This window comes from Nyctereutes procyonoides, unplaced genomic scaffold, assembly GCF_905146905.1.
Source record: "Nyctereutes procyonoides isolate TBG_1078 unplaced genomic scaffold, NYPRO_anot_genome, whole genome shotgun sequence".
Classification (NCBI taxonomy): Eukaryota; Metazoa; Chordata; class Mammalia; order Carnivora; family Canidae; genus Nyctereutes; species Nyctereutes procyonoides.
The window spans coordinates 16026344-16288192 of NW_026575047.1; the positions used below are offsets into that span (position 1 = coordinate 16026344).

At 36.4% G+C, this 261849-nt stretch overlaps 1 protein-coding gene across 6 annotated transcripts; it reads right to left on the reverse strand.

The window, feature by feature from the left end:
* Window positions 1-38745: 38745 nt before the first annotated feature.
* On the reverse strand, window positions 38746-227389 carry ARAP2 (ArfGAP with RhoGAP domain, ankyrin repeat and PH domain 2). Of its 6 annotated transcripts, none has more exons than XM_055326211.1 (33): window positions 227184-227389; window positions 210539-211605; window positions 201312-201370; window positions 200155-200231; window positions 199258-199349; window positions 196785-197138; window positions 180616-180685; window positions 174769-174889; window positions 167029-167207; window positions 155032-155147; window positions 152173-152372; window positions 149003-149088; window positions 147711-147893; window positions 143257-143431; window positions 142658-142792; window positions 130243-130387; window positions 127698-127800; window positions 126836-127034; window positions 126594-126657; window positions 111126-111289; window positions 106319-106531; window positions 102596-102701; window positions 98250-98397; window positions 96462-96530; window positions 93871-93945; window positions 90448-90565; window positions 81574-81702; window positions 68581-68720; window positions 59887-59969; window positions 58813-58848; window positions 56759-56822; window positions 49426-49560; window positions 38746-42148 (listed from the first exon to the last, which is right to left on the reverse strand). In XM_055326211.1, exons 2-33 carry the CDS (start codon window positions 211444-211446, stop codon window positions 41765-41767), a joined length of 5130 nt encoding a protein of 1709 aa, XP_055182186.1. In that variant the 5' UTR covers window positions 211447-211605; window positions 227184-227389; the 3' UTR covers window positions 38746-41764. The 6 variants fall into 6 exon arrangements, with proteins under 6 accessions (XP_055182186.1, XP_055182187.1, XP_055182184.1 ...); XM_055326212.1 differs by lacking the exon at window positions 227184-227389 and adding an exon at window positions 226855-227165; XM_055326209.1 differs by lacking the exon at window positions 227184-227389 and adding an exon at window positions 225866-225944.
* Between the last annotated feature and the right edge of the window lie 34460 nt (window positions 227390-261849).

Below are 261849 nucleotides of genomic sequence, written 5' to 3' on the forward strand. Positions count from 1 at the left end.
TAACTTTGGTGACTCAGGCAACAGCTCTCTATATTTTAATGTCCTTACAGAATTCCTCAACAGAGCTATATACGTAAATGCTAAAGGGGTAATCTATTTTATACAGCCACTCTGAAGATATGAATACAAATTGGGGAGGAAGGTGAAGATGAGAAGCAATGCCATAAGGAAAATGTGTATCTCTGTAAAAGTTAATTGTGATGATAATTACTTTCTGCTTTGGAAGCACATAGATGATTTTGGCTCTTACAATGGAATTTGTTCAAAGAAATAAAATAGACTGGGCTATTCAACAGTGACTGGATTGTTCATTATGTTAAGAATGAAAAGCAATCTTGTAAAATGTCATCTTTTGCATTTATTTTAATTTTCCAAGAACATTTATGCCAACTAAATGTAAAACTTCCCCAATATCACTCCTACCTCATTAAAGGGGAAAAATAATATGGCTAAATGCCTTTGACAAGTAGTCATATTATTTAAATAATTATCACTGTCTTTGTCACCAGAGATACAGACAAGGAAAAATCAGGTGAAGGCATAAAAGGGAGATTCAAGATAGTTGTCAATAATAGGAAGCTAAGGAGGAAGAAGTTCAGTGACAAATTCACCTCCTGGGGCAAACAGCAATTATCTGCAAAGCTCTGCCTCTCCTGGAAGTATTGCGTTCCTTATATCCCTTTGTCACACATGTACTCCCTTTAACAAAGATTCAGAAAAGGTACTAAAACAGTGCAAAAGAATAAGCCATTTTCTGTTTTGGAAACACCAACCCACAAAAGTGCAAATTTCTGTTTCTAGTCATCTGCTTCCAGTAGTTCTTAGACTGAACACAAATGTGCGGTCATGCCTGTGTTGTTGGATTGTTTCTGCTTAAGTCTTCCCTCACAACTTGGGCCTCTCTGGGTCTGTGCAATATTGGCCTGTACAACATTCAGTGACTTCTGTTTGTGAACCCTGATTGGTTTGAACTTTTAGAAGTAGTCCCTGGCTGGAATGCTGAGCCTGAAAATCCTTTTTATATTTCCAGGCTGGCTTCATACTCATACTTTTTTCATTGAAATATAATTGGCATAACATTATATTAATTATAGGGTATATAATGTAATGATTGGATATTTGTGCATATTACAAAATGGTAACCTCAATTAAGCCCGGTTAACGTCCATCAACATACATAGTTATAATTTTTTTCTTGTGATGAGAATTTTCAAGATCTACTCTCCTACTTTCAAATATGCAATACACTATTAACAATAGTCACCCTGTTGTACATTACATCCCCATAACTTATCATGAAACTGGAAATATGGGGTCACCTGAGTGGCTCAATGGTTGAGTGTCTGACTTTGGCTCAGGTCATGATCCCAGGGTCGTGGGATCAAAGCCCACATCAAACTGCCCTCAGGGAGCCTGCTTCTTCCTCTGCCTAGGTCTCTGCCTCTCTCTCTCTCTCTCTCTCTCTCTCTGATGAATAAGAAATAAATAAAATCTTTTAAAACAAAATCTTTTGATTTCCTTTACCCATTTTTGCCTACTCCTCACCTCAGACAACCACCAGTCTGTTCTCTATATCTAGGATCTTCAGTTTTTTGTTTTTTGTTTTTGTTTTGTAGTAGAGTTGAGACACAAATCCATACATGATGCTATGCTCACCTGAAGTGTAGCTACCATCTACCACCACACATGCTATTACAATACTATTGACTATATTGCCTATGCTGTACCTTTTATTCTCATGACTTATTTATTCCATAACTGGAAGCCTATATCTCCCACTCCCCCTCACTCATTTTGCCCATTCCCCAATAACCTTCCTCTCTGGCAAACATCAGTTTGTTGTCTATATTTGCGATCTGTTACAGCTTTGTTAGGTCATCTGTTTTGTTTTTTTGATTCCAAATAGAAACAAAATCATATGGTATTTTCTGACTTGCATAATACCCCCTAGGTTCATCCATGCTGTTACAAATGACAAGATCTCCCTTTTTCTAGCTGAGTAATATTCCATTTTATATACATACACCACAACCTCTTTATTCATCCATCATCGGACACTTGGATTGCTTGCCTCTCTTGCACATAAAATGCTGCTATAAACATAGTAGTGTACATGACTTTTCAAAATAGTATTTTTATTTATTGGGGGGTGATGCATAGTAGTAGAATTACTGAATCAAATGGTAGTTCTATTATTTTGAGAGGAAACTTCATACTGATTTCCACAGAGGCTGTACCAATTGTCATCCCCACCAAAAGTGTATGAGGTTCTCTTTTCTTCACTTCTTACCAACACTTATTTCTTATATTTTTTTTTATTTTAGCCATTCTGACAGGTATAAGATGATAGCAAATGGTTTTGATTTGCATTTCCCTAATGATTAGTGATGTTGAGCATCTATTTCATGTGTCTGTTGGACATCCATATGTCTTCTTTGGAAAATATCTATTCAAGTCCTCTGCCCACTTTTTAATTGGGTTATTTATTAGTACTGAGTTGCTTAAGCTCCTTATATATTTTAGATATTAATCTCTTACAGATATATCATTTGTGGATATCTTCTCCCATTCATTGGATTGCCTTTTTGATTTATCAATGGTTTCCTTTGCTGTGCAAAAGTTTCTTATTTTGGTATAGTCCCAATCATTTATTTTGCTTTTGTTTTGCAGCCTCAGACCTAGCTAGAAAAACTCTACAGCAGATCTCAAAAATATTTGTGTCAGCTTTCTTCTAGGAGTTTCATGTGATTTGGGGTCTCACATTTATGTCTTTAATCCATTTTGAGTTTATTTTTGTGTATGGTGTTAGAAAGTGGTCCAGTTTCATTCTTTTGCATGTAGCTGTCTAGTTTTCCTAGCACCATTTAGTGAGGAGACTGTCTTTTCCTCTTTGTACATTATACTCTTGTCTCCTTTGTTGTATATTCATCGACCATATAAGCATAGGTTTATTTCTGGGCTTCCCATTGATATGCATGTCTATTTTTGTGCCAGCATGAACTATTTTGATTATTACAGTTTTGTAGTATATCTTGAAATCTTGGACTGTGATACCATCAGCTTTGTTCTTTTTCAGGATTGCATTGGCTATTCAAGCTCTTTTGGGGTTCCATTACAAATTTTAGGAATATTTATTCTAGTTCTATAAAAAAATGCTGCTTTTTTTAATGCTGTTGGTATTTTGATAGGAATTGCATTTAATTTGTAGATTGCTTTGGATAGTATGAACATTTGAACAATATTCTTCTAATCCATGAGCATGAAAAATCTCTCTATTTGTGTTGTCTTTATGTTATCAGTGTTTTATAGTTTTCAGAGTACAGATCTTTCACCTCCTTGATTAAGTTTTTTCTAGGTATTTTTCCTTTTTTGTGCAATTATAAGTGGAACTATTCTCTTAAATTTTCTTTTTTACTATTTCATTATTAGCATATTGAAATACAGCCGATTTCTGGGTATTAATTTTGTATCTTGAAACTTTACTCAATTTATTTTTACAAGAATTTTTTGATGGAGTCTTCAGGGTTTCCTATGTATAGTATCATGTCTTCTGGAAACAGTGAGAGTTAGCTTTCTTCCTTACCAATTTAGATGCCTTTTATTTCTTGTCTGATTGCCACAGATAGAACTTCCGGTACTATGTTGAATAAAGTGGTAAGAGTAGACAGCTTTGTTTTATTCCTGACCTTTAAGGAAAAACTCTCAGTTTTTCACCATTGAGTATGATGTTAGCTGTGGGTCTCTTATATATGGCCTTTTATCATGTTGAGGTATGTTCCTTTTAAGTCCACCTTATAGAGATGATTTATCATGAACAAATATTGAATTTTATCATTTTTTTCTGTATTTATTGAGATAATCATATGATTCTTGTTTTGTTGATGTGGTATGATATTGATTGATTTGCAAATATTGACTATCATTAAATCCCCACGATAAATCCCACTTGACTGTGGTGAAAGCTCCTTTTAATGTAATGTTGAACGTGCTTTGCCAATATTTTGCTGAGGAATTTTGCATCTTATTCATCAAGGATATTATCTATAGTTCTTATTATTTTTTTTTTTTAGTATTTTTGTCTGGTTTTGGTATCAGGGTAATGCTGGCTAGTCAAATATACCAGTCAAAGATATTGTTTCCTTATTGATACTCTCCCTAGACAATTTATCCATTCGTGTAAGTGGGGTGTTAATATCCCCTACTATTATTATATTGGTCAATTTCTCACTTTATGTCTGTTAACATTTTATTTATGTGTAAAGTGTGCCAATGATGGCTGCAATGATACTTACAATTGTTGTATCCTTCTGTTGAATTGAGCCCTTAAGCACTATGTAATGTCCTTCTTTGTCTCTTATTAAAGTCTTTGTTTATTTTGAGTCATCTAAGTATGCTATTCTGGCTTTTTTTTTTTTTTTTTTTTTTTTTTGCTTCTATTTACATGGAATGTCTTTTTCCATCTTTTTACTTTCAGCCTGTATGTGTCTTTAGGACTGAAGTAAGTCTCTTGAAGGGATCATATAAATAGCTCTTGCTTGTTCTTTTACCCACTCCACTACCCTATATCTTTTGATTGGAACATTTAGACCATTTACATCTAAAGTGATTATTGATGGGTATGTACTTATTGCCATTTGTTCATTGTTTTGTGGGTATTGTTCTTTTGGTTTGTTTCAAGCTGGGGTGTTCTGGGGGCTCTCCACACAGAGAGTCAGCTGAAGCTAAAGTGGTTGTCTGACAGAGTGTCTCAGGGTCTTCAGCACCAGGATTGCCCTGGTGGGTGGCTGGAGCTGAGGTGTGGGGTATGGATTGGGGGAGGTCTCAGCGTACACCATGCAGAGGTTGCCCAGGTGGAGTGGCTAAAGGTGAAGCAGACTTGAGTTAGGAAGTCCTGGAACATTCTGTGACGAAGGTAACCTAGCAAGTTGTCTGAAGTGGAGCATCCAAAGTTGTATGGACCTGGAGTGTATTCTGGGATGCTTTGCATTTATCACTTTGGCATGATGACTGGAGCTGTAATGAGTCCTGACCTGGGGTGACCTGGTGTGTGCCACTCTGGGGCTACCTTGATGGGGTGGCTGGGGCTGAGGTAGGCTAGGTTGGGGCTTACTGAGGTGCTAGACCAACTAACATGTCCAGACTCTGCTGCCATACACACTATTAAGGTAGAAAGAGAACATAAACTGTAGCTCTTGCCAGCCCCTCTGACCAGAAGATAGTTTCAGCAGCTCCCCACTGATTGGCAAGGTTCTAGGGCTGGTTTCTCTATATTCTACCCACTGTTTTAAAGCACTGTTTTGTTTTTGTTTGTTTGTTTTTTTGTTTTGTTTTTGTTTTTTTTTTGTTTTTTTTTCCTGTGTCCCAGAGTATCTAAAGCTGATATGGGCTAGGAGCCTGGGGCTTTCTGGGATCTATGCTATCAGGGTGGAGGAGAGTGTAAACCGCAGTGCTTACCAGCCCCTCTGACCCAAAGAGAGTTCCAGAGTTCTCCCACTATTTGATGGAATTCTAAGCCTGGGCCCATTATAATTAGTTACAGTTAAAACAAAAATATTTTTATTAATTTGAGAGAGAGAGAGAGAGAGAGAGAGAGAGCATATTCAGTGGTGAGGGGTGGGTGGATAGAGTGAGAGGGAGAAGAAGACTCTACTGAGCAGGGAGCCTAATGCAGGGCTTGATCCCAGGACCCAGGGATTGTAACCTAAGCCAAAGGCAGACACTTAACCAATCAAGACACCTAGGTGCCCTTTTAGCTGCTCTTTTAAACCACAGCTTTTTTCCCATGTCTCAGGGCAGACAGATCTGCTTACTGTCCCTCCAACTGCCATTACCTCAGCAATGAGGATGTGAGTTCGCTTTGTTACTGTGTCTCTGTCTCTCTTGCTATTTTCTATGTGGACTAATTTTTGTTGTGTAGAAGCTGTTTAGCAGGAACAGCTTTATAAATAGATGTATATTTGGTATGTCCATGGAAGAGATGAGTTCAGGGTCTTTCTATGTTGGCATCTTGGACCAGAACCTTGTTGGGTGGTTTATGTCTTGTTTTTGTTGGGTGGTTTGGTTTTTGTTTACTTTCCTCTGTCTGACTTATTTTCACGTAACATAATGCCCTTAAGGCCCATCCATGCTGTTGCAAATGGCAAGAATTAATTTTTATGACTGAATATTTTATTTATAATGTATACCACATACTTCTTCATTCAGCCATTGATGGACAGTTAGGTTGTTTCCATGTCTTGGCTTGTGTAAATAATGCTGCAATGAACATGAGGAGGCATAAATCTTTTTAAATTACTGTTTTCATTTATCAAATAAATACCCAGAAGCAGAAATGCTGGATCATATGCTAATTCTAGTTCCAATATTTTAGGAACTTCCATAATGTTTCCACAGTGGCTATACCATTCTGACCAACTGTGCACAGCATTCTCTTTTCTTCACATTTCTTACCACCACTTGCTATCTCTTATGGTTTTGATAATATAGATACTAACAGATAGGAGGTTATACCCCATTATGGTTTTGATTTGCATTTCCCTGATAATTAACTATGTGGACCATCTTTTCATGTGCTTGTTGGTCATCTGTATGTATTCTTTGGCAAAATTTCTACTCAAGTCCTCTGCCCATCTTTTTAATTAGTTTTTGTCTTTGTTTCTTCCTATTGAGGTATATGAATTATTTATATATTGGTCCTAACCCCTCATAAGATAAGTGATTTGCAGATATTTTTCTCCCATTCAGTAGGCTGCCTTTTCATTCTGTTGATGTTTGCTGTCTACTAATTTTTTTTAGTTAAATGTAGTCCTACTTGTTTATTTTTGGTTTTGTTGACTTTGCTTTCAGTGTCAAATTAAAAAAAAATCATTGCCATTACTGATATCAAGGAGCTTACCACTTATGTTTTTTTCTAGGAGTTTTATGGTTTAAGCTCTTATGTTTAAGCCTTGAATCCATTTTGAGTTAATTTTTGTATAAAATGGATCCAATTTCATTCTTTTGGATGCAGCTGTTAGGTTTTCCCAACACCATTTATTGAAGAGCCTATTATTTTCCCAGCATATATTTTTGGCTCTTTTGTAATAAACCCACACAAATATGATCAATTAATTTATTTCTGGGCTCTCATTATTTTCCAGTGATATATATGTCTTTTTTTATGCCAATGACAAAATGTATTTTTTTAATATTGCTTTGCAATATATTTTGAAATCAGAAAGCATGATGCCTCCAGCTTTTTTTATTCTTAAGATTATTTCTGCCCTTTGCAGTCTTTGTGATTCCAGACAAATTTTAGGATTTTGTTTTTCTGTGAAAAATGCCAGTAGAATTTTGAGAGGAACTGCATTGAATCTGTAGAGGGCTTTGGTAGTAGGGAAGTCTAAAAAAAAAAAAAAAAAAAGATTAATTCTCCCAATCCCCATGAGCATGGAGTATGTTTCAATTCATTTGTGTCATCTTTAATTTCTTTCATCAATATCGTCTATTTTTTGTTATAGATCTTTTACCTTGGTTAAATTTATTTCTAGAGACTTTATTATTCTTAATGTAATTAATACAACAGATTTGTACATTTTGATTTGTAGCTCCTAAAATTTTACTGAATTTATTAATTCTAACAGTTTTTTTTTTTTTTTTTTGAGTTCTAACAGTTCTTTAGTGGAGTATTTAGAGTTTCCTATGTATAATACTATATCAATGATAAATAATGAGTTTTAACTTTTCTTCTCCAATGTGGATGTCTTTTATTTCTTTTTCTTGCCTATTTACTCTGGCTAGGACTTCTAGTACTATGCTAAGTAAAAGTGACAAGGGGAGGTATCTTTGTCCTGTTCTTTGATCTAATGAAAACCTTTCAGCTTTCACCACTGAATGTGATGTTAGCTGTGTGCCTGTCATAGTTGGCTTTGATTATGTTTAGGTGTGTTCCTTCTAAACTAATTTTGTTGCAAGTTTTTATCAGAAATCAATATTGAATTTTGTTAAATGCTTTATCTATTGAGATGATTGCAGATTTTTATTCTTTTAGTAAACTTGGTGTGTGATATTGATTGATTTATAGATGTTGAACCATCCTTGCATCCCTGGAATAAACCCCATTTGATCCTGATGTAGAATTCTTTTAATGTATTGTTAAAATTGGTTTACTAATATTTTTGATGATTCTTGCTTATATGTTTTTGGGGATACTGGCCCATGGCTTTCTTGTAATATCTCAGTGTGGTTTTGCTCTCAGGATAATACTGACCTTTTATTTTTTTTAAGATTTTATTTATTTATTTATTCATGAGAGACACAGAGAGAGAGGCAAAGACATAGGCAGAGGGAGAAGCAGGTTCTATGCAGGAAGACCAATGCAAGACTCAATCCCAGGACTCCAGGATCATGCGCTGAGCCAAAGGCAGACACTTAACCACTGAGCCACCCAGGCGTCCCTAATACTGACTGGCCTTTTAAAATAAGTTAGGAAATATTACTTTCTTGTTTCATTTTTTTATTTTTTGTTTTTTGCTTTGGAAGAAAGAGACTCAGAGAGGGGGCAGGAGGAGAGAGAGAGAGAGAGAAAATCCTAGGCAGATACCATACTGAGTTGGAGCCTGACACAGGGCTTGATCTCAAGACCCTGAGATTATTACCTGAGCTGAAATCAAGAGTCAGATGTTTAGCCAACTGAGCCACCCAGATGCCCTAGGATTAATAACATTCTTTTTTGAATATTTAGAAAAATTCACCAAAGAAGCAGTCTGATCCTGGATTTCTGTTTGTTGGAAGGTTTTTGATTACTGATTCAATCTCCCTGCTAGTAATCAGTCTATCCAAATTTTTTATTTCATCATCAGTCTTGATAGGCTAGAAATTTCTTGGAATTTATCCATTTCTTCTAAATTATCAAGTTTACCGGCATATAATTATGCATATTGGTCTCTTATCATTCTTTTTATTTCTGTAATATCATTTTCAATGTCTCCCCTTTCATGATTTTGTGGGGTTTTTTTCTTTTTCTTTTTTTTTTTGTTGATTATATTTAAAGATTTATCAATCTAGCTTACTTCTTGTCATTTATTTCTTGTTTCAAACCACTATTGTTGGGAAAGGTGCTTGATATGTTTTCAGTCTTCTTTAAATTATTAAGACTTGTCTTGAGTTCTAACCTATGATCTATCTGGAGAATACTCCATGAGCATTTGAGAAGAACGTGTAGTCTATTTACTTTGAATGGAATATTCTGCTTCTATCTTTTAAGTTCATCTGGTTTAATTTGTCATTTAAAGCCGATATTTCCTTATTGATTTTCTATCTCGATGATATGTCCATTGAATGTAAGCAGGATATTAAAGTCCCCTACTATTATTATATTGTGATCTCTCCCTTTAGATCGTTAATATTTGTCTTAGAGTTGATCATTGAACAACATGGTGGTTAGGGGCACTGGCCCTGCATGCAGTGAAAAATTTATATGTAACTTTTAGTTCCCCAAAATCTTAACTACAAATAGCCTACTGTTGACTGGAAGCCTTACTGATAACATAAATAGTCTATCAACACTCATTTTGTATATTATACCTATTATATAGTGCTTTGTTACAATAAAGTCAGCTAGAATAAAGAAGAAATTAAGAAAATCATGAGAAAGAGAAAATACATTTATAGCACTGTACTGTATTTGTCAGGGGAAAAAAAACTCACATACTAGTGGACCTGTGCAGTTCAAAGCCATGTTCAAGGGTCAACTGTATATTTAATCACCCTTTTGCTGGATGCATAAATCTTTACAAGCATTATATCTTCTTGTTGGAGTGACCCACTTATCACTAATATTATTACATATTACATATTATTACAACTAATATTACATTAGTTTCAGGTGCCCTTTTCATCTCCTTTTACCTTTGTATTAAAGATTATTTTGTCTGATATAAGGATAGCTACTCCAGCTTTCTTTTTGTTTCCATTTACATGAGATATCTTTTTCCACTCTTCACTTTTAGTCTATATATGTCTTTACGTCTAACGTGAGCTGTTGTAGGCAGCATACTGATGGTTCTTAAGTTTTTTTTTTTTTTTTAGCCATTCAGCTACTCTGCCCTTTGATAAGATAATTTAGTCCATTTATATTTAAAGTAATTATTCATGGGTATGTACTTATTACCATTTTGTTCATTGTTTTCTGACTGTTTTGTAGGCCTTCTGTGTTCCTTTTTCCTCTTGCTGTCATTTATGGTTTGATGACTTTTTAAATTAATATACTTAGATTTCTTTATCTTCTGTGTATCTACTATAGGTTACCATGAGGCTTACATATAACGGTTTATATTTATAGCAGTCTATTTTAATTGATAACAATTTAAATTTGAACATTCTAAAGCTCTACATTTTGTTCTCCACCCTCAACATTTTATTTTTGGTGTCCCACTTTACATCTTTTTATATTTTGTATCACTTAACTAATTATTGTAATTATGGTTATGTTTCTTCCTTTTGTATTTGAACCTTTATATTAGGTTTATAAGTGAGTAGTCCATTAAATTCATACTTATCTTTACCAGTGAGATTTATGCTTTCCAATGTTTCTTGTTACTAATTAATGCCATTTTTAATTTTAGCTTAAAGAAGTCCCTTCAACATTTCTTCTAAAGCTGGTTTAATGGTGATAAATTCATTTAGCTTTAGCTTATTTGGAAAGTTCATTATTTCTCCTTCAATTCTGAAATATAATTTTGTTAGGTAATTTTTTTTTGGTTGGAAGTTGCTTTGTTTTGTTTTGTTTCAGTATTTTAAATGTATTATGTCACTCTCATGCAGCCTGCAAAGTTTTTGCTGAAAAACCTGCTGATGGCATTTTAAAGCACTCTTTAAAAAGCACTCTTTGTACATAACAAGTTGTTTTTCTAGAATATTCTCTCATTTTCTTTAACTCTTTTGAGTTAATCTTAGTTGGAACTCTGAGCTCTCTGTATCTGGATGTCTGTGTCTTTCCCCAAGTTAGAGTGGTTTTCAGTCATTGTTTCTTCAAATAAGTTTTCTGCCCCACCCCCCTTCTTCTTTTTTTCCTTTTGGGATTCCTGTAATGTGAATATTAGTACATTTGATATTGTCCTATATATCCCTTAAACTATCTTCACTTCTTTTTTCCTTCTTTTTTTTTCTTTTTGCTACTGTGATTGGGTGAATTCCATTGCCCTGTCTTAAATTCGCTGTTCTTTTTTCTGCCTCATCTACCTTGAAATCCTCTTGTTTAAGCCTCATGGCTTAGTTGCTATGTTCTTTGGCTCAGGGACTTCTATATGGTCCTATATTACATTTTCTATCCCTTTTTGAGGTTCTCACTGTTACCCATTCTCAGTTCTGCGAACATCTTTATGGCCATTACTTCAAAATCTTTATCAGACAAGTTATCTCCATTTCATTAAGGATTTTTTTTTTAGAGTTTTACACTTTTGTTTGTAACATAGTGCTATGTTTCTTCATTTTGCTTGACTCTATGCTAGTTATTTTAATTGAGTATAGTTGACACACAATATTACATTAGTTTCAGGTGTACAATTTAGTGATTTGATGAGTTTATACATTATGCAATAATCACAAGTGTAACCACCATCTGTCCCATTACATTGCTATGACAATATCATTGACAGTATTCCTTATGTTGTGCCTTTTATTTTTGTGCCTTATTATTCCACAACTGGAATCCTCTATCTCCCGTTCACCCATTTTGCCCACTGCTTTGTCCCCCTCCTCTCTGTCAATCATCAGTTTGTTCTCTGTATTTGTGGGTCTGATTTTGCTTTTTGTTTACTCTTTTTTTCTTTTTAGATTTCGTTTATGAGAGGAATTATAATATTTGCCTTCCTTGGACTGATTTATTTCACTTAGCATTTTACCATCATGTTCAGCCATAATGTTGCAAATGGCAAGATCTCATCTTTTTTATACTTGTATAATATTCTTGTGTGTGTCTGTGTGTGTGTGTATTTCATTTTCCTTATCCATTTGCCTGTTGAGGGACACTTAGATTGCTTCCATTTCTTGGATATTGCAATTAATGTTTCAATAAATATAAGGGTGAATGTATCTTTTTAAATTAGTGTTTTTATTGTCTTTGAGTAAATGCCCAATAATAGAATTACTGGATCATATAGTATAAAATTTTGAGGAACAACTTCCATACTGTTTAGCACAGTGGCTATACAAGTTTACATTTCCACCAACAGAGGAATGTGCACAAAATATTTTTTTTTCTCCACAGTCTCACCAACACTTGTTATTTCATGAATTTTGGATATCAGCCATTCAACTGTTGTAAGGTATTATCTCTTGTGGTTTTGATTGGCATTTCCCTGATGATTAGTGATGTTGATCATCTTTTCATGTGACTGTTGTCTTCTTTGAAAAGAAGACATGTTCTGTATGTCTTCTTTGAAAAGTAGCTATTTAGGTCCTCTGCCCATTTTTAAATCAAATTATTATTTTTTTGTCTTAAGTTGTATGTGTTGTTTATATATTTTGGATATTAGGCCCTTATCAGAATTATCATTTGAAAGTATCTTCATTCATTCCGTAGGTTGCCTTGTTTTATTGATGCTTTCATTAGCTGTACAAAAGCTTTTTATTTTAATGTAGTTTCAATAATTCATTTCTGCTTTTGTATCCTGTGCCTTAAGAGATTTATCTAGAAAAAATGTTGTTACAACTGATGTCGGAGAAATTATTGTCTGTTCTCTGTTCTAGGATTTTTATGCTCTCTGGTCTTATATATAGTTCTTTAATCCATTTTGAGTCTATTTCTGTGCATGATGTTAAAAGTTAGTCCAGTTTCATTCTTTTGCATGTTGCTGTCCAATTTTCCCAGCACTATTTATTGAAGACACTGTCTTTTCCCTGTTGTATATTTCTGACTCCTTTGTTATAGATTAATTAGCCACATAATTGTGGGTATATTTCTGGGTTCTCCATCTTGTTCCATTAATCTCTGTGTCTATTTTTGTGCCATTGCCACACTGCTTTGATTACTATAGATTTGTAGTATATTTTGAAATCTGATGTCTTCAGTTTTGTTCTCTTTTCTTAGGTTTGCTTTGGATATTCAGGATCTATTTTTCCATATAAATTTTAGTATTGTTTTTAGTTCTACAAATGCTATTGGTATTGAATCTGTAGGTTGCTTGAGTAGTATGGACACTTAATATTCTTCCAATCCCTGAGTATGACCTATCTTTCTATTTCTGTTCTCTTCAATTTCTTTCATTAGTGTTTCATAGTTTTTAGAATATAGGTCTTTCACTTCCTTGGTTAAGTTTATTCCTAGGTATTTTATTTATTTTGGTAGAATTATATTTTTTTTAAAAAAATTCTCTTCCTGCTACTTTGTTTTGGTATATAGAAATGCTAGTGATTTCCAAGTAATAATTTTGCATCCTGCCACTTTACTGAATTTGATTATTACTTCTATTAGTTTTTTTGGTGGTCTTTAGGGCTTTCTATGCATACTATCATGTTGTCTGCAGTTAGTGACTGTTTAACTTCTTTACCTAAACAGATGCATCTTACTTCCTTTTTTTTCTGCTTGCTGTGGCCAGGACTTCCAATATGTTATTGAATAAAAGTGGTGAGAGTGGGCATTCTTATCTTCTTCCTGAACTTAGGGGGAAAGCTCTGTTTTTCACCATTGAATCTGATATTAGTTATGGGTTTTTCATGAATAGCATTTATTATGTTATTATGTTTCACCTACCCCCACTTTGTTGAGAGTTTTTTTACCATGAATGGATGTTGAATATTGTCAAATGTTATTCTGCATCTATTGAGATGATCATGTAATGTTTATTCTTCATTTTGTTGATGTGGTGTATGACATTGACTGGTTTGCAAATATTAAACCATCCTTGCACACATTGTGTGTATGTGCATGTGTGTGAGAGACAGACAGAGAGAGACAGAGATTTATTTCTAGTTTTATACCATTGTGATTGGAAAAGATACATGGTATAATTTCAATTTTCTCAAATTTATTGAGGCTTATTTTGTGGACTAATATGTGATCTACCCTGGAGAATTTTCTATGTGCACTTGAAAATAATGTACATTCTGTTTTTTGAGAATGGAATGATCTGTAATGTATTTGCTATGTTCATCTAGTTCAATGTGCCATTCAAAAACATTATTTTCTTATTGATTTTTTTTGTCTGGATAATCTGTCTGATGATATAAATGGGGTGTGAAAGACTCCTATTATTGTATTGCCATCAAATTCTCTCTTCATGTCCATTAATATTTGCTTTGTGTATTTAAGCACTCTAGTGTCAGGTCCATAGATCTTTACAACTGTTATATCTTCTTGTTGGATTGATATCTTTATTATTATGTGATGTCTTTTTTTGTCTCTTGTTTTAAAGTCTGTTTTATCTGATAAAAGTACTGCTACCTTGGCTTTTTTTCCCACTTCTGTTTGCTTGGTGAAAGTCTCCCCTTCTTTTCACTTTCAGTCTGTATGGGTCTTTAGGTCTCAGAAGAATCTTACAGGCAGCATAAAGATAGGTCTTGTTGGTGGTGGCTTTTTAAATCCTTTCTGCAACCCTATGTCTTTTTATTGGAACATTTAGGCCTTTTATTTTATTTTACTTTATTTTATTTATTTTAGAGAGAGCACATGGGAGAAGGGGCAGAGGCAGAGGGAGAGAGAGAGAGACTTAAGCAGGATTCATGTCCAGGGTGGAGTCAACCACATGGCTCAATCTCATGACCCTGAGATCATGATCTGAGCTGAAATCAAGACCCAGACACGTAACTGATTGAGCTACTCAAGTGCCCCAAGTCCATTTATATTTAAAGTAATTCTTAATAGAGATGTGCTTATTACCCCCTTTTTTTTTTTGCTTTTTTGTTGTTGTTCTTCTATGTTCTTTTTTCTTCTCTTACTCTGTTTCTTTATGATTAATGAATTTCTATAGTGTTAAGTTTAGCTATCTTTTTCTTTATTCTTTGTTTATCTATAAAAGGTTTGGGGGATCCCTGGGTGGCGCAGCAGTTTGGCGCCTGCCTTTGGCCCAGGGCGTGATCCTGGAGACCCGGGATCGAATCCCACGTCGGGCTCCCGGTGCATGGAGCCTGCTTCTCCCTCTGCCTGTGTCTCTGCCTCTCTCTCTCTCATTCTATGTGACTATCATAAATAAATAAAAATTTTTAAAAAAATTTAAAAAAATAAAAGGTTTGGGGTTTGGGGTGACCATAAGGTCCATGTATGACACACCTAAGAAAATAACACATCTATATTACTTTGATGGTCATTTAGGTTCAAACACATTTAAAAAGAAAAAAAAAACAACAACAAAATTTCATTTTACTTCATTCTCCATCCTCCATATTCTTATTCCTAATTTTCTTATGTCTAATTATGGCCATATTTTCCCTTTAACATTTCTTGTTAAATGTGGTGATAAATTGGTGATTAAATTCCCCTAACTTATTTGTCTGAGAAACTCTTTATCTCTCCTTCACATCTGAATGATAACCTTCCCAGTTAGAGTATTATTGGTTGTAGATGCCTTTTTGTCAGCATTTTGAACATATCATTTCACTCTCTTCTGGCCTGCAAAGTTTCAGCTGAAAACTAATCTCATAGCTTTACAGGCTTTCTTCATATGAAATGTTTTATTTTTCTTTTGCTAACATTAAGATTCTCTCTTTATCTTTAACCTTTGATTGTTTAATTATGAAATTCCTTTCTATGCACCTCTTTGGGATTCATCTTATTTGGAACTCTCTGTGATTCTCGGACTTAGATGTCTATAAACTTCTAGGGAAGTTTTCTATTATTATTTCTTCAAATAAGTTTTCTACACCTTTCTCTCTCTTCTTTTTCTTCTTCCGGGACTTCTGTGAATGCAAATGTTTATTCACTTGGTGTTGTCCAAGAGATCTTGTAATCTTTCCTCATTTTTTTAAATTATCTTCTCTTTTGGCTGTTCAGCTTGTGTGTTGTCCATTGCCGTGTTTTCTAGATTCCTGATGAGTTGTTCTGCATCCTCTAATCTGCTGTTAATTTCTTCTGAGGTGTTTTTATTTCAGTTATTGTATTCTTCAAATCTTATTGGTTCTTTTTAATATTTTCTATCCTTTTATTGACAGTCGCACTGAAATCTTCCACTCTTTTATCCAGCCCAGTGAGTATCTTTATGATCATTATTTTAATTTTTTTTATCAGGCATATTGTTTATTTCTGTTTCATGTAGTTCTTTTTCTGTTTTTTTTTTCTTTTTCCTTCTTTTGAAGCATATTCTTCTGTCTTTCCACTTTTCTTGATTTTCTGTGTTTTTTTTTTTTATTTTTTTTTCCTTTTATTTATTTATGATAGTCACAGAGAGAAAGAGAGGCAGAGACACAGGCAGAGGGAGAAGCAGGCTCCATGCACCGGAAGCCTGATGTGGGATTCGATCCCGGGTCTCCAGGATCGCGCCCTGGGCCAAAGGCAGGCGCCAAACCGCTGCGCCACCCAGGGATCCCGATTTTCTGTGTTTCTATGGATTAGATGGAACAACTACTTTTCCTAAACTTGAAGCAATGGTCTTGTGTATGTTGTTCCTTATGTAGACTGTGTGTGCTTTGTGACTTTTGCTGGCTAGCTGGAGGTGTGGCTGTTTTGCTGGATATTTTCTTAAACCATGGCTTTTTACGAAAATAAGAAAATAATAAAAAAATTATAAAAGAATAAAAAGAAAAAGAAGGGGAAAAAAGAAGAAACCCAAAAGAACAAAAATTAAGACAAAGTAGAAAAACAAAAGATAAATAAAAATAAAATTCAAAAATTAATCCTCCCTCAAAAAAAAAAAAAAAAAAAACAATTAAAAATCCTGTGGCTTATTTTCTGTGCCCCAGAATCACTGAGGTTGGTGTGGGTTTGTGGTCCCTAGGCTCATGAGGCGCCAAGCTCTCTGTGATGATCTGCCCTACCTGGTATGGCATCCAGCCCCTGCTCTGATCTGGTCTTTTAAGGTACAGTAGGAAAGAGCATTCCCACATGTCCTTGACTTTTTTTTTATGTTTATGGCAGTAATTTCTGCAACCAATGTGGGGATCAAACTTATGATCTTTAGATCAATAATTACTTGCCCTTCAGACTAAGCCACTCAGGCACCCTTCTGTTAAATCTCAGCTTTTTTTCTATGTCCCAACATAACCAGGACTTGTATGGGCTTTCAGACCTTGGACTCACTGAGGATGCCAGGTTGCTGTGATGATCAGAACTCCCCACTTTGGTGTCCAGACTTTGCTTCAATATAGGCTGTTAAGATGTGGTAAGAATGTAAATTATGTTGTTCTTCAGTCCGTCTGTCTGGAGAGCAATCCTGTAGTTCCACTGTATCTTGGTAGAGTGCTATTGCTTTTATATGCTAGTTGCTCTTTTAAGCTGTGGCTTTTTTTCTAGTCCCAACTACAGAGGGACCTGTTCTGGCCCCTCAGTACTATCCCTCTGCACTGCCATTTGCAGTGTGGGGTTCGGGGGTTCCCTCTGTTACCCTGTAACCATCTCTCTTGTAGTTCTCTTGCCAATCTCTCTATCTTTGGTTGTTCAGTAGCTGTTCATCAGCCCTCAGTTCTTCTTCAGGAGGAATTATTCTATTACTAGGTCTAATTTGGTGTGTTTTGTGGAGGAGGTGAGTTCAGGGTCTTCTAATATTGCTAATTGGACTGGAACACTCTTTGTGTGTTGGTATTTATTTATTTATTTATTTATTTATTTATTTATTTATGAGCAAGAGAGAGAGAGCACATGAGTGGAGAGGAGGGGCAAAGGGAGTAGGAGAAGCAGGCTCCCCACTGAACTGAAAGCTCAGTGTAGGGCTTGATCCCAGGACCTTGAGATCATGACCTGAGCTGAAGGCAGACACTTAACTGACTGAGTCACCCAGGCACCTCTGTGTGTTGGTTCCTATGTATTAGATAAAGCAACCATCTTTTTCAGTCTTGAATGAGGGGCCTGATGTAGATGAACCTTATTGTTCAACCGTGCTCTAGCTCTTCATTGTTCTCCCCAAATTTTGTGATTGTCCAAGCAGACTATTTTATTTTTAATGGCTCCTTGTAGTTGAGGATATGTCATGAACTGTCAGTGTCCCAAAGGGAAGAATCTCCATCACCACCTAGGGTCAGAGTCATTGGAATCCAGATCCTCAGGCAAAAGTTTTTAAAGAATGTAAATAGGGACGCCTGGATGACTCAGGGGTTGAGCATCTGCCTTTGGCTTAGGTCATGATCCCAGGGTCCTGGGATTGAGTCCCACATCAGGTTTCTCGCAGGGAGCCTGCTTCTCCCTCTGCCTATGTCTCTGCCTCTCTCTCCGTGTCTCTCATGAATAAATAAATAAAATCTTTAAAAAAAAAAAAGGAATGTGAATATTTACAGTCCTATGGGGCCACAAGCATAAGCCCTACTGGTCACCAGAGGCAGGTGATCTGGAGGTGTCTGTTGGATAGCAGTCATAGAACTGGAGGCACTAGATAAGAATATAAGCCCATTTCTGGGAGACATCCATGAACAGAGGAGAAGGAGCGTGCAAAGATTGTGTCTACTGGCCTCTGTTTCCTGAGAGTACCTCCAGAGGCCCCTTGCTATAAGTCAAACCAGAAATATGGCCCTCAAGCCAAGGCTCCTTGACAAACAAATAAGCTTCTTTCACAAGAAGACTGGGAGTATGTTTCAGTCTGCTGTCCTTGCAGTGCCCTGGGAAACAGCAGCCTGGCAAGAACACTCTCTTCAATTGTTACAATCTCATGTGACACACAAACACAAGCCTCCTGGCTACCAGATCCAGTTGATCAAAGGGCATACTCCGGGTAATAGGCACAAAAACTGGGACACCAGATATAAAATCTGGGGCATCAGATGTGTGTAAAAGCTCCCCCAAGCAATACTGATGCTCTGGAGCATGGCCAGGGAAGAGCTTGAAGATAATTCATACCCTCTAAGTTCTGTTGAAAGAATTGAAATCAGCCTTTTGATGTGTGTATCATTAGAAGCTGCCCCTTAGGCTTCAGCTATGATGATAAGTTAATAGGCCACTTTCAGAGAAAGATTGAGCTCCTGGGTCTGTTGCCTCTTACTGTGCAAAAGAGATCAGGGGATACATCCCCTGGGCAGCAGCCATAAAAACTCATATACTAGACATGTGTAAAAGATCCCCTCTGGGAAATGCTGGCCCTCTGGAATTGGCAGAAGGAGAGGACAAAGATGATGCCCACCAGCTGCAACAAGGCAGACAGAGACCTCATATATGGCACCCATAGAAAAGGAAAAAAAAAATGAAACCTACTGGCTAGAATGAGGCCAAAGGAGGCAAAAAAAGGGGGCCAGTAGTCCCCTAAATGTGTGCTAAATTAGATGCCTGACCTCAAGCCAGTGCTTTAAACTAGAAAATGGGCTTTATTAACAAACTCAGGCACTTATCAGCTGCTTCTGTGCCGGTCCCTAAGGCAAAAAGTGAATCCAAGAGGGTGAGCCCTTTACGAGCCATTTCTCAGGTTGTGTGAGCCTATGGGTTTCATGAATGTGAACCTACCTCATTGGTTTTCAGAGCTAGATATGGCTCACATTTCAGGTGGAAGTCTGACAAGTTGGGGTACCCAGTGTGGAGTTCAAACCCTTCACTCCTCAGGGAGAAGCTCTGGGCTTTGAATTCCCTCCTGATTGTGGGTTACCAAGCCTGGGATGCTGTTTAGGGCAAGCCTCTTCTACCTACTTTGATGTGACCTTTTACTTGTTCACCTGATGCTGAGAAGTTGTTCAGACAGTTTTTAGTTTGTTTTTTTTTTTTTTTTTTTTTTTTTTCAGAGAAAGATATTCCATAGGTAGTTGTAGATTCAGCATGTCAGTGGGAGCTGGTGAGTGCAGGATCCTCCTGTGTTGCCATTTTGAGCCAGAACCCTCTGAACCCTCTTCTCCATACTCATCCTTAATTTTCACATCTTGTGTCCATTCTTTGCCCTATTTCCCTTAAAACAAGTTCCTTTTACAACGTGAGTTCTATGTTTGAGGCCTTTGGAATGAAATTATTCTGAGTCTCCCCAAATACTCTTGACTCAGCAAGTCTCTGTGATAAAGGGGATTAGTATGCCTTGAGAAAGGTGCCTTACATAATGGCAAGAAGACCATATAGCAGATAAGGATAAAACTGCTGTGAGGACACACTTTATACCCTAAAACATAGTAACTCAGGGAAAGTTTGTATAGGAAACAAACTAGGCTACTAAAAGATGAATAGCAACAAAGAAAACAATGAATTGTAAAGGAAGAAAGTAACAGACTTTCTCAGTTCAGAGAAAATTGTGTAAGAATGATATTTCAGCAGAAGATGTAAATTTATATGTAAAGGGATTTGTTAGGAGAAGGCAGATAGGGCAAAATGTACAAATGTGCTCCTATGACCACCCTCAAAGAATTATTTTTTCATTAAAATTAATGAGCAACTCTAGCATTGGTAAATTGAATCATATTATCTATGTAAAATAGATTTAATACTATTTCCTTTGCTAATCTTTTTAGTGACAGGTCAAGATGGGTGACCATCAGAGTCGGAGGAGATTAGTGAGCAGAAGAATATATCGTATTGTATAAATTTGTCCACATAGATGCAATATCCATACCCTTCCCATATCCATGCAAAAATACTGAGCAAGATCTTGGGAGATTCCAAAGGAAGAACCTAGTACTAGGTTGTTTATATTTTTCCAACATGTAGCATATGAAAATAGAAGATTTGCAGGGCTCTTTTACGCGTACATTAATTATATAAAATTAGAGGCACTAAGAGTGGGCCATTAAGTGTTGGTTAGACAATGATATTATGAGTTCTGGCAGCATCAGTAATAGGGAACTAAGTTTACTTCCAAAGGGAGGAGAGATCATTAAAATTTTAATTTGTTTCTCAACCGTTCAATTATAACATGCCTAATGTGCCAGACATGAACCTTTAGGGACCTGACACAATTATGGGACTGTTCCAATGTGCCTTGCTCTTTTGCATTTATTTTCTCAAAAGATTAGGTATTTGTAAGTGTTTTAGATCATTCTTGACTCTCCAATACCTCATAATGTCTCTCTTCTACTCCTTCACTCTTTGTATTCCCTAGACAGATCACTTCAAATAAAACGAGAACTGTTTATCTTGCTGGGGACAGGGAGGGGAAAAAGCTCTTAAGTATGCCTTTTAAATATGGTTTAGTAGATATCTCCTTTGTGGATATCATGCTAATGGCTCCCTCTCATCCAGAGTTCATTGGCCATTCATTTATTTAATAATGAATGCATTATCTTCAGTGCATCCCTCTTCCTAAAATATTTTTATGGACTGTCATGTGCCAACATCTTCTCTTTCTGATTTTGCAGTCTTGTCATACTCATAACTAAAACCCATTAAGGGACAGAGAGCCCCTGACATCCAAGTGTTGGGTCTCTGCATTCAATAAAATATTTTGCTTACTTATTTATTATTTATTTATTTATATTTTTATTGGAGTTCGATTTGCCAACATACAGTATAACATTCAATAAAATAATCACAAATGTTATCAACAAATTCTTGACAAAATGAAAAAAAAACTAAAAGGAAGTTTGGAGAATTCCATTTTTCTTTCTATATCTCATACATGTTTTATTTTTATTTATTTATGATAGTCACAGAGAGAGAGAGGCAGAGACACAGGCAGAGGGAGAAGCAAGCTCCATGCACCAGAAGCCCGACGTGGGATTCGATCCCGGGTCTCCAGGATCGCGCCCTGGGCCAAAGGCAGGCGCCAAACCACTGTGCCACCCAGGGATCCCTCACTTACATGTTTTAACCAGGGTCTTTTGCCAAAAATAGCCTTGCCTGTGTTTTAGCTATAGGAACTGTATTTCAGATAACATTTTCAGAAGGCTAATAAGGCAACTGTATTTGGAGTTTGGAGTTACAGGTAACAGAAATTATTTTATAAATTTATAATAACATATATACATGTCCCAGAACTTAAAAGCATGTAATTCAAAGAGGAAAATAAACTGTCTGAAATACAAATGTATAGTAATTAGTAAATGCATGGTATTTAAGGCCCGGATACTAGATAAAATATCTCAGGAAATAAATACCAATATGGAAGAAAAGAAGTCAAAAGACTAAGCCCACCAATACTTTGAGGTTTCTGTGTGTGCTCATATAGAATGTGGTGTCCCATATACCAAATGAGGAAGGATTTGAAAAGGGAGTGATGAACTGTGTCAAAGGCTACTGATTAAGTGAGTTATTGGAAGTTTGAGAAACAAGTTATTTGGCAAAGATGGAGGTCATTCATCATATTGACTAGTAATAGGTTTGGGTTTGTTTTGTTTTGTTTTGTTTTTTCTTGTCAGAAGGTAGAGGGGAGGATTGATGGGGGAGAAAAGCTTGATCAGAGAGCGTTCAAGAGAGAGTGGGAGTAAATAGGACCCTGTAAAGTGGGCCTTTTTTTTTTTTTCTTAAGATTTTTTATTTATTGGGATCCCTGAGTGGCGCAGCGGTTTGGCGCCTGCCTTTGGCCCAGGGCGTGATCCTGGAGACCCGGGATCGAGTCCCACGTCGGGCTCCCGGTGCATGGAGCCTGCTTCTCCCTCTGCCTGTGTCTCTGCCTCTCTCTCTCTCTGTCTCTCTCTGTCTCTCATGTGAATAAATAAATAAAAAATCTTTTTTTTAAATTTTTTATTTATTTATGATAGTCACACACACAGAGAGAGAGAGAGAGAGAGAGAGAGAGAGAGAGGCAGAGACATAGGCAGAGGGAGAAGCAAGCTCCATGCTGGGAGCCCGACGTGGGACTTGATCCAGGGTCTCCAGGATCATGCCCTGGGCTGCAGGCGGAAGCGCTGCGCCACCGGGGCTGCCCTAAAGTGGGTCTTTTAAGGTGGTTTGCTTTTGGGAAATTGTGAGATAGCAGGAGGAGTACATAGTATAAAGACAGAGTTTTTCTTTTTCCTCCTTTAAAAAAAATTAAAATGAGGGATCCCTGGGTGGCGCAGTGGTTTGGCGCCTGCCTTTGGCCCAGGGCGGGATCCTGGAGACCCGGGATCGAATCCCACGTCAGGCTCCCGGTGCATGGAGCCTGCTTCTCCCTCTGCCTGTGTCTCTGCCTCTCTCTCTCTCTCACTGTGTGCCTATTATAAATAAATAAAAATTAAAAATAAAATAAAAAAATAAAAAAATTAAAATGGAAGCTCTCATAGGATGTTTGTATGCTGGTGACAATAATAATGCCAGAGACAGAAAACTTAGGCATCAAGGAAGAGGAAGACCATTGTCAGAGTCATTTACAAACAAGGAAATTGAGATGGAACATGGCAAAATTTGCCCTGGTTCTACTGCTAGCAAGTGAGAGACCTGGAATAAAATCTCTGTTGCCCCACTCCAAAGAGTCTTCTCTTCAGTTCTACTCTGTGCTGTCTCTTCCTGAGTAGAGGAGAGGAATCATTAATCTGCTCACTGTGAACTGAGTGTATGTCCCTAAATATGTTCATTCTAGCAGCCTAAAGGTAAGAGAATTTCTAATATTCCCTGCTCTAGGTTACCTTATAAATCCTAGTGAGTACAGAATTCCTATGTGGACATTAGAACCCATTCTCATGCAGAACACAGAAGGAATCTCTTTTGAAAATTTGTGGAAAAAATATAGACCATAATTGCCAAAGGTAGACCACAGACCTGGCCCACAGGCATGTAAAAACAAGAACAAACACATTCATCAACCACAATAATCATAACAGGGAAACCGAGAAGGTTGTTTTTTTTTCCTTCTTTCCGGACTGAAGCATAACTAATTAATTTAGATCAGCAAAAATCAAAAACCGTTAACAGTGAGGCACATAGTTAATGATCTTATTAGGTCAGGAAGATGACTTCACTAACAGAAATATGTGAACAAAAGATATTCTGATATGAATAATTACTAACTACAAACAATTTTTCACTCTTCACTGAACCGTCAAGGTCATTTAGGAGCTCCCCTCTCTGGGGATCCTGTTCCATATGACTTCAGAGGTCAGTGCTAGGAATCCACTTAGACAGTCTGGTATGAACTACAGTATAATACAATGAGCATAACTGCTAACTCTTCCACACTGCAAAACTCATTTTTTCTTTAAAAAATTCACCATACTGTATGTGATATATGACTGAAAGACCAAGTGAGCATGTCCTGGTCAATCCATATACTCCATATGGTTTTTAATAAAAATCAGTTAGTTTTATTTACTTTTATGACACTTTCAGTGAATCTAGCCATTTTCTCGACCACTACCCTAGTGCTTTCTATTAGAACAATGCATTCTGGTGGCTCAGTTGGTTGAGGCTTCAACTCCTGATTTTTGGCTCATGGTCTCAGGGTCCTGGGACTGAGCCCTCTATGGGGCTCCATGCTCAGCACAGAGTTTGCTTGTCCCTCTCCCTCTGCTCTTGCCCCACCCTCTCTAATAAATGAATAAATGAAATTTTTAAAAAATTTAAATGTTGAACATCCAAATCGAGCCATTAAACTCTTAAATGGAAATAACAAACAATAAAATCTGACATTTATTAGGAAAAATATACATTTTAGTAATGCAATTTGAATATGAATATAAAAATAAAATTGCCAGGAAACAGGAACATTAATAGCTTTTAATTTGAACACATTGGAAAGGAAGTTGGAATGAAAGCAGCAAGTTATTGAACTTATTCATAAAGCGCAAACACTAATTTATTCTAACTTGTTAGTGTTAATATAGTCTGCAGCAGTGGACAAATCAATGTTAATTGAGTTCTAAAAGGAACACATGCAGGAAACAGCTTTCACTATTATGAACTGTGGGTACATATGAAAAGGCAGCATTGAAATTAAATACAATTTAATTAAGTCCTGAATACTTTTATTAACATCAGAAATGCTAGACAGAGTGAATAAATTATATACACCCTTAATGCTGCATTCTTTTCTTTCCAACACTTTATTATGCAAACATTTGAATATGCAGCAAAGTTGGAAAAACTTTAGTCAACAACCTAAAATCTACCACCTAGATTCCACCATTAACATTTTACTATACTTCTCATCCATACTATCCTCCCTTCTCTCTATTCATCCATGAATTCATCTTACTTTCTATTCATTTAAAGTAAATTGCAAACTGTCAACAACTTCCTCAAATACAGGAGGGTGCAGCTCTTTAATAAAATTTATGTAAACTAAAGTGTACATATTTTCAGTGCACATTCTCTGAGTTTTGATAAATACACTGTGTAGTTCAAACTTCTATCATGATACAGAGCATAACAATCTATCCACTCCACATTCACCTTATCATCCCACTCAATTTCCATTTCCACCCAAGACAATTGTTGTCATATTGCGACTTATAAGAAATATGTATTTGGTTTATCCTTTTAAAATAAACCATAATCTAGAGAGTAAAATGTCTTTCTGAATTCTGAGCCACTCTAGCAAGTTAATTGAACTCAAGAAAGGTGGTTGGAACCTCCAACTTACAGCCCATAGGTCAAAAGCACATGGGACAACCTGGCCCTGCTACAACTGGTGCCTGAAAGATGGAGAACAGTCTTGCAGTATTGAAACTTTAACCTGTGGAATCTGATACTATCTCAAAGTAGTTAATGTTGGAATTGAGTTGAATTGTGGGACACCCAGCTGGTACTGGAACATTGTTTGGTGGTGTGAGGGAACCACCCTGCCCCCAATGCATACATTGAAAATTAATGCTTAAAACCCAGTTAACTCCCCTGAGATTTTCTACTACAATGCTGCACATTTCTAAAAGTGATCAACTAAAAAGAAATTATCATCTATTCAACTATTGGGCTTCTGTTTTCCAAAGACATTGACAATACTTTCTCTCATTGAAAGAATTTAATGCATCTTTCAAATAGTTGAGTAAAAACTGGAGTTTTAAAGTAAATATTTAAAGGGAGGCTATGTGTACTTGAAGATTGGAGCAGTAGGCACCTTCCATCGACTCTCAGAGAAATAGTTATCTTCATTACGATGACGCATGCTCACATTTCCTGTTCTTCATCTACTTCTCTCACAAATTTAGATCCTGTTTTGAAATTCCTGGCTAGCTCAATATCAGCCATACAGTACATACATAATAAATATTTGCTAAGTAGTTTAAACAACAGAAAGATCGAGGAGGGAACTAATATTTACTAAAGGTTTAGAAATGTAACTAGCAGAATGCTACATATTTTTAAAATACGGTCTTGCTTTTCTTTAAAGCAATCCTCCAAGTTAGGTATACTTTGCTAATGCCCTGTGCCTGATAAATCACAATATATCACAATAACCTAACTAAATGGATCACTATAACTGTTGAACTGTGGCAGGCTATAATTTACTCCAGGGTTTTAAACCCCCAAGAACATCAGAGCAGCAACTGGATTACTCCAAGTGCAGCAAGCTCAACACTAACTTTTTTATATCCACAAATTTTGCTGGACCAGAAAAGAGTAGCTTTAGGAACTTCTTATGAATACGTAAACCGTTGACATATGATTATCAGTTATTGCTCCATTCTAAAAACTATAAAAATTAGCAGTTTTATTTCAGGGTCAGAATTTTTCTTACTATAATTGGTAAGTTAAAAATGCTACAGAATTTCTGATAAGCAAGATACATAAGTTTCTAGTATTCCATGCTAAAAGCAATTCAATTTTCATCTACTTCAGAAGTGCAATGGGAATTTATAAGGATATGCATCTTCAAGACCAAGCTGGAAAATGAATTTTAATCAGAACTAAGGGAGACCAGATCTGGACAATGCAATATAAAATGATGGTTTTATAGAACCAATGTAAGAACCTTTCTCAATTTTCTATTTAAAATACCATTCACAAAGGGAGAGAAAAAACAAATAAAAAGGGCAAAATGAACAAATGAGTAAACAAGATAACACTAAACAAAAAAATACTACACCATTACTACAAACTGCCAGATAAACACTTATCAAAATCTGGAAAAAAATTTCACTGCCTGTAAGGCTGATTTCTGTTCCTATCCTTGCAGTCATCCAAGAAATATTTATTAAGCACTTTGTCCTGTGGCATAATAGAAAATCCCCTTAGGGCCATATCGTCATTTTATAATGATTGCTGATTACAAATGAGGCCAGGAATTTGTTTTGCAGTAATAATTTACAATGTGTATTTCCAGAAATTTATTATTCAAGTTTAATGACTAAATGATTGGCAGATTATATCTTTAAAAATAGGCAACAACTCATGGTGTTGATTTTGTCAGTTGAATAACCAACTTAGAAATAATTTAAATGTTTCTAGTATTTGAATTGTATTGGTTGCATAAGAGCACATCGACAATATTTAAAAAGTGATTCAATCTGTCTATAGATGTGAGTACAACAGCTGTCACTAAATTAAGTCTTATTCTACTAAAATCCTATAAATAAGCCTCAATTACAGTAATTTTATAAGCTGATTAAAAATCTTAGATAAGATTTGATTTATCTGTAATGAGTGTATGGAATTCTTTGCAAAGTGCACACACTCTTCTTCATGAGATGTCTTTCACATTGGCTGCACTGTTTTGCATTCCCACCAACAGTGGACAAAACTTCCCTTTTCTACATGTCCTCCCCAACATTTTTGTCCTCTTTTTTTTTTTTTTTCGTCATCTTTTGGATACCAGCCATTCTGATAGGTAAAAGGTATCATGGTAGGTGTGGATTTCTTATATATGGTCTTTATTATGTTGAGATAGGTTCCCTCTAAACATACTTTGTTAAGAGTTTTTATTATGAATGGATTTGTATTTTGTTAAATGATTTTTCTGCATTTATTGAGATGGCCCTATGGTTTTTATTCTTTCTCTTGTGAAAGTGATGGACCACATTATTTGCAAATATTGAGCGACTGTGGCATCTCTGGAATGAATCCCACTTGATCATAATGAATTATTTTTTAGTGTACTGTTGAATGTGGTTAATGAATATATTTTTTTTATTTATTTATGATAGTCACACAGAGAGAGGGAGAGAGGCAGAGACATAGGCAGAGGGAGAAGCTGGCTCCATGCACCGGGAGCCAGACGTGGGATTCGATCCTGGGTCTCCAGGATCGCGCCCTGGGCCAAAGGCAGGCGCTAAACCGCTGCGCCACCCAGGGATCCCTGATGAATATTTTGTTGAGAATTTTGCATCTATGTTCATCAAAGATATTGGCTTGCAGTATTCTTTTTTTGTGTATGTGTGGTGTTTTTGTTTGGTTTTGGTATTGGAGTTATGCTGGCTTTGTAAACTGAATTTGGAAATTTTCCTCCTCTTCTATTTTTTGCAATAGTTTAAGAATAATTATCAGGTTTTCCTTAAATATTTATTAGGATTCACCTGTGAAGCCATCTGGTCCTAGACTTCCACTGGGAGTTTTTTGGTTACCTATTTAATTTCACTGCTGTAATCAGTCTGTTCCAGTTTTATATTTCTTCCTCATTCAGTTTTGGGAAGCTATATGTTTTTAGGAATGTATCCATTTCTTCTACGTTGTCCATTTTTTTGATATGTAATTTTTCCTAATCTCTTATAATTTTCTGTATTTCTAGAATATCATTATTTAATTTTGAGTCCTTCCTTTTTTATCGATGAAACGTTAAAGGTCATTTTGTCTCTTTTTCATTTATTTCTGCTCTACTACTTATTACTTCCTTTTTTCTAGTAGTTTTGAGCTTTGTTCTTTTTTCTAGCCCATTTAAGTTGTTTGTTTTAGATTTTTTTTTATTTCTTGAGGTAGGCCTATATCACTATAAACTTTTCTCTTAGAACTAGTTTTGCCATGTCCCCCAAATTTTCGACTGTTGTGTCTGCATGTTTTTTGTTTGTTTTGTTTTGGTTTGGTTTTCAATTTCTTCATTGAACCATTGATTGATTAGTGTTATGTTTAAATTCCTTGTGTCTGTGTTTTTTCTAGTTTTTTTCCATGTAATTGATTTCTAGTTTCATACCATTGTAGTCAGAAAGGATGCTTGATATAATTTCAATTTTCTTAAATTTATTGCTATCTGTTTTGTGGCCTAATTTGATCTATCCTGGAGAGTGGTCCATGTGCATGTGAAAATAATAGTTACTCTGCTATTTTTGGGTGGAATGTTTGTATATATCTGTTAGGTTCATCTGGTCCAAACCACCATTTCCTTGTTACTTTTTCTCCCTGGATTATCTATTTATTTATGTAAATGGAATTTTAAAGTCCCTTGCTATTACTGTATTACTGTAAATTGCTCCCTACATGTCTATTAATATTTGCTTTATGCATTTAGGTGCTCTTATTTTCAGTATATATATGTATGTACATATATATGCATATGTATATATGTACAAATATATCCTCTTGTTGAATTGATCCCTTTTATCAGTATGTAGTGCCCTTCTTTGTCTCTTGCTACTGTCTTTATTTTATGTTTTCAAATTTTTAAATTCTAGTTAGTTAACATATAGTGTAACATTGGTTTCAGGAGTAGAATTTAGTGATTCTTCACTTACATGTAATACCCAGTGCTCCACACAAGTGCCCTTCCTAATACTCATCACCTGTTTATTTTAAAGTCTAGTATATCTGATAAGAGTATTGCTACCTGGGGCACCTGGGTGGCTGAGTGGTTGAGCATCTGCCTTCGGCTCAGGGTGTGATCCTGGAGTCCTGGGGTTGAGTCCTGCGTTGGGCTTCTTGCATGCAGCCTGCTTCTCCTCCCTCTGCCTATGTCTCTCCTCTCTTTCTCTATGTTTCTCATGAATAAATAAAAAAATAAGTGTTGCTACCTTAGCTTTTCTCCCCCAACTTTCATTTGCATGGTATATAATTTTCCATCTCTTCACTTTTAGTCATATGTGTCTTTAGGTCCGAAGTGAGTCTCTTGTAGGCAGGGTTTGTTTTTTTAATCCATCAATCACATTATATCTTTTGATTGGAGCATTTAGTTCATTTACATTTAAAGTAATTTTTTTAATTAATTTATTTGAGAGAGAGAGAACATATGAACTTGAGCCAAGGGAGGAACAGAGGGAGAAGGAAAGAGAATCCCCAAGCAGATTCCCTGCTGAGCCAGAGCCTCATGCCAGGCTCAAGTGAGGATCCCAAGATCATGACCTGAGCCAAAATCAAGAGCCAGATGCTCAATCACTGAGCCACCCAGGTTCCCCTAAAGTAATTCTTGATAAGTATGTACTTACTGCCATTTTGTTGTTTTCCGATTGTTTTGTAGATCTTCTCTATTCCTTCTTCTCTTGATCTCTTTGTGGTTTGATGGCTTGCTTTAGTGTTATGCTTAGGTTCCTTTTTAGTTATTGTGCATGTATTATAGGTTTTTTTATTTGTGGCTACCACTCGGTTCATATACATCTTATGTGTATAACAGTCTATACTAAGTTGATGGTTAAGTTCAAACACATTCAAAAGCACAAAATTTTTACCCGCTCTTCCACGTCTGATACATATGGTGTCATATTTTACAACTTTTCATTTTGAGTATCCCTTGGCTAATTTTTGTAGATATTTGTTTTACCACTGTTGTGATTTAACCTCCACACTGGTTTTATAAATGATTACTCAACTATCTTTACTATATGTTTGCTTTTACCTGTGAAATTTTTTCCTTTCATAATTTTCTTCTACTTGTCACCTTTTCTTTTCACTTAAAAAATTTCCTTTAATATTCCTTGAAATGCTGCTTTTGTGGTGATGAACTCCTTTAACTTTTGTTTGTCTAGGGAACACTTTATATCTCCTATTCTAGATGAAAACCTTGCTGGGTAAAGTATTCTTGTTTGAAGGGTTTTGTTTTGTTTGTTTTTGTTTTTGTTTTTCCTTTCAGGATCCTGAATATATCATACTACTCTCTTCAAGCCTGCAATGTTTCTGCTGAAAATATCTGATAGCCTTATGAGATTTCCCTTCAATGTAACTTTTCTTTTCTCTCCTTGCTTTTAAAATTCTCTATCACTACTTTTTGCCATTTTAATTATTAAATGTCTTGCTGTGGACCTCCTCGGGTTAATCTTGTTAGGGGCTATCTGGGCCCAGATGTTTATTTCCTTCTCCTAATTAATGAAGTTTTCAGCCATTATTTCTTCAAAAAAGTTTTATGTCTCCTTCTCTCTTTCCTTCTGAGGTCCCTATAATGCAAATGTTATTATGCTTAATGGTATCACAGAGTTCCCTTAACCTATTCTTATTTAGTATTTTTTTTTTCTGTTCATCTTTGTTGCTTTATATTACTCCGTCATCCAGGTCACTGATCTGTTCTTCTGTATCTAATCTGCTGTTGATTCCCTCAATTTTCTTATTTTACTTATTGTATTCTTCATCTCTGACTGGTTCCTTTTTATATTTTCTATCTCTTTTTTGAAGTTCTTACTGTGTTCATCCATTCTTTTCTCACGTCCAATAAGTATCTTCATTACCATTACTCTAACTTCTTTACCAGGCATATTGCTCATCTCCTGTTCATTTAGCTCTTTTACTGTGCTTTTGCCTTGTTCTTTGGGATGTATTCATCCGTTTCATTTTTTCTAACTTTCTATGTTTCTGTTAATTAGGTAGGTCAGCTATGTTTTCTGGTCTTGAAAGTAGTGGCCTTGTGAAGAGGACCTGTGGTGTCCTGGAGAGCAATCTTCCCTGATCACCACAACCAGGCACTCCAGGGGTGCCCCCTGTGTGGGCTGCACACACCCTCCTGTTGTAGCTGATCCATGATTTTCCAGCCAGCTGCAATGACTGGCTTTGCCTCTTATGGATGCACTGGGCAGTGTTTTCTACTTGCAGTACTGGGAGGCCTGTTTGTAGCGATGGTGGTTCATTGGTGGGCCGGGCAGCAGTCGGCTTGGCTGTCTGCAGTTAACCTCTCTGCCACAGCTGCAGGCAAACTGAATAGCAGGTCTCACTCTTTGCATGGCCAGCTAGGAAACTAGGCTGCCCGAACTGTGGGTATGGGGGTGTATGAGCTAATCTACCCCTGATCCCCAGGGTAGGAATCTTTTCAGAGCGATGCTGGTCCTGCTGGGACTTGCCTGCTGGGTATGGCTGGGCAGGAGTTGCTTTGGAGGGATGTCTGTCAGGGCAGATGGGTTAGATGCGGTGGTTGGCAGGGAGAAATTGGGGCAGGACACCTGGTGCTAGCAAGGCAGACAAAGGGTGTTACTTCTGGCTCTCACAAGCATCTAGCTTTATCTAGGCTGGGGGAGGGAAGAGAAAATACCACCTGCCAGTATTTTTGTTCCTGGCAAAATCTCCTGCAGATCCTTGTCCCTCCAGCACATGTTCTAAGATTAGTCAATCTATCGCCTTCACATATACCTCGGGGTTTTTCAAACTGCTGCTGCTTTGCTGTCTTGAGCCAAGTTATTTAGTTTGCTCACTTTTTAAGGGCAGAAACTTAGTTTCTTACTGCCCTCTTTCCCAAAGTTAAGCCCTGCTGATTTTTCAAGCTCCTGGGATTAAGCCCTGCTGGTTTTCAAAGCCAGTCATCATGGGGATTCGTCTTTGCAGTACAGTTCCTTAATGCCACGGAGACCTGGTGTAGGGTCTGATCCTCTCACTTTCCCATGTTTGTGACGTCCCTCCCATTCCCATTCACATCTCCACCCCTTCTAGCCTTTCCCATGTAGCCTTCTGTCTATGATTCGCTGTGGAAGGTCTGTTCTGAGTCTTCAGGTTTTTTTCAGTTAGTCACACAGAGGTAGCTGTTATTTTGGTGTGCCCACAGGATGAGATGAGCTCAGGATCTTCCAACTTTGCCATCTTCCCCAAACTTGAGATGCTTTTTTTTAAAAATAAAATATTCCATCAATTTATTGCCTTGAAACTAAAGGCTGTTTCAAATATAATTTTAATGAAAACTCTATCTGAATATAATACTGTATCTGAAATTTTTACATAGTTATTCTGTATAATTATCTTTTTAATTTTTAGGTTTTAAATTTTAATTCCAGTATAGTTAACATACAGTGTTGTATTAGTTTCTGGTGTATAATATAGTGAATCAACAATTCTATAGGTTACTGAGTGCTCCTCATGATAAGTGTACTCTTTAATCCCCATCACCTACTTTACTGACTTCCCCCACCCACCTCCCCTCTGGTAGCCATCAGTTTGTTCTCTATAGTTAAGAGTCTGTTTCTTGGTTTATATCCCCAGCCCCCAACTATTCATTTGTTTTGTGTTTTAAATTCCACGAGTGAAATCATGATATTTGTCTTTCTCTGCATTATTTTGCTTAGTGTTATACTCCTAGCTCCATCCGTGGAATGGCAAATGGCAGGATTTCATTCCTTTTTATGGATAATCCTATTCCATTGTATATATAGAACATCCATTTATCTATCAGTGGACATGTGGACTGCCTCTCTAATTTGGCTTTTGTGAATAATACTGCAATAAACATAGGGGTGAATTTATCCTTTTGAATTAGTGTTTCTATTTTTGGGGTAATACTTAGTAGTGCAAATTGTGGATTGTAGGGTAGTTCTATTTTTAATATTTTGGGGAACCTCCATACTGTTTTCTAGAGTAATTGCACCAGTTTGCAATCCTACCAACAGTGCACAGGGATTTTTTTTTTCTTCACATCCTTGCCAACACTTGTTATTTCTTGTGTGTGTGTGTGTGTGTGTGTGTGTGTGTTTTGAGATTTTATTTATTTATTCACGAGAGACACAAAGAGAGAAGTAGAGACATAGGCAGAGGGAGAGGCAGGCTCCCTCCAGGGAGCCTGATGTGGGACTCGATCCCAGGACTCTGGGATCTGAGCCAAAGGCAGATGCTCAACCACTGAGCCACCCAAGTGCCCGTTTCTTGTGTTTTTGATTTTAGACTTTCTGATAGGTTTGAGGTGATGTCTCATTGTGGTTTTGATTTGTGTTTCCCAGACAATGAGTGATGTTGAGCATGTTTTCATGTATTGGTTGGCTTTCTATATGTCTTCTTTGGAGAAATGTCTGTTCATGTCTTCTGCCCATTTTTTCAATGGGGTTATTTGTGTGTTTTGTGTGGTGAGTTACATTAATTCTTTATGTATTTTGAACATTAACCTTTTAATGGATATATCATTTGCAAATATCTTCTCCCATTCAGTAGGTTGTCTTTTAGTTTTGTTGTTTCCTTTGCTGTGAAGAAACTTTTTATTTTGAGATAGTCTCAATAGTTCATTTTTGCTTTTGTTTCCCTTGCTGGAGGAGACATACCTAGAAAAATGTTATGGCCAATGTCAAGAAAAATTACAGCCTGTGCTCTCTTCTAGGACTTTCATAGCTTCAGGTTTTCAAGTATTTAATCATTTTGAGTTTATTTTGGGAATGGTGTAAGAAAATGGTCGTTTCATTCTTTTGCATGTAGGTGTCCATTTTTCCTAGTTCCATTTGTTGAAAAGACTATATTTTTCTCATTGCATATTCTTGCCTCTTTTGTTGAAGATTAATCAACCATATAATTGTGGGTTTTCTTCTGGACTTACTATCCTGTTGTATTGATCTATGTTTTTGTGCCAGTACCATATTGTTTTGATTACTATAGATTCATAGTATAACTTGAACTCTAGAATTGTAATATCTCCAGTTTTTTTTTTCAAGATTGTTTTGGCTGTTCAGCATCTTTTGTAGTTTCATACAAACATTAAGATTATTCTAGTTTGAAAAAATGCTGTTAGTATTTTAACAGGGATTACATTCAGTGTGTAGATTACTATGGGTAGTGTGGACATTTTAATAAGGTTTATTCTTTAAATCTATGAGCACGAAATATCTTTCCATTTGTGTTGTCTTTAATTAATATTTTATAGTTTTCATGTACAGGTCTTTGGTTAAGTTTATTGCTAGGTATTTTATATTTTTGGTGCAACTGTAAATGGGATTGCTTTCTTAATTTCTTTCTGTTGATTCATTATTCATAGAAATGCAACAAATTTCTGTACATTGATTTTGTATCCTGCTACCTTACTGAATTCATTTTTTAGTTGTAATACTTTTTTGGTGGAATCTTTAGGGTTTTTATATATAGTATCTCATGTCACCTGAAGATAGTGATAGTTTTACTTCCTTACCAATTTGGATGCTTTTAATTCCTTTTCCTTTTCTGATCACTGTGGCTCAGTTCCCTCTAACCCTACTTTGTTGAAGGGTTTTATTGTGAATGAATATTGTTCTTTGTCAAATGCTTTTTTTAAAAAATCTATTGATCATATGGTTTTTATCCTTTGTTTTGTTGATGTATCATGTTTACTGATTTGTGAATACAGAACCACCCTTGTATCCTCGAAATAAACCCCACTTGATCATGGTAAATGGGTTAATGTATTTTTGGATGCAATTTGTTTTGCTGAGGGTTTTTGCAACTATGTTCATCAGGGACATTGGCCTATAGTTCTCTTTTTCGTAGTATCTTTATCTGGTTTTGGCACCAGAAGGGGGATGCCTTTTTTTTTTCTTTTTCATGCCAGGCAGTGAAAAAAAAATTGCAGTTCTACATAATACTATTTTTCCTGTTTCAGCAGAGAAAACTGATCTTGACCCAATTAGGGACTGAGATGAATTGAGGTTGTGAGGCAGTTTTCACCATGTTCTGTTAAGATTCCAATTCATACATGCTCTAACCATATGGATCTCCAAGGTTTCTGACTAGAGCTTGTATGTTCACAAGGGAACCTCTTCATGATAGTAAATAAAGTTGAATGTTTGCCTTCTTAGTACTGTAAGCCTACCAAAAAGTTCACTCTGCTATTGAAGCCTTCCTGCTGAACTTATTAGCCTACTACTGCCCTATGTGGCACCATTATTCAGCAAATTGCCTTAAGTGGAAAGCCAGCTATCGTTAGTTTTCATGGTTCCCTTAGTCCTAGGATTTTTGTTCCTTGAGTCTCCATTTTTGCCTCCTTAGCTACACAAGGGTTCTAAAGCTCTGATTTATCTCACTACAAAAAGCATCTTGATCAAAGACCAGATTATTTTCAATTTATTTCCCTTTGTATAGATTCCCTGAATACCCTCAGGTAAACTGCAGCTGTACAATATCCACTCACATCTTGAATGGTCCTACTTCCTCAGAATGTAGCCACAGTTTTTCCTATTCGTTTCAGTAATAGCCTTTACAGATTTTTTTAAATCCATTATTCCTAGATTTTGGTGGGACCACTTTCCTTCATCAAACTATTTCCTAATACTATGACTTCATTTATTTAATATATATTTCAGTAGTGACCATAAGCTATGTACAGGCACTGTTCTAGCTGCTGGGAATATAGTGGTAACCTAAGATTCTACACTGACAGATTCTTTTGGAAGTAATTAGACCATTAATATGTATACTAGTAAGTCTATAAACTGTTAGGTGGTGATAAGTCCTATGATTGAAGATAAAGGGGATAGAAAGTGATGATGCCATTTTATATGGGATAACAGAGGTCTGTTGAGCCATTTGATGGTGACCTACATGAAGGTTGCAGTGAGATATGTGTGTGTCTGGACAGGGAATTAGTTTATGCAAAGATAAAGCATCTTCAAGTCTGTTGATTCTGAGGAACAAGTATGCTTGTAGCAAAGTGAGGGAGGTGAAGATTGGTGAGATGACGTAAGCAGTAGTTGGTACATTGAAACCAATTATTCCAGGGCTTGTATTTATAGATACTTCCCATTTAACAGAAATAGAAAGCTATTCAGGGGTTGTTAGGAGAGACTATTTTATATTTAAGAAGATTAATTTGGGCTTTTCCTTATATTTAAAAAGATTAATTTGTGATTTGTTCCACATAGTACAAGTTAAGACAAGTTGAATCTTTTGTAATCATTCAGGTGAGAAAGGACAGCGGTCTGGGAAATCTAATGTGGAGTTTGTAAGTGTGGACTTTTGAGCTAGACTGTGCATTCAAATGCCAACTCTGCTGATCATTACCTAAATAATCTTCATCTTTCTGTACACGAATCCTAGAAAGAGCAGAAGAGGGTGGAATGGAAAAGATGAGGAAAAGATAAAGAACTTTAGGTATATTTGAGATGACAGCTGGACACTCAAGTAGAAATGTAAATTACAGTCTGGAGCTCAATGGTAAGTACAGATTGAAACTATTTAGTTAGAATACATACTGTATTTGAAGCTATGAAATTGAAATCTTCTAGTTCAGTTATATAGAGCTGAGTATCCAGTAGGGGACCCAAGACTGACTAGTGAAGAAGGAGAAAACCATATGATAGAAAGATCTGGAGACCAATGCTAGAATGTATTCCACAAAGGTAAGGTAATCAACTGTGTGATATGCTACAAATGATGATGGGTGGTCAGGTACAACAACGGAGAAGGGACCATTTGAATTAGCAATGTGGTTGTTCTGATCTTGCAGGAGTAGTTACGGTAAATAGCAGGAAACATAAAGATGGAGAATTCAGAGACAAAACAGGAGGGAATATGGGGCTCAGTCAGTTAAACATCTACTTTTGGCTCAGGTCAAGATCCCAGGATCCTGGGATCTGGGATTGAGCCCCGGATTAGGCTCCTTGCTCAGTGGAGAGTCTTCTCCCTCTGCCTCCCCTCCTTCCTGTGCTCTTCTCTCCCAAATAAAGAAATCTTTAAAAAGAAAAAAAGAAAAGGAAGAAACAAGGAGAGGATTTTAAAAAGGTGGCAAATGAGACAATTTGCTATAGGGGAAGGAAGATGAGATCCCCTCCAATGAGAAGCAAATGCCACTTTTATTTGATGAAGGTTAGTGTTGATCCACTCTTAGGCAGTGAGATTACAGTTTGGGTTGACTGAAGTAACTTTGTGTCTCTAGTCTAGTGAAAACTGTTACTGAACTCAAGATCTCTTTGGTTGTTCGTTGAAAGGATTCACAGTATTCTCTATCGGGTGTGTAAAGGGTCAGTATCTTCACTCTGCTGAAATAGTGTTCTTGAGGTCATAGAACTTGAATCTTTATAGGCAGACACAAACTAAAATTCTGCTGGGCAAATTTTCATTTATATTATTTCAGCATTCAAGTTATCTGGCTAGCGGACTTCCAAGTAGTTACATCTCAACATGCTTTATCCTCCATTAATCTTTATGGTACCTATAATATTACACTGTATTGATTACACTGATGTAATGTTACCTTCCGCTATGTGGAGTAACCAGAGTGTAAGAACCAATACGTACAAATACTAGGGAGTATTCTGTTTGGTATCTGTATTAACACAAATACTAGGAGTATTCTGTTTGGTATCTGTATTAACACAAAAGTGTGCTAGGACTTTCATTAAGGGTAGAGCTTAAACAATAGGACCTTTTTATAGGGTTGGAGGCTATAAGTCTAAGATCAAGATATTAGTTTTGTCTGAGGCCTCTCTCCTTGGCTTACAGATAGCCGTTTTCTTGCTATGTCCTCACATGGCCTTTCCTCTGTGCACATATAGCCCCAATGTTTCTTCATGTGTCCAAATTTCCTGTTTTTGTTTAAGGACACCAGTCAGATTTGATTAGGTCTGACACTAATAACTTCATTTTAACTTGATCACCTCTTTAAAAACCCCATTCCAAATAGTCCATATTCTAGGGTGCTAGGGACTAGGTCTCCAACATCTGGGGGGATTGGAAGAACACAATTCAGCCCACAACCTATGGTAATCTATTGTATCAGTGCATATTTTAAAAATGATGGGGAAGAAAACTGATAGAGACAATTTGAAAATGAGTAAGAAGTCTCAGGACTTGAATCAAAGGAGAGCTAGAAAAACTAATACATTAATAAGCAACATTTATTAAAACTCTAAGAGATAGATGTGTGTGTTTATGTATATATACACAAACACATATATAAATATATATATACAATTAGTCATCACAAGATGTCTACAAGATAGGTGTTATTCCCACTTCTCAGATGAGGACATTTAGATTCTGTACATGAGTCCATAATTCATAAAAGGTCTTAAGTCTATAGAGCTATGTTACTAAGTTGACATTCATATGGTAGCCATGGCAGAGAAGGCAGGAATGTACATTATAACCTAGCACATTTGCAATAAAAAATTGTTCAAAATAATAACTGATAAAAAAACAGGTTAATTTTAGTAACTTAATATTCATTTCTGTGCTTTGCATTTCCAGATGATTAAACATGATTGTACACATGACAGACAACTGTTCACATTATAAACAGAATTCTTTTGTTGAGAGAATGATAATTATGAAAGTCTCGGTGCAAATTTTGATAAGATGGTAAAAGTTTTCATCTTTTCCCCACAATGATTTTCAAAAGTTTGAGATAACATGAAAATATGTGAATACTACAGTTGCTTCAAATAAATTCGATACATTTTCAAAAATACTTCCTTTTTCAATAGTTTGTGTATTTTAGAATTATAAATTGCCATCTGAATAATGCATATTGGCAGCTATTATAGTTATATACACAAGTCATATTTTGCTTCAATTACTTTTGCTTAGTTTTGAATTTTCAGTGTCACTTTGATAAATCATCAATTAATGATTTGTTTAGAAGTCAAATACTTAAAAACCATGTCTAGTAATTAACTTTAGGGCTACAGAAATGAAAGAGTACCATCCATATGTTTGTGTCCTATCTCCGTATATATTCATCATTTAAAATAGAGTAATATTCATGGTGACCTGTTTGGACAGTATGATATAGCTTTTCTTTGAAGTATATATTCAAATGTTTAAAAAGGGAGAAGAAATGGGTAGGAAATATCAGAAAGGGAGACAGAACATGGAAGACTCCTAACTCTGGGAAAGGAACTAGGGGTGGTGGAAGGGGAGGAGGGCGCTGGGTGGAGGTGACTGGGTGGTGGGCACTGAGGGGGGCACTTGATGGGATGAGCACTGGGTGTTATTTTGTATGTTGGTAAATTAAACACCAATAAAAAATAAATTTATTATTTAAAAAATTTTTAAAAAGTCTTCTCAAAAAAATAAAAAGGAAAAAGAAAGAAGATTCAATTTATTTTCAGAAGTTAAAGATTATTTTGAAATAACAATCACGTTCAAATGGACTTGTAAGACAATTTATTCAAAGTATGAGACGTCATCATTAGCCCTTATTTTACTCATGAAAAAGAAAGGGGAACAACTACCAGATTTTAAGCTCCAATTTCAAAAATATTCAGACAACGCAGGTAAAAAAAAAAAAACCTCCAGATACTTTTCTGGTGTCAAACATTGTCATTGCCTACTTACTTCATAAATATTATCACTTATTAGGAAAAATAGCTTAAGATTTTTTTTCCTAAATACCATAATTTTTGCTTTAAATGAAGCGTCCTCAGCAGTGCTACTTGTTTTATAAACTGACCTGCAGTTTCTTTAAATCCAAATCGATTGGAATTTTTTTTAAAGAATAAATATCACACACCCATGGTAGTAAACTATAATATCACCACCAAATAGAAGTAATCGGTATTTTACAATGAAGAAATTTAGAGCATTTGAGGGTATATTACTATACTATGATGGACTGACCAAAGTATGGGCCTTTGCTTAATAGATCTTGAAGAAGAAACCTGAAAACTGGGGGAAAATAAGTGGTCGAAATAGAGCTTAGCTATGTAATTTTAATCAAAACTCATTAGACCTAATAAAATTCTTTAACCAGTGAAAAGCGCTGTCCCTAACATGAACTGTAATTAGACAGTATTTGTCGGAGGAAGATCACTAACTCAGTGGCTGACTTTGATGTGGAAGCAGTTAAGAGAGGGCTTTGTTATTATTTATTAAGCACAAGGAGGAGACTACTTTTTTTTTAAATAAAGAGACTCGACTAAAATGGCCATATGTTGTACATTTCCAGTTAATTCTGACCTTGCAGAGAAACACATTACCACCTGACTTAAGAAATGAAATACAAAATAAAAATATAACAAAAGCATCAAACAAAACAATAACAAAACCCTGTGACAGTGAGTTTGTACGAAAACAAAACGTCTATAGTGACAGTGCGAACGGCGTCATGGCAGGTCCTGTGCATACACACGGTCTTCAGTGCAGCGGACGCTCCTTGTCGGCAGCCACCTCCGCAGAACCGAGTGTAGTGAGTGTGTTCTGTGGCCCGGTCAGTAACACGGCAAGTGAGCGTGGCCTGTGCCGTCATCACTGGTGTTTGTTGGTTGAATGTTGTCTTGGGACACAGTCACTAGGCTTTTCTCTTAACAAGCAGTTCCTTATTAATAGGAGTCCTCCTCGTTCACTGCGGATCAGGACTTCACTGACCCCCTTCGTTTCCTTGCCCCTTTTTAAAACCCCAATGGTTGATAGGCAGCCACTAAAATGATCCTTCTCCTTTCCGCTTCCCTTTCTTTTCCGTAAGATGGACCCTATGTAAACCTAAAAACGTATGGTAACTGAATATACGAGGTTTCTCAAAGTGCAAAACGTGTTACATACAGGTTCGTAGGCTTCATTTAAACAAAGCATTTTATACAGTACAGTACAGTACAGTTTGAGATTTCTGCTCATAAATTACACCATTCAACAGGCAACTGCTGCAAAAGTCTGGCTGAGTCAAAGTAACCCAATGCCTTCTTAAACATGGTCAATACAGTGGAACTGTACAAGCTTTGTTCAGACCTAAAAAAAAGCGTCATCTTCTACTTATCACATTATGTACACAGAGATTTTTAAAATGCTATTTAAATGCTTATGTATAGCCAGACAAATCTCACACACCATGAATTTTACTGTTTGGTTTCTGGTTTGCACATACATACTGTACACAATATTTTTTTAAAAAAAATTGCAAAACTAATTAATCTCCTTCGGCAAGATCTGCTCACCCTGTGAGTCTTTCGGGAAGGTTCTCGTCCGCTGCAGCACCACGCTGAGTTCTTCAATCACCCTCGATGGTAACTTACTATCAGAGTCCAAAGCAGCCCTGCCATTCCTGTCCTCCGTCTTCCTCAATGTCTTGAGGCCTTTATGGCTTTTCTGTGGCCCGGGAAGGACCTCTGCCTCTGTGTCCTCCAGACAGTTGAAACTCCGGTGTTTTCTGGTTCGAGTTCGAAGTTTCTCGTCCTTGTGCTCCAGGCAGTGGGCCACCATGGAGGCTCTCTCCTTGATGCTGCTATCCCCCAACTCCTGATCCCGCTTTTCACTGAGCTGCAGTCTTTCCAGTTCTGCCCTCGCACTCTGAAAACAAAACACAACATCTCACAGGAATGCAAGATTTGCTACAATTTAAGTTTAAAAGGCCCAAATGCCACCTAAACGTTGATGCTTCTTATGTTCGTGCTTATTTCTAGGATTCGGGTTCTAACTTCGACATAACTGGTGTGTTGGAACTGACCAACCAAGAGATCCATATGGGCACCTTAGAGCTACAAAATCAACGGAGAGGTAGATTGTGGAAATCCCTTGTAACATGCATTTAATGTACAGCTTCAAAGAAGTCTCTCGGGTTAGTTATTCAGCTTGACTCTCATTTCAAACTCGCCTCTTCCAATTCATTTCTGCTTGAATGTGTCATGTTCATGTATCTGTAATTCCTACAGCATCATGTCTATGGCCATGTGATTTGGGGACAGGCCCTATACTTGTACTACAGCCCCCTCCTTGAGACTAACAGTACATATTAGTATGTTAAAAATGCTGAGAAGTTCTATGGCAGAGAGATCTGTTTAACTTCTTTTTGTTTTCTTCCACACAGTGCCTTTTAGAATCCCACAGATACATTTCTGAAAACACTGAAATATATACGTAAATTAAAAAAATGAAATATATACGTAAATAGTTATGTATTAAATCCACTTTTGTACCCAGCGATTAGAGTGCACATTAATTCACTGAGCTATAAAGGTGTGCTTTCCTAACTAGGGTTCAGAAAATCTTGTGACTGGGCAATTTCTGGCATACAGAGCATCAGACTATCAAAGGGTACAACAATTAAATCAAGTGTAAAATACAAGAACAAACAACAGAGAATCGAAAGCATAGAGCAGTATGGAGCCACATAGAAAGGATGCCCAACGAACTGGACGAGGGTGGAGGTGGAGCAGAGAGAGAAGTTATTTTTCTTTTCACAAAAAGCATTAAAGAAACATCTTCAAAATTTCCCCAGTAAAAACTGCAAAGCCTACAAAGCAAAAATCTGAAGAAGAATTTAAGAATATTGGAAGAAGATGTAATGAAAATGGTAATATAAGTATGAAACTGAGTAGCATAAACAGAAAAGATCTTCGATATAATAATGTTTGAAAGACAACACCCCATCTTGCTCTATTTTTCTCTATGGCAGTTACTTAATGTGATTATCTGAATGCCCTGCTAGAAAGACTCCATGCAAGCAGGGTTTTTGTTTGATTTGTTCACTGAAGTGTGAACCTAGTACACAGCCTACTTAGGAAATGACCATTTATTTATTAAATAGTAAATAAAGAAAGGTTTAAAATTTTTCAAATGTATAACACTGTTCTATTTCCCTAACTTCCATCAAATTCAGATGTGGAACTGAAACATACAAATTCAGGCTGAATACAAGTATTTTCACAAATGTATTTTATACATTTCATAACTTGGAATTTTCTGATAGAAATATCTCAGGCAAATACATTTCTTCTACCTTAAAAACTGATGAAATATTTAGTATCTAGCTTAATTCCAAAGTTTCATTTGAATATGTTAAAATACTGAGAAATTGGTGATGCTTGCATAACAATGTGAATGTCATTATTGTATATACACTTAAAAATGGTTACGATGAATAGTTTTATGTTACATTTATTTCACTACAACAAAATAACTCCTGCCTTGTAAAAAAAATGAAAAATTATTGAGAATGATGGCATAGAGATGACCAGCATAGAGATGTGACTGGGAGTTTATAAATATTAAACACATTATGTTTTACTGGGCATCTCTTACCTAGGGAAAATTAAGGAGCAATAGAGACTTTAAAAAAAATTATAGTAGACACACAAAATTACATTAGTTTCATGCATACAACATAGTGATCTGATGAGTCTGTGTTATGCTATGCTTACCACAAGGGTAGCTACCCCTGTCATCCTACAGTGCTATTAGAGTATCATTTGACTACTCTATTCCCATAACCTATTTATTCCATAACTGGAAACCTGTATACCTCTCACTCCTTTTCACCCATTTTTGCCCATTCCCAACCCTCCTCCCATCTGGCATCCTTCCCATGTTTCATTTTTTAGATTTCACATGTAAGTGAAATCACATGTTATCTTTCTCTGACTGGTCTCATTTAGCGTAGTATCTTCTAAGTCCATTCATGTTGTCGCAAATGGCAAGATTTTATTCTTTTTTATGGCTAATATTCCATTCTATACATATATGCCACTTCTTCATCCATGTGACTACCTCTGGACATTTGGGATGCTTCTGTTGCTTTTGTAAATAATGCTACAATAAACATAGGGGTACATGTATCTTTTTGAATTAATGTTTTCTCTTTGTTTTGTTTTTAATTTTCTTAGGGTAAATACACAGTAGTGGAATTACTGGATAGTATGGTATTTCTATTTTTGAGTAACTTCCATACTGTTTTCCATAGTGGCTGTACCAATTTACATTCCCACCAATAGGGAAATGTGAATTTTTTTTTTTTTTTTTGCCTCCACAGCCTCACTGACACTTGTTATTTCCTGTCTGTTGGATACCAGCTTTCTGACTGGAATAAAATGATACATCATTGTGGGATGGTTGTTTTTGTTTTTGTTTTTTATTGTGGTTTTGATTGGCATTTCCCTGATGATTAGTGATGTTGAACATCTTTTCATGTCTCTGTTAGCCATCTGTATGTCTTCTTTGGAAAAATGTCTATTCAGGTCCTCTGCCCATTTTAATCATATTATTTGTTATTCTGGTGTTGAGTTGTAAAAGTTCTATATGTATTTTGGATATTAACCCCTTATTGGAGATACCTTTTACAACTATGTTTTCCCATTCAGCAAGTTGCCTTATGTTGGTTTCCTTTGCTGTGCAAAAGCTTTTTACTTTGGTATAGTTCTAAGTGATTCATTTTTGCTTTTGTTTCCCTTGCTTAAGGAGATGTTCCAAAAATATGTTGCTAAGGTCAATGTCAAAGAGATTACTGTTTTATTTAGGAGCTTTATGGCTCAGGTATCACATTTAAAGTCTGTAATCCATTTTAAATTTACTTTTGTATATGGTGTAAGAAAATGGTCCCATTTCATTTTTCTGTATGTAGCTGTCCAGTTTGCCTGACATGACTTATTGAAGAGATGTCTTTTTGCTGTTGGATATTCTTTTCTGCTTTGTCAAAGATTAGTTGGCCATATAGCTATGGATCCATTTCTGGGTCTTCTATTCTGTTCCATTGATTTATGTCTATTTCCCATTGATCTATGTCTATTTTTATGCCAGTACCAAGCTGTTTTGATATTATACCTTTGTGGTAGACCTTGAAACCTGGGATTGTGATACCTTCAGCTTTGTTCTTCTTTCTCAAATTGCCTTGGCTATTCAGAATCTTTCTGTGGTTCCACACAAATTTTAGAATTATTCTAGTTCTGTGGCAAGTGTTATTGGCATTTTGATAGGGATTGTATTAAATCTGTAGATTGCCTTGGTACTAGGGGCATTTTAACAATATTTGTTCTTCCAAACCATGAGCATGGAAAATCTTTCCATTTGTTTGTGTCGTCTTCAATTTCTTTCATCAATGTTTTATAGTTTTCACAGTAGAGGTCTTTCACTTCTTTAAGTTTTATTCCCAGGTTATTATATTCTTGCAATTGCAAATGCAACTGTTTTCTTAATTTCTTTCTGATATTCTGTTTAGTGTACAGAAGCAGAACGTATTTCTGCATATTAATTTTGTATCCTGCAACTTCACTGAATTCGTTTATCACTTCTAATAGTTTTTTAGTGGAGTTTTTAATGTCCATAGTAACAGTTCTCATTATCTCTCAACCATTAGCAGATAGACTTTGGATTTTCTTAGATATAGAATTTAGGGGCCAAATATTCACACAGGTAATGCTGAGATTTCAAGTAAACTTTAATATTAGGCTAAGATATTCAATCTTGTATGAAGGTGGAGAGGTGGTGGGAATGACCTGCTAAGAGTAGAGAGGATGGGACAGTGTCTGGGTGGCTCAGTCAGTTAAGCATCTGACTCTTGATTTTGGCTCATGTAATGATTTCAGGATTTCAGGGTCATGAGATCGAGCCCCAGATTGGGCTCTGTGCTCAACGGGGAGTCTGTCTGCTGATTTTCTCCCTCTTACCTGCTCACTCACTATCTCTCAAATAAATAAATAAAATCTTTAAAAAGGAAAAAGTTGAGAGGATGGGAGAGAGTGAGGTTTTGAGTAAACAACATGGTATTCTGGGAGTGCTTTTCATGTTCTGGGGAAAGGAGAACATAGTTATGTGCTATACTGTCCTTAAAAGTTAAGGCATTAATAATTTAGAAAGAAGGATAGATAAGGTATGAAATTACAGGAGCGAGACGTAACATGGTCCAGATGATGCCAGTGGGTGTCAGAGTATGTTTAGAGAAAAGTAGTTGTTTGACTGGAAATGGCAGTGCGAAAAGTACTCTTTCTCTCTGCAGAGAGTAGTTCCTATATCACAGCCAGAACATGGTGCAGGAACATGTTTTTCAGGGCAAACCACTCACATGGCTTTAGTCTGTGCCCACTTCCATTTTGCCATTATATCCAGATGTGGGCCACTGGTTATGGAGGCCTCACAATACCAGAACGTACAATGACCAACATGTGGATTATAGCAGAAATGCACTACTAAACTCACTATATTAGTTGATAATCTCTGTGTTGTATATAATCCTATCAAACTACTGCTTTAAGTGTATTATCAACAGTAAATAAACATGATTATTTGCACCATAAAGTATATTTTAAGACAGAAATAGAAATGCAAAGAAATGACCATATGCCCAATGTCACATAGTGGGAATTTGGAAAGGGATGCCAACGTTGGCCTCTCTGGAAGTAATGTGCCTCTTTATGTGTTCCAGGGTGGCGAGAGAAGTGTGTAATGGGTAAGAGTCTAGGTCACCATTTTGTGCTGGAACTGCATCATTCCTCTTTGGTCATTATTTTTGTTTGGAAATAAATGATCACAAATTGTTTTCCAAGTTCCTTATTAGTATGATATCATTGAATTATCACAATAGCCCTATAAGGTAGAGCCTTTTATTATATTTCCATGCTTACAGATAAAAAGGCTGAGCACAATGAAGTTAGGAGGTACCCAAATCAGAGATAGGAGCTAGCATGTGCATTCTTGAGCACTATGTTTGCCTCTTCATGTGTGATTTCCTTTGAAAACAACTTACTTTCTCTGGCTTATTCAGCTAGCTTACTACTAATTCACTTAATTAATCTTAGAAGTCACGTTTTCCAGGAAGATTTCCTGCCTGAATGAGGTATCCTCATACAACTTTCAATAGAACCTCATGAAATGGGAAGTCATCATATGGCCAAAGCACCAAATTTACCAATCTCCTGACACCTTGTATGAAAAACAATTATTGAATATATCCATTGATGTGACTAAATATTTTTCTTATGAATATATCCTACTTTGCAATATATTTATTTAAAGATTTATTTAATTAAAGAGTGAGGGAGAGACGAGGGAGACAGAAACCCAAGCAGACTCCTCCCTGAGCAGGGAGACCAAGCTCATGATCCTGGGATCATGACTTGAGCAGAAATCAAGAGTTGGATGATAAACTAACTGCATCACAAGCCTCCTGCCCCCACTTAACAATATTTTTAGCCATTTTTCCTTTTTAAAACAAGGATCGAAAGTGATTAGTCATTTTATTAATATATTTTCTTAAATATTTACATGAATCTAATCCTATAACAAATATCTTAATGGTTCATATGAAATTTTTAGTTTCTGTTTTAATGCTTTTAACCTTCCAATGTTTTTCCAACATTGGAGCATTTAAAATTTTTCTTTGCCAAATTTGTTGAATCACCATGTTTATAAAATTTACAAGAAAGTTAATTTAGCTAAACTACTCATAAATTTTCTAGCAATTAATATTTTATGAATTTTTTAAGAACCTATAACAAGTTCTTTGCAGTTTAGAGGTTATCAGTTTTCTGATCTTAAGTATGCTAAAACAGAAAAAAAAATTCTCTGAAATTCTGGATTTGAGATCAGCTAACAAACTATATTATACTATATATTTAGTTATCGTCCTAATTCTATACTAGATTCCAGTTAATGTATTTTGATTTGGTCCTAATAATTTATCTTTTGCTTTGCTCCATAACTGATCCTAAGGCAACATGAGAAAAAGCTGGGGTCCCAGCAGAGCACATCTACTCCTATGTTTGCTTCATTTGTTCAAACTCTGTTTCCTAATCAGGGTTTTTTGGAAATATGGCTCTTAGAATTTTAAGATTCTAGATTAGTCGAGGAATCCATTGTTGCACAGACTTTTTTTTTTTTAACCAAGAATACCTACAAGTGCAGGAGGACCAAATAGGCAACAAAGGAAACAACCATTATTTTCACAGTTTGTATCTTTTAGTGAAGAGGAATATTATACTGGAATAAATGTTCAAGGGAATATATACATGGAAAAAATATTTTTAAAATCTGACCACTAAATTAAAATAGCTTTAGTCTTTTAAAATAAGTTATTTCTGTTTGGAGACAAAGAGATTCAAACAGTTCACTCCCAAATCCCGAGGAAATAGTACTTTTTTAATGCTTTTCTCTTTGCTTTGAGGGGGCTCAATTAAGGCCCTGAAACACGCATTAATCCCAAAGTATCTAATGAGTTTTGATGAGAACAGCTTTTCTCCTTTCCTGAACAGACTGAACTTCAAGTCAAGATTGATGCTCTGTATGGTCTCCCCTCCCCGCAAGGTGAGAAGGAAAACAAACAGCCACTTTCCTGAAAAATGCCAGGTCTTCTTTATTGATGCTCAGGGGTCATCTTGCAGTTCCTTAAATTAACTGCGACACCCCATCAGTTCCCAAACCACTGGAATTTGATTGTGTTACTAGAAAGTCTAGTTACCATGGCTCCAGACATAATCGGCCCTGGGCTCATTCTAAGGGTGTTAGAAGTGAACTCGTAAGACTAATTTGAGACTGTGATTTTTACCAGGCAGACTTCTGTATACACATTTAAAACTATCTGACTACGTGAGGGGTAAGAAAATAAGTGGTATTATGCATACTGAATTGGATGGTCAGTGACATTACTAAAATTCTATAAGAAAAATTAAAATATAAAACTTAAAGGAGGAGCACAGAGTTATTCATAATATTTTCTTGCTGGATGTGATTTTTTTACTATACTTTCCAAAGACTACTGTTGTGCTTTTGAAGCCAAAGAAGTAATTAATGTACTTAATCATATTAAGACATAAGAAAATAAATGCTATCATTAATATAAGACAAATAAAATCCTGACCTACCTCAATATTTCTCCGGGCTAGGGTTGCACTTCTCTCATGCTGGATGGGAATTAGAGGCAAACCTCCAATTTTGGGATTTTTGGTTATAGAACGTTTCCGTTCCTTTCCAGCTGGTGGCCATATATCATTTTCATGCTGTGGAAACACAATTTCTTGTTGTTGGTGTGTTTTATTATGTGGCATATCATGTTATAGAGTCACTTGGCTCCTTTTCCATATATCCAAATCAAATGATCTGCTTTCCATGAGAATGCCATTTGTAAGTATGATGTTGACTCTGGCAGCAGCATCGCTTGAGGATATAAGACTCTTAAATGAACAGAGCTTTGAGGTCTCAGCTCAATTTCTAAGTTTCAAATACATGGCTTCTGTACTACTTATCAAATCAAAAGGAGCAAAATATTTGAGGAAACTGGCAAATCTCTTTGTGGGAGAAAAATAATACACTTGTCTGTATTTCTAGGCCCTGTAATCAAAGTCATAATGCATTCATTTTCTACCTCCACCAAAGACAACTTTAATGTAAAAATAATTTGACCTCCTAGACCTCAAATCAACCTAAGGCATGGCTATCAGAAAAATTAGATTCATTTTATGACCTTTTGAAAAATGTTACTTTTTCATCTAATTGTATTCCAAAGAAATTATCTTGCACACAGTCATTTATACTGAAAATCATTGCATAACAGACTATGGCACATTTGTTCTCAAATTATTGACTACATATTCTGGTCAACTGGATAATAGATATGACTGGAGAAAAATTAGTTTTGCAATGGGGAGACATTTTTACAGGTAAAAGTATAAGCCCTTGAATGATAAATCCTTCAGATATGCATATAAAAGAAAAATCTTTAAAGAATTTTCTACTCCTTAGGGTAGATTAACTTTTCAGAAGTTGGCAAAACCAAATTGATTTTCAGACAACCATCTATGAAAGAAATATAGAATACCAATTATAAAATGATAAGCTTTACAGATGTTCTGATGAAATGAGAACTTTTTGGTAAACTATATAGTTAAATGCCTATTCTTATGACAACACATTCCTGTCTCACATTACAATTAGTATTTTAACGTGTTTTATGGCAAATAATTCATTTCAGCTAAAATTTACTGTGTACGCATATATAATGGTGAGATCATATTGAGGGACATACTGCCAGACTTTGTGCTTATCAGTGTGCATAATCTCGTTTAATGTAGATCATATAAATATATACAATTCTACTTAACATTTATATCTGTATATAAATACAATCTCATTTAATCTTCAGTCCTACAGCGTAGATCTTTGAGTATATATGCATTAGATGTGCCTTTGAATTTTAGTGAAGCATTTATTTTGGTTCAGCAATCTATAATGGTAGATTGTTAAATATTTCAGAGAGAAAGCTATAGGCTTCATAATGCTTTGTTTATGTCACAGCCCCAAACTTGGTAAAAATAATTTTGATATTATATAATTGGGATGTTCTCAACATGTAAAGCTAATAGAAAACTGGCTAGCAAGGAATTCATTACCCTATGGATTATGCTTACACTTGTACTTACTGATGTATAATACATGTGCCAAATGATATTCAGAGAAATCTAAGAGCAAACAGTCTCAAATAAGTATGTCTTTTTCTGACATGATACACGATGTTGTGTATATCTGCTAATGAGTTCTTCCCAGATTGTGATCCAAGAGGTATTTTTCCAGCATACCAACATAGTGTCTAGTAATACACTCTGATATTTATGGTTATTAAAAGTGACCTGAAGAGCTCTACTGTATGGATCATATAGCTGAGGATCACACCCCAAAATCTTCAGTTCTATCTCTCACTTTCTATTTTTCTCACGCATCCAGCTTTGAGACATAATTGACAAAATTATAGGAAACTGAAAGTATACCATGTGATGATTTGATCTATGTATAAGCTGTGAAAGGATTCTCCCCCAACAAGTTAAGACATCTACCATCTCATTTATTTTGGTGAGCACGGGGAAGTGCAACTCTTAGCAAATTTCAGTGATAACAGTATTATTAACTATCTCAACAATGACTATGTTTTACATGAGATCCTGAAACCTTCATCTTATAGCTGAAAGTTTGTACCCTTTTACCAACCTCTCCCTGTTTCCCCTACCCACCCAGCAACCACTTTTCTACTCTCTGCTTCTAGGAATTCAACTTTTATTTTTAGATTGCACATATAAACCATACTTGCAGTCTGTGTGGCTTATTTCATTCAGCATAATGCCTTCCAAGTTCATCCACGTTGTCAAAAATGACAAGACTTCTTTCTTATTTAAAGGTGAATAATATTTGTGTGTGTACATGCACACATACACATTTTATCTATTCATCCTTGGACTTAGGTCATTTGATATGACCTGAGGTCATTTACATACCTTTGCAATTGTGAATAATGCTACAAAGAACATGAGTCTGCCTCTTAGTCTTTGTGACCTTGACCTCTTACTTTTCTGGCTAACAATTTAGTTTCGTTCACTTCTTTAGACTCTTTGAGACTTCCCATTTATTCTCTACCATCATTCTACTTTCCACATCTTGCCTCACTTCCTTCTCAGCCCATCTTAGACTTCATAGTCAGTAAGTATAAATATTTTCAAGTCTTCTCCTCTTTCTCCTTTCATCATATTGGCTTGGAAAAGCCCTCAATCTAGCTAAACTCAATTTTACTTACTCTGAGTGCCTACAAATTGATGAAGAAAGAAAAAAAGACAGTCACCCTATAGATTCTTCTCACTTTAAATCTGAACTTAAAGTTCAAGTAAGCACTCAGCATTAAGCTGAAGTTCAACTATATATATATATATGTATATATATATATAGCAACTAGCTAAAGATTATTTCTCATTTGTTCTCCACCCCTACCATTCCAATAGCTCTCCCTAGCTCACTGATGATGAGCGCACTGATTTAATTTTAAAAATTACTATTAATCACTGAAGAATTTCATTTTTCCCATCATGAAATATACCACTCTCCCTGCATCTTATAGTCATAGAAGTGAGGCTTCTCTTGCCAGTATTTACTGTTAATCTTTCCAGTCATAACTGCTCAGTGGGCTACAATATACAGTCAATAATAATGTGTGGCACTCTGTTGTACAATGATTTTTTTCAGCAACGATGACCAAATGTGCACTTGTTCACACTGCATCATGTCTGCTCAAGGCTTCTTCTGGTTTAATAATTACTTTCCGCTGGTTTAATACTCTCCTCAATAAAATAGATAAAACAGAGAGGGAGGCAAACTATAAGAAATTCTTACCTAGGGATCCCTGGGTGGCGCAGCGGTTTAGCACCTGCCTTTGGCCCAGGGCGCGATCCTGGAGACCTGGGATCGAATCCCATGTCGGGCTCCCTGCATGGAGCCTGCTTCTCCCTCTGCCTATGTCTCTGTCTCTGTCTCTCTCTATCATAAATAAATAAAATTAAAAAAAAGAGAAATTCTTAACTATAGGGGCATCTGGGCGGCTCAGTGTTGACTATCTACCTTTGGCTCAGATCGTGATCTGGGGCTCCCAGATCAAGTTCTGCATCAGGCTCACCACAGGGAGCCTGCTTCTCCCTCCACCTATGTCTCTACCTCTCTGCATCTCTCATGAATAAATAAAATCTTTAAAGGAAAAAACCCTCTTACCTATAGAAAACCAGTTGAAAGTTGATGGATGGTGGAGGTGGGGGTGGGGGTGGATAAAACAGGCGATGGGCATTAAGCCGGGCACTTGTGATGAGCATTGGGTGTTGTATGTAAGTGATGAATCACTACATTCTCCTGAAACCAAGGCTATACTATATGTTAACTAACTAAATAAAAAGTTGTGGGATGCCTGGGTGGCTCATCTGCCTTTGGCTCAGGGTGTGATCTTGCATTCCCAGGATCGAGTCTCACATTGGGCTCCCTGCACAGAGCCTCCTTCTCTTCCCTCTGCCTGTGTCTCTGCCTCTCCTCTTGTGTCTCTCATAAATAAATAAAATCTTAAAAAAAAAAAAAACTTGGAAGAAAAAAAAAAGCCCAGTTCCAATAATCCCACACCAAAAATCTCTTTCCTCTATCATTTTTTTCCTATAACTGAATTTTTTCCATTACTATATGTGCAAAGTATATGCCCTCCCATCATAAAGACATATAAATTGAAACCCCAAAACCTACCCTGACCTCCTCTTTCTAGTCACACAGCCTCCTTTATGTGCATAGCAAATTCCTTGCCTGGATTTTCTATACTGGTCATCTGTTTTTCCTCCCTCGCAACCCTTTTTATTTCTTTTCCTGTTTTTCTTTTTTTCTTTCTCTTCTGCTTGACTTTTAAAGTTTGAAATGCTCCAGGGCTTATTCTTCTGTCCTTTTCTCTTTGTCTCCCTACATCATATACTCATTTCGTTTTATTCTGATATCTCCCCCAAATCCAGGGCTTTCAATGCAAACTGAATGCTGACTTCCCCCAAATTGACACTTCATCCCCAAATCTTCACCTTAGTTTTTTAAAGTTTATTTTTATTTATTTATTTAAATAATCTCTATACCTAACATGGGGCTTGAACTCACAACTCTGTGATCAAAAGTCACATGTTCTTCCAAATGAGCCAGCCAGAAACCCTTTGGATGTATAGATCAAAAACTCAGTCAATCTGCTATTCAACATACTTATTTGTATGTCTAATGGCATCTCCAATTTCATATGGCCAAAAGAGAGCTCTCAATTTTCTTCGCATCTCTAATCTTATCACTTCTATTTGCCAGCTGCCAAGGCTAAAACAAAACCCTATGTCTCTTACTTGACTTTTACCCCTTCTCTCAAACTGCTGTAGCCAATCAATCTGTAAGTTTTATTGGCTCCATTTTCAACTGTTCTTAAATCTTAATATCTTACTCTGTCCACTTTACCACCTTGGTCGGAGCTGCCATCTTCCACACAGTTGTTCTTTTTGCCTCAATTTTGGATCTCCAACAGCATGCCCTCAACAAACTAAATTATTATTTCTTCAGTTAATATAAAAGAGGTAAAATCCTTCTCTTGTTTCCCAAACTTCTAAACTGGAAGTGTATTATCTGCCTACTGCCTTCCTGATCTGTTCTATCTTTCCACACACAGCCCTTCATGATGTTCATGGAACAAAGATTAAGACACATCTCAGGACCTTGTACTTGCTGGGCCCTAATGATTTGCTCCCTAAGTTCAGTCAGGTCTCAGCATACCTGACAGCTTTTCAGAAGGCATTTTCCTGAGAACCTTTCCTAATTACTGTTCTTCCTTACTTCATTCACATTCACTCACTTTTTCTCTTATTTTTTTTTTAAAGATTTTATTTATTTATTCATGAGAGATACACAGAGAGGCAGAGACATAGGCAGAGGGAGAAGCAGGCTCCATGCAGGGAGCCTGATGCAGGACTCAATCCTGGGATTCTGGGATCCCACCTGGGCCAAAGGCAGACGCTCAACTGCTGAGCCACCCAGGTGTCCCTTTTTCTTACTTTATTATTTTATTAAACTAATATCTATTTGAAATTTTGTCAAATTATTTACGTTCTCTCTCCCCTTTCTTATGTTAGAAATACTGAGCATGTACTTTGTAAATGGCACTGGGTTCTCTGGTGCAGGTATACACATAGGTCTTGTAGACAAGACAGAGGGAGCCCTTCTTTTCATGGAGCTTACATTTCAGTAGGAGAAGCAGGCATAAAAAATCTAATTACACAATGCTTTCTAATTAGAAATACAACTGAAGTACAGAATGTTAAGGGTTCCTGGAGCTTGAAGACCTGACTGGTCTGAAGATCAAGGAGAATTTCTCTGAGAATGTGACACATTAGTGGAAATCTAGAGGACTTCTGAATCAGGGTTGAAGCTGGGTTTGGATATTAGAAAAGTATTCTGCATATCCTAAAGAAGCCTATTAAGGAGCACTTACTGTGTGTGTGTCAACAGGTATATAAGAGCATTTGCCAGTTTCCTGTCTATCTCCCTATGGAGGTGAGCCATTACATCCTTAAATCCAAGAAGACCTTTGTGTTTATCTTAATCCAAAGAAGTGGAATGAGTAGATGAAAAGTAATTGGGCTGAATCTCTAGGGCCAGGATGAGGAAGGATAGGTGAGACAGGGAGAAGAAATAAGTTGGCCATGAGAGCAACCTCTGCTTTCTGGCTATTTCTATTTAGACCCTAATTTTCAACCACAGAGTCTAGTGACTTCAATTTTAAAAACAAAACAAATCAGTGTAGTTGTACCACAGACACTATGGTTTTGGCTCTATAGTTTCAATTTAACTGAAACATTTCAAATCTAGTTTGCTTTCTTTTTAAGGACTCAAATATCTAAATTTCTGAAGTCACAATTAAGAGGAAAAGTCTCTTAAAAAGTTAAGCCTTTCTGCTTATGTGTTTTCAGGTAGTAGCAGGCACATCAGGCTGAGAAGACCAGTGTTTATTAACCACTGGAAAGGTTAATAAATTAAATGAACAGAGAAAATGGTTTTCAAAACAAGTAAGGGCCAGATTTAGGGGTGAATTAACTTCCCACTTATAAGAAAAACAGGGAAGTACGTCCTCAGTAATAAAGAGTGGCAACTTAATCGTTACCAGTGAATTTCAATGCTCTTGTGGGAAGCATTGCTGGGAATTCAGCCAGACAAGGTGTGTGTGTGGGGGGAACAATCCTGTTAATGAGACTATTTAACCCTTCTCCCAAAGACAACAGTCTTCCTATAGGGAGGAGATGAAATGGGGAATTGAGTATAGGCATTAGCTTCTATCCCCCCTGGGTTTAAACCACTAACTAAATGCATGGTGCTGGCAAGTGTCAGAATCTTTGTTACCATGATTCCCTCATCTATGAGCAACATCATGCATGGTCTGTTGTTGCAAAGAATATGAGTTAACTCTTCTGAAGAATCCAGCACACAATGAGTATTAAAGGAATGTAGGTTCCTGTCCTTGTTTTTGGAAAGGCTAGGGTGGGGGAAGTGTGGGAGTAGGCGGCCATAGGGAGAACAGGAAGGGAAACAGTACACTTTTCTAAATGAAGATGAATGTGGGACTCTAGTAAAACAAGCTCCTCTTTCTTATACTATCATCTTGAAGCAGTACACCGCTCGTAAGGTAGAGTTGCTGGAGTGCCAAGAAAGGAGCCTCAAAAAAGAGAGTGAACTCTCTTTCAAAGAGTGATGGATAAATTCGGATTCTCATATATTCAAAAAATATATAAACTGGAAAATAAAAGAACACATTTAAAACTCTTATTAAAGATGATTTGTAAATCACACATTTTCTGTAAGTGGTTATACTTTGCTAGAGAGCTGAAACAGAGATCATACCTGGGCAATGAAGACATTGGCCATCCACTCCATCTGAGTTTGTAGACTATCACAACAAATGTGCCTGTAAAACAAGGTTTATAGAATACATAGTTCAAAAAGATAGAACTGTTCTCCAGTGTATTTGTTTGGTTATTAAGTGATCACAAACTTCTTTGAATATTTCCTGATTCATGACTTAATGCAAACAAAACAGGAGTATTTCAGTATAAGTTGCTTCAGGTTTCTGTTAAATGTACAAGATCAAAATAATAGTAATATATGATAGTTTAAACACAATATAGCTACAGGTTTTGGTAACTGCTAAAAAAAAAGGACCAGCAATATTTTTGTATAGGCAGAAAGGCCATGGTCATTTACTTTTTTCAGGTACATGGTGTTAAACATCTTTTTCCCTAAAAACTCTGAGCCTAAGAAGAAAAACATGTGCACATTTTCTTAAGAGTAGGCTTAGACAGCCTCCATCATTAGGATTATAAACATTAATACCCACAATACTTGTGAAAAATGAACTAAATGAAAAACTACTACCTCATGTTCAATAACACTGATTCAGTAACCTTTTATTGAAAACCTACATAAAACAGAGATCTTGCCTTCAAGGTTCACATAGTCTATTAGAGGAGCTAGGCATGTAAACAAATAAATTATAACAGTGAGAAAAAGAGAAAGTAAAGTTGAACACAAATATAGAAAGAGCACACTTGGGGATGCACTAAAGGAGTCTTATAAAAGGAAAATTCTGTAAGTGATGTTAAAATGACATGGCCACTTCAAGATAATTTTATATATACAAATATTATACTAATATTTGTATATATAATATATATTATATAATACAATATTCTATATTGATATATATTCCTCTTTGAAAAATAATTTGTAATAGTATTAAAATGAAATCTGTAAAACATTTTTGCTTCATTCATTAGATTCTCATAAAGACTACCTTTCTATTACCATGTCCAAAAAAATCCTCTCTATAATTATGTACTCGTGTGCAAAATACTACCGATGCCAAGAAAAAATAAGTAATGACTAGAGATAAAAGTTATCTGATAAGACTTTTGGGGCATCTGAGCTGTAGTTTGAAAGAAGAATGACATTGAGTCTATCACATCAGCAGGAAGAGGATAGTCGCAGCACAGATTATGGAAGAAGATTCAGTAAAGGGATTACATACATTAGACATGTAGAGATGAAGGAGCAAGGAATCTATGGTGAATTAAAGACAGATTACTATTTTATCATTAGGTTGAAAAAGGGGGGAGGGGGAACTCATGGGACATAAAGCTGATGATGGAGCCTCATATTTAAAGAGCCTTGCATGCTGTGCCAACAATCTTCTATTTTATCCTGTAGAAGAGCTTTAATGCAGGAAAGAAACACAATGCATTTTAGAAAGCCCCTTAGGTGGCATGGTAGAGAATATTCTAGATAACAAAAGTAAAATTAGAGGCATGAAGAGCACTTAGGATGACTGGAATATTCCACACAGATGAATGAACACATGGCCTCATCAGACAGACAATTAAGAGGCAGATCTAGTATGGTTTAGTGGTTGGTTAGACACAGCTAGGGTGGGAGAATGGGACACAGTACAGTATCGAGGGAGACTGGCCTGGCTAAATCCTGTGACATTAATGGGAAAAAAACTTACATATTTGGAAAGAAAAGGTTTGAGGCCAAGATTTTTTTTTTATACCAAGTTTTTTTTATACCAAGATTTTTTTTTATACCGCGTTTTGGTTATTTATCCTTTATATAAAACTGAATTCTGTCTGCCTATCCCATAAAAGCTGAGATTCCACACTCACATAACTAAGGAGAAGTCAGACATAGTCTCTCTTAAGCACTAGCAACCAGGATTCATGGGACTGAAATGGACATAAACCTTGAAGCAAATTTTTCTTCTTCTCAAAGTATTAAAGAAAAAAAAATTAGCTTCACTTAGGTGAAACATTTCCTGTTGGTAGATATATCTGCCAATAACATTATTTGTTTACTGAGGTTATCAATATATCAAATCCAAAAATGACCAGCTATTAACTTACCAGTGATGTTTTTCAGAATACGCTGTCAATCCCCAACTAAATCACATGGGAAAAAAACATAGACATTAAAAAAAAAGAAACTGTTTAAGACTGAAAACAGGATTAGGTATTAAATTGTGATTATCACACAGAACAGATACCCACAAGTAATGAGTCAATGGTTATGACTGATCTAGGGTTGAGTGATAAATGAGGGGTTCAGCTACAAATTTAAATATGCTCAAGGGACAGAGGGAAGGGGTCTTATGATGTCATGGGAAAGTGTGGGAAATCTCTCAGAAGATACTCTTGGCTGAGAAAGGATAGATATCTGGGAAAATGGCCAAAACAAGATATATACCTTGTTACTGATATTGTGGGAAATAAAGAATGTGTCAACAGCAACACAGGTATATGTGTTGAGTTTACAAATTGTGCGTATAGGGAAAGTGAAAAAAATTTCAGTAACAGAAACCCAGAGTATGTTCATTAAAATGTTTTGTAAGTATTCATGCAAATATTAATTGCAAATATTAATTAGCTAATCAAGTTAATTTGTGATAAAAGTATGGCATAAACTACCTGCTGGCAAGATTCAAATATTGAAGAGGAAGGAAATGTATAAGAGGAGTCCACTTCCTCCCCGTTATGTTGCAGGTTTACTACCGAATTTGGCAAAATGAAAAGGGCAAATTACACAGCCAGGCATCAAGAGGCTGTTTTCCAGTGTGTAGAATTGCCTAGAACATTCCTTATGTTCCCAGGTTGTGAGACCGATCAAGGAATGGAATGCAGAGAAAAATCTATGCATTTTTTTCAGTAGACACGGCCTTATGGGGATTTCTTGCTTTACACAGCAGAGACCAAGAAGTTTGATTTTAGTAGAAGTTTGACATCATGCTTTTTTAATCTGCCTACACAAGTTCTCGCAATCTTCAACAGGTCCCCTGCCATGTCTGTGGCAGCTTAAAGATTTTGTCTATAGCTTAATTTATAAAAAGCTTGATTAATGCCTCTGACCTCCAAATCCTTAAATAGACACATATTCCTAAGACTTTTATACTTTTTCAAAAACCTTTCCCTTTCAAACTTTACCTTGTTGGAGGCTTCATTTTCTTTTTCACTCCAAGATAAAACTTCATTGAAGCAAGAGAAAACATTTTGTCATATTTACTACTCTGTAAGGAAAAAAAATAATTTGTAATTAAATAGACTTCATAAATATCTTTATATTTCTCTTGAGTAATAATGACTGGACTTGGAATTGTTTATTTCTTCAATGTTTCATGGATGTTATACCAAGTTTTCAGTACATGAAGATTGTTCTGATTACAATGTTATACATTCAAGTATAAAATTTTGGATATACATGCATATTTATGTATGTGTGTATATGTATATATAAACACAATATTTTTTATTCATGACACCTAGGACCAGATATATATATCAGAACTGATAATTTTTCATTTTTTTCATAATTTAAAAATAGAATCATATACAATATCATGTAATTCCACCAGCGTTGTCTGCAGGCAGCACCCTGTATTCATATAACTAAGGAAACTACCTTCATGTTAATGGTTTTGCTACCAAATGTATTATGATTTTCTGTACTTTTTGGATTTTAGAATGATGGAAAACATACTATGAACCTTTATGAGTACATAATGATCTCAAGTATTCATATTAATATCATTTTTCACAAATAATTCATAAAAGTAGACTATTAAAAAATTTACATCTGCTCTGGACCCATTCTATTCTCCATACACATCCTAACATATTTGTCTGTAACTAATATGTGTTTAAAATACTGGAACATAGGTCATGAGGCAAAACCTGAATCATTATACTCTAATTTCACAACTTTCATCAAACCACACATTTTGTTATTTATCCTTGGATAAACTGAAATAATTTTATAAAGATAATAGCCTTGGAAATGAATATTACCACATGCTTTCTCTCCTAAAAATTCTGAAGGAAATATATATTTCAAAGTGTTAGGAATGTAGCATTTATTATTAAGAGCAAGGGGTTTGGGATCATGGAAACCTAGGTGCAAATCTGGCTTGCTACTTAGTTTGTGACTTCACATTAATTTTCTCTGCTCTTCTTGTTATTAAACATGGATAATAAAAATACTGAGTACCTCAGAGGGTTATTATTATATCTGTGCTGCCGAAGCGAGCACTCAGAGGGTTATTATTAGGTAAGGGGGCATCTGGGCACTTCAGTTTGTTAAGCATCTGAATTCGGCTCCCAGGTCATGATCACAGGGTCCTTGGATCACGCCCCACGTCAGGCTCACTGATTAACAGGGAGTCTGTATGTCACTCCGTCCCTCTACCCTGCTCATTCTCTCTCTCAAAAAAAAAAAAATAAATAAAATCTTAAGAAAAAAAGACTGAGTAAGGAAAGGGGTACTAATAGGATTATTCTACAGATTAAATGAGAAAAATGTCTATAAAGCATTTAGTCCAGTAATCTGCATGTAGTAAGTGTGCAATAAATTACAGCTGTTTTCAGGAACTTAGAACACATTGCTTCAGAGACGCAGTAATACAGACACGTTGTTAGAATCCTAGGACAGGATGCAAAAGCTCACTTTGCAAATATTGGCTGAAATTCAGTACTAAGTACATTTAGCTGAAATTAGTACTAGTTCTATATGAGTTAAACTATGACTCTGAAGTCTTTTTTTTTCATGAAAGCAGTTGTATTTAAAAAGTAAAGGATGGAAATACGTTTATAAAATTAAAAATTGCCTTTCACAGAGAAAAAAGGCTAAGAGAATACAAAGAAAATAAAAAGGTAAAAGTAAGGAAGCAGATGATCAAGAATAATGCTTGGGTGACCAGTGCTCTATGGCATTGATGAAGCCTGGAGTGTACACGGGGAATTTACTCCTGGTCACTATGATCAATGTTTGCTATTATCATCAGGGTAGATGATTTAAAATAGTTTGGATATTTTTTCTCTTATGGCTATATTTCTAGAAATGGAATCACTGGACTAAAGGCTAGGAATGTGTTTCAGATTTTGGGGGGTGTCTAGGTGGCTTGGTAGTTGAGCACTGACTCTTGATTTTGGCTCAGGTTCTGATCTTGGGGTCATGGGATCGAGCCCTGCCTTGCTCCATCCTCAGCATGGTGTCTGCTTGTTCCATGCCCTCTGCCCCTCCCCCTCACTCACACTCTCATTCCCTCTCAAATAAATAAAAGCTTAAAAAATAAATAAGATTTTGGCCAAACTGATAGTGTGCATTTACTTACAATTAAACATACACTCATGTAGTCATTAGTAATTTTCACTTTTGACTTGGTCAACAATTTGTCTTGTTTGAATTAGTTTTATCTATATCAAATAACAAACTGCCTTGTCCTTTTAAATGAAATATTCTACACAAATTGCTGTTTGCCTTAATTTTGCTGTTTACTTTTATTATTTTTATGAAGTCATACTGATCTTTTCTTTTGAACTTTATCTCTTAAACTTTAAAGGATTCTCACATAGCTGACAAATACCGAATTGTGTGGCCATGTAATTTGAAGGGTTGCACTTTCTAGAGTTTTACTTCTGTCAATCTGGAGTATACATTTTATTTACAGTAAAGATGAGAATTTAAATTGAAATTTTTAACAATTATTCCAGTCCTAGTTAATAAACTCTTCTTTAGTCCTGCATTTATAATGGCAAATTTACCAAAAGTAAACCTTAATATACAATTAGGTCTTTTACCTTACTTAAGGGTAGCACAGCTATCTCTGTTCATTTTCATGCCAGGATCATATTATCTTGGCTATTTCAGCTTTATTGTATAGCATGACAGTTGGATGGAAAATACTATGCAATTATTATTTTTTTTTAAGAGAGAAAAAGAGAGCACAAGCAGGGGGAGCAGCAGAGGGAGAGGGAGAAGCAGGGTCCCTGCTGACTAGGGAGTCCAATGTAGGACTCAATCCGAGGATCCAGGGATCATGACCCAAGCCAAAGGCAGATGCTTCACTGACTGGGCTACCCAGGAGCCCCTATTTTATTTTTTATGCTCCAAAATGTTTGCACGTATTCTTATCTGTTTACACTTGGAGGCACATCATTTTTGCCAGATTCTAAAAATAATTCCTTTGGGATTTTGAAAAGAATTGCATCAGACCTATAAATAAATATTAGACTTGACATAAATTTTATTTCTCTCAGTGAAGTTCTGTAGTTTCCTTCATAAAGCCTCTACTTCTAATGTTAAGGTCATTTTCTGGTAGTTTATGTTTTGTCTTTTATCCCAACTGAGGACTGGTTTTGAGGTACTGTTTTTGTAGTGTGCTACTTTACTGAATGTTAATTAGCACTGAAGTCTAATATAGAAGAGCAAGCTAGCTTTGTAAGGCAGGACATATTCCATGTAGGAGAGACTCAAAGCAAGGAGAACTTAGGAACGTGTACAGGTGTGGAGCCTCCTGGCCACACCTGTGAGATACTACATGAGACAGCAGCTGAGGTGAATGTCCATCTGCGTAGTTGAGACTGCTATTCCCTTGGACTCAGTCCGGAGTGAGGCAGCCAGGTAAGGTGAGAGGCAGGAGTTCCAGCAGTGTGGGTAAGATGGGATTTGCACGGTTCAGAATGAGAGAAGCACTGCTGAAGCGGGTGGTCTTCAATCTTAACAAGACATCAGTAAGTCCGGGACTGCCTACGTCGTCAAGTGCTTTTGGCAGTGGATTGTCTGGAGTCCTACAACAGATTCTCAAGCCACTCTTGACATGCAAGCTCATGACTTTATACCATATCCTGTCCAAAAAGAATGCTAATGACAGAATTTGAGAGGAAATCCGCAACAGTGGAAAGCAAGCTTTTTTTAGTTTGTCTTTAAATTGAATATGCATGAAGTGGAACTCTAAGGATACTAATGGAAAGTTCTATAAAAAGAAACCTCATTTGGCAAGATAACTTTACTGTTGGTTTATTACAATTCTCTCCTTTGGTATGTATATTTTCTGGAGAATTGCTTCGAAAAGTTCAAAATACTGGACTGTTTGGGAAGTCTCTAACATGTTACTTCAGGCACTATAATTTAAAATAAAGTTTTTTAACTTAGCCAATTAAATTAGTGTGCTTAAAAAATTATTCTTGCTACTAAAAGGAGTTTGCTTATTAGTGCATGCAACTAATGACCCCTCCCTTACTCACTTGGTTTTTTCACATCATTAACAGTATAATGGTAATATTCTTTGAAACTTCTCACCTTTTATGTAAATCAAGTCTGAAAACATTTTAATTAACATTTTCTGTGCAGGGAAAACTCAAAACAAAATATATCTTCCCCTGTGTATTACCCTAATTTGTTGTTAATGAGCATTCATAAATTATCTCTAATTAACACAGTCTTTTTAAATACACTTTTCAATTTATAATTTCCACTTCCTTCTCAGCAAATCATTTTCTAAGTATAGACAAATATACATATATTAATGGTAACTGTCAAAACCAGAGGCAAATGTTTATTCAAATAAGTTAGGAGATTTTCACTATTGCTTATTTACTGTAAGATAATTGGAAATGTTAACATTACCAATGACTCGACCATCAATATTAAAAGGGACAGAGCAGCAACATGAAAAAATAACCAGCCACATAAAGTCATGTGTTGAAAATAATGGTGGTTTAAGGAAAACTGTAAGTCGAGACTCCTCTGCTTGCCTAAATGTGCAAATTAAAGTATCAGTTGCATTAATTTATTCTGACAGATGTGCAAATACAGCTTTTCAGCACAATAATTATAACCCCATCCTCTGAAGTCACTGTTACAAAAACAAAATTTGTCCTTAAAGAGCACTGTCTTTTTGACAAATAGTGTATCTCACTTACATGTGGAATCTAAAAAAGTCGAAATCATAGCAGAAAATAGAATGGTTGTTGTCAGGGATGGGGGAAATGGAGAGATGCTGGTCGAAGGGTTTAAAATTTCAGTTATGCAGAATAGATATTCTGGAGATTTAATGCACACCATGGTGACTACTGTTAATACTGTACAACATACTTGAAATTTGCTAAGAGTACATCTTAAATGTTCTCACCACACACCACACACACACACACACACACACACACACACACACAGCCAACAGATAACTATGTGAGGTAATGGATATGTTCATTAGCTTGATTGCAATAATCATTTCACAATGTGTACATGCAACAAAATATCACCTTGTACAATGTAAATACATACAATTTTTTGTCAATTATATCTCAGGCTGGGAAAAAGAAGTATTTCAAACTCCAAAAAAAGAAAAAAAAAGATAACCACTCTTTTAGACAAACTCATATAAACACTGTCACTATATGAATTATCTTAAACAGGATGTTGCTTTCAAAAAGATATAAATTCTTAAAACATGTTCTGTTAAAGGGTATGAGATTCTTTATCTCACAAAATCAATCTGTCTGAAAAAAAAATCACTTGTCTACGAACAAGCTCCTTGTGGCAGATTTTTAAATTTATATCAGCTTGGGGGAAAACACTATAAAAAACTGAATTTACATGAATTATAATATTTGGTATTGCTCAAAGGAAAAAGACTTAACCACCATGTTAAAATAATGCAAAATTATTATTTGTTTAGTAAGTCCCTGATTGGAGCCTTTGGAGTCCGACACTCCAAAGTGGGAATGAACACTCTGTTGCTTACTGGCTATGGGATATTGGGCAAGTAATGTAACATCTTGGTAAGTTCCATTTCTCCATCGGTAAAGTGGGAAAATTGTATAGTACTAATTTCATATAGTTATGATAAAGGTAAAACGAGATAATACAAGTGAAATGTATAGAACTCTACTTTTTATAGAGCAACCAGCTGAATCTTGAATGCTAATTGCTGCCATTATGACTCCACTGCCTTTACTATGACTAACCACTAGTTTCTAGTGACCTTCTGTTGCTACACGATACAAGTGTTGGTTCCTTAATGGGACTAAAAAGTTCAGGTTCATGTTTAAATATGCTAAGCAGATATCCAACTACAGAATTGGCCCTTAACCAACATATTATGTATATAGAAGGGCAAGGATTAAGAAAGTCAGTCTAAAGAAGATTGAAGAAAAACAAAGAAAATTTAATCAGATTCGGTTCTAGATGGCTAGGATAATCAGCTGTGAAGTCCTGAATTTACTTCATGTACACAAATCTCAAGTTCATGAACCTTAAAATCTGATGTGTTCAGTTCACACAATCCCTAATTCTTCTGTGCCTTACTTCTGCAAACTCCACTCTTCCTCCACTAGAAAAACGGAAGAATGATAACAAATAATAACCACTTGATACCTATACAGACTCCCTGCCGGGTCTTTCAGATGGAATAATAAGAATGGAGTTCCAGTACAGTATTTAATACAGCTCTGAATTGATGAGGGCTGCAGAATCAGTGCTGTTTTGTTAGCCTCCCTGCCTGGACAGTCCACTGTCCTAATCAAAAGAGGAATGCTGCTCAGATTTATTTATGCCCACATGGAGGCCTCACTGCTGGAGGAACATATAGGGAAAGCGGTCAAAGCATGTGGGGAGCTCAACAGAAGCCATAACAAAATGAGACCACAGAGCTTTGGAAAGCTGCCTAGGAATCCTTTCTTCATAACATATTCACAGATGTTACTAGTCTGGTTTGTCTTTATACATCTCCACAAAACATCACAGTGAAGCACCACACACTTAAAGTATGCAAGCAATGTTTACCCCAGTGAGTCTTGTAATTCAATATAAAAAAGGTGCCTTTAGCTCCTGCTGTCATTCTTCATTTAAAATAATTATGTAGATGTTATTTGAATCTCAAGGAAGTGGAGATGTTACTGCATACACTCCTGTAATCACCACACAAAACTGGATAGAGATATTTCTATCATCTTAGAAAAGGTTCTTACTGACTCCATCATCCTGCTGCTGCAGCAATCTTTCTCTACACACCAGGCAGACACTTCCAGACTTCTTTCATCATAAATGGTTTTGCCTGTTCTTAGACTTCTAATATACAAACTCATATGGTACCATTTTGTATCACTCTTTTTGCTCAATAAGGGCTCAAAGACTCATCCATGTTGTTACATTCATTAGTATTCATTTTTGCTGCTGAGTAATATTCTATTGTATGAATATATCATTCTTTTATTGATGTTGAATCATCTGGAATGTTTCCAGGTTTTAGCTTGTTTGAGTAAAAGCTGTATATTAACATTCTGGAACAAGTGCTTTGTGGACATAATACCTAGGAATCAAGATGTTGGATCATGGGGTAGATATATGAATAACTTCATTTTTAAAAACTACCAAGCAGTTCTACACAGTTAATCAACATCCTTAGTCATATCGGGAGGCATAAAATAGTATTGTGTGGTTTCAATTTGCGTGCCCCTGGTGACTATTACATTGAGTGCTTTTAGTTCAATGGTTATATTAGCCATTCTTCCATCTTCTTTCATGTAGTGTCTATTCAATACTGCATCCCAATTTTCATTGTATTGTCTTTTTAGTGTTGATTTATTATTCTTCATATTCTAGATATGCATTCTTTCTCAGATATATGTACTATGAATATATTTTTCTCTGTCTGGGATTTGCCCATTAATATTCTTTATGAAGTCTTGATGAGCATGCTATTACCAATATATAATACTATACTATTACTGTATAGTGTTTCACACTACATATATATATATATATATATACACACACACACATTAATATATATATAATATTACATATGTAATGTTTCATGGTTTAAAAGAACATATATTCTTAACAGCATTAAAATAAACTGGTATGCAGGATTCATACTATCATCACCATATTACAGATTCAGAAATTGAGGTTGAGAGCTTAAGTTATTTATTCATACAACCCACTTAGTGGATTAGAGGTTTTCTGATATTAATCAATATTCTTATGATTCCAAAATTTATCTATTCCCTTTCTCATCTCTATTTTCCTTCTCCATTCCACAACTCCTTAACAAAAGCTTTTGAAAATTCAAACTTACAGGGATACAACAGCAAAAGGCTTTTGCCTTTTTATCCTACATTCTATTAACTTCCATTAGCTAAACTCAAGCCACTTTTGCCTCAGAGCATGACATTCCCTCTCTCTTTTTTAAATTTAAATTCAATTAGCCAACATATATTATATCACTAGTTTCAGAGGCAGACTTCAGTAATTCATCAGTTGCAAATAACACCTGGTGCTCATCACATCACATGACCTCCTGAATGCCCATCACCCAGTTACCCCATTCCCCCACCCCCTCAGTTTGTTTCCCAGAGTTAAGATCCTCTCATGGTTTGTCTCCCTTTCTGATATCTTCCCATTCAGTTTTCCCTCCCTCCAAGATCTTGAGTTTCCTCTATTCCACTAATGAGTGAAACCATATGATAATTGTCTTTCTCTGATTGACTTATTTCAATCAGCATAGTACCTCCAGTTGGTAAGATTTCATCCTTTTTGATGGCTCTTAATTTTATTGATAAAGATGCTGATTTACATGCTAGCTTATGTAGCACATATCAGCTTTTTCTTTAAGGACTTCTTTGCACTAAAAAATGAGAAGCGCCACATGAAGTTCTTTACTCTGTCACTTGGTGTATTCATGTTCCATCCAGAGGCTGCAAGAAATCACGAGCTTACTGTGTGTTCTATTTACTCCCAGGGCCTGACTGCCAAAAAGATACTGACAGAGGTATAAATGACACTGCTAATACCCACACAAACATGCACACATATTCAAATACTAAATACACAACTACCTTTGAATCCTTGTAGAGAAAGAGATACCCATCTCGTAAAACGAAATACCGATCTTGAAACTTATTTCCAGACAGTATTTTAGATGGTTCTTCTTTAATCTTTAAGACTCCTTCTTTGATACTTTCCAGGGTTCTCCTCTCTGTAATGTACAACATTTTGTAAGTGAGGTACATTTTCATTTATTTGGAATAGAATATAAAACATTTCTATATTTTCAGTTTTGATAATGCATAATAACTTGTTTCTTACCAGTAAGAAGCCTATGGTTAATTTCTGGGAACACCATGTGTCAGGATATTCATATCTACTTGTAATATAGGCCTATCCATGCTATCTAACTGGCTCATGGCTAATAAGCACTTGAAATGTGGTTAATCTCAACTGAGATCGGCCCTTAATATAAAATATATGCCATATTTCAAAGACGTAGTACCAAAAATAAGGTAAAAATATAACTTCGTAATATTGACATGATCAAATTATAATATTTTAAATAGAGTTTAAATAAACTATTTTACTAAAATTAATTTCACGTGTTTGTATCTTCTAATGTGGCTACTAGATAATTTAAAATTACATATTCGGCTTGCATTATATTTCGTTGGAACAGCTCTCGAAAAAAAACAATGCGAATACAAAGGGAAAAAATTCTCTCCCAGAATTCTGATTGAGGAATTCAGGAATTCTCAGGGCACTAAAGGAAATCCTATACATATGAACTACGTAAGGGTTAAAAAGGCAAAACTGCTAACGTAGAGCACTTATTAACAACTCTATGTGCAATACTGCCATGCCCCATACTTAGAAACCACCAATTTTACAAAAATACTTCTTGGTAAGAACACCAAATTTGTACTTGTATAAATTTATCATGTATAAATTCATCAATACATGTCCAGTCTAAAACTTTCTTCCCAAATTTTAAACAATTTCAATTGCCTACTTGAGAACAGAACCTTAAGCCAAATAGCTATGACACGGTCATTATGGTGTCAACATCCGTTCTTCCTGGAAAATACTGTGGGCCTCCTACTAGATAATGACCACAAAAAGATGTAAGGTGGGACGCTGTATCAGACCAGGATCCTTAGCAATTTTTTGCTAGCCAGTTGATACAATTTTTAAACGTTCATGCATTGTTTCTGAAATTTACAAAATAACTTGAATGGTTTTAGAAAGAACTTTTAGTCTTAAATCTAACATTTCTTTGGTTTGAGGAAAGCCTGTACTTACACAACAAATAACACACAGTTTCACAATTATAACTAGCATAAGAAAACAAAAGTTTAAAAAATAGAAACAGTTCTTTTTAATTATAACTCAAATATGAGCATGGTATGAATACCTGGAAGCAAAACCCCCCAAGAGTAATAAAGTCCCTGATGCTAACCACAGACATACAAACAAATGTAATTAACAAACCCCAATAGTTTTCATGATACATATACTGGCCACAGACACATTATTTTAATCAAACGTACTAAAAGAGTTCTTTTTTGGTATTTGGTGACTTTAATATCTGAAAACATTGCCATAATATCTCCTTATACACTTACTAGATATTCACTACCATAGAAAAATATTTCAAATGATATTTTACAACTAAATAACTTATTTTTAAATTAAAAATAACCTTTTCAATGAAGAGTAAGGTGTATTTTAATAGGGTCAAGAAAAAAGTAAACATAAAACTATTCAGTGAAATTCATATTACACCAAATCATTCATTTCTTCATAAAGTATTTAGGGTCTAGTGTGCACTTGATTCTAGTAATATACAATCTTGGAGGCAATGAGTTAAATATGGGCTGATAAACAATGTTGTATCTTCTGATAGAAGTGAACAATTCAGAAAATATTCAGTAGCTTAGTGATTTAGCTGATTTAGAATAGGGAAGTGGAGAAAGGTATTTACAATATGGTTGGTTTAGAGACAGGTAAATCATTTTTTAAAAGTTTAAATTATAATCAAGTTGTGAGATACAGATATTGTATATTGCTTAAGCCAAACAAATTCTATTCAAGCCTTCTAATCGTACTTTTTCACTTAGGTTTTTGCCCTAAATAAACCTTTCAAATGTTACCAATAATCATATTTCCAGTGCCCAAGTAAACCATTTATTTGTAGGTTGTAAGAGAAAATAGGCTTAGGGGAAAAAAAATAACTGTTGCTGTGTTTCGGTTCATACTTGTTAAAATTTATCATTTTAATCATTATTTAATTGAATATATTAGCTACATCTTGCAGCATTCATTATTATGGAAATGGAGAGAAGTTCTGAGAGAAATATATGTGAAGAAGGAGGGAAGAATGGAAAGAACTTTGAAATGGAGTTCTATAACTATCAAGGGCTTTAAAGACTTTTGAAAAGCTCTCACAACTAAACTGCTCTCAAAATGTTAAAACATGTGCAATGATTACCCACCACTTAAAGGACAAAATGAAGCTACAGACTTTGGGGGACATCATGCGTAACTCAGCATGTAACAAAAACAAGGTTGTGAATTAAATGGCTTCCAACAATTCACTTTTCCAGTACTGATTGGTCCCTCAACTGTGGGGTACTTCACTCTTAATATTTTCACTCCCTCCCCTTCATCTCAGGCAGAAAGCTTACTAAGGTCCTCCGTTCCAGAGGAACTTGGTTCAGTAAAAGTTCATGCCAGCTGTGTCCTCTGTATCTGCTATCCAGACCCTATCCAGGTTTGAATTCAACTCTAACTTGTCAGAATATAAGCTTTATGCCCTGCATGTCTCTTCTGAGCAGTTCAAATTTCTGCTCTTTGCAGTGGGATTTCGGCTTCATAACTCTTGAGACTCAGGCCAGAACTGCTGTCTCCCTGCTATGCTTTGGGCTTCTCAATTCCAAGAGATCTTGGTCTTTTCATAGTCTGTCCCAGCACAGTGATCTTTCTAGATGTTTTTTTTTTTCTTTTTCTTTTCTTTCTTTCTTTTTTTTTTTTTTTTGTAAGATCTAAACTTCAGAGCACTAGTGTTTCTAATGCCATATGTAGTCCTCCTGGCTCCACCCTTTGCTATAGTCATTCAATATACATCGAATCCCTCTGATCTAATCAAAAAGATGGCTTTCACATGTGGCAGGGTCCATGCTATCAATCCTTGGCATCTTGTAAGTTAATAAGCATGGAATACTTCTAGGTACTCAGAATGTTAAAAAAAGAAAAAAAGGAAAGAAAGACATAGGACACACTCTGTAAATGTGCTTTTAATTGAAAAAGAAACCAGCTATAGCACATCATTAATGTACTATAAGAAGCCGTTGAGTAACTCGGGAAAATCATCTAATTTTTTCGCAAATGTAACAAATCTGAAGACTTCATGCATTCTCCAAAGCAATTATTTCCTTCAAAGAACGATTCTGGGATGTACCCTAATGAGCACAATTTCCTTTACTACCTTTGTGTTTCATTCCAATAAAACTCCAGCATACTGTCTCTAGAAAAATCATAAATCCCTCTCCCCTTCTTGTTGAATGCTAGGACAAGGAAGGTTACAACTGGAGTTAAGGCATCTTTCAAGTTAACAGTGGAACAGCAAGAAAAAAAAAAAACTATTCTTAGTTGTGCTATAATTTTGTTATTAACTAGAAAAGCCCTTAAAAGTCACACGAATGAAACAAAACAGAATGGCCAAATTTATTTAAACAGAACAGACTATATTACTGGGACAAATTAAAACAACAAAAAACAGTTTTTCCCAAATCATCTGAAAACCTCGGGTTCTTATTCAAAAAGAACAATTCCTAACTAGTGGTCCATAATCCTAATAAAAGAACTTATCTACAGAGTAGGTGGAAGCGTCCTGGGAAGGAGAGGCAGAGACAGAGAGAGGGGGAGAGAGAAACATAAATCCAGGAATGGTACTTCTAAAATATATTCTCCTCCTTTATCCTTCATGTGCAGTCAGTCAGCAGCAATTCAGCCATTATTCTTTGAGAATTTCTCTTTGGGGTTCAATTCTATTTCATTCCTGACGTTACCACTCTAACACCTGACTTTTCTACCCACTACTTGGGGATTCCAGGATTCTATAACTCCATGCCCTCTTTTCTAATGGCTCCAGAAAATGATCCAGATTCATGTCATGCAAACGCCGTTTTAACACCCTAATCCTCTCCTCACAACTTCAAAGCCTTACTTTTCCACTATTCAAAGCCTTACTTTGGAACCATTAAAAGTCTAAACTCCTTTTCCTGACTTTTAAAGGGCTAAATAAGCTGAATGTCTCCTACCCATCTCTATAAAACATTAATTAAAATATATTTATGATTCAGTTGATCATAGATACTGTTTGGAAAACCAATCTTCCTCTCCATGGCATGACTCAAGTTGATCACCTGAATAAATGAGCGAAATTCCCTTCTCCTTGCTTCTATACAAATTCTATCCCACTTCTGCACCCCACTTATTCAACAGAAATTTTTCTATCTATTCTAGTTCATACTTGTTATTATGTCTCTAAACTTTATGATCTAATTTAGTTCCTGAATGCATGAACCATAGTTGCTTAATAGTTTAGCTTTTAAGTAACATGATAATGTCATATTTGCTTTTTAAAATAATTTGTCCTTTGTATTTTCCTCCCCAACCTATGTGACAGCTGACATAGCCTAATGACTAAAACAGTTTGGACCAGGTTTAAATGAGAACCACAACCTTCACTCAATCTCAGGCAGTATTCTCTGAATCTCAGTTTCTTCAACTGCAAAATGGGGATACATACAATCTTCACATGGATGTGGTTTCTGAAGTGCTTAGAACAGTGCCTGGCACAGAGCAAGTAGTACGTAACTGCTTGTTTAATGAACAGATTACAGACATTATTTTTAATCTGTACTACGGAGTCAGTGGTAAGCAAAACCAGAAAGAACGGTACTTCCAAAGTCCTGATGATTTACAGACTGAGTTTCTAAGAATTTAAAGAACTAACAATCTTACTTATCCTTCATTTCAATAGGGGAGGTGGGTTAGGACAGCATATATGGGCTGGATTTGGACACATGTTGATTCAAATGCCTGCTCTGTCACTTATAAGCAGGTTACCTTGAGGGAGTTACGTAATATATCTCCATATCCTAATTTCTCCATCTGTAGAAGGCCTAGTTAAGTACTAGTAGACTATCTAGGAAGAATAAATGAGATGGTGAATGCAAATAATTCAACTCATCATCTGGCATAGAGTAAATGCATAATAACTACAATGTATTGTTTTTATATTTCTTATTATATGTTCTGAACAAGACAAGGGAATTTTTAAATGCTCTATTTTTCATGATATGTATGTGCCCCCCCCCCCTTTTTTTTTGCTGGTAAAGATTATTTCTTCAGGGTTGTAACATTCTCTGAAAACACTCCTTGTTCCATCTCTGCCTGTGAACAGTAAAGATTACAAATGGGCAGTTTCCAGGAGACATCTTGAAAACACATCACGGCCAAGTGATATTTGGCAATATTTGTTGCCTAACAGCTAAAAATTTCTTACAAATTGAAAATTAGACACATTAGCCTTTGACATTAATTATATAGAAGATGTGTATTTTTTTTTCTTGAGTATAGCTGACGTACAATGTTACATTAGTTTCAGGTGTACAACTTAATGATTTGACAAGTTTATGCTATGTCCACCACAAGTATAGCTACTATCTGTCCCATTTCAGCACTATTATGATAGCATTAACTGTATTTCCTATGCTATGCCTTTTATTTTTAAAGACTTATTTTAGAGATTGAGAGACAGAGAGAGAGAGAGAGAGAGCACATAAGTAGAAGGGGCAGGAGGAGAGGGAGAGAGAATCCCAAGCAGACCCTGTGCCCAGGACAGAGCCCAACACAGGACTCAATCTCAGAACCCTGAGATCACAACCTGAGCTGAAACCAAGAAGGATCCTTAACTGACTCCATCACCAGGTGCCCCCCACCCCCACCCCACTCTGTGCCTTTTAGTCCTATGACTATTCATTCCCTAACGGGAAGCCTGCACTTCCCACTCCCTTCTACCATTTTGCTCACCTCTCCCTTCCCATCCCCTTCCCTCTGGCAATGACCAGTTCTCTGTATTTATAGGTCTGATTATGCTATTTATTCACTTTTTTTTGTGAAGGACCTAGAGGGTATTATTCTAAGATAAGTCATACTGAGAAAGACAACCATGTGAGACAGAGATCATGTGTATTCTTAATAATTTGAAGGAAGCAGAATTTCAGATATGTTGTACTCACTGGATGACATTCAAAGTGTATTTTAGTAAAATTTAGTTCTACAACTGAGTAGAAACAAAACTGGTAATAGCTGCTGGAAAGTAATCTATTTCTTAGGAAAAGCCACCTATGTCCCCTGGCTCATCCCCAGTCTATTTTCCTTTATGCTACTTGTACTGAAGAAGCAATGCTTAATAGAACTAGTAGCCTGCTGACATTCATCTACAATTAGAGTCTCCATAAATAATAAAATTATAATTGCTATTGAAGGATTGACTAGAAAAGTACCAGAAATTCCATGCTATTATACTGACAATGCAGCAAATTACAGAAAGTAGAAACTACTTTTCTATTTTGTTTTTACTGTTACCTGAATTATAATAAACTTTTAGAAATAAAATTTATAGTAAATTATATAGTTCTTTTATATTAAATAATGTTGTTTTTAGTATACTCTTAATAAACACATAGGTGACACTTTAGACTTTACAAAGTGTTGATATATTTTATCTCGTGTGGTTCTCATGCAACTTTTTTTTAAGATTTTTTTTTTTTTTTAGGTAATCTCTACACCCAATGTGGAGCTTGAACTTATAACCCTGATTCACTGATTGAGCCAGCGAGGCGTCCCTCATACAACTTTCTATAGTAGGAAAGACAGGGAATATGATCTCATTTTGTAAATGAGAAAACTGTGACTCACAAAAGCTTTGTGACAAGGTTAGAAAGCAAATGCCCTATATAATTACAATTCAGATATTTTAACATGTAACATATAATTCTGTATTCTACACTGAGACACTTCTAAGTAATGGTCATTATTATCATGATCACCACCCTCCATCATTACCACAATAATAATAAATGTGTGGGCACCTTTCTTGGCCTCATGCACCATTTTACATTGTTAAACACACTTTTCCTAAAACTTACTCCTTTGATGATGCCATAACATTGCTCTGTCCTTGTTTTCTGGCAACTTTTCTGATTGTTCCTTCATACATAGGGCCTCTCTCGATACATCCATGCCTTAAATGCTGGTAAATTCTATGCTCACAGTTCTCTCATGTTTTTACTTCAACACTACCACTACAGGATGTTCTATTCTCTAAAGACTAAAACCATGCTCCATATATTGTGTTCTGTAGCAATGGGTTCTTAGATCCCTTCCAGACATATACCCACAGACACTTGACAACTAAAACCCAAGACATCCAGAACTAAATTCAGTGACCCCACCTTTCTGTCATCCCAACCAGCAACCTGTTCTATTCTCCCCATCCTAATATATCCCAAAGCATTCAAACCAAGAAACCTAGGACCATAAACCACTTTCTCAATAATAGCACAGTGCTAATTTCCTCTGGAAAGCATTCCCTAACTACCCAGGTAAGAGCTGAGTTTGCCCCGCTGGGGAACTGTCAGTACCTGCCCACTAACAAGTGTTTTATTCATTTATATTTTTAAAAATTTACTACATGTATACTTTTAGTAAGTAAAAGAATAAGACATAGTCTTGTTACAGAGGACAACCCATATAAGAATTACTAAACAAGAAATGATATTCCAACATCCAGTGTTGGAAGAGAGGTCAACAATCAACTAATTGAACCACTTTTCTGTGCTTGAAAGCTCTTCATAAACTTCTTGGCCTATCTATAGCAGTCATGGTCCGCATGGTGTGTTCGTAGCCTTATAATTTAAATAGATTTCATACATTTAGATTTTCTGTTCCTTGTAAGGGAAAGATAATGCTTAACAATCCTTTAAATTTTCCACAGTAGATGCCTGGTAGATTCCTGATAAAAACTCAGCAGTTGATTTTCTAACTACAGAATTATAATATTAAAAATAGTCAGAACATTCATTCTTCATAGTGAGTATCGAAGACTTATCGATTTCCAAGAGGATACTTCCTTTTGACATGGACAAGGCTTACCTTCAACGTTTATACACCTTTGGATTCAAAAAGATTTGATGGGGAGTGGAAAGTAAATTATTTCAGCTAGACTATGATTTATGGACTCACACTATTTTCTTTTATTTTCCTAAGTCAGTTGATAGTGGATGGTTCAGCTTTCCAGGTCTGTATTTGCCAGAAGCAGTTGCATTTTGAACTATCCTATTCTAATGCAAATTTAATTCCAAAGCATCTGTCATATGCAGCAATCTAAATTTAGAAACCCAAAGGGATACACATTTGAGTTACATCTTATATCTTTTTAAAAGTGTTTCTTCCCCATTGAGATCATTAAAACTTGATTCCAATGTACTACATTCTATTGGGGTAATTTTAAAGATCTTTAATGCTTAAAATAAGACTTTAGCAACATAAAATTATTTATTCTGGAGCCTTACAGAAGGTATTCATTTATGGTTTACTCACGATAGAGATACTGAAGCTTAACTCAATACAAGACATAATGATAACAAAAGACAGTCTAATGAGATTAGCTATGACAAAATCTAAATGGCAATTTAAATGAAGTTTTATTCTCCCTATCGTAATGTCTCAGTCATAATCCATGGGGTAGAAAAGAAATTTGAGGACTATTATCTTTCATTTCAAGTTAGTTAACTCCTCATTACAATAATGGCAATGGCATAAGATGCTTCTAAGAAATAAAATGCTGTTTTGAAGAACACAGAATTGATTTCTAACTAGAGGCAGCACAAAATTTATTTATGCTCATATACTTTTATAAAAGTAAAGTATGCTACCTCATTACCTTAAATCAATGAGCAGAAATTAAGTGTTGGATGATTCTAAAATCCACTCCTACTTGTGATGTCGACATTTTAAATTGTTCAGATAAAGTAAAAAACTAAGGAAATGAAAAAAACTCCTAAGCCCTTAAACTTATTATTTGATAAAATTCTTGATTTAGCAAATAGGTGCCGAAATGTAGCATCAAACAAAAGTATATGCTTGTAATTTGTTACGTAAATCAGAAAAACTAACATGCACTTAATAAAATCCAAGTCGTGTATATGTATAAACACACATACATATATTTGTATGTGTAGATATGGGAATAGAGATAGGGACAGGTGGGCAGATCGTAAGACCGGTGGCAACTAGACATCAAGTATGGAAAGAGTGCAAAGGATGTGGTAGGGCTACTTTATATCTTAACAAAATGTTAAAACATTAGCTGTTTGTTACTAAGAAAAAAATGTGGTCCCAACCAACTACCCTTGTTTCAAATTCTGCTAATTTCCACTTGGTCCCCAGGTTAGAAAAAGAAAATCTTAAGAAAAAGAAATCCGTCACACTATTCCTTTTCTGCCGTGCAGAACAATGTATTTCTGAGATGATTCCAGTTTTTCTGCTAACAAATTGACAGAGAAATCACATTTGATTTACTTTCATTACTTTCCTTTTAGATCTCAATTTTAAGGAGCAGTGGGTGTAATGAACAGAGCAATAATTCTGGAGTAGGTGGTCATTGTGATTGATTTAGGAGACATTTGCCAAGACAGAGATAAAGTAGACTGAATATCTAACCGACCTAAAATTTATCACAAAATATACCCCATAAGAAGTATTTATAAGCTCCGGGTTACTGCAAGATACAATGATAGGAAAAAAATCATGACTTAAGAAATTGATTTAAAAAATAAACAATAGGCCAGAGTTGCTTTAAAATGGCAATCCTAAATTCACACAGATGCAGAACAAACCATAATGAAAGAGATTATTTTGCTTTGACAATCTGAATATAAATCAAGCTCTAATTAAAAACATTTATAAAAATTTTATTGGGTAGAAGACAAAAAAAGTTTTTGAAATATTTACTGTATAGGTACTCCTATTTTTGACCAAAAATACATAACTACTAATATAAAATGGTCCAGTTGATCTATTTGCTGATGTGTTCCTCTAAAACCTGACTCTTGTTTTTCATGCAAAGAGAAATAATTTCCTGGTAGAAAGAACTACAGATATTATAATAACAAGTTGGATACTGGTTTGGCAAACAGGTAGGGATAGTGCAGGGGATAGGCATGCATTTTATGGCTCTCCCTCCATTAGAGGAATGAACAAGATGTGAGAGTAACACAAAAGTTTGCTGCCATTTTACCCTAGAGAATGTTTCATCCAAATCCCTCAACCTATGGTTTGAGCCTGCTTTCCACTGCTTGGGTTCTCCAGTTTTCTTGCAGATGTTTTGTCTACGCCTTACAGAATCCTGATGCTTTCACACCAGAGAGACACACTCAGAACCCCATAAACAGGACACACAGAAACATGTGAGGCATCATTATAACACCTAATCTCTGACCCAGTTGTAAAAGGAGCCAATGCAGTTTGCTTAAAGATCAACTTAAAGATTCTACTTAGATGTGATTGCTCTCAACCAGCCCATTGTACACACTGTCTTTTTTTTTTCTTTTTTTTTCTTTTCTTTTCTTTAAGATCAACAGCATTTGATGGTATCCTTGCATTGGTTATCTCTCACCCCTACCTGCACAAAACTTTCTTTTATATCACAACCTTTTAAGGTCTAGTCTGTTTTTATTCACCTAGCCAATCCATTAGCATTCAAAAGGGCTAAGGTATTATGCCTAGGTATGGGCTCAACTATTTTGCAACATGGTAAATTTGGAGACATTTAGGAGGAACACTAAAAAAAGGAAAAGGAGAATTCATACCAGGAAAACAAAAATGTACCTGAAAAGATGACTTAGTAAAAGAAAAGAAACCATGAGAACCTATTATATATACTTCATAATGTTGACAGGACTTGGTTCATAAGCTCAATACTTTTTCTTCATCTCAGTGTCAACATAAAAGAATAAGAGAATTTAAGAGCTAGTAGAGATTTCATAGATTATCTAAATGGTAGATTCTCAACATGGGCACCCACTGACATTTTGAGCCAAATAATTCTTTGTGAAGAGCTCTCCTGTGTTTTGTAGGATGATTAGCAGCATCTCCAGTCACTATTCACTAAATACCAGAAACATCACTCCATCTAGTTGGGAATCAGAAATGTCTGCAGACATTTCCAAATGTCCCCTGGAGAACAAAAGTGCACCAACCTGAGAACCACTGCTCTACAACATCATGTCCCATTTGTGTGACTAGAGAAAATTTCTGTTGCAATCCTTAAGAGGTATAGGCATGTTGTCAAACACATATGCAGACATATTAAAGGAATTTAAAACAAGATCATGGTTCCTAAAAGGCTAAATTTCTCCAGCAAGAACAATAATACTTGTTCTGTTTATTTAGATGCCTAGAAGACCAGAGTGACACAGAAGTTGTTATATTGCTCACCTTTTGAAAAAATGCTTTCAGGTAATTATAAGATAGAGGATAGATCTATAAAATATTAGGGACACGTGATGGACTGAATGTTGTGTCCCCCCCCCCCCATTCATATGTTGAAACCCTACCTCCTGGTATGATGATAGCAAGAAGTGGGACCTTTAGGAAGGTAATTAGGGTTAGATGAGGCCAGTGGGTGGAGCCCTCATGCAGGACTAGTGTCCTAGTAAGAGTCACAAGAGAGCTTGCTTCCTTTCTTTGCTCTCCACCCTGTGAGGATACAAGAAGAAAGGAAGTCTGCAACCGAAGAAGGCTCTCACCAGAACTTGACCATGCTGGCATCTTCATCACAGAATTCCAATCTCCAGACCGTGAGAAATAAATTTCTTTTGTTTATAAGCCAGCCAGACTATTGTAGTTATAGCCACCAGAACAGATTAGGACATTATCATGAAATCAGAAATTTATCAGATTGGCTATGGTACAATTAAGAGCTTAGTGCTCTATGGCTATTAGCTGGAGAGCGTGAAATCCTTCTAAGCAGGTTTACAGCATTTAAGAGCTGTACATACAGATAAAATTAGAAGACAGACCAATCTGTTCTCAAATCCAATATTTAGTAACTGTATGATCTGGGGCAAATTACTTCATTTCTCTGTACTTCTCTTTCCCCATTTGGAAATTTCAAATGACAATATAATCACTGGGAAGTTTAAAAAAGACTTTAATTGAGCTTTGCTAGGTATAGACCTCAGTTAATGCTATGTGATTAATAAATAGTAACAGTTATTATTAATATCAGTTGTAAAAGTTGTAAATTTTATCTTATAAAGCTTAAATCCTTGGCTTTCAGAGTTGGTTTATATAGAGTCCTGGCTGAAAATCTTTTTTCCAATTTGTCAGTTAATGACAATGGAAGAATCAGTTTTGAGATAAACGGTCTCTGAACCCTTGTGAGGCTGGCATGTTTTCCTTGTGCTAGCTAACTTATTTAACATTACATGTGTACACGTTTTCTCCCATCTGGGTGGCAAGTATCCTTATTGGAAGTATGCCATGTTGTACTTATTTTTTTCTAATATCACCCCAAAATAAGTGGGAATAACAACAAGCACTCAGTGTCAGAGCATGTATAACTTGCACCTCTTTATGCCTAGAAAATTCAGGAAGAAGAATCATTATCTACCTAAAAATTAGAAAAGTACATTAAGTATTACAAAAAGTTCCTTTTAAAAATAAACCACTCATTCCAAAAAAACCTCAACTTGGGACTGTCAAATTAGCCACTATTAGCTAAGTGCTATTCTCCAAAAATCTGAATCTGACACTTGGTACTCCTGTCTATATATTTTTCTTCTTATTCTACAATACTGTATCAAGTAGGTTCTATATTTAGCTTCCCATTTTTTACATTATCAAATAATACTTATGCCATAATAATTAGCCTTTTGTCACCTGAATTTTCAATTGTGGTTGCAACATGAAATAACAACACCTACCATTATAGTGTTTAATTGTGTCAATGGTTAAGAATCTCTTCACCACAAGATATGCAGAGCCAGGTTCAGCTAATGAACTCCACCGAAGAACCTGTTCCAACACATTTTCTGTATAGTGAAGGGGGCGTTCTGCAAAAAATAAAACCAAATCAAACTGAAAAAAAATTATAACAGTTTTTATAAATTAAAAAAAACTTTAAAAAAGATCTGTGTGCAATAAAAAATATAACCGTATCTTATGTTATACCATAATAATTCTTAGACTACCTAAAAGAGACCCTAACACCTAGAACACCATTAAGAATATGATGAAATTTAGCTTATAAATGAATGTGTTCATGGACATTTGTTATTCAGCTATTAAAAAAAAAACTTCAGAGGTGCTATCCTTTAGATAAAAATCTCAGAAATAACGCTATCCTTTTGTAAAAGAAACCAGTTTCTTATTCTATATTCTTTTTAATTCAGGTAACATTGTGCTTTGCTTACGGAAAGCTATTTGCATAGGCAAGTACTTAATTGCAAAAGGACTAGCAAAGTTAATTTTGTTCAGTAGTAATAACCTTTGTTTTTTTTAATTTTTTTTTATTTATTTATGATAGTCACACACACAGAGAGAGAGAGAGAGGCAGAGACACAGGCAGAGGGAGAAGCAGGCTCCATGCACCGGGAGCCCAATGTGGGATTCGATCCCGGGTCTCCAGGATCGCGCCCTGGGCCAAAGACAGGCGCCAAACTGCTGCGCCACCCAGGGATCCTAGTAATAACCTTTGTTTATCCCAACATGATTATCATGTTATTATTTTTTATTAATACCAGTGAACAATTTATAGCTGATAATATCATAGTCAATTAATATGAAATTATAAAATGTGCCTTCAACAGAGAATGGATCAAAACAGTCATAAAATACTTCTAAGTCATTTATGTCTATTAGTGAAAATATCAATCAGAAATTTATGTTATTAAATGTTATATAATATTATACATTAATAGTCCAAAAGCAAGAAGTTAATGACATCTTACAGACTTCTTCTTAATAAGTACTCATCTATATGTTTTATTTTAGGTAATCATATTTTTAAATGTATCACAAATTTTTAGCATAGAGTTAAAAAAAATCTGGCTTTTACGATTACAATCAAAGCTTCATAGATAGTTTTTTTCCTGATCAAAATATGACAATCAGTTAATAAAATATTACAACAGAAACATGCTCAGAAAGAAGGAAATTCAAACCTTTTCACAGCACCCTGAAAATGGCATAATTGAAATAGCAAGAACATCAGCTTTAACATAAAGATGCTGATGTTGGTCTCTCAAGATCATAGCCATATATAAGTCAGTTCAACTCTTTCATCCCTTCCTAAATACAAAGAGCACCTCATTCTTGTTTTTCATTTTCAGTTGAAGTATGAATGTTAATGACAAACAGCAAAGAGCATGTCAAGAGCATCATACTCATTTGGTAACCATGATATTTTCATTGGTGGTAAAATCAAAAGTAAAATGACCAAATATATCACATCCTTAATACTGATCTTCCCTGCTATGACCACAGCATTCCAGAATATCAATAATCTCAAGTCCACAGAAGAAGAAAACAATTTTTTTCTGCTTCCAGTGTAAAGAATCAGATTTCTGCTAACTGTTCAGTATAATGAAATGCAATTCTGCATTCTGTGCTTATTGGAGCAAGCTGACTCACTATGACAATGGCAATTACAAGAAAAAAAAAAACACAAACAACAACAACAACAAAAAACTTGAGAAACTAGGCCATACATCTTAAAGACAAATCTACCTATTTACAAATACACTTCTTGCACATAGCAGACAGCTACGTACATAACAGACATTCAATAAATAAATACTCAAGGAGTGAAGTATCTTGTCAATTTCTACAGAAAATATTTGCAAATGAATCAGCAAAGTTTTTTTTTTTTTTTTTTAAGATTTTGTTTATTTGTTCATGAGAGACAGAGACAGAGACACAGGTGGAGGGAGAAGCAGGCTCCATGCAGGGAGCCCAATGTGGGACTCGATCCCGGGACTCCAGGATCACAACCTGAGCCAAAGGCAGGCACTTAACGCTGAGTCACCCAGGCATCCTTAGACAAAATTCTTTGTAAACCAGACTAAATCTTCTGTGCTTTTTATCAATTCCATTTTTCTTGAAGTAATTTTCTAAAACATTTGACAAAAATAATAATTTCCCATAAGTTAAAAAAAATAATTTCCCATAAGTTGCCAAAGTTATAAATTCAATTGTTGACTACTCCATAAATAGTTGTCTTCTATTAATGGAGGTTATACTTAGAATAACTATTTTTTTTAAAAGATTTTATTCATTCATTCATGAGAATACACAGAGAGGAGAGAGAGGCAGAGACACAGGCAGAGGGAGAAGCAGGCTCCACACAGGGAGCCCGACATGGGACTCGATCCCAGGTCTCCAGGATCAGGCCCTGGGTGGAAGGTAGTGCTAAACCACTGAGCCACCCAGGCTGTCCTTTTTTTAAAAATGAAAATAACTAGTAATAGCATGAGTACTTTTCACATTTGACATTATCTAATTCTTGGTTCTACTACTTGCAATCTTTGGAACACTACTGACACCATTAACAGTTGCCATTTCTGGAATAACTATGTATGAGACATTATCTATATATCTGATACTTTGCATCCATTGTCACTTTTAATCTACACAGCATTCTTCATTAGGTATCATTCATATTACATGCATAAAACCCAAGGATCAGAGTCGACATCCCTAAAGTCAAACCCTACCTTGTTCAAGGGAAGAACAAAGATTTGAACCTCAAATCTATCTGACTTCCAAGCCCAATGTTTTTAAACGCCACACTTAAGTTTTATTTTGGGTAACTAAGTAAATCCCCAAAATGATTTTCTCACATGAAATCTGGGGGAAAAAAAAGCATCAACTTGCTAAGATTTTTTTGAGGGCCAAAACAGGTAACAAAAGTGAAAAACAGTGTCAGTTTGTGCTTCTCCCTTAATTTGCTTATCTTTGGTGAGAAGATGGTAGAAAGAATACCAAGAAAGTTTCAACATCCTGCACTTAAGGAATTGGACAAGTCCACAATTGGTTTGGAAGTGAGAATTGTATTCCTAACTGGAACACAGTATCTGGATTGAAACAAAATCTCCCTCTTCTTTATTACAAGAAGATTTGTATGAAAAAGAGGGTCACTACAAGTAGATACTACAGTGATAGTTCTAAAGTGTTCTTAGCTATAGTGAAGTCACAGTATAACTGGGACTGTAGATATAGAAGTAAATATAGATTTGCAAAAAAAATTTGTCAAGTATGTTTTTCTCATCAGTATCATAGTATGAAATACTTCAGAAGAATGAAAATCCTGACGGATCCAAGTTTCTTCATTTAAAGCAAGAGCTGAAACATGAGATGAAAAGATAGGCGTTATTAGACTATCAAATGCCACATTTATAAAATAGCATTAAAATCCACCTTAAGAGATAATAAGGCAGGAAAAATTGAGACATCAAACATTGCTGGAATATAAATTCCTACAAATAAACAAGTATTTATAGTTCCATTTGCAACCATCTGTCATGATAGATTATATGGTATGCACATCATCTGGCATTAGGGCATTACTAGAAATAAATAACTCAGTTGCACACTGTGTCTAGTACAAAAATTGCTGAAAATTCACTGCAGTTATTTGAGAAGAAAAGGTAAAGGTGGTTATTTAGCTAGGTAAATCACATTATCAATATCTTAAAATTAGGTTCACAGAATAAACCTGGCCTCCCTTGTTAAAGAGAGAGCTATCCATTTTCCACTCCAAATAATAGGCATCGTCCTTAAATTTCTGGCAATAATGACACAGGACTTCCTGAAACGATGATTCCCCCAATAGTTAAATTCTTAGTGCCGAACTAAGAGCTATGCAAATTTTTCTCTGTCCCATCCACACAATCAGAGAGTCCTGTCTACAATCAGAGGGTGAAAGTACTTTCTGTGTCATCAGGAGAGGGGCTAGAAAGAATCTTGATTAAAAATGTACACATTGGGATCCCTGGGTGGCACAGCGGTTTAGCGCCTGCCTTTGGCCCAGGGCGCAATCCTGGAGACCCGGGATCGAATCCCATGTCGGGCTCCCGGTGCATGGAGCCTGCTTCTCCCTCTGCCTATGTCTCTGCCTCTCTCTCTCTCTCTCTCTCTCTCTCTCTCTCTCTCTCTCTGACTATCATAAATAAATAAATAATAAAAAAATGTACACATCTTCCATATCACAGTAACTATGAGGAAGAAACAAGAAAACGCTGTTATGATATTGCTTCAGAGAAAGTAACTGCTTCACAAACTTGAACCTCTCAGTGAAGAAGCTTACTTAAATGAGTGCCTCCCCCACCCCAGTGGTTATTAGTTTATTTTCTTTTCCAGCATGTGAATGCCCTGAGGATATAGGACTAATCTGCAAAAGACAGCTTTGGTTTTAAGATGAAGAATTAAAATAAAAGCATACTTGAGAAGGTTAGCTCTGGATAAAGGTGATACCCTCTTCTTGGATGGGTTTCAGCATGTCTTAATGACTGGCAAGCAGTGGGTTAAGGATGCTTGGTATCTTTCAAAGAATCAGACAAAAAATGACTTTTTTTTCCTGTCTGGTACAAATTTCAAAGGTCTTACCAGATATTCACTTAGAGGGAAAACTAATTCATAAATTATCTAAGCCTAGAATCTATCTAACTCAGCTTTACATATAAATTCTCAAAATATAGTTTTACTAAGACACATTTTTCCATCAATCTAACTACCATATTAGCAAAATAAGATCACTCTTTGTCTGTTGGAACCTAATCCCCAATGTGATGGTATTAGTAGACAGGGCCTTTTGGAGGTCATGAGCACAGAACCCTCATGAATGGGATTTTGTAAAATAAGAGAGACCCCAAAGAGCTCCCTCCACCATGTGAGCGAGCAAAGACAGCCCTCTATGAAGCTGGAAGCAGGCCATCACCAGACACTGAATCTGCTGTCACCTTGATTTTGTGAAATTTCCTAACCTTCAGAACTACACTGTGAAAAATAATTTCTACTATTTATAAGCCCCCATCTACAGATTGGTTATAGTGGTCTGAATGGACTAAGACACCATTTCACCAATGACAATAATGATGTTAATGATACATGAGTCACAAATCAACATGTGTCTGCATTAATAGTTGTCACATCTATGGTAATTCCATTTATAGGCTTACAAATCTATTTTAATTATCCTGAACCACATAGGAGTATCTGAGCATTTATATAATACATATTTTCCTCTTATTTTTATATAATTAGGGAAGCCTATTAATTTCTTAAAAAGTATAATAGCTTAACTCAAAGAGTAAAGGGAACATTACAAAATATTTATTATAAAAAGGGGCAATGGATATGATAGGGTAGAAACTTATTGCTTTAAAGTTTACTCACACTTAAAATCCAGCACTTCTGGTTCACTTATTTACCTATTTACCTATTGATTTATTTTTGTTTACTTTGTTACTTGGGGATTTATACTCACATTTGAAAAAGCAGCAATTCCTTGCTGACATTCTTCCTATCAACTACAATCTTGTAACTACCAACGCCTTCACTTTTATCTTCTTTTTATATTTCACTTTATCTTCCCTGCATGTTACTAGAAATAAAGCTTTTAACATTTCAGAAGGTCAGATGGAGTGCACAGGTTCCCATCTGCTTCAGAAGCCAGCAAAATCATAGGCCCCTCTGATGCTTTCTTAGCACTGCTCCCTTAGAAGCAGTAAAAATGATCTTAGTTTCCTCTTCTGGAGAATTCTACTTAAAAAGTTGACCAAATATTAAAACCATGCCAAATCTGAATTCTTAACTCCATCAAATGTATTTTCTTGGTGTACATGGGGTGTTCCTTTGGTTATATATTTAGATAGTCACGAATTGAAACAACTTGAGGTCTCCTACGTCTTTTTATATTTTCATCAAGATAACTTTTTTAATTGGAGAGAAGGAACAACAAGTAAAAACTCAATAGAGTCTTACCATTTGTGATGAACTGATTGTCATATGCAAATTGATACTCATTTTCAGAGGAAGCAAGAGAGATCTCATTTCCCAAGAAAAGTCTAATAATGATGTTTCCAGATACACTGCAATCTCTCTTCTAGCTATATATTATACTTCCTTCCTATCCTCCTTCATTCTGCTTGCTCCTTCAGTCAGGAGCACCAATGCCCAAAGGCACAGAGCTCCAATGATGTGACACAGGGAAATGCATTGACTTAATTCCTGAGAGATTAAGGGCAGCAGGGAGAGGCTGGCTACCCCAAATCCATGATTCATGATTTTGCTGAGGATATCCTAATAAAAACAACAGAAACAGAAGCATTTAGGAAACAATCAGCTATCTAAGAACTAACCAGGGCCTTGAGATCTATCTCCTAGTGATTCCTAATTTGTAAGCAGGAGTCACTTTGCATGTACCTTTCACATTTTGATACAGCTAATCACAGTCCAAGTCACTCAAGTCCAGAATGCATCTATTTTTTGTACCACCTTAGTTAACAAGATATTTGTAGGAAATGTTCCACACCAATGCACTATGTTAGAGATAGTGACAGATATAAAGGTCTAAAAAAATATGGTAAATGTCCTGAAAAACATATGGTCTAGGACAGAATCAGATGTATATACATTACTATTCTACTAGTCTGATAATATGCAGTATTATAGATCAATAAACAAATAATCAGAAAAAGCTCAGTGAAAACTATGTTCATCTAAACATCAACATGGAAGAAGGGTTATTTGAACTGGATCTTGAAGGATGGGCAATTAGAAAATAACAAAAGGGTTTTAAACCCTTAAAGGGTGGAACAATATGATCTTATTTGTGATTCAGAAAGATACTTTTGGCAGTAATACTGACAGTTATCTTTTACTCACAATTATGATGAATCTAGTAACCTATCCCCTTTTCCTTAAAATGAAACAACAACAAAAATCAAAAGACTATACCACCCATATACCTATAGTAATGCAAAACTGTGCTTCACCAGTAGACTTTAATTGCATGGCAGCTATGTACAAGGCACTATGCCAGACACTAAAGACAAAAGAAAGAAAGCCCCTCTTTCCTTCTAAGGAGTTCTCATCAAGAGACAAATATAAACCCACGTGATAGGCACTATAAGAAAATATAAGACAAAGTGCAATGGAACCTTTAGTATGGGTTTTAAAGGTCAACAGGCAGGCCAGATGGGGGAGAGTAAAGGTACAGTGGGAAAACCCCAGCTCCTCCAGGTTGGGCAAGCACAGAGGAGGAGGGGATTGTCTATAGAGAACATGTAAAGTGAGAAAAGATAGCAAAGGAGATGGAGTCAGCAGAAATCTATCACGTAGGGGATAGACAGAAGAAGTGACAAATAAGATAAAACAGTGAGAGGGCCAGGAGGAGAAACCACACAGCATCGAAAACATTGAAGACCTTCAAAGGGAATGGGAAAGGGAAAGGGAATGGTCATTAACAATAAAGGCTACAGAGAGGACAAAAAAAAAAAAAACCTGAAGCAAAGAAGGTGAGCTTCTAAGCTCACCTGAGCTTAGAAGTAGTGGGCCGGGGACCCCTGGGTGGCGCAGCGGTTTGGCGCCTGCCTTTGGCCCAGGGCACGATCCTGGAAACCCAGGATCGAATCCCACATCGGGCTCCTGGTGCATGGAGCCTGCTTCTCCCTCTGCCTATGTCTCTGCCTCTCTCTCTCTCTCTGTGACTATCAGAAATAAATAAAAATTAAAAAAAAAAAAAAGAAGTAGTGGGCCGCAGTGCTCATCTGCTGGAGCGCTTCCTGTACATGGGGATGACTGAATATGGGGAGACACAGTGTGAACCAACACTAAACCATGGGAGCCACTGACTCCTCACAATGAATAGTATAAAATTACTTTTTAATACAGATTAGATTTTTAAAGAACTATGTTTTCATGCTTGATATGAAAACATCAAGATGAACTAACAAAAAGACAAAGTATCTGACATCCCATTTCCTTCTAACACTGACTGCAACACTCCTAATAATACACGATGGGGTATTTTGATGTTGAATTTCAATTTCTATCTTGAGCTTGCAGGTGGCAAGACTACTTTTGGCGGTTTGACAAGTATACTTGAAAGGGTCCCAAGACCTGAGGAGGTATCAGCTAGACAGATGGTCAAGGTACAAAGATATTCTGCATCTTTTCTTTTTTTTTTTTCCTACAGGTCTTTAACCACCAAATGGTGTCATTAGAATGTAAAGCTTATTCAGCATTTGACTACTGGGGTAGTCAAGGTGTTTTCAAAGCTCCCTTTATCCTCCCACGTCTGAGATAAAAGATGGCAAAATATCTGATTCACTCCACTACAGACAGATGAAAGGGGAAAATCCAAAAAAGAAGCTTCCACTAGGCTTAACACAAATTGTCTTTTAAAATAACAAATCATCTTTTAAATGAACATTCTTTGTTTTTGTTAAAAGGGTAACATATCGAAATGAGGTAGGTGGCCATTTAGAATATTATTACAAATCAAACCGCTTGTCCTTATAAACAAAGGCCTATTTCGTAAAGCAGCAACATAGCACCTAATGCTTTGCACTATATTTTTATAGTCAATTAAATAATCTAACTGTTGAGATGAGTAAAATCATAGGAGGGCAACCTCAAGGGGCAATAACATACTAACACACGCACCAAGGTAGAAGGGAATTCAAAATGAGATATTAATCTTTAAAAAGCATAAAATGTCTGTAATGACTTGTCACAAAAATAGTACTTCTTCACACTGTAAGGAAGTTAAGAATATTAGCATGAAAATCACTTACCTAGCTCTTCATTTTCAATGACTTCAAATGTGGCCCAGATATCGCCTTTCGTAGGAATTATATTTTTTATTGCTAATATATCATTAGTTAATTCCTCTGCTTCCATCACTGGAGATATCTACGAGAGAGGTAAAGTTTCTTCAGAAGGAATGTCAGACACAGAAGTCAACTAATGACAGAGCCAGTAGTGCTCTCACCCCATCTACCAACTTACTTAAAATGCTCCAAGTTTCTTACTTAGTTGCTTACCTAGCTTCTCTAAGCACATAGAAAACACAGCCTGTTCAGATCTTCTCCATAAAATATTTTAATGTGAGTGCAAAAAAAAAGATGTTATAATATAGACATCAGGAAGAATTTTTTTCTTGCTTAGTGATCAATTAGCTCACTCAAGGAGGGAAGACTATACCTAGTCATACGCAGAAAGACCTTCACCAGACAATGAATCCAGTGGTATTCCAGGACTAACAATTTTCATTCATCAGTTCAATAATCAAGAGTTCAAAATGGTTTGGTTTGTTCAGTCTGGGCCCTGAATTACACACAATCAACTGCTGTCTACTATGCCAAAAAGCCCCAGGGTTTCAGTGGTCTGTGGTGTGCCCTGCCTGCCAAGTGACAGATGGTGGGCTACCAAAGCATGCTGGAGCCAGGACTGCAGGGCAGAGGGCAGAGTGTGCAGTGCCAGCCTTGGGGCCAGCTCCACAAGAGTCCCACAGCCTCAGGCCATAGCATAAGCAACACCATCTTCTTCAGGGAGTTTTGGGATTTTTGATTTGTTTCTTCTTGCTTCTGTTTCTGCCAATCTTAAATGCATACTGGACAAAAGCAAGCTGGCTTTTCTCAGTATGAATTTAGTTATAATGTTGAACAAACAGAAGATGTTTTAAGCATTAGGATATTGCAACTGCAACCTAGTTTGTATAATTTCAGTAAAGTATGTTAACTCTTTAAAAGTTTCTTCAAAAAAGAATGTGCTCATTACCATTTCTCCTGTCCATTCTTGACCACAAGCATATTACACACATATAAGAAACAAAACACTTTTTGTTACAGTTAACTCCTACAATCTATCTCCTGGACTTTGTGGAATGTATAGTGGAATATATTAATGATACAATAAAGTATACTGGTTTCTATTTTTAAAAGTCCAATGAAATATAATCTTAAAAAGAATTTAAAAAGCCCTCTATCTGGGAAAATCAGAAAACTTTAAGTAATAGAAACATTAGATGAATCATTTCAATGATGTTGTTCATCTGAACAGCTTTAACATTTTTAAAAAAAGATTTTATTTATTTATTCATGAGAGACACAGAGAGAAAGAGGCAGAGACAGAGGCAGAGGGAGAAGCAGGCTCCATGCAAGGAGCCTGATGTGGGACTTGATCCCAGGACTCCAGGATCATGCCCTGGGCCAAAAGCAGGCACTAAACTGCCGAGCCACCCAGGGATCCCTCACATTTTTTTTTTTTTAAGAAGCATAACCCTTTTTTTCTTTCGTTTTTAAAAATATTTTATTTATTTATTTGTGTGAGAGAGAGAGAGAGGCAGAGATACAGGCAGAGGGAGAAGCAGGCTGCCTGTGGGGAACCTGATGTGGGACTCCATCATGGGACCCAGGGATCATGACCTGAGCCAAAGGCAGATGCTCAACCACTGAGCTACCCAGGTGTCCCGAAGCATAACCCTTTCTTAAAATAATAAATTACGGAGAAACCAAACTGTGAAAGAGTCAGCAGGGAGTGACTCAGGTTGACATAGGAATGGAGAAACAGAACTCCATTCCTTGTCCCAGAAGACTCCCAAGGACAAAAAAAATTCCTAGAACTACTAGAACTACAAAAAGCACGCTTTGGGAATTATTACTCTAAGGAATATACAAATCAGTATGATGACCATGAGGTTAGAAATGGGATGACCCCGGTTTGTGCTGGCCTTAATACTTTTAATTCCCAGTTTGTTTTCATGTAAACTTGAGACATTACTTGCTTCACCTACCCCCTGGGGCTGAGGTAATGACCAACTGAAATAAATATAACTGAAGAGTTTTCTAAAGTCTTAAGCATGAAGCAAATGTTAATGATTATTTTTATACAGCTTTCGTTGTTTTTAAAGAGAATTTGGGAGTTGTTATAGGTGAAACTAGACAGTCCTTTATGGGCATACACTTAAAATAAGTAAGAAATTTGTTCAATTGTAATAGCTTGTGTTATGGTCTTTTAAGTAGGACAAAATTAAAATGAGCTATTAGAGAGTTTGTGTGTAGAGGGAGTTAGGTCATGTGCTCTGAATACCTCTTCTAGTTACTGATGAACCTGTGCTGACTGTATCTACTACTTCCTTGTGTCCCCTATTACCAACATACCACCATCAGCGTAAGAAATTTGATGTCAAGGTTCCTGCCCTCTTAGGGACAAAACTTATGATTACAGTAGTTCACTCTATGTTCTCAGTGAGTTAATGACCAGTGCTACACAGACTTAATATATAATCAATTAAAAAAATACAGATTAATAATTACAATGTATTTAACAAAACTAAAGTCCAGAAATACATAAAACTTTAAATCTTAGACTTTAGATGGCAGAATGTTTTCCTCATCCCAAGAATGTAGTCTTAACTAAGCAGGAATCTGAATTATCACTGTTACTCTCCCTCAGGCAGACTAAGTACAGGATATGACCGCATAAGAAGGATACTTTAATTCAGGAAAAAAAAAGTATCATATTCCTAAAACAGAGAAGAATTGTCCAATATTCAAGTAAATTGAAAGACAGGAAGTCTAAAACACAAGAGTGGAAAGCATGCTTTGGGTATTATTACTCTAAGGAATATACAAAACAGTATGATGACCATGAGGTTAGAAATGGGATGACCCCAGTATCTGTTGGCCTTAATACTTTTAATTCCCAGTTTTTCATGTAAACTTGAGACATTACTTGCTTCACCTACCCCCTGGAGCTGAGGTAATGACCAACTGAAATAAATAATAAAAATAATATAGGACTAGTGGTATTAATTATTTATTAAACACTTATGTGCCAAGCAACTTACTGTTTTGCAATGCAGTATTTTAGTGAAGACTCACATCAATGATACAATGTAAATACTCTAATTTTTCCCCATTTTACAGGTGAAACAATTTCAACTCAGAGTAAGAGGAACAAAATTTGAGGTCAGGTTATTTTCTAGAACCTACAGAAAGTCCTAGCCATAACCTAGACCATCTAAGATGTTCTCTTTCCAAATGACTAAAACATGGAATTTCTGGAGGATATTGAAATAAAAAGTCAATCCTATCAATCAGCCCTTTGAACTGGACAGATAAAATACAAAAAAATAATGGAAAATTCAAGATACCTAATTACTGCATACTAATACTTGCAATTTCCAAAAGTTTACATCCATCTTGAGGACTCACCCGAATTATAATACTGCAGTCAGGTTCCTTCCTTTCAACATAGACTTCAATTAATAAATCTCCAGCCTGGGAAACCTAGAAAGGGGCAGATGTGAAAACAGCAAATGTAAGTATGACACTTAAGACAGAAAATCCTAGTCCTATTTCTAAATATTTCAAAGTAGTTGAATGAGCCTGTCAATAGCATGATACCGATTTTCCAGATGTGGTTGACAAGGAATCTACACAAATGATATAATTACAGTGCAATTTTTTTTCATCTCTTAGTCAAGAGTTTAATGTCCTAAAATACTCCTTATTCTTAGTAAAATAATGCATCTGGCTACAATGAGAATATGCTGACTTCAACAACAGAAATTATAAGAGCCATCACTATGTATATTACTAGGATAGGCAAAATGAGAAGTGAAAATGATCCATATGTAATTGCCCTCTAATCTACAGTGTGGGTATCATATCAATAATTAAAAGGGGAAATAGGTGTTGCTAAATTTTCAAAGAGGTATGTAAAAAATTGAAACTTGAGGATAAATTAGGTTGGAGCTATATTAAAGCTAAAAATAGAGAAAGTGTATTTAGCAAAAAAAAAGTGAAGTGATAGAATAAAGTAGATGAAGAAGATAAATTTTTATTTTAATTATCTTCAGCCAACCATTTACCGTTCTAATATTTGGGTCACTATGATAACCCAGGAGACATTTAGTGAAGGAGAGAAAATCCAGAAAACAAAAACCATAAACTATCACTATGTAGATCGACAGTATAATGTGGAAAAGATTAACGAAGAATCAAATAAATCTATGAAAAAATTTGGGATAGCTTTTTTCAGAAATTCCCTCAAGTTATGTAACCACTTAGAAATAATATCTCCCAACTAAAAAAAAATGATCATATTGGAGAAACAATCATTCTGAAGTTAAATTTGCCTAAAAATAAAACCTGATGAACAAATTAGTGAGGAAAACATTAAAAATGTACTTTGAGGAAGTGTTCTTAATTATTCTGGCTCTACAGACTTAGAATAGCTTATTTCTAATTTTTCTTCCTCACTTTTGATATGCTACACAAAAATTCAAGGGAAGAAAAGATACAGTTGACATTTCTACTTTTCACTGTGTTTGCATAAACAGCTCTCCAGGAAGGACACATTTTAAAAATTAAAAACGCAAACACAAAGGACTCATAGAGAGAAGCCAAAACAAGAATAGCTACGAAATTCAAACAGGGAGAAGACATGGAGGCTGTCAAAAAAATACACCATAGCAGAGTTTTGAATGCATTAGAGAAAAACACAAGCAAAAGAACAGGTTTCTCCGAAGTCCTCTACTTTTCTTGTCCAATTACTCTATTTTATAGACAATTCTTTTCTTCTATTTACTGACTTGTACTTAATTAAAAAGCAGCCAAGACTCATTTCATTGTTGTAGTATGAATACAAAAGATAAAAATGCAGGAGGACACTCATACTTCATCTAATAACAACATAGGTAATGCTGCCAAAGATTATCCTTTGGGCTCACACAACACTTTATTTCATGACTGAAACTCCCCAAAAAGCAGTAATTTAAGAGAACTGGTAAGTTAGATTTTTTTTTTTAGTGTTACAGTTAACTCCTCTGGAGGCTGCATTACTTACTTAAGGTCAAAATAGAGGAGAAGCTTTCTTAGGTAAGTAGGATATCACAGTACTAGTACTCAGGGATCTCGGGCACTAGAATGGAAGCCTTTACTCCCCGGCTTCTTATGGAATGGTACCTCCAATGACTTCTCTGATATCAGGAATAAGGTAAATTTAGAGTTTGATTAATAAGTTAGCATTTACCTCATTCCCTGTGTACATCTATAAAAAGAATATATTTGACCCATTGATATTATTTACATTGGTGTCCTGAATCCACTATAATTCCTAGTGATTAGAAGATTAAATATGAATTTTAAGAAAATCCAGTGAATGTTCATCAAACAAGGCAAGGTACGCTAGAAAACCGCAGGGCAACCTGAACACACAAATTTAATATATATAATGTGACTCAGGAAAGCAAAAGAAGATTTAGAAAATAGTCAATTTAAGACATAAATCAGCGTATGTGACAAAGATGACATTAGAAACATTCCACTAATATAATCATCTGAGAGCATGCAGAGCAAAAGCATAAAGGAAATAATTTATATTTTCAAAATCATAATGGAAAGAATCATTATAGAGCTGAATTTTCAATTTACTCTGGTATTTCTTTGGCTTTAAATGCTTCCTTTGAAATCCACTGGCATTTTTAATAGCGCATTTGTAACTAAAAATTGATTTTATAAAGGGCACTGATATGATTAATAATGATTTTTCCCTCTGTATTTTGAAAAATTTACATTAACATACTTTGGCATTTTGCATATAAGCAACATGCTGCAGAATTACACAACTATTTTATCTAGGTTCTTTTTCCCCCATTACTTTTATTTTGCTTCAAACAGGAACTTGAAAATAAATACAAGAAACATCTTTACTTACAACAGAAGTTTTTTGGTTTTTTTGTTGTTTTAATTTAATTTTTTTTTGTTTTTAATTCTTTGGAGATCTAACTATTTCTACTCACTTGAGTGTCTTTCCACTTGGTAATAAAGCTATTTTCTATGTCCATTTGTTTGACTTGGTCTTCTTTAACCTGTTTAAAATATAATTTGGGACATTCTAATAAAATACAAGGAGTGATGGTACTCGTCCTCACATAACTCTTCAGGAATTTATAAAGACCAACAATTTAAAAATAAATGAGAATGGCCATCTTAATCAGCACAGGCCCATATAGTAGGGCAGAAATAAAGTCAACATGACAGAGCTTCATAAAATTCAGAGCATTTTCTGATGATATTACTTCAAGCTGTGGATTCCATCAATGGAAGCTGTATCACTAAGCAACTTAATAAGCAAAGGGGCTGACAAATGATTCACTACAATATTTATGTAAGTTGAGAGACAGGACTCATGCCTCAAACTGAAATCCTCATTAAGTGCATATGAAATATCCACCACGTAAGGTGAGAGTTAGCAAAACTACAAAGATAACCATTATTTTTTTTTTATTCAGGTAACAGTACAAAAAATAGAAAATAAAGAGAGCATGTAAAGCCATATGTTATTTTTGTTCCTAATTGTTTCATTTCTCAGCATCAGAATTATTGAAAAGAAGCTGCTGTTGATCAAAAACAGTGGACACATATAGAAAGAAAAAAGAGATCAAAGAGCAAAGAGAATCCAACAATTTTGGTGTCCATTCCTATATAAAATAAGATACAAAATGCTTGTTTTTATTTTCCTAAAATAGTTTTTTTCCCTTTAGGAATCTTGTGATCACTTACTAAAAGAAGGTAAGCCTATAAATAATAACCTATTACAGGGAAGCCCGGGTGGCTCAGCGGTTTAGCGCCTGCCTTCAGCCCAGGGCGTGATCCTGGAGACCCAGGATCAAGTCCCATGTCGGGCTCCCTGCATGGAGCCTGCTTCTCCCTCTGCCTGTGTCTCTGCCTCTCTGTCTCTCTGTCTCTCTCTCTCTCTCTCTCTCTCTCTGTCTCTCTCTCATGAATGAATAAATAAAATCTTTAAAAAATAATAACCTATTACACTAGCCCACTTGATTTCAACTAACATAGCCATAACCCTGGAAAACAAGAAGTCTTATACAACACCATTTAACAGAGGGCCCCAAAAGTTAGTACTCTGACAGTGGTAATTAAGATGCCAGTGGTAATCAAGTGATGAAACTGGAGCTTTGATCCAGATCCCTTAAATTCTCCCCCACCCCCATATTCAAACCCTGGGCTTATTTCCTCTATTTTTACTTCTTTCAACTAAGAAATCATCCTCATTCTGACAGTTTTATGATGAAACACGAATATATTGACTTCATAAAATAGCAAACTGAAAGTCAAATAATTAAAACTGTTAACTTAGTAAAAAAAAAACCACAGGATATTATATCAGGATTTTATTCACTTCTAATTCAGACACTATTAAAAAGAAAACACTAAAATGCATTCAATTGCAGAATTTATCAGCCTGGTATTTATTACTAAATTTGTGAAAGTCTAGATACACTTAATGCATACATATACTGACAAGGGAAAAAAGCCACAGAATCACCGTAAGTAGAAATATTCTGTACAAAAGGCACCACCACATGGCTTTAAAAACAGCCAAATTTAAATGAATGGCTATGGCTTAAAAGGCTAGTTGTACCTAATATATTAAAGATCATATAACTATCCCTTATTTTTTTTAGACATTCATAAAAACTTGATTATAAACATCCTAAAATATATATATTTTTTTTTTTCAACAGTAACATCAAAACTATTTTAACAAGGGCAGGATATAAAATATTTACCTCAAATATCTCAACATAATTGTTAATTAAGTCCTCGATTACATTCACTTCTTCACTAGTTTGTCCCTTAGTTTGAAACAAACAGGATGAAAAGACCAAGGCCAAATTATGCGCATTCATATGATTGATTTCTGAGCACTTCTGAACCCTGTTAGAGAAAAGCAAAACTCATTACAACACACGTCTATATGAAAATTTCACAGAACTTTAGTCACAATACCCATTTGTCATTACTTAGCACACACATACTGAAGGTCTCTAACATAACAGGTATGGTGGTGATTTATTTATTTTTTTTAAATATTTTATTTATCTATTCATGAGAGACAGAGAGAGAGAGAGGCAGAGACACAGGCAGAGGGAGAAGCAGGCTCCACGCAGGGAGCCCGACGTGGGACTCGATCCTGGGACTCCAGGATCATGCTCTGGGCTGAAGGCAGGCACTAAACCGCTGAGCCACCCAGGGATCCCTATGGTGGTGATTTAAAGAAAAATGCACAGTTCTTTCTTCCAAGTAGTTTACAGTCTAGCTAAGAGCATAAGAAAAAAATAAAAGAAGATATGACTACAGGTTATAAAGCAGTGCAAGTCTGTTGATTGGAGGAGGGACTCACCATATCCAAATAGTCACAGATAATGGTGCAATCTGAGGCTAAGGATTAAGATACGCTTGCACAATGGTGGAAAATGACTATCGGGACTGAACCATAAATGAAAGAGGGGATAAGGGGCAGTAGGTAAGTCGGAAACAAGGCAAGAGAGGTGAACTGGGAGGCGTATAGGAGAGAGTTCCAAATTCAAGATTCAAGGAAGAGCTGAGTTTTCCAGGAAGGGATAAATCAGGTGAGAAAATATTTGGCAGCATGGGTTTGTACAGTTATTCAAAATTGAATATTATCTTTCAAAAAGCAAACAACTTAAAAATACAAGTATACTTTTCTTGGATATAACTAAGAATGACTTTTTACAATGTACAGACACGACCAGAAGAGTCAACTCTCCCCATGAGTAGGCTACAATATTTGTGTCTTATGAAGATCACTTAAAAGGACAACTGACCTTTGAATAACACAGTCTGAACTCTGTGGGTCCACTTACATGTGGATTCTTTTCCATAAATACAGTATAGTACTATAAATGTGTTTTCCTTATGATTTTCTTAATAACATTTTCTTTTCTGTAGCTTACTTTACTGTAAGAATATAGTATATAAATAATACATATATCATACACAATACGTGTTAATTGGCTGTACATGTTACTGGTTAGGCTTCTGGTCAACAGTAGGCTATTAGTAGTTAACTTTGAGGGAGTCAAAAGTTATACATGGGTTTTCAACTGTGTGAGGGAGCAGTGCCCCTAAATCCTGCTTTGTTCAAGGGTCAATTCACACATGTTAAGTGCAAAGTCATTTAAAAAATACTACAGGCTTCACCCCAATAAAAGGAAATTTACATAGATACAAATGCACAGATGACACCTATAAGTGACACACATGGATGTATCTGTTGATGCTACTTGCCACTGACTATATATAATAGGACCCTGCTTAATTGCATAATTAGATTTATAAAAGTTAAAATACATACTAAAAAAGGAGACCAAATGTACCAAAGGAATAAAACAAAAGACTAAGTTAGGTAAACTTGTCTATAAAAAGCAGAGATTCTAGTAGTTACAAAAAACAGTAAAAGGTGATGTTACAAACTCACAATAAAATACCAAATTGCCTAGCAGAGACAGAACAAGTGCAATCATCATATGTGATTTATAAGATGCAAAAGGAATTGCAGGTTAATAGAGGAGGGTGTAATAATTGTGGACATCCCTCTCAAAACCACTCCTGTACTTTTATCACACTAAATTATAAGTATCTGGAAAATTTATCTGCAGGTCTGCCTGTGTTACTAGAAACGAAGCATCTCCCCATCAGGGACTCTTGCTTTAATCACACTGGAGTGTGTAATAAATATCTGGTGAATGGAATTAAGTAAATGTTAGTCATGGAGGAAGCGATCTGTTATCTGAGGCAGGGATGGAATTAAATGCTAAATCAACCTGACCTTATCCAAATCGACCTCTCAAACTTCTGACAACTCTATCAAATGTTCCCACCTTTTGTGAGACTTCCTTCCGCGATAGCATCCTCCTTTGCTACTCTTCATCTCTCTTCTCTTCCATTTCTGCAGCTGCCTTAATTTCTGGCATAAAGTCCACACTACACAGCTTTTTCCTTCCCTTCCTTTATTTCTGTGCCGCACACCCGATCATTCCCAAGGATTCCTACTCAGCCCACTGAGTCCGTTCTCACACAGGCCTTCTCATTAGAAGCCCAAGGAAACGGTTTCCTGATTAGTTTCTCTGCATCTATTCTAATCTCTTCTCAATCAATCCCATTCATGGGTTATTGTCCCAAAACAAATTTGATCACTCTTTATGGCTTAAAGGAATAAAATCTAAATGTTTTTACATGACCACCTGAGCCTTTCACAAGCACCTGCCAGCCAACTACAAACTAGCTCATCCCCTAGCACACCTGTTTCCTAGAAAATACCCTCTACTCATTTCTCATACTTATGTTTCTTTCACATCCTCCTCATATACCCCTTTAGATGTGAAGCATCCCCTGTATGTCAACACATGACAAATCACTCAATCCTTCCTATGGTAAAATTTTTTATGTTAAAAGCTGTCCCAATGTTGCTGTTTCCTTAAAAAATATAAAATGTCCTGCAGCACTCTTGTGCATTCACTCGGACATCCAGATGCTCAGTTTGGGAATGGTGGTCTTAAGACTTTTCGTCTTCATGTATTTTTTTTTTTTTTAGGATTTTATTTATTTATTCACGAGAGACACAAAGAGAGAGGCGGAGACAGGCAGAGGGAGAAGCAGGTCCCGCCGGAGAGCCTGATGCGGGACTCGATCATAGGACTTGGGATCACAACCTGAGCCAAAGAAGCTCAACCACTGAGTCACCCAGGTGCCCAGGGGATTTCATTTTAAAACTCTCTGTCAACTACCAGTTGTTCTCTGTATTTAAGAATCTGGCTTTTTTTTTTTCTTTTTTGGGGGGGTCTTTCTCCCTGCCTCCCTTCTTTGTTCATTTCTTTCTTCAATTCCATATATAAGTGAAATCATATGGTATTTGTCTTTCTCAGTCTGAATTATTTCACTTACTATAACATCCTCTAAGTCTATTCATATTGCAAATGATGAAAACCTCAATTTTTTTTTATGGCCAAGTAGTATTTCACTGTTTTATTTGCTAACTTCTTTATCCACTCATCTATTGATGGACACTAAATGTTGCTTCTATGACTCGGCTATTGTAAATAATACTTCAATAAACATAGGGGTGCATATTTTTTTGAATTAGTGCTTTTACTTTCTTCAAGTAAATACCCAGTAGTGGAATTACTAGACTATATGGTAGTTCTATTTTTAATGTTTTGAGGAACATCCATACTGTTTCCACAGCAGCTACACTATCATATCCCCATCAACAATGCATGAGGGATCCCTCCTCTCCATATCCTTGCCAACACTTATTATTTTCTGTCTTTTTGATACTAGCCATTCTGACTAGTGTAAGGGATATCTTATGGTAGTTTTAATTTGCATTTTTCTGATGATAAGTAATGTTGGCCATCCGTATGTCTTTGAAGAAATATCTATTCAGGTCCTCTGCCTATTTTTAATCAGATTATTTGTTTTTCTGTCATTGATTTGTAGAAGTTCTTTATATACTTTGAATATTAACTCCTTATCAGATATATCATTTGCAAATACCTTCCCCCAAACAGTAGGCTGCCTGGTTTTGTTGATGGTTTCCTTCGCTGTACAAAAGCATTATATTTTGTGTAGTCCCAATAGTTTAATTTTGCTTTTGTTTCCCTTGCCCAAGAAGATAACTAGAAACATGTTTCTAAGGCAAATGTCAAAGAAATTACTATGTCTTATTCTAGGATTTTTATTGATTCAGGTCTCACATTTATATTTTTTGGAGTATAACCCTTTCACCTCATTGATTAAGTTTATTCCTAAGTATTTTATTATTTTTGGTGCAATTATGTATGGAATTATTTTCTTAATTTCTCTTTCTGCTACTTTATTATTAGTCTCCAGAAATGCAACAGATTTCTGTATTTTTGTTTTGTATCCTATGACCTTATTGAATACATTTATCAATTCTAGTAGCTTTTTGGTAGATTGATCCATTTTTAAGATATGATGGGAAATTCTCAGTCACATACAGAAAGTTAGCTATACTACTTTAAATTTAAGTAATAATGACTTATCTAATACCATGTTTGAAATGTCTAGGAAAGTTCATGAAACCACCCACCTGTACAGGTGTTCAATTACAGCTGCCAATGTTGCTCGGTTGACCCCTGGAAGAGTACGTATAAATGCTCCATACTTTTTAATTCTTTCCTTGTCTTCCTGAGTATCTAGAGGTTAAAAACGAAACAAAACAAAACAACTTTAGGCCTAAACTAATAGTCCGGATTACATATTTGCATTTTAACAGTATTTTAAAACAATATTCATTACTGTATTTCACTAAGTGATCTAATCAAGTTTCAACAGAATAAACATTTGAACTTCTTTAATTCTGGAAAAGCATTTACATCAATATTACATGGTTATAAGCTGTAATTCTAATACTTTCTAATTAAAAACAAAGCACTTTCAAAACCCAGGTTTGCATTTCATTTTCCACTTTATGAACTACTGAACTTCAACTAATAGGAATGTATTCAATTTATAACTAAAATTGCAGTGAAAATTGAGAGATAAACCAAAATTACTTTAACTTTGGCTATGGAAAGATTTCACTGTTATCTGAAAATGACATTTCTGATTTTTTTTCTTGTGAAATCATAAAAGTCTTACCAAAACTATGAACCATCCCAAAGTTATGAATTGCATTACTCTGCAGATCCATGTACAAGGCCTTTTACCAACCCTGGCACCTCCAACTCCTTGGGAAAGGGAAGGGGGCAATGGAAGGAGTCATGTGTAGGCCCTGATAACTCTGACACAGACTGAGAGGAGCCTGGACCCTCTGTCTCTGTCACTAACAGAACTTGAATTAGTTATAGAGAGGAAAATGAGAAGGAATTATACTCCCCTCTCCAAACCGTGGAAGTCAAATATATGGAGAAACTAGACTCAGGAACCCCGAAAGTTCCAGACTCTAGAAAATGTGTAATTAGGGTCTGATCTGACCTGCTAAGTCACAAGGGAAATAAAGGGCCATTCTTCAAATAAATAACTTGTGCTGATTTTGTAACTTAAGGGAATTGCACTTATATATTCCTTTGCAATTCCCAACTACCTTTGGAAACAAGATTTTTTGATTTTCTGCTTAGCCCTACCTATTCTATTCACAGAAAACCAGCAGCACATTAATGATTCTTTAAAAGTACACGGTCACTTATAAAGGGCATTAGGATCCCTGGGGAGGTAGAAACTCTGTGGTACATGTTTGAAGTATACTCCTATTTAAAACTGTAACTGATAGTTCTTTTATACTGATTAAGCCTGCTGTTAAGGTCTATAAAAGTAAACATGATCATATAGACTTAAATGTGCTAGTAGGTGACTTTCTAAAAAAGGGGAAAATACCCAAATTATATTCAAAGGACTATAATGGAATTGAATGAAGAATTATCAATATAGTACAATCAATACAATCCAAACAGTTACTCTCTTCTCATCCAGTTTCTAACTATAATGGCATGCATGTATGTATGTATTTATTTATTTTTTAAGATTTTATTTATTTATTCATGGGAGACAGAGAGAAAGAGGCAGAGATACAGGCAGAGGGAGAAGCAGACTCCATGCAGGGAGCCTGACATGGGACTCGATCCTGGGTCTCCAGGATCATGCTCTGGGCTGAAGGCGGTGCTAAACCGCTGAGGCACCCGGGCTGCCCTAGTGGTATTTATTTAATAAAATATAGTTAGTACTACCACACTTATAACAAGAATTCATGCTGGTGCAGCATATTTTCACAAATCTAATAAGGGTAAAATAGATATTTTCAAAGCAAAGCTTAAGTAATTTGAAAGTAAAACTTAAGATAGATTTCAGGTCATATAGAAAATACAATGAACTGTTCAGCTAGCCACAGACTTCAGACAATTTATTGGTGTTCTTAGAAAAAGAGACCATAGATCGTATTAATAGGTGGTATGACACCATAAGGCATTCTTTGCCTCAATGCACAGGACCCAAGAGATCTCTCCTAATATGAGGTCATCCAGAAAGTTCCAGGTTATTCTTGTCAGATCCAACACAGAGCACTTCTGATAAGTCAGGGTGAGCTATGCTGGATCTAAAAGCAAACAATTTTAAGACTATCTGACCTAGTATCCAAAACCTTCTCCAAGTAAATTCTCAAAGAATTCACAGGCAAGTAAAAAGTGAACACATTTCTCTTTGATACACGCTACTATCTACCAACTACCTCCTCCTGGTAGATTGACAACATGAAAGACATCTTGTCACAGAACCTGATAATTGAGCAAAAGTATATTTGCCTCAAATTTTTGATAACTGGTTTTACAATAAAGACAATTTGGAAGCCTTTATAGAGATGCTATAAATAATTTCATAGTTATAAATTATGATTAAATCTTCTTGAGACAAAAATAAGGGTGGCAAGGTAATTGGGCTTAAAGAGATATATTATCTGATTCCATATTTTATATCCCATATAATTATGCAATCAACTTTCTTTTTAATTACAGTTGAACCTATTGATTTGAGAAATACCAGGAAGCAAATAAAGGGCTTCTGGATTGGCAAACTGTGAAAAGCTTTACTTTAATAACAATCCCATTCCCCTCTTACTGACACTAATATGGGTCATTCTTGGGATGGTTTTTCACCTGTGGATGTTTTATGACATAATTTCTACATTAATCTCTTAAAATATCATACTTACATTGAGATTAAATAAATACTTTAATTGAAAAAGCCTATTTCTCAACAGAGAAACATCATATAGTTAAATTCAAAGGTGAATTTTGCAAAAAATCATGATATATATTAAACATACAAGTGAGAAATGTATTAGTAAATTATAGTAAAACATTCAATGAAAATTTTTTAATTAAAAAATGCAGACTGAAAATCATTTTGAAAGTACTATAGATACATGAAAAATGTTTGTGGTTCATTAATAGGGATTATATATAAATTATAGGTGTGGGGACAAATAATACAAAATAATAAAAATGAAAATAGTTCTATTAGAAAGGTGAGATTAAAAGTATTGTTTGGGGATGCCTGGGTGGCTCAACAGTTGAATATCTGCCTTTTGGCTCAGGGCATGATCCTGGAGTCCCAGGATCAAGTTCCACATCGGGCTCCCTGCATTGAGTCTGTTTCTCTCTCTATGTCTCTGCCTCTCTCTCTGTGTGTGTCTCTCATGAATAAATAAAATCTTTAAAAAAACAAAAAAAAAAGTATGTTTAAAAGGCTTCATTTTTGTAATGTTTTTGTAAAAGGAGTTATTTTGAATTAATAGATGTAAATTGAAGTTTTACTGAATCAACCCAGTAAGTATTTTAATAAGCTACCTCTCTAGGATCATTTTACACTGTAGCAAACTTGCTTTTTTTTTTTAATTAATGAAGGGAAAACGAAGAAGGAAAGAGTTTAAAAAATGTTGTTATGTACTCCTACATTGGTAGAATAAATGATAGAGGCAAAGAGCCAATGGGGAAATGGTATAAAACCAATCCTATTTTACATCTTTCATTTTAATCTTAAAGAGAAATTAATAGCATACATGGACTTGACTGAAACACTTCCAAAGTTAAAGCAAACACTAAGAAACCTGAAAACTAAGAATTAGTTTAACACACTATTTAGCAATCATTACTATACATTTCTTTTGAGGTAGATATAAACAACTATTGATATTTGCGCAATTTCTGTTCTAAGCCATTATGTACATTATTCCTTTCAATATTCAGATTATCAAAGATTTTAAAAAATAATTATCAAATTAGAAGGCAAGCATTTATTATCTTTGGTATCATATGATTACCTAAAGCAGAGATCCAATATGGATAGAGCTCCTTAGTAAGAAGTGCATCGTCAATGTCAGAGAGGAAATTTTTCAACACCCCTGTCACATCTTCAAGCTGATGCTTTCCAGCTCTCAATTTAAAGCTTCTTGCATCCTTTTTGAAACTCTCCAGGAGTTCACTTATGTGCAAAGGATCACCATTCTTTTGATAGATATATTTGCACCCTAAACCTTTGTTAAGAAAAAGTTAAACAAAAAAAGTCAAAAATCAAAATCCACTTTAATATCTTAGAAATAGAAAATTTTTATGTTGGGATACTGAACAAGACAAAATCATTAACCAAGAGTCGATATTAACATCATGAGGGAAAAGGCTCCCTCACCCACTAATTTTAGCATTTAAAATGCAAACCTGATGAACAAACTATTTCAACCTCAGCTGTTAGCAAGCCCCTGGTCCCCTTCCCCCAGTTTTTCATGGTACCACAGGCACCCTATCTTCACTCTGTCTCCCAGAATTCAAGCTTGTCTCCAGTTTTACCAATAAAAGTAAGATCTCTGGTATAATTTTTTAATGCTCTTGCACGCATATTTGTATATTAATTTCCATTCCACATTTTCATCTTCAAGATGAAGAGCTGAGTCCTCTTTTTTTTTTTTTTTTTGGAAGGGTCAGGAGGAGAGAGAATCTCAAGATCTAAAGCAGGCTCCACCCTGAGCACAGAGCCCAACATAAGGCTTGATCTTTCAACTTTGAGATCATGACCTGAGCTGAAATCAAGAGTTATATGCTTAACCAACTGAGCCACCCAAGTGCCCCAAGGGTCATCTCCTTTTCAAACTTACTGATTCATCAAGTGCCCCATATAAACTACCAGGAAGAGGAGGAGTGGTTAATAAGAGGAAGAGGAATAAAGAGTAGTGATGGGAATAATGATGATATAAACAACAACAAAAAAATAATGTTATCTTGCCCCCACCCTCTCCCAAGTCTCTGGTCTCTCCTTCTTCCAAAACCCACTGAGTTTCCTGTACTTATGCTTCCTACCATCTCACGCTCTTGTTCATCCTTGAATCACAATCTTGCTTCTGTGTCCAATCCTACTTTATTGGGACCATCTTCATCAAATATACCAATGACATCCTATTTTCTAGGTGCTTTTCTATTTTTACTCAGTGAGTAAACACTGAATAAAACACTACAGTGTTTGACACTCCAAATAAATCCCCGCTGAAATTATTTTAGTTCCATGGCTTTCATAACATCACAATATCACAATCCCCATATCTTTCCTTCCACCTCCTCTAGATGACTCTTCCAGTTCTCTATTTATACTGCCATCTAGTATTTACTAATGATTCCAGAAATCCATCCTCAAGTCTCAACTCTTCCTGACTCTCCCACAAAATTCTCTGGGTGACTGCATCCTATTTTATCACTTCTACCACTACATACATCTAGGTTTTAATTTCTAAGATTTCAAACATACACACATACACTTTAATATATAGATACTTTATAACATACATGCAACACACACGCACGCACACTATTGTCATGGAAAAATCAAAATAATCTGAGAAATTAAGTCTCCTGCCCCATTCACTATTTCACCTACCAATCCCAATATGTTCTTTATCTTGTTCCTGTATCTCATCACATAGCAGTGCCTTCTCATCAGTCCTTTATAGGTCAGAACTTTTCTTTCTCACAATGTTAAAACAAAACACATGTCACATATATTTTTCATCATAACCTTGCTCTCAAGACTGTCCCCTTCTTTCCATCCCATATACTGTTATTTTTTGCACTCAATTCCTCACTACATTTTTACAACACCCTGACCCTTCTCTTGTGTAGCCCTACAGATTGCTTCCACATTGATAACAGCTTGTTCTGAGATGCACGTCTGCTGGTGTTACCAACATGCTTTAAAATCTGCATACTACCTTCCCACAGCCTCAAGGGCAAGTCTGAGTATATATTACAATGTTTCAGGCTCTACACAAATAAGCTTAACCCTCTTGCCTCTTATCGCCCATTCTTCTTTCATTAGGTTCTGACCACATTTAACTACACAAAGTTCCCTCAACAGACAACTTCCCTCATGACTCTATACATGGGCACACACTGTTCCTCCTCCTAGAATTCCTATTCCCTTCTTCTCCTAACTAGCTCCTGTTTTCTCTTAATCATGGCGGGCACTATATCTTACCCATGAAAATCTCTATGTACACCCCTACTCAGGGTGAAATTCACCCTGTACCAATTTCTAAACCTCTCTACCATAGAATTTTGTACACTTGAGATCTAACTGCTCAGGGGTTTGTCTCTGACTCAAAAATCTGTAAAAATCCAGAAAGCAAAGATTATGTCTTATTCTCTGTATACAGTTAACTGCATGGTGGCTAGAACTTAGTAAAAGCTCAATAAATTATTTAATGTGAGAATAAGCAACTATAAGCAACTTCTATAAAAACAAACAAAAAAAAACTAAGTTTTTGAGATATGTTTAGTTGAGTGAATTACTAATAGCTAACTCAAGTTAACTGCATGTGAACATAATTTCTCCCCGAAACTAACTACTATAATTCATTCAAAAAATTAAAACTCTAAAAATTTGTGAACTCAGTCAAGTTCAAACCTTGACACTATGAGCATAAAAAATGGCCTTCAGATTTTAATACAAATGTCATGAAGTTCAAAATAATTGCAACTGTTTAAGCTCTGAGTCAACCACTTGCATTCTGTTCATCACTAGGCATTTTCTTTCTTTCTTTCTTTTCCTTTTTTTATGATTTTATTTATTTAAGAGAAAAGGAGATAGCACAAGCAGGGAGGAGGGGCAGAGGGAGAGGGAGAAGCAGACTCTTCACTGAGCAAGGAGCCCCACTAGGGGCTTGATCCCAGGACCCTGGGATCAGGACCTGAGCGGGAAGGCAAACACTTAAGCCACTGAGCCACCCAAGCACCCTCACTAGGCATTTTGTAAGTGCATATGATATCTTCCTTTCTATACATCCTGGTAACATTGAGGTTTTCCCCATGTTCTGCTCATTAAAAACAAAACAAAACATAAAAAGTCTTTCATTGGCTTTATTACTTTAATATGCAAGTTAATGTACCTTGTACCAGAGTTACAAAGTAGTTTTAATGTATGAAATTTGGTTGAAAACAATCTAATGCTTAATGATTTTAAATTCAAAGAAACACCACAAAGAAAATTCTGATTTCCCCAGAGAAACATTAAATTGGATACACTAGAGCTAATAAAGTTATTTTAATCATTTCTCAGCTTAAGAAAGACCCTATGCCATTATGAAACTAACATGATGTGAAAATTCCCAATGAGGTTACACTCTTGCTAAAACATAATATGTGTGTAATTCATTTATATACCTATGAAATTCAAGTGTGGTAATACTGAATGACTAATAAATGAAGATGATAACCTCCCTCCTCCTCCATTTTCAAATAAACAAATGATTACCATTGATAAGGATAATAGACCTATTATCACAGGTAGGAACTTCATAGAGTAATAGCCACATAATGTGATAACATACATATTTACAGTAGGTATATAATTCAAACATAGTAAATCTGAGTATCTATGATAACTGTACTTGGAATACATATGAAATAAGCAAAATACTTAAAATGGTACTCTCCCCAGAAGAAAATAAATTAATATACACATATTATAAATTTAATTTCTAAAAATTATTTTCTTCATAGCCTTTGTTATTTCTGACATTTTGCTCATATGAGTTTACTGTCAGTTCTCATACTGAATCCCATGATTCACAGCTTTGTCTTTAACTTTTTACTCCCACTGCTGTATTTCCAGTACTAAGATCAATAGCTGGCACACAACAGATAATAAATAAATAACAAACTAATAACACATGTTTTACTGCAGCTCTCTCACTGATTACACGTTCTTTTCAAATTAAAAACACCCAAGGACACTTCTAATATTGAGAGAAGAAAAATTAAATTTAATTGCCTTCCAAAATATAAGATCGATCATTTTACTTTCCCACATCTGTAATCTAAATCAATGGCACTTATCTACAGATTAACAGGTAGAAAACATTCTTATATTAAAAATATAGTTAACAAATTTCTATCTTTTATAGTATTAAGGAAATATATAACAGAAGGGATTTGAGGATTTAAAGGAATTTGAAAATAAACATGAAGCATCAAAGCATACTTTACTTTTCAGGTATATCTAAAATATTATCATAGCATATCAAATTAAAATGAAGCTAGACCATGTGTCAACCAGTTGTTTTTTATTTGCAAGCTATTTATAAAAATGCCTGTTAAAATTATGTCAAACTACCACAATAACCATGATTCTTAATGCAAACAATGTGAACAATAGCATGTTGAATGAATAAGTGCACACATATTTTGAATATATAGCACCAAAAAAATAAATTCTTTTACATATTGTTCACCACTTCTAAAGACATGCTTATTAGGAAACCATTTGCATCCCCCTAGATGTACTATATGGGCTTGTAAAATATAGTCCTCGACCTATTTTTAGTATGCATTTTACAAAATATTCTTTCAATATGGCATTTAAATTTTTTATGCATGTAAAAGAAAAAATAGTAAAAGTACATTATGTAATTTAAATTTTATTGGGAGAAGGAATGGCATTTGGCTGAACAGTGGCTACATTTTTATTTTTCATTGATGTACTTACAAATATAAAGAGCTCTAATGCAGTCCAATAGAGGTACCACTTCAAAACTCTAAGAATGATACTATGAGTTCTGGGGGTTGAATAAAAACTCTGATACTTACCATACTGTGTAACAAATGCTATACAGCTGTTCACAATAATGGGAACGTCATTTTTGCTGAGCTGCTGATCCTGTAATGCATTACCATCTGTACCTGCTGCTTTTTCAATTGCAGTATGCCAGACTGTGAAATCCAACTTGGTATGTCCATGGATGTATAATGTTCTGTAAAGTTTAAAAGCATTTCAAATTATAATTTGGGTTTTTTAATTCTTGCTTCTAGACAGATGATCCTTACATCCATATAAATATGATCTTGTCTCAAACATGAGAAGAAAAACCCTCCATCTACCACTAGCTTCCATTCAATCTCTCTTTTGCCTGTGCAGTCACATCTCTCCAGGAAGTACAGGAAGTTCTCTGAATTCATGCTCTTGCCTCCCTTCATTTCCTGACCCCCTTCGATTTTGTTTCTGAATAACTGAACTGAAACTACTCTGGCCAGCATCATGGGTGACTGGATTTTGTGGCTACATTTTTCAAGATTTTAGAACTCAATGATTTCATTCCTTAAGGAAAAAAAATACATTTTGGCTTTTGTAATACAATTCTTTCTGGCTTTTCCTCCTATCTTTCTGGTCGTTCAATTTCTATACAAGCTCACTTCCTTTTCTGAACTTCAGTGCACTCCTATGAACTCCAAGGATTCTGCAGAGACATGTCACTCAGACCAGTGATTTCATCCCTCTCTTGGAGGTGGTAACTCCCAAATCCCTACCTCCAGTTACAAATTTATCTCACAGATCAGATCTCCATATGACTGAAAAGCAAAAGCATAAAGCAGCCAAGAGACTGGAAAATGTAATCATCTCCCAAATTCAAATTTTCACTCTTATTACTTCCTTTGTGATCTTGGACAAGTTATGAACTTTTGGGGGGCCTCAGATTTTAAAACAACAAAAAAATGTAACAACCAACAAAAAAGGAACATAACATAATGATAAAGGGATCAACCCAACAAGAGAGTAGAAGGCTTATAAATATCTGTGCACCCCCCATATGGACACCTAACCATAAAAAGCCAATATTAAGACATAAAGGAATAAATTGACAGTAACACAATAATTGAGGACTTTAACATCCCACATGCATCAATGGATATATCATCCAGACAGAAGTTCAATAAGAAAACAACGTGTTAGAGAAGATGTACTTAATAGATATATACAGAACATTCTACTCAAAAACAGCAGAATAAAGTCTCTTCCAGTGCACATGCAACATTCTCTAGGACAATTCTCATGTTAGACTACAAAACAAATCTAAGTAAATTTAAGAAGACTAAAATCATTTCAGGCATGTCTTCCAACCACAGTGGTATTAAACTGGACATCAATCACAACATGAAAACTGGTGAAAATATAACCACACAGAGGCTAAATAACATGCTACTAAACAACCAAACTGTCAATGAAGAGATCAAAGAGGAAATTAAAAAATACACGGAAACAAATGAAAATGGAAACACAACAGTAAAAAATCTATAACATGCAGCAAAACCAGTTCTAAGACAGAAGTTTAAAGCAATAAAGAGCTGCCTTAAGAATTTATAAAAAATCATGAGTTAGCAATCTAACCTTACACCTACAGGAACTAGAAAAATAAGAACAAAGCCCAAACAATCCAATTAAAAAACTGGCAGAGGACCTGAACAGACATTCTCCAAAGAAGACCTTCAGATGGCCAACTGACACATGAAAAGTTGCTCAACATCACTCATCACAGGGAAATGCAAATCAAAACCACAATGAGCTATCACCTCACACCTGTCGGAAAGGCAAGTATCAAAAAGACAAAAGCAAGTGTTGGTGAGGATGGGAAACAGAGGGAACCCTCATGCACATCTGATAGGAATGCAAAGCAGTGTGGCTACGATAGAAAACAGTATGGAGGCTCCTCAAAATATTAAAAATAGAAATGTTATAAAATCCAGCAATTCCACTTCTGGGTATTTATCTGAAAAAAAGATATGAAAACACTAATTCGAAAAGATATATGCACCTCTATGATTCACTGCAACATTGTTGATAATAAGCATCCGGACATTAGGGTTAGAGCATCAGGGAGGATTATCAGGAATACACTTGGGGGAGAGTTGAAATAGCCAGCCAAAGATCAGGAAATATTTGTTGCAGCAAAATATGATTTTTTAAAATTTTTATTCATTCATTCATTCGTTTGTTCATTCATTCATTGATTTGAGACACACAGAGAGAGGCAGAGACACAGGCAGAGGGAGAAGCAGACACCGTGCAGTTTGCCTGACGTGGGACTCCATCCTGGGATACCAGGATCACACCCTGGGCTGAAGGGGTAGCACTAAACTCCTGAGTCATCCAGGCATCCCTGATTTTTTTTATAATGTGTGTCTTTAGTATAGGAGACTGGCAGAATTGGAGGGAAAAATATTATCTAGATCATAAAGGCTTTTTAATCTTGAAAACTCCACAGTTGTAGAGAGAAATGATTAGGAAATGACGCCATTCCCTTTGCATTTATTTATCAATTTGTTTTTAAATTTTTTTATTGAAATGTTGCTGACATGTAATGTTGTTTCAGGTGTACACATAGTAATTCAATATTTATGTATATATAGTGAAATGATCGCCATACTAAATCTGCCTGCTATTTGTCACCTTAAAGGATTATTACATATTAGTGTATTCCCTGTGCAGTGCATTGTATCTCCTGTCTTATTGTATCTCCTGTCTCATTATTTTAAATACAGGAAGTTTGTACCTGTATTTTCTACTTAGTTTGTACCCTTCCCCCTTTCTCTCCATCCCTTCACCCTCCTACTCTCTGGCAACCACCTTATTATTCACTGTATTTTGGTATCTCTAGTCATTAGCATAGTGCATAGTATTTAGTGGTATGTCACAATTTTAAAGTCCTATCTCTAGATATAAAATTTGATTTCAGCCAGCCCGAGTGGCTCAACGGTTTAGTGCCTGCCTTCAGCCCAAGGCGTGATCCTGGAGACCCGGGATCGAGTCCTATGTCGGGCTCCCTGCATGGAGCCTGCATCTCCCTCTGCCTGTGTCTCTGTGTCTCTCATGAGTAAATAAATAAAATCTTTTAAAACATAAAAATTTAAAAAATTGAAATTTGACTTCAAACACAAGTTTAAAGTAATGGCTGATGTCTTTATAAATATATTTCTACCAAAGTAAAACTATTTAATCTTGATTGCAAACTCAGAGAGCTACTTAGGATTCAACCTAAAAAGAAAAAAATGAGCTGTAGAACACTTTTGTTTTTTTTTGGGGGGGGGGAGTGGGTGCTCATCTTTTATGTTCCCAATAATTCACTAGCCCTAATTTAAAAAGAAAAGTCCACCTTTCTTTCCTTCAGTTTTTTTTTCTATAAATGTTTCTCTAAGAAGACAAAGCTACCAGCATCTACTAGCACCCACATTACTTAAATCTTCTGAACTTGCTAGAACTACTTCTTTCCTGACATGCATGCCTCTAATTTTCATCTCTTGCTTTCTGATCTCTGTATCTATTGTTCTTATTCTCCACAGAACTAAAGCTGCCCTGACCTCCTGTTTCCCTAATTTCCTTTTTGAGGAAATCTGATACTGTAATATTGCTGATATGCTTTTAGCCTTTTTGTTCATCTCACATCACCTTCAGCTCAAAAGCCTTCTTTTGCTGGGTACATTTGTCTAACTCAAACTATGTAACTCAAGTAACTTCCCTGAGAAATATCAAGCCCCATATTATGTAGACAATCAAAATTATGACCTTCTAAATTCAGGAGTTCAGGTAAAGAGAAAGTTTTAATTTTCTTTGATTCTTAGTTTTTTTTTTTAATTTGATACTTTAAATATATACAAAACATTTGATACTGTTTACTTCTAAACAAACAGGCACAGTGGTATTTTAGCAAGTAGTGAAAGAAATAAAAAATGGAGCAACTCTCCTGCAATACGAGTCTACTTCTGCCATCAACTGTGCACATTTCAAACTTTAAATTTTCTTTCTAGTCGGAAGAAATCCCATGATGACAAGTTTAGCTGTCTCCTTGTGAACTAGTGAGGGGTAGAGAACAAGTAATGACAAGTTAACTCCTGAGTCAACTTGTCAAAGACTGAGTACTAAAACACAGCATCTGGTGAAGTAGACGTATGACATTTCATAGCCCAGTTCAACAACTTCGTTCTGTGACTCCTATTTAATCTGTGCATGAAATAAAATACCAAAAGACATTTTCAACACAAATGCTGGCCGACTTTGTAATTCCAAGCATTAGCAAACAACGATTTTACATGTCTAAATAAGAATTTCAAAATAATACTTCATTTAACGTCTTGAAAATTTGAAAAGTTACTTTGAAGAAGTCTAACTACAGAGAAATAAATTATTCTCATTGTCCATTCCTCAAACATAAATTTTAAAGGGCACTTCAAAGTCATATCAAGAAACATTCTTATATCCTGTAACAAATCAAGACTGTTCAATAAGACCTAGAAATGAAGCTCAGGACTTACAAAAACAATTTTCCCAAAATTACATTATAATAACACAAAGTGTAGATAGACTATCATATCCGAGCCTGGTCTACTGCCCAAAATCAGAATATCTTCACAAATAAGATCAATAAATTTGGCTGCATAAAAGATAAATACAATCCCATAAAGAACATTTTAAACACAAAAAGCAGATAGCATGCCCCACGAACATGACTGAAAAAGAGAGTATCTTACCATTTACACAAAAATGAAAACATTGAGTCTTGTAAGTCAGCATTTGTTTGGCCAAAACTACTTTATTTTGCTTTCATTTCTGAAAAATATTTTTTGCTAAATTTAGTATTTAGGTTAACAGCTGCTGGTCTGCTTATTTTGGAGGGTTTTTTATTATTGTTTGTTTTTCTCCAGTACTTAAAAAGATTTCAATATACTATCTTCGGGCTTACACTGTTTGTGACGAGACACTCTCATCTTTATCACCTATATTTCATGTGTCTTTTTTCTCTTGGTATTTAATTTTTTCCCCTCCAATGGTTTTTAGAAATTTGATTATCATGCTTAAGGTATGATGATCTTAGTACTTATGTAGATTAATAGTTTTTTTATCAATTTCATATAATTCTTCAAAGACTTTTTTACTTCTTTCTCTTCTCTCATTTTGGAATTCTACTTAACATGAGACTGCTTGATATTGCTCCAAGCAGTCACTGAGGCTCTGTTGATTTTATTTCATCGTTTTCCTTTCCATGACTGTCTTTTGATAGCTTCTACTGTCATGCTTTCAAGGTCATCAATCTTTTTTTATGTGGAATCTTCTATGGCATTAAAGCTGATCCAGTGAAATTTTATTTATTTGTTAATATTTTATATTTTACTTGAGGGGAGAGAGAGAGAGAGGGAGAGAGGGAGGGAGGGAGAGAGAGAGAGAGAGGACAAGCAGGGAGGAAGGGCAGACACCCCCCACTGAGCAGAGAGCCAGACACAGTGCTTGCTCCCTAGATCCCAAGATCACCTGAGCAGAAGGCAGATGCTAAACTGAGACAACAAGGCACTCCTGATCCAGTGAAATTTTCTTTACAGATAGTGTATTCCTCAGGTTTAGAAATTCCATTCGGTTCTTTTTTTAACTATCCATTTTTTTCTCATTATGTTTATGTTTTTACATCTTTGGATGCATTTATAATATTTAATAATCACTATTCCAAGTCTTTGCTAATTCCTTTATCTTTCTCATTTCTGGGTCTGTTCCTGTGAATTGATTTGCAGCTTTCTCATACTAGTAATTTTAGCCAAATGCTAGACATTATGAGTGCTGTTTGGGACTGTTGTCTTTTTTTTTTAGAGTGTTGATGTTTATTTTGAAATCATTTGCCTGTTTGATCCCGGGAAACTAAATTACTTGTGGAGCACTTGGATCCTTTGGAAGTCTGTTTTTTAGGTTTAGCAAAATAAGGTAAAAATAAATCTACCTTTACCCTCAGACTAATTTAGCCTTAAATCTATGATGTTACCTTTTTGGGGTCTTTGTCAATGCCCTGTGTGCTCAATGAGGCCTAACTTCCCTGGATGGAATATGAACATATCCCAATGTCTTCCAAGCTCTGTAAACTGCCTATCTCATAGTACCATGGAAGCTCTTTCTGCCTGGCCTCTGAGAATCTTACCCTACCAATATCCAGATTCATACTGAGCCACAGGTGAAAGGGAACTTCTATGAAGATTTCCAAAACTCTCTTCTACATATTTACCTCTATTCTAATATTCTTTCTGGAACATCTTAAGAAAATCTTAACTAAAATCTTAAACTCCTATCTCTCTCTCTACCTTTGCATTATAGTAAAACCACCACAATCTGATCTCACCTTTCTCTGTGCCATGGACAGACAGAAAAGTGCCTACAGAAAAGTGCCTACAGAAAGACAGAAAAGATAGAGACAAGGTGACCTTTTTTTTTTTAAGACTTATTTATTTATTCATGAGAGACACAGACTGAGAGAGAGAGGCAGACATACAGGCAGAGAATGAAGCAGGCTTCCCGCAGGGAGCCCGATGTGGGACCCGATCCCAGATCCCAGGATCACAACCTGAGCCGAAGGCAGGTGCCCAACCACTGAGCCACCCAGAAATCCCAAGACAAGGTGATCTTAAATCTTACTTCGTTTGTTTCCCTTCTCTCCACAATCTCAATCCTGTAATGCCAACTGTCCCAAAGTCTGAAAATAGTTTCATATTTTGTCCAGCTTTCTAGCTGTTTGAAATGGGAGGGCATGTTCTATGCCAATTATTTCTTCATGGTCAGAAATAGGAATCTGGCACATTTTTAGTCATTGCATCCATAATCACTCTTATTTTAATGTATAGAGATACAGGATATTTTTTCCCACACCTTCAGATAAGAGTTTGCTGAATAAGGATGGAATTTTAGTCAGATGCAAGCAAACAATTGTTAAGAAAATCTGCAGATGCAGAGACTGTGTCATAAAAATAATGCAGAAAGAAATACTACCCTAAGTATCTTATTTCTTCTAAAGCCAACAGTTCAGGAAAAATGTCAAAACCCTAACTCAAGAAAGGCAAAAGCTCCAGTTTTACAATCTCATCTCTGCACACTATTAGGCAATCACCTATAGGAATAGGAGAAACAGTCCTGTTTCTAGACTGCTTAAAACCTTTAATGATGTTCCATTGGCTGCAGAATAAATCCAAATGCACACTTTCAACAACAGTATTTTTTTAAGTTTTAAAATATCTTTAAAAAATATATCTTCTGTATCTTTGTAAAGAACGTGCAATCCTTTCCAGAACCAGAACAAGGCAAATTATTAATTAGATTTAACTTGTAATACTAATATGGTATCGATCTATCTTTCCAGATTTATTGGCTCATGATTCCTCCTCAGGAAGTCAAGGTCAATTTGCACTGATATTGATCCCTAGCTATCTTCTTCCTCTGAACCTATTGTTTCCACCTCCTGGAATACTTTAGTCTCTTAGTCCCTTCATTTTTTCCTACTAAAATCCTACCTAGAATTCCGAATCCTGTTAAATATACTTACTTCTCTTAAAAAAAAATTATCCTGCTCTCATTTATTGAGAAGCAATCTTCTCATTCTTTTGTACTTTTTCAAATAAAATCACATTTACTTATTCATAAGCTTACATTTCAGTATATCAGCAGCGCTTTAAAGTAAGAGAAACTTTTGAAGCAAATAATATATACTTTAAAATCTACCTTGTGTTAAATAGTCATGCAATCCCTTTACTGTAATTCTATTTAACAAGAAATCATTCTATAATATAATTTTGAATAGTCTCTTTCTTTTTGTAAAACCTATGGGGGTGGTGAGAGAAGAGAATCTCTTGTTTGTCTTGGCAACATTCAGATTAAACTATCTCTACGAATTAAATCATCAGAAAGTTACAAAAGCAGTCAAGCTGATATTGTGGGCAATTGGCTACTATTTAATTTGCAATTACATGCACAATTTAGAAACCACTTTAAGATAATTCACCCTCCAGAGTATTGCTAACATATCAGCTGCTGCAAAATACAATTCAAGAGGGAAAAAAACATCATATGTAATAAACTGATATGAAATAAGAATCTTAAATTCAGAGCGTTAATCTCCCAAAATGAGAAAAGTAGTCTGTTCCATAATTGTGGAATGTATTGATGAAGTGTTTATTCTCCAGTGTTAGCTTCTTTATATCTGGAATTTGCAATCAACACTGAACGCAGCCAGGCTTGGGCACCATCAAGGGCATTATGCTTTACTATGGGTCAACCAAGGAATCTTAAAAAACAAACACACACCCACTTAAAACAGAAAAAAAAACATGCCAGTCTTTTGATTTTTTTCTGATAACATATCTGAATTATTCATGTTGTATTCATTATAACCAACAACCTTTCAGTAAAAGCTTAAGAATAGGTGTCTTTGGCAAACGGGCATGTAGGTATAGAAAGTGAAGATTGTGAACAGAGCAGTTTATTCATCAGAAAAAGATAAACAGAGAATGCAAGCTAAAGTGCAAAAAGAGTTTTCAAATTTTAACAAAAGGATGTTTTGAACATTCCAGTTAGAGTGGATATATAACCTACTATCCAGGAAAATGCCTTCTGACCTTATGGTCCAGAACACTCAGTGATGACAGATATTCAGAAACTATTTTTTTTTCACACATAGAAATCCTAAGACATAAAAGAAAACCAGTCCCAATAATAGTACCAAATAGCATGCCAGAAACCGTTAAGTGTAATCAAGAAATATTTATTTTCCAAAATAATAATTTTTAAAGTATACAAAGAATACACATTAAAGCGACACCATCTGGAACACCTTCTGTTTAGAGCTTTTTAGAGCAAAAATGCTCAGTGTGCAAAATATTATTGCAATATTTTTCTAAGGATACTCATGCTATGCACAGAGAAAATCATCATGAAGATTAAAATCTATATCTAAATAGTGACTATATTCAGTTGATGATTATCAATATATGAACTTTTCCAGTTCAGGGGGTACTTTCTCCTCTTTGGCTTTAAAAAATATTAATATATTTTAGTACTTTAATCAAAGGTAGACAAGGACAGGGAAAAGATGTGAAATTAATTTATTAAATTTATTTATGATTTGCAATTCTGGCTCAAGGTATTACTAGAAAAAAAAACAAAAGGTTAATTTTATAGCTGGTTAGTTTCTCTCTCTTCCAATTATTCACAATATCTCTACATGCTATCAACATGAATAACTGGAAGTTGTTTTATTTCCTAAAGCCACAATTTTATCTGTCATTGACAAGTCTAACAATCTACACATTAGCTTACAGTCATTATTTCTCAACAGGCTAAAAGATCAAAAAAGAGATGAAAAAGAGAGCAATACAATGAAATTTTCTTCTTTTGACATGGTAATAAAACAGCTCTTAAGCAATCACATCTATAATTAACTGGCCTTCTTTGAGTAGAGGAGAGTAGCACACATTCCCTAGCTCAGTAAGGAATATGACCATTCCTAAAGTCACCCAGGCCAAGAAAACTTAGGAGTCATCCTTATATTCTAGTTCACAAAGCAATTGAAAACCATAAAATGGGGATCTTTCTCAACATTCCACCCATGAGATCTAGAAAGTTTCCAATATCCAAACCATCCATCAATTCCTCTTTTCTTCTTGTTACAATCAAGGGACCTTATTTTCTTCTTGTCCTCTCTCCTATACCTTCAATATCTCCCTTTTTTGTGTCTCTTTCCATCAGAATTTAAACTTGCACAAATTCAAACCATCTAAAACAAACTGCACACATATTCCCTTCCTGGGAACAAATCCCTTCTACCTCGCTAATCCTATTAACCTCCAGACATCCTCCCAAACTCCTCACCAGCTGTTTCAAGTTACTCAATTCCCAGGCTTAATCTAATCCAGTTTCTGCTTTATCACTTCTGCTCACTTTAAAGTCACCAGATGGACTCCACATCAATTATCCAATGAAGTATCTGCCCTCATCAGGCAACACCTACCAGTTTTGACTGTTCCTGTCTTCTTGAAACACTCTCACTCCCTGAGTTTTGTGACCTCAACTCTTTCTTGGTTTCTTGCTTCACTCTCCGGATAAACTAGCTTAACAAGGCAAAGCAGCTACTCCACCCTGATAATTACTTGGCCTCTAAAAGGTTGTATAGTCATCAAAGCTCCAACACATTAATTCTTCCCTCCTCACTCTATAGACTCTTCCTAAGTGATGTTCTGTTCTCCTTTCTATATATGGGTAACTCCAAAATCTGTAACTCCACCCCATTAACCTTTATATGAACACCAGATCTATAAATATAACTTCATCCCAGCACTTGGTCCTTAGATGTTTATAAGCAAGCCATGTTCAACATATATAAAATCAAACTTATTATTTCCCAAGCTCCCTATCGAACCTGCTCTTTTCTTATTCCCTATTTGAAGCCAGTTTATTCACATAACATATACACATAGAAATACACACAAATATGTATGTACACATGTATATATACATACACAGACATATAAATATTAAAGCCTACTTTGCCCCACACAAGGTGCCACTGCTGGTACATCTTCATTCTCTTTGTTCTGTCAGGATTTATAACCAGAACACTCCTAATCTCCCAGGCTCATTCTTAACAATTCTCACTTCTGACCCCCTTTCTTTCTGCTATTTAATTAGGTAAGACTTATATGGAGAATGAGATATATACATATTTTTTTCTGACAAAATCATTTTTTTCTGATAAAAGTTTCCCATAAAATGCTGAAATTTTAAGTTCTGGTAACCTATCCAGGATCCTGGTACATTTTTTTACTTTATTCTTGAGAATAATTTGGTGTTGGTAAGTTAAACTTAATTCTTGTTTTAAAAAGAAAAGAACCTTTAGGTTGTTAAGTTATAAACTGACCACACCTTGATTTCAAAATGGATTTGTGAAAATTAATAAAAGTAAATCTTGTTTAGAATAGAGTCAAGAGGCCATAAAGAGGAGTTCTCACGAAAAACTACTAGTTGGTTAATTGCAGATCCAACAGGACGGGAATCTGGCAAGTCCATACTACCACAAATACTTCTTTACTACTCAGGCATGAGGAAGAAAGGTTTTTCTCGCCCCAGCAACTGCCCAGCCAATAAGATACCCTAAAAACTATAGAACACTTCTGAAAGAAATTGAGGAAGACACAAAGAGATGGAAAAATATTCCATGCTCATGGATTGGCAGAATATTGTGAAAATGTCAATGTTACCCAGGGCAATGTACATGTTTAATGCAATCCCTATCAAAATAACATGGACTTTCTTCAGAGAGTTAGGACAAATTATTTTAAGATTTGTGTGGAATCAGAAAAGACCCTGAATAGCCAGGGGAATTTTAAAAAAGAAAACCATAGCTGGGGGCATCACAATGCCAGATTTCTGGTTGTACTACAAAGCTGTGGTCATCAAGACAGTGTGGTACTGGCACAAAAACAGACACATAGATCAATGGAACAGAACAGAGAACCCAGAAGTGGACCCTGAACTTTATGGTCAACTAATATTCGATAAAGGAGGAAAGACGATCCACTGGAAGAAAGACGTCTCTTCAATAAATGGTGCTGGGAAAATTGGACATCCACATGCAGAAGAATGAAACTAGACCACTCTCTTGCACCATACACAAAGATAAACTCAAAATGGATGAAAGATCTAAATGTGAGACAAGATTCCATCAAAATCCTAGAGGAGAACACAGGCAACACCCTTTTTGAACTTGGCCACAGCAACTTCTTGCAAGATACATCCATGAAGGCAAAAGAAACAAAAGCAAAAATGAACTATTGGGACTTCATCAAGATAAGAAGCTTTTGCACAGCAAAGGATACAGTCAACAAAACTAAAAGACAACCTACAGAATGGGAGAAGATATTTGCAAATGACCTATCAGATAAAGGGCTAGTTTCCAAGATCTATAAAGAACTTATTAAACTCAACACCAAAGAAACAAACAATCCAATCATGAAATGGGCAAAAGACATGAAGAGAAATCTCACAGAGGAAGACATAGACATGGCCAACATGCACATGAGAAAATGCTCTGCATCACTTGCCATCAGGGAAATACAAATCAAAACCACAATGAGATACCACCTCACCCCAGGGAGAATGGGGAAAATTAACAAGGCAGGAAACCACAAATGTTGGAGAGGATGCGAGAAAAGGGAACCCTCTTACACTGTTGGTGGGAATGTGAACTAGTGCAGCCACTCTGGAAAACTGTGTGGAGGCTCCTCAAAGAGTTAAAAATAGACCTGCCCTATGACCCAGCCATTGCACTGCTGGGGATTTACCCAAGATACAGATGCAGTGAAATGCCGGGACACCTGCACCCCGATGTTTCTAGCAGCAATGTCCACAATAGCCAAACTGTGGAAGGATCCTCGGTGTCCATCGAAAGATGAATGGATAAAGAAGATGTGGTTTATGTATACAATGGAATATTCCTCAGCCATTAGAAACGACAAATACCCACCATTTGCTTCAATGTGGATGGAACTGGAGGGTATTATGCTGAGTGAAGTAAGTCAATCAGAGAAGGACAAACATTATATTCTCATTTGGGGAATATAAATAATAGTGAAAGGGAATAGAAGGGAAGGGAGAAGAAATGGGTGGGAAATATCAGAAAGGGAGACAGAACATGGAAGACTCCTAACTCTGGGAAACGAACTAGGGGTGGTGGAAGGGGAGGAGGGCGGGGGGTGGGGGTGAATGGGTGACGGGCACTGAGGGGGGCACTTGACGGGATGAGCACTGGGTGTTATTCTGTATGTTGGCAAATTGATCACCAATAAAATATAAATTTATTTAAAAAAAAAGAAACCATTACCACTCAATGAAAAGCCACTATAAATTGCCAGTTTTACTCCACAAGACTCTTTGTTTATAAAAGTCCCCCACTCCCAAGTCCCCCAGAATCACTCCTTTTCTTTTGTTCTCTGGACTTGTTTACGCTTTCACTGCAGCATGCTTGTTCCTAATTGTAATCCTCTGTCCCCAGTAAACCCATTTTTGCTGGTGAAATAACTGGCAGCTTTATCTTAGAGGTAACAGATTATGCTCCTCAACATCATACAGGCACTGGAAGGCTGTTAAAGTGCTTGAATAGTGCCTGATACATAGCGAGTTCTATACACATTCTCATCGTATTCTTGTTGTTGTCAGAATATTATTGATTTGGAGAAAATAAGAAAAGCAAGTAAAAGCAGGATGTAGGTATGTGATAAATAGAGTTGTTTTCAAATGGTACATTTTGTATGGCAGCTGTTCAAAGAGACTTAAGGGAAATAACTTGGTTATATATTTGCCCCTGTATTTCTCTGACACATTCCTTGTTCTTTAGTAAAAATGCTTTCAACATAACTTGTTAATAACATGTAGATAAAAATTTTGAAATTATCATCAAAAACATGATTAAGCAGCTCTGACCATTATTTTGCAATTACATTAATTTTCAACTATTCTGTGAACTCCAAGTGTAGTGTATCTGAGTTCAACTACTGACTCCTATACTCCCTCCGGCAGAAAGGTCAAGATGTTACAAAAAAACAAAACATTTGGTTTTCTGGCTTCCCTATTTTGCATCATAAGGGAGGGCACTGTATGTATGCAGTGAGCATTAAATAAAAAGTCATCAAATTGATTAGAATTATTCCAATCCCTGTTTGCTACATTTTAATTCATGTTTGCAACATTTTAATTGAAACCTACATACCACTGGTCAAATCCATCTTAGCCTGAAAATGGTCATGAAAAAAAAATACCTTGGCTATAATAATCTGATAATATAAATGATAAATACAATAAGTTCAACTAACAAGTTGCTATTGGTTTATTTGTTTTAAAAAAATAAGTTTTAGGGAGTTCAGACTCCAAATCCAAACTGCTGATAATTTTTTTACCATTAAAGTAGGAGGCAACAGGAATTCTGTAAATATGAATGGATGACTGTAAAAACTGCATTGTGCTAGTTCTTTAATGGTAATACTATCCAAACATAATACTACCTCATTGTGATTTGTGAACATATAATCAAAAGTACTCTGAAATTACAGTGAAACCATCAACCAAAAATCAGAATCTCAACTATCATGAACCATTATAATCCCAGAAATAAGCAAATAAAAACACAGAATACTAATTATGCCACTAAATTAAAAAACACTCACTGACATAAATAATCAGCAATATGCTTGCTGTCTAAGCTGTTGATGTCTTTCCATGAAATGGAAGAAAAGACAGGTGTCTTTCATCTAGGTGAATCCAAACAGTTCCTTGGCTAAATATCATCAATGTGCTGATGACTCTCAATCTCCATCTCCAGTCACCACCTCTCCACTTAATTTCAGACTTGTATATTCACTTGCCCACTCAACAGCCCCACTTTGCTACCAAATAGACATCTCAAAGGTATCATTTTCAATATCAAATTCTCAATCTACTACACTAAACTTACTAATATTCTAACCTTACTCTCCTATATTTGTTATTTGGAGAAAAGCAGCATTATCATTCATGTACTTACTCAGGCCAAATCTTGGGGTATCCTTAACTCTTGCACTCATCTAATCCATCAACACACCCTCTGGCATTTGTCTTCACAGCAACTCCAACCAGTCCTCAACACTATTTCATTATGTTTGCTATCTCTTGCCCAGCCTCTGTAGCAGCATCCTAACTGGACACTCACATTCACTCTTGTACCCCAAAAGCTTATTCACCTGAAGTCAGAGTAGCCCTTTAAACACCTAAGTGAGATCACACTCTGGCTCTCAAAATGAGCAGCTTCCCATTATGCTTAGAATAAAATTCAAATCTATACATATCATGACCTGTCAGGGCCTCTATGATCAGGCCCAGGGAGCTCTCTAAAATAATTTCTTTCCACTCTCAAACTCATCTGAAGATTCAAGCTGCCAATAGCAGCTTGCTTGCAGACTGTGAACATGCTAATTACAGCACACTGTTAGGGTCTTCAAAATATCCTTGACCTTAAACTGGAAAGCTCCATTCAGACTGCTTCGTGTTTTGCTACTTTAGACCTTATACACATCTCCAATCAAAGATACTCTCTCTTACCACCCTCTCTAAAACAGAATACTACTCCATCAGGCTCTCTCTTCACCTTATTTTTCTTCAAGCATTTAAAATTGATGGACATGATACTATGTATTTTTTGTCTGCTTATATTCTATTTCTGCCACTAGTGCACATGCTTCATGGGGGTATAAATCATCTCCATTTCATTCAGCACTATATCCCCAATACCTACTGTATTGTGTATGTGTGTGTGTGTGTATGGACATACATGTACACATACTTCGGAAAATTTCCAACAGGCTATAAAAGAGTGGGCTCTCCCTCAAAGAAAATAACCAAAACAACCTACACTTCCTAGAGTTACTGTAATAAGGAATAAAAAACAAAAATGTTCTTACCTCCCTTTTTCTACCAAGAGCAAGACATCCATTTTTTCCCCATTTTGAACCACTGTGCTGATTGCTGGAGGAAGAGGAGAAACACGTAAATCTATCATTTAAAACTTGACATTAAAACCCATAAAAACAATTATTAATACGACTTAATCATGTTTGGAAGTAAGGTGTCCTAATTTTATCTAAAAGCTACTATTATATGCAATAAAAGAATTACATCCAAAATACAGGAAAAATCATCTCACTTAGTTCTTGCAGTCTTCTTAAGTGCATTCTATCTTCCTGAACTTCTTGCATTTGGAGACAAAAACGCAAACTAGATTTTTCCATAGAAAACCAGCCTTTTCTCCACTGATCCAGGGCATGGCAGTCTTTGTAGTAGAGTTGACCAATCAAATCATAATCAGCTTCTGTTAAGTTTTCAGCAACAAAGGGAACAAAATGCTGTTAAGACAAATACAGAAAAGTAATAAAGACAGTGCAAATAGGAAATCCCTTCCCAACTATGTATTTGAGGGAAGGTAGAAAAATAAAAAAATAGTTTCTGTACCTTAAAAATTTAGAAGTAACCCAAATTTCACAACAATTATTTAAGCCTATCAATCTTAAAAATGCACAGATATAATGCATTTTCAAATGGCAGGATCTTAAACCACTTTTTTTTATATATACAGAATTGAAATAGGAAGATATTCTCTATGCTGATTTATGGCATCTTTCAAAATGTCAACCCTCAATGTTTGTCTCTATTTCTATCTCTTACTGAATCTATTCCTTTCCCCTTTGTGTATACTATGAATAACATAACTTCCTATAAAGAAACATTCATAGAAATGACTTTACAATAGTGAAAAAATCTTAATCATCACAACATGGTCTCAATTCAAAGAATGATTCCTCAAAGGTCCTACATTATTTTTTTCTCTGCTTAAAGCTCTAGGAAGAAAACTCTTAATCTCTTTTGACCATAACCTTTGAACACTTAATGAAGTATGGACATTTCCCCAGAATCTTGTATAAAATTTTTATGAATCTCTGAAACTCAATCAGAGACTCCAAGTTAAGAATATTCTCTGGTTTAGGGTGAATATGCAATTTTTTAAATACCTTGGCTATTGCCTCTGTCCATTTTCTTTGAGCTTGAGATGTTTCAGCTCCAAATAAAAATGCACGTTCTGAGGGTAAATAGATCTCAAAGGTAAAGATGGGCCTATGGCACACATGAATAAAAAGATACCACTGTTTATGTCTGGCTTTTATGGAAACAAGTAACACAAAAGTTAAACTTTTAATTAAATTCTCTTTGAAAACTGGATAATGTTTTGAAATCTATCATATTCTTCCACTGATTTATAGTTTAATTCATTTGAATAAATGGAATACGCTGGATCAGACAAAAGGAATATTCTTCTAATTACTTAATCATTGGACTACATGACTATGTTAATAATGCCCCAGGTACTCTTCAGTTGACTGATGTGACAAAGCGCTCTCTTTGGACTCCTCCTCCCTCTCAGTCCAGGCCACCTTGACATTCTGTTTAAAGCAAACACATTCAAACCATTCTCTAATCAGCCCTCTTCTTGTCTTCACAAATTTTTCTCCCATTATCTCATATTATCCCAAAATTTTATCTCCTTACTGCAGATCAAATTAGAGTAACATCTCAGGTCCTAAATTCTTCCCTGGGGCCCTCATCCACAGCTCCAACTCTTTCCTAGAACATGTTAACATTGCTGCTGTTACCTAAAAAAAAAAAATTTCAAAATACCCTACATCAAAGTCTCTTCCTTCTTCCTCTTTTTTATCCCACACTGGTTGTATGTGCCTCATGGTTCAATTTAGATGTATCACCATATATTTTATTACGCTCAAAACCTTGGGATTTATTCACAGCAGCTTTTCAACCAGACAGTTCAGACAGTTAATCTCTTTAGTCCAATCATACAATTAAACTCACTGTTTTGTTTTGTTTTTTCTTTCTTTTCATGATCTTTTCCTCTTGGTAAACTCTAAGTAATTGTGGACTCTCTTCCTCCTATCTCTCACCACTTGAGCTAGCTTTCTTCCTTGAATACAAATCTATGTAACTTCTCAATGTCTACATTACTGAGTTCAAACTTTATAAAGTGCTAGTTCAGGAAACTCAAAGCTTGGCTGCAATAATTATTTTTTAACCTTATTTCAGTAAAACAAAACAAACAAAAAATTTATTTCACTGTACATGGTTTCTCCTGCATTTCTTTTAAATTCTTTTTTTTTTAATGTTTATTTATCTATGATAGTCACACAGAGAGAGAGAGAGAGGCAAAGACACAGGCAGAGGGAGAAGCAGGCTCCATGCACCAGGAGCCCGATGCGGGACTCGATCCCGGGTCTCCAGGATCGCGCCCTGGGCCAAAGGCAGGCGCCAAACCGCTGCGCCACCCAGGGATCCCTGCATTTCTACTTATATCAAGAACATTCTTTCAAGAATGTTTTATTTTTGAATATGATTACATGCTGACATAAACTAGTAATATTTTAAATTATATTTACTAATTAAGCAATTAAATATTAGAATGTATTTATTTTAATATTTCACAGTAAGCCATATATTATTTTTTCAGAAATAAAAGCACTATTAAGATTAAAACAAAAACAGAATCAATTAATAATCAGTTTTCTTGGCATAAATGTATCAAGCTAAACTAGAAAACAGTAGTCACTTTAACTAGTATATACCGGTCAGCATATATTAATGATACTATGATGTTAAGCGTCATTTTACTTAAATAGAAGTTTTGCAAATCTCTTCCTATTCTCATAAAATTTATATTAAAATACGATGTTCCTATAAAACTGATTTATGCAGGTTTTCATATTTATAGTTTTTCATTAACTACATTACAAAATATAACTTTCACACCAAGTATCTTAGATGATTTGTTTTTAGAAGTCCTCACAAAAAAATGTATTAAACCATTCTTTGAGTCAAATATATTAAATAAATAATGCTTACTCTTTTAATTGCATCTTTAAAGAAACCATTAAAATGCTAAAGTAAATCTTTGGGGAATTTAGCATTTCAATATAGTATTAAATATATTTAGTTTATTTTAATGCAAATAAGTCATTACTGAGTATTTTCCTTTGAATGATAATGCATTAAATGAACGCATAAATGTTCCTATTACTCCACCATTTTAAACAATGAGTAAATTATAAAAATTTTAGGACATGTTCTAGAATGGAATGTTATAAATTTATTTAAGATTAGATGCAAATACATTAGCATTTCATAGAACCTAGTATGATATTTTAATTTTTCTACTTTTTAGCAAATTCCCTAAGGAATTTTCAGAACTTTCAAATGACTAGGCTTCAAGAAACTATTAAACTCAGGCGCACCTGGGTGGCTCAGTGGTTGAGAATCTGCCTTCAGCTCAGATCAGGATTCTGGAGTTCTGGGATGGAGTAAGGCACCAGGATCCCCACAGGGTATCTCTACCTCTCATGTCTCTCATGGATAAATAAATAAAATCTTTAAAAAAATATATTAAACTCTCTACAACAAGCAAATGAAGAATTAAAGTAATAAAACTCTTATTGTCTGGTATGGTAAATATCAGGAAATATTCTTCATCTCCTACCTGTTTAATAGTAGACCTACCCCGTATTTAAATAGAAGTCTTCTTTGTGTACAGCCAGGCAGATAACTTCACTGATGTTAATGGTGCCATTAGGCGTGGTAGACTTATCATTTTCATAGTAACTCAAGAACCCTCCTTCCAAAACACACCACTTTTTATTTGTCTCTAGAAATTTAAAACAAATAATAAATTGAGTTACATCATAATTCTAATTTTAAAAAAAATACATGGTTTAAATAATGACTGGATTCAAATAAATTTATTAATTTCCTATTTTGTGTAAAGAGTATGCTACTGCTGCATGGGATATACAGTTGTCACTCTCTCTGCTCTCAAAACATGTGCAATCTAGAAACAGGGAATTTACAAGACAAAAATAACTATGACATCGATGACCAGAAAAGCAAACAGATTTATAAAGAGACTGCTGCAAAACAACTCTGAAACAGCAAGGACTGATGTCTACAGAGAGTATTAGAGGAATAAACATAGTGTAAAAAGTAAGATTGTGGTTGATGTTAGGTAGGTATGCAAAAGAAAAAAAAGGGGCCATAACCTGCAGTGCTCTTAATGCCCTGGTTAGGGAATTTAAAATTCAAATCATAAGAGATCTTAAACTATGGCCTACAGGCCAAATCCACATCATCACCTGTTTTTATAAATAAAGTTTTATTAAAACACAGCCACATGTATTCACTTATAGATTATCTGTGGCTGTTTTCCCACTAAAAGGGTAGAACTGAGTTGTGGCAAAGATGATCTGGCTTGCAAAGCTTAAATAATTTACTATCTGACTCTTTTCAGAAAAAGTTTGCTGAGCTTTGATTGTGTAGTTGATGGCGAGCCACAGGAATGGTTTCAGCAGAGGAATATGATCAGATACGGATTTTACATATTTTGCCTACTGTGGGAAATAGACTTAAGAAGGTAAGGCCAGTTAGGATACTGTCAACAGAGGCCTAAGTGAGAGATGAAGACAGCCAAAAGCAGGACAGTGGTAGCAAGGATGGGAGGAGAGTGGGAAGGAGGGAGAAACAGAAAAGTATACCTGCTTGTGTGTATTTTGAGGAGATAAACATATAATGGTTAGATTCAGAGGGCAAGGGAGAACTCACAAATGGTTGTGTCATTTTTAGCTTTGATTACAAGGTTGGCAATAGGTCCACTTTTATTTAAAAGAAAGGAGAAACAGTTTTAGAGGATATAATGAGTTTTCTTTTAGATTGAATCAGAGATAGCTTTTGGAAATCCAAGTGGGGATACCTATTAGATCACTCCAGAGATTTGCACCTTGGGGCAAGGAAAGGTGTCAATAACTAGGAAGTCTTTACGTAAAAGATAGTAGTTCAAAATATAAATTCACCAAAGATAAAATGTTAGGGAACTTAAAATCATAAGGAGTAATGATTGTAGGAGGGGTGAAAAGCAATGAAGCAAGTGAGAAGAGACAGTGTATAAAACGGAAAGCGCCAAAACATTCCAAAAAGGGATGACTGCCACTATTAAATATAGCAAAGAAATCTAATAAAAGAAGGGCATAAAAAAATCTGTTGGTCTTCCTAAGAAGAAGGTAAACATCTACTTTACTTTAGTATGCAATGAAAGAAGCCAGGTTCCAGCATACTGAAGACTAAAGAGGAAGAAATGAAATCAGTCAGGATAGAGCAATAGCCTATGCCATTTTAAAAAAAGGAGATCATAAACTCAAATGAAGGAATGAGCTATGGTAAGGCAAATGGCAGAGCATCAAAAAATGTTTCTGGAGCTGAACTGAGGATGAACATTTTCTTTCTCAAAAACAGAGGAGAATAAAGAGGAGAAATGGAAAGATACAGTTAAATCTTGAGCTAAGAAGACTTCTTAAAATGGTATTCCACTCAGCTAACCCAATGTCTCAAAGACTGGGTTGAGCACAATCTCTCCTAGACCTCTTCTCCAAACTTTTATCATTGTCAGGCTGAATTAAGTATATTCCTATGGCATCCTCAGCACAATAGATCCTAAGAAGGTGGAATTGGAACTCAAAGACTCTGGAGTCTAATAATGCCTTCATGGTACCTCCAAAAAACAACTTCACCATTCCCTTGGGTTCTTCTCTGTAAAATTAAGATTAAAAAACATCAAATTCATAGGATTGCTAGGGTGATCAAAGCATGTAATGTTACACATGAAGCATGTAGAAAAGTGACTTTATAAGTGGCTATTTAAATGCATACTAACAATGTAAAATACTTTTTCTAAATATAACTGGAGTATCTAAACAATGTAACAATTTAAATTTTTTCATTTAACCAGAAATGTTCTAAGTTATTTGGTAACAAGGACTGTCTCTTTCTATTCTTAAGAATCGACCACATTGCATACCCTAGGGGAAGTTTGTTGAAATCATTATTTTCATAAATTATGAAATGTTGTTATTAGTTATGGATATGGCTCAGATGAGGTTGCCAACTTTAAGAGAAATACAAAAATAAGAAATGTGTTAAAGAATCAATAAGAAGATCATAAATGGTATTACTTTTAAGCATAGGAGGATGGATCCAAGTATGCATCTCCATTTCCTCCCAAAACTACAACAGAACCACACTGAAGAGATAAAAGTAAAAACTCAAAAGAACAAAGAACCAAAGAATCCACAGTACATTGGAAATGACTGACCTGGGATCCCTGAGTGGCTCAGCGGTTTAGCGCCTGCCTTCACCCCAGGGTGTGATCCTGGAGTCCTAGGATCGAGTCCCACATCAGGCTCCGTGCATGGAGCCTGCTTCTCCCTCCGCCTGTGTCTCTGCCTCTCTCTCTCTCTCTCTCCCCCCCCCGTCTCTTATGAATAAATAAATATTAAAAAAAAAGGAAATGACTGACCTGTCTGAGAGGCAAAAGCTGGTAACTTCGGATATGCAAAGTAGAGGAAACAAATAATGTTCTACAAAGTTCCATAAAATACTTGAAAGGCTAATACCTAAGAAAGCACAGGGTAAGAAGTAGAATTGAATCAAGTTTATTACATAAAGGGAGTAAAGTCCACATATATTCTTCCCTGTGCTAAGCAGCTAAACAATAATCCCCCCTCATCCATGTGAAAGCTGAGTCCTTTTGTAGAAACTGGACCAAACAGATTCTAAAATGAGAGACTCTAGGCATTGTTGAGGCAGAGGAAGTTGCCAGTGATAATCGAGATCCAAATCCTAATATTCTCAGTAAGAGATGGAATCTTCTGAAACTGATCCCAAATATTTAAAAGAAAGCTTCCAACGTAAAAGACAGACACCAAAACCAAATATTTTTTTAAACTCTAAATAATAGCAGACTGTCAAAGGAAGATACTGTAACCATAAAACAAGAACAGCATGTTCTAAGAAGGAAAATCAAGAACACAAAAAAATAAGTATTTATAATTAAAAATGGAATCAGGAATTTTAAAAATTAGGAAAAAGAGAGAAAGCTTAGAAAAGAAACTCTCCAAAAGGCAAAACAAGGGGAAGAAAAAAATGATAGTATAAGACGATGGAGCTATTAAAGAAGTAATACTATAAGAAGTAATATTACTTCCACGAAAAAAAATTAGAGAAGAAGAATTTTTCAAAGACAAAGAATAATGTCTAAGAATGAAAAAAAGGAATATCTTTTTTGTCCATTAAAATTGTACTGTGCATGTGCATGTACTGCTTTGGTAAAATAAAAATCAGAAAAAAATTGTTTACAAGATCACCAATTTAGTGTGCTTTTGTGGCCAATTTTATAGGGCATGGTTCCCTAACTGGCAAATCTCAGCAATCTAAAAGGTCTGGAAGCAGAAGTTGGGAAAATAGAAGACTGGTCAAGCTATTCTTTAATGGGTAAAAAGAAATAAGCAATTATGGAGGTTAGCAAGAATGCTTCAGTAATCACCATTAGGATCCAAATAAAGGGGGAAGAAGGCTGATGAACCAGAGCTAGAAATGGTTCGGGGTTGATGAACAAGAATAACTGAAAGCCTCAAAGAACTACATATAAAAATAAGGCCTGACCACAACAGTATAACCATGGAACATTAAATGTATAGAGTGAGCTAAATTCTGCTCCTACATCAACTATGAGGTTATCAGTTCATAAAGTACAGTAATATATACAGGTTAACAGAACATGTGAGTCAATATAGCCGTGAGTATCAACAATGGTCTATGCACAGGAAAACAATATTAGAATAAATGGAACTTAAGCTACAGATGATTATTACTGACATGGAAATGATAGAGGGGAAAGAGAAGTCATTAACTGCTACAACTGAATGGAGTACTTAATAATGGAAGTCAGAAACTACTTCCTAAAGGCTGTAGATGCTTTATTCCTTTTAATTTTGAAAATAAAATGTTGTGTCCTTTCTAAAAAGATGCAATACTTGTTTGCTAGAGTAGAGTCTAATGGAAGACAGTGGAGCTGGAAAAAAAAAAGTGTCATTTCAGAAACAGGTCTATCCAGGCTTGTCCTGCTCCTACTGAATTCTGGAAATTATGTACAAATATAAAGCATGTATTTGTCTACTTTGCTCTTCTAATGGGTTTTACATTATGATACATTCCAAAAGTACCTATGTCACTCCGTGCATTCAGCTTATTTCCTAATTGAACTTTAGACATCAAAAATATAAATGCAAAAGAGTTCAAATGAAAGGGATGAACCCCAACCAGACACAATGATTTTATATAATCGGTCTTTGCATTGCCAAAATTTATTAGTCTGCATCACTTCTTAATTTCTATTTGAAAAACTAAAACATGAGCTTTGAGAATTGAGGGAAATAATAATAATAAAAAAAACACTAATCATCCCACATATTTCCTAGTGAAAGACACTAACATGAAAACTGAATTCCGAAAGATGTTATTTTCTATGGGTTTTAATGATGTAATTCTATAGGTCTGTAGCTTGCCAAATAACCCTCTGAGTAAGTGAGGTAAAAATATTAAACTCCAATATTTTTAAAAAAGGAAAGCTAGGAAGAAAAAAATATTTGAAATTTTCAGTCTCATGAGGTAAAAAGATAATTATTTTTGAATTATCATCTCTCCATCCTATTTCTGGAGTCTAGAGATTGTACAAACTCTCAAATTTTACGTTATTGCCAAGAACTAAATTATATAATCAACCCATAATGTTGCATTTAAAATATACATTAGATCTACAGATATTAAGGGTAATGAATATGGTTTATACATACAGGTGTAAAGAATACAATCTGTACATCAGATAATTTCCTGATTTTGATCACTATAGTACAGTTATTTGAGGGAATGTCCTCCCTTTTTAGAAATACACACTGAGGTAATTAAGGGTAAAAGGGCATAAAGTCCACAACTTTTAAATAATTCTAAAAATATGTGCATATACACACTTACACGTGTGTGTGTACATATATGCACACATACACAGGAAGAAAGAGGATAAAGTAAATGTAAGGTATTAACATTTGGGAAGTCTGGGTGAAGGGTATATGAGAATTCTTTGCACCATGCTTGCAACTTTTCTGTAAGCCTGAAATTATGTTAACACAATTAAAAAAAAAAAGTTAAAAGAAACTATAGATCACCCTACTCTTTACGTTTTTCTTTATCATAGGTAGGGTGGTAATAAAGAAAGAAAACAAGATGATGTGTTTAGCCTCAAAAAGCATCAACAGAAGAATCACTTAAAAGGCCGAAATCCTGACAGCTTAGTTAGGATCACTGTATTCTGAGAAACTGCCAAATGAAAAGCTGAATCAGCACTGGTAGAAGAAAACAGCACAAAGAATTTCTTGATGGGCCCTGGAAAAAAAAGTTCACAGAGACCCAATCAATGCCTACTGGAAGATGATATATTGAACATCCAGGACTTGAGCTCAAATCCTGAGCCTCAGTGTGTACTCTGCACAGTTATATGAAAATCATGAAAGGTGGGATACCTGGGTGGTTCAGTCAGTTAAGCGTCTGCCTTTGGCTCAGGTCATTATCCCAGGGTCCTGGGATCCAGCCCCACATTGGGGTGGGGGTGGGGGTCCCCTGCTCAGCAGGGAGTCTGTTTCTCCTTCTCCCTCTGTCCAGCCCACACTCAAGCTTTCTCTCTCAAATAAATAAAATCTTAAAAAAAAATCTTTTGAAAGGCCCTAATTTTTTTAATGAATATTTATTGTAGATTTCTGAGATCTAAGATAAGGAAAAGTCAAAATGCTAACCAACTGAAGTTATAAAATTACTTCAAAACAATGGGCTCAGATGAAGAGGATAATCCTCAAAGAATAATGAAAAAAAAAAGCACATTTATTGAGTACAGAGATAATTACTGGCACAGTTTAGGAATCCTACCCCTGTCCTCATGAAGTTTGCAGTCCAATCCAAGAGGGGATGCGTTTGGGATCATAACCATGGTGGGGGCAGGTGTGTTTTTAGGGGTTAGAAGCATTCATGGAAGGAAGTCATCCTTAGACTAGAATGATAAACAGAAAGATATGGCTTTTGAAGTAGTAGTTTATGACTGAAAAGACATTAAAGTAGCGAAAAATACATCAGGAGCTACAACTACTCCATAATTCTGGGAAAAGCACTGAGAAAAGTCAAGGAAAGAGGAAACTGCCAAAAATCGGCTTGGCCAGAGAACCGGATTACACATGAAGTTAGCAAATAGGAAAAAAAGCCACAAACCCCCAGCAGAGGCCAGGCCCCAGGAGCCTGATGTGACAGGTGTTCAGGAGCTCCTTCCTTTCTCGGCAGACAAGTGCAAGTCACTGGAGGGTCTTAAACAAAAGGCGTCAAATGTACAATGCATAAAATAAATATAAATGCAGAATCTAATTATGTAAATTATAATGGGAAACAAATGACAGATCCTTTTAAAAGGTGAGTACAAACTCATTTTCTTTCTTTTTTTTTTTTTTTTTTACAAACTCATTTTCAGTGAGAAATATGGGCTTGAGGGGATTTAGTCCTAAAGCATTATCATCACTATAACCCCTAATTTGCTTTTTTTTTTTTTTTTTTTTGGTAAATGGAAATGGGCCAGAGGTCAGACAAGGGAGGCACAGATATTACCTTTGAGGATTTACAGTAACAAAGCTGTGATAGGAAATCTTGGCATTCCTATTCATTTGGAAAACAAGGAAGAGCTGATGTCAGAGTGCATCAGGCTGCTGAGCCCAATTCATATACGCTCTCCTAACTCTGACTTTGAGAACACACTCTGCTACAGAAGTCTTATGGTTAACCAATTCCCAGAAAATGTTCACCAAAAATACAACTGGAGCCATAGAAAGGGTAACTCTCAGGATACAAGCTGTGTGTGTATGGTGGTTGGACTGGCTGGAGGGGTTATTTATTCTATTTAATCTCGATATTTAGGGAAGAAAAACAGTACTGGAATTTGCTCAAAAACAAGAAAGGACTCCAGAGCTGACCTAATGCAATACTACTATGAAGTGACATGGATACTACTGTTGGGTACACTAAGTGTCAGCTACCATCTATAGTATATGTCTAAACTCAGAGGGTAACTGAAAATCAGAAACAGCTATTTAGACATACCCTTTGCTGCTTCTGCTGCTCCTCATCCCCTCATCATCATATTTCTGTGCCATGTACACTTCTACACATCGTATATACATTAACTCACTGAATCCTCAGAAAAAACGTATTAGGTCAGTTCTATTATACACCCCTCCTTGTACCTTGTTCACAGGGACAAAATGGTTAGTGACTTCTCCATGATCACACAAGTGCTTAACATCAGAGCCGAGAGGAGAACCCAGGCAGCCAAGATCTAGGAACCTACCCTCTTGACCACTTAACCATGCTGCTTCTCTGCACCTGTTATACATTTGAAGCATGTATGTCCATTTTCAAAACACATTAGAGAGAGTAGAGGTCATAGCTTCTAATACACATGTGCACATTAAGCCAAGATAGTAAAGGCCAAGTATTATTTGTTAAAACCATGAAGCTGTTTCCTGATGAAGGATTTCCTTAACTAATGGTATTCGGCATTCACTGAAAATAGGAATACACACTAGGAATTCTTTTCATTTAAAATAAATGTGTTTTAGCCTTGAACATTTTTAGACTATACAAGCTAGGCACTGATAGAACACAAGATATTCGAAATTCCTCAATGCTAATTTATGAAATTAAATATAACCAGATGATATAGAGTTTCTAGCAAACCGTATCAACCACTTTCTTTTTAAAAATCAAACACCATGTCAACAAATCACGGTAAGACACCAAGGGGATAAAATAAGGTTGAAGGGAGAAAACAGAAAACAAAACCAGGATGCTATTATTCAGCTCTACACTTAGGTTTAACACGAGCTATCAATCTTTCTTTTCATGAACACTAAATTGAGAAGAAAAAAAAAGAAAAAGAAAAATACAGATCAGTCTTCATAACCTGAGGCTAGAAGAACTTCGAATCCTGAAAACCTGAACTGACAATTTGAAGCCTCTTGTAACTCTCTGAAGGACTACATGCATTTTATTCTTTTTTCTTCCTGTTTAATCATTTTGCTCTATGGCTGTCCTGACAAGCACTGACAGAGTGGTACGGTCCAGGTGCTTGCCATTCAGGGGCAAAGGTGACAACCACACTTTCATCTCTAAATCTTTCCAAATAATTCATTTGTTTCCATAAAGCTGGTGCTCAGAGGAGTAACACCATTATAGCATCTTGAGAAAGAAAAGAAAAAACAACAAAGCAGAACTTTGTTTCTTGGTAGTGTGACTTTTTCTTCATTTTTAAGTAGATAATTTCTGAACAAATATTTTGCATCTGCAATTATGTAATTTTTAATTAGAGTCTAGTTGGCATACAATGTTATATTGCTTTCAGTTGTACAACACACCTTTCAGGCACACACCAGTGATTTGGTAATTCTATACATTGTGCAGTGCTCACCACGATGAACATGGTCACCATCTGCCACTATCTGTCACTATACAATATTATTATCTTCCTTATGCTGTAGCTTTCATTCCTATGACTTAATTATTTCACAATGGAAGCCTGTACTTCTTGATCCCCTTCACCTATTTAGCCCGTCCTCCCCAACACTCCCTCCCCTTCAGCAACCATTGGTTTGTTCTCTGTATTTATGATTCTGTTTCTGGTTTTTTGGTTTATTTGTCCATTTGTTTTGCTTTTTATATTCCACATGTAAGCGAATTCAGTATTTGTCTCTGACTTATTTCACTTAGTATAATACTTTCTAGGTCCATCCATATTGTCCCAAACAGCAAGATACCACTCATTTTTATAGCTGAGTAATATTCCATTGTATGTATACACACCACATCTTCTTTATCTAATCTTCTGGGGATATTTAGTTTGCTTCCATAACTCAGCTACTATAAATAATGCTGCATATACCTTATTTGAATTTAATGTGTTTGCTTTCTTTGGGTAAATACCCAATAGTGAAATTACCAGATCATATAGTATTCCTATTTTTAATTTTTTGAGGGAACTCCATATTATGTTCCACAGTGGTTGCACTACTTTATATTCCTACCAACAGCACATGAGGGTTCTCCACATCCTGGTCAATGTCAATTTATTGTCTTTTAGATACTTGCCATACTAACAGGTATAAGATGGTTTTGATTTGCACTTCCCTAATGATTAGTGATATTGAGCATCTTTTCATGTGTCTGTTGACCCACAAGTATATCTTTCTAGGTACAAGTCAAAAACAAAATATTAACAAGTCTCTTACACTTTTATACCAGTAATAACTTGATTATTAGAGAAATGGTCACTTATTCAATAAATATTTACACATGACTACTATGTGTTGACACTATATTAGGCACCAAAGATTTGATAATCTTGAATAAACCACCAAATGCTAATGTCTCATTAACAGAGAGCAAGTGAGCAAGCGAGTGAGGCGCAAATAAACTAATAAAGGAGGGATCATCTTCATGCAATAAATGCTATGCTGGAATAAGAGTCCCATGAAAGGAAAGAGCTGCCAGTGACAGCAGACTATAGTAGCACTAAACTGATGCCTGAAAAATGAGAAAACGCCAAACTGGGGGAAGTGCCCTTCTGGCAAAATGAACAACTGTAAAAGTCCAAAAGGGCAAAAAGGAACATGACATGTTGTAGAAATAGGAAAACAGTGTGACCAGGCCTATGAAGGTAGGGAGGAATAATATGAGATGAAGGGGGGAAGGCATAGGAGGGTCTCTTATGTGACAATAAGGAACAGGGATATATTCTGTTATGGGAAGCTGTTGAATATACTCAAACAATGAAAATACAAAATCTGATTTACATTTTTAATGACCATGGAATCTGCTTTTGGAGAATGCTTTGGAAGGAAGCTAGAGTAGCTACACAAATCAAGAGGAGTGTTGCATCCCAGGTAGGATGTGATGGTAGCTGGGCTGGGATTATGTTAGTGAAGAAGAAAGCCAACTGATTTAAGACCTATTTTAAGTTCGAAATGATAGAACTTGGTGACAAACTGGGTGAAAAAAATGAAGACTATCAAAGATTACACTACCAGGAAATTATTTTCCAATGAAATCATTTCTGCTATGCTACATAGCCAAAGTACAAAAGCATATTCATATTACTTAAAACAGGATTCCAAATGAGATAACATCCTCAATTAAATTACAAAGGATGCACCAGTTTCTAATTTTGGAAATGAAATATAACAACAACAAAAAATCCATAGTTAACTTGTAAAAGATAAAAGGAAAGAATTAGTTAAGAGTTTAAAAACATCAATTTATTCCTCTACTGATTAAGAAAAGCAATCTATTCCAAGGAAATATTAAAACAAACTGTTAAGTCTATAAATATTATAAGCACAGTGTTTTTATTTTATATTTTATTGTTGCCAAAAAATAAATGAAAGCTTATTTTAAGCTGCAGAGTACTTATGATACTATGAAGTCTCAGAAAGAAAATCTCATATTTCAAACTCCCTATTTCATCTTTCTATAAGAGATTTAAAGGGTGGGTCTAAGATCTCTTCATATTCTAGAAAACTTATAAACTTATTAACAAGCACATTAACTGCCTATTATTGAATTATTTTAATAATTACTATAGCCAATGCATAGATTATTCAGTTACTCCCCTTGCCACTTCTGACCAACTTCTACCTAAGGGTTAAATACTAAAGAGCAATGGAAGATTGAGAAAATTCTCTATAAAATTTGCCATTTGTTATCAGTTCGAGTACAGACATTTAATAACCAACTGCCGAAAGAACCAAAAACATCTAAATTCAAAATGTCACCCAGTCGTAACACTCTGACCAAGACAAAAGTGTTACAGTAACAATTATAACACAAATCAGACATAAAATTCTGTTTCATGCTGAGCTCCTCCATTTTTCATTATGTGGATTACAATTAATTTACATAAAGTATCTAAAATAACGCTTTATACATAGTACCTGTTCACTAAAGGGTAGCTACTATTTTCTGGAAAATCTAATAAGGTAGGGCTAATTCCAATATAATTCTGCTTAGACATATCATTTCTTTGGACATAAAGCATTTATACCAAAGCAATCACTTTAAATGCACAAAGATCAGGATTAACATTCTAAAGTGAGTTTTTCATCCTATTGTTCCTTTGATAGAGTAGTAAGGCTGAATTATACCATGTAGGGAATTAATACTGGGCTCCTGAGCCTCTAAACACCCACCACCAATTGGCCTTTACAGCTTAATATCTCTTAAATCCTCTTTGTTCCGGTAAGACAGATCTCATTATATTTTCCTGCCTATATTTCTCAAATTAGTTCATATGTATTTAACAATGAGCATGAGACCTGTGTCTTATTCATTTTTGTAATTCCTAATGCTCAGGACACGCTTGACACAAGGAGCTAGTTGCAGAAATGGATAAATGCCTACCGTGTCTGTTCAGATAATTCCCCAAACCTAAAATACATTGTTAAATTTAATTAATTTCCATCATTTTTTGAAACCATGCCTAAGCTTTATTCTACTTACACACACATAACTTATAATCAGAATAAACTGAACTACTTCATATCCCTTAGTATGCCAATAGAATATGTACTAAAAACTTGTCAGTTCTGCCTATGTGTTGACATTTATCTATATTATCTCCCCAGTTAAGGTGTCTGTCTCTAAGAGAAGGGGCTGAGTTTCACATTTCTTTGGAATAACCCTTAAATCCTGAAACAAGAGTCGGTTGGCCGTAAAGTAGACATCAGTGAATTCTGTTGAGAATTCACACAGCATTCCAACTCAGTGGTAAATCCCTGCTGCAGTGCATGAAATGGTATCTGCGCCTTGAAGCATTTACAAATCCTCAAAAAATATTTCTGTATTGTAAAGATCAAATCTAACATCTTAAAGGGAAAAAAATCAAAATATAAACATAATTATTTTGATAATGAAAGTTTTATCAGATAACAAAATCAAAAAGCAGAAAAGATACCTTCAAGCAGTTTTTTCTCCGAAGAGAGTTTAGAAGCAGCAGAAGGAGCCTGATACAAAAAGTCACAGAGGAACGTGGATTGGGAGGACTCCTGACTTAATCCACTTTCAGAGTGAATATCATGTTGAGGGAAATCTGAAAAAATTACAGAAATAACATATTTGAAATCTAAAATGTAAATAATTTCCCTTTGGTTATGAATATGTAGGTGAGTTTTTTGCTAGAAGAAAAGTTACTTCAAATTTTCCACAGAATAGCTATATATTTATTTCATGTTGCTCAGAATTTGCAAATAATCACTTAAGCTATGTTTATTATTCATATATGAAAATCAGATTTAATTTTGGTGAAAACGCTTATGTGGGGTTAACTATTTTAATCTTTAATTTATATGATTAAAGAAATATAAAAGATTTATTCTCTAAACATTTTCCTTGAAGTGAAACAAAATATGGTCCTAAGCACCTTCTATCTTTTTAATAATCACACTTGTCTTCATTCTGATGGTTTTTCTTATTTAAAAAATAAACAGATTTGTACTTTAGTCCTTTCAGGGATATAGCAGAAGAGACCTGGCTAATGAAGGGACAGAGACCGACCTGAGAATTTGTTATGGTAGAGAAATTCCATCTGTAGACTTTGGCCAGCCTTCTTGGCCAGCAGGTAGGGGGTGCTATACACAGGGTCTCCAGTTGCACACATGACATCTGCTCCACTGAACAGCAAAGCCATTGTTTCCAGAACGTCTGGTTTCACTACAGCAGCACACAGAGCCTGGTCGTTAAAAGAAAATACACTTTTTAAAGGGAAGAAAAATACAATTCTAGCTATTAAAATGTGTGAAAATCAGCCAAGCCATTTATAAAATGAAGTTGTATTCCCTTTTTTTTAACCAAGAAAGTTAGTAAGAAGTATGCCCTGAATTAAGTAATAGGCTCAAAAGACCTGCTTTGTATGAATTTAAGTTACAACTTAAGACTTCCAAATTTTAATTCATTGTTCCATTGTTGTGATATTCCAAACCTTCCAACATACCAGAGTTGCTTAGGAAGACATTTTTTATGTTTATGTACTATGATAATGGCTGGTGCTAAGAAAATGCAAAACGTTTAAAATGTAATAATGAAGTATATCTGTTAAGTGTTTTGTCATATGAATGTTATATGTATGTATTCTTCAGCCTAATCGGGATCTATATCATATTTTAAACTATTGTTGTGCTTCAGGAATTTGAAAGGTGAGTGCAATGCAAATACAGTACCTTTCCTTTTCTGTGAGGTATGGGTGGGGAGGAGGAATAGCAAGCAGGAGGTAAAAAACAACACTGACTTATGTTATACATCATTGTACAAACACTAGGAATTGCTGGAACCGAACTGTGTTGTTGCTGCTTTTATTGTTACCATGAAGTAATAAGCTGCCTTCACATCTCTTCTCATCCTCTCTTTCTGCTTCCTCACTTTACTGGCTTCCCATTTGTTTCTAAATCCTGTGATTTCAGCACTCTGATCCTGTCTGTTTTTGTAGCCCTGGACTCACCATTTCATCTCCTTCTTGACCTGGTGCACTTAGATAGATCACTGATTAATTTACGCTAATGCAACTTCAGAATAATTGCTCATTAAATGTCCCAATAAGCAGCTCAGAGTATACAACCAAGAAATCCCACAATGCATTCACAGTTCCAGACCTGGATGGTCAACTGTTAAAAAACGTCCTAACATTTCCTACCAAGGTCTAGATGACCTACAGAATTTCCTTTGCATCACAATCAAACAGCCTAACCTATGCCTGACTTTATTCTGTTTTGCTAGGTGATCTTAGCCAATCCCTTCACTTCCCTGAGTCTTAGTTTACCTCATCTACAAGATAAGGGTGCTAGAAAAGATACCAGCTAACATTCCATCCACTGCAATAGCCTTTGACTGCCCTCCCATTTAATCGTATTTGCTCATATTCTTTTATCCCCCCACTGCTGTTTTCCTCCACAGCACAATGTATTTGCTATGGTGTATTTACCGGACTCTGGCTATTCATGGTCAGTCTCCCTTACTTGACTACCACACTCATGAATAAAAGAGGCACATTTACGTTTTACTACAACTGTATCCCCAGAACCTAAAAAAGAATTCAGAACTTGTAAGTGTGCAATAAATATCGATCCACTATGAACACTAAATGGAAAAAGGTTAGTCTCTTCAACAAATGGTGTTGGGAAACTGGATAACCACATACAGAAAAGTGAAATTGGAGCCCTATCTTATACCATTCACAAAAATGTGCTCAAAAGAGATTAAAGACTTAAATATAAGATTGATACCTTAAAAATCCTAGAAGAAAACACAAGGAAAAGCTCCTTGAAATTGCTCTTGACAGTGACTTTTTGGAGATGACACCAAAAGCGTAAGCAACAAAAGAAAAAAAAAATCAATAAGCTGGACTATATCAAACTAAAAAGCTGCTTCACATCTGAAGAAAAAAAATCAACAAAATGAAAAGGCAAACCTACAGAATAGGAGTAAATATTTGCAAAACATACATTAGATAAGGAGTTTATAACCAAAATATATAAAGAACTTGGGGAAACTGGGTGGCTCAGTTGGTTAAGCGTCTGCCTTCAGCTCAGATCATGATCCCAGGGCCCTGGGATGAAGCCCTGCATTGGACTCCCCATTCAGCACAGAGTCTGTTTCTCCTTCTACTTTCACCTCTCCCCCACTCATGCTCACTGCCCCTCATTCTCTCTCAAATAAACAAAACCTTTATATATATATATATATATATATATATATATATATATATATATATATATATATATATCTCACAAGCCACAAAAAATAGCCAATTAAAAAGTGAGCAGAGAAAGTGAAGACACATTTTTCCAAGAACACATCCAAATGTTCAACAGTTACATGAAAATTGTTCAACATTATTAATCAAGGAAATGCAAATCAAATCACAATAAGTTACTATGTCACACCTATTAAAATATTAGATATGCAATCTCACGTCTATTAGAACATTATTCATAATAGACAATATATGGAAACAACCTAAGAATCATCAACAGATGAGTGAATAAAGACAATATGGTATACATACACACACACACACACACACACACACACACACACAAATATTATTCAGCCATGAGGAAGAAGGAAATCCTGCCATTTGGGACATGGATGGAACCTGAAGGCATAATGTTCAATGAGATTAGCCAGGCAGAGAAAGACAAATATTATATATCACTTATATGTAAAATCTAAAAAAGCCAAACTCATAGGAACACAGATTATAATGTGGTTACCAAGGGGTGTGGGAGGATGGGCGTGAGATGTTGTTTAAGGGTACAAACTTGCAACTAGAAGATAAATACGTTCTGGAGATCTAATGAACACCATATTGGCTATAATCAATAATACTATATTATTTACCTCACTATTGCTACAGGACTAGACCTCAAATGTTCTCACTACAAAACAGAAATGATAATTATGTGATGTAATACAGGTATCAGCTACAGTGGCAATCATACTGAAATACATAAATCAACAGTACCAAATCAACAGGTTGAATAAACTCATACATTATATGTAAATTGTATCTCAATTAAAAATGTCTATTCAATAAAACACATTTTTTGTAAGAGTTATTTGCTGACATTAAGAGTACTATTTTTAAGAAGCCCATTGCAGAAATAAATTTCAATGGGTAGATTTCTCTATAATATTCTTAGAAGAATTCAATTGCTAGTAATTAATGTAAAACGTATCTAATAGAAACTGTGTGGTGTGGCAGACAGGACTTTATTTGGGGACATCAATATACCTACCAGTAAGATACCCATAACTATCAGAAAGAAAGAAACCATTTGAGGAAAATATGCCTTAGTTCTCTAACTTCACCAGTTATTCCCCCAAATCCACAACTTAGTAATTATATACTTATTTATTATGGACCTCTAGTGCACAGAAATAATCATATCCTTGGTTTACAATACCTGTTGCTACTATACCATGTACATCTCATATACTGGTCAATATTAATAATGTAATTAGCACCAATGAAACCGCCACCCAAAACAAAACTAAACGTCTTAGTAATAACCTATATAAATATATAGTTCCCAGGCCCCTCGCCCATATCATCTCCCCTTAGCTGCCCATTCTGAATCCTTCATATTTTGTGTACCATTGCTTTAACATCAACTGGTGGCCTCACTTTATTAACATCAAAGATGTATAAATACTAAAAACTTAGTTTAGGGGAACTAATCCAACAGAAATGTAAATCAATTGTATGATCTTGTAATTTCTACAGACGTATGAAAAAGGCCTTTATCTGCTGACGTTCCAAAATGTTCAGTATCATTGCCACCTACCTGAAGATTTTTAATCATAAGTACTGCCACTAAAAGCATACTAAAAAACCAAGAACCATGAAAGACCATATTCTCTAAGCATAGAAACAATAGGCACATAAAAGTACATGTATTAAATATCTCTACATGGATGAGCCTCATAACACATAAGAAACTGAAGCAGCAATTTCAAAAATGAAAAGGGGCAGGATGCTTAGCATATCCTCTGCCAAAAAAGTGAAGAACAAGTGGGCAGCATAAAACAGGCACCAGAAGGTCTGGAATCATTCAGGGAAAGGTAAATAATGGGGTCAACAGCACTAAGCAAACAACTGCTTGTTAACAATACACGGAGTAAATGATGTTTATTTTGGTGACACATGTCAGCAATGTACAAGCTGTTATGTTTAGTGTCCTGTCCCTATAATAAGGAAAGTTGCCACAGTTTCCAGAATATTGGAGTAAGTTAGCCAGAACCTCATGTTATGGACAAATAATTTATTCACTACTGATCATGAATTCTTAAGTGAAACGGTGATAAAATCAATAGTACAATCTCACAAATGGAAATAAAATCAGTAAACAATACTTATAGCAGATAGTAAAGGACTTTTTAAAATTCTTTCAAAATCCTTGACCCATGTTTTAAGACATCAAGACCCATGTCAACTGTTATATATTTTCTGATACCTTGTTTAATTCTTCTTTGGTGAGAGATGCCAATAGGGTCTTTCTGAATCTTCCTTCTTTGTACTTCTGAGTGATGAAGTTTTTTCTCTTCTCTACAGGTGAGTCCATGTGTAATTCTTCATCTTTTTGAAGATTACCAGCCCAAAAGTCATTTGCTCTTTTGTTTCCAATGACAATGAAGAGCTGAATTGTCAGAAAGTTATAAAACAATATCAATTTATAAAATGTACTTGAATTTGCAAAAACCTGACTCACAAATTAGAATTTAACTTAGAGGGCCCCTGGGTGGCTAATTCAGTTAAGCATCAGACTCACAATGTCAGGGTCATGAGTTCAAGCCCTGCATAGGGCCTCACACTGAGCACAGAATTTGCTTAAGATTCTCTCTCCCTCGGCCCCTCCCGTCTCCACGTGCATACTCTCCCCCTGTCCAAAATATAACTTAGTATAAAGTATGCAAAAACACATGAAAAACTCACATCTTTCAGGAAGATGGAGTATGAAAGCAGATATTATTTCTATTTTAAATACAGCCTCATTGCTTTTAGTAACAGTACAAGATTAGCTAGAAAGAAATTGTAAGTAACCTAAATTGCAGCAAAAGCATTATTTTTTGAGGCTCCCAAGTAGGTGGGGTAATGTGGTTACTGAAATCCAAGAAGAAAATGGAATCAGGAGACAGAAAGTCAGATATGAGCACAGTTAATGACAGAGCATGGCCAAGAGAAAGAATAGAAAAATTTGCCCAAATGTTTTCATTCACTTTTCTAATATTTTATCCATACTGGGTTAAAAAGAAAAAAATCCGACTTAAAAAAAAAGAGACTGCTGTCAACCCTTTTAAAGTAGTTATTGCTATTAAATTCCTTGTACCTTTTATTTTTAAAATAACTCTCTCATTTAAGAAGCATTCTAAAAGTTGAAGTAGAAAGCTACTACTATCAAACAGGCTATAAGCCATTTTTATGGTGTGGTAAGAACTTTATCACAGAGCTTATTTTTTTTTAACATTTTATTTATTTATTCATGAGAGACTCAGAGAGAGAGAGAGAGAGAGAGAGAGAGAGAGAGAGGCAGAAACACAGGCAGAGGGAGAAGCAGGCTCCATGCAGGGAGCCTGATGTGGGACTCGATCCCGGGTCTCCAGGATCACGCCCTGGGCCGAAGACGGCGCTAAACCACTAAGCCACCTGGACTGCCCCATCAAAGAGCTTCTAAAGTAATTCATGCCACCCCACTACTAATGACCAACTGATCCCTAGTAACCACACCCACAGTTAGGTTGGGCTTACCTCAATGAGTTCATTGCTCCAAATGCTGGCATCCATTTTTAGACTTCTAACCTTGGAATCTTTTGGTCCTAAAGATCTATGTTGTCCTAAAGTTAAGATACAATTGCATTTATATTTCAGTTTTTATGTAAATGTATTTAATATTTTTAAAAAATGTGTATCTATGCATACATGTATGTGTGTATGTATATATCCGTTCAACTTAACACACACCAATATCTACTTTCCTTAATGCAATAGCATTAAGGGTAGTAGTGATAATTATACAGAAATCCCAACCACAATGAAGATAACAGTAATCATCTTCATCACTACCCTGTGCTGGTATAAAACTACTTTTAAAACTATGTATGTGTAAAAAAAGGAAAAAAACTATGTGTGTGTGTGTGTGTGTGTGTGTGTGTGTACACATATGTATGTGTGTACATTCATCACTTGCAAATTAACTAGCAATTATAGGTTACTGAAAACCTTTTGTAACAGGTATGTTTAAATTACATGTATGTAAACACAGATTTCCTTTACTCCTAAAAAAAATCTAGCAACAACTCTAATAAACATGTATCTAAAAATATGCAGTGGATTCTTTATTCTACTCTTATTCCTGAGAGTAAGAGCCCAGCATTCTATTAGCATTGATTCAATTATGCTATATAAATCATTATTCAGTCATTACTGGGCACCCAGGAGTGTGTCTGATGCTCTTTCTAAGCCAGGAAGGGCAAAGGTGTTCAAGACATTGTCCTGATGTAATGAACACTGGGTATTATTACATAAGACTGATGAATCACTGACATCTAGCTCTGAAACCAATAATAATACATTGTGTTAACTGATTTTAAATTTTAAAAATGGAAGAAAAAAAAAGACATCATCCTTATCTTAAGGACTTTCTGCCTAGAAACATAAAAGTTCATTCCTCTCTCTACATTGAGTAAGAAGGGCCTTTCCTCTTTTCTTTAAAATGGCAACTACTCAGAGCACAAAGTCTTAAAATCCCAATGGCAGAAATATGCATAGGTTTGTATTTATAAAGACCAACTAAGGACAACACTGAAAGAGATCAAACTCATAAAACAGGCAAAAGAACTGGAGAGAACCTCTGGAGTACTGGAGGCAAAAAACAAAACAAAACAAAAATGATAGAATCTGAGTTGAGGCAGCAGGAGGAGAAACAAAAGAGAGGGTAGATTTAGAAATCCTGAGATGATAAAAAAGAATGCTGGGACTTGGTGGGCTCTAAGGAAAGGGAGAGGGTCAAGAGACTCTCCAGTTTTAGGCTTGAATATAAGATAGACAGTACTGCCTCTGACCAAGATGTGGAATAAATGAAAATGTTCAGTTTTATGTAATGAACTGGGCAGCAATGAGAGCTCCTTTTTTCACATGCTATTTTTGATGTGTCTTAGGCAAATCCAAGAAGGGAGTCCAGTAGGTAGACCTAAGGGTATGGTGCCCTACAGGATGAGAATCATCCACTTACAAGTGAGTACTGAACTTAAATGATAAATAACATCAACCAGGAACAACAGAGTGAAAGAAGACTGAGGATGTAACCCAAAAGAACACACATATCTCAGGACCAGGCAACGGAAAAGTAACCTGAAAATGGATGACCAGAATATTAAGAACACACAAAGAGAAAACAGTATCTTGGAAGTTAAGGGAGGATGGGAAGTCAGAGAGAAACACTGGTCAAATGCTGCAGTGCCAAATACTGCAGAGAAAACAATAAAGATAGAACAGACTACACAGAAGAGAGGTAAAATACATCGGCATGCATGGCAAAAATACTTTTTACCAGACTAAAGAGAAGAGAACACTGAACATAGGCTGAAGAAAAAACTAGGAAGTTAAAGAAATGAAGGAAATCTGTGCAGAATTCTACTCTTGAAAGTACCCTGTCTGTGAAGGCAAAAGAGACAGAAATGATACACATTCAGGGGAATGGAAAGTTTTCAGGAAGCTAGTGTCAACACGACAGACTTACATAAGTATATGTACTGAAATAAAAGAAACCATCGTCGGACAATTACAGAGAGGGAATAAGTAATGGGGGTGAGGATCCTAAGAAGAGAAGAAAGAAGCACAGACATGAGTAGAAAAAACAGCCTTGGACAACACAAAGGCTCTCTTCCAATGAGACTGAAGAGGAAAAAAGGTTGGGCAAAAACACAAAGTAGAGAGGGATTAGCTGATGCTTTTCCTTGTTGCTACTGATGTTAATTAGCTCCTGAGAAAATCTATCTCGGTGTGGTAAGAACTGTAGAAGCACAGAACTCTTGAAAAGTATTAAGGGCTTGAAGCAACTGTCCTAGTCTCTGCTTTGCTCTCGCTGAAGAAGTAACCCTCCTCCATATTCTCTCAAAGAAACCTGTACTCAACTCTGGTCTTGTCTTTATCATACTCTAATTAGTATTAATTTATTTACCTATGGAGGACATACCAACCTCTTATACATTTTTTTTTTTTAATTCCCAGGAGCAGCACAGTACCTGGTAGAGCTAGGAAGATGAAGTGAAGTTTAGGACGTAGCTAACTTTCTCCAAGAACTCTATGACCACACACCTAAGCTGGAGTCCATGCCCTCCTCCACTCACTCAAAAAACTGTGAACCCATAAATACACTGAGCTGTCAGATGGTCTGTAAGCCATAAAGTCACAATAAGATAACCAGTCACAGTAGTGGTTACTTTCAGAAACTCCAATACTATTTGGAAATGCTTCTAGATAAAATTTCTCATCAAGAGATACCAGGTCTGGTGCACCAAGTTTAGAGCTCAGAATGCCCTAGATACGAAATATACATCTTACAAAATATGATTGGGAAAAGTGGGCAAAACATGCAAAGATGCAAGCGTGTTCACGGTGCATTCTGAAACACACTCACCTTAAAATCTAAAAATGTCAACACTGTCTTTTTAAAATCCACACATGGACCAGTAGGCGCACAAAATGATTACATGCTTAAAAATCAATTTTTACATCTAAGTCATGCATAAGAGAGGCTTAGAACTAGAAGATATTTCTAAATTCAATTTAAATGTAATAAGCCTTCCCTGTTTTTATTTTTCACAACTGTTAGCTGGGACACATTATGTACGACAATAAAGAGCATTCAGTGACAATCTGCCACCAAACAGTGATGAGCATAACTTATCACTAATTACCTGCACACTTCTTACAGATGACAACACAGAGATTGATGGATGCCCAGTCAGGATCCGGGGCTTTACAATCGGCACAGCTCCTGTTGGACTCATTGAACCAAATCTTCTCAGCTACCTCATAATCAGAGAGAGTTTCTGCTATCGATTGCTGCACAGCTTCAATCCACTCTTGTTTCTCTTTTTCAGACTCGGCTGTAAAGCTGAAACAATTAATGTTTCTGCATTATCGATCTCCCTTGTAAAGGCCAATTAAGCAGTATGTTCAGTTTGCATATTCATTTCACTCACAAATTAAACAGCAGCTGAAAAATATGCCTTCCAGGCAGCTGAATAGTCTTTTCTGTTAAAAATCATCTAATTTAAAAATCTATTTTTTCCTTTAACATCTCACATTGCTTATGAATTTGTTTACATATCTTGAATATGTACATGAACAAAATTAACATGCACATTTTTCTGACCTGGATATAGAAAAGTGCCTTGTTAGGTCAAGAGCTTAAATGAGAGGCCATGTTTCCTAAGCAGTGGTTATATAATAATCAATGAGACTGGCTGAGTTTCAGAACTATTGGATTATTTTGCCAAGAAAGTAAGCCATGATAGCCTGAAACTAAATTATCAAAAACACCCACCAGAAATTTTGATTTTTTTTTCAGTCTTAAAAATAGATTTTCTTTTTTAATTAGAAGAATGTCCAGATGGCTTTAAGAAACTGAGAAATCAAAAAAGTTTCAAGTGATTACTATTCTAACGGAATTCTAACTCACTTTTAGCCATGTTCTGATTTATCCTAATTCTTAGTGTTTATTGGATATCTGAGTAAAGGGATAAAACATTAAACATGGGTTCAGTCCAAGAAATGTTTATCAAGTACCTATGATGTGCCAGGAATGTGCTACGGTGCTCCAAACTTGGCCAATGACCCACAAAACGTTTCACATTAAAATTTTCTCTTCTGAAGAGGAAAATGTTTTGAAACATTATGAAAATAACAGATGATTAATATATTCCAAATAATCCATAGGGAAACTAAGTGGCTTACACATGGATATTTTTTAAGCACTTTATGTTCCATCATCAGTATATAATATTCATAAACTTATTAGTGGTTTCTACTTTTATATAGAGATTGGTCACAGCCAATATGGCGGAATAGCCTTTGGGCATGGATTACTGGTACACAGAATCTAAAACCCTTGGAGGGCCCTAAGTGATAAGTGTCTTCTGTATGCTTGTGAGATAATTCATGGCTGGTGGCCTAAACAGCTTCAGGATGGCAGCTGGCCACCAGGTAGACCAACATGTGATCAGAGGCTTGGAATGTTCAGCCCCATCCCCTGACCTCTGTGATGGGAGAGGTGCTAGCAATTGAGTTAATCACCAATGACCAAGGGTTTAATCCATCATGCCTAAAATATGAAACCCCTCTAATAACTCTTGAACAGTAGGGTTCAGAAAGCTTCTGGGTTGATGAACACACTGAGGTGCTGAGAGGACGATGTATCCAGAGAAGGCAAGGAAGCTCTGTACCCTGCACTGTGCAGCTCTCCCATTTGGATGTTGCTGTGATACATTCTTTGCAATAAGCTGGTAATAATAATTAAACTGTCCTCCTGATTTCTGTGAGCCATTCTCACAAATTACTGAACCTGGGTGAGTAGGGTAAGTCATGGGAGTCCCAATTGGCAGTCAAATTAGAAAGAAGCAAGATAGAGGACCTAACACTTGTGACTGGAGTATGAGATGAGGGCAGCTTTGTGGCACTGAGCCCTTAAACTTGTGGGGTCTAGTGCTCACTCTGAGTAGCCACTGTCAGAATAGCCAATGGAATTGGGGCTGAATTGCAGGACACCCACGTGGTATCTGGATACATGGAGATTGGCTGGTGTGGGGAAAAAGCCCACCACATATTGTGTGTCAGAAGTACTCTAAGTAAAAATAGCTCAGCCAATGTCTACCTTTTCAGTTGAGGCTTGCATCTGCATATGTAAAAATAAAGTTTGTTATTCTTTTAGGTGAGTATTTTTTCCTCAAAATATGAGCCAGCAGACACATTCTGACAGATAAAATGAGTATCAGACTGGGGAGTGTTTTCGAAATTGCCAAGTAATCGTAGTCCTTTAAAGACCTCTGACAATTGCCTCTGACCTGCCTACTACCCCCCGTGATATGTTGATTGTTTGTAACAAATGAATTAATGTGGTTGCACACACAGATACCAACTTATGCCTCTTCGGTGTACCAAAGCTATGGAGTTATTATAGATTATTAAAACATATTAGGAACTTTAAGTTTTCTTTTTCATTCTCGTATGAAGTGATTACTAGATTATCGTAAATACAAAATATATAATGAAATGTTAAAATATTTGATCTGCAAGTGCTGAGATCCAACAGCATCATTTTGACCAGGAGTTCCTTCTAGGAAATCATTATGGAGCAATTGTAATCAGGGATTGATTTTAAAGGAGGACTGCATTTGATTAGGCTAAAAGAAGGTAAACAAAAATACAGCTTAAAGACAATGTAGTATTCTTTATTCCTTCAAAATGTGAAAGAATTTTTCACATATTTGTTGATAAAATACTAATATATTTATCACGACTACTAAGACAAAAAGGAATTAGAAAAGAAAGGACTCAAATCTCATGAAATTAGTATCTATAGCAGGTTGTGTGCTAAATTCCCGTCACTTTTACAAGGTGTTTTTACATACTGGCTAATAAATTAAACAATATGGAAAACGAACATGATTTTATTATGTGATCTATAAGAAATAAAATCACCACTAACAATCTAAAAGTAGATCACCCAAGCTTTCTTAGAATAACACAAACACAAATGTTTAAATATTGCTTACCTAAAACTCCGATAGGGGGTGATTATTTCAAAAGACTGTTTTACAGTTCGGTCCACTTGCTTTACATTTGCTACATTCATAGGAATTATGGTAATACCAAGTCCACTTTTAAAATCCTAGTTGGAAGAAAAACATAAAAACATTTTAAAGGGGATGCCTGGGTAGCTCAGTCAGTTAAGCATCTGCCTTTGGCTTAGGTCATGATCTCAGGGTCCTGGGATGGAGCTACACTCTGAATTCCTGCTTAGTAGGGGAGTCTGCTTCTCCCTCTCCCTCTGCCCCTCCCTTTGCTTGTGCTCTTTCTCTCACTATCTTTCTCTCTCTTAAATAAATGAATAAAACTTTTTAAAAAAGATTATAAAGAAACAAAATGATGGATTCGGAAATTACAATGATATCCTCTAAAATCCAAAGTACAATTAAAGAATGAAACAAGTCATGAAAAATGGATTGACAATGGTTTTATTTTTTTTTTAAGATTTATTTATTTATTTATCATAGAAAGAGAGAGAGAGAGGCAGAGACACAGGAGGAGGGAGAAGCAGGCTCCATGCCGGGAGCCCGACGTGGGACTCAATCCCGGGACTCCAGGATCGTGCCCTGGGCCAAAGGCAGGCGCCAAACCGCTGAGCCACCCAGGGATCCCCGACAATGGTTTTCTTATTTGGGTAGGGACTCTCAATACATGCTAACCCAGTGTCATTCTAAGCTGGACAGTTGGGCTAATGATCAAGAATACATTTCTTTCACATGAAATGTTAGGTTGACTAGGACATAGATTATGAACTATATATGCTTGGTTTTCAAAGTTAGGCATTTTTTCATCTTTATCTCTTGAGTAAAGGAAATTAACAGTAACTAGCCCTTACCATGTGCCCAAAATTTCTAAGCAGGGGAGTCAAATGACACTGTTTGGCTGTTATAATTACTAAAAATGAAGAGGGAATTGAGGCCCAAAAAGATTAAAGTCATAAGTCACACGGAAAGCACAACTAGTTGTACGTGGCAGAAAGTGACTGAAACCCAAGCTGACAGTTTTACCCTGTGATGTTACCTCTGCTGTCACAGTATTTTTTTTCATTTACTCTCAAAAAAAAAAAAAGCAGTACAGATTTTGCCATTTTATCTCATTTCTAGTATTTTCTTACTTTCTTCTTCCTTCAATTAAATTCTTACACTCCTTCAATGCTATTTTGGTATGAAAAATTGCCCTGTGTTCAATACCTACAGCCCCTAGGTTCAGGGTGTCCCACCGAAATTAAAAATTGTTCAAAAGGCTACAAGGTCTGCCTTCTAAAAGCATTAAAGTTTGAAATATTATCTAATCATAAGGGCTTAGGAATTTGACTTATCAAACAATCTCAACGCTTAAAAAACATAATTATTCTCCACTTCAAAAGATTAATTTATCCATGTAAACAGGTTCATATTAAATGTGCTCTGAATTTCTGAATTCAATTTGACTAGAAAAAGTAGTCATATTAAAGACATACTACAAAAAATACTGGTACATTTTCAATAAGAATACTCCTGGCAGAGGCTGCAGAAGTTCACAGGCTGCCTTCTCTCTACAGGCTAAAAGGAAAAGTGCTATTTTCCTATCTCCCTTGCAAGCCAAGAGGGGTCATATGTCTTAGTTTTGGTCAATAAAATATAAAAAATTCCTGGGGTGGGGGGGGTACAAATCTTGGAAGAAGAAAGACTTTTACCCTCACCATTCCATCTTCTTCGAAAATAACATCTAGAGGCACAGAAGCTGTTAGAATCCTTGAGATGAAAAGCCTAAGGACAAATTCTTGTTCCTAAGGATGCCAGAGCGAGAAAAAAAAAATACGAAGAACCTTGTTCCCTAGTGGCATCAGCTCTCTACTGCCTACACCAAGAGATTTGTTTAAACAAAGAAATCCCTTCTATTTTAAGTCATCTTTCAGGTTCTTGTCATTTGATTCTAAAGCATTCCTGACTAATAAAATAAGTCAAATAAAATGATATTATAACAAATTTCTCCCACTTGTAAAAGTATGCAGAGTTTTCATTCATAAGTTGCAGAAAAGCCTCTCTTCATTTTTTAACATACAATGTTTAGTTAGAATAAGAAAATGACACATTTATAAAACATTTCATCAATTTTTTTTGATGAAAGTACAAATAGCTTGTTCTATGAGGAAAAACAAGCCAGAAATTTAGAGCCAATAATATAAAAGAGAAGATGCACGGACATGCTAAGTGTTGCAAAATAATTAGAATGTAATATACTTCCACTTTGTATGGCAAACTCATCTAAAAATCAGTACTTAATGTGATCTATATGGACAAGGAGAATCAAATAGGTTCAGTGTTATACTTACTACGATTAAAAACAAAAATTCTCAATTGTCCATACCAGTGTTTTGGCTGGATAACAACTGTTGGAGAAACTTCCAACACAAGAGACTAGAAATTCAAACTCTCTTTTGTAAATGAAAAAATAAAGTAGGAGTAGCAAGGTAAAAAAATTTTTGTGTTTTTTTTAAAGTATAGTTTCACATACAATGTTACATTAGTTTTAAATGTGCAAGCATGGTGATTCCACAATTCTATAAATTGTGCTATGCTCACAAGTGTAGCTACCATATGTCAGGCAAGGTAGGATATTTTTTTTAAAGATTTTATTTATTTATTCATGAGAGACACAGAGAGAGAGAGAGGGAAAGACACAGGCAGAGGGAGAAGCAGGCTCCATGCAGGGAGGCCAATGTGGGATTCGATCCGGGATCTCCAGGATCACACCCTGGGCTGCAGGCGGCGCTAAACCACTGTGCCACCGGGGCTGCCCAAGGTAGGATATTTTGAAAACAGTTTTCTGATGGCCCAACTTGGTACAGGAGTAACTCTAGATAGACTGCATGTCCTTCAAACAGTCCTCCATAATAAAGAACTGACAAGAACCGGATATGCAGCACTGTTATATTTTATGCCAAGTTATACGTCTTTGATGAGGGCCTGGCTTGCAGGTAGTGTGTGTTAGGAAGGGCAGAGATACATACTCAAACCATCAGACTAGCAGATGGCAAGAGTGACAAGGTTTTTATAGAAGCTGATGAGCCTCATCCAGGCTCCAGCCTGAATTGGTGGCCTCTCATTTCTACAGGCAAGTTGTGAAGTATCTACATGTAAAACTGCAATTTCTGTTAAAAATAAAGTAAGTGAGGGTCAGCTCCAGACCCCAAATTTCTTCCAAGCAAGGCAAAAACAATTTTTTAGCCTGGAAGAAAATTGTAACCCATTTATCAGCTGCTGGCCATGGCCATATGGTTTTGAGTAATTAGAGTATCCACTGAATTCACCGCACAAATGGACTGTAAAATGTACAGCAGAGTAACGAAATAAATGTCAGTGCTCTTGAGAACTATTAAGTATGAAACAACTGCGTTTCTTATTAAAAATATTTGTGATGACATTAAGCCACTTTTTCAGACTGCATTTAGAACATATTAAGAATATATCTAATTCCTCAATGCTCCCTCTGATCCTGAGATTCTTATGCCCTGAATTGGAAAGCAGAGCTTAGGAATCTTCAGTTAAAAAGTAAGACTACAACCTATGATTCTCATATGCAGCCAATGTTGAGAAAAACTTATTTAGACAGCAAAACCAGCTGTAGAATCTAGACAGGATGTGTCTGCAATATTTAAATATCAGGGTATCAACAGTTTCTTCTGCCTTCTGTAGAGCAAAAGGGGAAAAAAAAAGCATGCAATGATCATACAAAAATCATTGGAAATCATTAAGACTACTGTTGAAAAATACTCTGGCCAGAACACAGTGACACACTGGATTTTCAAGATCCTATTTCTCCTGGGTTCCCACCCCCGTGTTAACGTCTAGAGGCTTTAAAAGTATCGGTCTTCATTAAGCATATACAGTGCACTCCATAATTGGTTTAATATCTATTTGTGTCATGCTCTGAACCTTACAGAAAGCCATGAACTCTCATTTGATCTTGTAAATTATTCTGTGAAGAAGGCAGAGCAGATACAGCCATCTGTATTTTAAAACGGGAAAATTCATCCTGGCAAAACAATGTTTATTAAGTACTTAGTGAGTGCCAGAAACAGTGGTAAGCCCTGGATCCTTGTAAGAGCATACAACAGGGTCCCCGCCTTTGGGAACCTTCTAGTCTAAGGAGGAAATGAGAGAGAACTGTAGTAAGTGCATAGCTGTAAGCACTGAATCCAGGCAGTCCCTGAAAAAAGAGAGCTGTGTACTCATGAGCCTTTCCAAAGGAGGTGAAACTTGACCAGATCATTGACGAAAGCCAGACCAGCTTGATCAGGTGTATTTCTCCTTCTTCAATTCACCCATTTTCACAATGGGGAGAAGAGTAGTACCTACACTTCCTCAGTGTGGGGAAGATCAAATCAAAACATTGCATATGCTTAGAAGAATGCCAGGAACCCAGCAAGCGCTATATAGTTCTACAGTTAGCTATTGTTATCATTATTGTTAGTTTCTACCTCTTGAATTTGAGACCAGCTGAACATATTACCCATGAAAAAGTTAGTTACAAGAAAACACATACCTAAGATAACTAGCAAGCATATATATTTTTTTTAAATGAGGTGGAAGAAAATGACCCTTTAACAACAATCTGATTTCAATAATATTCTCATTTTGAAAAACAGGCCCAAGTCAGGGACAAGCCACACTTTCAACACTTAAAATACTATAAACTGAGAGAAAAAAAAACAGGAGCATGAAAATTCAGTGGGTAGAGTATTACTAAAGAGAGCAAAAAGCTAAGAACAGATTCTGGACTAAACTATATTCTACATTTAATTTACCGTCATAGAATGTGGGATCTCAAAAAAGCATGAATCGCACCACCAGTACTACTATAACAATGGCAATGCTTGGCGAACTGATCTGGACACCTGCAAAGTGTCCATGAACCATGACCACGTGGGCACTGGGAGTCAGGGACAATCCTAGCTGAGCCATTTACTGGCTGTGTGACTACTGCCAAGTTATTTACTTAATCTAGAACCCAAAAATTCCTCATTTATAAAAACACAGTAATATCTCCCTTATACAGCACTGCTATAAAAATTGAGCGTAATATAAATTAAGGGTATAATACAGATAATTCTTTCATTTGTGAGTTCTAAACCCAGAATTTGTCTTCAATAAAAGTATCTCCATATTATTTATATAATCATTCAAAGTATTCTCAACCACTGATGCTATATTATATACTCAGTTTAGAATGAATGGTAAATATTTGCCAAGATACTGAAATGGGTTCTTTGTATGAATTTGTAGCAACAGAACCTGATTAAAAACTACATTTTAAAATTACATAGTGAAAAAGCAAAATAAAAGTCGGATTCCTAAATGGAAAAATTAAAGAAGGGTTTGTTAACCCCAAATTTCCTGAAATCTCAAAGCTATTTTTGGAAAATACTGAATGCCAGGTTTCCATGCCAGAAATTTAAGAACTTGGTACTTACACATTTGTTGAAAACAGATGTGGCATTGTATGACATTGGCACCACATTTCCGGGGAAACACCAGATGCAGAGTTTGGCCAGATACAGAACCCAGAGAATTTGAGGCCACCACCTACATCCTGCTGCTTCTTTCTGTGCCTCTCAACCCATAGCCCTATGAGGTCTATTTAAATTCTATTAGAGTTTCATTCCCGTGCCAGACACCGGGAACATTATGTAGGGGGAGCGAGGGGGAATGAGTCTCTTGTTATACCCTGATTTGAAAATGTTTAATCAAGTGAATTTATATAGTTAAACCCTCAATGCCACAATTATCATTAAATGGATACACAGAACCACCAAGCAAGACATCTGGTTGTAATGAATTCACTAATACTAACATGATCCTGAAAAAAACTCATCACAAAAAGATGGGAGACTGGCTGTCAGGACAATCTAACAAATGGAAACCAAAGCCAATTATCTTAAATGTGCTTCACAACCATTTGCAGAAACTTCATTCAAATAGCAAAACCATGTATATAACACTACATATACTTCAGTGTATGTTCATATTTTATTATCTCATTTAAAATTTTAAGTATTGGCTTATATACTACTTCTACATCATGTCAAGATTAATATATTTATAAAATAATTATTTTCTAGGATATAGAAAATCCTAAGCTTTGAGATAAAAGGCAGTTTAATTACAATAAAATTTCTACACAAAAAATTAACTGAAGAATGAAAAGTAAGCAATAGCTCAGAGAAGTAGTTACAGAAAATGACCTGATGATTATCTTTACTATATGAAAGGCTAAAAGAAATTGTCAGAAAAGACAATAAAATCCCAATAAGTCAATGGAAAAAGAAAATCAAGAGACAATTCACAAAAAAGAGAATAACTTAAAAACAAAATTTGGGGGGGATCCCTGGGTGGCTCAGCGGTTGAGAGCCTGCCTTCTGCCCAAGGCATGATCCTGGAGTCCCGGGATCGAGTCCCACATCGGGCTCCCTATGTGGAGCTCTGCCTGTGTCTCTGCTTCTCTCTATATATCTCTCATGAATAAATAAATAAAATATTTTTTAAAAATTTTTAAATAATACTCTAGAGTCAAAACAGCTAGAAATGACCATTCATTCAACAAGCTCATTCTGAAAAACGTTTATGGAATGTGAGCTACCAGCCATAAACTCCTGAAGACGTGTCAGTGAAAAAAGTAAATAATCACATCGTTAATTTGAGAACATAAAAATTATAACATGTTTCAAGTTAAAATGAAACTGTCAACTCATGTAGCTAACAACATTTAAAATGTAAACAATTCTTTAGAAAAAGGTCATAAAAATCCAAGCCAAAAAAAAAAAAATCAAAAAGGAAGAAAAGGGTACACACAGAAACCTACCAAAAATCTCATTTATTTATCATGATGGAGCATACCTACACTGGAAGGTGAGATCCTAAAGAGCAGGCATTTTTTGGTTACTGCTGTACCCCTAGAGCCTAGAGCAGTGCCCAGAAATGAGGAGGTATCCAATGAAAATCCATCTTGTATGGATGATTACAGAAACATAGAGAACTGTATGTAGTATAACCTATACAAACTGAAACACAACTAATTTTATACAAACTTGGAAGTAACACTGAAGAAAAACCATTATAATACACTGCAGGCATGTAAAACATAACAATATTTGTAAAAATTAAACACTGCGTTTGTGAAATGGTGTTAAATAAAGAGATGACATATAATTTATGTGATAACAGTGCCACAGTGTTTTCCAACTGAGTAATTAGAGAATTTGTGTCTGTTTCTAGGGCAGACTTTGCCAAACTCCTAACAAACATTTTTATATATCTCTTCATAGTTCTTTTCTAATTTTTACAACCTATGGCGGAGGGGGCAGACAATTCCTTAAGGCATTTCTCCTATTCAGTGGAGAGTTACTGCAAATTTTAGTTCCTACAATCTACTAATGAGTGAAAGGGAAAGACAGAGATGAAAGACAAAAATGAATCTTTCAACAGAGTAACTGGGAAAACGAGAAATCCATGTTAATTCCATAGAGTTCAGATCCATCAGTGAAGTGTCCATGAGGAAATGCAGATTGGCATCCCCCTTGCTATCATCATACCATGCTTCTTAAAAGAGAAGGAATTTCAAAAATGAGCAAAGGCAATAATTATGATAGCCTGTTCTAATAGCTATTTTAGCTTAGAAAATGTAAGTTATTGATTCAGTAATAGGGATAGATCCCCACTCCCCCCCCCAAAAAAAAGTGAAAGAATTACTGAAAATATATTTGTAGGGATGTTTGACATATAATCTTAGGGCACTTTCTGGAAGTAGAGAAAAAGCTCTGGGAAAAATTAATAATCCACAAAATTAGAGTATACTTCCAGACAAAGTTGAAGAAATAAATGTATGAGATTGTATAGGAAATAACAGTTTCAAACTGTTTTCTAAACATTGTCCCCTTTATGCTGACTTTGCAAATGGAGTTTAATTTCTCCACCAGATCATACTCTGGCAATAAAAGCCTATGTTAAGAAAAAAGGAATTAAATGATATTGTAGGGTTCATAAGCTGACAGTTTTACATTTTATTTAAAAATTGAGATCTCAGCAAAAAAAAAAAAAAACGGCAGATATAGTTCAGAACTATGCACAATTAGTAACAGTTCTTCAAAATCTCAAAATTTATTACCACTAATCACGATTATCTTAACTTTCCACTTAACTGTTGGCACATTTCAAAATATTCAATGAGGAAAAAAACACTTCCAAATGGAAGTTAATCACAAAAAGAGGTATAACAATCCCAAGTTGCAGGATGATAAAGTACTCAATGTTACTGAAGGCTATTTTTACTCATTTCTAACTCCAAAAATATCTTGTTCTCTTTACCCAGATGCTTATCATTTTTTTAAATGGGGAAAAAAAAACTTAGAGCAGTGTTTCACTGTAAGCAGTTTTTTATACATGTGGATGCCCTATATAAATGTAGATTCCAACACTCCATCCCCAGAAATTCCTAGTCTGTAGTCCGGAATGAACCCAGATATCTGGAATTTTAACATGCAATTTAAATAATGACCTTAGGAATAGTAAGCCATCTCTCTTCTGTACATGATGCCAGTTAAATCTAGACATTAACTAAATTACCTGAGCCAATTACTAGCAGAGAAAGCATGAAAATCTAGAACTGCTACTTCTGTCCAATTGTCTTCACTCTAAACGAACTTTGCAGCTTTCTTTTAAATAACTCTTCAACATATGCTACCTTTCTACCTTTTTCCATTATCCGTTTACTCTCTCTGGGGTAACCTCCAAAGTACATTTGTAAAATTTTGTATACATAGAGGCTAGAAGAATGAAAACTGTTCTAAATATGTTAGGATAGTGTAGGTAAAATTTCCTTATTTTTTATTCTATCACACTATAAGTTATGTGGACAATAACTCACTATTTTAAATTTTTTAAAACTGAAAATAATTTGGCTTTGATGCATGGCACTCAATTAGATCCAATGCAAATTTAGGTAAGGAAGTTCAAAACTAACACCTCACTTCTTTTTTAAGTTTTAAATTTTTACTATAGAAGTATAATTGACACATTATATTAGCTTCAGATGTAACACCTCTTACATATTTTTATGATAAGTATTTTTTTCATATTATAAAAAAACACAAGGTTACTTAATGTGTTAATATATAAAACTTCTAGAAGTTGCATTGAACAATTATGTGTTGGTGCTTTTCCTGAATGCAAGCTTAAGGCCCCCTGCATTCAGGAGAAAGACTCCCCATTTAGCACATTATCCAAGTCCTTCACACAATCTGCTCAACCACGTGAAGAAACCAATGAGCAACTTTCCTCTGGCAAAAAAGGCATACACCAGGATGTAAACACAGAACTGGAATGGTTAAGTTGGGGTCTAAACACAGAAGGTCTTCCTTAATTTATCCAACCAGTCTTAAGCCAACTAGTTCTTTAAGACTTGATTCAAGATCAAGTCCCTGAAGACCTGGCTCCATACAAAATGATGCAAGTTTTCAAAAATAACACATACACAGGCAATAGTTTGTGCTTTTTTGCATTTTTTTTAATTTTTATTTATTTATGATAGTCACACAGAGAGAGCGAGAGAGGCAGAGACACAGGCAGAGGGAGAAGCAGGCTCCATGCACCGGGAGCCCGACGTGGGATTCGATCCCGGGTCTCCAGGATCGCGCCCTGGGCCAAAGGCAGGCGCTAAACCGCTGCGCCACCCAGGGATCCCCAGTTTGTGCTTTTTTAAGGGTGTATGTGTTAATATACATGTTAATGAATAGAAAAAGATCTGAAATATACATGCACTGAAAATAGGCATCTCGAGAGAGAGAGATGAGGACGGGTCCAGCATTAAAATGCTTTAATTTTTAAGGAGAATGTATTCATTACTTGTGTATGTAGAAATGTTTCTAATCTCTAGGCTTCATTGGTTGCCCTTTTTTGCACTTCTCTGCAACTCTTGCACAGGCCTAATAAAGCACTTGGCTCACAATCTGTCATAAACATGTCGTATTGGACTTTTCCTCCTAGAAGACAGTACTTGTGTTCTGCTCAGCTAGCACAGCACTTACAGAGTGCCTCACCTGTAGAGTGTGTATTATTCAATGCACACTCACACTCTGAGCCTCCTAAGCAACTAAGTTATCCAAGGAAAGAAGCTTAGTCTGTTTCTAAAGGTTACAGGCCAGAAATTTTCAACATACACTTTAAAAAGACAGTCTGGTACAGTTGCTAAGATGCTAGACTTAGAGTCATAAAGTTCTGGTTTTGTTACGCATGATGATCTATAATCCTGACTCAATCTTCATTTTCCTCATCTATAGAACATAGAGGAGAATATCTTTCTCCTACATTTGTGGGTAAGATTAAAAGGAAATGTTTATATTTATAAGTTAATTAGCACAATACCTGGTACTCACCAGATGGTAGTCATTCTCATGCTTCTTATGTTTAACTAATATTAAAGCAATAATTTCATACAATTTCTAATCAGAGAATATTAATAAAACTTTAAAAAACATCTACTTTGGGAGAATAACATAAACTCAGACAACCTAGCTAATGGAAGTGATGAAACTAATAACCTGAAGTCCATCAAATCTGTGAAAGTAAAAAAAATGAATTCCTCAATTAATCTGGCAAACTTCCATACCAATAAATGCAAATTATGCATTTTTAAACTCCATTCCAATGAGAAAAGTTTTAATCATCTCACAGACTGAAAATGTTCATATTCAGTTCATACACATTATAAGCTGTACATCACTATTCTTCTTGAAGAATATGCTAACTATCCAAGTTATTAATATGCCAACAGTGCTCAATGATGCCTTCCACAGTTAATTGGCTAAGAAATCTTATCCAAAAAAATATAATGAGTAAGATCACACTGAAGTTCAGAAGATATCTTAAAGGCCTATAGTTAAATTTTGTTGAAACTGTTTGTTTTTATTTGACATCTGTATTTTTTTGTTATAAAAACAGCATTTATATCCCAGCCTATCATAACCCATTGTTATATATCATTAATGAGTTCATCTCATCAGGTATCCAAAGCACACCGTGCAATTCCATAAATTACTAAGCATCTAACATATTCTAGGTTAAAAGATTAAGAATTCATTTCCAAAAAGGGGTATTTTCTTATACATATTAAAAACCAGATGTTTTAGGGGCACCTGAATGGCTCAGTGGGCTCAGGTCATGATCTTAGGGTCCTGAGATCAAGCCCCACATTTCTGTCCTACTCCCTGCTTAGTAGGGAGTCTGCTTCTCCTTCTCCCTCTGCCCGCTCCCCACCCCCACTCCTGCTCTCTCTCAAATAAATAAAAATAAAAACCAGATATATTAGAGAAAAGGAAGTGTACAGAATCAGAGTTAACGGAATTAACAGTTAACAGTCTTTCTCTATATTTACCAAATTCAATAGTTCAACAACTCAAGTCAACTTCATTTATATGTGTGGGGTGTGTGCGTGTATGTGCATATATGAACCACTAGCCTACAGTAAATTATTTCCTCTACAAGCAACATATCTGCTCAAAAAAAATGCTGGAAACTCAAGAAAACATGTTACCTGTGCCTACTCTTACAATTTTATATTACAAAAGAAACACAATAGGTGAAGAGCTGGGCCTATTTCGTCAACAGCTATAAAGGTTAACTGGTTCTGTTACCTCATGAAGTTTTATAACATTACTCCTGCTACAGAATATCCTTCAAAAAATCATTTTCAATGATTTTGTCTTCAGTCCCTCAAAAAAGGTGCTGTCTAGCCTCAAATTTGATGTAGCTTATTTTCCTGCCACAGAAGAAACTGAGAAAATTCAACAACACAACTCTTTGTTATATTTAGTGCAGTACTCAAGGCAAAAGCAAGACGCTATAAGTAAACCACTAATAAGTCTAACAAAGCACATTTGTGAACGTAATCAAGGAATCGCAATTTGCAATTACTGTAACACAGCTCACCTGTTCATTTTTGCAAAGCCACACGCTGTTTCCACTTAACACAGTAAAAATTTTGGCTTTATACCCTCTCAATTCAAGATATCCACATTTCTCAGGTGCAGGGGCTGCTTGAGACTGCGAGGCAGGGGATTGTGATTTCAGTGCATTTAATAGTATGCTGATCCAGTCATTTCTCTCCTCTGAAAATGATGACAGGAGAAAATATATATCCATACTCATATAAATTATACAGACACAGAAATATAGGCAAAGGATCTATTCTCTCTGTAACACATAATTTACAGATTCTTTCCCACAACCACAATCTAAATGCTATTGCAGTCAGAGCCAATGGCCCAATTCTGTAAGAGAAAAGAAATAGTACTACACAGGTGTTCTGTAACCAGTACTACTGGCCTCATCTGGGAGCTTATTAGAATGCAAAATCTCAGGCCCCTCTCCAGACCCAATGAATCAAAATCTTCAGTTTAAAAAGATCCCCAGGTAATCTGAATGCATGCTAATATTTAAGAAGTACTCTTACCAGATATTCATGAGATTGGATTTTCTCTTTTAATAGAAGTAATACTGAGATCAGTTAACATATTTTACCAGGTAATTAAGTTACTCAAATGCCCAGAAAATCTTAATTCTGTTACTTAGAGCCTACTCAGGAGTATGCTGACTTGATATTCACTCATCCATTCTAGTCTCATCACAGTAACAATAGTATCTCATTTGGTAAATTAAAATTTGGTTTTCTCCCTCCACAAAAGCTAAAGTGACCTTCAACTATGGATAACACACTGTATTACAGGCACAGGAATCTGATCTATTCCCCAAAGAGCAAAGTTGTAAGTCAAGTTAGATATGAACATAGAACACAGAATACTATAAATGTCATATAAATGACATGAAATAAAATATGAGTCAATTCAATGGAGGTAAGTGATTTGCTGAAGGCCATACAGCAAGTTAGTGAAATTAGGAGAATCAAATGTTTTAACTCAGACAACTGTTCTCAGCACTATGGGAAGAAAAAGTATTTGCGCTAGGTCTTGGAATGAGGAGCCTTTGAAAAGACAAAACTGGGGTCTGGTGAGGGAAGAGTAGAACTTTATTGACTCTAAACAGAGGAGAATATAAGAACAAAGGTAGAAAAAAAACAATATCTGCTCAGAGACTTATAGATGGACATAATTGATAATTTTGAACTCAAGAGGAAAATAGGAAATATGGATAGAGTTTCTGCAGTACCTGTAAGGAATTTTGCCTCCAAACTTTATTACAGAGGCAAAAAGAAAAAAAAAAAAAAAAAAGAAAGAAAGAAAGGGAGAGAGAGGAAGGGAGGAAGGGCGGAAAGAGAAAAGGTCAACATTCTTAGCAAGGAAATGACATGATTAGTATGATGATAGGTAGACCAAACCGGAAGCTTTGAGATAAGGAATAAGGCAAGAGACGTTTGAAGTACGATAAAAATGGAAACAAAATAATACTTGAAGGGTCAAGACATTAAAGGATGGGAAAAAATAGCTAAGTTTTAAGTATGTTTGACAGGTATTCACAAAATATTTAAATTATCAAAATACAATGCAGCTTAGTACCATGACTTGACCAAAGAAGGCAGAAGATTCCACTTTATTAAGAGAACCACCTCCGGTTTTCAGTGCCCTAGCATGCCACCTAAATGGACTAACAGCGAAGTGTGAATGAAGGTAACCTACATAAAATAAGATCCATGGAAGTAGATAAATGTTTAATGTGAAAGGAGAAGAAATGGACAAATCCTGAGGTACAACTGTATCCATGAAGCAGGAAAATGGGCTAGCAAAAAAAAAAAAAAAAAAAAAAAAAAAGGAAGAAGTGATTATCAAGGCAAAAGGAAAAATAACCAAAACCCAGATAAGAAAAATTATCAAAAAAAGCAGAGCCCAAGCTTGAAAAATTGGACAGTATCTCAGATCTAAGGTCTGGAAAGGAGTACTCCATTATGGAGTAAAATAAATCTTCAGACTAGACTTGCTCCCTCCCATTCAAACATGAAACCTAAGCTATTTTATAATGAGCCTTATTAAATTATCTTTATTTTTTTGTTCACCTTCCAAGCTACTGAAACAGTTTCGTCTTTAATGACCAAGGCCAAAGTATTTATCAAAACTCATTCAACAATGCTTTACTGCGGATATTACATAATCCCCATGATAGAGTGCCCATTCATCAGGTGGAGATATATACCTAACTTGCCCAGCATCTTTAGAAACTAAAACACATGAAAATGTTTAGGTAACTAAGTCAATGTCAATATGCAGCATCTGCTCTACATTCTAGAGCCACACGAACAGATCCAGACTGCACTAGGAGAATTTATATTTTCGGGAATAACAAGAAACCTTCCATTGGTTATTACTTGTGATCATCAGTTTCACACAAGATACTCCTGCCAATAAAACAGTACAGAATGGTTTTTGTTTTGTATTAATCTACATAAAGCATTTAGTTTGAAATGTAGGTCATGTGTTTTTTTTTTTTAATTGAAGAGAAACCAAGCTCAGTTTTCTTTTTTTTAATTCTTTCAATTTTTTATTGAAATGTAGTTAACATATAGTGTTGTGTTAGTTTCAGGAGCACAACATGATTCACTACTTCCTGGGGTTAGTCAGTGCTCTCCAGATAAGGGCACTCTTAACCTCCTTTATCTATTTCATTTACACCCTCCCACACCTCCCTTCTGGTAACCACCAGCTAGTTCTCAGTACTTAAGAGCCTGTTTTTCTGTTTTTCTTTCTTTCTTCATTTTGTTTTGTTTCTTAAATTCCACATGAGTGAAATCATATGGTATTTATCCTTTTTGACTTGTTTCACTTTGTAGGTCATAACTTTATAAGTAGGCCAAACTGTTTGTGGCTTCTACGTTGCTATTAGCATACATCTCAGTTTCTCAGGAAAATAGTTTGAAACTAGCAATTGCATCTGTTGGACTTAAACATATGATGGCTGCATCTAACAAATGGTTCTCTTATAGCCTAGAAGTATTATCTAGCTCCTTAGTGCCTCACTTACTAATAGGAAGTAAACAGTCATGAATAAGTACAAGTATTAATATAAGTATTAATAGTAACATTCAGTTTATTCTTAATTACCAATGCTAATGGAGATAAACAGTGATATAGATCATTCAAACACAATAAAATAGATTACAAGCGTCATTGGTATTTGGCTATGCAATGTGTGTGCCTAAGATATGGGGAATATGCTTTGATAAATCACAACATTCCAAATAAAATACTGATTTTTCCCTTAGGCTAAGTGTCTTGGGCAAAGTTAGATACTACGCTAGCTTCTATATACTCTTCACACCAAGGTACTTTTATTCTTTCCAATAACAAATATTTACTATCTTGATCTTACCACTGTGCTAAAGCACTATTCCTTAGAGAATATGCCCTAACCTAGATATGGCTTTGCTCAAAGGAGAGCATTCTGGATCAGAAAAAGGAAAAAAGAAAGAAAAGAAAGAAAGAAAAAAGAAAGAAAGAAAAGAAAAGAGACAGAGAGAGAGAGAGAGAGAGAGAAAGAGAAAGAAGAAAGAAAGAAAGAAAGAAAGAAAGAAAGAAAGGAAGCAAAATCACCACTTTCTTATAATTATGCTAGAACATAAATAAAAGATACCAGCAATTCCCTCAAACTACTTTTTTTTTTAAGATTTATTTATTCATGAGAGACATAGAGAGAGAGGCAGAGACACAGGCAGAGGGAGAAGCAAGCTCCATACAGACACCTGATGTGGGACTTGATCTAGGAAACTCCAGGATCACGTCCTGAGCTGAAGGCAGCAGCTCAACCACTAAGCCACCCAGGCGGCCCCCCTCAAACTAGTTCTTGAGGTTTTCAGGAATGAATGCCAACTACCGTATGAATCAAAAAAATATTTTAAAGAAATAAAAAAGCAAAAACCAAGAAGAGAGACAATACTCTGTGACCACTGGATTTAGCAGTAGGCCTATTCATTAGTAACATAAAGAACTGAGTATACTAGAGATTACTACTACATGAGGGCTATGTAAAAGATTACTAACAGAATCTAACAAAGTTTAGATGGACCTTTATTTTCAATATGCTAATATAATTGAATTAAAAATTCCTCCATGGAACCCATGATCAATTTCAGAGAGAAGAAGTACCTGCACACCATGCCTATTCATTCATACAAATATTTACTAAGTGCCTAATGAGTGCCAAGATCTATTCTGAAGACTAGGAATGGAGGCATGAACAAGACAGAGCACAACCTTGATCTCCTGGAGTTTGCCCTCTTGTGAAAGGAGGAGGGCAATAAAACATATATATATATAATCTACTACGTAGTGACAAGTGCAATGGGACAAAATAAAGCAAGGCATGAGTAACATAAGAAGTGTTATTTTATAGCTGGCACTAGAAAAAGCCTCAGAAAGAACGCGATGGTTAAGCAAAAGCCTAAAGGAAATGGAAATGACAGAGCAAGTCAAGAAGAGGGCTACAGGAAGAGCATTCCCAGATAAAGAAAGTGGCAAGTGTCAATGCCCTGGGGTTGATATGTTCAAGGAACAAGAAAGCAGAAATGTAATGAGTGAGAGAGAAGACAGATAGAGACAAGGACAGAGACCAGAGCCAGATCACACAGGGGTTCCTGGACATAAGTACTTTACTTTCAGGGAGATGGAGAGACAACACAGCATCTGAAGTGAACTGAAATGATCTGACCTCTTTGATGAATGATCTCTGACAGCTGTAGAGAAAATAGGACTGTAAGTTGAGCAAAGAAGGTTATTACAATAACCCAGATAGAGGTGGTGGCTCGCATTAGAATAGTAATGACAGAAGTGTTGAGAATCAACCAGAATCCAGACATATTTCCACCGTCAAAAATGATCAGATGTGCTGATGGATGGATGTGAGCTTTGAGGGGAAAAAGATTCAAGAATGACTCCACAGTTTGTGACCCACTATGATAGTCGACCAATGTATACAATGGAGCACTTTTAATTCCCCTGGCTCTCCCTCCAGCTTGTAAATGTTCCATGACTTGTTTCTAAAAACACTGAATATTTTTGGGGCACCTGGGTGGCTAAGTTGGTTAAGCGTCCAAATCTTCATATCAGCTGAGGTCATGCGATCCGGCCCTGTGTCGAGCTCCATGCTCATTGCAGAGTCTGTTTTAAGATTGTCTCTTTCCCCCTCTGCCTCTGCCCCTCCCCACTGTGCTCTCTCTCTCTCTCTCCCTCAAAAACAAAACAAAACAAAAAACAAACAACAACAAAAACAACACTGAATATTTCAAGACAGGTAAGTCTGCTTGCCCAAAATAACTAAAGGGAAATTTATGTTTCCTACCCAAGTGTTCCTTAGAATAACAAAGCTTTGCAGTACCAAAGCTGCCACTGGAGGGCTGTAACACGCTGTCTGGAAACAAGAGTTGAGAGGAAAAACACCCGCCTGCTTTGCAGGGATCCAGAATCAGCTGAGGTGGACAGGAATGTGAGCCTGCAGTTAAAAGCCAGCACTGAAAAAGGCCCAGGAACCCACATGACCACTCAGAATTCTTAAGCCCTTTTCTCACTATAAGAACTGCCGACTCAAAACATCACCTGCTTTTTTAAAGTAATGCATCTACATGTGTGACCGCAGGTCCAGGGGAATACAGACCAGAGAGATCATTAGCTGTTATGACCCTCTGACCAACTCCAATGGCTCTCCTTGGGGACAGAGGAATCCAACTAAATCTTTTATTTAAGGATGAGTATTTTTAAAATATTATTTCAACATAATTCACTTTCAACTAAGAGCATAACAATACTTCATAGGAAACCTGGGAGGGCTGAAGCCTTTGAAAATTTGTGGGGGAAAAAAAAACGCCAAATTGAAATCCTGTCTTAGCAATGCCAGTGGGCAATGCAGCAGTTTGGAGACAGTGACACTGGCTTCAGAGGAGACAAATGACAGGATGTTCAGAACCTTATCACCAAAACTGGAGAATGCATTTCTGCTAGGATGTCAAACCATTTCCCCTTTGTGTTTTATTTTATTTTTTTTTTTAGATTTTATTTATTTATTCATGAGAGTCACAGAGAGAGAGAGAGAGAGAGGGGCAGAGACACAGAGGAGAAGCAGGCTCCATCCAGGAAGCCCGATGTGGGACTTGATCCCGGGACTCCAGGATCACACCCTGGGCCGAAGGCAGGCGCCAAACCGCTGAGCCACCCAGGGATCCACCCCCCCCCTTTTGTTTTAAACTTTTGTCTTAAGATTGAAGTAAAGTTTCATTTTGCCTAAAAGTTAAGTCAGACATTTCATAACCCACTATGGTTGTTTTCTCAGTTCCCCCAAAGAAAAAAATAATCATCTGTATATATGGAAGGAGAAAAAGAAAAACAATAAAACACACCTAGTATCTTGTGGAAGGTTCCATACTAAATACAGACACACATGTACCATTTACACACACATACACCTCTACATATATCTATGTTTAAAAATGCTGGTTACTACATGAAAATGACTTTCAATGAAACTAACTTGGTAATTCCATGTGGATAGTCTCTATTTTTGCTGAAGCGGTATTTTTATGCTTTTAAAGCTTAAAGACCTAAGACTTATTTAACAAATAGTAACTTATACCAAAGTTTTAATGAAATTCTTATACTGTTCATATAATTATGTGATATATGAACTATGAACTATAATGAACTATGTACCACACCATGTAACTTTTAAACATGTGGGTTGATATATTCAACCTAAATGTGTCTGTTTAACTTTTAACTACAGTAAGCAAATATGGCTAAACAGATTTTTCACACAGGTTAGAAACTTTATTTAGTATGTCCATCTTAAAATGCCTGCTATTTGGCATGTGTGAAATTCATTTTGAGAAGCCAAGGCGAAAGTGATAAGCACCTCAAACAAATGGGCAGTCACCTTCTGGGCAGAGAAAACCAAAGCATAAGGAAAGATCGTCATGATATCCAGTCAAGAGGAGAATACTTTAGGCTTTCCTGGTCACAGAACCTGCAACAGCTCAATGATGCCACTGAGGCAGAAAAGCAGCCACAGACAGTATGTAAATAAATGACAGTGACTGATCTAACATGACTTTAGTTACAAAAAACAAGCAGTGGCCAGATTTAGGCTTTTGGCCGTGGTTTGTCAACCCCTACTCTAGGCTATAGCTCTCAACAATTTTTTAAATAACAAGTCGAGTAATAAACACTTTTTCCATTACATATGCATGATAAACACAAGTAGTCTCACAATATAATACACTTACTAAAAGCAATGCACTTTGATATTTATTATTCTATTTCATGTTTGGCTTTTTTTGTTGTTTTGGGGGGATTTTTCTTTTTAGTACCATCAGAAACCACTAAGTTGACCTCACAAATAGATACTGATTCACAGTTTGAAAAAAGGTACCCCAGTGTGAACAGCAGCTGGAACTTATGCATTTATTGATTATGCCAAGGAATAATGAAGGCTTTCTAGAAATATATAGGATTTATTCAATGTTTCTCATGCCATGCACTGCTGTATGTTCTAGGAATCTATTTAGTGAACACAAATAACTTGTCAATTTGTTTATGACATTCAAAATAATATAAAATGTAAATCATTTAAAAGTAATATTTCAAGATTTCTTGACATTTGTAGTGTCATTGGTTTATCAATCTTCTGATTGGTTAGAAATTAATGTCTATTGTTACAGGGATAAAGAAATACTCTTACCTTCTTTTTCTACCCTAAAAACAAAAGTTCTTTGTGTTGTAACAACTTCAAATTTGTTGTCTCCTTGAACTCGTACCGTAGATATAGCAGAAAGGGGAATTATTCCTTTTGAATACTTCTCCTGTGTTGGTTTGAGAAAAAGATACACAAATGAGACAGATTAAAATGAAATTCTTAAAAAAAATGAAATTCTTATGCCCTTATCAGAAAAATGGTACAATATTTACAAATCTTTACAAGTATATTGTGCTTCTCTTTCATAATTTTAATCTAAAATTTTTAAATGACATACAAATAGTATATATTCTTAGACACACTTAACACCCAAGAAAGGAAAATATTAAATGGCTCTTTCATATCAGATTTATTTTCAATTTTCTCTTCTTCTGGGATTTAAAATTAAAAGGCAAAGAATCAAATACAAACAATTGTACTAGACCAGCAATATATAGTTCCAAAAACCAAAGGTATGTTTTTTAACAATCTGGTCAAAATGATTTTATGGTGTTTGCAGACATCTGCTGGCCATAATGGGTAATGTAACTAAACTACTTCAATACTACTGCTACTGCATATTGTGAACAAGAATATATCTCAAAACCAGACTGTCGGATTATGTCAGTTAAACATATTACTTAAGGATTCTAATGAATATCTTATTATCACAACTGTCTCACTCTACCTTTAATTCCTCAACAAAAAAACAAATGAGAAAAGATGCACGTGGCTGTTTGCAATTGGTATATACCTAATACAATTTTGGCTGTTGGCAAATGGCATATGCGTTTTACCATTTTGCTCAAGAAGGTCACTCTGAAGACTACTGGTAGTTTTCTCAGTCTTCCATTTTTCTGGATCCACCAAAACCATGCGGCATAAGGACCGCCTGACAATTTCAGCTATTTACTAAGGGTGAAATATTTACCAGGCCTTGTATTAGAAAGAAAATTCAAATAATATTTATACATTCAAGGAGACTCAAAGTGAAAAACTAGCTAATGTAATGAGAGAAAAGTGTAAAACAGTGCAAACCATGGAAAATATGAGTACAAAGATGGGAATTCCTCATTCTGCTTAAAAGAGGTCAGATATTTTCATAGACATAATGACTTTAGAGCCTGACCCAAAGAAACTTAAAGTTTAACCACACAGATAACTGGTTGGGATGCCATCACGGCTGCAAAGCTTTAATAAGAGAGGCATAGGTAGAGATATAAGAGCAGCCACAGCGTAAAGTCAAAACAGGTGAAGCTAGAAATATACATCAAGGACACATTATGGAAGGTCTTAAATATCAGAGGAGTTTGGATACATCTTTACAAGGTTTCTTCTACTATTCCCTTCCACAGAATGATTCAGGGAACTATTTCTTGGGGGCGGGGGCAGAACTCTCATTTTTTAGCAGATCCCAAGTATATGAAGCAACTGGTTAGGAATAAACTGTACTAAACCATTCCATGTGGAGAACAAATGCCAAGGTCATATTCTTCCTCGTGGCAAACTCCTACCACACCTATCAGATAGGTTAGGGACAGTCACTATCAGCAGCATGGTGTTCTACTGGGAGGTTATCCTCTGCCCGTTGAGAAGATATACTATGCTATCATGGCATTCCCTCTTAGTTCTTTGGAGGTTTCTTCTCTTCTAATGCCTCTGGCTCCAATCTCCTATCCCTGACTCTATGTATGTATTAAAATCCTATGCATTCTTCAACATAATTTTTAATGCCAATGCCACAAAGGCTTTCCCACCTCCCCTCACACAGTCAAAACTGAATACAATATTTGAATTGGAACTGAAAAAGAGTGGGCAACCTTATAGAAAAAGAAGGATGCCAGGAAGTAATTTCAAGGTAACTGTTCTTCTTGATTTCCATTTTTTTTCCAAGGAAATCCATTCCTACTATTTTAACTACCAATTTTATGAGGAAAACTCTATAAAATCAGTCCCTTCCTTCCTTATACATTTTGGTCAACTCTAGCCTCATATTTCAAGTCATCAATGGTGCATGTAATTGTCCCATTAGTACCTCAAACTTTTTCTCCTGAAAACATACCCTCCCCCTTCTATATCTGTTCATTAAAATATTACTCTTCTAGTCAGTCCTAGTCTTTCATTTGTATGGCTCCTTTGACCCACATAACTTGGGACTCTCCCTACAGTGACAGCGTCAACTTCCTACCTGGCATTCTCTCTCTCCAGTCATATGAGCCTTCTTTGAGTTTCCATGAATATAGCATGTTTCTCCCCAATCTAGTGCCTTTGCTTATACTCTATTCTTCAAGGAATGTTATCCATAACCACCTCCACATAGCTACGGCCTCTACATCCTTCACATTTCAGCATAAGTATATGCTCCAGAAGAAAGGTTTTCTGACCAGCCTCTTCTCACAGGCCCCCATCCTCACCTAGGCAGATGACCTTATTTTAAGCTAATAACAACCTGTATTTTTCCTTTTAGCAATTACTAACTATACCTTAAGTGGTGATTCTTATATTTACTGTGTGATCATTTAAGATAATCTTCCCAAATAAATGATGGGTCATACATCTATTTTCCTCAGACCTTTTATATAATTGGCATTGCAGAAGTATTTTCTCAATGAATGAATTCTATGTCCAATCAGTCACAATCACAGCCAAATCAAGCTCTGACAGCTCATTTTTATATATTTCTAAATTCATTTTTTAATATCTCCACTAGCCTACACAGCCTACATCCAGATAATTAATGCCCGATTTACCACACACTCCCCTGATTTGCCTCCCAACTTTCAGCTTCTTTTCCTTCTAACCTTTCTTGTATACGATTGTTCAGATGTCATAGTTGGAAAAAATAAAAGATTCATAGAGGGGAATTTAAAAAAATGGATCTTGGAAGTCTGCACAGGATTTTGATTGGTGGTAATGGTTCAGAAGTTACAGATGGAAGAGCAAAAACAGGGAGATGAAATGCAGGAAAAAGACATGTTCCTATTCCCCCACAGTGTGTATCCAGACATCGTTAAGAAAGGCTATGCAAAGAAATACATGACTGACTGGCTAAAGGAAACCCAATAAATGCAGCAGGGTATAATATGCAATGCTAGGCAGTACTAGAGCACTAAGTGCTCCAAGAATGATAAAAGTGGGAAAATGTCTCCCTCGTATCAGGCAACCTCAGACATGGGAAGGAGCACAGTACCTTTGGGGACGGTGCAAGGGCTTGTCTGGCTGTAAGTCTACAGTGGCTCAGATCAGACTGAAAAATTTAGGATGTCCACAAACATTTACACTTCATCCCTTAGATGATCCATTCTCAAATTTTAGTTTGCTTGAGAATTACAATGGCTCATAAAATTAGATCTCTAGTGAGATAATTAACCATTTGTTGAATGAAATGTTACCATTAATACATTTTTCAGGAGAGAAAAATCAAGCAGCATCGTAGGAAAAAAGAAATAGGAAATTTTTTAAGATTTTTCCCTCTTCTAGGTCTGCTTTAAGAGATTAAAAAACAATTCCTTACAAAAAAGTAACCCACTCACATGCCTATAATAATATCATATTTAACAAGTAAATACTCTAGAAGAATAATAGAGAAATAAATTCCCCAGGAGTGATCAAAATGTACTCAACAAACTATTATGTCACTTTCACCTCAGGAAGTTATAGTTTCTTTAATGGCTCATTTACAATCTATTATGAGATCTCAATAAATCCTGTAATTTTTAACACTGTAGAGTTGATTTTATATTTCTCTTCAAACAACACATTATAAAGACAATATAGAGGAGGGGAAAAAAAGACAACAAGGCTCAGAATGATTGTGTTTTTCAGAGTGTAAAATTTTTTAAGGACAGAAATTTCAAAGCACCCCTTGAGTCTGTAACACACAGATATCTAGGTCAAGTCTGCCATTTATCTACTACCACTTTCGACAATGAAATGACCACAGGGCAATTCTGCCCACAGCTGAGTGAGAATGGGGGTGAGAGAGATTTCCTGGTAGGTGACTAGATATCAAGGCTGGTGGGATGATGCCACTTTCATTAATATAATGAAAAAGTTCCTGCAGAGACCTGATGGAGCAGCACTGAGGAAAGTGAGAGAAAACTAAGGAAATACACAGCTCTGCCCAGCCAAGCGCACCTCCGATGCACCTTTAAACACCAAAAGGCCCAACAACCACCAACACTGCACAGTCACCTGAGACAGTCGCTGTGGCCACACCTATGCTTTCTGTACACTGGCCCTAAAATTCCTTCTTCCCAGTCCTCCAATACACCCTTGAGCAAGGTGAGTCACAAAAGAATCTGTGTCTCCTTTTAGAAAACATCCATCTCAATGTTTTCAAGTTTTGCCAAGATGAAACCAACCATCTCAATAGTAAAGGGATGGAAATGCCACAGAAAACAATTAGATTTTTTTTAATTGTTAAGCTAAAGACTTTATAACCATTTATTTTAATGAACTTATCACAATTTCAAATGAAGGCTGCATCATTTTTATTGCATCATTACCTAAAAATGTGGCAGGCATTCATCTCACTGCATTTCAGGTGATCTTTCAAAGGACAAACAGAATGAGTCCAGTTGGACACCGATACCAGAAATTCTCTCTCCCAAATGAGGATATTGATGCCACCACCAACAGAGCCTCATGGCACTGAAGCCTATCTCACTCCTGAATAGTTCAATCAAACCCATCCCTGGCATAGAAACTGTCTTAACATTCAAATACACAAGCAAACTAAAAACATTAGCTAAGACAGAAAAACAGCTTTTAAAAAATTACTCATCCTATCATCTTGCAAACCTCAAAGAAGTGTGTTTAAACTTATTTGATGCTTTTATCTGGATCACTGCAAGGTGAAACCAAGTAATTAATACTTCTCTAAACTTTCATTGTTCTTAGCATTGTAGCATGTAAATGTATGTTACTTTCTACCTAAAAGCATCCCTAAAAGGGGATCCCTGGGTGGCTCAGTGGTTTAGCATCTGCCTTCAGCCCAGGGCGAGATCCTGGAGTCCCGGGACGGAGTTCCACATCAGGCTCCCAGCATGGAGCCTGCTTCTCCCTCTGCCTGTGTCTCTGCCTCCTCTCTCCCTCTCTCTCTGGGTCTCTCATGAATAAATAAAATCTTTAAAATAAATAAATAAATAAATAAATACATACATACATACATACTTCTGGTTCTCTCATGAATAAATAAAATATTTAAATAAATTACATAGATAGAGTCACTTGCCTAAAGACAAAATTGTGACCACTTTTACATCAAGATGTTCAGTGAGCTCTAACCTCAGAGAACCTTATCAGCTTCATCTCAAGTCTTCTTCATATATCATATTTCCCAATCAGAAAACTGATTTCCCATCTGGCCATCTCATTGTTCTCTATGTTACTACATCCTGTTCTCTCTAGTCTCTATGGACAAACATTCCTCTCTTTTCAAGACCTGTGACAAATGAAATCTCATACAAGAAGCCCTCTTTGGTTTTTCTATACCCTCCCAGAGTACAAAGTAACCTCTCCTGTATTGCCTACCTCGTAGTATCCTTTTGTAAATATTCCTTAGTGCTCTCTAGGAGAGAGACAATTGCTTATTCATTCTTATATCATTCATAACAATTCCTCTAGTTTGCAGAAGACACTCTATAAATAATTGTTGGATATATAATTTTTTAAATCCAAATTTTATGTGTCAAAGAAAAGTTAAGCAATGAACAGAAGGTTTCACCCATGGAAATGTTTTACACATTGATAACCCAACACTTGTTCTTAAAAATCAAATTGTTTGCTTAGTTTACTGAAGTATACCTTGTATATATAAGACAATCTTTGAGAACTATAAAATGTACTTACTTTCTCATTATTGTAATAAGAAATGCTAAGGCCATCAAATTTCACCCATCTCTTCTGAAACATGCGTTTTCTGTAAAACATGAAAATGCTATTTTACATTCAAGTATCGTGAACTTGGATTTTAAATACATTTGTAATGTAACTGCGTCCAGCACACTCCTATTTGTTGTTAAACAGTATAAAAAACATTAGGCTGTAACAATGTACAGTTTTTGCAATGGCACGTAGGAAAAAAACAAAATGACATTTTCTAATGAATTAACATAGGAATTGAAAACAATGTTACTGTTGGTTCTGGCACAAAAATAGACAAAGGTCAATGGAACAGAAAAGAGAGCCCAGAAATAATCCCACACTTATATGGCCAATGCATCTACCACAAAGAAGGCAAGAATATACAATGGGAAGAAGAGTCTCTTCGTCTCTTCAATAAATAGGGCTGGGAAAACTGGACAGCTACATGCAAAAACAATGAAATTGGACCACTTTCTAACACCATCCACAAAAGTAAACTTAAAATGGATTAAACATCTAAATATGTGATCTGAAACCATAAAAATTCTAGAAGAGAATACAGGCAGTAATTTCTCTAACATCAGCTACAGCAACAGTTTTCTAGATATGTCTCCCAGGGCAAGGGAAACAACAGCAAAAATAAACTACTGGGAAGACATCAAAATAAAGAGATTTGCACAGCAAAGGAAATCAACGACAAAACAAAAAGGCAATCTACTGAATGGGAGAAGATATTTGCGAATTATTTATCTGATTAAGGGCTTAATATTGAAAATATATAAACAACTTACACAACTCAACACCAAAAAAAGCAATTCAATTAAAAAAATGGGTCGAGGACCTTAATAGACATTTTTCCAAACAAGACATACAGATGGCCAACAAACAAAAGATGCTCAACATCACTAATCACCAAGGAAGTGCAAATCAAAACTGAAAAGAGGTATGGCATTATGCCTGTCAAAATGGCTAGAATCAAAATGACAAGAAATTAACAAGTACTAAGGAAGATGTGGAGAAAAAGGAACCTTCATGCACCAATTCCTCACTGGTGGAAATATAAGTTGATACAGCCTCTGTACAAAACAGTCTTGAAGGTTTCTCAAAAAATTAAAAATACAAATACCATATGATCCAATAATTCCACCACAGAGTATCCAAAAAAAAAAAAACCCACAAAAATAGGATTTTGAAAAGATATATGCACCCCATGTTTACTGCAGCTTTACTTATAATAGCCAAGATATGGAAACAACCCAAAAGTCTATCCATAGATAAAAGGATAAAAATGTGTGTACATATACACAGATACACATAACAGAGTATCACACGGCCATAAAAAAGGATGAGATCCTGCCATTTGTGACAACATAGATGGACCTAGACAATATTATGCGAAGTACAATAAGGCTGAGAAACATAAATATATTATGATTTCACTCATATGTGGAATCTAAAAAAATGAATAAACAAAAAAGCAGAATCCAATCTATAAATACAGAGAATTGACGGTTGCCAGAGGGGAAAGGGTTAGGAAGATGGGTAAAATGGAGGGGGGGGGGGGAATGGGAGATACAAGTTTCCAGTTATGGAATGAACAGGTTATAGGAATAAAAGACACAGTACAGGGACTATAGCCAATGACACTGCAATAGTGCTGTATGGTGACACAGATAGCTACACTTGTCGTGAGCAGAGCATAATTTGCAGAGATGCTGAATCACTGTTTTACATCTAGAACTAACGTAACACTGTATGTCAACTATATTCAAGTAAAAACTTAAATAAATAAAAAAAATATTATTAAGGGTATTAATATGCACATTTATAGGTTAGTGCAAAATGAAGTTTGGTGAGAAACACTATCACTGCCCCCAGTTCCCCTAACAGAAATAATCCCTTAATCAAGATAATATAGGGGTGCCTGGCTAGCTCAGTTGGTAGAGCATGCGACTTTCTATCTCAGGGTCATGAGTTTGTGTCCCACATTGGGAAGAGAGTTTACATAAAAATAAATAATTTTTTTTAAAAACTTAAAAAAGATAATATAGGGGGATCCCTGGGTGGCTCAGTGGTTTAGTGCCTGCCTTTGGCCCAGGGCGGGATCCTGGAGTCCCGGGATCGAGTCCCACGTCAGGCTCCTGGCATGGAGCATGCTTCTCCCTCCTCCTGTGTCTCTGCCTCTCTCACTCTCTCTCTATCACAAATAAATAATCTTTTAAGAAAAAGACAATATAAACTTTCATCCTTCATCCTTCATTAAGCTTATAGTATGTATCTTATTTTACCTTAACTTTTGCTTTGGAGCATGAATAATATTTTCCCAAAATAACAAAGCTTTGTCAATTGGATTTATAGAGATAAATTACCTAATTTTGATCAAATGAGCTGAAAAAAGCCCCATATAGAGAATCCTTTACAATCATCCAAAATTCATTGAAATATTAACGTTTTTCAAAAAGAATCAGAAGAAAGGCAAATGCAATTTAGATGATTATCTTTTCTGAAAATAAGAAACAAAGCAGAATAATGTAATCATGCTTCCTATTTAGGTTTAATAGAAAAAACTTTTTCTGACTATATAAGGGAAAAGTAAAGAACCAATTCCCACTTGGTCTTGTTTTGTTTTGTTTCAGAGCCCTTCCCGGAAATCAGACAATCCTATTCTCTAAGTGGCTTTCTCTACTTGACGCAATATAGATACTTTCAGCTTTTAACAAAAATCATATATGAAAACTAACTTCCCGCTTGAATAAAGTCATTTCTAAGCATATATGTAAATAACAATCATGTCTACCTTTTCTATTTGTAGCTTGCTAACATGTTTAAGATAAGGGATTAGTTTAATATTCTGTGATTTTCATAGGATTTAAAGATAGAAAAAGAACATCTGGAAGTGTGAAGACCTCGTCTTCCCTGCTTTTTTCTGAGCACCAAACACGTATCACTCAAGTGAAATACAGCAGGCCTCCCACATTGATCTATTCAGCTTCACATAAAATCAGAGCAAACCGGGTCAAATGGATAAAAGTTTCCAAGTTCATCAGTACAGACATTTCCATATATAAGCATCTGGATTAATTAAAAAGTAACAATAAAGACCTTGAAATCATAAACATAACTACTCAGCTTTCTATCATCTTTCCGCTTCCTTTTAACTATTCTTGGTCCATGTTTTCTTAACACTGAAACGTGCAGTAGATAGACATCTAGTTTTTAAAACCCAAGGGTTTTTTTAAATCCCTTGCATTAAAAACATTAAAAGGTAAAGAAGTATTAAACACACAATAATTGCACACTGAACAAATTAATCACTCTGCACTCATTTAATGTTGATCCATGCCATACTTGAAGGCAGGTAAATATACATCTTCCCACACAATGTCAGCAATAATTCTGTGTATCAAGATTTTATTTTGGACTCTACCCACCTTACTTTGTGAATGGTGGTAAGCTGGAGCTCAATAGTATATATAATCTTCCATTTCAGAATAAAAACAGTCAACACATGTAGGGAGATCATTACCATTACTCTTCTATTCCCTTTGCTAATCACTCCTTCTCTTCCAGAGTTCCACTATACTACCTATACAAATATTCCTTTCCTGATGAGCCAACCCAAAGCAAAAGACAAAACTATTCTCTCTCAAAGCACACCTTTTCCTCCTAATACTTAATACAATCACTAATATTGTATGTATTTGTTTACTTGCTCAATGTCTGTCTCCCATATCATACCTTATGCTTTATAAGGACAAACTCCAAGAGTGCTTCATCCTTCACTACACAATCAGCAACTAACATAGAAACATATATGGCACTAAAAAAAAAAAAAAGAATTTGTTGAATGAATAATTAAGTGTAGTCCCTTTAGCAAGATGACAAATAAACCTCAGTGACCAGAACTCAAATAATCAGCATCTTAAAAAAAGAAAAGAGGGAAAAAAAAAAAAAAGGTTGGCAGAAGACAGGAAAACTTCTGAACACTCAAAATTAAATTCAAACTTTCAAAATCTGCCAAAGCACAGAGTGCAAAAAGTTTCAGAACCTGCTTTAATGTGTTTTACTTATTTATTCCAGGGACTCCTGAGTGGCTCAGTGGTTAAGCTTCTGCCTTTGGCCCAGGGTGTAATCCTGGGGTCCCGGGATTGAGTCCCACATCGGGCTCCCTGCATGGAACCTGCTTCTCCCTCTGCCTGTGTCTCTGTGTCTCTCATGAATAAATAAATAAAGTCTTAAAAAAAAAAAAAAAAAAGATTGTTTATAGCAGCCACTTGGACTCAACAAGCTTCCTCGGGACTCCACAGCCAACTATTTGGGGTCTGAGGCATCACTCAGGAGTATAACATCCGTACCCAAGGAAAACTAAGGGAAGAGATAAAGCAGACTGTTTAGGGATCAGTGGTACCACCATCGGACTACATTTCCTCTCGGGCACTGAAGACAAAGGACACACTCTATCCCTAGCTCTGAGCAAAGTCTCACCCAAAACCTCAGCCTCTTTCAAACTCATTTTCCAAGACATTCTCCCAACCATTTAATTTTTGCGACTACCAGGTAACTATTAGATGTGTTCAGCCGTTTTAACTCAATATTCTTAAAGATTATTAAATCCTTCTAATAATCTATGGAGGGATGGGTAAATAGGACAAATCCCAACCCACAGCAAAATGGAAGGAGAGGCCACAGGGTGTGTAGCACCTGAGGAAACAACCATTTTGCATTGTTGAGACTACTCTGCAATCCTCTGATTAACTCTCTCCTTCTGCTTTCCATCTTTTATCCAGCCAGCCATCAAATCTGTGGGGACCTACTCCATGAGCACCATCCTCCTGCCATATTGCTACCTATCTCTAGACTCTTTCTTGCTGCCTGGCTCTCTCAGATGCAATTTTCTCCTCTTGAAATGCTCCCTGCCTGCTCCAGACATGACCAGTTCCTTAGCCTTGAAACCTCAGCTTGAAAGCATTCCCTCCAGGTAGCCATCCTTGGTCAGATCCTAAGATCCCTTTGGTCTCCTGTTCCATTTCTTCACTTAATGACACCTAACAAATTGTGCATTTATGTATTTGTTTTGCTTCACCCATCTCTCATGCTAGATATTGAGAGATTGGAGTGGAGAAACCATTTCTATTTTGTTTATCAATATAAAAGCGGAGACTGTCACAGTTCCTAGCAATAAAGTGTGCTTAATAAATATTTAATGAACAAAGGAACTTATTTTTCACTGAAAAATGCTTACTCAAATTCGCATTATTTATAGAGATAATATAAACACCAATAAAATATTTTACCCTTAATTTCACTTTTGCTTTTTTCAAATACTAAAGATATTTATTAATATGACAAAATAAAAGCTTTGGAATCACAGAAAAACTAGAACCTATAGAAAGCTTGTAAAATTCATCATTAATATCTATGTATTTTTTAAAATATATTTTATAACACTTTTAAAACGTGCTTTTTAAAAAATGTATGCATTTGACATGTCCTTATTTAAAAATACAAATCAATACAAAATGTTTCCAAAATTAAATTTATATAAATATTATTTAATCTATTTTGCTCATTAAATGTCAACATTCAATTGACTGTTTTCTGTAAGTTCAATACTGAATTCTAATAACTAGTAATTAAAGATAATAACTTACATTTATATCCCTTCTCATATTATACTCCTTTCCAGCAAATGGAAACTCAGATTTAATGTAGATAAACCCTACAAATTAATTAAAATTTCAGTGAAATAATAAAATGGAGAACTTGAGAAGATATTTTGTATTTCTAAAGGTCAATGTACAATTTTAAAATAAATATTGATGAATACTAAAGTTTTAAGAACTATCTTTTCTGTGCAAGGGCTATATATTTCTTTCACATATTTATATAAGGCTATTAGATATCAGGCAAATAATAATAATTCCACTGGGATTATATAAAATTAATCTACTACACCCAATTAGAGGTTCCAACAGCACTTTAGACATTTACTCTGATGTAAGCTACTGCTTTTCCCTTAAATTTCAGTTAACAGCTCAATTTGCTTATCAGTAAATGTTAAAAATAAAGACATGGTATAAAATACAGTGTCATCCTGGCCTGTAGCACATAAATTAGATCTGAAATAATAATGAATTATTATAAAGAAATGACATTTTAAAGCCTCAATTTATTTGGCATAAGCTTCATAATAAAAACAGCAAACGGTATATTGTGCTTTGTTCTCGGCACTGTTGCAAGCCATATACAAATATTAATTCACTTAATCCTCCAAGCAACCATATGAGGTAACATTTTTATTCCCATTTTACAGATGAAGGCACCATAAGCCCTGGCAGGTTACATAATTTGTCACACAACTAGTAAAAAGCATATCCAGGAGTCAGATCTCGGCAATCTGGTCCCAGTCTTTGCTCTGAACCACTATGCCAAACAGACTAGTACGTTCGATAGCAAGGCATCCTCTGGCAGCGATAACATTTGACCCCTACCCATTCTATAGGAGTTCAATTTTGCCAAGTGCGTCAGAATTCCTTCAGGAAAAAAGGTAGAGTAGACATGAAACATATTAGCCTAGGTCTTATCCCATTTTGTTTTTAGGGTTCTGAAGGGAAACATTTCCTTAAGAAGCTTTTTTAGAATAATTTATAAGACTTGTGCCACGTTATCGAGCGAACTTCTATAAATTCTTCCCTTGAGCTCTGGTATAGGGCAGCTGGTATAAAGTTTCAACTGCTATCATAAATACAGCCTTACCACCTGATGTCAGCATTTGTTGTCTCAAAACTGTATTTTAAAAACTTTTTTTTAACAATAGTGTATATACAAACAATTAAATCTGTATTTATGAAGTACTCACACAGAGGTACTCCTGTTTTAATTTCATTCTTAAGTGTCAACAGGGTTTGGGGAGGGGTTTTTTGTTTGTTTTTTAAAAAATGCTCAGTATTTTAGTTCTAAAAAATTCCCCCAATCAAACAAGTACGGTCACCAATGATATTAATATAAGGTGGCAGAGGTTACCAAACTGTCATTAAAAATGATACAACTCAAATGAACCTTATAGGCACTAAGTCTAATTTATGGCTTTTTAAAAAAGATTTTATTTATTTGGCAGAGCGAGCAAGAGCACAAGCAGGGGGGTGGTGGGGGGAAGCAGCCTCCCCAAAGAGCAGGAAGCCCAACCACATAGAGCCGGATCCCAGGACTCCAGGATCATGACCTGAGCCAAAGGCAGACACTTCACCAACAGAACCATCCAGAGTGCCCCAAATTTATGGCTATTATTAATCATCACAAGCATACTTCTCAATTATTGTAAACAGTATCTACTGAAAAAGATATTTAACATGGTGTTCCATTTGCATCTGCTTTGTTTACATAATCCTGAAGAATTACATGCATATTTCATCTTATTCACTAGCTTCAATGTTTTAGAACTACCACAATTTCCAAAAGTGTAGATTTTTATCTAATTACTAATTTTTTTATTAAGCTTAGTAATTATTTTACCTACTCTTTTAAGTATGAGGCTTTTAAATGATGCAGTAGTAGTTATGAAGTGTTTTGTAAGTACAGATACAAAAAATTATAACTGTATAACATACCAGTAGATTTTTATCTAATTACTCATTTTTTTATTAAGCTAAATAATTATTTTACCTACTCCTTTAAGTATGAGGCTTTTAAATGATGCAGTAGTAGTTATGAAGTATTTTGTAAGTACAGATACAAAAAATTATCATTGTATAACATACCAGTACTATCTCTTCTTGGCCTTTTGGCTAAGATCAAATGTAAAATGCCAGCATTTTTCTATTCTAAAATGCATGTCCTTACTTTTAAACAAACCAAAATGATAGTTTCCAAGATTCGGTGAACCCAAATAAGTTAGAGCCAAAAATCAAAAACCAAACCTCTCTGAAATCCCAGCTTCTATCTCTGCTATACCTAATTATTTCAATGAGAAAAAACAAATATTATTTTAACGTAAAATTCCAGGTGCCAAAAAACCTTTCAGAAGTCAATAACAAAGCATTCACTTTAATACATTACTACCAATTTTCATAATATTCATAAAAAGGGTACATGACATGGTATATGAAAAGCTATGTCGAATGGCACACTATTTCATGCAGTCCTATTCTACAAACACACACACACACACACACACAAACAGGAAACCAGCTTTAGTTAAGATGATTAGTAGAAAGCTTGCATTTACCTCTACTCTTCCCAAAGGTTCAAAGGATTAAAAAAACAAAAATAAATACCTACAAACCAACAATGACCAGAGAAGTAGACAGCAAGAACAATATTTAGAAACCAAGAAAGTAGAAGGAAGGACAGGAGCCTGACTTAGGAAGTTCCCAAAAGCTGATTGCTAAGCCTGCAACAGATCAGATTGAGAGGAAACCAATTTACCCACAAAATCTCAGAAAGCCTCAGGAGATGGAAGTCAAATAACTCTGGAAGTGACTAAGAAGGAGAGGGGATGACAAAAATAGGAAGATTTATTGAAAGGCAACCTAAGAGATAAACCTGTGCCCCTCATTGCTCCATCCCAGAATCCTCCCTCCCTTCACACTGCTGGGAAAATGCTCCTTTTCTTGCTCAATAGCAGAGCTTCATCCACTGCAGAAAACCAGTCTCTGGACTGGAACACTCAGACATAACTGGAGGCAACAGGGAATATTCAAAACAGAAGAATAAAAAATTTGTGTCATAAATATTTATACTCAAAGTCCATTTTCCCCACTAAGCTCCCAAAAAGCTGTTTTCACCATTGTTATCATCCTCAAAAAAAAAAAAAAAAAAAAAGATTCATATGAAAGATACTGGCATGTGGACTCACCAAGGAAACATATTAAGAAAAGACCAGCAAGATGATCTTATAAGAAATAAGTAACAGGACTCATCAGAACCTGTTCCAATCAGCTTTGTAGGATCTCACTTTAAAAATAAAAAGCTCAAGGGGTGCCTGGGTGGCTCAGTGGTTGAGCATCTGCCTTTGGCTCAGGTCGTGATCCTGGGGTCCTGGGATCGAGTCCCACATCAGACTCCCTGTGGAGAACATGCTTCTCCCTCTACCTCTCTCTGTGTATATCTCATGAATAAATAAATAAAATCTTTAAAAAAAACACTGAAGATTAATAAACCATCTGAGGATAACACCCATAAGGTAAAAAATGGGAAATGAACCCTTCCCCCCCCCAAAGAAAATAAATAAAATTGAAAGAAACACATTCTACAGGGAAAGAAAGCCTCACAAAAATATATTAAGATCTTCAGAGATAATAGAAAATATTGTGCTCATGAAACAATAACAGTAAGCTATATAAAATAAAGAATCAAAAGAAGGTGCTTTCTATATTAAATATAGGATAACAAAAACAAAACAAAAAGAAAATACAATTGAAGCAACTTTCCAGAAACAAAAAATAGGACAGCTATACTTTTATCAACATTTCAGTGTGGGAGGTGCAACACCAAACTACCAAGAAAAACAAAGAAATAAAAGAAAAACATTCTCCCAGAACAAAAAACAGGCTACCTATAGAGGATCAAGAATCAGATCTCTCAATATAGGCTCTATAATACCAGAGACCTAGAAGATATGGATTGATGATCTGAAGACAGTATTCTTTCCCATCAAGATATCTGAACCATGATAAATTATCAGTAAGCATGCTTAGGAAAAAACTAACACTTTCAAATATTAAAAAGTTCAAAAACTGTCCCTCCTATCCACCATTTCTGAGGAAGCTCTAAGCAACATGGGTAGGCATGTTGGTGGGCAATGACATGAGATTGAGGAAAAGCAAAAATACACAGCACAGAGAATTCCCAAGACAATAATGAAAGGGATCACAGAATGCTAACTGGATCACTGTGCAGCAGGCCTGGAGAACAACCAGCCCAAATTAAAGTTTCCTTAGGAGGCTGTGGGATGATGAAATTGATATGTATTTTGGGTACTTCAGAGATTTACAGCCCTTAGGAAGAATTTGGGGTGAAAGAATAATAAGTACACACACACACACACACACACACACACACACAAAGCAAAAAAGTCCAGAATTATAAATATCAAGAAAAACTAAAGATTAGCACAAATGAAATAAATATTAATCCTATGTTACAAAGCTCACATATGAACAGCATGTACACAGTCATGAGGGTATAAAACGAAATACAGATACAACCTAAATATTTTATGCAACTATATGAAAAGGATGATAGGAACTGTGTCTACACCAGAAGGAGGAGTGAGAGACAGTAATAAAAATGAATAAACATTATATTCCATGGTAGTAGCTCAACAGATGATCCCTAACACTGAAAAGTGAGGGGAAAAATATAATCATGATGGGGTGACTAGCTGGCTCAGTCTGTAGAGCATGAGACTCTTTTAGGGTCATGAGTTCAAGCCCCACCACAAATGTATGGAGCCTACTTAAAAAAAAATTATTGAAAACAAATTTTGAAAAATATTATTAATATATACAAAGTAAAAAACAAAGAAATTACTAACAGGAAGTGGGAGGGGAGGAATGTTGCTACGTGTTTTGCTTTTTTGTAAACAAACCACATACAACTTTATGATACTTTAAACCACACGCTTTTACAATCACCAAAAACTTCACTTTAAAAGTTTAATGTGAACAAATGCTTTCTTTACTTTGTATTTTCCAAGGTAAGAACTGACTAGAACTCAACATTATCAGAGGTCACCCAAAATAAAGTGATGCTCTTCTGAAGAGAAAGGAAACTGCGGTTTGTTGCGCCCCAATTCAGTGTCAGGCCCAATGTTACCTACTTTTCCAGCTGATCCCACAGAGGAAGTCCAGACCCTATACTTTTATGTGGGAAACGAAGGTTCTGGGAAACCTGAGTCACAGCAAACAACCAACAGATGGCTTACAACTCTAATTTCAGGCTGATTCCAACACCCTCCCATTCATTTCTCTGCCACTAAACAGATTGAAAGAAATTAGTCATGTTATTTGCTAAACACTAGAACTCAGAAACTGTTCCCTCAAACTACAAATAAAATACTGAAGCTTTTTATTTGCTCAGCACAGTCTTTACCAAGGATGTGTGATTTGAGAAATGGCCAACTAGATACTTTTTTATCAAAGATTTAAGATTCAGCTTGAAGTTCAACGCGGTGATTGGTCCCTAACAAACCGGTCAGAGAGAGACATGTCAACTTTGCACTGCATTTGCTTTTCGCTGAAGGGCCAACCAGAGGCCAGCAGTCCCAGGAAACTCGAGGCTCTCCCACAATTGTGTACCAGGGTGAGGAATCGCTCCACACACAAGCAGCCTTGGAGATGTTGTGTATAAGCTGGGAAATCAATCACTGACAAAGCTGATTGTCAACAGGGAAAGCTCTGCTCTCCCACCCGCTCATGGACTACTGGCTTCTGGGTGATCTGACTCCTAACTCCTATCTGGGATTTGATCTTTTCTTGGTATTTGGACCATTGGCCTTTTCATTCTCCTTAGATCTCTGTTCAACCTGAACAGGCAACGCACTGGCAGTTTCTCCCTCCTGGTTCTAGAACCCAACCTTGAGTCTCCAATAAAATAACCCAGCCAACCCCTGTTATCCATCGGATGGACTTCAGTAACTCCAGCTATCACGTCAGTGCCTTTTCACTCCCACCAGCCAGAAAAGTATTTCTTCTAAAAATGCTGGTTAAAATCTTATCTGTTTTCCAAAGGCCAACTAAACTGCTACTTCCCCTGCCTAGAAGATCTTTGAAGGAATGTTTTCTCAACCCCTCTGTAACTTCGCAATTCTGTACTCTACCCTTGAGGACTTTTCAGTTTTATTTTAACTGGCTTCCTTTTCTCTCTCCTAAATGGAAGACACGAAAAAGACAAGGAACACACACATCTTGCATATCTCTGTATCCCTCCACTAATTCTTAAGCATATCATATATTTGAATTGCTGAGGGAGCTTCACATGTTCAGCTTCTGCCATTCTAGGCTCAGATTATCACACAAGGCCTCTCCACGGTGAAAAGGTTAATTTGTTAATGAGGTATTCAGGTGGGTAAGAAATAAAGTCACAAAACATATTCTCAAGTAAAATGTGAATGCCTCAAGATACATGGCAATTTTTATAAAAATGCTGGTGCGTTATACTGAACATACAAACATCTTCACAAAACAGCAAGTTAAAAATGCCAAAAAGGGGGAGGGGGGGACTGGCTGGCTCAATCAGTTGGGTGTCTGCCTTAGGTTCAGGTCATGATCCCAGGATCCTGGGATCAAGCTTTACACCAGGCTCCCTGCTCAACAGGAAGTCTGCTTCTCCCCCTCCCGTTGCCCCTCATCCTGTTCCTGCTCACGGGCTCTTGCTCTAAATAAATATTTTTTTTTTAATGTCAAAAAGGTTCTTTTGTTGCATTATGCTTGGATATATCACTATGTGCATCTCCCAGAAGGGGTACAGCACATTCACCACATCTGCCTTTCTTTATACCAACTTCTAGGATTCTTCTTCTGAGTTACATAGTTGGGAAATGCTGAAATAAATTCTATCCAGCTTCCATATTTGCACTCACTCAGACTGAGTGAAGAGCTTCGGCTTATTAGTTACAGACAGGAAAGTGGAGGGAGAAAGACTTGCCTTTTTATCCTCAAAACCCAGTGAGTTCTTTTTTAAAACAGGTATCATTTATTAAAGTTTTTCATCTGCTTGACCTGTTTGAAACACTAATAACAGACCCAGGGTCTACATTTTATTAAGTTCCTTCCACACAATATTTGAAATTGATAGAATCAGGTGATGTCATAATTAAATCATTCAAATAGCTAAGTGAATGTTCATACTTTAAGCACAACTATAAATGCTTTAGTATTTCTTCAGCCGCATGATGTTACACAATTACACTCTTACTAAATCTTAGGCAGTTTTCAAATACCATGCACTGATTCAGGACTGGCATTTCCATTACAAAAGCAAATAGATAATCTCATGTGAAATAAACTCAGATTAGAAGTTTAATTATTTTGTTTAATGGCCCTCATGACTGAAGACAGTTTTAAACACTATTTAGAGAAGGATAACTGAGTGTGGTTCTTTGTTTTTAAACTGTGTTTTGATAAACATGTTTTTAAGAGGGAAACAGAACCATAAAAATAACACTGATAGTCCATTGCAGTGTTAATGTACACAGTACTCTCAACGCACCTCCAGATTTTCAACCAATATAGTGTTTAGAGCTGTTTTTATTATAAAATCCTTACATATAAAAAAGCTGCCTATTTTTTTAAAAATTTAAAGAAAAAATACATCTAATGCTTGTTTTTTTCACTGATCTCATTCAACAACAAATACTAAGAGCATCTGCCACACGCCAGGCTACATTCTAGCTATTGAGGATATCAGAGCAAACAAAAACCAACACAGATGACTATCCCCATGGAGTGTTCATAAAATAAATCATCTGTCACATGAGACTCACAGAGAAAGACAAAGTAATTAAGGGAGTTGCAGAGTAGTGGGGAGAGGGGTAGTGACAATTTTAACTTTAGTGTTCAGGACCTCAATGCAAAGGAGACATTACAGCAAGAAGAGAGGGAGAGAGGGTACAAGCCATGTTGCTCCATGGGTGAGAGCATTCCAAGCATAAAGAACAAGTGCAAAGGTCCTCAAAGAGGGCTCCTGCTTCTTACGACTTCTATGTTTATTAGAATAATAGAAAGTAGTTTCCCTATTTTGTAATCTGTCCTGTTATAATTTTATACTTGGGGTCCAGGGGTGATAGAAGAAGCTGGTATAAGGTTCTGGCCAACTCTCTAATCTGTTTTATGCCTAAATGGCCCACAGGCCAAATCTCGCCCATTATGTGTTTATAAATAAAGCCTTACTGAAACACAGCCTCATTCATAGGTTTACATATTCTCTGTGGCTGCTTTCATGCTATAGCTGCCGAGTTGCTCATTTCCCATTGATATCTCAGAGAGGCTGTATACAGATTACAATATTTTTTTATCTGATCCTTTACAGAAAAAGTTTGCTGGGCAGCCCGGGTGGCTCAGTGGTTTAGTGCCGCCTTTGGCCCAGGGCGTGATCTGGAGACCTGGGATCGAGTCGCACGTCAGGCTCCCTGCATGGAGCCTGCTTCTCCCTCTGCCTGTGTCTCTGCCTCTCTCTCTCTCTGTGTCTCTCATGAATAAATAAATAAAATCTTAAAAAAATATATTAAAAAAAAGAGAAAAAGTTTGCTGATACCTTCTCTCTGGAATTCAGAATGCCATCTACTGGAGTGCTACCTGCACCAAACAGACATGTGACCATGAGTTAAATAAAGCTCAGGAACCTCTACTTAAGGAGTAGGCAAGCATCATTTTGTCTAATTAATGAGCATCTTAAACATCCTTACAATAATATACAGAGCCCAATTAGGAAAGGGAGAAATTAAGATTCTACTTCACTTCTGATCTAATAAACAATACATGCTTCTTGGACAGTAACAAATACTTCTTTTCAAATCATAGCAATAAAATCATGGAGAAGAGTTTAATCTCTTGATGATATAACAAGTTCCTTTAATTTCACAGTCTTCATTCATCCCGGTATCCAGGGGGAAACTGTTAAGCCAGAAAACTCAATTATTTCCCCTAAAATGGAAAAACATAAATCTAGACAACTTACAGCATCTAACCCTAGGCAGATTCAGAATCGAAAGGATGGAAAATCTGAGTTCTGATAAAGAGAGAGGAAAAATGTTCTAAATGTCCCGGAGGTAGCCAATGATGGTGAAGTTTTTTCAGTGTGCCTGGAGCATAAACATATCAACCCTGCAGAGAGTGAGGTACCACCAGAGATCATGCAGGAAACCACAGCTGCTGGGGGCTCTATAGCCAGAGTCTGCTGAATCTTCCGGTAGTAAGTGGAGAAAGCACTAGGATCTCCCTAAACACTTCAATTTTACAGAAGTGAAAGATTTGAGAATATTCAAAATAGCTGTTTATGCCACCTGCTTCTACTTTTGAGTGCTTATTCATACCTTTGCTACTAGACTATGTAGTTAACAATAATACTGATGACTGACTGAAAAGTAGTCATAGTTGACTACTCTGTCATCATAATGTAACCAGAAAAAAGACAGGATAACTAAGAAATACTGTTTCGGTTTATTCAATATCTAATTTGCTAAAAGAATGCAATGGTATAAAGTATTAACCGTATAATTACTAACCATAAAAGTATGAGGCTTTTTCACTTTCTTTAGAAATATAATATCTGTTTCCCACTAGTCAATTAATGCTTCTTCTGGTAATATTCTCCTAATAAAATTTATTTTAGGTCCAACCAAGGCTTTCCAGAAATGATGCACATTTTTGGGAGAAGAGTAAAGAAAACCAGCACATTGTAGGGACTCACCACATCAATTACCTAAACTCAAGAGCTTTAATCCCAAAATAACTTAATAATTCATGAGGAATATTTCAAGTAAGTATTTCAAAATGACATTCAAATATTAGGACACCAGAAAACAATTCTAATTAAATATAATCCCGTCCCAAATATTTCTCAGTACTGTAAAACCCCTAAGGGACAGAAGTTTCTTTATAAACATCTGAAATGACAAATGTTTTAAAAGTAAAATATTCAAGGGACTCTGACTTCTATGCAAAATACAAAAATCAAAACAATATATCAGTAACAGGGAAGCCCAAAATCTAACAATGATGTACTTTCCCTAACTACAATTAAGACTTGTATTCCCAAACAGAACACTGTTATAATATGAGCAAAAGCCAAACAGCGTGGGCGTAGTAATACCAACTCAATCTGTGTTGTTTTTCTTTGCCACAAATTGGGACACAGTGCATTTTAGTGTAATGTCAGAAACTAACATTAAGAATCTAGATGTGAAATTGCAACTTTCCGTTTCAATTTGCTGTTCAGAACCTTATCCCATCATTCCACATAGTACACTGCACATGTTCCTCCTTATGTCTAAAGAGCAACATTTGCAAAAGTGCACTGAAAGTCCCTAAAAACTGTGTGCATGGTGGTGGGGGAGGGATGAGGAGTAGCAGCAACCTAGCAAGTTTAGAAATGCATAAACTTGAACAGTTACAAATATGCTACTTAGAGGAAAAAAAAAAAGAGTAACTACATACCCTTGAGGAGAGAGCTTGTCTAGCCATCCCGATTTAACTTTCCTTGCAGAGAATCCATAAAAACAGGCATAGGGAGATATTGCATTTGAAGAAACGACTGTGGACTCAGCATTTCCACTTGTTGAGCTTAATGGATAACTGTGCCTATTGACAGGGTCCACAGTCAATGCTTTCTGAGTCCTAGCTTTAGATGCCTTTGAGTTTTTTCTTCTTAAACTCTGAAAGCATTCTTCTACTGTTGAATATTCTGATTCTGAAGCTGAGTCTCTTGGAAAATTAGTTTTGTCTTCTCGAGGTATCCAAATATCTTCCACTTTGTCTTCACTTATATTCTCCTTCTTGTTATCATATATGCTAAATGGAAATAAATGGTGTTAACATTTCAAAGTGTCATATGTCATTTAAACCATTGGTTACATTGTAGATTTATACAAATCACAATTTTTTTTTTTTTTTAAGATTTGTTTGTTCTAAGAGAGAGCTCACAAACTGGGGGAGAGGGAGGGAAAGAGGCAGACTGCCCTCTGAGCACAGGCTCCAGGTAGGGTTCAATCCCACAACCCTAAGATCATGAAACCCTGAGATCATGACCTGGGCAGAAATCAAGAGACCAATGTTTAACTGACTGAGCTACACAGGTGCCCTGAAATCACAGAAATTTAAGGTCAGAAAACTCTTAGGAGTTCAATTCACCCATCTGATAATTTTTAAATTCCGTCATAAATATTAAATAGAAATCTCAAATTATACTAAGATATATTTGAACACTGCTAGAAATACCATTTTTCTCATAGGTCATTCATCTGATCATTAATCCAATCATTTTTCTGGGGGGTTGGGTGCAGATCAGTAGTAAGGGTGGAGACTGACCATATTCTCTGCATCACGATTTCCCATCTTCACCAACACCATTATGTAGCCAGCCCAACCGCTAGTCCCTGGGCCACATCATGAACCACTACCTCATCTATGTGGAGATACTACTTCCAAACCTGTTGCCCCTCTCTGGCTCTCTACTATTCAATTCCAAGAATTCTATGTTCTATCATAATGTAAAAAACATACATACATACATACATAAAAAATAAATAAAATAAAATAAAATAAAATAAAATAAAATAAAATAAAATAAAATAAAATAAAATAAATAAAATAAAATAAAATAAAATAAAATAAAATAAAATAAAATAAAATAAAATAAAATAAAATAAAATAAAATAAAATAAAAAAACAGTGAGTATATCCAACTGGTGAAAGCTTTTGTACTATTTTACAATATGAATGAGGAAAAACTGCACCACAGTGTTGCCCAGAAAATGAAGAAGAGTCAGGTACAATTAAAAGGTAAAAGCAGTATAACCTGTAATATTCACTGGAACACATTTCATAATAGCTAAGCATATTGCTATGGACTGAAGAAATGACAAAACAGATTCACTCATTTAGGTATAATAAAACTCATCACAAAGAAGTTTTTGCTAATCAATGAAATAGATACAGACAGGGGTCAAATTACATCCTACGCTATACAGATACAGCATTCTAAAAACTGTTCCTTCATTAAAAGAATGATTTAACCTGGCCCCTTCCACATTTTGCATTATAATACATTCATATCAAATGCTAACTGAAGGTCCTCAAATTATTTAGTTTCAATTTAAGAAAACCCACAACTGGGGGGCCAGGGTGGATCGGTCAGTTAAGCGTTCAACTCTCAATTCCAGCTCGGGTCATGATCTCAGGGTCGTGGAACTGAACCCCACCTCAGGCTCTGTGCTGGATGTGATGCTTGCTTAAGATTCTCTCCCTCCCTCTCTTCCCCCACCTCTTAAAAAACAGAAAACAAAAAAACAAAAAAAACCTCACAACAATGTCAGCCTTGGAAAGGAAAAGATAAAAATCAAAACTAAAATGAACATTATGTAATATTGTAGTACACCAAGTCCTAATAAAGCTGAGAAAACTAAAATTTAGGCTGGTGCCTCACAAACTCTGTTTAATTTCACGTGTGATCCAAATAACTGGATAATTGCCAAGCCACTTGCCAATGCTGAACTTCCAGTAAAAAGAGTATATTACATTTATAAAAATTCTGCACCTCAGTCATATTTTTTGTACTGCCCCTTTCATCCTTCATATTAACATAACTTCTCATCTTTAACGTGCAGTTGAGGGCACCACGTATCTGCAATTTTGGAACAGGAAGACTTGTTTCAACCAAGAAAACAAACAAACTGCTGCAGAATATCACTATGCACTCAATTTACAGATTCTAAATTCAATTATTAATTGAATTAATATGAATACTGAATTAATTGAACTGACATTAATTGCATTAATGCCAATACTGAAACATGTAGAAAGATTTGAACTTACCAATGTCAACTATTTTCTTAGATATATAGTATGAGCAAGGATCAACACGTATAACATTTATTCAAAAGAATTAATCATCATCAGCCATGACTCGTACCTTGATTTGATGAGAAAAGAGTTTCTTTCAGTAATTGTATCCCCTTTGAGTGTTTCTTCATCGGTCCAAAATTCATTCCTTATAGACCTCTTCTATTAAAAATATACATATACAAAAATTTAAAAAATAAAAATAAATAAAATAAAAATAAAAAATATACATATACACACACACATTTTTTAGAATAGCAATATTCTACAAACACCCACAATATCTAAGTTTAGTTTTATTACGAAAATGTCTAATTGCTTAGATCAATTTTGGTAAAAGTAACTTAACTAGTGAGACTATATTTAAAAAAGGTCTTTTGATGTCTTTTCCAATATTATATTTAAAACATTAATAATTTATCATTTCAATCAAGAAAAACAGAAGATGCCAACCAAGAACAAAATTTATTTACTTTTACTTTGCCACTTTTTGTCTTCCAACTCCTCTTCTATTGCAACCAGGAAATAAAATACAAAAAAGAGCACAAGCACTTCAGAGGCTAATAAACAAAATAATTAAGATATGTAAATAGAAGTAGATATTTGGGTATAAGGCAAAAGCAAAATCAAGGGGATTTTTGTTTGTTTGCTTTTGCTTTCTCTGGGAGTTTGTCTTTAAACTAACTTATCTTTTGGAAAATTCTGAAAAATGGAAAATTCCGTATATCCAGCCATCTGTATTCCTGAAATTGAACATGTTTTTATGAAGTATAAAGAAACACATTCACCATGATTTTACTGAACAGAATTTTACTGACTAGAAATGTCTCCCTTCAAAGTAACTCATTCTTAAAAAAAAAAAAAAAGTAACTCATTCTTCAAAGACTTTAAAGGAAAATGAAGAGGCAAATATAAACAGAGGTGCAAACACTTGGATATGGAAAAAATGAAACTGTATGGAACTAACCTTGGAATTTTCTAGTCTCTGGAAGAGAAAGGTCTCTCCATAAGGAAAAATGGAAGATGAATTTTCCTCATTTGAATCTTTTGGAGAAATGATAGAATGAGAATGAAAAGATGTGAATAATGTGGAATATTATTTTTAAAGGTAATTGTTTAATTATTTTATAGCCATATCACAACTTATATAATCTTTCTTCTCTGAGAGTCCAAAATTATGCTTTTAATTTTCACCCCCAAATCAACTCTTCCCATGGTCTTCTTGATGTAGCACTCACTGTGTATACCTCTCACTTCACAACCAAAACATATTACTATTTCTTAAAGTGTGATGTGTCATATATGTCCTTGTTAACCTCTAAAACCCACGTTAATATAACTATGCACGTTTTCCACATATGATGCAAACAGTAATGATGCCATTTATAATGTTAATTCCTAAAAAAGACAACAGTATTAGTGGCAAAAAATGAGTATTGGTCTACTATCTGCCAATTATTAAAAGTTCACCAACATAACAGCAAGGTATTATATTCAAAATACCAGAATCCACTTAATATAATCTAACATCACAGCCAATAACACACCTGTAAAAAAGTTATTTCAAGAGAATTTCTATTGTCTACGAATTATACAGATTTATAAGAAAGAATTTTCAACACTTGCATTTTGTTACAACAAGAAAATTTTAAAGGGTCAGTAACCAAGTGTTTGCCATCTTATCGTTAAGAAGAATGTTCCTGAACTTATAGAAGCAGAATTTTCAAAAAGAAAAGCCTCTGTCAATGATCAATTTACCTAATGTCAGCCCTTTCCAGTTACCATGGTAAAATCACTTTCCATAAATCTATGTCCTGTAGCTCAGACTGTCAGAAACCACTTAATTTAGCTAAATGCCTTCAACTGTGGCTAATGATAAATTAAGCCTTGTGAAAAAAAATCTTTTTACAGTGGTATATGCAGATGTTTAGGAGTCTAAGTATATATTACTATCTTTTATTCACTCATCTTTAAAAGTATCTAAGGTATTATGAACCCTAGTAGAGAGTTATTCTCATTATTCTCTATTCCACAGGTGGGCATTTTTTTTAAATCACAATTTTCACATATTTAGGATTGTCAAATGAGTGCTAATTTACAAAGACTTTAAATGCAAAGACTCACTTTCCTGTGTCACAGACTTTCCAGTTGAGGTAGCAACATTTCTTCTCTCACGGTAATAGCTTAAAGCAAAGGTGGAAAACAGATAAATTAAAATAGATAAGCAAAAATACTTAAGTTACTATTTCGAGTAAAGGATGAATTATAGAGACAAACATTCTTCTAAGTAGAAAAAAAATACTATTCAAAAATAAACAGATTTTAACTGATTTTAATAGAATGGCTGAATTCCATAACTTTTTTTCTAAATAGCCTTGAAAAGACCTCACTGCGTATTACAAGTATTTGCCTCACACATTTATAATTCACAAAAAGTAAACGAATGAAGTTGCCCAATGCTAGTATGTACACTGGAATTTCAAAACTTCTAGCCATACCCCTTGTGAGAAACTAATTTTCTAACTAGATTTCAATATTTATGTAGTCTTTTCATCATTAGCTTTACAATACTGAGTCAAAAATATGTTGACTCCATGGGCACAGTATGAAAGTACACAAGACCTTTTCTCAAAAAATTTGCTGCCTTGGGAGAGAAAGATTTTAGGCAATTAATTAGAATATAACATTAAAGCAATGACAGAGGAAAACACTGTGGAAACAGCTATAATGAATACCCACTACTATACAAAAGAGTTCTATTTTTCCATCTAAACGTAAGGATCAAGACAGGGTCCTTAATGTCTCTTAAATATATATCTGCCCAAATAACTACAAGCAAGGATATAAAGAAGAGAAACCAATGAAATAAAACATAGACAAAATTTTAAAGTCATTTTAACTAAAGCTAGTTTTTCAAAAAGATTGATAAAACTAATAAAACTCAGGGAAGGAAAATAAAAGCAAGACAGAAGAGAACTACCAGTACCAGGAATGAAAAACAGGACATCACTACAAATCCTACAAACATTAAAGAGATAATTACAGATTATTAAGAAAAAACTTTATGTCAATAAATTCAACAATTTAGATGAAACTGAAAAATCCTGAGATATAAATTATCAACTATATAAAGAATAAATACAAAAATCTTAATATCCCTCTGTCAGAGAAACTGAATTTAGTAATTAGTCACCTACCTACAAAAAACTCTAGGCCGAGACACTTCACTGGTTAATTCCATCAAACATTTCAGAAAGAAATAATACCAATTCTATGTGAACTTTTTCAGAAAATAGGGAAGGAGGAACTATTTCCCAATTCATTCCATAAGGTCAGTACTACAGACACAAAGCCAGTCAAAAACAAAAACACAGACAACTGTTAGAGAAATATCCCTCACGAACTCAGATGCAAAACTCGTTAACAAAATATTAGGAATTAAATCTAACAACCTATAAAAAATAATAATATTTTATAATCAGATGAGCTTTAGCCCAAAAGAGCAAAGTTGGTTTAACATGAAAAAATTCAATGTAATTCACCAAATTAAGAAAATGAAAGAGGAAACAAATCACATTTTCAATGACAACAGACTCAGAAAAACCAATGAACAAAATTCAACATCCATTTATAATAGACTCTCAGTAAGCTAGGAATGGAAGAAAACTTCCTCAACCTAATAAAGGGCATTTATGAAAAACCTACAACATAATTCATATTAAAGGCTGAATGGTTTTTCTTAAGATTAAGAAAGACAAGGAGGTCTGCTCTTACTACTTACATTCACATTATTTCAGAGGGTCTCAGCCAGTGCAAAGTAAGTGAATGAAGGAAAAGGCATGTACATTGGAAAGGAAGATCTTTTATAAGCAGAAGGTATCAAGTAGAAAATCCTAAGAAGTTACCAAAAAGACTCCCAAATTAATAAGTTTAGCAAGGTCCCACAATAAGGGGAAAGTGTTAATAAATCAATAGTATTTCTAAATACTCATGATGAGCAACTGGGAAAATAGTTTGAAATACAACTTTTATAATAATATCCATAACACGAAATACTAAGGAGTAAATTTATCAAAACATAATCAGCACACTGAAAACCATGTAACATTGAAAAATTAAAAACCAAAATAAATAGATATGTTGTGCTAATGGATTGGAAGACTCAATTATCGATAACATGTCAAGTCTCCACATATTGATATACACAGTCAACATAACCTCGAACAAAATTCGAGCGAGCTTTTATGTAGAAATTGACAAGGTAGGGATCCCTGGGTGGCGCAGCGGTTTGGCGCCTGCCTTTGGCCCAGGACGCGATCCTGGAGACCCGGGATCGAGTCCCACGTCGGGCTCCCGGTGCATGGAGCCTGCTTCTCCCTCTGCCTATGTCTCTGCACCTCTCTCTCTCTCTCTCTGTGACTATCATAATAAAATAAAAAATAAAAAAAAGAAATTGACAAGGTAACTAAAATTTATATCCACATATAAATAACCTGGAATGGTAAAAATATTCAGAAGAATAAATTGGAAGATTTATACAATTTCGATATTTAATCTAAACCTACTGCAGTCAAATCAGTGTGTTACTGATGAAAGGATAATCACATAAATTAATGTTACAGAATAAAAGTACCACTAACTCCCACATGTCTACGGTCTACCGGTTTTTGAGCAAAATGTGAAGGCAATTCATTGGGGAAAGAATAGTCTTTTCAAGACTGGAACTGGTTATCTCAATGCAAAAATGAAGCGAATACCAACCATTACTTCATACCATATACAAAGTTAACCTGAACTGGAGTTTAGACCTATATGTCAATGCTAAAGCTCTAAAACTGGAAATACACACAAGAAAATCTTTGCAACCTTTGAATACATAAATGTGTCTTAAATACAAAAACCAAAACCAAAAAAGAAAATTATATTTTTAATATATAAAATATTGAATAACATTAATGAGAAGTTAACATTTTACATACACTGAAAACATATTTGAAAAGGAATTAGAATTTAAGTATATACTTTATATTTTTTAAGTATAAAATATAAAATACCATTAGTGGCGTTTTAAAGCATATTTTGCTGGTTTTACTATATAAATACACTTTACATTTTTAAGTATAAAAAATATACTTATATACTTTACATTTTTTAAGTATAAAAAATATACTTTACTCTTTAAGTATAAAATATAAAACACCATTAGTGGTGGGGTTTTTCTTTGTTTTATTTTTTTTCATTAGTGCTATTTTAAAGCATTTTGCTGGTTTCACTATTAGCCATATAAAATGTGAAAAAAAAAGTTTGTGATTTTAATTAATTCTTATGCTAAATATCCACCTGCAAGCAATTACCAAATCTATCAACAAACTTCATTTGATCTACTGTTAATGAAAGGTTAGCTCAATACAGAAAAATAAGTTGTTTTGAAAATCAGTAATCAGTAATTTATATTCTCATTTATCTATGAATAAATCACCACAAGCTATTTTATATTCTAATACCTATTATGCCCAAAGCATTATGTTAGGAATTTATGTATCTGCATCTCATCGTTCATCCTCATAAGATACCTGTGCAATAAGACTTGGTGTCCTAATCCCACCAATAAAGAAAGGAGACTCTCCTAGCCCAAGTCCTACAGCTAATAAGAGGCAAAGCTCACACTTTTTCCTCATTTCTGCCTCTTTCTGCCTATTGATTTCCCACCACTTATCCTAAAAACTTTTAAATTTGAAATATAAAGCATGGTTGATTTACAAAAATTAAAAACCCATAAAGAAAAGCAGTAGCTATCACCTTCTCTTGTTAATTATGTTTTTGTGACCTTGGTCAAGTTACCTAACAGTCTCCTCATTTATTGAAGGGGAATAAAAACCAGCACCTGCTTCCTAGGAATATCATGAGGATTCATGAAAAAATGCTTTTAAAACATTTAAAGTGTGCTCTTCACAACATAAACAAGCAAGAATAAACCAATTATAATACGTATTAGAGTAAAAAACGGTTGGTCCTCCCAGTAAACCTTCTGTGCACATTTATTTCTTAAAGTCCTTAAAATATTCACTTTTCATTTCTGATAGAGAAAACATATCAACAACCTAGTAAGACTATACAGCAGTTATTGCATAGAATATGTGCATCAATGTGGACAAATCTCAAAAATAATATTAAGTAAAAAAATAATAATATTAAGTAAAACACCGAGTTGCAAAAAAAATAACTGATTAGGGTGAATATTAAGCATACATACAGAAGTTATTTTTCCACATATGTTTTAATTACTAAAACTACCAAGAAAAGCACTGCTATGAAGGTTAATTAAAGATCTCCCTTTATGATCTATACTTACCTGCTACTTAGGGCAGCCACACCAAAAAATAACTACACCCTATAGATGGACCATCGTTTCACAGAATGTTTTTTTTTTTTAATGCAATTCATAACAGACTAACTACAACGGACTAACTACAGGTCAATACAGAAATGAATTCAAAAGAAAACCACAATCATTAGGCAGCAGTTTAAAATTGCCTTGAGGGCAGCCCTGGTGGCTCAGCAGTTTAGCGCCGCCTTCAGTCCAGGGCATGATCCTGGAGTCCCAGGATCGAGTCCCACATCAGGCTCCCTGCATGGAGCCTGCTTCTCCCTCTGCCTGTGTCTCTGCCTCTCTCTCTGTGTGTGTGTCTCTTGTGAATAAATAAATTTTAAATAATAATAAATAATAATAATAATAATAATAAACAAATAATAAATAATAAACTGCCTTGAGGTTACATAATATCTAAAACACACAAATCTGCTTTCAGAAAACATTAGAGTGTATTAACTACAGCACAGATCAAGAATATGAAATTTACAAGGCAGAGATAATTAAGTCTCAATCCAAGAAGTTCCAAAAAATGTCCTTAGGATTAGAATAAATAATTACAAAAGGATTAGAACACAAAAGTCTAGATCATTATTCTCATTTTTTTAATTAACTAGCCAAAGTTGTAGCTCAAAATTTATTTTTTTCATGAGAAGTCATGAACAGACATTTTTCCAAAGAAGACATCCAGACAGCCAATAGACACAGGAAAAGATGCTCAACATCACTCATCATCAGGCAGAGAATATAAATCAAAATCGCAATGAGAGATCACCTCTCACCAGTTAGAATGGCTAAAATTGACAACACAAGAACAGTAAGTATTGGCAATGATGTGGAGAAAGGGGAACCCTCTTGCACTGTTGGTGGGAATGCGAACTGGTGCAGCCCCACTGGAAAACAGTATGGAAGCTGTTCATTAAGTACAAAATAGAACTATCCTATGACCAGCAACTCTATGTATTTAGCCCAAAGATACTAAAATACTGATTCAAAGGGACACGTGCACCCAATATTTATAGCAGCATTATCAACAGCAGCCAAAATATGGAAACAGCCCATGCCCAACAACTGATGAATGGATAAAAAAGATGTGATGTATATAGAAAGATACACACACACACCGCCCACAGGATATTACTCAGCCACAAAAAAAAAAAAAAAAAAAAGAATGAAATCTGACCATTTACAAGGACATGGATAGAGCTAGAGAGTGTAATACTAAACAAATAAGTCAGAAAAAGACAAATACAATATGATTTCACTCATATGTGGAATTTAAGAAACCAAATGAGCAAAGGGGTGGGGGAGAGGGAGTTAATCCAAGAAGCCACTCTTAACTATAGAGAACAAATTGATGGTTACCAGAGGGGATAGATGATGGGGATTCAGGAAGGGCACCTGCTGTGATAAGCACAGGTGTTGTACTGAAGTGCTGAATCATATATTCTACACCTGAAACTAATATTACACCGTATGTTAACTGGAATCTAAGCAAAAACTAAAAATATGCATATACTTTTTTTAAAAAAATAAAGTGGTGTTTTTAATTATGAAAAATAAAAAAGTATAAACCTAATGTCTTTTTACTTATAAAAAGTATGGAGCAGACATATAACATCATCCTCTGAGAATAAATCAAACTATTACTTATATAAATTGATTTATTTAGATGACATCAAAATTTTATGAATATTGAAATAATCAGCCTATTTTTTCATAGAATTTATAGGAGCACATTTTAAAAAAGAATTTTGAGTTACTAATATAGATTTTTTCATTGTAACATGAAATGTGCAATTTTTCTTGAGCATAAGAAAGATCAGATGAGTTTCTGTGTTTTTCTTACTGGATGCACCCAACAACTGCTTAGTACTTTACTGTACATTTTCTGCTCATATAGATTTCAACATTAAAGTCTAAAATAGTATAAACCATCTCCAATGTCTGCATCATGTCTATCTAGGGAAAAATATTAGATTGCTATTTTTTAATACAAAGTTCAAAGAAGCCTGGAGACTTCAGGTTTAGATTTCAAACTTTTAAAGGGCCCTCAATCAATACAGTATGACAGTCCTAAACTATAACAGATGTTCTCTGACCACAACGCAGTGATGCCCATCATCCTCCTCCCTCCATCTCTGCTCATTTTCCTTCCCTCAAAATATTCAGAGACACGATACCTAAAAGAGAAGGGCTTTAAGACTGGTCCCAAGGATAAAATAGTTGCGTGAAAAAATGAAAACCTTGAAACTGGCAGGAAGGGTAAGGTGGCTGAAAGATACTTTCTTTCCTGCCTTGAGCACTGATGAGAATCCTCCAGGGTCACAGGTCAAACCCAGGGAAAGGGCAAGATGCTGGAACTCAGTTTCTGCAAGACGTCCAGGTGAAGCTGATAAGGGAAGAGCTGACTCTTTAAGCCAAAAAAGAGACCCTGAGATTCATTGTCCAATAGCCCCATCCAGCCCAGTCTTTCCAGGAAAAGGAGCAGGTAAGGAATTCAGGAAAAACTCAAAGCAAGGACAAAGATAATCCATTTGACCATGAGTCAGTTGTGTCAGATAAATAAAGAGTGGAGAGGCAAGGGGGAGGATTTCAACAAAGGGCCTCACACCAGGAAAACATATATACCTTTAACAGATACATAAAATGCTTAACTAGTAAAAAAAAAAAAAAAAAAAGTTAAAAGCACTGGCCACGAAGAAATTTTATTTGGTACATCAAGAAATGTACTAAAATATCATCTAGATGTTGTCTGATTACAGAGAATCTCAGGTTATATAATCCACAGTTCTATTTTTAAAGTCCCATTATAACATTTTAAAATCTTGCAAAATTACTATCTGCAATTCAGGCCGGGACCACAAGGAAAAACACTGTGAAGTCTGAAAATAATTTAGTTTACACTCTCACTTTATGATGTGAACACCATAGATACATAGGTACCATTTACTGCCATAATCAAAGAAGCAGGGTTACCAGGGGTAATCTGGCAGGACTATGAAGCACCCAGTACTCAGTTACTTAAGAATAGTTTTAACGTTATTTCAATTCTCATTTTTCAAAGACTCCTAACTCACAAACAATGTGAATAACAAGACTTTCATAGGAAATAAAGCTTACTTACAACTGAATAAACATCAAAGGATTTTCAAAACTGTATGAAAAATAGCACATCTTGTTTAAAACTTAAGCCAAAGGTTTCCTATCTGAAGTTATCCTTATGACTCCCAAAAGGATTCTGTTCTGGCCAAGATAGACTTTTGATGTGTGTACTCATAGCAATCGGTTCCCAGTTGCTTTCTTTTGTTTAAAATTAGCAAAACATTTTAAAACTAGTGTCATACGAAATTGGTCATCTTCTACATTTGTAACTAATACTTCAATTCTCATATATCTAATCAACAGTTTTTAAGTATAGTTTCTAAATGAGTGATTTAAAAAGTGAGTGGGTTCTAGAGTCTAATGTACCGGAAAGAAAGCCCAGTTTACTACACATGTAATGCTAGAAAAATTACCTTATAAGAAAATGGATGAATGATATCTATATCACAGGGCTACTGTGAGATTAAGATAACCCATGGTAAATTATAAACCAAACTAAGACCTAGCATGTTTAATAAATGACACTGTTACCACTACTGACTTCCAAGGAAGTCTACACATTGCTGTTGGCACTAGGGATGCCAAGAAAAAGAGAAGTAAGGTAGGACCTCTTCCCTCAAAGAGTTTATGTTCTAATGAGAGGTTCTTAAATCAACAATCCCATAAATTGCCATATTTTCTTTGGCAAATACTAAACTTCCACATTTTCTCCTGCAAACACAATCGGGATCTTGCACTATAACTACCACAGACGATGCCCAAAGGCAAAGTGCCAGCAGTAGGGGCAGAGTCGATGCAAGCAGGGAAGGAGGATCTTGCAGAATTGCCAGGCTGGAGCCTGTGCAGGAAATCTGTAATCGCATTTTGTACCACAGCAGTTAACAGTTGAACCACCTCATGACTCCCAGTAGAGAGGCAAGTGTTAGCTTTCAGTGAAAAAAACATCCCACCACAACCCTGGAGAAAACCACAACTATTTTAGGTGTAACTTTGAGAAAAGGATGAAAGCTCTCTCTGCTGTTAAGTCAGCTCTCAGACTCAGCAGTTACTTCAAAGTTCTAACAGTCCAACACGCTGGTGGGCCCCCCTGTAGAATTCCGGTTCGAGTGAACCGCACTGTACTGTGACCATGTTTTTACATCTGTCTCCTACACTATTCCTCAGGCGCCTTTATCCCTCCCTACCTCCTCTGCACTTAGCACAGGGACTGGTACCAAGCAGGTGCTCCCTAGATGTACCTTGAATTATTAATTCATGCCAACATGTAGTGTCAGGCAGTGGAGATACGAACATTAGAATGGTGGCCCCTGCCAAAGAACAAGAGATCCAGTGGGGAGACAGAATCAGCAATTCCGATATGAGAACTGCACTTGTGGAAGAATGTAATACCAGGTGTGAAAGGAAGGCATGGGAAGGAACGGCCAGGTAAAAATAAAGGAAGGGGACTTCTCCCAATCACATGGGAGAACACTAAGGAGTCTCACACAGTTATAAGTTGGAAACAGATTCTGAGAAATAGTATACAAAAGAAATGGCATTTTCTACTTTTAAAAGGAAAAAAAAAAAAAGGTTGGTTGAGTAGGTAAATTATTACAAGCCAAACTTACAAACATTAAAAATATGTATTAAAAGTAACTAAATCCCCCCCCCCCAATCTAATACTTATGGCTCATCATAAAATTTCTTACCTCCTGGGGCCCCTGAGTGGCTCAGTGGTTGAGCGACTGCCTTCAGCTCAGGGCGTGATCCCAGGGTTCTGGGATGGAATCCCGCATCCAGCTCCTTGCAGGGAGTCTGCTTCTCCCTCCGCCTATGTCTCTGCCTCTCTGTGTCTCTCATGAATAAATAAATAAAATATTTAAAAAAAAATTCTTACCTCCCTGAAATGCCTTTTGTTGATGCGGGAATCTCTGGTACAGGCCGATGTCTTAGTAGAAAAGATCGAGATGGTCTTGAAACCAACTTGCTACGGCTTCTCATTGGTGCCAGGATTGGAGATGACGGGACATACAAATCATTTACAACCATTTCTCCTTGAAATTGAAAGAATGGGGATGGTGGTGATCTTTCCATTAAACCATTAGTTCCACTTCCAGAATTTGCCTCCGAGTCTGAACAGCCAAGGGAGGAAAGGCATTCAGGATCTGCATCAGGATGCTTGCTCGCATTTTCTGAGAGCAAATCAAATCTTATGGTTTGTTGTTCTTCACTTGTGCAATCTGTAGTTTTCTCTGTATTCAGAGATTCTATTTTAATATTTTCATTACCAAATAAAGTGTGTTGAAAAGAACTCAAATTCAGGTGTGGTTCTTCTTCTGGAACGGGAAAGTTGTGTTTAAGAAGAGACAGCTTATCATCTGATTTAAGAGACTGGCTATTTTCTACACTAACGTCATTTCGATCAAGATTTTTGATAACAGTCTCCCAGTGCGTCGGGCTAGGTGCCTGGACACCACCTGTATCTGAAAGTTCTATGGAGGTATTTTGGCCAGAGGATGGAGCGTGGTGATCCTCTGAAGTCTCATCGTCCTTCTTTGTTTTATGGATATTTGCATATATTGGGATATCTTGCATTTTTGACAAGATTATCTGTAACTGCTTCAGTATCCTCCTCCGGTGTCCTGTAGGTGATATTCCAATTTTGTGTAGCACACCATCATTTATTGCTGCACAGTCTTTCACAGTATTAAAACCAAACTTGCGGAAGTGTAGGAGGTACTGCTCCAAATTAATGCTCATTAGGAAATCTCTGATATCAACATTTACTTCATTGACTGAGGACATAATGGTGGCTTCATTACTAAGCTGATATATCAAAAGCAGTACAATGAGGTACACGCATAGGAGAGTGCACTTCTGTATTGGTTTTTTCTCTATCACTTGCAACAGAAAAATGTCTCAAAATGCTATTTTCTTCACAGTGAATACTTTATGTGCTTAAGCCTGCAAAAAAAAAAAAAAGTATTAATTTATTAGGACATTTTAGTTAGTAAAACCTAGTTTTACCTTAGAAACTTTCTCTGAAGAAACACAACAGAAATGAGGATACTTACTTCCACTCAGAATTTAGAATCTTTAGCATTACTGTGCATGCCCTAATAGAAGTCAATTCCTAGGTAGAGTGTGAAGATACAGGAAGGAAATGTCATGTCAAACCAATAATGATTTTCAAAAAGGTAAAAAAAATGACTTTCCCAAAATATAAAACAAACATGTCAAATAATTTATTCAACCCATTAATTAAAGAGAGGACCAGTAAGATGGTAAATCTAGTTTCCAGGAGCATTTATGGAACAGGTTTAGACAGCCCATCAGAAAAACCTTTTTTTTTTTTTTTAAGTGTTAGACTAAGATTGGTAGGTTAGATTACAAAGACTAGTTAATGTCCTACAGGACAATAAAACCATAACTTTTGCAGTTATTGCTCTACCAGACAAAAATCTATAAGCTAACAGGTAATTTCCCTGTTCAGGGCTCTAACTAAACAGTAAATAGAAAGTAGAGCACAAAATGAGAATTAAATACCCCTAGGGTGGGCTTGTTAAATAACACCCCCGCACAAGGCAATGAAAGAACATGCTGTACGCTCTTTTGATTTCCAAATTTTAGATAATTTCTCTTAACAGTAACTAGGTATGAACTTTCTCCTTTAATATTTTCTTCAAAGACTCTTAAAAAACACAATTAAGCATACTTCTCAGGTAAATTATTTTCATTTCAAAAATGCAGTAGCATTTAGGGCAGACACCTGGGTAGCTCAGTTGGTCAAGTGTCTGCCTTCAAGGTCAGGTCATGATCCCAGAGTCCTGGGTCCTAGCCCTGCATTGGGCTCCCTGCTCAGCAGGGAGTCTGGTTCTCCCTCTCCTTCTACCAGTCTCCTACCATGCTGGAGAGGTACATACAATCTTCCTCTAAGAAAATCTTTTTTTAAAAATGCAGTAACATTTTACGTACGATATTGATATACAAGATAAGACTAGCTGAATAGTTAATTCTTAAATACAATAGATAACATGAAATAAATCAACATGAAAGGAAAAGGAAAAAGTTTAAAGGTCACATTTTCCTTTATATACAGCAGACTCACATAGGTTCATTTTTGTCCCAACCAACATTATTAAATGTTTTAAAAAGTCAATTCATCTAGGTGCTGTTTATATGACTGTGTGCAGTTTGTGAAAATGTATGCTATGTGCACATTTCTGGGTATCATACTTCAATAAAAAGGAACAAGTATAGAATATGCATAACATATGCTGAAATAATAAAAGGGCACATGCTCCACCCAGGTAAATTGATCTGAACAAGTGTTGAAGCAATGTCTCTGGAAATCATATATTGAAATAGCTCTCCAAAAAGCACAACTCAGACACTGCATGTCTTATCTGCCAGGAACCTAAAAGCTACTGTTTTGACTTTTTAAAAATCTAAGCAAACACTGACACATAGGTACGTGAACTAAGAGAAAGCACACACTGTACTCATCAGCACTGGAGAAGTAGAGAAATAAAAACATAAACAGGAGAACAAGGCAGGAAATGACTTTGACAATAAGGTATCCCTGTTACACTCAAAATGACAAAATGTCAGTACAAAAAAAAAAGGCAAAATGCTAAACCTCAACACTACATACGAAACTAATTGTCAGCTATACCGCTCTTGCTCTACACAATTATTTTATAAATATACTATCTAATTTGTTTTTGCACATCGCAAATGGAAATAATGATTGCCAAACTGGCTACCACCTTGATCTTGGATTCCCCTGTCTCCTGAAAATAAGTGTCTGTTTGTTTTTTAAGCCAAACAGTGTGCTACCATATTGTTGCAGCAGCCCAAGCTGACTAATACACTCCTCTGTCCTCACCGACCTTGCCATGGTTCAGATGCTCATTAGATTGCTTGCCTGGGTTCTAACAGTCTCCAAATAAATCCCTGAGCCCGGTCTCCATGTATCAGTGAGCTACTGAAAATCCAAATTTAGCACATCCCTCCACATCCTCAACAGGATAAAGTCTAAGCTCGTTGTCGTGTCCTACCACAGTCCGGTCTCAGTCTAATAATAACAATAATAGCAGCTACTGTTGATGTAAACAGCAATTAGGTGCCAGATACCATGCCTCCTATTATTTACTGCAAGGTAGGTGTTCCTATGTACTAGCTCCAGACTCAATTTCAACCATGCCAAACATTCTACTAACACCATCACTCACTTGAGCTCATTATTGTTAATTATCATTCTTGAGGCAACAAACTGTTTAATAGCCCCATACCTCTGGCATATGCTCCATCTGCCTGCAAATCTGAACATTTTGGAAAATCCTATGCATGACTTAAAATTCTGAACAAGCAGGCAGGTATTACCTCCTCTGTGAAGGTTCAACCTATTAAAATACAGTGGATCCCTCCATTCTTCTTATACATGTATAACTAGGATCCCAGAACTCTGCAAAGTGCTCAGGAAACGTTTAAGAGACAGAAGAGGACAGTAGTGATAGAAATGGTTGAGAGGCCCATGTGTTAGTTTTGTGGTGTGTGTGCATGTATGTTTTATACACAACACCCTTTCCTTCCCCTGGAGTATACACATATACTTCCTGGGTGGTTGAATCAAGGATGGATACACCAAATACCCAAAACCACCTCTCTGCTCTCACTGAACATGATGAACATGAATTTGATTCCTTTTCCAGGTTTGGAAGAGGCTCCCTCCCACAGGCCCTACCATCCTCTCTGCACTTTGTCACCTCCACTCCCCAGTCACCAGACTTCTGAACTATGTGACCACTCAAGGGTGTTCACAGATCCTGTCCTTTTCTGCAGACGTTTCTAGCCCATATACACATCAGATGCAAAGAGATGGACATGCCTATTCTATCAAAGGCTACTAAGTGTACACTCCGTAAAATATCAAAGCCCTCTATAGTCTGACCTCCATCTGGGCACCCTGGCATGCATGCTGTGCTCTGGATCAGTGGCTCTCCAAGATACTGGTCTGTGGATCTTCTGTACAGCAACAATGGCTGATGATAGGCCCAGAAATAGGTACTTGTAGCACACTCCAAAGATGACTGGGATGTGCAACAAAATTTTACAGTTTTAAATCCCTCACATTCACTGAATATACTTCATACCATCTTACCTGAGCCTAAGCTCATCATTCTCCACCCCTGGGATGGAATGCCCCTCCTAACCTACTGCCCATCAGTCTGGTGTCAGACTCAAAACCCACCTCCTCCACTTCCCTAGCAGTGTAAACATAGGCATATGTCTGTGTGTCTGTTTCCTTACCCGTAAAGTGTAAACACTCAAAGGTACCTCAGTACTGATGAAGATTAAGTGTTAAGAGTGCTTAGTAGACATACACTTCCATCATTATAATTATTTATTTCCATCCCTATCATCATTATCTCTCCACAGCTGAAATCTTTCCCATTCTTTGAAGTCTAACTTAAATGCCATTTCCATTACAAAGTCTCTACTGAGCAAAAAACAAATTCTCTTCTCTGTATCCCGACAGCATTTACTTCATAGAGCACTTAATCATATTCCATTCATTCCACAGTAACCTACAGAAGTGGGGTAGTGTAGTACAAAACCAAGACTTTGGAGCTGGACACCCTGAATCAAATCCCAGTTCCTCTACTTACTAGTTTTGTGAGCCTGGACAAGTTTTTAACTTTTCTGGGCCTATTTCCTATGGCTGTTGTGAAGCATTTAGAACACCAACTGCATGCAAGAAATGTTATGTGTTTGTCATTACAATTATTTTTTATTATCCTGTAATAAACTAGTAACTCTGCCAAGATGATGACCAGCCCATATAAGCTGCCCAATAAATGCCAGGCAAATTAGTTATTTATAAACATAGTGTATGATGTATATATAGTACATGTTTAGAGAATGTACAAATGGTTGGCATTACACATGTGGTTATAGGCTTGCCCATCTTCTCCTGACCAATTTTCAAGAGGAACTAAAAGTAAAAGGGAAGTAACATTTAGGACTACCTGTTCCATCCCCGGCTTGGATATCACTTAATAACAAATTATCTTATATTTTGAGCTCAACCTTGAAACTCCATCCTGAACCAACCACTGCTCACCACTGCTGCTCGCAGCCCTCGTCCAGGTCACTGTGTTGTCCATCTCACACCACTACACCAGCTTCCTGACTCGTATTCCTGATTCTGTCCTGCTCCCCCTACCCACCCACCCCCGCCCCGATATACACACAGAATGATCTCAATAGAGCTGCTAGAAGGATTTTATAACAAAAGTCGCACCACATCACTCCTTGGGACTTTGCAACTTCATTTTTCCCTGGCTGACCACTCCATCGTTCCACTGCTGCCAGTTGGCCTCAGTTTTATTCTCACCTTATCAGCTAACTGCTCACCCTTACATCTCATGTAAATCTGCTTTCCCAACATAACACCCGTGGCTCACGGCTCCATCACTTCAGTAGGTCTCTGCTCAAATGTGGCTACTTCAGAGAGGACGTCTCTACTCCCCCTATGCAGGCCGGCAGCCTTGTGCCTCGCTATTCCTGGCTTTGGTATGACCTGGTACCTGTGGTCTGTTCCAAGAGGGCAGAGATCTTGTGTATTGTTCACTGCTCTAGTCTTCATGTTTGAACACTCTCAGCTATATAGCAGGTACTCAATAAATGTTTGCTGAATGACTTCTTCCCAGCTTCCAGATGATTTAAAGTAGAAAGTACAAAATACACATAGTTTTAAAGCTTGTCTATGCAGGTCACCAAATTTGCCAGAAGACAGGATTCACACATAGATTTCTCCAATCAATCTAACCATTAAAAGAAATCTTCAAATTGGGAGTTGGGGGATTAGCAGGTGGTCAGCTGGAAGCATTCCAACCCACCTGTGGGGCTTCTAAAAACTCATGGGTTGTAATAAATAAATAAAATCTTTAAGTTAATAAAAAAATAAAATATCATGAGTCGGGATAGCTTTCCCCCTCCTAATGCCTCAAGTAAGGTAAACCACCACAGAGTCACTCCAAACACCCATCCCTCCACCCACTACCGGTGGAACTTACTCATATCCCCTAGCTGAGCTAGGGGAGGAACAACTGAAAACCATGGGTCACTTCATCAAATCACTAAATCATTAAAGTATTCAGTGCTGACAACTTCTGGAATCCCATTGGCCTAATTCTCATATTTTATGGAAGGGAAAAAAGTAGCACCGTACAATTGAATTCAGTCATAACTTAAGCCCATTTTTTTAAAGCACACCTTTTTATTTTTATTTTTTTTTTTTTTTTTTATTAATTTTTATTTATTTATGATAGTCACAGAGAGAGAGAGAGAGAGAGGCAGAGACACAGGCAGAGGGAGAAGCAGGCTCCATGCACCGGGAGCCCGACGTGGGATTCGATCCCGGGTCTCCAGGATCACGCCCTGGGCCAAAGGCAGGCGCCAAACCGCTGCGCCACCCAGGGATCCCAAAAGCACACCTTTTTAAAATCAGAAACATAACCTCAGAATATTTAGAGACTGTAAATGTGCCAAAACAGGTTTAACAATCACAGGATCATAAAACCGAAAGGAACCTTAGAAAATATCTACCAAATAAAAAGAAATTAGGCTGCCACACGAATAATGAAACTTTCAAGATTATCAATACAAATCTTACTGATTTGAAGAACAATGAGAGTTTACTGTATTCCAGAACAGTGGTTCCCAATGGAGTGAAACTATCTCCCAGGGGAAACCCTGAAATGTGTGAAAAAAAAAAAAAAAATGCTTTCACTGGTCATAATGATTGAATGGCACGAGTAGATAGAAAAATTTATTTATAACACCTTGCAATGATCTCCAAGGTAGAAACCTCACATACAATTTTCATTCCTCTAACTCCTGACTTCAAGCTGAGAATAAACTTACTGTGGAGAAATAGCTAATTCCTTAAAAAACTAGGGAGCTCCACAAGGATAACACACTGAATTAGTTTAGGCCACAGGTCTTAACAAAATTCCACTTTTGCTTCAGTACTCAATATAGTCACAAGAAATACCTATTATGGTATTTGCATATCAAGCAAACTCCCTGTTTAAGACCAAGATGTTAACCCCAATTATTCATGAAGATGATATATTCTGCTTTGACTGTTCCCCCACAACTATGTAGAAGAGGAAGTGGTTTAGAGAAAATATAGTCGTTGTCACATTACTCTATAGTACAGAATTGATTGCAAGGGTCAAAAGTCAAGAACTGTAACTTAGTTTTCTAGCCTGAGTGCTTAGCTGCCAAAATACTGTAAAACTGGTCGTTTAGCAGCCCTTTCTCCCACTGTCCATTCACATACCTAGCTTGTGGCAACACTACCTCCACTAAAGCCTTTACAGGAAGCCCAGTTTCCTCAACTTGGCCATCTCTCTTAACTGTGGTCACCCACAGGTCCTGACCTTCACTGCCATGTTCTCTACCTTGACTCCTCCTCCTCCCCACCCATGAAAACACAGCCAGCCTCTTTCATTTTCCCTCAGACTTTTTTTTTTTAAATTTTTATTTATTTATGATAGTCACACAGAGAGAGAGAGAGAGAGAGGCAGAGACACAGGCAGAGGGAGAAGCAGGCTCCATGCACCGGGAGCCCGACGTGGGACTCGATCCCGGGTCTCCAGGATTGCACCCTGGGCCAAAGGCAGGCACCAAACCGCTGCGCCACCCAGGGATCCCCTTCCCTCAGACTTATACTGCTAATAATAATTGCCAATATTTGCAGATGCTTGCAAACCATCTGTGTAGAATCTCATCTAATCCTCAAAGCTGCCTTGGGAGGAAAGTGCCATGCCCAAAGCCACACAGAGGATAAACAGTGGATAAATTCCAGAATTCCAAGCGTCCAACTCCACAACCAAGATGTCCCCTAATAGTTACGTAACTGATTCGACAAGAGAGTGGTAGCAAGGATTTTGACTTGGTTTTTCCTCTCCTTTGACTCACTAGCTATGCATAAGCACTTATAGTCACTGGGGAAGCCCTGTTTCAATAGACCATGTCTTGAAAGCTCAAGTTTTATATGCCTTTTCAGATTGTGGGTATATGTGTCCATGAAAGTGGTTACAAATGGAAGCCTACATTCATTTACCTTTACTTATGAAGAGATTTGAGACAAAATGCCAAAACTAAGGGAAAGTATCTTTGAAAACTATTGTGTAAAACAATGGTAACTTAAAATTTAGCTTATTAAAACTTATTTTGTATTTATCATTGCAGAAAGGCAGCTACATAGCACTACATAGCACCGAAGTATGAAGTCACAATCAAATAATCAAATATAACCAAAGTAAGAAGTCACTGCCCGTGAGAACAGTCAATGGTGATGGTAAAAACAAAAACAAAAAACCCAGATGAACTAGAAAAGTACTGAAGCATTCTTCCAAAAGGTAGTAGACCAGAGTCTTAAAGGTTTAACTTTAAATTTGAAGAAGTATAAGCAACCCAAATGTTCACTGACAGATAAAAAAACAAAATATGGTGTACACAGGCAATTGAATACGACACAGCCTTAAAAGGAAGTTCTGCAACGTGCTTCACCAGGGAGAAACTTTGAGGACATTATTATGCAAAGTGAAATAAGTCACAAAAAGACAGATGCTGCAGGATCCCACTTATATGAAGTATCCAAAGTAGAACAATTCACAGACAGTAGAATGAGCTGGCCCAGAGGGGCAGTTGTTTCATGGGTGTGGAGTTTCAGTTCTACAAGATGAAAAAGTTCTGGAGATCTATTTTACAACAATGTAAACATACTTAGTACCCAATGATACTCTAAGAAATAGTGAAGATAGTAAATTTTATGTTGTGACAGTTTGGGGTTTGTTTGTTTGTTTGTTTACCACAACAAGGAGCCAGGGAGACAGATCAGAAGGTTTGGGTCAGCTTCTAGGCTTTTATTTGAACTGAATTTCCCATACATACTGGGACTTTTTTTTTTCTTTCCTTTAGAGGCTAATTCACATCTTACAGCTATGTACCACCACATCCATGAATTTTCCCCACCTATTCCATCCTTGCTGCCACCCCAGAAGTAGTACAGGGAGCAGAGCACTCTGGAGTCAGGCTACTTAGATTCCAAACCAGCCTCCCCACTTGTTAATTGTGTATCTTATTAAGTCATTTAACTTCCCAGAAGCAGTTCCTCATCTGTAAAATGAGGATAATACAACTCATACTAATAGAATTTCTGTTAGGATTAAACAAGTAAAATATGTAAGGTATATGGAACAGTACCTGATACAAGCTGTACAAGTACAGTAAGTGTTGGCTATTATTATTAACTCATTTGTAGCACTTGGTCACATTCATACTATACTATCGCGCTTGCTTTGACTGGTATTCTTCTGCCTGCCTAGTAAAATTACACGCCTTTATTATTCTTCTAATAAACCTACAATGCACCTAACACAGCACTAAACAGAGTTCGGTTAATTTAGTAATAGATGTGGTTAGGTTAGTTAGAATGAGGACTTTACCTGAAGACCAGACTTGGGACACAGAGCACAGGGATTGATTTATCAGTGATCCCAACTCTGCCAAGTGCTAGCTCCATGACCTTGGGAAAGTTCCTTTATTTTTCTGAGCCTCACCACTGTTATCTGTAAGCAATAATGACAATAGTGCCTGTTTGGGGAATGCAATGAGTAAATATGCATAAAGATCTTGTAACAGTCCCTGGCAATCAATCAGCATTTAATTAGTGTCTGCAGGATGGAAAGGTCTGAGCTGAAAATAGCCAGAGCCTGGGCAAAAGCATTCTGCAGCTTGGATCAAGGTAAAAGGATTGTCATAAGTTATATTTTGATTGTTTACTGCAAAATCTGAAAAATTCAACTCCTTCAAAATCTAGAACCTAATATCCATTTCCACATCCAGTGAAGGCTAGGAGTGATACTTCATTTACTTATTACAAGAAGCTACTAGCAGGTTAAGTGGTACCTACGTTTAGGTGTTTTAGATAATAATCTCAATAGTTAAGTGCTAGATTATCTCCTTAGCTTCAGTAAGTCTTTCTCTTTCAAGCTGTCCATCTAGATTTTAAGTTAAATGGTTAATGTTTGAAATCTGTTTTCATTTCTAATTCACAGATCTTTAAAGGAGAGCCATAATTCTTGAGCAACCAGAGAGGCCTCATGATGCCAAGCTCCTACAAGAGCAAAAGCGGAGACAGTGAAAAGGAATTAAGCCAAAGCCTGCATCATTGTGGAGGACTCCCACCTGTGTGCCCCTAGCAGGGCAGCTGCTTTTGCCCCAGTGCCAGCCCCTTCTGACCCTTTCTACAAACTAGCAACAGTTAGCTGAAACACATAGATCTCTCTCATTTTTTTTAAGGTTTTATTTATTTATTCATGAGAGACACACAGAGGGAGGGAGAAAGGAGAGAGGGAGAGGGGGAGAGAGGGAGAGGGAGAGAGAGGGAGAGGGAGAGAGAGGCAGACAGAGAGAGGCAGAGACACAGGCAGTGAGAGAAGCAGGCTCCATGCAGAGTGCCTAATGTGGGACTCGATCCCGGGTCTCCAGGATCATGCCCTGGGCCCAAAGGCAGGGGCTAAACCACTGAGCCACCCAGGGATCCCCTAGTTCTCTTGATACGGACACGGGCATACATTCTCCAGGATTCTGTTCCAGTTCATGCTACACTGAACATAGCTTCAATTTACTCAGGTCAAAACTAGCATGATATTATAGTTCAACAGGAAGATTGTAAAACTTATACTTATGCTACATGCACTTTATTATAAGTTATAATTTTAAAATTTTAGTATAAATGTATACTCCACCATTTCTCTGAATTTGAGTCGCATTTTTAGACTAACAACCAGATGTTTCAAAATAGCCTACTGTGAACGTTTCCTCTCCTTGCATTTATAAATAGCACCCTGACCTCTTTTCCAGCTGAATTTGGGAGCTTACTCCTATTGGTTCCATTACTGTCAAAGTCTCTTTTTTCTTAAGAAAAGAGGATTTCTCAGCAAATGTCTCCCAACTTACTGACTCACATTTATTCATTCAATAAATATTTGAGGAACACTAACTACTCTCTCCAAGAATAATAATAGCGGGAAATATTTGCCGTTCAAGATTATAGCACTTATTACCTCATCTGAGAACAGTGATAAGTGCCACAAAGAAAGTGAAGATGCAATGTCTTCTCTCAAAGAGTTCAAAAATCTAAAGTTTAGACAGATCTATAAACAAAGGAAAATAGCACGCATGCTAACAATCATTTCTTTCCTACTCAGTTAAGTGCCAGTAAAGAAAGAATAGCAAAACTGGAACACTCTGACATGTGCCCCCCAAAAGTGCTTAAGTCGTAATAAGAAAAATCTAATTTTGTGACTTTGATTTCACATGGTTTACATTTTAAATATTGCTTTATTGTTAACTATACAGAGAAGTAGAACCATCATCTTTCACAAGTGCCAGGGAACCCTAAAAATCTCAAATTCATTCCATGAAGGTAAGTGCAACACGCAGCCATTCAGAGCTTTGCGGATGGAGTGATCAGTGGAGGTGAGAGGGAAGGGAATCTCGGCACAAGCAGGAGGTTATGTAGATCCAGGCAGCACTATCTGAAGCAGAAGAAATGCTTTATAAAGGGGTCTTCTGGTAATAACAGCAAGGAGATGAGAACAGCTGGAGCAGACGTAGGGTCCAAGAAGTAATGAAAGGTGACGCCAGAAAAGGAAGCTGGAATTGCCTATGGAGGGCCTTGAATCCCAGGCTAAGGACTCGGAACTTCATCAAGATACTGTGAAAGAGACTTGGCAAGGACTGCTACCATCACCACCTCCATGAACCCAAATCACCTGATAATCAGCATGCAGACCACAGGTCTCTTCTGCTCTTTCCTGATCATCTCTCCAGCCACAAATTGATTAACGATTCTTTCCTTTTCCTAAAGCTATGTAATATAACCTATATAGAGTCCTTTTGTGCCTCCCGTTTTTGTGAGAACCATGAGGGCATCTTATTAGTCCTTCCCTGAGTATGCCCTCACCTACCCTACTAGCTTTGTACACAGATGGTGTAAGATAGGAAAATAATTCTTCCCATCTCTTCACTAGTACCTTTTGCCCTTTAAGCAGCTCAAAATGACTACTCCAACCCACATCAGGATTCCTTCATCTCCTCCATAGCATGGGTAAACAAGTATGCTATTCCTATACTAGAAAAGCTCTTATAAAAAGAATACCATTGACTATTACTTCAACTAAGGAAATAAGCGAACTAAATGGTTCAATAATCATTATATATTTAATCTGACCAATACTATTTAAAAAAAAAAAAAAACCTAAAATGACAAACTCTCAGGGTCCAGGACTTCACAGTAAAAATTAAAAAGACATGTCACAGGTTCTAATCTCTCATAAATTCACATTTGGGAAAAAAAAAATCACATTTGGTCAAAGCTAAGAAATAATTCCAACATTAATAAAAAGTTCTCGGAACCCCTGGGTGGCTCAGTGGTACAGTGCCTGCCTTTGGCCCAGGGCGTGATCCTGGAGTCCTGAGATCGAGTCCCATATCAGGCTCTGTGCATGGAGCCTGCTTCTCCCTCTGCCTGTGTCTCGGCCTCTCTCTCTCTCTCTCTCTGTCTCTCTCATGAATAAATGAGCAAAATCTTTAAAAAATAAAAAAATAAAAAGTTCTCTACATATTTAATATTTTGCAGAGAATTCTAAAAATCCCTCAATTTAGTAAGTGCCAAGACTAGATTCAATAAATGAGTCTATAAATAAATGAGGAAAAAAATCAACTCTTGTTAAAAGAAAGTTATAAAAGCAAAGACCATCATAATACTTGGCAATTTCATAACATCTTTCACCAAACTTTCTCAAAGTTCCAGGAAGGTAGGGTTGAAATCTAAATAAATAAATAAATAAATAGGCAAAACAGAAACAAATAAAAAAAAAAATTCCTACACTTCTTGGATATCAAAAGTCCTAGAGTTTTTAAAACTTCATAGTTCCATAGTACTAATGTAAAAGTTTCCAAGAAAACTGCAATTCAGGGGCACCTGGGTGGCTCAGTTGGTTGGGCATCTGCCTTAGGCTCTTGGGTTGTGATGTGATCCAGGAATCCTGGGATGAAGCCCCTTATCAAACTTCCAGCTCCCCCAGGGAGTCTCCTTCTCCCTCTCCACTCCCTTTGCCCCTCCCCTCTCAGAAACCACATTCCCCCCCCCCCCTAGCATGTGCTCTCTAGCTCTCTTACGTATTTATTTTTAAATCTCAAGAAATACATGCAATTCACTATAATGTGACCCCTACACCTAACCACAGTAACTAAGACTAGTTGCAGTAAATAGTATTAATTGAACATCTGTGAGTCTTTCACTGCGAGAAACTTGTATATCAGGCAACTAAGAGTTTATATCATCACATCAGCAGAAGCAAAATAAATAAATATATTTATGTACACACACACACACACACACACACACACACACAAAATCAACCTTCCTTTCATGGACAACCCCTATAAAACCTGACAGGTTCAGAAAGGACAGAAAAAATACAAACACACGCCCGTCTAAATAAGTCTTAACAGGTCGACCGACTTACCCTCTAGGTACATTTTAATTTCAAATAAATCATTGAGGACTAACAAATCCAATCTATCTAAAACACTTTCGGTGTTACGACTCACTTTAAACGTGTATCTGTTAAATACATGTCTAAAAAGCAGCCAGGGAGACATTTCCAGGCTAGGCTCCAGCTTAGTTCTTGACCCATTTTACTCTCTTCTCCTTTTTTAAACGCTGTTAAACAGTGTCATGTGGATTCTCCCACAATATTTCTCTTGTCAATGCACGAAAGTCAGGACTAAAACTTCAGAGCATCCCCCCCCCCCCTTAAAAAAGTCAGTTTCCTTTTAAAAACAGCCGTAACTCCATCCTCCAATTACCTACGGGCAGTGTTCCACGGACTCCAGCGGGTGTTGAGTGCTTAAGTGCGGGCGAAATCAATACCGAGCTTGTAAGTACAAGACTATTATTGATAATCACAGTGACATCCGATTAAATGTCCTTTTAAAAATAGGTTTTTTTCAACTAGCTTTTTTTTTTTTTTTTTAGGCCCGAAGGATATATTCCACCGAGCAGCCTACTTCAAGGACAACCCTTAAAAAAAAAAAAAAAAGTCTCCATCACTACACAAACTTGCAAAAGCCTAAAATGTCATGCTGCTACGCACACTTGCTTCGATTTTTCCTCTAATTTCCAAAGGGTACAGTTCACACTAGGATTTCAGGAAGCCTTCCCTTCAGTCGGAGTAACCCCAGACCGCCAAAGGGAGGGGAGACGAGAGTGCTCAAGAGACCAAGAGACCGAACCGAGTTCACCAAGTGAGACGGACGGACACCCGTTCCCCAGAGCCCCGTCCGCAAAACTAAACGCGCCGGATCCAGCCAGTGAACTCCCTGCCGCCGGGTCCCGTGCACGGTGCTGGGTTCGGGCAGGCGGAGGCCACAGGCGACCCCGGTCGACGCTAGGTGACAAGCCGGTCCTCTCCGAGGGGCGAGGAGGGGCGACCGAGTACGGAACGTGGTGCCTGAAACTCGCCAAAGGGGGGGGGGGTGCGGGGTGCTGGAGGGGGGCGGGGGTGCGGATGCTAGAGGGGGTGGGGGTGTTGCGGGGTGCTGGAGAGGGGGTGGGGGTGCTGGGGGGTGGGGGGTGCCGTGGGGTGCTGGAGAGGGGGTGGGGGGTGCTGGGGGGGTGGGGGGTGTCGTGGGGTGCTGGAGGGGGTGGGGGTGCGGGTGCTGGAGGGGGGCTGGCGGTCTGTGCGGAGTCTCACCCTCCCGCTCAAATCACGTTAGTGAGGAGTTTGCAGATCACTCACCGCTTCTGGTTTCCTTTTAGACGCCCACACGCGGGAGCGCAATCCAGGGGGCAGGAGCCAGAGCCGAGCCCCCCGCGCTCTGGGAACCGACCCGGGAAGTGCCCAGAAGCGCCGGCCGGGCCGGACGCCCCGCGTCCCGCGCCCCCACCTGCCGCGCCGCCCAGCCCACCGCGGCCCCCCGGGCTCGCCCTGCGCGCGGAGCGGAGCCGCGGAGGCTCGGCGAGGCGGGCGGGGCAGCGCCCCCGCGCCGGCGCCTCCCCCGCCTCCCCCGCCTCCCCCGCCTGCCCCGCCTGCCCGCCTGCCCGCCTCCGCCCGGCCGGCCCGGGGCTCACCCGGCGCGCCCCGGCGCGGGGCCTCCTCCACGTCCCCGGCCCCGCGGGCGGCCCGCACCGTGTCTGCTGCCGGGCGGCGGCCGCGCGGGCGGCGCTGTCCCTCGGGCTCGTGGCGCCGCGGCCGCGCACCTGGAGGCGGGGAGCGGGGAGCCGGGAGCGGGGAGCCGGGAGCGCGCAGCTCCGGAAGCGCCGCGCCCGCGCCGCCGCCGCCGCCGCCCAGGTGCTCCCGCCGCGCCTCGGCCGCTTCCTCCCGGGCCGCGGGGGCGGGGAGCCGGCGCCCCGAGCGGGGGCAGGCAGCCCGGGCTCGGCGGCGGCGGCGGGGGCGGGGGCGGGGGCGGGGGCGGGGAGCCGGCCGTCCCGGTTCCGCAGCATAGCTGGGCGGCTGACTCAGGGCGCCGCGACCTGGCCGCGCCCGGCACCCTCGCCACCTGGCGCACGGCGGCCGCGAGGCTCCGGGGCTCGATCCCGAGGTTCCCCGGGCCCCCGGGGCTTGCGGGGGCTCCGAGGCTCCCGAGGCTCCCGAGGCTCCCAGGGCTCCCGGGCCCGCGGGGCTGCGGGGGCGCGTGCGGCAGCCCCGGTGGGCGAGGGCATCCCCGTCCGCGTCCCCGTCCGCGTCCCCGTCCCCGTCCCGGGCCCGGCCCGCCCCCGACTGCCGCTGTCGCCCCAGGACCCCGCTGCCCCCCCCCCGCCCCCCGGCCTTTCCCGAGCCCCGCGAGGCCGCCGGTGGTCCCGGGCTGCGCGTCCTGAAGTGGCGCCCGACGGGCCCGGGACGCCGTCCGGCCGGCCCCGGCGCAGGACCCGCGCTCCTCGGATCCGCCTTCAATCGGGGCCCGTGAGCAGGGGGGCGGGCGGCCAGTGACCCCCTCTTTCCAGCCGAGGTGTCGGAGGCCCCGGGGAACCCGGCCGAGCCGACGCCCCCTGAAGGGGTGGGGGCGATTCTCCATTGACGTCGGAACTCCCAAGCCCGGGGAAGAACAGCCTCTACTTACTCCCTGATTTTCTGGATCCTCCTTTCTTCTTGGCTTTTCCACCTGGAGGGAAGGGGGGGCCGTGCCCCAGTCTCCCCGGCACCCGGCACCCGAGATTGCCAGATGCTGGAAAGACCTTGCCCATTGGAGCCGGACCTTGACATCCTGCTCTTGGAAGTCAGGACGCCGAGGCAGCAAAACGGGAGGGAATCCCCCGCAAAACAAAACAAAACCAAAAAAAAAACAAAAACCACCCAAGATGACTTGTGCGGGCCCGTCCCCCAAAACCTAAGAGTCAGTAAAAGCCGAATACTTTATTTTTAACTTAAACATGTCTTCACGGACTGTACCTGAAATTCTCTCCCTTGAAAGATGCAATATCCTTATCTTTCCGCTGTACCTGTTGAGAGAAGCGAGGCAATTAGGGAAAGTGGCGAGCTTATTAGAAAAATTAGATAATTGGTGAGGTCCAGCTTATAGAGGGCTTCCCAGGAGCCCGTGCCAGTGGTAGGCGTCGTCTTCACCAAAATACCTCCCACCAAAGAGCATCCTCCTGCCTGCAAGCCTGAAGCAGCTCTAACAGGCTCCAGAGACCCCAATCTCCATTTCTTTTGAACCAAATACTTAACAGCAAGCCCTATTTCCCACCGGGAAAAGTTTTTTGTTGTGTCGTTTTGTTTGACGTTTTCTGAACCTCGTGCATTGTCTTTTCTTTGGATGCCTGTAGAATTGTATTTATGTGGCTCTCCTGGCTTCGTTTTAGGCTCTTAATCTGGTTTTTGTCTTGTTTGTTTTCTAAGAGTTCTCACATAATTGTCATTTATTTATTTATTTATTTATTTATTTATTTATTTATTTATTTATTTATTTTTTTGGTAGACCATCATAAAGTCCTTTTCTGGCAAGGTAGGTTATAACTAAGCAAAAATTCTCACATTAGTATTGGTGTGTCTCGGAATGCCAAGCATTGCTTTGGCCTCAAGCTACTTCTCTTGGTAGATTTTATAAACTAATTGGGACTTTATGTCTCTTTGCGTCAATATCTTAGTTCCTTGATTACTGTTCAGTCACTGTTTAACGGATTTATTGGAACTTACTGTTTAGATAATTTAAGAATACGGTAGTAGCAAATACAATGCAACCCCTGGATTTACGGCCTTCTCTGAGGAGGAATAAAGTTAAGAGCTGAAAGGCACACCAATGATTTAATAATAGCTCTAGGAAGTGAAAGAAAAAGTGGTCCCCCCCCCCCCCCCCCGTTGAATGTTCAGATGTATTCTGGTTTTAAGAACCTTAACGTAGGGGATCCCTGAGTGGCTCAGCGGTTTGGCGCCTGCCTTTGGCCCAGGGTGTGATCCTGGAGTCCAAGGATCGAGTCCCGTATCAGGCTTCCTGCATGGAGCCTGCTTCTCCTGTCTATCTGCCTCTCTCTCTATCTGTGTCTCCCATGAATAAATAAATAAAATCTTAAAAAAATAAAAAAAAAGAACCTTAATGTATGGAGGAAAGTAAAAGATATCTGAGGAAATCTGTCAGGGGTATTCTTTTATTAATTCCTCGTTAACCATATCAGATTCCAGCCAAACATCTAATATATATGTTGTAGATATAAAACAACTCTATGAGCTGGAGCCCCTTTTTTAATTTTATAAACATAGGCTTAATTAAGATTTAGGTTAAGTAGTCAGTAGTGTATAAATTGAACACATCTAGGCTGTATTCGTACACTATAAATTACTTAGCAGCCCTCACAATGAGGCAGCAAAGCGTACAAGAAAATTAACATCATAAAAACTGAGGTCTGATATCTGTTTACTGCCAAGGCCACGGAGTATATATTCCCAGGAATTTCCATCTAGGCTGGATTTATTCCAGAATGATTTGGCCCCACCCTTCTTTCCTAGATTTTTACTCAGGGAGCCCAGTATAGCTTGCCCTTTGCCAGATTTTGTGTCTTTGCTCCTCCTATCCCTCCTACCCAGAATGCACTCTGCTTCCAAAAGAGGAAATCTGACCGAGTGGAAATCTTCCTCCTCTCCCTCCTCTCCCTCCTTCCCCTTCTCCTTGCATCATGGAGGCTAACACCCATACAGCATTGAGGTGTCAGTTGCTATTCCCAGCTCTTGTAAAATCTCACTGAATTCTCTCAACAGCTCCTAAAAGGGACAGTGTTATTATCCCCATGATAAAAAAAGTTAAGAAAGAGAGATTGAGTAATTTACATCAATTAGGAAATAAAGAAAAGAGAAGTCCAACCCAGTCTTCTCCAGGATCCGCCCACTGCCCTGGATTGCCTTTTAGGGCAATCAGAGTGCTGGAATTAAAAAGGCCTATCCTGAAAAAATGAAGCCTGACCACGTAGGTTGTAGCATTTTGAAGAGACTCATTAAAATGTTTGAGCCTCAATTTCCCCATCTGTAAACTGGGAATTGTAATACCAAGAGAATTTAATGTGATTGCTTGTCTAAGGCACCTAAAGAATTGTAGTCCCTTCCTACATTTATTTTTTTCCCCTTCATACATTTAGTTCTATTCTCTTTACTCCAATTACTCTTCAAAACTAGGTTTGAATCCCATATCCCTCTTAAGCCTTTCCAGATCTCTGCTACCCACAATCATATACACAACAGAATTTAAAGTATTTTTCTCTAAAAGAAAATCCAATATAATTTTTGCCAAATATAATGTTTCAGGAATGTAGATAAAATAGGCATGTCTATTATAATATCTAATTCATTTTAGATAAGCAAATATTTATCAACATAAAAATTATATGCTAATGTATAAACACTGCTTATTCCACTCATATTTTATAAAATAATTTTATTCATATTTTAGCATGCAACTTTGACATCAATAATTGCATCATGAGAGTCACATTTTGAATCGTCAATGTTTTGTTTTTGTTTTTTTCAGAGCATATTATTTTCACTTGTGTTTAAATTTTTGAAGAGACCTACCTTTCTGAATCCTTTTATGTTTCTTGTCACCACCAGGAATGTTATTATAAACCACAAGTTTCCACCTGCGTTATATTATTTTTTGTCAATCATCTTAAATATGTATATCTGTTATCTCCACCAGCTTTTCTGGGTTTTTTGGATGCTCTTTAAAAGGATGTTTGCACTAACATAGGACAGTTAAAATTGTGTAGTCACACCTCCATACATAATTAACGGGTTTTAAATATCTTCACCTCCATGATTTTTAAGCCAAATCCTTCAGATGACCTTTTTATGTATCCTAAACTATGCCTGATTGAGGATGTTTCAGGCTACTTGCCCCACATCTAACTCTAGTAGTTCTAGTAGTTTGCAGTTTGGATTAGTGGACAATAATTGCAGAAGGGTCTTGAACCTGGACTATATACATTCTAGGGACCAAGCATTGTTACAGTTTCAACACTTTCAATCCTCACAAGAAGTCTGGAAGGTAGACACTATCATTATGTCCTTTCTTAGCCAGTTCCTTTTTTCATCAAGGAACAATAAAGGAGAAAGGAAGTGAACCCAAGTAATGTGGATTCAAAGCCTAACCTGTCTCAAGCATTCTGCCTCAGAGAAGACTTTTAAAATTTCAACCAGAAGAATATCTTTTCTGATGCCTGATTTTTGGGGAGAAATGATGGCCTATGTTCAGGCATACGTGGTACTCTTCCTTGAATTTTCCCATTGACCCTTGTTTTTATTATTAGCATACTTATTTTAGGGGATTTTGCATTACAGATACTGAGAAGCTTTTCTTCTTACTATTTGTGTTCCCTGGATTTCCATTACCTCTACTGGAGTACTCTTTGTCGGTCTACCTTGCCTTATGGGTACTTGGAATCTTTTATTACTATTCGAATTCCCCGAAGTGCCACCATAGAGCCTTGAATAAATGTTTGTTTCATTAAATTGAAATTTTTATACTCATTAGGTTAAATACTTGATACTTTATTATAAGTTTTAAGAGTTGTTTTGAAAGTTTTATCAACTTTCTCACCACAAGGGAACTAATTGCCTAGTGGATGGATGTCTACTATAAGGTAGACAAAGTAGAAATCCCAAGTACTCAATTAAATTTGACCAAAGGTTGATGAGATTGTGGAAATAACTTCTTTTAAAGTATTAGTTTTGGGACACCTGGGTGGCTCAGTCATTTAAACCTCTGACTCTTGATTTTGGCTCAGGTCAGGTCATTTTGGCTCTTGGCTGAAGCCCCAAGTGGAGCTCTGTGCTCAGCATGGAGTCGGCTTGTCCCTCTCCCTCTGCTCCTCCACCACCACCACCACCACCCTCTCTATGTTTCTTAAATAAATAAATAAAATCTTAAATAAATAAAAGTCTTTCAGAAATCATTAAATGTTTTAAACAGTGAATGTAAGTTTTCCTATAAAACTACATGAATTGACAAAAGGATAAAACTAGGCTAGTGGCAGCAGAGGAAAAAAAAAGATGAATAAAGGAAGCAAATTTTGGGGCCACTTTTAAAATCAGCGGGACCCACAAACCTCTGAATTCTTATCTCCTCAGAGCCTTCATCATTCTCTTGTGGTCTGAAAGATTTCATTATCTTTAGGGGTTTGCATCTCACAGGAGATATCCAAATCTAACTAAAGACTTCAACTGTGCAAAGAAGACTTTACTCAAGTAAATTGTAAATATACCATTCAAAGAGAATTTTGTTTCTCCTGCTGTATATAACTTATTTTTTAGCCTGGAAAATTTCAATGTCATAAGATGATAGGATGTAAAAAAATAAAATAAAAATAGGGGTGTCTGGGTGGCCCAGTAGGTTAAGCGTCCGACTCTTGGTTTTGGTTCAGGTGATGATCTCAGGGTCATGAGATGGAGCCCCATGTGGGGCTCAGCACTCTTGCGGTAGAATCTGCTTAAGATTATCTGTCTTTCCCTCTGCCCACCCCCTGACCCCTACTCATGTGCTCTCTCATGTGTCCTCTCTCAAATAAATAAATAAAAATAAAAAGTTTTCCCACAAAACTAATGTTTCAGAAACTTATTTAGGAACTAGAGATTAGAACATTTCATTGACACTGATACATACTTTACACTTTACGACTTCTAAAATAGGGATTCATCTTTAGATGAATTGCTGTTGGCCAGGCAGTAGTCATGCTATAATTTGTCATTGTCTACATGCTCGTGAACTTGACCCCCCGTGTTTATATTGTCATCATTTTGGTTACTTACATTGACAGTGCAACACATGTTGAGCTTAACTGTCATTTACAATGCCTTTAAAAAGATTACACTATGTTTCTGCAAAAAGTCAAGGAAACAGAGCAGTGTGATGTTTGATCAAAATCTACATTGAGGGCAGCCCCGGTAGCCCAGCGGTTTACTGCTGCCTTCAGCCCAAGGCCTGATCCTGGAGACCCGGGATCGAGTCCCACGTCGGGCTCCCTGCGTGGAGCCTGCTTCTCCCTCTGCCTGTGTCTCTGCCTCTCTGTCTGTCTGTGTCTCTCAGGAATAAATGAATAAAATCTTTTAAAAAAGTCTACATTGAAATAATTCTCAAAGAGCATTTTCACATATATATATAATAAAAATTCTAAGTGATTTGTGTTATGTCATAGTTTAGGTCACAGTGATTTTTTTTCTCATGGTTTAAAAGGATTTGTGTATCTTAAAAAAGATTGTGTTTGAGAGTTGTTGACATCCAGCAGTTTCTGCCACTCACTGCTTACATAAATATCTAATTTTATTTTGCTATGGAAAAAAAGTTCCTTAAGGAAAAATTATTGTTAAAAGGAATTCCAGAGAACCTAATTATTACCCACTGGATTTGCAGAAGAAATACATTCACTGAGTATAAAATCATTACTTCCACTTTGTTGTATCAATCGTCCTCATATATTTCCAGAATTGAGTTTATGAAACACACCAGAAAATTCTATTTGTGCTACAGTTTGAAAATTCTGTATAGCTCCATTTTTGTTTCCTTTTTGCTAAAAATGCTACACTTATAATAGATCATTGACCTTGACGGCTCTTCTGACACCAAGAAAACCAAGGGGGAGAGGGGATTTAAAGAAGCAAAAGGTAGAGAGGTTAGAAATACAAAAACAACAGATAGAAATAGATCTCTTATAAAGCAATGAAATTAAACTATTAAAAAACTAATTTGAAAAGCACAGACTAATACCCATGCAAAAGGTAAACAGAAAACAAGAAAGGGATTGATAAAACCTCATACCACAAAACAACCACCATAAAAACAAAGGTCACAAACCAGCTGGGCAGCATGCAGTTCAAGTGTCCTTCAGAAGCACATAGGGTTTAGCAATTTTTAGTTTCCCAGATCTTTAAGATTTTATCTTAAAATATGGATTTATATTAAAATATAGTTTTTCAGCTTCTCTTGAAGAGTCAGAATATCTGATAACACTGAACTCATATTCCCACAAAGCAAGTGTGAACTGACTGGAAACAGGGCTGCCCTTTCTGGACGGGATAGACGTTTGCTAATTTGCAACAGTCCCACTCCCCCTGTTTCTCCTTGAGGTTATAACTTAGGAGCTGTGAAGGTTGCAACTATGGGATCTTGCCTGAAATTACAATGAGTGGGAGACAAGCTATATAAGTGACCCACTGGGCAAGCTTATGGATTACGAAAATGGAAGTCTTAGAAATAGAGAACCCAGGTCAAAAGTTAGTACCCAATATACTCAGAATGTTTTATCAGCAGAAGCAGCAGGCTGATCTAGGATCTACTGAGTTCTTAAAGTAAGTCGAATAACATGTTAAACGCTTTGCAGCCGTTATTCATTCAACTAATTTTTGTAGATATTGTAAGATGAAATGATTTATAGAGATGCAGAGATAAGCATATACATAGTTCACTATCTTTTCAAGCTTGAGTATGAGAGCAGAGGCAGATATTACACAAATTATGACACATATATGTATATGTATGGCACATGCATGTGCTGTTCTACACATTTACATAACACATACATATATTACCTATACTACTTTTCTTTTCTTTTTATTTTACATGCATTTATTTTATTCTATTCACATTGTACAATTGTTATACAACCTACAAAAAGTACAAAAACCTAATCCATTTTCCAATGCCAAGTCAGAGCTAAGTTACAAGGAGAATATGGATGTCCTGTACAATTCATACTGCCTGTCACATGATGTATTTAAAGCTGTAAGTATTGCCACAGGAGAATCTCTTGTCTTTGCAGCGACCGCACAGATCCTGTCGATGAGGCCTCCTTAGATCAATATGTCTTTTCTTTTGAGGACAGGAACAAGACTTTGAACAGGTCTGACATTGGATTGCTTCTATGCATGCATGTATGTGCATTTATCTATTTACATGTGTACACAACACATACCTGTATGTTTAAACCACATGAATTTGCTGATTTTGTCTATATTTAACCTCAAAAATGGTCTTTATATGGGCTTTATATTAATACATTGTAATTGTGAATGGAAGAAATGCTTTCCTATTCTCTATCTTTCCTTCATGCAAAGGGAGCTTCTAACCCTACTGCCCCACTTTGCCCTCATTCCTCATCCCTGCATACTGTCTGTGCTAGTGGAATATCTTATTGATTGGGTACACTTGGAAGGAGAGCCTGAGCCTCACACCTTCATCCCCTCTTTCTTATAGCATAGATCACCATCAGGGAGCCAGAATTCTGTGTTGCTCTTCCAAACCGTAACACCTCTGGGAGATTTAAATATTTTCATAGCTGCCAGAGCCTGACATGTTGTCTAAAAGTAAAGTTTGATTCCTTGTCTGCCTGACTCCTGTCTTTCCATTCATTTCAAACAAGGCACCCCGATCTTTGTGGTATTAGGAATGAACAATGCAAGAACAACGAGAGAGAATTCTCTGCAAGAGAATGAAGAGAAGAATGGTTTTTGACCAGTTAGTCAGAAGAGTCCTCTTTAAACAAATGATGTTTAAACTGAGAAGTAAAGGCTGGGGGGTGGGGGGGGGGGAGTAAGCTATGTGTGTTGTGCTTGTGTGTGGGAGGATGGAAATAGAATCCTGGCAAAGAAGAGCATTTGTCAAACCTCAGAGGCAGCAAAAGCAGGAACTTTGGAGGAACTGAAATAAGGACTTTCAGATAGTGAGCAAGGATGTAGATAGACAGGATAGAGTTGGAAGGACAGGCACATACATTATGTAGGGCCTTATAGGCCATGGCTAGGTTTGAGAATTTTACAAGAAGTCATTGGGATGGCAATGGGAAATCACTGAAGGGATGCAAGCAAGAGAGAATGAAATTATTTCCTCATATCATATAATCTTCAAAACAACCCTTGTTGGAAGGTACTATCATGATGCCAATACATCAGCTGAACAAAATGAGATGCAAAGAGGTTGAGGTGCAAATGTAGTATTTGACAGCACGTACATATGATTCTAGGGACCACTCTTTTAATGGCTATTCTAGTCTTCCTATCCAAAAGAAGTACACAGTCTAATCTGCGGAAATTTCAGGGTATATGTGCATTTGTAGATTTTAACTTACAAATAATAGATACGACTAATTCACTAGATTTTTGAGGGATTTATAAAAAAATTTGGTATTTATAATTTGATACCTCTGTATTTTGGGAAATAAAATGGACTATTGAGCCAATTCATCCTTCCAGTTTCTACAGAATTCTAATGTTAGGGAAGATTTAATTTTTTTAGCTGTAAGCTACCTCTTTTATGTTACATAAACAAATTCAATCATTTCCTCAAAACCAGGTAATTAATTTTTTTTTATTTATGATAGTCACAGAGAGAGAGAGAGAGAGGCAGAGACACAGGCAGAGGGAGAAGCGGGCTCCATGCACCGGGAGCCTGACGTGGGATTCAATCCCGGGTCTCCAGGATCGCGCCCTGGGCCAAAGGCAGGCACCAAACCGCTGCGCCACCCAGGGATCCCAAAACCAGGTAATTAAAAATAGATTGGAGGAACATAGGATAAGAATGCCCCAGCACTTCATGAAAAAGTTTTGACAGATTTGACAATGAAGATGCTAAGTTACTCTTTCTATATCTGAGAGTGCCACAAATGGACTCATGATTTAAAGGTTTATTTGTTATGTATAATTTGCACCTTGGTTACTAGCAACTTCTATGCCATCAATGTCCGTTGTTCTTACTTTAAAGATTTTATTTATTTATTTATTTATTTATTTATTTATTTATTTATTTATTTTGAAAGTAAAGGAGGGAGAGAGAAAGAATGAACAGGGAGGACGGGCAGGAGGAGAGGGAGAAGCAGAGTTCTCACTGACAGAGAGCCCGATGCAGGACTCGATCCCAGGACCTTGGCTGGGATCGTGGCCCAAGCTGAAGGCAGAGGCTTAACTGACTGAGCCACCCAGGCACCTCTGCTCTTCTTACTTCAGAAAAAAAAAAATCCATATATCCTGTTTCACTGTCTGAAAAAGTAGTGTTCTCATTTAAAACACATTTTCTAAAAAAGATATCTATCTGCCATTTGATCATTTTCTGTGTGAGAAATATGACATACCATCTTAGTTATGCCAAACAGCAGGTGCACAGACCTTCAAAGACCTCGCTCTCAAGTTTGCATTTCCTTCACTCCACATGGCTTCGGTAGCATCCTGTATAATGGTTTTGTACTTTTTCCTGTGGAAACTCTCATACCCACACTACCTCAACTTCAATCTGGCTTAGCAATCAGAATACTTGGTGTCTCTGCTCAGAAGAGCATTTTTCAAGCATATTAAGGAGGCTGTGGCAGTCATGCTTGATTGAACTTTTCTTCTTTCACTTGTAAAGGAACTACTACTCATGCATTCATTCGGCCATGAATGCTTGGCTTTTTTATTATAGTTACTAGGACACTAAAAAAAGGAGTTTTTTGTTTTTGGTTTTCATTCATCTCCAGAAAACACAAGAAAATAAGACAGCAGTAGAATCAGTCACTTGTCTTTTTGCACAAGTAGGGACAATTTTTACTGAAGCTATATTTTTTAAGAAGGCACCAATTTAGTTCCTTAGGGTTATCTTCATAAAGTGCAGAGTGCATTTTCAAATAAAAAGCAAAACAGTATCAGATGGGTACATATTTTATTGAACCAGCTGAATTTATAGGCGATAATTAAATATAAGGAGTTTTAGTCTCTCTTTCATTGTCCCTTCCAAATTGTGCTTTTGGATTTACTCTACTCCTGCCCGTGAATGAAATATAGGGCCAGTCCCTTAGATTATCTGATCGGTGTCAATGAAAAGAAGAGTCTAATTTATTTTACAAAACATGTCCAGTCTGACCTAGCATGACAGACTAACTCCAATATAATTCATCCCATGTAAAACATACTGTCCTCTGTCACCACCCTTTCCCACAAGCCTGCTTCAGGTCTAGAATGCTTCTTTGGTGTTGTGGGGGTGTGGTTAGAGGACTGACATGTGTTCTCTGAGTTGTTCACTTCTTTCCCCATTTGCTAGCTGCGAGATCTGACCCCTCAAGGATTAGGTCAAAAGGAACAGGAGGTTGAGAGGAGAAGTTGTCTCTGAAGTGGTGAGTGCAGCTATGATTTTTCTGGCTTTTCTTCTCCTACTTCTCCCCAACTCTATCTCCACTCCACCACCACCCCCTCCTAACCACTGCTGGAGTCTGGACTCTACTGGATGCTCCAGAGACACAGGAAATACTTCCTCTCAGCCAGCAGCTTTTGACACCCCATCTCAACACCCTCCTGGTTCATTGTTTCTTTCAGTAGACGGAGTCCTTACTTCAAACCTCTCACACAGCCCAGAGTTTTCAGCACGTTTTAAAATACACAAATGGATGGGGGATCCCTGGGTGGCTCAGCAGTTTGGTGCCTGCCTTCAGCCCAGGATGTGATCCTGGAGTCCTGGGATCGAGTCCCACGTCAGGCTCCCTGCAGGGAGCCTGCTTCTCCTTCTGCTTGTGTCTCTACCTCTCTCTCTCTCTCTTCTCTCATGAATGAATAAATAAAATCTTTTAAAAATAATAAAATAAAATAAAATAAAATAAAATACACAGCTGGCATTTACTATAGATGTATCAACCGTTGTCTTACCTTTTTCAAAGCTGAACTTCAAACTGCTGCCCATACTACATTGAACATGACTGAGAATAATGGATAAGAGTCAGTGGACAAGTATATCATTCAATAGAGACAAGTTATAAGAAGAACATGCTACTAGTATCTCAACAAGGCTGGAAGCTTTTACTTTTGCAGGAGTGCCAGCAAGTGTGGGTGATCATAGCTATTAAATACTACCCATATTTATTAATGCTGGGGTCATCTTTATTAACTACCCACATGCAGGCTTAGTACATAAACCATCTCTCATAATCCTCATACCAGCTCTGTGAATTGGATTCTATTATTAGCTTCACTTTATAGATGAGGTTACTTAGAGGTTTAAGAGTTAACTAACTTACCCAATGTCACATACCTTATTTCTTTTTAATTTTTATTAATTTATGATAGTCACAGAGAGAGAGGGCGGGGCAGAGACATAGGCAGAGGGAGAAGCAGGCTCCATGCACCGGGAGCCCGACGTGGGATTCGATCCCGGGTCTCCAGGATCGCGCCCTGGGCCAAAGGCAGACGCCAAACCGCTGCGCCACCCAGGGATACCCAGTCACATACCTTATAAATGGTAGAGCTGGAATTCAAGCTTATGTCAGATGCATAGGTCTTGCTCACTGCAATTATTGCAACAGGCTACCTCCCTTTGGGACCGAACTGTTAGTGTAAATAGTAACTGGAGCTGATCCATTTAAATGGATTCTTACAAGCATAGCCAAAGGTTTGCCCAGATAATAGATTTGATTTAACAGCAGCTTTCATCTGTGTGTTATTGATAGAAATCTTTCACGGAGTGAGGTGTTTCCTGGGTACAGGCCTACACACGACTATAAACTTCCAACTAACAATACAAAAGAATAACAAGACCCAAGTCTTCCAAGTCATCCATCCACCCCCTCGCACATCTTCTGGCTAATTGCATCAGTAATATAGTCAACAGTGTTCTGAATCACATTTCTTCTGATAGTTAATGAAATTTATAGTTTTAGTTATGATTTCTAGGAGTCTTGTTATGAATTTTAAATTCCAGTTCACAGGTTCCTTGTGCTATCTTTGCACATAGGAGATAATCACATTACTCACAGTAGCTTGTGAGAAAAAAAAAAGGGTTCGGTCAATAACATTATCAGGCAGGTCTTGCAGAAGAACATTAGCAACATGGTGAGTTCAGAACAAATAGATGTGCTTTATAGGTAAAACAGCATATTAAAAGCTTTGAAAAAATTAATAGGCCTATAGGGAGCAGTGGCAAGGTTCAATGGAGAAAGAGAAAGCCAGAATCAGGCCTGAGGACAGACACCGGAAATGGTCATTATCTTAATTCATAGTCTAAAGGGGTTAAAGGAGCAAAGATAGATTCCAGAAAGCATTTGACTAATGACCTAATCTGATGGGATGGTTATGCCCACAGAGAAACCATGCAGCTCTCCAATGACCCTGCTTAAGCCAGTCATAAAATTAGCAATTCCAAATTAGGTCTATGTAATGTTTTATGAAAATGAAAGCTACTTGAACAAGTTTGAAAATACTTTCCTCAATACTCTCTCCTAGAGATTTATGACATACATTATCATATTAAAGTCTTTATGGAAGTCCTTTAAACAAACATCCCCCCCCCCAAAAAAAAAACACAACCTGTTTACTCTTGCTTAACTTAGCATTTCTTAAGTCTATTGGATCAGGAAACCATTTTTTTGTGTAACACCTTTAGCTGGCTGAACCACTCTTTTAGAAAAGCTGAGAGTTTAATTAGGGAATCACATCCTATAGGAAATGCTTGAAGAAGATTATTGACTATTGTTTCTTATCACAAAGTTATTGAGAATTGTTGGTCATTATGAGTTAAAGGAAATCGTCTTTAAAATGCTTCCAATGTGCAGCTATTCCAGATGTCTGGTCAAGGTCAAAGACTTTAACCTGGAAACAGAGGCAACAAACTCAAATGAAAATTATAGAGACTCTAGGTAGGATATGGGCCTCAATTGAAAGTCTTTACACCTCTTCATGGAAATGAAATAGGGTGTTCCTATGGGTAAAGTTAAGGTTTTTGCTTAAAAATCCATTTTAGGGATCCCTGGGTGGCGCAGCGGTTTGGCGCCTGCCTTTGGCCCAGGGCGCGATCCTGGAGACCCGGGATCAAATCCCACATCGGGCTCCCGGTGCATGGAGCCTGCTTCTCCCTCTGCCTGTGTCTCTGCCTCTCTCTCTCTCTCTGTGACTATCATAAATAAATAAAAATTTAAAAAAAATCCATTTTAGAATCCAACTCAACTCACACTGGAAAATAAAGATCACAAAATTTATACTCTAGAAAAAATTGAACCTAGAAAATTTGTGAGTGGATGTTAACAAATGTTGTTATCAACCCTAAGGAGCTCAATAAAGTATATTTATGATATATAACTAATTTAACTAGTTTAATTAGTAACATAGCTTCCAAAGAAACTCTTGAAATAGTTATTTGCCAAAACTTACCAATTAACTGAATGGGTTGACATACTGGTCTAATAATAAGACTAGATAATATCTTCGGAAACTTAATTTGTCATTTACAGAGGTAAGCACCTCCATGGATTATGTATGTTGATCTCATCCATAAAAACTCACATTTCACTGAAGGGAAGGGAACCTGAGGATAACAGACTTTAAGTAATTTACTAAAATTCATATTGGTAATTAGTTGAGTCAGAATTACCCACTCTATTCTATAGCCCAATATAGGATTTCCATGTATTTGGATTTTATGCTGCTTCTTTGGGTGTGGTAACAAAGGCCAGAGTAACAGTTCCCTAAATAATACAGAAGCTTATTCCTCTCTTAGTTCACATAAAAGTACTTCAAAACCGGATCGAGCTCTTTCTCAACCTATGGAATTTATCTCATGGCCCAAGATAGTTGCTCTAGCTCTCACTATCACATCCACATGCCAGCTGGTGAGAAGGAGAGAAGAAAATGCACAGTGTACTGTTTTATAGGCCAGACCTAGAAATTGTTCAGTATTTTTACCCATGACCCATGGCCTAAAATTTAATCAAATGGCTATACCTAGCACTAAGGGAGGCTGAGAAATGAAACCTCAGCATCCATGTGCTCAGTTAAAATGCCAGAGTTCTTTTACTAAATAAGGGAGGAATGACTGTTTGGGAAAAACTTGCAATTTTTGTCACAGAGTCATTAGCTACAAGCTACTTAACTCCAGGTCACTACCAAAAATTGTTTTACCTTTAGAATAGATTACGTTAGGCAATCTTTTCTGCTAGAAATTGAATAGCAAAGCCAATTCGCTGGTGTGAAGTGTGAGTCAAAAAACATTCATTCTTCAGAAGGATGGGAGATGGTGGATCTTTCTGTCCTGATGGAAGATACATCTGACATCTTCAAAAATATTATAAAGTTGTTAGAAATTATTGTTGAATCAATCTAGAGATCAAAGATACTTTGCTATGTCTCTATGGTGCTATTAAGATATAAGTTGTGCTAAACCATAAATGATCAACCTTAAGGTTATGCAAATGAGTCTATGAATGATACATGTCTCTAAGTGTTAAAGAATATTCATTTAAACTACTAAGTCTACTTTATTTCAACTGGATTAAATGAATCATAAATAAGAAAACTAAACATAAAGTGTTACTCCCTAAATAAAAGTCATATCATAGCAATAAAGGTGGTACTTTCATATCATATTTCATATCATATTTCAACTAAACACATGTATGAAAATAACAGGCTATGTGTGAGATTACCTTGGATAACGTATAAGAGAAAAATCTGCATTAGAGCAATTCATTCTAAAATCTGTGAGGAGAGAACACATCAAAAAAATCTTATAGAAATTTCTATAAAGAACCATCTTCATGGGGCACCTGGGTGGCTCAGTTGGTTAAGTGTTTGTCTTTGGTTCAGGTCATGATTTCAAGGTCCTGGGATCAGCCCCACATGGAGCTTCCTGCTCAGAGGGGAGTCTGCTTCTCCTTCTCCCCGTCCTTCCCCCTCCACTCATATTCTCCTCAAATAGATGAATAAAATCTTTTTAAAAGAGAGAGAGAACCATTTTCCTTTGAAAAAAAATATTAAAAAATCTTTGGAACCACATAGAAATTATTCCAACAATCACAAATAAATGGCTCAATGTTTAAAGACCAAAATTTTCCCACGTTTTGCATATTTTAACTAATAGACATTAATGTACAGTAAATTTATGACCTTGAAAGAAATACGTCATTTTTTTTAAAAGTAGGCTCCACATCCAGCGTGGAGCACAACATGGGGCCCAAACTCATGACCCTGAGCTCAAGACCTGAGCTGAGATAAGACCTGAGCTGGGATCAAGACCTGAGCTGAGATCAAGTATCAGATAAGCATCCTGACTGAGCCACCCAGATGCCCCCAAACAAGTCAATTTTAAAAATCCTGTCTTTATATAGTTCCCACCTACACAGAGTTCTGATTTATCTTAAATTTCTGTATTTTCATTTACCTTTCTTTTCTATCTTTTCAAATATTTTCTCAGGTATTCAATTTTACTGAGAAGAGCACCGCAAATATCTACATGTCATTTTTATCAGAAATTCACAGCTTTCAAATTCCTTTCATATGCAATTTTCATTTACTTCTTGGAACTAATGCATATTAATGCAGAGTACAATGTCTTATTAGAGATATCTGAAGCTCAATACATTTCTTAATTTTCTCTTGTTTAACTAGTGAAACCTAGGGTTCTGATTAACGATCATTTTGATTGATGGAGGTTTTCCTTGTACTCTGGAGCCTTCAAAATTTTAATGTCACTCCACACCTTTTTCAAGTTCTTTGGACCCACAACTACCATTTCAAGGAATGTAGGCCTTGTGTTTCCTAGGAAACCATGTGCACACAGCAATATTCTTCGACAAATAAGGAGCACACTTATTCTTTTTTCAATATTATAAAGCTTGGGAGAAATTTTTCTATTAAATCCTAAGAATCCTGGACCATGTAAATATTATTTTTACATTTATCGTGGTGGCCTCAGCTTGAAATCCAGGTATTTTTATCTTTGTATTTGGATAAGTGTGGGTACATCTGGAGGTTCCCTGCTCATAGTTCTGAAAATCTTTTTGTAGCAGAAGACTCCCTTGTTCAAATGAAATCCTCAGAGGAAATGAGAATGAAACAAAATTGATGACAATCTTGTTGAAGGAGGGAAGGCATGGGGGTGGGACCTCTTTCCTTCTGTAAAACTGTAGGTAATTCTAAGTAGTCCATTCTATCAGTGAAACTGATTGCCTTTCAGCTCAGCCCAATGACTCAGACCTCTGCCATAAGGTAGCACTTGTAACAAAATAGCTGTAAAAGTGAAAGCTGTGCCCTTCAAGTCTAAAAGATTCTGAGAACCCACACAAAAATATGTAAAGGACGTCAAAGAAACCAGCTCTGGAGAATAGAGGTTATATTATGCTGGAAATTTTTAGAGCAAGGTGTGGGCCCTCCATTGAGCAGCAGAATAAGTAGAATGGATCACCAGTTAGATCATTAAGGAAGAGCTCATCTTGGATGCCTATCTGTAGGATCAAAGTTTCATAGCTTTCAAGGCTTTGGCAATAGACATCATAAAAAAAAAAAAAAAAAAAAAAAAGAAAGAAAGAAAAAAACAACAGAAGTAAAGGAAAACTGCAGGTGCTCCCTAGTAGTTGACAGGATATTTCTTGAAGATATCGAAGGCAAACTTGAAAAATAACCCTTAAATAATGGAGAAGAAGAAGGAGGCAGGGAAGGAGACCTAAATCCCTTTTATTGGCTAGAAGCCATGCAATAATGAATGTTATCAGACAGGGTCCAATCAGGAGAACAGAATTCACATTCAGTGCTTCGACAAGACAGATTGAACATAATGAATGATCACAGGTGTTGGAGGCCTGCAAAGCAAGAGGGAAGCACGGAGGGGGGATCAGAGCTAATAAGAAGCAACTTCCGCCCCAAGGGATCTGGGAACAAAAGGCAAAAGATGGAGATTACCAGAGTAGCAGTTTAGAGGCGGGAAGGGCCTCCTAAAGCTCAGGTTTAGACCTCTGGTCAGGGAGGAGGGGGCACCTGGCTGGCGCTGGTTTCTTTAGGGCAAACAAGGAGTTTTGCTCTGCAAGTGCCAAAACGAGTGAGAATAAACAGTCACTTTTGGAGTAGACAGCCCCTGCCAGGCACAGGCCCTGCTGAGAGAAAAAAATAAGGAGGATGGTACTTTCTGCCCGTCCCCCTTCCTTCACTTCCAAACTCACCCTAGCACCTCCTGTTGGCAGAACCTAATAGGACATCAGCTAGGAAAGCTGTACCAATCATGCTCAGGTTGGCACAAAGATACATTTCGGGCTGACCTGATAGATAAATAGAGCAAGCACAGAAAAGAGCTGTGTGCAGCTATCATCACAGCCCTATATCTTATTTTTTCCTCCCAAGGTGGTGTGATAGCACCATTCGTGATATATATATATATATATATATATATATATATATATATATTCTGTATTGTTCAAAAATTGAGGTTGAAAAGCATAAGACAGAGATGTGTATTGTAAAACTACTCCCAGGGAAAAAAAAGCCAGCTTGATATGAATTATGGCAAAGCCCTTATTTCTGAAAGATATTTTTCAACACTTAGTTTGATATATTGACATAGTAATATTAAATTAACTCCATTCAGTATCTTGGAGATACATTTTGCAGGCAATTGTAGACACATTAGGCATTTTTAACATTAGAGGCTTGACTGGTAATGCCAGCTCTTAAAATTTTCTTGACTAAAAAGTTATCTGCTGCTTCTTAGGACACCAAAATTTGGAGTCTCAACCAGGTACATTTTTAGGTTTTCATACCCATTTAATTTCGGGAGGCAAAAATTTGGCCCTGAGTCTCATACATTGTGAGGTAGTTGGATGAATGCCTATATGGGAAACTGCCAGTAAGGGACTTTAACCTCAATAATTTATGGCCACATTTTCTTCTTGAGTGTTTGGTGTTTGAAACAAATGAATTGTGCTCATTTTAATGCACAACAAAAGATATTGGATTCTGAAGACTGACTGTATACAACTTAATCCATAGGCTAGGCCTAAATTGCCCATTCATTCAACAGATGTTTGCACTGTTATTCTATCAATCAGGGTTCAGGCAGGGGAGGATAGCCATTCTGTTCTGGGAAAAAAGATTTATTATAGGAATTAGACTTTACAATTGTTGGAGGAGCTGGATAAGTGAAAGTCTAGAAGGCAGAGTTTAGACGATCAGAGTAGTTATCACGTAGCCAATCTGAGAAGCCAAGTACAGCCAATTGCTAAAGTAGAACCATAAAAGGGGAATCCCATGAGGAACTTAAGGAGAGTTGTTCTTTCTGTGAAGACCAACTCTCTGGGTCTACGTCAAGTGTTTGGAGATATACGTGAGGTTACTATGATCATGAAGGCCAGTAGGCTGCAGAAAGATGTAATCAGAGCAAAGGAGAACTAAAAAACATGCTTGGAACCCACCAATCAGAGCTTCATCTGTCCACCACCTCATCTGGCTGCCAAACAACTTTCAGGGAATAATGTTTGCTGCATCACTTCCAATTTTCGAATCGCTTTCAAGTTCTTCTTTTGGCTAACTATAGGTAGGGGGGCCATATAGATGAGGGGATTCTGGGAAACATAGTTCTCCAATTAATGAAGATGACATAATAGTCCATCACAGCCTGTCCGTGCAAGAGACTTATTAAGTAATCTTCTGTAAAATGGGACTAATAACAGGGTGTGTGTGAAGATGAAATGACATAATGCATGTAAATGCTTTAATGTATTTGTCTATCATTTGGTGAACATTCAAAAAGTGATTATTATTGTATATTAAAATAAACAAAAATGGAAAGTAGTATAAATAACTCTGCTCAAGGTAAATTAAGGCTATTAGATATATACCACTGTGGTGGCCCTCCGAGTGTGTCTCCTGGATCTCTGACTGCTGAGAGTAAAAGTAATGCTGGCCCTGGCTGCTACGTACTGGCCATGCCTTACCACTGGCCTCCAGCCAAGGACTGGGTGTGGCAGTGATCCTAAGGCAGGTCTGTTCCCGGGAGACTCGGGATTCCTCTGGCAGCAGAGCCTTCGGCTCATAACCTCCCAGATGGCTATTGCAGTGATGAACTCTCCTTAAATGTGCAAGGCCCTGCCACCTGGGTGGCTCAGTGGTTGAGCATCTACCTTTGGCTCAGGTCCTGATCCCGGGGTCCTAGGATCAAGTCCCTCATCGGGCTCCCTGAAGGGAGCCTGCCTCTCCCTCTGCCTGTGTCTCTGCCTCTTTGTGTCTCTCATGAATAAATAAAATCTTAGAAAAAAAAAAGAATTGCAAGGCCCATCTAGAATCCATTCTTCCTTCCTTCCTTCCTTCCTTCCTTCCTTCCTTCCTTCCTTCCTTCCTTCCTTCCTTCCCTCCTTCCTTCTCTCTCCTTTACCCAAGATCAGAGCAAGTAGTCTCCAAGCTCCTTACCCTTGTCTCTCACTGGGAGTTCCCCTAATAAATTTCTAGCATGTTTAATCTGATACTAGTATTTGCTTCTTGGAGGACATGGACTAACATGAGTGCAAAAGAAAAATGTCAGTACCCTAAGAAAGTAAGGTCTAGCACCAAAAAGTGAAAAAAGGTAAAATTAATAAACTGATGATTAATTTAGAAAAACTGACCTTCATAATTTGATTATATCACCAACAAAAAATGCCTGGGTATTGATTCTAGATTTCCTTCCTTCCTTTCTTCCTTCCTTTCTTCCTCCCTTCCTTCTATCCAAGGGGTATGTGCGTGTGTGCGTGTGTGTATGTAATATATGTGTATATAATTACATACATATATATATATGCGTAATTTTATGTAGAGTTTATATGGTTTACATAACCTGCTCTCCCTCACAGAAGCCAAGCTATTACTAGAGAGTCCTATAGTTAGAAGGAGAAAATCCTGTTTTCTCAGTCCATACCAATGAAAAGCCTTGAAAGCCGTTCCCATTTCATGTCTCCTTACAGGGACTTTGGCTGGAATGATAGCATCACTAGAAGAATATCCTGGGAAGAGTATCAATTTTTCCCACACAGTCCCAGGTAATCCAAGTAGGTGGAGATATACTTCATTCTGCTGTTTACAACGTAATATTGAATGAGCTGGCATCCATTCTAGCCCAAAGCATGGTTAATACAATATTTGAATAAGACTGTAAGGGGTGTTAAAAGATAAACTGAAGAAAATTAAAAGTTTTTAAGGATTTATTTGAGCAAAAATATATTCATATCAGGCAGCACCTAACCCACAGAGATGGGGATCACTCCCTGAGCAGGAGTCAGGGAAAAATCTTATACGAAGTACAGAAGCAAAGAAAGGAAATTATTTGACTGGCTAGAGCTTACAGCTTGGTTGGCTATTTGTGATTGGTTGTCCTTGACATTTCGATTGCATCATCTTGAGGCATGTAGAAGCTTAGATTTTGGTTTGTTTACATAGGCCACCACAGCACCAGAGCCACATCAATCTAATGGCCTACTTGTTTAATTAATTTAATAGGGTAAGCTAATCTTCATGTTTTTCAATTGCTTCAAATTCTATTCCTACTTCAATTGAGGTTATTAGTAAAACACATATCTAAGTTAATACTCTTTTGCCCTAAAGAAAAATTATTTTCCAGTAATTCAATTTCATGTTCAAATGGCCTTCACTGGACTCAATATAAGAACCATGAAGAAATTTTGATGCTTTTTAAAAAGCTTCTTGTGGAGACCTTGTTCATTATTTTAGTACTCTTTACATAAAGATTTTATGCTGAAATGATTTAGAATTCAGTACAAGAAATGCTTCCTACCTCTTTGCATCTAAAACTAAGTCCGAAAAGACTTCACCCTGTCGTTGCCTTGACGGCTGGTAAGGGAAGCTCAATGTAAAGTTCAATGTTTGTGATTTCACTTATATGTGGGATTTAAGAAACAAAACAAATTAACAAAGGAAAAAAAAAAGAGAGAGAGAGAGCAATAGAGAGAGAGAGAAACCAAGAAACAGACTCCTAATCATAAGAGAACAAACTGCTGGTTACCAGAGGGGAGGTTGGTGGGGGGATGGGTGAAATAGATGATGGGGATTAAGAAGGGCACTTGCGTTGAGCACCAGGTGATGTATGGAACTGTTGAATCACTGTATTATATACCTGAAACTAATATAACACTGTATGTTAAATATACTGGAGTTAAACAAAAAAAATAATGAACTTACCTCTTTTCTGGTAATTTTTCCCCCCTTTTCCTTGTGTGATTTTTGACCCTTCTGGTTTTATTTGTAACAATCATATTGCTTATGAATTTATTTTAAGAACTCTGAAATATTTGGATTTGTTTTGGAAGGGAGAGGAATAAGAAATCTATAAAATTTTAAATAAATTATATATATGATTATTATTAGAAATAACATATATTACAATATATATATGATTATGTATATCTAAATGTTCACTCAAACCACAATTACAAATTACTGGCCAAATTTTAGAAATACTAAAATACTTAAAAGAGTTATGAACAGTTCTAATTCAAGGAAGTACATGAAGTTTTCAATTCCTGTTTTTTTTATTATTTTTATTATTTTTTTTTTTAATTTTTTTTTAAATTTTTATTTACTTAGGATAGTCACAGAGAGAGAGGCAGAGACACAGGCAGAGGGAGAAGCAGGCTCCATGCACCGGGAGCCCAACGTGGGATTCGATCCCGGGTCTCCAGGATCGCGCCCTGGGCCAAAGGCAGGCGCCAAACCGCTGCGCCACCCAGGGATCCCTATTTTTTTTATTTAAAAGAAGAAATCTTTCCTTTTCACCTGAGCCAGATAGCAAGAAAATGGCACTAACAGATATTAGATGAGCTCTATAGTAAAGCCTCATACACTGTAGCTGGTTCTTCCCTCGTCCTCATCATAAAGTAAGAAGGTGGGACCAGGGGACCTCAGAGATATTTCCAGTACTGGAATCATATGATTCTTTTTATGTTTAAGCTTATTGGATTTCAATGTTTGAATATCTAATTATAAGAGAACATATATAGGAATGTCAAAAAGAGGTGACGTTAGAAAGAGGAAGTGTCCAAACTTGCATCTGTTTACAAGACACGCTCAGGAAATGGACTCTAGTGAAGCATTTCCTTTCAAATTAGATTTGAATGTTATATTACATAATGAGCCTTTTGAAGTTCCAAGAACTCAAAATTCCATTCAGTGATCTGACATCATGAAAATGGACCTTTAACCAGTCAAAAGAACAAATTCATTACAGGGAAAACAATGAGACTAAATATATCTGCAATTTCTGAGTCATCATAGTGTTTTGTAAAACTATAGCCAGTTTAAAAACACACGTTTTGGTATATATCATGTAAAACAGATACTATGCTTGACAAGGGAGACTAGACTTCATAATTATTTTGAAATGGCGTGGTTTGTTTCAAGTATAACTTAACAATTACTTTATTCTAGCACTCAAAATAAACAAAACAATCAGCTCTGAAAGAATTTGGTATTAACTTTGTTGTGAAATATCAGATAATCTTTTACTTGCTGCAGCAGGTTCAGAACTGTCTTTTTCCCTGTAGCTCTAAGATAAACTCTAAACAAAAATACATAATAAAGGCAGATACACAGCATTAGAAATTGTTTATTTAAATCTTTCTTAAATAGTTAGTGAGTTAGCCTCTCCTGTAGGCTGAACTACACAAACAGGATGCAAGTCTTCCACTTTAGCATCAGCTCCAGTGCCTAAGAGTAATTGACACATAGTAGATGCTTAGTAAACATTTGTAATGCGTGAACATATTTGCAGGTTATCATGCCCAATTTAGGATTTAAAACGGAAAGTTATTGGTACTCAACAAAATGGATGGATTTTCTCTACAACACACGGAACACATTTTAGAATGTGTGTGTAAATATGCATGTATATTTAGATTCCAGCTGTATTTCTGATATAGTATACAGTTGTTTGAAAGTGGTTGCTCTTGTTTTCTTATAAATATTGAAAAGGAACTCCCTATTTGTGGCAAATCCCTTGAGTCTAAACTTGCAAAGTGTTATAAAACTCTATTTTATCTTGGTTTGAGGCTCTCTAAAGAATATATCATTCAAAACCTCAAAGGAAGCTATATTTTATGTAGCACATGCAGTCAGCCACAGGACAAAAACAGCACTTTTCTGAAGGCTTCTGAGAGACCCAATTGCTTTGAATCTCAAGATTCAACTGAAAGAGGCCCAAAGGAATTATATGGTTTACTTCCATTGGTTTACCATTTTTGTATCGTAGAAAACCATTTGAGAGTAAACATAGGGGAAAAAAAGTCATGTTGGCAATTAACATAGAGGAATAGTAGAAATCCCAGGAATCCTCTAGAGAAGTAGCAGGTGTAAAACTGTTTCTCCCAGTGCCTTCCACATTGTAGGTCAGAAAAAAAAAAAAAAAAAAACACAAAAACCAACCCTGCCCCCCAAAACCAAAAACCTACCATGCTTACATTTTTATTCAAACTCAAACCCACGGAGTTTTCTTTGGCCCAACCAAAGAAAAGATCTGAGGATTGAGCCGAAGAAACTCTTCATTAAAAAAAAAAAAAAAAAAAAAGTAGTATATAGCCTAGAGGATTTTTTTTTTTTTTTTTTAAGTTCAAGATGTCAGCTGTGGCGCAGTTCTTGTTCCCGCAGAAACAGGATGTGCTTGGTCTACCTAGATGATGAGTGGAACAACGTCGTGGTTGCTCGGCTACATCCCTGGGGATGGTTTCACCATGAGGTCCTCCTGCCTGCTGCACTCCTGCTTCACGAGTGGTTCCACTGCTCATTCTCAAAGTCCCGGACATCGCCACAGGTTTGTAGCTGCATCTGAGGTTGTCTAAACTGATTTATATTCAGCAACTCCCACCTCACTTGCCTGCCTGTGCTCTTTGCCGTTTCTTCCCCTTTACTTTCCTTGTCTAGTCTGTAGCATTCACTCTTCTAAAACCCCGTGTAACACACAGCTGATTTGCCCTCTTGATATAAATTTTTGGTTTCCTTTGATTCTTATTAAACACAATGTTTGGCCATTTCTACTAGATTTTTAAGATCCACAAGGCCAAGAACTATTTCTTTTCAGCCATGTATAGAATCAGGAGGATGCTCTGCACACAGTAAGTATTGACTGGCAGGCAAATATCTCACTTCAGGACTCCTGTTGTGTATAATATGTCTGTAATAATGTACAGGTCACTTGTCCTCACTTTTATCCAGCAGAGATTTGGTGATAAACGCCTAGCTTCTCTCAAGTGGATTATTGCTCATGATCTCGTCTTGCTGTTTGTGCTAGTCATGGCTCATGGGTAATGATTAAAATTGTCCCCAAATAGGTTGCGACGTCTATTATTGGCCCAAATCTCACAGCTAAACTGTGGAGAGGATGTCACCACTATCACATTGGAACAGTTAACATTCTGTGGAAGCCGAAGCTGTATGCACAAAGCTGACTTGCTCAAGGATTCATTTGCCTTATTATATTCTGCTTCTTTGTTTATTTTGTAACACACAAAAGGGCATTAGCCACAGCTGCTGGATTAAGTAATGGCTCAAAATATCAGTCTACAAGGTCATGCAAACACACTGCTGTTTCTTCCTTTGAGCAAGGATAAGGATGTCAACTGCTACAAAAATCCTCAAAACACACGTATACACTCACATGAATAGTCCTCCCAAGGATCACCTCTTCTTGAAAAGCATACGGAAAGTATTTTTGCACGCGCGTGTGTGTGTGTGTGTTCGTGTGTTTAATTCCTAACATGTTCCCTGCTATCTGCCCTTGAAGGGCTCTCATTTTTGGGTTCTTAAGAATGTTGAGATTGTTTCGTAGTTATTAAGCTTAGAGCTTGTTACTGAAGGGAGAACGTATGAAGTACAATAAAATATTTGGGAGTCTGGTACTTTTAAAAAATGTAGACTTTCTTAATGAGAATATTTTGAATGTGTTAAGATGCATATTTAAAATCTTATGGGGTGCTTGTGTGGCTCAGTGGTTGAACGTCTGCCTTTGGCTCAGGTCCTGATCCTGGGGTCCTGGGATTGAGTCCTGCATAGGGCTCTTTGCGGGGAACATGCTTCTCCCTTTGCCTGTGTCTCTTCCTCTCTCTGTCTGTCTCTCATGAATGAATGAATGAATGAAGGAATGAATAAATAAATAAATACATAAATAAATCTTTTAAAAAATCATATTGCTTATCCTACAAGGTAAAGCTGAAAACTCCTTTTACTTCCACTTATTGAATTAATGATGATAAATTCTTTAGAAATTGTTCCCTTTTACTCTTCTAAGCTATCATTAGAATTGTGAAGATTAATTAACGAACTTGTGGTTTTCACAAGTACCTGAACAGAGGATCTGCTCTTCCCACAGACAAACACATTATTTCTCCTGTACATTTGAAATAAGAAAAGTCTGATAGTGTTGAACATACTGGCATATTTCTCCTCTTATCATCAGTCCCATCTAGGACATAAGTGAGGCACAGAGGGGCTAACTCTTTCAGAACATAAGGAAGTTTCCCTTACAGAGGCGTTCACTTACTATACTGTCCTGTGTAATCAAATGAATTCATATGGTACCTTTACTTAAATGCAGTTAAATAATTAATCCCTAAGCACCTAGTTTATTCTTTTCCAAGAATGATCTTAGACTTTGGAAAAATACAAACCAGTTTAAGGTTAAGGAGGGATTAAAACCATGCATTTGCAGCAAAGGGAAGGTGAACGGATGGTGGAGAAGACAAATTGGACTATACTATTTAAACTAGAATTTTCTTACTCCCACCCCCACCTGAACAAGGATGGCTTATAGCAATCACCATCTATTGCTTTTAAAACAAAATTAATATTCTTAAGCAATAAGCATATTTAGAAAAGCATAGACCTGATTTTCAGACCTGATTTTCAAAAAGCGGTTTCTGTTCCTTTGTAGGTAACAGCCAAGAGTTAAAAACGCCCCTCATCTTGTGTTAGATAATACCACAGAGAGTACTTCTAACTTCAGCTTTAGCTGCTGTCTACTGGCTAGACCTATTTAAATTTCCTTAACCTGTTTAATGAGGTCCAAAAATAAATGTATATTATAGAGAAAACTGAAGCATACTCACTATTTACAGAGAAATGACACAGAGAGGGCATTTAAACAGTATGTGACCTAAATAACCCAAAGCAGATTTAATTCACTATGGGAACCTGGGATTACAGTGGAGCCGTTATCTGGGTCTATCAGAAACCGAAGCACAATCTTGGATCGTCTGTGTCCTAACAAAGATGAATCCTTCACGAGAACAGGAACTAATTTACTCTTGTTCTTAGTTTTTAAAAACAAATAAAGTTCCCTTATTATATAGCTTAATTCTGAATTAAGACCTGAAACAATAAAAAAAATCATACATTGCTAACAGTGCTCAAAATGACAGGAAAAAAAATGTTCCTGATGATATCACTTCATGATGCAGAACCTAACACATGGGCTGAGAGGTACTACTGCAGATTTATTCTATAAATAAATAAATAAATAAATAAATAAATAAATAAATAAAGCAAGTAAGCAAGCAAGCAGGTAAGGAAACTCACAGACCTGCCAAGACTCTAGTCCGAATTGGTTTAACCAACTGGTTCTTGGCATTTGATTCAAGGCAGCAAGATAGAAAGAAGGAAGATATGCTGAAAGGGCGAGGTAAGAGGGAATAGTTCCATAAAGGAGATGCCGGTGATAATTTCATAATATAAATGCTTGCCTAGGGCCAGTCATGGCTGTCTTCTTCACCTGTGTTGCCACTCACTGGGATCCTAGCATGGCCCAGAACCTGAAGATCAGAGCAATGAGAAGGGAAGTGATAGGAAAAAAAAATGATATTGTGTTTTTTTCTGATATTGGATGTGGTTAATATCTGTAGTGAATGTACATAATTTAAGACAGCAGTTGAATGCATTGGATCAACATGTCAAGATAACAGTGGTCTAAGAAGGGAGAAAGTTGTAGTTCTGAGGAATTGAATACTTTCTCTGTATAATGAATTTTATTTCTGAGCAACAAAGATAATTGAGGATTCAATGTGTATCATCTCGTTCTCCTGGTAATGATGATACCGTGGGGTACTGAGGCAGTGTTAGCCCAACCATATTTCACTGGAAGAGTTCTATTATTTCTGAAAACAGCAAATTACACATCCCTCAGCATCCTGTCCTTGCTTCAAAAACGAGTTTCCATCATGTTCAGAGCATAGTTCATGCTGAAGAATTTGTTTTTTGCAAATGTATTTTTACGGTGTGAGGAATAAGATGGCAATTCCACTTCCAAAGAAGTGAGTCCTTGTATGACATGTCTAGGAATAAGGTCTGTAAGAGATGCCATAGAGTATAGGTGAAGGGTCACTTTGTGGAGTTGAGATCTAGAATACTACAGTCATATTCCATTGGTAGATTATGACTGTCCAGAGGAAAGGAGGGGAGCTGGAGGTGAACTTGGAGGAATATATAGTTTATACTACGCCCTTCTTTTTTCTCCTTTCTAGACTTCCCCTTCTTTCAATTATTTTTTTTCTTTCTCTTTGCCAAAACTACCTTCAAAACTCTAATCACACCTTGGAAGGAGTCAAGCCGTGGGGAAGATACAGAAATACATTCTAAATACGGGGATGCCACAAACTACACAGTGGCAACGCATCTGGCAGACTCTTATTTGAAAATCTGTCTCGGGAAACTCTGGCAGAGAAGAAACTATACAGTTTTTATTTCACATAAAAATTTATTTCATTGGTCTCATGTCATCGGCCTGTGAATATATAGAGTCAGAATCCTTACAAACACATCAATGACTCAACAGAGAAGTGTTGCAAAACTGTAATCCAAACCTTGGTATTAATTTTGGAGGCCATTAATGCTGTTAAAAAAAAAAAGGAGATTTTGCTAACCAAGTAATGGAATACCCTTAATTACTTTTCAATTCAAATATAGTCCCTTACAGCCTGAACAGACCATTTTCTTTACATAATGATTATAGAACTTGCCAACAGAGGACTGTCAGTATTAAACTTCCAGGTAGGACAAGGCATCTCAGATTCAATAATTACCGTAATTGAATGGTAAAGATTGAGTATTTACATATAAAGGAATGCAACTATCTCTGAAAATATGTCTGCTGTAGTTTAGCAAATATGGTGATTTCATTTAAATCAACTCCTACTTCACATTACACATAAAAATGTCAAAAATGAAAGATAAGCTTCAAACTTATAATTAAATTGCTCGATCACTATTTTATTGGCATATTTTTAATGAGTTTCCCAGTTTTAAACATTCATATGAAAATCATTAACAAGGAGTTAATTGTCTATTTGGACCTCATGTGGAGTCCAGTCTTTAAAACTTGTGTGAAAAATAAATTGGTTTTGACTTTTATGAGACAATTGGAAGCTTGAACCCTGAGGAAGTATTTGATAATATTAAGGGATTTTTAAAATTACTTTTTAAGGAGAATGGTATGATGATTTTTTAAAGGTTGTGTAGATTGTTTATTACATTTCATCATTGTCTTAATCATCAAACATTTGTTTACCTTCTGCTTGCATCAAGAGTGCTGTGCCCCAGATGAAGTATTTGATAGTGGGCCATTACCAGGTGGTAATTATTCCACCTCTGTTTGAGGATCATGCCAAGTGCAACTGACTACTTTTAATTTAAGTTCGTTCTTGAACACCTGCCACTGAATTCCAAGCATTTTTGAGTGACAAAATACTCTTTATAAAGTCAATAAGAATATGGGTTCATTGTTCTGAAGTAACCCACTTGATGTGAATATGTTATGCAACTTTAATATCATCACCAAAGGACGGTGATGTAGTGAATGCAACATTTGGCCTTAGTTCTTTTTTAATATATAAATTTCATATATACCAAAGTAATACGTGAAAAAAAAAGTTAAAAAAAAAGTAATACGTGTACATACATAGTTCTTAAAGAATCACTAGCATGGCAACTGTAAAGAAAAGCTGCAGTACTTGCCCCTTTCCCTCGTCCTAACTGAAATACCCAAGTATCTTTCAAAGGCCACCAGGAACACATCTGTCACTGAATAGACAGAGCTTATGACTCATTTCAGTAAAGGAGAACTCCTACCGTTGAGGGGAGCCATGGGGTGTCTCAGTTAAAGAGATTTAATAAAGAATTGGACTTTGGTTGTGTGATTTGGGGAAAGTTTCTTGCTCTGGATAAGAAGCTGTTTAGAAATGGGGACAATTCTATGATTGGGTATTTCTGTAAATCTTATCTATAGGTAGGGAAGACTAGAGAAATACTAGAACTATGTATACTAAGAGTAAATGTACTGATACTAAAGTCGGTAAGAAGTAGCCCTCTGTCATAAAAGCTGAAATAGGGAGATAATTGGTCTTTTGTGGCTAGAACAATGCTCATATATTGTTTGTGTTTAGACATGATTATAGAGAGGTCTTCATTTCGCCTTGATCCATTATAGTCACAGAGTGTCCTTATACGATATTGATGTTCTGTGATATTTTTTGCGTTCAACAGGAGAATATTAGAGACTAGCTGTGAATGTCAGGTCAGTCCCTAACACCACCAGGGCCTAGCAGGTAGCAGTGGACTTGCCCTCAGAGGTCAGGAGTTGCTTTCCTCCTTCCCACATCTTTCACCAGGGGCAATGGCATTTAATTTTTTTTAGCAGCTTCTTCTGGCACTTACCTCCAGATTCCTAAATATTAGTTTCTGCTTATTCTTAAATATTTGATTTGTTTTTAAATATTTGACTTCCTGCTATCGAAATAAGGCTTTTGCTCTCATAGCCATCACATTATACTCATTCTCCACATGCACGCCTACTATACTCATTCTGGTAATGTAATAATTATCACCGGTATCACTTAAAAGTAATTACAGTTATTTTTGTTATTATGGCTATGTAAATACTATGCATAGCAGGGCTATATAATATACTGTTATTATATATCCTTTCTTTTAGAATTTTATTTTATTAATTGTCTCATTTTATTTCATTTGCCCAGTTACCAATAATTCTTCCCCAAAATTCTCGAGTAGAATTGCAAAACTTCTTTTTGAATGGCTAAAACATCAGATAGTTCCATAGTTCCATTTCCCCCTTGTAGACAGCCCTCCTGACCCTCAGATGACTGCTGTACCCAGGACTAGGAGCTCTTAAGGCCCTGGCCACCCTGGACATCATTTTAAGCATTTAACTCATCCGTCCCTCTCTTTGCTGGCCTGATTGCCAAGCTTTTTTTTTCTTCTGTTAACTCTGTTGCTTTTGATGGGTACACCCCCTAGTAGCTTCCAAGAAAGTTTACATAGGAGGGAAATTTTTTGATATGTGCATACCTGAAAATGCCCTCCCTCCCTACTCCGCACACTTTACAAAATATTTTCTTAGTTTTTTCCACTTCTATTGAAATAGAATCGACAAAAGGCTTCATTGTGTAGGCATAATTGTTGAAATCATTGGCCATTAGCAATTGATTCAGCCTCCAGCCCCTCTGGTCTCCCCACCTCCCTAGAGAAGAGTTTGACAAGCAGCGGGCATCCAGGGGGCTTTCCAAAAGCCACTTAATTAATATAACAAAGAACACCTTTATGGCTCTCACTGCTAATGAAGTTCTAAGGGTTTTAGAAGGCCTGTTCCAGAAATGGGCTCTAAAACCAAATATCTTAAAAAAATAAATAAATAAAAATAAAACCAATATCTTATTTTTTATTATAAAACCAATCCTTGTACTGCATCACATCACTTTTTCTCTTTTGTGTCCCTGCACACTTGCAAGGCAGTTTGGGGGAAACAGAATTCTAAGTTAGAAAGAGGTTTCCCTCTGAATATTACAGTCACAACTCTGTTATTTTCTATGTTTCAGTGTTGCCGCTGAGTTCAGTGCTTTCCCTCTTCAGAGGCTATTAAGATCTTTGTCCTTGGTATTTTAACTATTCACTATGACATAACAAGTTATGATTTTTTTCTTTTTGCATGTATTGTTCTCAGACCTTTCTATCCAGAATACGAAATGCTTCAGTTCTGGGAAATGTTCTTATATTACTCCTTTGATAAGTTATTTCCTTTAATTTTTTCTCTCTAGGGCTCATATTGGTTGGGCTACCAGCATTGAACTGTTAATTTCTCTTAACTTCCTTTTTTCCCTATTGTTTCTTTGTCTTTTTGTTTGACCTTCTGGGAGATTTCCTCAACTATTTATGCCTGCCCATATACCAGCTTGAAAATTTTCTGTTATCCTATTTGCATTTCTGTGTGTTCTTTCTCATTGTCCAAATGTTCCCTTTTTTGGAAAATCTTTTTTTTTTTTTTTTGCTTTGTTTTGTGGATGCATTATTTTCTCGTATCTCAGGCTCTAAAGATGTTAATTATAGCTTTGTTTGATATTTTCTCCTCTTGTCTGTGTTTGTTCTATTTTTTTCAAGTTTCATGTTTGCTTAAGTGTCTAACATTATATTAGAGGCTTTTTCCAATGCCTGACTTCCTTGTCTGTTATTCTATTCTTGAAAGTGAGGCATTAGGAGCATTGTTAGAAAACTTTATATGCATAGATGGGGCTTATGACTGACCAACCAGATACTTCATTGTTGGTGACCTGGTGGGGGCAGGGCAAACTTCTGGGAGCAGGGAGTAAGGGGGGGTTGGGGGGTTGAGGAGGTGGGGGGATGTGCTAAAAGTTCCACTATTGATAGATTTTTCTCTTGAGGTGTTCAGTTACTCTAGAGAGGAAATATCTCATCTTCTGCCTGAGAGGTTATGCTTACTGGCACCTGTTCTTAGAACTGAGCAGAACTATAGAGTGGGACCTCAGTAATTAACATTGTCACATTTTACTTAACCTTTCTCATCATTATAGCACTTCCTTCCATTTCTTGGCTCAGCCTAGGCCTCCTACCTTCCTGCTGCAGCTTCTTCATAGAGAAAAGCTCTAGCTTCCCCTGCATGGCAGAGAGAGTTGTCTGGCTATTTGGGGCAGAGGAACAGATTTAGGAATCTACCTACACCCAAAACTCAGTTTCAATAACTTGCTTCTATTCCTCACTTCATTCTCACTGTCAGTGGTGCTGGTCGTCCCTAATTCCTGCTGCCTTCTGAGATTCCATGGCAAGAACCGGCCTGTTTTCTACTCTATGGGTGCTCTCTTAGCTTGGTTAAGTCATATAACTTGTCCATATGCTTTTGATCTTCCAAAAGATCAACAAATACAGATTTGTTGTAGACATCTTTTGTGTATTGTAGTATCACCTGTCTTCTTTGTCTTTTGGGATTTATATTTTACTTTTCCTCTTCAGTGGCATTTTGGGAAGAAGCATAGATAGAATATAGATCTAACCTGTATTGTTTAACCAGAAGTCTTAGCTTCAATTTTTACCACTTCTTCTTAAAAAACTTTTAAAAATTGATGAGCACACTGAGAATCCTGTAACAAATTATTGGGGGGGGGGGACAAAAACAAAACAACTACTTTTCCTACTTCTTCCACACGTCATAGAGTTGTACGAATTTGTCCAAAACAGTTAAAAGATCAACAGAAATTCAACAAGAGTTTTCAAGTGGGGCAAATTCAGTCTGTGCTTACTGCACCAAAAGCTCTGATGTAGGCAACCGCAGGCACTCAAAGAAAATAACAAAATCAGATAACAGGACTCATCACATTGACTCATAGGATCTCAAGCATATGTAACTCTTTTGCTTATATCTGATTTATCAACCATTACTCACTATAAATTCCATGGAAAGTGGCATACCTTGCCATGCTTCAAACTGTGTTGTCCTCATCTCCTGACTAGCATCAACAGGTTATTCAGTCTCTTGAGAGTTTTCTTTCTCAGGTAGTAAACAAGTGACGATCCTACTTAACTTAAATTGCATCTCTACTCACTGTGCTGCTTTTAATGTGAAGAACTGTTGATTTTCAACCACATAATGTTTCGTATGAATTCTCGACTGCATGCTAGTTTCTTTCATGTCAGTGGAAGCCCAGAGTTCTCAGTAAAGAAAGTAAAATAAAGTCTTTGTAGTGATAATAACTAGTAGCCACAATGGAGATGATAATCAGATGTCAAACCCATTAAGATGAATTTTTGCAGTTAACGTCTGTGGGTGTTACAAATCTTGATCGCAAATGTCAGTTCTTTCCATGGTTAGAGATATCAATCCATTTAAAGCAAGAGGCAGGAACATGCAGATGCTTGTTTTAACAAGTAAATGTAGCATGGCCTGTGGTAGGTCTGACTTTGCAAATATTACATGTTCTTGGGAAGCCAGACAGAGAACAAGTTTGAACTTGAGGATAGCAAATGTCAACGAGGCTGGAGTATGTTTTGGGTTTTTCCCCCCTACCCTGAGAAAGAATTTTCCCATGTATCTAGAAGGGAAAAAATGTATATTGGTCCGATGTTCAGCATTTCAATATCAGTGATATTCAACACTTAAAATGTGCATGGTGTAAATCTCCATCCATCTCTTCTACTTCATCTATCAGCTGTTTGCTGATGACATTAAAATATGCCAATATTATTCTGACTTTTCTTCTTAATTTCTAGTTCAATTCAAAGAATTGTCCTCAGCTATCTTAAACTCTGAAAATCCTAAATTAATCCAAATATCCATGCATCAAGTCTAATTTTTTCCCTAAATTCCTTAATCCAAAGACTTTTTTTTACTATCTATTCAGTCATCCAAACTAAAAATCTTTGTCACATTCTGCCACCAAGCACAGTTCTTTTACTAACGGCCAATAAATATTTCTCAAATAAATGAATGAGTGGATTTTCAATTTTTTTTTGATTCTCTTCCCTCTAATTAATGATTTAGTAAATTCCAGTCACTTGACAGCAAACTCCCTCTTAAGGCATCCCCTTCCATTTCATGTACTGTTAACACTCTAATATGGGCCCTAAGCCTCCTCCCTCTCAGATTTCTACCATCTAAATCATCTGCAGCACAGCTTCGGTCATCTTTTAACTTGGTTTAAAAATATTTAAGTTCTCTCTTTTGCATGCCAAACAGAATTCCAACTTCTCTTCCTGACTCTCCTCAATTATTAGACTCTTCTCTTGTCACTTCCTCTTTTCAAGTGGGGGCAAATTCAGTCTGTGCTTACTGCATCAAAGCTTTGGTGCTCCTCTGACTCCTTACTGAATCCTCCTCTAAAAAGCCATGCTTTCCTATTTTTTTATCACACTGGGGCTGTTTCATACCTTCATGCTTTTGTGATTATTTCCTGTGCTGGATCATGTGATTACTTCCTATGCTGGAATGTGCCTTTTTCTCTATTGTCTAGCCTGCTCAAATCCAGAACATCCTCTAGCCCCTAATCTAAACACCTCCTTGGCCTATAATTGGAATGATTTTTCTACTCTTCAAGCCTTGCATGATCTTTTTTTTCTACTTTTGCTTTATCTCTCATCACAGGCTGAGCTGCATTTTCATATTCTGTTATGTGCCTGCCTCTCTTCCAAGTCCTAAAAGGTTCTATTCCCAGCACTTACTGCCCAACCCACAGTAAACTATAGAGTGTCTTTAGAAATGATACTGAATTAAAGCCATTATATACACTATTAACAAAAATTAAATACATATTTCAGGAGTTAAAGAAAAGAAAAGAAAATTGAGCCAAAAAATGTTTAGTATTGAGAAGAAGGTGAAAAATATTTAAACATATGGTCCATGATGTGGTATGAACTCATATCTAAAAAAAAAATTGCCTTTTTGGTGAACAGAGGTTTACTGAGCCCCTACTTCTGCCAACTACCGGGCACCTTGCTTCCCTTCCACAGTTTCTTTCTTTTTCCTGTAGACTCTTCAAACCACAGGCAGCTAGAGTGGTATTTCGGCTTGTGGTATTCATCCATTATTCTTTATTCACTGGATTTA

Bases quoted from the DNA above. Each gene is read 5' to 3' on its own strand.
- ARAP2 (XM_055326211.1), bottom strand. From the start codon at position 211,446: ATGTCCTCAGTCAATGAAGTAAATGTTGATATCAGAGATTTCCTAATG. The intron at 167,208-174,768 runs GTAAGAGTATTT...CATCATTTTCAG, and splicing joins TTTTAGGGTAGAAAAAGAAG to AGGAGAGAAATGACTGGATC. The intron at 59,970-68,580 runs GTAGTTGTGTAT...TTTTCCTTACAG, and splicing joins TTCTCTACAAGGATTCAAAG to AGTAGTAAATATGACAAAAT.